Source organism: Anabrus simplex, chromosome 1 (assembly GCF_040414725.1).
Source record: "Anabrus simplex isolate iqAnaSimp1 chromosome 1, ASM4041472v1, whole genome shotgun sequence".
Classification (NCBI taxonomy): Eukaryota; Metazoa; Arthropoda; class Insecta; order Orthoptera; family Tettigoniidae; genus Anabrus; species Anabrus simplex.
In genome coordinates this window covers 1,034,896,524-1,035,184,881 of record NC_090265.1, presented here as the reverse complement: position 1 = coordinate 1,035,184,881, position 288,358 = coordinate 1,034,896,524, and the positions used below count along the sequence as shown (strand labels likewise).

The following is a 288,358-nucleotide window of genomic DNA, read 5'->3' as shown; positions in this document are numbered from 1 at the left end:
AGAAACTTTGCGACGCATTAAGCTAGGATGACAGGCGTATGGAAGAAACTCAACTGTCTTCAGATGAAATATGCCAGTAAATCTGAAGAAAATAGTTTATGATCAATGTGTTCTACCTGTGCTGACTTACGGCTGTGAGATCTGGACACTGAACGAATTTACAAAAGGGAATCTTAGGACAGCGCAGAGAGGTATGGAAAGGTCAATGCTGGGTTTTACAAGGAAAGATAGAAAGAGAGCAGATGACATCAGAACAGTCACTAAAGTTAATGATATTCTTGAGAGAAAAGCCACCCTAAAATGGCAATGGGCTGGACATATTGCTCGAAGGGAAGATGACAGATGGACAAAGCTAGTGTTAGAAGGGAATCCAAGAGATCATCAGAGGCCTAGAGGAAGACCACCAGATAGACGGAACAAAGATATCAAGAGAATAGCTGGTACTACCTGAAAGAGAACTGCTCAAGACCGTTCCACCTGGAGAGTTCTGCTAAAGAATTACCTGAGAAAGCCACATCATGTAATGATAGAATTGGCTGTTGTTGATGATGTTATCGGGTCGCTATGGTACTTTGCCATGAATTGTCATATAATTAAACTTTGGTACTCCTCTTAAGTACCGTCCCCATTCAGAATGGAGACCTACCGGGCGAGTTGGCCGTGCGCGTAGAGGCGCGCGGCTGTGAGCTTGCATCCGGGAGATAGTAGGTTCGAATCCCACTATCGGCAGCCCTGAAGATGGTTTTCCGTGGTTTCCCATTTTCACACCAGGCAAATGCTGGGGCTGTACCTTAATTAAGGCCACGGCCGCTTCCTTCCAACTCCTAGGCCTTTCCTATCCCATCGTCGCCATAAGACCTATCTGTGTCGGTGCGACGTAAAGCCCCTAGCAAAAAAGAATGGAGACCAATTTAAAGAAATAAATGCCTTCACTGTGATAAAACATTTTCTCACAAAGGCTTACGTGTCCATATGGGGAAGAAGCATAAAGATAGTTTAAGCCGATATAGATGTTGATTCCCATAGGGAACCTGAAATACGTATTTGGCCCGAATGAGTAAATTTATAATACCAATATAAATGGTCCGTTATTGGACATTATACATTTTGCAGCTAACTCATTCCTGGTTGCCAGCGTTTCGCCCCCGTGTACGTGGTATTATAGTTTCTTTTTTTTTTCTTTTCTTTTTTTGCTATTGTCTTTACGTCGCATCGACACAGATAGGTCTTATAGCGACGATGGGACAGGCAATGGCTAGGACTGGGAAGGAAGCGGCCGTGGCCTTAATTAAGGTACAGCCCCAGCATTTGCCCGGGGTGAAATGGAAACCACGGAAAACTATCTTCAGGGCTGCCGACAGTAGGGTTCGAACCCACTATCTCCCGAATACTGGATACTGGCCGCACTTAAGTGACTGCAGCTATCGATCTCGGTATTATAGTTTAAGCCAGAAAGAGAATAAGTACCATGCCCCAGACGGAACGACCTGCCACGTCCACGGGTTCCCCGGAAATATTATCTTCGTTAGGGAGAAATTTTAGACCACATTATACATATTCGGACTCTGAGACAGAAGGTAAAGATGTACTGGATGAACAAAACGAGTAGATTGCGAACAGGCCGGAAGATAATTCCGATACACGAAGAGCCCAATGCCCTCACTGTGGTGGATAGTTTCAAGGAGCAAGAGGTGTAAACATTCAAGCTAGTTGCTCTCATCCACAAAAAATACATCGAACTACCTTGTTAACCAACTTCAGTCAACACGTATCTCAGTTAGAAGATTACATTATTCCCATTGAGCATCAATATCCTGTTCAAGAGGAGATTACTTTCCAGTCAGAATTAAAGGAATGGAAGAACATATTCACTCAGTTCTCCAGTTAAAACGATTCTGAGTTCGATACACTCGTGTGGGAGTTGTCAAAATTTCTGTGTAACTTTATCCATCTCTTACCTGGTCCGAAATATCCTGCTAAGAAAATATTACCTAGTCAGGAGAAAACAGCGTCTCGAACATCAAGGTAAAACACATAGCAAGTCCTAGAATCCACAACGTACAACTAAGAGAGAACGTCAAGAAAGAAAATGTAAATATGACTATCAGCTCACTCAGTTTCACTTCTACAATCAGCGAAGGAAAGCCGTGCGTAGGGTACTGAATCCAAAATCTGAATCTTACAACGTCGATATTTCCAAAATATTCGCTACTTACTTCGATTTATTTTCCATTGAAAATCCCAATCTAAGGCATGATTGCTGTTCCAAAGTCAGTGACGTAGATCGTGTAGAGCTAGATGAAACGTACAGTCCCACGATCACAAAAGAAGAAATTTCCGTAGCAACACGTCGAATTGCAGTAGATACTAGTGATGGGTCGTTCATGAACGAACTGACTCTTTTGAACGACTCACTGGAGAGAGCTAGCTCAATCTCAATGAGAGTCGACTCTTTCGAACGACTCTCAGTTAGGAGCGGGAGCGAATGAGCTAGCTCCCTCAAAAGAGCTAGTTCGACCCATCACTAGTAGATACCTCTCCTGGTCCCGACCGTGTCCTAGTACGAGTCATCAGCGACGACCCGGTATGCGAAATCACAGCAATCATTGCGACTCGAATGCTTTTAACAAGCAAAATACCCGAGTGTCAAAAGCGAGCTAGAACCGTGCTGATACATGAAAACGGCAAAGCGATGTTAAATGTCTGTCAAACTGGAGACTTGAAACAATCTGTTTGGTAATTAGACACATATTTTTCGGCATTTAGGGACACTTATATTATCCGTCCCGCATAGTAGGGAAAATGATAGCAATCCACCAGCGGTAAAATTCATATATCCACATTTCAATTTAGAATTGTAGTGAAGATACGGCATATTTAGATAGTACAGTATCTTACCTGCTACATTCGTGTGTATCTTTGTGTGTGTATCTATTAGAGCATATTACTAATAATAATCTGTATACGCATTTAGCTTTGTTGGTAATCTTTGAGTACAGTAGTTCGTGCAAATTTCAAACTTGCAATTTCAATTTCTGTTTGTGCTTAGTAGTGAAATACGGTAGCGATATTGTAATTAGGATACGTGTGAAAGTAGTTTAACATTATTGTAGTGTATTGTACAGTAGTATACAAGTAAAATCTTATTAGACATTGGCGTGCTTATTTTATTATTGTAAAATTTTGTAAAATTATTGTAAAATTTTTGTGTAGTATGGTAGAGGTATCTGTAGAAACTCTCTTACTAAAATTCTGGCAGTTTTAATTAGGAGAGGCTTAACTGCAGTATAGAATTGTGTAATTTTTGTGTATTACTTTCGGTATTCAGTAATTAACAGTAGTTTTTATCTGTTAGGGTGTTGTAGGATAAAAATAGAATACGTCTAAGTAGTATTATAGTGTAGTAATATATTAATTACCTAATTGTCGTGTGATATTTGAGTACTATCCTGGACAATATTTTTTTCGTTCATTTTTTTGCACAAAGCAAGTTATTTTACTTTTACTTTTTTCATTTTGTCCGTAAATAATGGCTAAAGAGTGCAAGTGTAGGAATTGTGGGTGTGGCGAGGCAATAAAGGGTATGAAGGAGGAGTTGAAGAGTTTGAGGGAGATAATTAGGATTCTCACAGAAGACAGGAATGAAGGTAGGCCTCCCTCAAACAATGTACAGGTTACAGCAGGTGTAAAAGAGGGATGAGAAGGAAAGGGGGAACTGTAGAAGACAGGTGGTCTAATGTTATAAGGGGAAGGAGATTGCAGGCTAAGAACTCTATCCAGGATCAGAATTCAGGAAAAGTGCCTGCGAGAAATAGGTACGAGCCACTCCAGGTAGAACAACCGAGGGAAGATGAGGCACAGGGAACTGTTGCTGAGATGTGTGGAAGTAGGAGGAAGGGAAAAGGTAGGAAAGAGAAATATAGAGTAGAGGATAGGAAAAGACAGGTGGAACAGGATCATGGGAGGGAGAAAAGGGAGGAGGAAGTAGCTTCTGCAGCTATCAGGAAAGATAGGGCTGACCAGGAGGGGAGGGGATCAAAGGAGGTGGGTAGGGTTGAGGCTCTGGTCATGGGGGACTCCATCGTTAGACATGTGGGGAAAGTGTGTGGAGGAAAGGGAACCAGGGTAGAGTGTTATCCAGGAATTAGGTTGAGGCAGATGCTGAGAAATGTAGAAGAGAAGGAGGAGGGGAAGGAGAAGGTGGTAGTGTTTCACGTTGGTACCAACAACGTAAGGCAAGGTGATATAAGTACCAACGTAGTTGGGGATGTGTGGGATCTGGTAAATGCAGCACGGGTGAAGTTTAATAAACCGGAGATCGTTATCAGTGGAATACTGTGTAGGAGGAATACTAAATGGAGGGTGATTGTGGATTTAAATGAGACTATGGAGTGGGTATGTGGTAAACTGGGAGTGAAAATTCTAGACCCTAATGAGTGGGTAGGATATAGGGATCTGCGTTCAGATGGCCTTCACTTAAAACGCAGTGGTACGTATAAGTTAGGAAATTTGTTTAAAAGGTTAATAGGGAGGTACATTCAGGGAAATGGGGTTGTCTAGGGAGTGGTGATGAGGGTACAGAGATCTGGACGTCAAGTAGGGATGACATAAAAATGTTAATGTTGAACTGTAGAAGTACTGTAAAGAAAGGAATAAAATTAAGTAATTTAACAGATATACACTGACTGAGCAAATGCCATGGAATAGCGGAGCACTGATGCGCAGGTGTGTTGTCTGCGCACAACACGCCCCCTGTGCCAGCGGCAGTTGTATAGGAGACCTTGTGAGCAGTGGCTGTGCATGTGACAGATGTAACATGGAACGTCCTCGTCAGCTGACACCGTTCGAACGGGGGTCGGTGCCCGACGGATGGGAAGTGCGATTTCGGAAGTGGTGCGGGAATTCGGCTTCACATGATCAACCGTGTCCAGGGTGTATCGTGAATGATTGAATGCGGGTGTCACCATCCACAACAGACGAACGAACGGCCGTCCAGCCACCCTCGATGACCGGGACCGGCGACATCTGAGACGGATTTTCAATAGTAACAGACGGGCAAACGTGCAACAAATCACGGCTCAATTCAACACAGGTCGTGCTAGACACGTCTTCCAGTGGACAATCCGTAGGAACATGGGTTCTATGGGGTATGGGAGCCGGCGCCGCACACGGGTGCCACTGTTAACCCAACGTCATCGGTCACAACGACGTACATTTGTCGCCAGTCACCAGGGATGGACACTGGAACAATGGCGTAACGTGATATGGTCGGACGAATCACGATTTCAACTGCACCATGCCGATGGGAGGCACCGTGTATGGCGCAGACCACATGAAGCGATGGATCCTGCCTACCTCGAAGGTGTGGTCCAGGGCGCTGGTGTCTCTGTTATGGTCTGGGGTGCATTTTCCTGGTATGGAATGGGCCCCCTAGGTGTTCTGGAAGAGACTTTGAATGGTACGTGGTATGTTGAGCTGCTCGGAGACCATCTCCACCCATTTTTAGTCTTACAGCGCCCAGACGGTTCTGCGGTGTTTCAAGATGATAACGCGCCGCCACATCGCTCCCACGTCGCCCGAGAATGGTTCCAGGAACATGCAGCATAGGTCCAACGACTGCCATGGCCACCCAGGAGCCCCTATCGAGCATATCTGGGATGCCCTGAAACGCAGGCTCCGTGCAATGGATCTTGCACCTACGAACAGACCAGCATTGGCGACCGCTCTGCAAACAATTTGGTGTCAGCTGTGTCCAGAGGACTACCAGGGACTTGTCGACTCACTTCCACGGCGTCTCCCTGCAGTTCGCAGGGCCAGACGAGGCCCCAAACGCTATTAGGTGACTATCCCATGACATTTGCTAAGTCAGTGTATATTTACCACGTATTTTAACAGGAGTTGAATCGTGGCTGAGAAATGATATAATGGATGCAGACATTTTCTCACGGAAGTGGAGTATGTATCGTAGAGATAGGATAGGAATGGTGGGAGGGGGAGTAATCATTCTGGTGAAAGAAAAATTTGTAAGGTACGAAATAGTTAAAGATGACAAACATAAAATTCTAGGTGTAAGGCTCATTTCTAAAGATAATAGGCAACTTGATGTGTTTGGAGTGTACAGAATGGGAAAGTGGAGCGCTGACACGGATTTAGAATTATTTCATAAGATAATCAGCTATGTGGGAAACGACACGGAAAGGAATGTGATTGAAGCGGAAGATCTTAATTTACCAAATGTCAATTGGGAAGGAAATGCAAAGGAGATAAATCATGACCAACAAATGGCAAATAAGCAGATATGGGAAGGACAGCATATTCAGAAAGTGACGGAACCAACTAGAGGGAAAAATATACTGGACGTGGTGCTGATAAAACCAGGTGAGCTCTATAGAAAAACCGAAGTAATAGATGGTATTAGTGATCACGAAGCTGTTTTTGTCGTAGTTAAAAATAAATGTGATAGAAAGGAAGGTTTAAAAGTAGGACTATTAGGCAGTACCATATGGCTGATAAAGCAGGCATGAGGCAGTTTGTAAAAGGTAATTATGATCGGTGGAAAACGGTAAATAAGAATGTAAACAGACTCTGGGATAGGGTTAAAGAAATTGTTGTGGAATGTGAAAACAGGTTTGAACTTTTAAAGGTGGTAAGGAATGATAAAGACCTACAATAGAGAATTAAAGAGACTAATAAGGAGGTGCAGACTGGAAAGAAATAGAGTTGGAAATAGCTGTGGAAGTAAAGAGAAATTGAAGGAACTTACTAGGAAATTGAATCTAGCAAAGAAGGCAGCTAAGGATAATATGATGGCAAGCATAATTAGCAGTAATACGAATTTTTGTGAAAAATGGAAGGGTATGTATAGGTATTTAAGGCAGAAACAGGTTCCAAGAAGGACAACCAGGAATAATTAATGAACAAGTAGAGTGTGTATGTGAGGATCTTCAAAAGACAGAAGTATTCAGTAAGAAGTATGTAAAGATTGTTAGTTACAAGTATAATGTCCAGATAGAGGAGGTGACTAATGCTAAATATTAAAGTTAACATATGATAACAATGACATTTACAATAAGATACAAAAGTTGAAAAATTGAAAAGCGGCTGGAATTGATGAGATTTCTGCTGATATACTAAAGACAATGGGTTGGGGTATAGTACCATATCTGAAGTACTTATTTGATTATTGTTTGGTCAGAGGAGCTATACCAGATGAATGGAGAGTTGCTATAGTAAGCCCTATGTATAAAGAAAAGGGTGACAGACATAAAGCTGAAAATTACAGGCCAGTAAGTTTGATATGCGTTGCATGTAAGCTTTGGGAAGGCATTCTTTTTGATTACATTAGACATGTTTGCGAAATTAATAACTGGTTCGATAGAAGGCCATTCGGTTTTAGGAAAATTTACTCCACTGAAGCTCAATTTGGAGGATTCCAGCAAGATATAGCAGATATTCTGGATTCTGGAGGTCAAATGGACTGCATCGTGATTGACCTGTATAAAGCATTTGATAGGGTGGATCATGGGAGACTACTGGCAAAAATGAGTGCAATTGGACTAGACGAAAGTGTAACTGAATGGACTGCTATATTTCTGGAAAATATATTTCAGGGAATTAGAGTAGGCGAAGCTTTATCTGACCCTGTAATAGTCAAGAGGGGAATTCCTCAAGGCAGTATTATTGGACCTTTATGTTTTCTTATATATATACATGATATGAGTAAAGAAGTGGAATCAATGGTAAGGCTTTTTGCGGATGATGTTATTCTGTATAGAGTAATAAATAAGTTACAAGATTGTGAGCAACTGCAAAATGACCTCGATAATGTTGTGAGATGGACAGTAGGCAATGGTATAATGATAAAAGGGGTTTAGAGTCAGGTTGTGAGTTTCACAAATAGGAAGAATCCTCTGAGTTTTAATTACTGCGTTGATGGGGTGAAAGTTCCTTTAGGGGATCATTGTAAGTACCTAGGTGTTAACATAAGGAAAGATATTCATTGAAGTAATCACATAAATGGGATTGTAAATAAAGGGTACAGATCTCTGCACATGGTTATGAGGGTGTTTAGGGGTTGTAGCAAGGATGTAAGAGAGAGGGCTTATAAGTCTCTGGTAAGACTCCAACTAGAGTATGGTTCCAGTGTATGGGACCCTCACCAGCATTACTTGAGTAAAAATGCAAAGAAAAGCAGCTCGATTTGCTCTGGGTGATTTCCGACAAAAGAGTAGCGTTACAAATATGTTGCAAAGTTTGGGCTGGGAAGAACTGAGAGAAAGGAGACAAGCTGCTCGACTGAGTAGTATGTTTGAGCTGTCAGCGGAGGAATGGCTTGGGATGACGTTAGTACCGGTATACGAATAAGTTTGAGTGGCGTCTTTAAAAGTAGGAAAGATCACGATATGAAGATAAAGTTGGAATACAAGAGGACAAATTGGGGCAAATATTCATTTATATAAAGGGGAGTTAGGGATTGGAATAACTTACCAAAGGCGATGTTCAATAAATTTCCAATATCATTGAAATCATTTAAGAAAAGTCTAGAAAAACAACAGATAGGGAATCTGCCACCTGGGCGATTGCCCTAAATGCAGATCAGTATTGATTGATTGTATTATTGAAAGGGTATTATATCAGTATTTTCGTTCCTTTGTAACTTTCAGCGAGCACCAAACAGGCTTTAATGACCAGCCAGGATGCCTTATAAATACTTTCATCCTCAGAGGACTCCTCAAAAAAGCAAAGAGAGATAAGCACGAATGTACCGTGATCTTTTTAGATATATCATAAGCCTTCGATAACATCAGACATCAGCACCTAAACCTAACACTAGCTGCCGAGCCACTTCAATCTAAACTGAAAAAAACTAATCATCAATCTACAGACTGACAATACAACACAGATCGAAACTACTAAGGGTAAAAAGGAAGCCAGTTTACTTGTTAAGAGGACTTATGCAGGGATTTCTATTATCTCCAGCATTGTATAACTTGGCCTCAGATTTCATTTTTGATTAGATAACACAAGAGAGAGAAGATTTAATACAATATGTAAGAGGTGACGAGAATCTAATTGTGATGTGAGACTGGAATGCAGTGGTAGGCCAAGGAAGAGAAGGTAACACAGTAGTAGAATTTCGATTGGGACAAAGGAACGAAAGAGGAAGTCGGCTGGTTGAATTCTGCACTGATCATAATTTAGTCCTTGCCAATACTTGGTTCAAACATCACAAACGACGGCTTTATACGTGGACGAGACCTGGAGACACTGGAAGGTATCAAATAGACTTCATTATGATTAGGCAGAGATTCAGAAACCAGGTGTTGGATTGCAATACTTTCCCAGGAGCAGATGTGGACTCCGACCACAACTTGTTGGTCATGAAATGGCATCTGAAGCTGAAGAAATTGAAGAAAGGAAAGAATGCAAAAAGATGGGATCTAGACAAGTTGAAAGAAAAGATCGTGAAGGACTGTTTCAAGGAACATTTTGCAAAACGACTAAATGAAAAGGCTGATGGAAACCCAATAGAGGAAGAGTGGATAGTCATGAAAAATGAATTTAGCAGGGCCGCTGAAGATATGTTAGGAAGGAAGAAAAAATCAACTAAGAATCAGTGGATAACTCAGGAGATACTAGACCTAATTGATGAACGACGAAAATACAAGAATGCTAGAAATGAAGAGGGCAGAAAAGAATACAGGCGATTGAAGAATGAAGTGGATAAAAAGTGCAAGGTAGCTAAGGAAGAATGGCTGAAGGAGAGGTGCAAGGATGTCGAAGGTTGTATGGTTCTAGGAAAGGTAGATGCTGCATGCAGGAAAATCAAGGAAACGTTTGGAGAAAGGAAATCTAGGTGTATGAATATTAAGAGCTCAGATGGAAAGCCACTTCTAGGGAAAGAAGACAAAGGATAAAGATGGCAGGAACATATCCAACAGTTGTATCAAGGTGAAGATGTAGATAATTTGGTTCTGGAACATGAAGAGGCTGTTGATGCTGATGAAATGGGAGACCCAATTTTGAGGCCAGAGTTTGACAGAGCTGTGAGCGACCTAAATAGGAACAAGGCACCTGGAATTGATGACATTCTCTTTGAATTACTGACTGCCTTAGGAGAAACCAGCATGGCAAGGCTATTCCATTTAGTGTGTAAGATGTATGAGACAGGAGAAGTCCCATCTGATTTTCGGCAGAATGCTGTTATACCTATTCCCACGAAAGCTGGTGCTGACAGGTGTGAAAACTATCGCACCGTTAGTTTAGTATCTCATGCCTGCAAAATTTTAACACGTATTGTTTACAGAAGAATGGAAAAACAAGTGGAAACTGAGTTGGGAGAAGATCAATTTGGATTCAGAAGAAATGTAGGAACACGTGAAGCAATCCTGACTTTACGTCCGATCTTAGAGGATCGAATCAAGAAGGACAAGCCCACGTACATGGCATTCGTAGATCTAGAAAAGGCATTCGATAATGTTGATTGGACCAAGCTATTTATGATTCTGAAGGTGATTGTGATCAGATACCGAGAACGAAGAATTATCTACAGTCTGTATAAAAATCAGTCTGCAGTGATAAGAATCGAGGACTTTGAAAAAGAAGCAGCAATCCAGAAAGGAGTGAGGCAAGGCTGCAGTTTGTCCCCTCTCCTTTTCAGTGTTTACATAGAACAGGCAGTAAAGGAAATCAAAGAGGAATTTGGAAAGGGAATCACAATCCAAGGAGAGGAAATCAAAACCTTGAGATTTGCCGATGATATTGTTATTTTATCTGATATTGCAGAAGATCTGGAGAAGCTGCTGAATGGTATGGACGGAGTCTTGGGTAAGGAGTACAAGATGAAAGTAAATAAGTCCAAAACCAAAGTAATGGAGTGCAGTCGAACGAAAGCATGTGAGCAGGAAATATTAAATTAGGAAATGAAGTCTTAAAGGATGTAGATGAATATTGTTACTTGGGTAGTAAAATAACTAACGATGGCAGAAGTAAGGAGGACATAAAATGCATATTAACACAAGTAAGGAAGAGCTTTCTTAAGAAATTTGCTCACTTCACACATTTATATAGGAATTAGAAAGATGTTTCATCTGGAGCGTGGCATTGAATGGAAGAGAAACATGGACGATAACTAGCTCAGAAATAAAGGGAATAGAAGCTTTTGAAATGTGGTGTTACAGAAGAATGCTGAAGGTGAGATGGATAGATCGAATTATAAGTGAAGAGATACTGAATCGAATTGGCGAGAGGAGATCGATTTGGCTAAATTTGACGAGAAGAAGTGATAGAATGATAGGACACATCCTTAGACACCCAGGACTTGTTCAGTTGGTTTTTGAAGGAAGTCTATGCGGTAAGAACAGTAGGGATAGACCAAGGTATGAATATGACACGCAGATTAGAGCAGATGTGGGATGCAGTAGTTACGTAGAAATGAAAAGCTTGGCACAGGGTAGGGTGGAATGAAGTGCTGCATCAAACCAGTGTATGTACTGATGGCTTAAACAACAACAACAGAAGAAAATCTTCTACAAGAATATGTTAAATCAGTTTCTGCAGAATTGCTCCCTCTTAGTATAGGTTTCGTCGATGGCACAATTATTTTTGGCCAAAATAAGGAAGCAGCTCTTGAATTTACACGCATTGCTATCACGTTGTTCCAGGAAATCGGTTTAGAGATAAATGCCAACAAATGTGTGGGCATATGTATTGAGAAAGGGAAGGTCGTAGATGGAGTGCTCGATATTCACGAAAATTTTAAGACTAGTTCTCTTAAAGAAAGAGAAGAAATTCGATATCTTGGTGTCACTTATAACGAAACACTCACCTTTGATGCAACCTCTCCTTTAAAAATCTTGCATAAGAAGTTAGATGTGTTTACAGCCTCACCTTTGTTAAAGGCTGGTCAATTGTTCGTTGTTTTGAACAAAGCAGTCAGCCCTACTCTTGTGTATGCTTTTCAGACTGCTGAAGTAAGACGAGTACCGGTTAGCTTCCTGAAAACTGCTGACAAAATGTTAAAGAGCTCCCTGCAGGAAATTTTGCAGTTACCCATGGACACACCCGGTAGTGTGCTGTATCCTGATTTAAGATTAAAAGGCCTCGAACTTTTTAAAGCATCGTGGGAAATGCATCTGCGTCAAATAAGCGCATGGAACGCTTTTTGCCCAGCCAGCAATACCTACGTTTCAAAGATGCGTGATCTGTCATCCGAAACGACGCATTGTTTACAGGCCCTCGACATGGCAGATATTAACAAATTCTTCAATAAAGGCAGCGACCTTCCAAATCCAATAACAAAGAACTCGTGGTGAAATGGCAATTTTGTGCTCTTTGCCCCGGAAATGGATCGGTGTAGAGCAGTGGCGGCGCGTGACTTTCATCGCTGGGGGTTCAAAAGAAGAAAAAATTGCCTCCCCCCAACCTCTCCTCTTCCCATCTCCGCCAGCTTCTCTTCCATCGTGGGCCGTAACCTCCTAAACTAAGATGACATAAGTTCTAGAAAGTGATCAAATACAAGAGGAGCAGAAAATACGGTAGGCCTACGTGCCGAGTTTTACCACATGCAAAATAAGAAATAACTGCTTCATTGAAGTCCGCAGAGTCTCGAACAAAGTTCCTTTCAATTGACAACATAGCAAGAGCAATAAGTCTATCCTCGGTCATTGTGCTGCGCTAGAAAGTTTTTATTCTCTTCAGGGTAGAGAAACACCTTTCTGCTTCCGATGTCATGGGAATAGTAACAACTATATTTAAAAGTTTTCATTGGTATTACCTTGCCGCTATTCTTTGCCTCAATGATTTTTGAGATAAGTTTCTCTCCAAAAGGTAATTATTCCAAAGAAGGCAAATTAATAGGTGTTTAGAAAGTAATGATATATTTGGGACAAGATATTAATTGGAATTTGACAGTTTAATGTGACTTTTGGTAGTAACGATGCTTTTCAACACTAGCGCTAGTTACGTGCACTATTCTCTGTTGCCTAGTCAAATTCCCGTAAGGCCAACAGATGGCAGGCACATACCCCAACCCCAACAACACGACTAGCTAGTCTTGAGACAGTGGCCTATTGCGCATGCGTAAAGAACAGAGATCCGTTTCTGCGATATCCTGGTCTTGCCTTAGTGCTGGCTTTCGTCCCCCCGCACCTCGCCACTCCCTTCGCCTATGTACGGACGGAGAGATCGTCTTTGCAAGGGGGTTCATTCCAGACAAGTATCCAGCCACAGACCTTGCGCAGCTCACATGAATTGAAAGCCAGTACGAGTATATTACGGATAGAGGGACTTAGCAAGAGCTTCGAGATTGACAAGGGAGTTATGAAAATTACGTAGTTGAGTACAATTTGATATAAACTGGAGGTTCATTGCTCCATTGCGCTATACCAGAAACCGCCACTGGTGTAGAGCTGTATAAAGAGTACACTCCGGCCAACAATTGGATTAAGCATCACCAAGAACTTTCTTGTAGCGAATAGTGAGGGACAATCAAGATTACATCACATGTTTCTGCAGTACGAATTATTCTGGGCAGAGGACGGAAACCTCTGTCGCAAAATGCGTCAGAGAGAAAGGAACACTGGCTCACGTTCTGGGTTCTTTCCCCTATGGAGAAATACTTAGAAACTCACGTCACCACAAGATAAGATCACTGATTGCAGAAGAACTCCGCAGTAAAAGCTTCCGTGTACACGAAGAAGCCCGCTGTTTATCTATGTCAGGCAGTACAAGACGAATTGACGTAATAGCCTTTAAAGATAACGAACGACAAGAAAGGCTTCATTATCAATCCAACCATCCGATTCGAGCACCATGTCAGCCAGCCTACCGAGGTCCATCTTGAAAAGCTGAACATTTACGCGCCCACCATACCGTTGAACAAAAATAAATACCAGCTGAATGAAGTAGAGATTCTCGGCCTAATGGTTGGAGATCGTGGCACAATTCTCGCCTTGTTCATAGAATTCTAGGAGAAGTTCGAGCTGCCTATGGGCATTGAAAGAATAGTTACCACCACCATACGTGGATATGTACTCATTCTGAGAGCTCATTTGTTCGGATCTCCATAATTAAAAAAATCTTTATTACCACTATATTTCCATAAGACAAAACATTCAGTATCCTGATACACTTTACTTTGTCCACTGTGGCAACGCGTAATTGAGAGAAGTTGATTCGTTCAATAAATATATAAATAAAATAGCAAAACAAATCTATAATTAAAATACTGTAAACACAAATGATGTTATGTGCCAGCCCTGTGGTAGGCCCTTTCGGTAATTCCTGGAAGGGGCTGGTGAATCAGACGACTGGGGATCTCCCAGCCGGCCTGGAGGACGAAGCCGGTCTTTCCGTGTATTATTCTAGTCGGCTGGGTTACCTGAGAGTTTCTGGGAATTGCAACGAGAATATTCCCCCTCTAGCCACCTCACGAATAGTCTAGTTCACATCACCCGAGCTAGAAAAAGGGAGGCTAGCCGCGGACAGTCAGTTAATGTTAGTGCTGAACTCGGAGTCAGTGTTAGAGTCATTGTGAAACTCAGCGTGTTTGAGTTCGGTGACTGGGCTGAGGGCGACAGAGGTGTTGGATATCGCTTGGTGCCTCACTGAGGTCTGATCGAGAACCTGTTGTGGTGGTGTCGGAGTGCCCAGTGAGCAGTTGGACAGAAGACGGCGAACGGACGGAAGATTGTGTACTACCTAAAAGTACTGGGTGTTTGTGTCCTTTTTTTTACACTTTGCTTTACGTTGCACCGAAGCAGATAGGTCTTAAGGCAAGGATGGCATAGGAAAGGAATAGAAGTGGGAAGGGAGCAGACGTGGCCTTAATTAAGGTACAGCCTGGTGTGAAAATGGGGAACCACCGAAAACCCTCTTCAGTGCTGCCGACAGTGGGTTTCGAACCTATTATATCCCGAATACAAGCTCACAGCTGCGCGACCCTAACCGCATGGCCAACTTGTTCAGTTTGTATTCTTCTGTGGACTCACGATTGTCGTAGAGGCGACGACAGGAGCAGCTATCGCGAGTGTAATTCATTGGATTTCTGTTAATAATCGTGATGTAAGGAGTAATGTCCTGCTATTTAACACTTTTAAACTATTGCTGTTTATTTGTTCACTGTGTTTAATTGTGTGAGTTACTGGACTGTCTCGGAAATCGAACTAAGGAACAGGTATCGTATGTTGTATACCCGCTAGCACTGTGTTCAAACCCAGCGGTCGGCACGCAGCTGCTGTATGGGGTGACTGGACTTGTGAGCGCAAGTGAAAGAAATTATTATAGCCGTTCGTAGGTAATCTCAACAGGCCAGACCGCCTGCTGTATAAAGAAGAGGGGCTTGTAAAAAGACGGCAATTAGTAAATGTGGCCGTTCATTGTTGAATAGAACTGTGTGTGTATATGTGTGTGTGTGTAAATTTGTTGAGTCATCCTGAAATAAATTATTCGTAACAATACCAATTCGGGAGCATATAGGCTCGCTCGTAATGACTGAGAAATGATTTACATAAGAAAGACTGGACGGTCACTAACCCATTGATACCTAGAAACATTTTATGGCTGTAAAATACAACAGATATTCAGCTTTTGCAGAACATGTTGATAATAACCATAATTTTCAAGACATTGAGAAAGACATGAAGTTAATTTTTAAATGTAACTACGGTGTAGATTTAAATGCCATTAAAAATTAAATATTTATGGGGCAGAAAAGTATCTGATAAGGTGATAAGTTTTTAAATGATACCGCTACTAATAACATAATGTTTACAGCCTTGAGATGACGCAATGTCACGTGCCACTAGGACACTCCGTGATCGAAACTGAATGTCTCTTCAATACCTGCCCGAACAACTTTAACAGAATATCCAGCCAGCCCTTCTAATGGTATGTTATATCATAAAAACAACATTTAGGTTTATACACGGTTTATTTCATGGGGGTTCCATTTTATCTTGACGACACGCCCGTGTGGATTCACTGATTATCTTAGTGTCGGAAAACCAATTTTGAACTTGTGTGCTGATTGATTTTAATAATAATATAATAATTCTGTACTAACAAGTAAGTCACACATGAAAGCACGGCCACACTGCTGCTCGTGGACACGCCTGTCGAGTACAGCTGGAGCATGGAATATCAGTGCCATCCTTGTCAGCCTCCCCACACTGGTGGAGCTATAGTGTGGTCTCACGGTTTCAACGCCCCGTTACTCTTTCAAGAAAAAAGAAATCGTGTCCGCATTCAAGAGAGAGCCAGGGTTATTCCTGCACTAATTTATAACAACAATGTTTTGGCTTCACGTGTATATAATGGACTCCAACTCGTTCCGTTTTGCATCTCTAGTGGTGAATTGTGTGTATGTGAAGAGGTTTATACAGACTGAAGTACTCTATCCTCGGACGAAAAAAAATAATCAGACGCAGATTAAATCCTCTACTTGGCCGTGAATTCAACCCAGAATTTTCTGAACCCACCTCCTCCCCCACCCTGCCGGCCAACATTCCGATGGTGACATTTTTCCACCAACGGGACTCGAACCGGCTAACCACGGTGTCAGACCGTTCAGATTTGAATGCCTTAACGATCCTGGTCATCAGGCTGGCTAATAATAATAATAATAATAATAATAATAATAATAATAATAATAAAAATAATAATAATAATAATAATAATAATAATAATAACAATAAAACGAAGGTTGGGGCATAAGTCATGGCAATTTTTCTTCTTGTAGCAGTCTTTTGTTTTAGTTATTGGTTCTCCATTCTACTGATTACTGCATGATATCTTCTGTAATAAATCTCGGTAGAATGATTAAAACATAGTAAACTTAATGGTAATTTAATTTTTAAGTCTACCGAAAATAATACGTACGAAAAGTAATATTTTGCTACTTGTTACAGAGCGAGATATTTGTCACTTCTTAATATTAAGAAGGTCCTGCAAGACATCAAGAAATAGCTGGGGTCGATTATTCTGTAGTACAGATTATGAAAAGTGAAAGAGCAAATAAAGGTCATTTAACCAAGGAATCGGACTTCATCGTAACTTTTACCTTAGGATGAAAAATCCTACTGAATGGAAAAGTACTACGTTTGTATACATATGTTGCTTTGCATCTGAGGCTCAATTTCAAAGCCCTCGAAAGTTCTGAAAGTGTTCGATATTTCTAGGCATCTTGTATCTAGTTTTTTTGGCGCCACATTTCAGTGTTCTAGATTGTGTATCATTAATTCATGCATGATATCTTCTGTAATAAATCTCGGTAGAGTGATTAAAACATCATAAACTTAATGGTAATTTAATTAGTAAGTCTACCGTAAAATAATACGTACATTTTAACACCTAGCAATGTACGCTATACACTTCGATTTCGACGTCTTATTACAGATAATGAAAAGTGAAAGAGCAAATAAGATCATTCTACTCATTACCTCCCCTACGCTTACTGCCGTACAGTTTGATGACTATCGGCACTCATTTATAACTACTTAAGGAAAATGGTAGGTGACTTTTTATGACGTTTTATTAAATTGTTTCAACTTAACTGCATCACTATCTTCAACACCATTACCAATATTTCTTAATATTTTTTTTCTGAATCCAAAATAATCCTTAGAATACCAGATTTTATTTTTGAATTCTTCATCAAAATTATCTTTAGATATCAAATCTTTAATTTTTTGGTCTAAATCTGTCTTTTTATTGACATTATCATTAGTGTTATTTGTTCTAATATTTTTTGCTTCTTTATCAAAATTATCTTTAGATAACAAATGTTTGGTTGTATTGTCTACACATGAATTTTTATAAACCTTATTGTTAAAATTTTGATATCTTTTTTGATACATCATCAAATTTTCCTTTAGATAAGAAATGTTTAATTGTGTTATTTATATCTGTCTTTTTATAGACATTATAATTTATGTTTTTATTAAACTTGTCATTTTTTGGTTAAATGGAGATATTCCTTTATTATCATAGTTAATTTTATTTCCGAATATATCCATTTATTATATCCAAAATTTCATTAAAATAATACTTTTCTGAAAACAGTTTTAGAACAAAATACACAAATGCCCACATATATATTCATCAAAATTTTAAATTCTTTGTGTATTATAAAACAAATTATTTGAACCTAGATAATTAACTAATTGTATATGTATATTACCTCCAAATGAATCAAAAACAAAATTTTCCTCATTTATTTTAAAATAACAAATTCAGCGCGTACCAATATGATTAAAAGTATCTAAATTAGCAATTCCTGATTCATTTTTATGACGATTTTGAGGTATTTCGTCAATCACAAAACATTTTTTAAAATATTTATTTTTAATTCTTTAACTAATTTTTGTATATTAAAATTACTCAGTGGTTTATTATATCTTTTAATTCTTTTTCAATTTTTACAAGTTTGCCTTTTAACTCCACTACCTTTTTTCCCTTACTGAATTACGCCTGTTTTGTTCAGATAGTTCAGCACCTTCTTTTTGCTTTTTATGAACTGCACTTATAATTGCTTCAGGTCTTCCAGCTAATGTTCCAAGAGCACCTAATGCGGCTATTAAAATAGGTAAAAACTCTCCTTCGTGTTCTGTTGATCCAGAATATTCCTTTTATTATTTAGATAATCATGTTATTTTTTGTACAATTGGAATAGCTAATGTTAATAATCAACTTCCCCTTTTTATGTTTATTGATTTGTGATTCTTTTGTGTTTCAGTTTTATATTTTTCAATTCTTCATTTGATAAGCTTATCGTAATTTCTTTAGGTTTTTGTTTCCCTTTTGTGAAAATATTATAATCAATACTAAATCCTTTCATTTATTAAAGAAAAATAAATATAAAATTAATTTAAACGCCAACCATTTTCATCCGTTTCGGTATCCATTCCATTTTCTTTTTCCAACCACAATTCCAGTTACAGCTGTTGCTGCTAATTTTTCTTTAAAATCTGCATCTCTAGTAAATATTCTTTCTTTTGCAGCTTGTTGTCATTATGTATCAGATTCATGTCTATGTTCTAAATCTTTGTAATCTCTATAAGCTTTATCATGTTGTTTACAAGTTTCATCTCTTTGATTAATTCCTTTATCTCCTCAAACTATTCATTCATCACGTTTTGTATATGGGCCATATATTTCTGATTTCGAGAATGTATGAGGAATGTAATTAAAAATCTAATTGGGTATGGATTCCTTTTAGGATTGTATGTATGTTGGGTATTCAGACCGAAGACTGGTTTGATCCTCCACAGCTCCACCAACACCTGTCATAGATAGCCTAGGTGTCACTGAAGAGGCATACTAGGGAAATGAGGAGTGAGGTAGTTTTCTTATAGGATTATTTATAATAATATCATTAAATTTACTCGTAAGCATCTTTCTTATTCCAACTTTTTCGTTGCGATAAGCCTTATTTCCACTATTTTCTTCACCATGAATAACTATTAATCTATCTAGTAAATCTCTAACATCATTCATCCAAACCTAGTCGATTGGTGCTTCTGAATATTTTTAACAAAAACCAAATCCAGGTATAGGAGGTGTACTTAGAGATACAGATTTTTATTTTCTTGTTTCTTTTTCTGAATGCGATATATCACTTATCAACTAATTATATTTTTTCCAACATTACTTTTTGGATTTGTATTATTTGGATCACTATCTCTATGAATTGCATTTGTCATTTAAAAGTGTCTAAGTAGCCCTAAAAATATTACCTTTAATTATATCATCATTATGAAATTCAACTTTGAATCACCTATAAAATAATTATGGAAATTATAATCATATCTTAACCCAAATTTAGGATCTTGCATTCTAGATAAGTAAGTTGAAATTGCTGGTCCTAAGTTTATAGTAGAATAATTAGTTATTTCTTTTTTAAGTTATGATTCTAAACTTTTTCTGGCTTTTCTTGCTGATTTTAAAGCTTGTTTTTCGTAATTACTAATATCATATTCATCTATAACAACGGATTCTTCAGAACTGGAAGGAAAATCATCTTTGTACTCATTTTTATAAGGAATTAATTGTTTCTCAACCTGTCTATTTTCTTCTATAGCTTTAGTAACACTTTCACTAATATTATCCAATTTATTTCCTAACATATTTCCTAAAACACCAACAGCATCAATGACAGGTTGATCTTCTTTTTTATATTTCTCATATTCTGTTATAGGCTGATTCTTCCATTTATGAAACTCTTCTTTCAATTCTACAAATTTCTTTCTATACAGTATTGTTTCGCTTTCTTAATAGCCTTGGCATTATAATGACCAAACATTATTTATTAATAAAAATCTATGTTAACGTTTATCTTTATGCTTGTAGAAATGTTTCTACATTGTTACGATATTTTCCATAATTAGCTTCACGAGTCATATCAATAGTAATAAAACCAAAATCTTCGATCCAACAATTGTTAGAAATATTTTTTGAAATCTGCAAACTTCATGTCCCCACTTACTTTCTTGCTATAAATATGCTTCAGATTTGTACCATCTATTCTGAATATATGTATTAAATTAAAATTATCCCAAAACAACTGTTTAGGAAAGTTTGAATAAATTTGTGCTAAATAAAAACTGTCAGTATCTTTATGTCTTCCGTTTAGTGTCTCGCAATATCTTGGTTTCCCAAAATAAAATCATCGAAAACTACAACAGTACGTTCTTGATATTCGTCGAGAGAAATAACATCTTTCTAAAATTCTATGAATGTTACAAACTTACTACCTAGTTTCTCTTCAGTCTTATTAGCTTTCTTTCTAAATTTCTGCCATATAAGTTTACCCAAGGACTTTTAATATATATACGAGTGATTTATTTTTCCCAGTTTAGCCATCCTTCATCCAAAAGATAGTTCAGCAGCAGTATTGTTTTTCCATAGCCACTAGGTTCAATTATACCACATCGAATTGAATCTGGCAGCTCTCGATGTTTATTTTCTCTCTTTATATTTTATTTTAGAAATATTTTTGGCTCCCAGTCTTATTCTTGGTCTTCAGCATTTATTAACTTATAAATGACTATTTTTTAATTAAGTGGTACATCATCCGTTTTAGAAAAAAAGTTAACTGTTCCATTGGAAGATGAATTCAGAAAAGTTGGATTAATTGGATTTTATTCAACTTTCTTAACTCCAAATATTACAACAAAAATAATAAACTACACTATGAAAAAATGATCAGGTACAATAACTTAATTGATTAATTCACCAGGACAATATAATGCAGAAAAGTTACAAAAAGCTATCCAAAGTCAAGAACCTAAGTACTGCTGAAATTAAAATTCTAAATATATTGGAGTCCGCCTCTGTGGTGTAGTGGTTAGCGTGATTAGCTGCCACCCCCGGAGGTCCGGGTTCGATTCCCGGCTCTGCCACGAAATTTGAAAAGTGGTACGAGGGCTGGAACGGGGTCCACTCAGCCTCGGGAGGTCAACTGAGTAGAGGTGGGTTCGATTCCCACCTCAGCCATCCTGGAAGTGGTTTTCCGTGGTTTCCCACTTCTCCTCTAGGCAAATGCCGGTATGGTACCTAACTTAAGGCCACGGCCGCTTCCTTCCCTCTTCCTCCTCTATCCCTTCCAATCTTCCCCATCCTCCGCAAGGCCCCTGTTCAGCATAGCAGGTGAGGCCGCCTGGGCGAGGTACTGGTCATTCTCCCCAGTTGTATCCCCCGACCAAGAGTCTGAAGCTCCAGGACACTGCCCTTGAGGCGGTAGAGGTGGTATCCCTCGCTGAGTCCGAGGGAAAAACCGAACCTGGAGGGTAAACAGATGATGATGATGAAATATATTGGAAATAATTAGTGATTATAAAATATATTTTGATAAAGAAAAAAATGTTGTTTCATTTTCAGGTTTTAATAATCAAATTGTAGAACCAAAACACTTGCTCACAACCTACCAAAAATAATTCTTTCGAAATGATTGAATTCCATTTAACTATGCTGATGGAATATTTATAAAATGTACTGAGCATTTTCACCGTGAAACAAATATTATTGCTTCATTTAAACCTGATTTAATATTTGACACCAATAATTTATGAACCAAAATATCCAATGTTTTGTTCAGTTTTTGATATAATTAAAAATTATAACCAATGAACATGATCAATTAATAGATTTCAATGGGGCAAATATAACAGTGATTTTAGAAATGAAATAGGAATATTGTAAAACTTATGCGAATTTAGATAGCAACGTTTCAGTGCCATCCAATTATGTGCAAAAAAAAATTGAAAATGTATTTTTTAATAAATGAACAAAGTAGAACGTTATCAGTGGCAGTCCTTTCCTGTCAATGAAAAACTAAAAATAAGTTAAATTTGCCTAACAAGGACGTAGAAATAGATATTATATTTGGAGATGGTTGGATTGATGACAATGTCTATTTGTACATTATTTTCCATGCTAATCATCATCATCATCATCATCATCTGTTTACCCTCCAGGTTCGGCTTTTCCCTCGGACTTAGCGAGGGATCCCACCTCTACCGCCTCAAGGGCAGTGTCCTGGAGCTTCAGACTCTTGGTCGGGGGATACAACTGGGGAGTATGACCAGTACCTCGCCCAGACGGCCTCACCTGCTATGCTGAACAGGGGCCTTGTGGAGGGATGGGAAGCTTGGACGGGATAGGCAAGGAAGAGGGAAGGAAGCGGCCGTGGCCTTAAGTTAGGTACCATCCCGGCATTCGCCTGGAGGAGAAGTGGGAAACCACGGAAAACCACTTCCAGGATGGCTGAGGTGGGAATCGAACCCACCTCTACTCAGTTGACCTCCCGAGGCTGAGTGGACCCCGTTCCAGCCCTCGTACCACTTTTCAAATTTCGTGGCAGAGCCGGGAATCGAACCCGGGCCTCCGGGGGTGGCAGCTAATCACGCTAACCACTACACCACAGAGGCGGACCATGCTAATCATCCTGATGGAAAATATTATACTAATTATGAAGGAAAAACAAATATGAACCTAATTGACAATTTTCCCACTCAGTTATGGGAAACAGTAACTGTAAAAAGCGAGTATATACTATCTGTCGATTGATCATCGAAATATTTCTTCAACAGTTCTTCGTCGCCTAACATCCTCTCAAAGTGAGAATGTAATGTAAGAAGGCAATTTTATTAATAATAATTTTAATTATTAAGGAATACACACAAGTTGTGTATACAGGGTGAAGCGTAATTCGCGCACTCGGGCGTCGCAGCGCGACTCCTCACATGCCAGCAATAAAAAAATGTCTCTTACAAAATTTCGTCTTGCGAGTATATCCGGCAGAAAAACGACGTTGAAGAGTAGCAATCTGGCAACACTGTAACCACATGTAGAGTAACTACCTCTGTCAGCAGAATGTAGACGTACTGTACAGTTGGTGCAGTGGATAGAGTTTTGGGTTAGCATGCAGGAGGTCGAGTGGTCGATCCTGGGTTGAGGCGTGTTTTTTTATTTCGTAAATGTAGTCCAGTCCGCCTCTGTGGTGTAGTGGTTAGCGTGATTAGCTGCCACCCCCGGAGGCCCGGGTTCGATTCCCGGCTCTGCCACGAAATTTGAAAAGTGGTACGAGGGCTGGAACGGGGTCCACTCAGCCTCGGGAGGTCAACTGAGTAGAGGTGGGTTCGATTCCCACCTCAGCCATCCTGGAAGTGGTTTTCCGTGGTTTCCCACTTCTCCTCCAGGCGAATGCCGGGATGGTACCTAACTTAAGGCCACGGCCGCTTCCTTCCCTCTTCCTTGCCTATCCCTTCCAATCTTCCCATCCCTCCACAAGGCCCCTGTTCAGCATAGAAGGTGAGGCCGCCTGGGCGAGGTACTGGTCATTCTCCCCAGTTGTATCCACCGACCAAGAGTCTGAAGCTCCAGGACACTGTCCTCGAGGCGGTAGAGGTGGGATCCCTCGCTGAGTCCGAGGGAAAAGCCGAACCTGGAGGGTAAACAGATGATAATGATGATGATGATGAAATGTAGTCCAGGTGGTACGGTATCTGGCATCTTAATCGCCAACAGCGATTGCAGTGGGTCCTCTAGAAACCATTTGCACTTACATACTACGATCCTAGAAATGGACGAACAATCGTTTTCATTGGTCAGCTTTGAAAGGCGCCTTTTCCACGTCGTGGGCGTGAATTTATTCGCACCACTCCATCTACTAGATGTGAAACCTGTTTGTTTCAGCTGTCTATTTCTTATTAGTCTAACCAGGTATTTGTTGTTTCAGTGTAATGTTGTAAATGTAGGATACATGTGACCTCAGAAACGGTGTCTTACTGTATTACAGTAGGTAAAGTCAGATGGAAATTAGCAAATAAAAGACGCACCTCAAGCCAGGATCGAACCATCGACCTCCTGCACGTCAACCAAAGACTCTACCCACTGCACCAACTGTACAACACGACGAGAACGTGTTGACAGCGGTAGTTACCCTACATATGTTTACAGTGTTGCCAGATTGCTACTCTTCAACATCCGTTTTCTACCGGATATACTCGCAAGACGAAAATTTGTAAAAGCCATTTTTTTTATTGCTGGCATGTGAGGAGTCGCGCTGCGACGCCCGAGTGCGCGAATTACGCTTCACCCTGTATATGTTACATCATCATCATCATCATCTGTTTACCCTCCAGGGTCGGTTTTTCCCTCGGACACAGCGAGGGATCCCACCTCTACCGCCTCAAGGGCAGTGTCCTGGGGATACAACTGGGGAGAATGACCAGTACCTCGCCCAGGCGGCCTCACCTGCTATGCTGAACAGGGGCCTTGTGGAGGGATGGGAATATTGGAAGGGATAGGCAAGGAAGAGGGAAGGAAGCGGCCGTGGCCTTATGTTAGGTACCATCCCGGCATTCGCCTGGAGGAGAAGTGGGAAACCACGGAAAACCACTTCCAGGATGGCTGAGGTGGGAATCGAACCCACCTCTACTCAGTTGACCTCCCGAGGCTGAGTGGACCCCGTTCCAGCCCTCATACCACTTTTCAAATTTCGTGGCAGAGCCGGGAATCGAACCCGAGCCTCCGGGGGTGGCAGCTAATCACGCTAACCACTACACCACAGAGGCGGACTATATGTTACATACGTTACATAAATTACATAAGTTTTGGCGATACATTTTACCCCGCATTTTGATTGTACACATTTTAATTAAGCACAAAAGTCTACCAGGGGTATTACTCGTTTTTTACAAGTGGTCATGTGAAATAGGTATTACAAATTACTACCATTCAACGGAATTTGATATGCCGTATTTTATTTTTGTTGTGTTTCAAACTAATAGAAAAGGTAATCAGGATCTAAATTCTTCTAAGTTTGACCACATTCAACTTCAAAATATTTTCCTGAAAAATGGAAGAAACGAGATATTTCCAGAAGAAATGTGGAATATAAACCCTCCTAACAATTATCTCAAAGCCTATGATGCGTTTTAGAGAATTTAAGGATATAACTGACTTTAAAAACGAATTTTTCTGTAAATCCCCGGGAGTTCACTAATTAGTATCCTATTTATGTTATCAATATGAGTAGGCGAAGAAATGTGGTAACAACTCAGAAAACTACTATCAAACACTGTGCGACATTTAATGCTAATATTCCTGATAACACACTTGCTTATATAATTATGTGGGGCAAACAGAATTTAACTAATGATGTTAAGCATAGAATTGTAATGAAAGTTTTTATAATAAATTAATAAAAAAGTTTAAATAATTTCTTTATTTCAATAATTTTGTTTTGAGTTTTTAAATAAATTGTTGGGATTTCAGAAAAAACAATAATCAATGTATATAAAAGTGGATGTTGGTATATTTGAGATTAATAGACTCACCGGACCGATTTCGCGGAAAATTTTACAATTTGTTCTTATTACTTCTGAGAGGGTTTATGAAGTTATTTTGAACGAAAACCAATGGATAGTCTTTTATGATGAGTAATTTTATGTAATTTTATTAAATTGCAAAGCCGCACCAAGATTGGATCGACTGAATGGATAGATTGTCGCTAGGTGACAGCAACTTACGCTATATCATGATAGTCCGGTAATAAATGCTGGATGTAGAAGGATGGGAATCACCCCCATCTTATAATTATAAAAGGAAGTGTTTGTCTGTCTGTGTGTTTGTGCGCGATGCCCAGCAAAATCTACAGCACGCAGAGATTTGAAATTTTGGATATAGGTAGATGGAAGGTGGTCCGCATGCACATCGAAGCCAGAATTGTCATTTTCGCTTTCGTTGGTGAGTTATGAACGAAAAACCATCGGAAAACGTTCATTGGGATATGACAATCCAACGTGCTGTCACCAAGATTAAATGCATAAAGTCACTGTCGCTAGGCATCGTACATAAGATAGGTAGAGAACACAATATTCAAGGAGCCATTTTTTGTCGCCGGGTTTCATCCTCTTCATTCCTACTATCATATATATGTCATTCATTTCTTTCAACAAGCAACCTTTACAAGAATTACCCGATGTTCTACAAAGTTACAAGTCTATCGACTACACGGCAGAGCTTTTGAAAGACTTGGAGTCACCTGGAGTATCCTCGAACATCTTAGAGCAGACGATTGTGGCACCAATTATTCTTCTTAAGAATAAGAATTCTGCCCTCTGCAATGAACACGACTCTGAAACTGATGACTAATATTATTGAAGCCATTCTCATGGTTGGGCATGCCGCGAGCGAAGTAATATTCCACCCCTCGGATTCGAATAATTTCTTCGGATATACAGTTTAAGTTTAGATGTCTGCAGTGTTCAAAATAAGATTTCTCTATGTAATAATAAAGCAAGCATAATATTCTTCTTCTTCTTATGCTATATATAAAATGTGTGTGTGTGTGTGTAAATGACACATCTCCTACTAAACCACTGGAGCAATTTCGACCAAACTTGGTACTCTTATGAGTTACTATCTGGAGACAAACAATGTGGGGGTAAGCCATCCGTAGCTCCGTTAGGGGTGGGGGGTCAGGGAGCAAGGTATAAAAACAATCGAAAAAAGTGTCGAATCCACAGTTTTCGGGGTCGCTGAGATGAATAGTGACACTCCCGATTTTTAAAAGTCAAAGTTCAGCTCCCTTTCGGGTGAGGGGCGAGGGGGGGGGTAATATATACAATTAAACGAAAATAGTCTCGAATACATAGTTTTCGGGGTCGCCGAGATGAAGAGTACACTCCGGATTTTTAGTATCAGGTAACAAACCACGTAGGGGTAAGACAGCCCAGGAACCCTTAGGGGCGGGGGAAGTGGGGCGAGGGGGGTCAGGTATACAAATTAACGAAAATAGTGTCGAATCTATACTTTTCGGGGTCGCGGAGATGAAGAGTACACTCCGGATTTTTAGTATCAGGTAACAAACCACGTAGGGGTAAGATAGCCCAGGAACCCTTAGTGGCGGGGGGGAGGTGGGGCGAGGGGGTCAGATATACAAATTAACGAAAATAGTGTCGAATCAATACTTTTCGGGGTCTCTGAGATGAATAGTGACACTCCGGATTTTTCTAAAGTCCAAGTTCAGTCCCTTTTGAGTGGGGGCGAGGGGGGAGTGATATATAAAATTAAACGAAAATAGTGTCGAATACATAGCTTTCGGGGTCGCCGAGGTGAATTGTACACTCCGGATTTTTAGTATCAGGTAACAAACCACGTAGGGGTAAGACAGCCTAGGAACCCTTAGGGGCGGGGGGCGAGGGGGTCAGATACACAAATTAACGAAAATAGTGTCGAATCCATACTTTTCGGGGGCGCTGAGATAAATAGTGACACTCCGGATGTTTTTAAAGTTCGAGTTCAGCCCCCTTTGGAAGTGGGGAGTGAGGGGGGAGTGATATATAAAATTAAATGAAAATGTAGTCGAATACATAGTTTTCGGGTCGCTGAGGTGAAGAGTACACTCCGGATTTTTAGTATCAGGAGACAAACCGCTGGGGGTAAGACAGCCCAAGAACCGTTAGGGGCGGGGGGTGGGCGAGGTGGTGAGATATTTAAATCATCGAAAGTAGTGTCAAATCCATACTTTTCTGCTCGCTGAAATGAATAGTGACACTCCGGAAGTTTTTAATGTCCAAGTTCATCCCCCTTCGGGGTGGGGGCGATGGGGGAGTAATATATAAAACAGTAGTAAATTGTGTCGAATCCATAGTTTTCGGGGTCGCTGAGATGAATAGTGACACTCCGGATTTTTAGTATCAAGAGGCAAACCACGTGGGGGTAAAACACACCAGGAACCCTTAGGGGTCGGGGGGGGGGGCGAGGAGGCTGAGATATAAAAATAATCGAAAATAGTGTCGAATCCATACTTTTCGGGGTCGCTGAGATGAATAGTGACACTCCGGAATATTTTTTTAAGTCCAAATAAAAACCCCTTCGTGGTGGGGGGCGATGGGAGAGTGATTTACAAAAATAATCGAAAATAGTGTCGAATCCATAGTTGTCGGGGTCGCTGTGATGAATAATGAGAATCTGGATATTTTGTCGGGGTCGCTGAGATGAATAGAGAGAATCCGGATATTTTATAAGTCCAAGTTCATCCCCCTTTGGAGTGAGGGGCGAGGGGGGAGTGATATATAAAATTAATCGAAAATAATGTCGACTACATAGTTTTCGGGGTTGCCGAGGTGAATTGTAAACTTCGGATTTTTAGTATCAGGAGACACACTACGTGGAGTAGGGCACCCCCAGGAACGCTTAGGGGTCGGGGTGGGGCGAAGGGGTGAGATATATATATTGCACCCTTCTAGAGCTGCTTCGGTGTTGACTTGAAGTCCACTATTGCCACGGCTGCCCCTGAAAAGAATATACCTACCGAAGCTTTGAGATCCATCTCAGTCGCGATCAATCCCTGTCGTCGATTTAGGGATGCATAAGGTCTAACTCAGCTAGGGATAGTCATCTAACTAAATAAAAATCATGACACATACTGATTTTAAAAATTGTTTATAAAATTTATTTGATCATCATTCAAAAAATGAAGAAATGTAATTAATCCATAACTAGTGGATGTGATGTAAATTCAGCCTCAAATTTTTACTAGTACATTGCCACAATGTCCAAGAGCATTACTAATAAAATAAAACTTGTTATCACATCACTGATTAACTCTTACGATAAATAATTTGTTAATTAAATCGTAAACATTTTTACAATTAATTACCGAATCTGTTACTTAAATTAATTAAATACTTGTAAAAATGTACACACTTGCTTGGTAAAATTGTGATAGTGACCATGTATAAATGTGATAATAAGTGGACATTAATAATAATAATAATAATAATAATAATAATAATAATAATAATAATAATAATAATAAGAAGAAGAAGAAGAAGAAGAAGAAGAAGAAGAAGAAGAAGTTTACCTAAATGAATTTACAGTGGCTATCCAAAATCAAGCATCAGAAGTGCTAATAATCATCCACCAAACTAAATTAAGAACAATAATAAAATTACTCAGAAGTTTCATAAAAATAAATAAATATGTCAATATTCTAATTAATTAAATATAATTAATTCCAAGAATGCATAATTAACCACTTCAGAAAGATTGATAACATGCCTCCACCATTGTATTAGGCCTTCCAAAATAATAGGTCAATTATAGTGATAACACACTGAAAATAATAATAATAATAATTATTATTATTATTATTAGCCACTGGTGTCCATTATAATTCATTACCACTGTGTATATGAAATTTATAATTCAGAACAGTCACATTCCAATAGATCACACCTCTGGTGATTACAATTTACTCTCATTTACATAATTTAATAAACATTTGTTTTAAATGATAGTTACCACGATATGTTTCAATTGAAAACAAAGAGACTGTTCACTGTGTAAAATAAAGAAAAGTCAACTGCCTAAAGCATATTTTTCAAAATAATAATAATTACTTCTTTGCCAAATAGTTACTGAACCGTCCAACTATAATTCATGTTCCATAACATACAATTTTAAAATACATAAATGTTAGTTCAGACCATCCAGTTCAGTAACCTATTAAATTCTGGGTTTGTTGTTGTTGCATTCGAATCTAAAACATTTCCTTATGTTGTACGCGAGTCCTACACTAAATTAATCTAAATTAAATCAAAAACAAATAACTCTCCCACTTAAGAAAGAATATATCCTAAAAGTACTGTATTATTTACAACAAGAGAGACAGCCAAATGAATAGCCTACCACGTCAACAAAAAATTGAGAACAACTAACTATCACTGACTATTTACAAATATACACTAAAAGTCATATCCACAAATATTCTCCAAGCAAATCATCATATCAGGTTATCGCATTTAATTCATATAATTATTGGTTAATTTCAGTGTCCAGCTGATAGTAAATCACTGAAACAACCATTGACCACGACCATAAACCAATTAATTTCGTGGCTTACTCAACCTGATACACAGTGAAAATCCATTATATAAACTCGTGAAATGAGGTTCATCTCAGCGTTAAGGACAGTAGCACAAAAATGCCAAAAAAATAATTTTTTTAAATAATAATCAAATAATACGCAGTGTCACGCAAAAAGTAGTTACTGAATGGAAGCAATATCTAACAACCTTAATAAATCAATTGGGTGTTCCACGTACCAACACGATATTTCAGTGGTAATCTAAATATTCAGTAAAGTTTTACATATCAATAATCGATGTTGTGCCACAATTAGCCTACAAATGCGTCATTAAGTCCTTTCAACTACTTAATATTTTCAACTGGATCATCAGCATATCTGCCTCTCAATACTATGTTACTTTGGCTTCAGAATGCCGGTATTCAATTCATATCAACTGCATCGCTGATTTCAAACAGCTGGTGCATTAATCTCTCGATTATTCTCTGAGAAGATCATCACGTATCACAATATTCGGTTAAATATGGACCTCAACAAATATCTGACTGCTATCGTCACTCAACATCGCATTTCATTTCAATGACAAATAGTTCTTATCAGAGGCTATAAATTTTATAGTAATAATAATCACCCCATTATTTACTGAGATTCCACTTCAAGAAAAGGTAACGATTACTATCATCTTACTGATATTATGATAGTAAATCAAATACATTCCTGGTCATAATATTGAATTAATTTACCACAATCCTAACTCGATATGCTGGTTCACACAAATCAAATTACATGATTAATTAATTAATTAATTAAAAAATTATTTTCCAACGACGGTCCTATAAATATCTCAAAATAAACTTGTTTACGACACCACACTAAACTGAAATTGTGCTTCATACAATCGTAAAAATGATTACAAATAACCTGGAGTAGCAACATATTGATATTAATAATAATAATATCTAAGCACATTAACACGACAAAAATACCCTAAATAATTTGACTGTGCCCTCGTGTCTATCTCTGTGACTCGCGTATCTATATCTAAATTAAAATAAAGATATGTTTTAGATTCTACGTAATAATATGAGAATAATACTCACATCTAGCAACTAACTCCAACCCGCCAGAGGACTCCGCCATAAGAAGTTTATGCCATGTTACACCAGTTATTGTTATTCTTCATTTTTCTTGAGGTATCCATACTGCTTACATCTAACACATAAATATTATACTTGATTATTTACACTTTCACACGATATTTTCACTGTACTGCTGATATAAGATATCGGAACACTAATCATATGTAGACATCCTATCTCGTGCTCAACCGCGAAAGATTGTTAAGGGGACACGGAACACCCTATGCTTACAATATTAAATCATGCTTCACAAAGGTACATTTTTCTAAAAACCTATTACAGCTATCAATTTGAAAATTACACAGCATGTACCTACATATCTTGGCTTGGTACTGAAATAACTGGTTTTGAGTAATATGAAATACTTTCTGATTTTTTAATTATTATTTGGAAGTTACAAATTTTGGCAATTTTTTGCCACTTTTTTACTCTAATAAAATACTTAATATCTGACCTACAACAATAATAATTCTTTCAGCATGTGCACAACAACATTAGAAAGTAACCCTGAAGTTTGAATTCTCTGTATCTCACACAACCTGAGAAAATGTTCCTTATGTATTAAAAACAATGACTTTCAGGAAATGGACTTTAAAATCACAGCTTTAGTGCATGCCTGCTCCATAGCTTGGATTATCTTTATCCTCTTCCATTTCACCTTCTAGGCTTTTCTTACTAGCACTTCTGACTTGTCTGGCCTTCTGGTGCAAGTTTTTAACAGCCATTTCAGCATATCTCAGTCTTTCCAAGTCGAGTTGCAGCATGGCGTCACGAGTATGAGAGCCAATGCCCAGCCCCAGTCTTTGCAGCACTTCACATTTTGTGATTATTTCCATGGTTAAATGATGCCACATCATCATATACACCAAAATGAAGTATCCTTATTGACACAAACACAGCTTTTTACAAACGGCTCCATAGTATATTAGTATATTGTGTGACCATGGAAGCATTTTTTCAAAAGGTTGATGTATGGCAGACACCTGAAAATAGATTGCATTTCCTCCATAATATCATACGGTAGACTGTGAGGATGACTGTAAGTTTCTCCTGTCTCTGTTCCTCTGTTGAACTTACATCAGTTGTCTTCTCCCCGCGCACACAGTCCATGCTGGAGCTTGTCATCAGTTGATGACATATCACAGAACATTACTAGTAGAAGGACTGGTTATTAAACGGTCAGCAACAAAGTTCTCTCCAACTCTGGCCTTCTTCTTCGAATGAACACGCTTTTTGAACACTCTAGTATTAACACGAGGCATACTGGATCATCAAAACACAGTAAGAACACCGAAGTAAACAGAAACACATGTCATGTAATCATATCAACCATAAACAAAGCAAAGAAATGACAGTCAACAACCAAATCCATGACAATGCTGCCAACAGTGAAATTCCACAGCAATATATTTCCCTCATCTACTTAAATCTACCACTCTATTGGCATATATATCAAAAATACTGCTTCCATCAGTCTAAATGTTAAATTACCTGCTTTGCGGGAGCCTGAAGCCTATGCATCATATTATAAAAGAATTAATTAAAAATACTTCCAGCAGGAGGATTATCAAAAGTGATACACCATTGGAAAGGGGAATGGTCACAGATACAAAATTCAAAATAATAAAAAAAAGTTTTTTTTCCGTTCCGTGTCCCCTTAATAACATTTTTCGTCTTGGACGCCTTTTTGTTTCATACACACGCAGTCAATAGCAGCTGTTGTCGGCCTTCCCTCCGGTCTTGACAAAAGAAAAGTTTCCCTTAAAATGCGAGGGTTGTGTTTAGCCTTGAGAGAGTCCGCTAGAGAAAGTGAAGATTGCCCCAAATAGCTACTCATCAGCTGACTAACTACAGCAGAACAAGGAAAGTGTTCTCAAGATTGAAGTGATCTCCTTGCATGTTAGAATGTCAAGTTCCGTCACTAGTAAGCATAACAAAGCTCGTATTACAATTGTGTTGTAATTATTACGCAACTCAAAATTTCTTGTCGGCAATATGTAAATTGACTCATAGAATATGTTTTTTCAGTATTTAGTTCCCTGATATTCTGAAAACACTGTCATTGGCACTTGGCGTTTCTATCACTTTGTATGTATGTATGTATGTATGTATGTATGTATGTATGTATGTATGTATGTATGTATGTATGTATGTATGTATGTATGTATGTTCACTGTAGATATTCACGAATACGGAACGATACTCAACACGCGTCTTATCGTCACGACCCCTTCTGAAGAACTGAATGTTGCGAATCGGGGGCTCTGCAGTGGTGGAGTTACTTCTTAGCGGAAGGATACATACTTTTATCACACGAAAATCCCCTTTGGAGAGCGTCTCCTAATAAAAATATTCAAGAGATGAAATTCGTCACTCAATTATATAAAATGCGTGCCAATATACTGGTATAGCGTGATCCAAAAATTGTTCGTAATATTTTTTATAATCATGTTAACGTTGGTCGGATTAAATCTTCCCACGCGCTGTCGAACCAACTCCATAGTAGCGGGAACTGCACATCTTTGTTGCTAACTGAGAATTCAGTGCGCAATTAATATTTTCCATTACAATTAATGCATTTGCTTGGTCCAAAATTACTTGATCAATGCCAATATCCTGCTGTTATAAAGTCCATCTTAATTATTTGCCTTGATTGCAGATAAATTAAATGTTCCGTCCTGCTAATTTTGAAATTATTTGAATGGTGAAACCTGACTGGACCAGATATATTCGCCAGTCACTTGTATGGACGAGTCCATTTCAGATCAAGGGATTTCAGGTAGTAATGTTCGTTGTTTTCTGTCTCACTCATCCAGTGAATGTTCCGCTTCTGCTGCGTAATTTATATTCTGACGCAACAGACCGGGTGTTGACTGTTTACCTTACAAAGATAGCGTTTCCTTCTAGAAAACAAAGGAAGCTTGGGCTTCATATAATTCTTTGTTCACATACAGTGGCCTCCTGAGTGTCCTATAATTTTATAATTGTTATGTCATATATGAATATCTCCCATCCAATATCAAATATAATTAGTTAAATTTCCCAACAGGCTCAAATGATGGGTGCAACATATAATCGAAAGTAGTCTCGAATCCATACTTCTCGGGCTCGCTGAATTGAATAGCAACACTCCGGAATGTTAATGCCCATGTTCAGCCCTCTTCGTGGTGGGGGCGATAGGAGAGTGATATAAAAAAATAATCGAAAATAGTATCGAATCCATAGTTATCGGCGTCGCTGAGATGGATAGTGTGACTGCGGATATTTTATAAGTCCAAGTTCATCACCCTTTGTGATGGGGGGGGGGGCGAGGGTGGATTGAGATATAAAAATAATCGAAAATAGTGTCGAATCCATAGTTTTCGTGATCACTGAGATGAATAGTGACACTCCCGATTTTTTAAAATTCAAAGTTCAGCCCCCTTTAGTGTGAGGGAGGGGTAGTGAGATATAATAATAATAATCGAATATACTGCCGAATCCATAGTTTTCCGAGTCGCTGAGATGAATGGTAACATTCTGGATTTTTAAAGTCCAACTTCAGCCCGCTTTGGCATAGGGGTGAGAAAAGGTGAAAAAAATTGTCAAAAATGACCGAGATAATGAATGTGTATGCTCCAGTATGACTTTCAAGTACCCTATGATTACTACCTGGAAAACCTACTGTGGGAGTAAGACGCCCCTAGAACCACTAGGGAAGCGGGTGAAATATAATCTATATTAATAAATGGAAGTCAATTTGGCGCGATCTACATATATTGTACTATATATATATATATATAAATTAAGGCGAAAAATGAAAACAGACGTGAATTAATGAGAATCGCTAGAAAAATTTAAAATTCTCAAAATTCTCTGAGGGGGACACGCTGGGAGTTTCAAATCTGCATAAGAACACAGTCGGTAATATTTATCCTGAAAGATAACCTACAGCTTTCATGGGCTTTAAAGTTTCCTGAAAGTCCTAATTTTTAAACCCCTCCTCATATCAAGATGGGAGCACAATCTCCCAGACGAATTAGAACATTGACATTTGGTAAAATTATAGCTCTTAGCCTAGAACCGACGGAAAATTTACGAGTTGTTTAAACATTTTATTTTTACCCCCGAAAATATCGAAATATTGAGGCAATTTTAATGACGGTGCAGACTCACCCTATTGAGGTGTTTCGTATCACAAAACGGATGGCAAAATCTCCGTTCAATTTGGAGTGATCTACAACTTTTGTCCTATGACTTTTTGTCGTTTCTCTATCCCTTACACGTTAATTTTGGCTCTATTTCTGGATTTACCTAAATTTTGCACTTTGTACACGTATAATTGATGGTTTGATTCACTTATAGGAAAGATGGGATCATCAAATTCTGCACGAATATTGGCCCACCCAGTAGCCATATGTGAGCCAAATTCTATGTTTGAACCTGTCGCATAAGTATCTGAAAAGTAATTACGTACAGGCCATAAAGGCCCTTGGAGGAGTGGAAGGTAAAGGCTACCACCATTGTTAACCGCGGCACGTGATGGGGTAGAGTGATTAGCTGTACGCCCGGCCGCCTTTGCCCCCAGGAATTAACCTGGTACTCATTTTTGGTGTAGGCTGAGTGAACCTCACGGCCATATGCACCTCCGGAAGTGGAAATCTCGTTTCTTAAATTTTCGTCTTCCTGACGGGGATTCGAACCCACGTCCTTCCGGGCGAACCGAGCACGCCTTTACCGCCTCGGCCAGGCAGCCCCTGAAAAGTAATTCACTGTGTGAAAACCTTTCACAAATTTCATCCTATTGAACGTTTCTAAAACAGTCTTACCTTTAAATAGATGAGATACGAGGAAATATCATAGGGCCAGCCATTTACATCGCTGAATGACGCCAGAGGCGTCTTTTCGTACAAACCATTTTTCGATATGATGCACTGTTTAGCATCAGTTATTCTGTAAATAAAGGTTAACATGCATATACTTCCGTATGTCCATCTACATTTATTACTTTAAGTCGATTTGTAGCGATCTAGAAGGGATGTGTCTGACATTGTAATTAATACTTTACAAATCAATAGTGACTGTCAGCAGGAGGACGTCTGCTGTTGTAATCAGTACTCCCCACATCGACTTTAACTGGCAGTAGGAATGGGATCCTCCTCCAACGCCTGTATGCCATTGTAATGAATAATTCCCTTCTCGATTTGACTAGCAGAAGGCAAGGGAGCGTGCATTTTTTTTCAAAGCTCTTTTACCTGATTCACTTTATCATTATGTATACGTGCCTCCTTTCAAGGGTGCCCCCGATTATAAACAAGTTTACCCATCAAAATGTGACTGTCGTTACGCATAGTGAATTGCGGTAGACAAGTGGACCTGTCGTTACCATAACAACTCCGCAACTCGCACTTTACATTGAAAATAACGTCTCCGGACCTCCCTATGTTTTTTGTCGGATAACGCTAAGAGACATGCAATTTAAAAATTCTTATTCACTTCATGTACAGTAATTTACTTCGATATCCGTATACAATGTAGAATACCGTAGCGAAGCACGGGCACATTTGCTAGTGTTTTACAAAGTACCTTTCTTGACAGGAGTTTCATTCTTATGCCAGTAATTTTGAAATAGCAATCCCACATGCCGTGATGGAGATGTACTTTCATGCCATAGGACCAACTTTGATACAGTATGTCTGCCCAGTCTGAAGAATATAGCTGTATATTAGATGTGTAAAACATGAAACTGTGAAAAATCTTGATAACAGCAGTGGAATGACACGAGTTATCACCTAATCCTATCGAAGAGCGACTGGGGGTTCCCAACGAGCTAAGGCGAGTCTGTAATCTATCAATATGTCTATATATATAAATGTCATTGTATTTGTGTGTGTGTGTGTGTGTGTGTGTGTGTGTGTGTGTGTGTGTGTGTGTGTGTGTGTGTTACATCTCCTCCTAAACCACTGGAACGATTTCAACCAAACTTGGTACACTTATGACTTAGTATCAGGAAACGAACCTCGTGGGGGAAAGACACCACAAGCACCCTTAAAGGAATGGGACGAGGCGGCTGAGTTATAAAAATAATCGAAAATAGTATCGAATCCATACTTTTCGGGGTCACCGTGATGAATACTGACATTCCAGATTTGTTATGTGCACGTTCAGCCCCCTTTGGGGTGGGGGGCGAGGGGGGGAGTAAGATATAAAAATAATCGAAAATAGTGTTGATTCCATAGTTTTCGGGGACGCTGAGATGAATAGTGACACTCCGAACGTCCTTAAAGTCCATGTTCAGCCCCCATCGACTTGGAGATAAGAAGGGGTGAAAAATAAATTGTCGAAAATGACCGGAATTACGGGTGTATGTGTGGTTCTTCCAACATAGCTCTCATACAAAATTGGTACACATATTACTTACTCTCTGAAAAAATGAATACTGTTGGATAAAACACCCCATTCCTAGCGGAGATGGTGAAATGTAAAATAAACGAAAATCTCGAATACTATCGTTTACCAGGTCGCTGAGTTGAACTGTGACACCCTAGATGTTAAGTCATACTTCACTGCAATCAGTATGGAGATTGAGACGGGGTGAAAATGAATGTAAAATTAACCGAGATATATGGGGTGTATGTGGGTATGTTCCAGAATGGCTCTCAACGGAACTTGGTACACATACGACTTACCATCTGAAAAAAATGGGGATGAAAAACATCAACTCACCGCTGAGGGCGGGGAATTGGAGGGGATGATATTTAAAAATAATGGAAAATAACCGATATAACGGAAAATAACGATATTAACGTCGAATCGATTGTTTATGTGTCACTGAGACGCTCTGAATACCGTTTAAGTCCACGTTCAGCCTCCATCAAAACGGTCTAAAATGACCGAGATTAGTATTGAATCCACTGATTTTGAGGTCACAAGGCTGATTGGTGACAGTCACAATGACAGTTGAAATCGTGTAGATCATATATATAGTGCGATGGATAAATTCATGTAGTTCTCACTTATTCTTTTTGAAGGTCAAATACTTCCCAGTCAATTCGAGCTTCCACAAGGACAAAGCATTACTCGAAAATTAAATAATCTAAAACTTAAAATCAAACACATCTAAATAACTCCAAAACTACATAATAGACAGTAGAATCAATATTCCAGATAGGAATTCTATAAAATTTGCTTCACACATGACTAACTGGTAATACTAATCTTAAACAAAAACATTCAAAAAAAAAAAAAAAACAAGCAACACCGGGTACTACAGCTAGTTTAATATAATTATAACCATTTTTACAATTATAATACAGAATGACAAACTTTTCCAATAAATTAATGAAAATATATTATGAATAAATTAATAAAACTATTTTATGAATAAATGATAATAATAAAGATAATCCCGACCGCGATATACAAGAAAACTTTTTAGAAGATGAAAATAAAATACAAAATCTTACTAGTCTGAAAATGATATATAAGGGAAAAACGCAAAGATCATTTTATTCATAATATTGAGTATGTTTAAGTCGCAGTCCCATGAGGTTTTGCACACTTTTATAATATTTAAAATTTTTCCATTTGTGGTTTGGGATATTTTTTAATTTTCCACTTTCTTATTTTTTAAATGTGTCTAGAGCCTTCAAAGTGTCTCTTCTACTTTTTTGAGCCAGAATCCAGAGACACTTTTGGAATGTGGTCCAAAATCCTCTTAAAATCGTCAATATTAGTAACTTTTTCTCTTTTTATGGAGGATTTCAAATTTTTAAATATTTTCGTTTAATTTTAATTTTTTATCATTTTTTGGCCCCGAAGATGAGCCAGGACGCGCAAAATATACCTACTTGATTAATATGCATTTTTGTTGCCAAGCCCATAACAACGCCGAGCCATGAGAAAATAGGTAAACTGAATTTAATGAAAATCGGTATGTAGAGTCGAGGAATAGAGAACTACAGTCTAGGCTAGGCTGTAAATAATTCTATTCACCCTGGATGAAATGGTAGTTTAGGGGATGGTGCCCAAATTTTTAATTTTTAAAATCCTATATTATCAATCCTATCGAAAAGTACTATATAACGAAAGTTATAGAGAATAATATTTCTTATCATTTATGTCTTACTCAGTTCTATCGTACCGACTGTGATAAGAGTGGCACCACAGAGTCGGAAAAAACTAAATGTGAAGGCCTACAATATAGAAAGCTCATAAAATTGCTCAACAATAACATTACATTGACCATTGTCCGTTGTGATGTTCATTGACTCTTCTGCTGCCACTTAGCTCCGATAGATGGGATTACTGCTACATACCGAGTATAACAGCCTGCCTGAATATTAGCAGGAAGTAGCTGGGGAGTTAGATAACTTTCTTCTTTTGCATGCCATTCCTCTGGTTCATAACTTTTCTGGTACTACTAGTACGTAACACACTGGTTCAAGATAGTATTCCAGCAAGTCGATCCCTACTCTGAGGTGCTGTATGGAATGAGCAGTGTGCAAACTTAACGGAATAATGGCAGAGGAGTGTTCACGGCTGTCTGCGGCCTGGTCATTCCAGCTCTGGAACTTTGGAATGTTAGATCGGCAGCATGGTACTGTTCGTTAAAAGTGAGAAAATGTGTGGTTTTTCATTTGCTCGAGTATTTTATATGATAACATTGCTTTCAATCGCAACAATCCTACTGACGTCATTGTAATGAGTGTGGAGTGTGAGTGTCTACAATTATAATGAAAACTCCCGGACCGGATACGGAAATGAAATAAATAATGAAAGCTCTCCAACATCATTATGACTGATTAGTATGCAAACGGGTCTGCCATTACAATGAAAAGACCCTAACCCAGTCTTCACAAGAGAAAGACGTACAGTACTGTTATTTCCCCGTCGCGTTTCTGGGCTAACGTTAAAAGCTATGCAATTTAATACAATCTTACTTACAACCTGTACACTACCTGTCCTAGAATTCTGTATACAATATCGAATTCCGTAGCAAAGCACGGGTACATTAGCTAGTAAGAAAATAAATAAATAAATAAATAAATAAATAAATAAATAAATAAATAAATAAATAAATAAATGCTTGCTTGATGATGCTTGTTGTTTAAAGGGGCCTAACATCTAAGGTCATCGGCCCAAATAAATAAATAAATAAATAAATAAATAAATAAATAAATAAATAAATAAATAAATAAATAAATAAATAAATAAATAAATAAATAAATAAATAAATAAATAAATAAATAAATAAATAAATAATCGTCCATTTTCCCCACGCTGTTGGGATCACGGATGGAAACTATGTCACACATAGGCCTACGCGGATTTGGCTCTGTTTTTCCGTAATAAACCCTTCCCGACGCCAATCCTCTATGGATATTAACTATTGTGGTTTTTATGGTAGTTGGTAGTGTGATATGTTGCTGTACATGAATAGTTTTGTATTGAAACAAACGCAAATACCCAGTCCTCGAGTCAGAGGAATTAACCAGACGCAGCTAGAATCTCTGACCACGTCTGTAATCGAACCCGGGGCCCTGTAAACTGAAAGTAACAATTCTGATGGTTCAATCAATGAGCCGGACAATGACAAAGTGTGTTGCATGTTGATAAGACCACAAGGTTTTTGTGTTGTACTTGCATAGCAAACATTCGTAATGTAAACAGGAACACGTAACATTCATAAGACGTACAGCATGGCCACATAATTTATTATTGACAAAGTACATACTAACAGTGTCAACTCCTGTTACAAAATGATAACATCACCTCTTTTCCTTCTTTGGAATAATATTTCCATTTCAGTTCATTCTTAGGTACAGTTGCACCGTCAGCTACTTTGTGCTTTTTGTGCGTGCGAAGTTTATAAGCCAAAGGTAAGTGAGTCGGAAGTAAGAATTGTCTTACTTCGGGTAGGGACTTATTACTACCTACAAAGAAGAGGAATTATCTTCGGGTGGGAAAAGTAGTCCGTCTCTGTGGTGTAGTGGTCAGAGTAATTAATAGACCTGGGATTTTAAGGCAAACGCCTATGTTTTGCTAATGGCTTTACCTCATTGTAACAAGTTTTTTACTGCGGATGCTGATAATATGTGCTGCTTAGTGTATTTCCATAAAAAATCTCTGAAAACCGGATTATGCACAGCATTCCAGGGGTTATTTGCTGCAACTAAGGCTCTCCACATGTCAGCATAGAAACCATTACGAGTTGTGGGAGATGTAGTTTGTATGAGCAGAGTCTGTCTAATGCTATTTTTCATGGCTGCTTTCGCTTTGTGACTGGCACTATCTGCATGCTGCTCAAGATGGCATTTTTTCTCTTGTAAAATCTAAAACACAATAAAGTGATGAAAATTAGAGACTAAGATAAGGAATAGAAAAGATGAACAGCTACTGAATAAAATTTGTAATATTGAACTATTTCATTTAAGCTACTATTACTTCAAATTAAGAACAATAGCACTACAGGCCTTGAAGGGCCTTGGCTTTCAATAACGACTGCTGCCCAGCTCATGGTCTGCAGATATTGGGTGGTCGTGTGGTCAGCACGACACATCCCTCAGCCGTATTGCCTTGCCTCCATGACCCCTGCTCACTATACCTTCCCAATTGACCTCACGACGCTGGGTCAGCGCCGTTCCAGACTTCATAGCTTTCTAAATTACTGCCGGTTCTGGAAGTCGAACCTAGGCCACCTGGAAGAGGTCTCTAAAATTAATTAAAGAAGCCAATATTAAAACCTCATTTTTAGATTAATATGAAATTTAAGATATTTGAACATACTTGTTTATTGCAGTTCTGGTAGAAAATAATCTTGCCATCAAAAGTCATCTCAGGAAATTGTATAAGTGCACTCTTAGATGACTTCGTTTTAGCCATGATGAAGTACATTCACTAACAGATGCTCTTTCACTGGCTACTTAACCCAGTGTGTTCGTTCTTATTAGCTGATCCTTGTTCTTCTGAGAAAATCATCCCACTCCCTGAGTCACTCAGCGTTCCTTTGGCGACAGATGTCTGGGAGGATCAAGTTTCTGTGAATAACCCACCCTCTGCCGTTCTGCACTTTTCAGGGATGTCATTATATGATTGTAAAATTACAGATGTTGAATTTTATTTTGCATGTGTGAAAGGCATTTTTTTTTTGCTAGTGGCTTTACGTCGCATCGACACAGATAGATCTTATGGCGACGATGGAATAGAAAAGACCTAGGAGTTGGAAGGAAGTGGCCGTGGCCTGAATTAAGGTACAGCACCAGCATTTGTCTGATGTGAAAATGGGAAACCACAGAAAACCATCTTCAGGGCTGTCGACAGTGGGATTCGAACCCACCATCTCCCGAATGCAAATGTTTTTAAGATGTTGATGTTTCATGATAAATTCCTTACATTATAGAGTTTTATAGAGCCCTAAACTGCCTTTTTGGACCTTTAGAGTCTATTTTACTATTTCAGTGCCTAAAATGCCTTTCACCGGGCGAGTTGGCCGTGCGCGTAGAGGCGCGCGGCTGTGAAGCTTGCATCCGGGAGATAGTAGGTTCGAATCCCACTATCGGCAGCCCTGAAAATGGTTTTCCGTGGTTTCCCATTTACACACCAGGCAAATGCTGGGGCTGTACCTTAATTAAGGCCACGGCCGCTTCCTTCCAACTCCTAGGCCTTTCCTATCCCATCGTCGCCATAAGACCTATCTGTGTCGGTGCAACGTAAAGCCACTAGCAAAAAAAAAAAGCCTTTCACACATGCAAAATAAAATTCAACATCTGTAATTTTACAATCATATAATGACATCCCTGAAAAGTGCAGAACGGCAGAGGGTGGGTTATTCACAGAAACTTGATCCTCCCAGACATCTGTCGCCAAAGGAACGCTGAGTGACTCAGGGAGTGGGATGATTTTCTCAGAAGAACAAGGATCAGCTAATAAGAACGAACACACTGGGTTAAGTAGCCAGTGAAAGAGCATCTGTTAGTGAATGTACTTCATCATGGCTAAAACGAAGTCATCTAAGAGTGCACTTATACAATTTCCTGAGATGACTTTTGATGGCAAGATTATTTTCTACCAGAACTGCAATAAACAGGTATGTTCAAATATCTTAAATTTCATATTAATCTAAAAATGAGGTTTTAATATTGGCTTCTTTAATTAATTTTAGAGACCTCTTCCAGGTGGCCTAGGTTCGACTTCCAGAACCGGCAGTAATTTAGAAAGCTATGAAGTCTGGAACGGCGCTGACCCAGCGTCGTGAGGTCAATTGGGAAGCTATAGTGAGCAGGGGTCATGGAGGCAAGGCAATACGGCTGAGGGATGTGTCGTGCTGACCACACGACCACCCAATATCTGCAGACCATGAGCTGGGCAGCAGTCGTTATTGAAAGCCAAGGCCCTTCAAGGCCTGTAGTGCTATTGTTCTTAATTTGAAGTAATAGTAGCTTAAATGAAATAGTTCAATATTACAAATTTTATTCAGTAGCTGTTCATCTTTTCTATTCCTTATCTTAGTCTCTAATTTTCATCACTTTATTGTGTTTTAGATTTTACAAGAGAAAAAATGCCATCTTGAGCAGCATGCAGATAGTGCCAGTCACAAAGCGAAAGCAGCCATGAAAAATAGCATTAGACAGACTCTGCTCATACAAACTACATCTCCCACAACTCGTAATGGTTTCTATGCTGACATGTGGAGAGCCTTAGTTGCAGCAAATAACCCCTGGAATGCTGTGCATAATCCGGTTTTCAGAGATTTTTTATGGAAATACACTAAGCAGCACATATTATCAGCATCCGCAGTAAAAAACTTGTTACAATGAGGTAATTTTGTCATTGAGGGAGGGTATCGGAGAGTCTTCATATGGTTGTGTGTAGACGAAACCTCTGACTTTGTGGGCAGGTACATTGCTAATCTTATTGCTGGAAAACTGGAACCCAATCAGGCATATACTGCTCACCTTCTTTGCTCTAAGCAGCTTGAGAAAGTCAATAGTTAAAGCGTTGCATAATTCATCAGTAAGGGGTTGCAATTGTTGTATCCTGGAAGTGTTGTTAATTCTGAAGTCCTTCTCCTTGTTTCTGATACTGCTTCCTACATGATTGCCACTGCACCTCTCCTCAAAACTTTCTATCCTTCTTTAATTCATGTTACTTGCATGGCCCATGCCTTGCATAGACTCGCAGAAACAGTTAGGGCCGAGTTTCCTGCAGTAAATACTGTCATTGCAACAATGAAGAAAGTGTTCTGTAAGGCTCCATCAAGAATAGCCATCTTTCGAGAGAAACTCCCCTCTATTCCCCTTCCACCACAGCCAATCATCACCCGTTGGGGTTCCTGGATGGAAGCTGCCCTGTATTATGCAGAACATCTTGAGGAAATCAAGACTGTGATAGACAATTTGCCTTTAATGGACAACTCGGCATGTGTGTCGTCTGTCAAACAGCTGCCGAAGGATTATTCCAGTGTTCGGAGAGACATTGCTTATATTCAGACAAATTTTTCATTTCTTCCAGTCACCATTACAAAAATGGAGGAGAAAAGGAAACAGTCTCAAACAGCAATTTTCCGTAATTGAGAAAGCTGAGAATTATATACAAAGTGCTAGGGGAAAGATAGGGGATAAAATAAGAGACAAGTGGGCCAGTGTACTGCAGAAAAATCCAGGTTATTCAGTGTTGAAAAGGGTAGATCAGGTAATGGATGGGGATAAGGTTGACTTCTCTAATGAAATTGAATTGAAAAATGTAGGTAAATTTTCCTATACCCTACTAACATGTGTAGAGCGCACTTTTTTCTTCCTTCAAGATGATTTTAACAGACAAAAGACGCAGCCTAACTGTGGAAAATCTGGAGAAGATTATTGTTATGTACTGTAAAGCAAACTACGAATTATCGTCGCCAGAAGACCTATCTGTGTCGGCGCGACGTAAAGCAACTTGCAAAAAAAAAAAAAAAAAAAAAAAAAAAATACTACGAATTAAAGTACTGTACGAATGTTCCTCACAAATAAATAAACACACAATCTGTTCCCGTTTACACCGTCATGGAATGCCTGCAGCACTGTAACTGTGTTCAGTGATTTTGGTATTAAGGTTTTAGTTCAGTACTGATTATGATTTTTCATATAATCAATAACTGTTTTTTATAAATATCTTCCTTATTGTCTTAATTTTTCAGTCATTTGTGTTAAGGATAGGGACACCACGTTTGTTAAAGTAAAACAATTATCATGTTACAATTTAAGTGTATATTATAATATATTAAAGTCTATTTTCTGCCTATCTACACATTTTTAAGCGTATTTTAAGTGCCTATTTTATGTTTCAAAGCCTATTTTAGATGCCTAAAAACTAATTGTTTTATAGCCTAAAATCCTAGGTTTAGTGATTAGCTACCAACCCCGGAGGCCACGGTATGTGGTACGAGGGCTGGAACGGGGTCCACTCAGCCTCGCGCGGTCATTTGAGTATAGGTGGGTTGATTCCCACTTCAGCCATTCTGGAAGTGGTTTTCCGCAGTTTCCCACCTAACTTAAGGACACGGCCGCTTCCTTCCATGTTCTTGTATATCCTGTCCAATGCTCCCTTCTTCCTATCCCCGCCCCCACAAGGCCCCTGTTCAGCACAGAAGGTGAGGCTACCTGGGCGAGGTACTGGTCCTACTTCACAGTTTTATACCCCTGACCTGAAATCTCATGATCCAGGACACTGCCCTTGAGGTGATAGAGGTAGGATCCCTCACTGAGTCCGAGGGAAAAACAAACTTCGGAGGGTAAACGGATTAAGAAGGAAAAGAAAAGATGGGAAAAGTAGAAGACAAAATTAATTGGGCTGAATTACAGTAACGTGAAAAGTATTTTACCCTATTACAATCATACATTATTTTTTCAACAAGTCTTATTCTTCTATCGCTTTTCCTTCGCCTTTCGGGTCGCGGGTGCGAACTGTTCGCACATGTGGATTTGTCCCTGTTTTACTGCCAGATGCCCTTCCTGACGCCTATCCTACGTGGAGGGATGTAATCACTGGTAGTGTGGTGTGTTGTCTGAATATCAAGAGGAGAGAGTTGGGACAAACAAAAACGCCCTGTCCCCGAGGCAGAAGAATTAATCACACGAGATTAAAATGCCCGAGCCGGCCGTGAATTGAACACGATACCCTCTGAACCGAAGGTCTCAATGTTGACCATTCAACCAAGGAGTCGAACAAGTATGGGGGAAAAAAAAAGAAGTCGCTTGGGAGATTACAGATGCAAACACCTAGACAAAAAGAAATAGACAAAGTTATTAGGGAGCGTAGTTAGTGCTCATGGGACAACATTCGCAAAATTGACGTAAGTTCCGACTATCGGTGTCCACAAGTCTACATTATCGAAGATGGTTTTCCGTGGTTTTCCATTTTCACACCAGGCAAATGCTGGGGCTGTGCCTTAATTAAGGCCACGGTCGCTTCCTTCCAACTCCTAGGCCTTTCCTATCCCATCGTCGCCATAAGACCTATCTGTGTCGGTGCGACGTAAAGCAACTAGCAAAAAAAAAAATTACCATCTTTTGTAAATTACAAAGTAGATTGGGAACAGAGTCCTGTGTATTCCTACAAAACAAAGTATTTTATTTTCGTCCCAAGTTTGTCAAGAAACTTTAATCCTATTAAAAACTTGTGGGCAATCCTTCGCAGGACTGTGAATGAAGGAGGGAAGCAGTACAATAATGTCAAAGAACTGAAGACATATATAACTTCTGCACGGTGGAAGCTTAACATTTCTACAGAACCTTGTGGAGGGTATGACTGACCAGATAGCTATGAAAATGGTTCATTTATAAGGCATTAAGATGTAGTGATTGTTATCATGTTGCAACAGTAATTCGCAGTGCAAGTACGGTTCGTTTATTCTCTTACGGGTACTGAAGTTTGCCAGTAACAAATAATGTGATAATATTGTGTCTTATTTAAAGCTGTGTGTTCCTGTTTAGATTACATAACCGGTTTCATGCTAGGAATGTTTACTACTCCAGTCCAGTACAAACACTTGGTGGTCTTATCAATAAGCAACGACAAAAATAGTTGTACCGGTGGTACACCCGCTCCGTGCCTTTAAATTCAGTGCCTTTTAGAAGGCCACCTGTAACTTGTACTTTAAACTATGTGGTAGAAGAAGTTTGAGCGTTTTTCGACAGAGGTCTCTACTGTCAACCTAGGTGCTCCCTCATGAGAGGATGGATAATTAAATTTCAAGAGAAATTTAGTAGTCATTAGTTGGTAAAACTGAATTGTTTGTAAATTGTTTCTGGTGTTCTAAAGTTATCAACACTTCTATATCTTCCCACCAACTTAATATTGTAGCCAATAGGGAATTTTGCACGTTTATTTAATTCACCGATGTGAAAATGTTGATATTTATTTGATTATCCAATGGAAATTGGGAGTGTGTCAGGGTTTCGGCCCAGAGAAATCTGGAACCTTACTCTCAGCTCTAAAAGCTGGGACATTTCGGGCCATGTTGTCTTTTGATCGCTCCAATCAAGAGGTTTAGACTGTGTTCGTAGCGGAGGCAGGGAAAGGGCTTCCTCGTCCATCACCGGGAGGTCCACCAGCTCAAGGTAATGGCAGACTCCGTGTAATCATGTGATAGTTTCGGAGAGATAGTTCGAGGGGAAGGTTTCAAGTTCTTTCGTAATGTAACTTCTATTTCTGGATGTAACCTTTCAAACCAGTCTAAAGAACTTAACCGAACTTAAGGAATACAGAGTGGTAACCTCTTGTATTCCCTTTCAATTGGATATTGAGGTGACTATGCTTTTGTAAGCTTTATATTTACCTCTTAATTTTGTAAATTGAAACTTTCAATCCCTCTAGTCACCTCTGTAACTTGGGGCCATAACCCCACATAAGGTTTTAATGATGTTCTGGTGAATTCGAAAGGAGTGTAAGAGTTCGCCTCCTAACATTTTGTTTTTCTGCCAGTAACTTTTACCTTTTCTTGTTTTTACTAAGGCCAGGTAGAATGGGCACTTATTGCCCCTGTTAAAGTTCACTATTTTCATTCTCTTTTCTTAGGTAATTTCGAATGTTGAGCAGATAAGACAGTATCTACTGTTGGTTTTTGTCAAATGTAGATTGTGCCTTAAAGAAGGTCTGGAACTTGTTCGAGAAGAGTCTCCTAGTGAGTAACTGTGTGGAGCAAGTTGCTCCTTCTGCTGTTGTAAATTTTAGAGCTCAGTCTCCTTGAGTATTTATTGAAGAGAGCAATGGTGTTCTTGTTATAATTGTAACTGGGGAGCTTCAAGCTCAGGTTGTTAAATCATGGTTAGGCTTTTCTTATACTGTTACTCAAGCTCTCGAGCTAAACTTTTGTACCTTATTTTTGGTTATTTAAATTTATTTAAATTCCTATTTAATCTCTTCTCTATCCACCCATTCATGCCCGCGTCTTTTTTCACCTCTGTCCACCACGGTATCCCCGTAGCAATAATAATCTTTTAATTCTCGACTGCCATGATACCATTGTCGGCTGATGATATATTTCATCAAATGGTTTCCATGACGTGACAGTAAATCTATTGATACACTTAAAGGTCAATAAGCTATAATGAAATTCGATCACTCAGCCTATTGAGTGCAGGAGTTGCTATTCAAGAAGAGAATGCATGTTACTTGTTTGTAAAATTCCACAGTATTCAAACTCTCTATCAGACCTCTGATGTTGTACGTTCACGCACGTTGAGATTAACATCCCATTCCTATAAAGTCTATGCTCAAGAACTGAAGGTACTCTTTAACTTAACATATGTGTTCTTTAGCACACACTGTTGAGGATGACCTTTCTCTAAATTACTGCCCTTACCGATGATAAAAGATTTGGTTATTGAATTACAAAAGAGCTTTGCAGTAAAAGCATGGAATACTGACCAGAAGAATCTAATGAGCAATGCCATGAAAAGCTTTATTTGAGAAGAGGACGTTATGAAGCCTTTTGTGTTAAGTGAACTGAAGACAACAAATGGAGTATGAGCAATGGAAGAAACTTCGTATGGTAGTGTGCAGGTTAATTGGTAATAAAGAACCTTGAATTGTACTGACCACTGTCGATGAGATAACTCACCCTGAAGTGTTGAGCAAAGTATTCAATCCGCCTGACTACTGTGGGTGGGGGTGGTAGAATAACACCCATGGTATCCCCTGCCTGTTATAAGAGGCGACTAAAAGAGGCCACATTGGCTCTGAACTTTGGAGTGTGGGTTGGTGACCACGGGACCCTTAGCTGAGTCGTGGCAATGCTTCGACTCCTCACTTTCATCTATCCTATCCGACCTTCCTTCGTCAACTCTTGTTTTTTTCCGACCCCGACACTATTAGGTTTCTGAGGGCTAGGCAGTCTTATATTTTCACACCCTTCGTGGCCCTTGCCTTTCTTTGGCCGATACCTTCATTTTTCTTAGTGTCGGGTCACTTCCAATCCTTAATTAGTGTTATATAGGGGATAGTCGCCTAGTTGTACTTCCTCTTAAAACAGTAATCACCACCACCACCACCACCACCACCTCAAGCCGACTGATGACTAAAAACAAACGACTACAAATTTAATCATGGTTGATTGTTAAAGATCAATCGGTTTCAGTCCTAACTAATGACTGATTTAATTTTAATTATAATTATTCACTCATGGTTGACAAAACTGAAATGGGGTAGGACTCATTAAAAAATCTTGGGTAGCTTAAAACCACAATTGTAGTGTTCTTGGCTTCGAGATTAACATATATAATTAAATCTTGTTTCAGGGCTCCCGATATGTTTGTTTATGACTAGTTTACAAAATTCACTGCAGTGCGGAATATGTATCTTAACACAATATGGAAGAAAAATAAAGGCAATCAGTTACATCATTTCATCTATTGTGACGGTAAATAATAACATTCATAACGCCTAGTAAAAGAGGCAGAACATATGAAATATAAGGTAATGAACATGTAAATATGTAATAAATATTCTTTAATCAAATTTATTTATTTATTTATTTATTTATTTATTTATTTATTTATTTATTTATTTATTTATTTATTTATTTATTTATTTATTTATTTATTTATTTATTTACACTGACTGACAGAGCAAATGCAACACCAAGAAGGAGTGGTTCGAAAGGGATGAAAGTTGGGGAAAAAACAGAGACGGCACGGACGAATAATTGATGTTTATTTCAAACCGATATGCAGGTTACACAATGCGCACGGCATCGACTCAGTAGGATGTAGGACCACCGCGAGCGGCGATGTACGCAGAAACACGTCGAGGTACAGAGTCAATAAGAGTGCGGATGGTGTCCTGAGGGATGGTTCTCCATTCTCTGTCAACCATTTGCCACAGTTGGTCGTCCGTACGAGGCTCGGGCAGAGTTTGCAAACGGCGTCCAATGAGATCCCACACGTGTTCGATTGGTGAGAGATCCGGAGAGTACGCTGGCCACGGAAGCATCTGTACACCTCGTAGAGCCTGTTGGGAGATGCGAGCAGTGTGTGGGCGGGCATTATCCTGCTGAAACAGAGCATTGGGCAGCCCCTGAAGGTACGGGAGTTAAATGCCCACCGCTACATGCTGCACGTAGCGGTGGGCATTTAACGTGCCTTGAATACGCACTAGAGGTGACGTGGAATCATACGCAATAGCGCCCCAAACCATGATGCCGCGTTGTCTAGCGGTAGGGCGCTCCACAGTTACTGCCGGATTTGACATTTCTCCACGCCGACGCCACACTCGTCTGCGGTGACTATCACTGACAGAACAGAAGCGTGACTCATCGGAGAACACGACGTTCCGCCATTCCCTCATCCAAGTCGCTCTAGCCCGGCACCATGCCAGGCGTGCACGTCTATGCTGTGGAGTCAATGGTAGTCTTCTGAGCGGACGCCGGGAGTGCAGGCCTCCTTCAACCAATCGACGGGAAATTGTTCTGGTCGATATTGGAACAGCCAGGGTGTCTTGCACATGCTGAAGAATGGCGGTTGACGTGGCGTGCGGGGCTGCCACCGCTTGGCGGCGGATGTGCCGATCCTCGCGTGCTGACGTCACTTGGGCTGCGCCTGGACCCCTCGCACGTGCCACATGTCCCTGCGCCAACCATCTTCGCCACAGGCGCTGCACCGTGGACACATCCCTATGGGTATCGGCTGCGATTTGACGAAGCGACCAACCTGCCCTTCTCAGCCCGATCACCATACCCTTCGTAAAGTCGTCTGTCTGCTGGAAATGCCTCCGTTGACGGCGGCCTGGCATTCTTAGCTATACACGTGTCCTGTGGCACACGACAACACGTTCTACAATGACTGTCGGCTGAGAAATCACGGTACGAAGTGGGCCATTCGCCAACGCCGTGTCCCATTTATCGTTCGCTACGTGCGCAGCACAGCGGCGCATTTCACATCATGAGCATACCTCAGTGACGTCAGTCTACCCTGCAATTGGCATAATTTTCTGACCACTCCTTCTTGGTGTTGCATTTGCTCTGTCAGTCAGTGTATTTATCGTATGGTTCGTAGTGTCGGGACTTTCCGAGGGCATGTTCGGTTCGCCTGGTGCAGGTCTTTCTATTTGACACCCATGGGTGACCTGAGCTATGGATGTATGACCATGACGATACTTCATAAAGTAAGTTAATAATGTTGTTTTGCTTTACGTCCCACTAACTACTTTACGGTTTTTCGGAGACGCCGAGGTGCCAAAATTTAGCCCCGCAGGAGTTCCTTTAAGTGCTAGGAAATCTACCGCCACTAGGCTGACGTATTTGAGCACCTTCAAATACCATCGGACTGAGCCAGGATCGAACCTGCCAAGTTGGGATCATAAGGCCAGCGCCTCCACCGTTTGAGCCACTCAGCCCGGTATATATAACGTAGCTTAATATGCTAACTGAAAATCGAATTATCATACAATAAAGAAAAAACATGGCAAGAAAATATTACAAAAATATATAAAGAAAATAAATGAACTTCTATTATCAAAATATAGAAAGTTATTAAAGCTATTAAATCCCTTTTCGGTACATATTCGAAATACAAATCAAATTCTTGTGACAAAATAAAAAACATACATTATGAGACATGGTTTATGATAGAAAGTGCAAACGAAGTATATTCGGGCATGAAACTTACTTATTGTTCAGAAGGTATAACTTTGGTGCGCCTCCGTGGTGTAGTGGTTAGCCTGATTAGCTGCCACCCACGGAGGCCCGTGTTCGATTCCCGGCTCTGCCACGACGGTACGACGGATGGAACGGGATCCACTCAGCTTCGCGAGGCCAACAGAGTAGAGGTGGGTTCGATTCCCACCTCAGACATCCTGGAAGTGGTTTTTCCGTGGTTTCCCACTTCTCCTCTAGGCAAATGCCGGGATGGCACATAACTTAAGGCCACGGCCGCTTCCTTCCCTCTTCCCTGTCTATCCCTTCCAAACTTCCCATCCCCCGCATTGCCCATGTTCAGCATAGCAGGTGAGGACGCCTGGGCGTGGTATTGGGCCTCCTTCACAGTTGTATCCCCCGACCCAAAGTCTCACACTCCAGGACACTGCCCTTGAGGCGGTAGAGGGGGGTTCCCTTGCTGAGTCCGAGGGAAAAACCAACCCTGGAGGGTAAGCAGATTAAGAAAGAAAGGTATAACTTCGTGCGCTTCTCGCGATTAGGTTTACGAATGGCTTTACATCGCACCGACACAGATATGTCTTACGGCGACGAAGGGACAGGAAAGGTCTAGGACTGGGAAGGAAGCGGCCGTGGCCTTAATTAAGGTACAGCCCCAGCATTTCCCTGGTGTGAAAATGGGAAACCACGGAAAACCATTTTCAGGCCTGCCGACAGTGGGGTTCGAACCCAGTATCTCCCGGATGCGAGCTCATAGCTGCGCTCTCCTAACCGCAACACCGCGCCATAAGTCATGGCAACTTTTTTCTCGCGAACAGGAGACAACACGGAAAATCTAAGATATGCATTTGGAAATGTAGGGCATGTACTTATGCATAGTGCCTGAAGACAAATTCTGATTTCAGGAGATTCTTGTAGGAAAGTGATAGAACACAGGCCATTGGTAAACATTGCTTTATTATGGTATAGACAGCAAATACACAAGACTACGTACAAAGGACAGGTCTCCACCGGTTACTGACCTTCGAAATAATCACCCAATGTTTCCAGTGTGCATTGCCAGCGGTACATCTTTGTCCATGGATACTGGACGGCTTGGGCGAGGCAAATCGGCAGTTGATACTCTAGCCCGTTTGAACGTCTCCACCCACCTCGCCACTGTTCTATAGGGCATGGCATGCACACCTAATGCCTCCCGCAGCTCTGCATGGCATTGGCGTGCATTTCTGCCGCGGAGAACTCCTATTTTAATATACGGTCGTTGCTCCTGCTTGTTGACTTCCATTTTGTGACGCTCTCACTCACACACTGAACTTGGAGGCATGCTTAGACCCACACTGTTGTATACATACACCATCTAGTGGCATCATACGCAAGTACATACCGTCCGTTTTTTCTAATGTTTTCATTTCCCAACCTGAAGGGGTGGGGCGGGCCACCTAAAGGGTAGCGCCCTCTCTCTGGCCAGGAGATTAGACGGTGTTGGGAAGAAGTAAAAAAAATGAGGGAGATGGGTAAAAGGCGATTTAATTAAGAGAGGAGATGTGCAAGCGGGGTTCCAAATGCATATCTTAGATTTTCCGTGTTGTCTCCAGTTCGCGAGAAAAAAAAATAGTTGCCATGACTTATGACTCGACCTACGTATTTAGAACTAGCTACAGTACCCGTTGTTGACGGGGCAATCATACAGCACGTGCAAAGGGTTGTCTAACTTCCCGGCTACTTTGCGCTAATATTCAGGCAGGCTGTTTTACTTGGGACGCAGCAATAATCCCGTCTATTGGAGATAAGTGGTAGCAGAAGAGATACATTACATAAAAACAAAGGTCAATGAGCTTTCGATAATGTAGGCCTTCGTATTTAGTTTCCTTCCGACTCTCTTATATTAGGACATCTAATGTAAAGAGAATCATTCTTTCCTTCATGACTCCCTCTTCTCTTATTCTTCGAGCGATCGTTCCCGTACGATTTTCTCTCATATTGTATAACCATCTTCACAATTTTCCTTTGACGATATATATTACAATTTGTTTTACGTCACACCGACACGGATAGGTCTTATGGCGACGATGGAATAGGAAGGGCCTGGGAGTTAGAAGGAAGCTGCCGTGGCCTTCATTAGGTTCAGCCCCAGCATTTGCCTGGTGTGAAAATGGGAAACCATGGAAAACCATCTTCAGGGTGCGACGTAAAGCCACTAGCAAAAAAAACTCTACAAGAGATAAATGATCGGAAATTGTATTCCCTATAACTTTTGTTATGAAGTACTTTTCGATAGGACCAAACACATAGATTATTAAAAAATTAATTTCAGGTGCCTTCCCCTAACTACCATTTCCTTCAGCGTGAATTAACGTATTTATCACCTAGACTGTAATCTCTCATTCTCTAACTTTACATATCGATTTTCACTAAATTCCATTCGCCCATTTTCCCATGGTTCGGCGTTCATATAGACTTAGCAGCAAAAATACAAATTCATGAATATCTCTGTTACCATAGCTGGTATGGTAAAAGTGTATAAGACGTAAATGATCGGAAATTTAATTATATATAACTTATGTAGTATTTATCGATAGAAGCACTAATAACATAGATATTTAAGAAGTTTTAGGCCTTCCCCTAAACTACCATTTCATTACAGTGAATACAACTATTTACAGCCTAGATTGCAGCGCCTAATTCCTCGACTTTATGTAGATACCGACTTTCATGAGAACCATGTGACTTTAACGCGGTGGGGTGGCTTGCGTGTCACAATGAAGCAGTTAGCCGAGCCGCAGGTGCAGCCATATCGGATGGGTATCTGTTGAGAGACCAGACTAACGAATTGTTCATCGAAAGGGGGGTAGCAGCCGTTCGGAAGTTGCAAGGGCGGCAGTCTAGATGATTGACTGATACGGCCTTGTAATAATACTCATCATGACTTAGCTGTGTTGATACTGCTACATGGCTGAAGGCAACGGGAAACTACAGCCGTAACTAACTCCCGAGGACATGCAGCTCTCTCTGTATGAATGATGTACTGATGATGGCTTCCTCCCGGGTAAAATATTCCGGAGGTAAACTAGTCCCCCATTCGGATCTCCGGGTGGGAACTACACGAGAGGGGGCAATCATCAGGAAGATGGATACTGACATTCTGCAAGTCGGAGCGTGGAATGTTAGAAGTTTGAATCGTTGTGGTAGATTAGAGAATCTGAAAAGGGAGATTGATAAACTAAAGTTAGATGTAGTTGGTATAAGTGGGGTACGTTGGCAGGAAGAACAGGATTTCTGGTCAGGCGACTACTGAATTATCAACACAAAATCAAACAGAGGAAATGCAGGTGTTGGTTTAATAATGAATAAGAAAATAGGGCAGCGGGTAAGCTACTATGACCAGCATAGTGAAAGAATTGTCGTCAAGATAGACACAAAACCACTGCCCACCACAATAGTGCAGGTCTATATGCCTACTAGCTCAGTGGATGATGAAGAAATCGAAAGAGCATATGAAGAGATAGAAGATTTAATACAATATGTAAAAGGTGACGAGAATCTAATTGTGATGGGAGACTGGAATGCAGTGGTAGGCCAAGAAAGAGAAGGTAATACAGTAAGAGAATTCGGATTGGGACAAAGGAACGAAAGAGGAAGTCGGCTGGTTGAATTCTGCACTGATCATAATTTAGTCCTTGCCAATATTTGGTTCAAACACCACAAACGACGGCTTTGTACGTGGAAGAGACCTGGAAACACTGGAAGGTATCAAATAGACTTCATTATGATTAGGCGAGATTCATAAACCAGGTGTTGGATTGCAAAACTTTCCCAGGAGTAGACGTGGACTCTGACCACAAATTGTTGGTCATGAAATGCCATCTGAACTTGAAGAAATTGAAGAAAGGAAAGAATGCAAAAAGATGGGATCTAGACAAGTTGAAAGAAAAGAGTGTGAGAGATTGTTTCAAGGAACATGTTGCACAGAGACTAAATGAAAAGGCTGAAGGAAACACTATAGAGGAAGAGTGGAGAGTCATGAAAAATGAAGTCAGTAGGGCTGCTGAAGAAATGTTAGGAAGGAAGAAAAGATCAACTAAGAATCAGGAGATACTAGACCTGATTGATGAACGACGAAAATACAAGAATGCTAGAAATGAAGAGGGCAGAAAAGAATACAGGCGATTAAAGAACCAAGTTTATAGAAAGTGCAAGGTAGCTAAGGAAGAATGGCTGAAGGAGAAGTGCAAGGATGTCGAAGGTTGTATTGCACCCATCAGATGAGTCTGATTGGCTAAATTTTAATAATTGTATTTGATAATTAATAGTAATAGCCGGCGGGTTTAAACAAAGGGGCAGCATTAGAAATTTCTGGTAGCCAGTGCGTGTGAACGAAGCCTTGATAGGAACCCACGCTTCTTTCTCTGCTAAAAATAAATTAATGTCTCTGGGACACCTGTTATTGCATCATCTTTTGAAACTGCGTAATAGGAGTGGAAAAGTACTGGCAGGAGTGACTGAGATGGAGAATCGTGGTCCTAGCTACCCGAATCCCCTTATTTTGAAATGGACCCGTCCATATAGATGAACATCGGAGTATGCGCTCCAATCAGATTACTGCATTTAAATAATTTCAAAATTAGCGCGACCAAATGGTATGTGGCTTACAATTAATCCCTGTCAGTATTTAAGGAAGATTATATCAAGAGGAGATGTCAGTAATTATTGTAATAATTCTTGACTAACTTACTGGTTTGTGGGAAATGGATTGGAATATTGTGTACCCAGGTGTTTGATATCAACAGCAGTGGGAACCCCTTGCCAGCGCGGAGAGTGGTTCACCAGCGCGGCATAAGATATAGTCCAACTAACGCCTACTATATTGTAAGAGTAATTACGAACAATTCAAGAGTCACGGTGCATCATGGCAGTAACAAGAATTTATGCAATCTGTGTGTACAAGGCATTTCATGTTTTTAGTAACTTTGTTTTGGAGCTACCCAGAACTACTTTAATTGGGATTTTTGGTGGCAAGAATTAGTGTTCCTACGCCGATTAGTGCGCCAACATCCCCGAGCAGTAGCTTCTCACGAGTCAGTCATCATCAAGAGTCTAGTGGCGGTCAGACGTGTCTTAAATTTGCTCCGTACTCAAGTACAACTATGTTAAATTATATGTATTTATTAGTACTTTGGAGATGGAAATAAGTTTTTATAAACAGAAGTGGAGTTAGTAAAGTGTTTGAAACCACACAAGTGAGTGGAGTAACAGATTAACAGATTTTACAAGTGTCCAATCTACGCAGGGTAAAAATGAAACTTTGAATTATGCAGTAGTTGCATCTTATATGACACAGTTTTCAATATGTAGCCCGCAGAGCAACGCAGACAGTTTAATATGTATTGGTAAGCCGTAGGAGTGGAAAATATTTGCTTTCTACAGCTGAGCTGTTAGTTGTGTTTGAAACGTTGAGCGGAGAAAATACTTTTACTCTCTATAAGATATTTAGGTCAAGTGAGGGTAGACGCTTTCACCAGCAGCTTGGTCTACACAAAGGGAGCGGCTGAGCCCACGAAAGACTTCGCTACATTAGAAGCAGCTGTGTGTTAGAGCATAGTACGTGAAATCAGGCCTAAGTTACAAGATATCTGAGTACTGCGTGTGTTGTATATATATATTATAGTAGAATGTCAAGTGTTAAAACAAGTTGTCGTGTTTAATATTATGAGCAGGAAATAAACGTGTGTAAAGTGTCAAGCAAGAGTGGAAATTAGTAATATAAGCCAATGTCGGATACAGCAAGAATGATCAATGATATTAACATGTTTGTCATGAATCTGTAAGACAACATGGCTGCCTTAAGTCCTGGTGATCCCGAAATGCCATCAATGTGAGTACTAAACCTCATGTTTAAATTAGAATCTAAAGCTTTCCTTTGATAATGGTATCTTGATGTAAATAGGTATGCGAGTGACGATGGTATAACTATAAAACCCGAGTACACAGCCAGAAAATTAGGATAATTCTGTTTATGAGTAGTATAATATTATTATTATTATTATTATTATTATTATTATTATTATTATTATTATTATTATTATTAGTCGTGTGTGTACTAATTTGATCTGTCAGTATCGAACAAATTATATTTTTTTGAGGCAATTATAATGAGCAGTTTGCGTATATCTGCACTATTATTATTATTATTATTATTATTATTAGTAGCATTGTCAGTATTTCATTTAGGCAGAATTTTATTTGTTTGACGCAAGCATAGACACCGTGGTGGATGAGTGATGAAGTCAATTAACGATAATAAACATATATATATTCAATAGTTACTGTCGAGAATTCTGGTTGGACGACAGTAACACTGATACATCCATATATTTTTGTTGCTATGGCAAGTAACGTGGTTAGACAGTTGGGTGAACAGTGCTAAATAAAAGGATTTTTGGCTCAGATAAATCGAAGTGTTGTCGAACAATAAGAACGATATTGAGTGACGGTAATTTGTTTGAGATGTTTGAAGGTCCGTAGATAAGAGTATATGGTAATACATGATGTTATTTACCTGAAGAAAAGTATGTAGAACAAAGAGTATGGTGAACATATTCTCAATAAAGACTGGAAATGTAAGTATTCAGCGTGATAGCTGAGAGGTGATAGAATTATGCAGAATAAAAATGATAATGACGTCGTAAAATTAATAATGTAAGAAAGAATATAGGCCAGTCAAAGATGGTGTACGAGTTAGAAGGACCAAATGATACGTATAATGGTTTAGCCGTGACACAATATCGTTTTATTAAGAGAAAAGTTATAGTACGCATTTGAGTGACATTTTAAAGTTAGGTTGGTAACATGGATCACCCAACTGAGCTGGTGTGGATGCTTGCCAGTAGGAACTACTTATGTTGGTTTTAACAGATGATTATTATTATTATTATTATTATTAAATATATTTATTTATTTTTTTGCCTCGTATTAGCCATCATTTAGGTACATTCTTTTATTGTCTGTGCATTGTCTGTGTATTTTATTGTGAGGAAACCACAGTAACATTTGCACTGGGTCATGGTTATGTTTCAGCGAATTATAATATATTGAGACGCTGAAATAAGCCAGTAATGTGGTATGAGCATATGACAAGGTTCATTTATGTGTATATTAGCGCAAATTTTGGCATTAGGTTAGGATTTCTGGCTGCGTTATCTCGCTTGGTGTACATATTAGAATAAGTTATAGTATGTTTTATTTTAAGTAGGAGAGTTTGTCTTCTCCAGACTAATTTACGGTATCTAAGTAAGGGTCACTTGCATATATATGAAAGCAAAGCTTTAGATTCGTATACAGCAACAACCAAGGTCCATTATGTGAGTTAAAAAGTTACTGAATTCTCAGGTTAAAAATTATTGTTTATTGCACCTGGAAGGAGGATATTGAAATTACGGGAACTCAGTAACAGTTTTGATCAGAGAAATGTTATTATTGTTATTAATAACGGTGAAATCTATTATGAGAGTTTTGTGGTTACGCCTTTACACAGTGAATCAGGTATTTCATCAAATTATAATTTATTCCGGCAAATATGGTTTTATAGATAAAGAAAACTCAATAAGCACTGTTAAGAAAGATTCTATTCCAATGGTGTTATTTATGGTAAATGAATGTTCTAAGATAACAGCCACAAACAACGTTATAGTTTAGCAGGATGGTGGATCAATAGTACCGTACTTACAGGTCAGGTTAAAATATTATTATTATTTATTATTATTATTATTATTATTATTAATATTGGATCTTATTATTTAACATTTTACCAATGCAATTCACAGGATATTAGGGAGTCCTGACGAATACAATATTAATCACTTGTGTCAGTCAATTGTGGATTTATTAATTAATTAAATATTAACATTTTATATTTTTTTAAATCCAATTTATCTACGATTTGGTTATCAACAGTATTGGATTTTGGTAGGCGAATATTAATTCTTAAGGATTTAGTAATGATATCCAATATAGTAATAATATTCATTAAAGTGATATTATTATTGTTATTTCAATTATTATTATTATTATTATTATTATTATTATTATTATTATTATTATTATTATTGCGATATTATTATTATCATCTCAATGCATTGCAAATTCATTGATATCACTATATTGGAAGATTTGAGTCACAAGATAATGGTTTCCAGTAGTCAGTTAGGCAATTAATTATGTAATTAATAAATTTGATTGCAATTAAATTAGTAAAATTAATTAATTATTTTAATATGGTAACTTCTTGTATGTTTGTTTGTAAACTTATTTTACATATTTGAGGGATTTATTAATGATATTTTGGATTTTTGATTTACGCAAAATTGTCGTATTATTTCAATTATTATTATTATTATTGTTATTATTATTGTATTATATTTTCAGCTTGTTTTTCCAATCTTTATATACGCATTTAGGATGCAATGTGGAAACATTTCCGATTCCTTTTAAATAGTTCACAATGCAATTCAGTGATATCAAAATAATTTTATTAATTAATTAATATCAACATTTTATTTATTTTTAATATCTTAAAAATATCTATTATAATTATTTTGACTGATGGCAAGTAGTATTTCGATGAATAACTTGAGTTGGCCACATAAAAATTTATTCACATCAATATTATTATTATTATTACTATTATTATTATTATTATTACTAAATATTCTCACGATTATTATTGTTATTCAATTGATCCACCTGGTATATAAACAATATTATCCTAGTAAATGTGTACAGTTAAACAGGCATCATGTAATTGGATGAACAAATATGGGAAATATCATTTGATATAAAAATTTTATGATAAATTATAAATATTTTTCTTTATGGATTAACAAGGTGGTCATGTGTGTTATTATGAGAATTCTAGTTGTACAGTCTCATAAGGTAATAATGTAACACTAACAAAATCTTATTTTACATTTTATAAAATTTAGCTACACTTTTCTTTCTTTTGATTTTATCAATAAAAATTTTATATACATATTTAAACTTAAATCAGTCTGAGTCATAAATCATTGTAGTGAATAGTTTACCGAATGCACTATCCCTATGCATCCTGATTCGACGACGGGGACTGATCGCGCCTGAGAAGAGGATCTCACCCACCTTCGGTAAGTATTTTTTTTTAGGGCAGCCGAGGCAACAGTGAAATCCAGTCAACACCGAAGGAGCTCTGCAAGGGTGCAGTATGGTTGTCGGAAAGGTAGATGCTGCATACAGGAAAATCAAGGAAACCTTTGGAGAAAGTAAATCTAGGTGTATGAATATTAAGAGCTCAGATGGAAAGCCACTTCTAGGTAAAGAAGACAAAGCAGAAAGATGGCAGGAACATATGCAACAGTTGTATCAAGGTGAAGATGTAGATAATTTGGTTCTGGAACAAGAAGAGGCTGTCGATGCTGATGAAATGGGAGACCCAATTTTGAGGTCAGAGTTTGACAGAGCTGTGAGCGACCTAAATAGGAACAAGGCACCTGGAATTGATGACATTCTCTCTAAATTTCTGACTGCCTTAGGAGAAACCAGCATAGCAAGGTTATTCCATTTAGTGTGTAAGATATATGAGACAGGAGAAGTGCCATCTGATTTTCGGCAGAATCTTTTTAAACCTATTCCCAAGAAAGCCGGTGCTGACAGGTGTGAAAAATATCGCACCATTGGTTTAGTATCTCATGCCTGCAAAATTTTAACGCGTATTGTTTACAGAAGAATGGAAAAACAATTTGAAGCTGAGTTGGGAGAAGATCAATTTGGCTTCAGAAGAAATGTAGGAACAGGTGAAGCAATCCGTACTTTACGTCTGATCTTAGAGGATCGAATCAAGAAGGACAAGCCCACGTACATGGCATTCGTAGATCTAGGAAAGGCATTCGATAATGTTGATTGGACCAAGCTATTTAAGATTCTGAAGGTGATTGGGATCAGATGCCGAGAACGAACGAAGAATGATCTACAATCAGTATAAAAATCAGTCTGCAGTGATAAGAATCGAGGCCTTTGAAAAAGAAGCAGCAATCCAGAAAGGCGTGAGGCAAGGCTGCAGTTTGTCCCCCTCCTTTTCAGTGTTTACATAGAACAGGCAGTAAAGGAAATCAAAGAGAAATTTGGAAAGGGAATCACAAGCCAAGGAGAGGACAAAACTTTGAGATTTGCCGATGATATTGTTATTTTATCTGAGACTGCAGAAGATATCGAAAAGCTTTTGAATGGTATGGACAAAGTCTTGGGTAAGGAGTACGAGATGAAAATAAATAATTCCAAAACAAAAGTAATGGAGTGCAGTCGAACGAAGGCAGGTGATGCAGGGAATACTAAATTAGGAAATGAAGTCTTAAAAGAAGTAGATGAATATTGTTACTTGGGTAGTAAAATAACTAACGATGGCAGAAGTAAGGAGGACATAAAATGCAGATTAGCACAAGCAAGGAAGAGCTTTCTTAAGAAAAGGAATTTGCTCACTTCAAACATTGATATAGAAATTAGAAAGATGTTTTTGAAGACTTTCGTGTGGAGCGTCGCATTGTATGGAAGTGAAACATGGACGATAACTAGCTCAGAAAGAAAGAGAATAGAAGCTTTTGAAATGTGGTGTTACAGAAGAATGCTGAAGGTGAGATGGATAGATCGAATCATAAATGAAGAGATACTGAATCGAGTTGGCGAGAGGAGATCGACTTGGCTAAATTTGAAGAGAAAGAGAGATAGAATGATAGGACACATCTTAAGACATCCAGGACTTGTTCAGTTGGTTTTGACGGAAGCGTAGGTGGTAAGAACGGTAGGGGTAGACCAAGGTATGAATATGACAAGCAGATTAGAGCAGATGTAGGATGCAGTAGTTACGTAGAAATGAAAAGTTTAGCACAGGATAAGGTTACATGGAGAGCTGCATCAAACCAGTGTATGGACTGTTGACTCAAACACACATCTTCAGCCATTTTCTTGTGATGACATATAGACAGCAGACAGACAGATAGACAGATGACGGAAAGTTAAAAAGTACATTTCCTTGTTACTGTGGACATCACCGATACAGAAATACCATTCTTTTAAAATTCTGCGCAATGTACAGACAAAACTCTTGTGTTATATACATAGAGATGATAAGAAGCATTGTCCATGATAATGATAGAATTTTCAAGAATATTTGGTAACAGCTGTTCTCGAAACCACAGTTCGAACTTATCTCAATCGTTTTGAGGATTTGAAACGGAAATTAAGCAGAGCGAACCCCTGCTCACTTCTCGCATGCACTCCAATAATTCACTGCTACTGACTGGATTTTAACCGTGGAGTATATTAGGGAACTAAATTACTGAAGGTATATGATGAATGAATTTTAGGCATTGTTTGTAGCAGCAGGATTGTTTGAATGGATGATACAAGTAGGAGGAAAGGGAAGGGAAATATAAATTAGAAGATAGGAAACTGGAGGTGGAACAAGGTCATGAGGGAGAGAATAGGGAAGAGGAAGCAATTTATGCGTCCGTCAGGGGAGGCGATTAAATGAGGTGAATGAGGTTCAGGCTCTGGTCGCTAGGGGACTCCTTTCTTAGGCATGTGGGAAAAATGTGTGGAGAAAAAGGAACCAGGGTAGAGTGTTGTCCATGAATTAGGTTAGGACAGATGTTGAGGAAAGAAGAAGAGAAGGAGGAGGAGTGTAAGAAGAAGGTGGTACCCACAATGTAAGGCAAGCAGGTACAGATATCAAGATAGTCTGGGATGTGTGGAATATAGTTAATGAAGCACGGGGAAAGTTTAAGGGAGCGGAGGTTTTTATCAGTGGAATACCGTGTAGTGTAGAAGGTATACACACTGGAAGATGATCGGGGATTTAAATGAGACTATGGAGTGGGTATGTGGGGAAACTGGGAGTGAGGCTTGTAGATCCTAATGGGTGGGTAGGGGATAGGGATCTGCCGTCAGATGGCCTTCACTTGAACCGCAGTGACACGTATCAGGTAGGAGGTTTGTTTGGAAGGATTATAGGGAGGTACTTCAGGGAAGCAGGGTGGACTAGGAGTCGATGATAAGAGTGTAAGGAGCTGGAAGTCAAGTTAAGGATGACGTAACAATGATGCTGTTAAACTGTAGAAGTATTGTAAAGAAAGGAATATAATTATGTAATTTGTTAGGTGCATATTTACCAGATATTGTAATAGAAGATGAATCATTGCTGAGAAGGATATTATGGATGCGGAAATTTTCTCAGCAAACTGGAGTGTTTATCGTAGAGACAGGATAGTAACGGTAGAAGGAGGAGTATTCATACGGTGAAACAAGAATTTGTAAGCTACGAAAAACTTAAGAATGATAAACGTGAAATTCATCACTAAATATAATAGCCAACTTGATGTTTTTGAGGTGTGCGGAAATGAAGGTGAAGCAGACGCTGATGCGGAATTATTTGATAAGATAATCACCTATGTGGGGAAACGATACGGAAAGGTACGTGATTATAGCGGGCGATCCCAATTGACCAAATGACAGGAAACGTGACCAACGTGGTAATTAAGTTTATCTAGGAAGTACAAATGAATCAGAAAGTGATGGAACCAACTAGAGAGAAGCATATTCTAGACGTGGGGTTGGTAAAACCCGATGAGTTCTATAGGGAGACTGAAGTAATAGATGGTATTAGTGATCACGAAGCTGTTTTCGTCGTAGTTAAAAATAAATGCGACAGAAATGAGGGTTATAAAAGTAGGACTATTAGGCAGTACCGTATAGTTGATAAGACAGCCCTGAGGGAGTTATTAAAACGGAATAATGATAAGTGGAAAATAGTAGATAAAAATGTAAACCGTCTGTGGGATGGGATCAAAGCAATTGTTGAGGAATGTGGAAACCGGTATGTACCTTTAAAGGTAGTAAGGAATGGTAGAGACCTGCTATATTATAACAGATGCTATGAAGGAGGTGCAGGCTTGAAACAAATAGAGTTAGAAATATGAAGAAATTGAAGGAACTTACTAGGAAATTGAATGTAGCGAAGAAGTCTTCAAAGGATAACACGATGACTGGCATAACTGTCAGTCATGCAAATTTTAGTGAAAAATGGCAGGGTATGTATAGGTATTATAAGGCAAAAATAGGTTCCAAGGCGCACATTCCGGCAATCATTTTTGAACAAGGGAATGCATATGCGAGGATTTGCAAAGGATTCAATCAGCAGCATGTAAAAGATTGTTTTTCACAAGGATAATGCCAAGGTGTCTAATACTAACAAAGTATTAAAATTTACCTACGATAACAAAGTCATTTGCAATAAAATACAAAAGTGTAAAACGAGAAAAGCAGTTATAATTGACAGGATCTCTGGGGATATACTACAGGCAATGGGTTGGGATATAGTGTAATATCTGAAGTACTTATTCGATTAGCATTTTATTTGGCCCGGCTGCTCATACCAGGGCGTAACGTGTATACCCTGGATGATAAATTAGAAATACATTAACTTACACTAATGACTAGGCAGGAAAGAGGTACGGTAAGAATAAAATTAAATAAATTGTAAATGAGAGCATTATGTAGGCAAAATGAAATTTATTAAGATCTTTCGGCGGGTATGGAAAATGCAAAGTATTAAATGAGGTCAATGGAAAAAAGACACTTAAAATTTACAAGAAATTAATAAAGGTTAAAAATAACACCAAATGGGTTATAAAATAAACCCATGGCTTAAAAATCCATTGTCATGTTCGGTGAGATACAGATGAATACTTCCCATGATTTTTAGCAATCACTCCACGGCTGAATAAGGGTTAAAAATAATCATAAAAACAGATAACAACTAGTTGTCACCCTAAGTTGCATTACTTCAGGTATGAAGCGAAGGAATTGTAGCGAAGAGTCCTACAAGAACCTTAAGAAGGTTTCACACCTGATTTACTTTTAGTGACCCTACTCAGTGTTGGAGCAGTTCCACTGATTTCTATACATGGATCGCTGATGGCAGCTCTCCGCTGCAGGAGAAAGTACGCCAAGTTGAGCGCGCGGTTCGCCATGTTGGTGTACGAGCTCTCTTTGTGGGGAAGCAATGATAATATAATCAATTTTAAATCGCAATTAATGGCGCATTGTAATAACTAAAAATGTAGGAACATATTCACTCAAAGCAGAAGGACATTGGGAACAACGACAAGTCATTCCGAGGTCAGTAAATATCCGGGATAGAAATAAAAATGAGTGTATAATAACGGCCAGCAAATAATTAACTTAGGTGCTGAATACATGCAATTAGCGATCGGTAATACAATAGAGTAAAAAACAGTTTCTGGAAACATTGCTGTAAATTTTATACATATATGCCATGAAATTATGCATTCCTAAGGGGAGGTATGACTGAATGTTTTGTATTTTGAGCCAAAAATTCGGGTTTTCTTTTTATTCGTACAAAAATAGCCCTATTCTTCCTCTTTCAGAAAATGTTTTTATTTTAGTAATTCCGGCTTGTTTAAAGCTTTAGAAGCCATTTAATATGAGCCCGCAGGACATTTAAAAGCCCAGAACCACACCCACTTCCCCTGTAACGGCATAATGATAGTTTACTGTGTGTTTTTCGCTGGATATTCAAGTATATCGCGGCGTATTTGCCGTAGAAGTACACTTCGTCGTGCTGACAGTCACTTGTTTACTACGTAATCAATACAATTACGTTATGTTAGGAAATATTGTAATTTGAACTGACGGAGAGAATGTTGTACCTCTTCCAAATAGTACTCAATTTATATCTGCCCACACATGTATACTTTGATAGTTTAAATATATTATGTATTTGTATTATTTACATTTAGGAATTCGTACTTGTGTTAATCGTAGTAGTGCAAGCATGGCTCCTTTGTTTGTTTATATTTTACTAACATGCAGAAGTAACATGTGCTTTCAATTCAGCGAGTGATATGTCTAAACTAGTATTTTTTCATTGATGTATTTCATCTTAATTCCTTTCTAAATGTGTGGGGTGTTAATATAAGAAAAGTTCTTCATTGGGGCAATCATGCAAAACTGAATTGTAAATACGGCTACAGTTCTCTGCATATGGTTATGAGTTTATTTAGAGAGGGTATATACATCTCTGTTAAGTCCACAATTAGAATGTGGTTTCTGTGCATGGGGCCCACACCAGGATTACTTGATTCGAGAATTGAGAAAAATCCAAAGAACAACAGCTCGATTTCTTCTGGTTAATTTCCGACAAAAGAATAGCATTATGAAAATGTTGCAAAGTTTGGGCTGGGAAGACCTGGGAATAAGGAGATCAGTTGCTCGGCTAAGCGGTGTGTTCCGAGCTGGCAGTGGGAGAGATGATGTGGAATGACATTAATAGAGGAATGAGTTTAAGTGGTGATTTTAAAAGTAGGAAATATTACAATATGAAGATTAAGTTCGAATTCAAGTGGAAAAACTGGAGCAAATATTCGTTTATAGGAATAGGAGTCCGCCCGCTACAAGTCTGTTGTGATTGAAATGGGCACAGTGGTGGATGTATAGCAATACACACACAGTGCCTTCAGCACTACCCGTCATTCCCTCCCCTCATTATCGGTACTGGAGTGGCCTTCGACACTACCCCTTCACTCCCTCTCCTGCTATTCTGTACTGGAGTGGGGCAGTGTTGACTGTTTACGTCGGGACACCATTTCTGTGCTTGCATGTACCTAATTTAAGGCCACGGTAGCTTTTTTCCCTCTTCCTTGTCTCTTCCTTCCAATATTCCCACCACGAACCTGTTACGCAGGCGTAGCAGGGGGAGAGGTGATACTCCCACGTGGCGCGTCCCAGGTGGCGGATAGGGGGGTCCTAACCGGCTTGCCGGTGGACTTGAGGGAAAAAAATACCTCTCGCGGACCAAACACACTACCCCCTGCGGGTGGGGGACGCACATGTAGAATACACCCGCGGTATCCCCTGCCTGTCGTAAGAGGCGACTAAAAGGGGCAACCAAGGGCTGACTGAATTAGAACCATGAAACTAATTTTGAATCGTACCATCACGCGGGGAACACCATAGGTTGCCTGTACTTGCGAGTAGTACCACTAAATTCGGTACGAAATAGGTTTGTGATTAGTAGCAGTAAAAGCCTGGCCTGGTGGATTCCAGTACCCGTGCGTTGTACCCATGTGTGCAACACCGCGGGTCTGGGCGTAGCCTGTGAGTTGTACCACTATATGAGCAGCACCGTGGGTCTGCGTTGCCTGTGATTAGTACCCACTATGTGAGGAACACCACGGGAATACCGGCGCCCGTGTTTAGTACACCTAGGTGGGGAACCTTCTCGGTTTGCGTTGACTCTGAGTTGGGCCATTGTGTGAGACACATCATAGGTCTGCGTTACTTGTACGTATTGCAATACTTGTGAGTAGTACCATCTTTTGTGGAACACCGTGAGTCTTCGCTACTTCTGATTAATACCCCAACATGACACATACCATGGTTCTATTTTACTCGCGAGATGTACCATTCTGTGGGGCCTTAGACGTGGATTTTGCACCCCCTTTAGACACCAAGCATCATTGTGCTTTATAAGTGGTTCCTTGGTCGGTAATAATGTTATTTTCGATCTGTATTGAGTCCGATCCACTGGTTTTTGTTTGTTTGTTTTGTGTTTTGTTGAGTTCCTATCCATCCATTCATTCTTCATGCCATATTTTATTTTGGTCAGTGGATGCCTTTGCAATTTTTGTTCTTTCATTTCGTACCATTAGGGGCCGATGACCTTTGATGTTAGGCCCCTTAAAACAACAAGCATCATCATCACCAATATTCCCATCCCCCCTCCCCCGCAAGGCCCCTGTCCAGCATAGCAGGTGCGGCCGCCTGGACGAGGCACTAGTTATCATCCCCAGACCCAATGCCTCACGCTCCAGGACACTGCCCTTGAGGCAGTAGAGGTGGGATCCCTCGCTGAGTCCGAGGGAAAAACCAACCCTGGACGGTAAACAGATTAAGAAGTAGAAGAAAAAGAAGGAATAGGAGTTAGGGATCGGAATAATTTACCAACGGTGATGTTCAATAAATTTCCAAACCCTTGAAATGATTTAAGAAAATAGTAGGTAAACGATTTATAGGGAATCTGCCACTTGCGCGACTGTCCTAAATGCAGATCAGCGATGACTGATTGTTAACGTATTTCAGAGTTCCATATTACAACTGTTCAGGTGACACTCGATATCGAATCTTGTCCTTCCAAACATGGCATAGTCAAACATTAAATGGTCCACTGAATGATCCACAAATTCACAAAGAGTCGTCCGCAGTATTAATTTTAAAGCGTTCAAAGTAGCTCTTAAACTTTCCATGGCCGGAGAGAAACGAGATGAGAATTAATTCTGGTACTAATTGCCCTAGAGTTGGCTATATACAGAGTGTATCAGAACTACACTGACAAAAAAGAATCAGGAATGCTTTTCGTTACGAACTATGGTAAAATCGGATTACCGAGCTCGATAGCTGCAGTCACTTTAGTGCGGCCAGTATCCAGTAATCGGGAGATAGTGGGTTCGAACCCCACTCTTGGCAGCCCTGAAGATGGTTTTTCCGTGGTTTCCCATTTTCATGCCAAGCAAATGGTGGGGCTGTACATTAATTAAGGCCACTTCCACTTCCTTCCCATTCCTAGACCTGTCCTGTCCCATCGTCGCCATAAGACCTATCTATGTCGGTGGGACGTAAAACAAATAGCAAAAAAAAAAAATGTACTGGCGGAGAAAATTCTTTTCTAGAAAATGAGGTTACATTGTTATTTCTGGGCGCGCGATTCTAACTGACGAACTTGCCGTATTTGTTCTGCCAGAGGGCCAGCCGCTGTTTGTTGCTGTGCGTCAGAGGAGGGAAGGGAAGGGAGGGGAAGTGGGATACAGAGTTAGTACGTTTGCAGCATTATCTCTGTCTTCATCATAGACCCCAATTCCCCAACCCCTTCTCTTGCCTGAAGCACGGCAGCGGTTTGTGTTCTAGCATAACAAATACGGCGAGTTCGTAAATTTGAATCGCGCCTCCGGAGTAACAAAGTAACCTAATTTTCTCGAAAAAGAATTTTCTTCGTCAGTCCGATTGCATCATCATTTTTAACATAACACGAAGAACACGCGACTGAACGGCTGGCTACATTTCTCGAAAACTCAGAAAACTGGCCCTGTAATGATTAAGAGGGAGTACCACAAGGCAGTGTCACTAGATCTCTGTATTTTCTTACATATACATACCCAGTGGCTCACCAGCCTCTTATTTTTTCGGAGCTACGCAACCCAAATAACGCGTACAACCTAAGGGTAAGGTAAGGGTGTATTTTGCCCGAAGGCAGGTCAGAACCTCCATAGAGGTGTGCCTAAGCCGGAGTTTACGTACGGTAGGGTGGCCAGTTCCTTTCCGCTCCTCCATTCCCTTACCCCCACCAACAGCGCGTGGCAACCCATCCAAATCTTCACCACGCCCAATGTTGCTTAACTTCGGAGATCTCACGGGATCCGGTGTTTCAACACGGCTATGGCCATTGGTCGTATAACCTAAGGATACTTATAATTTAGATTTATGAACACCAAATAACTTGACATTTCTCCTTATGGTCGATAAGGCTCTCCGCTACCTGTGTATCATCACTGTTAATTGATGCAAGGATCTAGCAAAGGAAAAAACTACTACGTACAATTCCACGCCAAATACTGGGGACCATTGTGCAGACATGTGATTTACTGCGCTTTCAAATAAAACAGGTACACGTAATAGATCGAATTAATAGGTTATGCCACGTGTTCTGTAATGTAAAGAAGATAAGGAACACTATAAAACATCATTGAAGACTTTGATATGGACATTAACTTTCGATGTGGAACGGCCAGACTTAGAAGCATGTATGCTGATTTCGTGGCCGAATCGGTTAAGGTCTGGAGCACAAGGTGTGCGAGTATCGGCAGCGTAGTGGTTCAAATCCAACATATTGCAGATTTTCTGAACGACAGAGGTTCTCCATTTCAATAATAATAATAATAATAATAATGTCCGCCTCTGTGGTGTAGTGGTTAGTGTGATTAGCTGTCACCCGCAGAGGTCCTGGTTCGATTCCCGGCTCTGCAACGAAATTTGAAAAGTGGTACGAGGGCATGAACGGGGTTCATTCAGCCTCGGGAGGTCAGCTGAGTCACCTTCGAAGTGGTTTTCCGTGGTTTCTCAAGGTTTCTCAATTCTCCAGGCATTTGCCTAGACGGTACCTAGCTTAAGGCCACGGCCGCTTCCTTCCCTCTTTCTTGTCTATCCCTTCGAATCTTCCCATCCCACCAAAAGGCCCTTGTTGAGCATAGCAGGTAAGGCAGCCTGGGTGAGGTACTGGTCCTCATCCTCAGTTTTATCCCTGACTGAATACCTCACGCTTTAGGACACTGCCCTTGAGGCGGTAGAGGTGGGATCCCTCACAGAGTTTGAGGGAAAATCCAAACCAGCAGGGTAAACAGATTAAGAAAGAAAGAAAGAAAGAAAGAAAGAAAGAAAGAAAGAAAGAAAGGAATAATAATGTTATTTTGTCCCACTAATTAATTTTACGATTTTCGGAGAAGCCGAGGTGCCGGAATTTAGTCCCGCAGGGGCTCTTTTACGTGCCAGTAAATCTACTGACAAGAGGCTGACGTATTCTAGCACCTACAAAATACTACCGGACTGAGCCAAATTCGAACCTGCCAAGTTGGGATCAGAAGGCCAGCGCCTCAACCGTCTGAACCATTCAGCCCGGCGTGCTCCATTTTAGCGGGGGGACAATAATAATCAATTATTTTTCCTATTGGTTTTAAGGGATTCGCTAAGATTTGGTGTCTTTCCCTTAAGGATAGGTGGGGGGGGGCGGGGAGGATTGGAAATAAATCGGCCTTGGTCTTTTACTAAGGTACTGGTCCAGGCATTTGCCTTGTGGTGGAAATGGGAAACCTCGGAAAACCATTTAAGGACGGCCAGCACGAGCTTCGAATCTATAACCTTCCGAGTCCAACGCAAACAAATAATAATCCACATCTACGAGGTCACATCACAGCACTTATTCATTTTCTCACGATGTATTCCTATGGTCAGCCTCTGTGGTGTAGTGGTTAATGTGATTAGCTGTCACCCCCAGAGGTCCTGGTTCGATTCCCGGCTCTGTAACGAAATTTGAAAAGTGGTACGTGGGCTGGAACGGGGTCCACTCAGCCTCGGGAGGTCAACTGAGTAGATGTGGGTTCGATTCCCACCTCAGCCATCCTGAAAGTGGTTTTCCGTGGTTTCCCACTTCTCCTTCAGGCAAATGCCGGGATGGTACCTAACTTAAGGGCACAACCGCTTCCTTCTTTCTTCCTTGTCTATCCGTTCCAATCCTCCCATCCCCCCGCAAGGCCCCTGTTCAGCATAGCAGGTGAGGCCCCCCCGGGCGAGGTACTGGTCATCCTCCCCAGTTGTATTCCCCGACGCAGAGGCTTAAGCTCCAGGACACTGCCCTTGAGGTGGTGGAGGTGGGATCCCTCACTCATTCCGACGGAAAAACCGACCCTGGAGGGTAAACAGATTAAAAAACGTATTCCTATGAAGAGTACGTTGAGTTGTTGCTGATTTATGGAGAAAGTACGGTCGAATTAATATGCATGCACGTGCTCCGTGATGGTAAACAGTTAAATTAACCCTGTAAAGCATTACTGAAGATTTTGACACGGAAATTAACTTTCGTTGTCGAAAGATCATGTTGAAGTAATAATCTTTAGCGAGCGCCTTGCAAGTTGTGTTTGTGGCTGGGTCTGTTAAGTGCCGGTGATGGTGTCTGAGTGCCACCGGTTTGATTCTAAGCTTATGCATTTTTGTTTGACCGACGATTCCTGCCCCATTTTAACGTACACACAGCACGTATTCATTCAATCACGATATCTTCCAGTGACGAATACGTCGGTATTTTGCTCATTTATGCGGAAACAAGGCAGAACGCAGTCCAGTCGCAACGCCTCTATCACGAGCGTTTTTCTGAGAGAAGTCTACCGACTACCAATACGTTCCGAAACCTTGAACGAAGATTGTGGTCAACTTGGACACTTGGAAGGGTACCTTCAGTTAGAGCACGTCTGGTCCAAATGAAGAGGCTGTCTTGGACTCTGTCCATAATAACCCTCGGACACTTTCACAACAGACTGGCATCAGACGGTCATCAATCATGGGTATACTGCATAACAATAAATCTCACCCATACCATCTGCAGTTACACGAACAGCTCCACGGACGTGATTTCGATGCTAGAGTAACATTCTGTCAATGGGAATTACACAGAGTGACCAATAATGCAGCCTTTTTGTCAAGAGCCTGTTTTCAAACGAATCACGATTTCACAACAATGGCGTCATGAATTGGCACAATATACACTATTGGAGAGCGGAGAATCCCCACTGGGTAACACAGGGCCCATTTTAAGTGCAGTGCGGAGTAAATGTCTGGTGTAGGATGTTGGTTGACTAGGTATCTCATCGGACCATATTTACTCGACGGACATCTAACGGGAGCACGCTACCTTCATTTTCTTCAAAACGAATTCCCACAGTTGCTGGAGAACGTGCCACTGCGCGATCGATTACGAATGTGGGTTCAACAGGACGGATCAGTAGTCGTTCGAAACCATCCTCATGATTCATATCCAAATAAATGGATAGGAATGGCGGACCCGTTCACTGGCCCGCAGGATCACCCGATCTAACGCCACTTGTCTTCATCCTGTGGGGCTACTTAAAGCAGGTAGTATATGCACAGGAACCTGAAGATCCTCGTCACCTTCGGCAACTGATCGCCGAGGCATGCCAAGCTGTCACACCTGACATGTTACAACGTGCAAGAATGTCTTTAAAACGTCGTGCTGAAATCTGCATAAACCAAGGTGGTCAACATTTTCAACACTTTTTACACTGAATACGCAGGGTCCCCTACTTCCTACCTACAGACCATCATGTCGTAGTCCAACCTGGCTACGTAACATTGGATAAAAACGGTCCTTTTCAGGACCAAATAAACATTCACTCTTTGGAATAGGATGGCATGTGGCCATATTACAGTCACTGTAAACGGTGTTAATCGAAAAAAAAGTAAAGGTGTATCAGCCTGTGAATCGCACCTACTAACATACGGCTAGGCTGTACAATAGCACTGATACGTGGCTTAGCCTCGTTGACTACTGCGGGGCCTTGTGCATCCCTAGCACATTCTAGTCCTTATAGACACTTATGTCCAAACGTAAGATAGTGTTGTTCGCAGCAGTGATCGTTCTACACATTCATTGTAGTTTAAATAATAGTAATAACTCTGGCGCTAATGATTTTTACAATATCCGCGAACATTATCTATGCAGTATAGTTTTACTAAGGCCATAAAGGAGCGGGTACTAATGCAGGGTCAGCCAACTGGCTGGCGTGTAGTGTAAGAGGGTCCGTGTGACGTCCGAGAGCCCATGTGACGTATGAGCGCAGAAGGTGGGGATACGCTGTCGTAGAGTGAGACGAAGAGAGAGCCTCGCCTTGTAGTAAACACTTGCAGTGCCATACGTAGTGGTGGTGGTGGTGGTGGTGATGGTGGTGGTGGTGGTAGTAATGGTACAGTACAGTCCATAAGCATGGATGAACCGGGCACATCACGGTGCGACAAGCTACCGACCCCTCCGATCTTTTTATCTTTATGGGAAAATCTATATTTATTTGTTGAAAATGATAGGAATGCTACAGTTAAATGTTTAGTTTATAGAAAAAAGGTACAGTATGTGAAGAGATATAATTGACAACGCCACTACAGTTTATGTAACGCTGCAGATTATGATCGGTATCAAGGCGAGGAAAGGGTAGTGTAATTAAACTAAAAGGTAAATTAAATAACCCTGTCGAGCATTCGATCAGTGAGTCAGCAGTTCGACTAAGTTATAAAATTACATATTTAATTGCAAAGAAACTTAAACCGTTCAGTGATGGTGAATTCGTAAAGGAATGTTTAATTCTAGCAGGTGAGGAGTTTTGTCTAAATATCATTGAAGAGTTCGAAGCTACCAGCTTCTCCGCGCACACAGTGTCGAGAAGAATTCAAGACCTATCTGATGATGTCCACCAACAATTATTAGAACTGACAAAAAGCTTCCGGGCATACTCCTTAGCAATAGGGAACATGCATGATCCAGGGTTTTAATTTAAAATATGCTAATCTGATTCAAAATTGCATGCAGAATTCAAAAATGTGAACAGAATGTACAAATAATAACTCCAAACATGATAAAAATCTACGAAAATGTCACGTCACGCAAGTACGCGATCTCATTGGCCTGACGTCATCGTACAGGTTGACTGAATTAGCAGACAAAATAACACATAGTGTGCTGTGAGAAGCAGGATACACTTCGCGTATTTCTACTTTACGTTAGTGTCTAGTATGGTTAAATTCGAGGTCTATACATTGGATAATAACCTGAGTGGTATATTTTAGACTTAAAATTAATCCTGCGCAGACAGTGAGGCAGAAAACTTATAAATGCTGTAGAGTTCCGATGTGCAATAGCACATCGCATACCATACCAAACAAATTGTTTATAAACGTTCCAAAGACGCTAAAACTAGGGAGAAATGGATTTTGGAGAGCTGGAGAAATGCTGGTAATATATCGGAAAAGTCTACAGTTTATTGTTTTGAAGATTTTAACGTAAGATGAATTTGCTTGAATTTTCAAATCACTTTTCCATGTCAGCTGTTCTAGTGGTAAAACTTTAAATTTTAATGTATGATGCTTTATTTAAATGCTTCAATTACATCTTGGAATATGAAAGTAATAAACAGTGCATTAAATAATTCTGATTATTAAAGTATTCTCCAAACCTAACCTATGTTTTGGGTGATCCATGTCAAGATAATAAATCAAAGGGGTTATGAACCATTTTGACAGCTCTAATTCTACCAATATATCTTGGCATGGGACAGTTATGTATGTCTTTATTGAAGAGCTTAATTGGTAAAGAAATTTAGGCTATATCTAAATACTCTATAATGTAACAAAGAATAGGCGTGTACATCATGAAAGGAAACAACGTGAATTTAACAAATGTATAACTCTACACAAAACCAATGCTTGTCTGTTGGGGTCTTATAAGTTAACAATGCTCAATTATAATAATTATCATAATATTAATGAAATAAATAACATAATTGCACACAGGTGAAAATAGTGATGTAGGTGTTTAAAATAGTATCCAACTTAGCCTAAGTTTGAGGTTATACAAGCCAAGTCAATAAACCGAAGGGTAAAAATACCGCGCGAGTTGGCCGTGCGGTTAGGAGCGCGTAGCTGTGAGCTCGCATCCGGGAGATAGTGGGTTTTGAACCGCACTGCCGGCAGCCCTGAAGATGGTTTTCCGTGTTTTCCCATTTTCACACCAGGCAAATGCTGAGGCTGTACCTAAGGCCACGGCCGCTTTGTTCCCATTCCTAGGCCTTTCCTGTCCCATCGTCGCCATAAGACCTATATGTGACGGTGTGACGTAAAGCAAACAGCAAAAAAAAAAAAAAAAAAAAAAAAAAGGAAAAGTCACAGCACCCAAAGACATTCCTGTATTGAGCGACTAAAATGTCACCAGGACACTTTTCTTTCCTGATATGCTCAGCTTGTTAAAAGCCAAATGTAATTAATGTTATTGGCTTCACGCCCCGCTAACTACTTCTACGATTTTCGGAGACGCCGATGTGCAGGAATATAGTCGTGCAAGACTTATTATATGTGCCAGTAAATCTACCTACACGAGGCTGACGTATTTGAGCACCTTCAACTACCACCGGACTGAACCAGGATCGAACCTGCCAAGTTGGGGTCAGAAGGCCAGCACCTCAACAGTCTGAACCACTCAGCCCGACTTGTGAAAACTAGATGAAGTCATATTTATCTTTATCATGTTTAACTTTTTCCCTCCACAAAGATATTTAATTCTCTTTCGTGGGCCCCGGAAGTGGGTAGGCCAGTTGTCCCAACCATAAATATATATTTTTTTGGGAATGATAGATTATAGCCCTATAGTACTATGATCTTTCTTTCTTTCCTTCTTTCCTTCTTTCTTTCTTAATCAGTTTATCCTTCAGGGTTGGTTTTCTCTCGGACTCAGCGAGGGATTTCACCTCTACCACTTCAAGGGCAGTGTCCTGGAACGTGAGACTTTGAGTATGGTGATGAAACTGGTGAGGAGGGCCGTTACCTCGCCCAGGCGGCCTCACCTGTTATGCTCAACAGGGGCCTTGTTGGAGGATGGGAGGATCGGAAGGGATAGACAAGGAAGAGGGAAGGAAACGGCCGTGGCCTTAGGTGCCTGGAGGAGAAGTAGGAAAATACGAAAAACCACTTCGAGGATGGCTCAGGTGGGATTCGAAACCCTTCTACTCAGTTGACCTCCCGAGGCTGAGTAGACCCCGTTCCAGCCCTCGTACTATTTGCTTTCCACTTTCATGGCAGAGCCGGGAATCGAAATCGGGCCTCCGGGAGTGGCACACATTAACCACTACACCACAGAAGCGGACTAGTACTATAATGCTACCTATATGTTTATGTTAGTGCTGAAATCCGATTTCTTACTTTACTAATGCTGAAAGCCCGAAAATGTAATGTTATTCTTTAATAGGGGAATCAGTCTAGAAGGAAATGTTGAAAGTGATGCGATTTCTGTCCAGGTTCGTTGTTATCCTAATACTATGGGTTACAGTACATTGCACGTATATAAAAGACGCCACTTACAAACTTGCTTGTTATCCGCGAATTTCTACGGCCACAAAAGTCACTATTTTTCAAGAATGATGACATCTACACATGGTAGATTGTCTGACTGTGCTGTTTTGAACCTTTCTTCTGTCATTTTGAAGTTATTCGCGATCATGAATAATAAACAATCGGCTTTTAGCAACGGCTGATGCACAACGGCTGGTAGAGCTCCATGCGGTACTGGATAGTGACGTCACAGCGCGCCGCTTACGTCAGAGGCAGTTTCACTCGCCTTGCGGAAAGGCACTATTAAATATTTTTTAATGGTAGAAAACAAGGCAACATACCACAATGTAATACGTTTACGTACTATTTCATTGGTGTACTTTTCAAAAAAATATTTTTGAAAATGATGCATGTTCCCAATTGACGAGAGCACAGATATTTCTGACACGGCCCAACTAGCCGTTTTCATACGAGGGGTTGACGAAAATCTTACAATTTGGGAGGAACTACTGGATTTAGTGCCTATGAAGAATACCACGAAAGGCATCGACATTTTCAACTGCATTGTAAGTGTTGTTGAAAATGCTTACTTGCCATGGAACAAACTAGTTTCAATAGCAACAGATGGTGCAGCTTCTATGGTAGGATGCAATTCTGGAGTAGTTGGGCTCATAATACAAAAAATGCTCTCAATGTAGCTCACACACTTGTTCCAATTCACTGTATCATACATTTAGAAAATCAATGTGCGAAAAGCATTGAACTGAACAATGTAATGACCGCAGTGGTTAAAATTACTAACCTCATAAGATCAAGGGCCTTACGTCATCGGTAATTCAAGAAATTCCTAGCAGAAAGCGACAGTGAACTTGGTGATTTGCCTTATCATTGTGCTGTTCTCTCGCTTAATCGAGGCAAAGTACTCGATGCGTTTTTTCAACCACGACAAGATATAGTTACATTTATGGAGCAACAAAATGTGCCAGACTTCGAACTACAAGATCGCAGGTGGATTTGTGACCTCGCATTTCTTGCAGATTTAACAGGTCATTTGAACATTCTGAATGTTCCTCTCCAGCGAAAGGGTTTAATAATTACATAAATGTTTCATAGAGTGGAATCGTTCAAATTAAAATTGTGTCTGTGGGAGCGTCAGTTCATGAACAGAACTATTCCACATTTTCAAAAACTGCTTGCAGTGATTGAATGTGCTACGGCTGGGGAATCTGATAGGTACGTCAAAATCATAAAAAAAACTTTATTTGGAATTTGATTCTAGATTTAACAATTTGGAGTGTCTGGAAACTGATTTTCAACTTTTAACCACGCCATATTCAGTTGTTGCAGATAACGTTGATCCAGACCTACAATTAGAGTTAACAGATTTACAGTATGATAGAGAACTAAGAGATAAATTTGTCCATAAGAAGGATTTGTGTGACTTTTATAGACATTTATCACGAAAAAGATTTCCCCGATTGCATAGGTTTGCAGCAAGAATGTTGAGTATTTTCGGTTCTACGTATGCCTGTGAACGACTCTTTTCTATTTAAAAACAAACAAACCAAAGCAGAGAACCGGTTGTCAGATCACACTTTGAAGTGTGCTCTTAAACTTAGTGTTTCTCAAACATTAACTCTAAATATTGAAAAACTAGTCAACGAAAAAAGACTACAAAAATCAAAGAAACCCACGAGTGGCAACTGAGTATCGATATCATGAGGTAAAAAAAATCTGCTGATCCTGGTCACGGCACCATATGGAGAAAAGAATGCAAAGGCCGGAGGGGGTTTCCAAGGTTTCTCGGGAAATAAGAAAAAGGATCAGCAGTTACAAGATTTATTATATAAATAATGTAGAAATAACAAAGATTAGAGAAATATTAACAATAATTAATAATTGAATATGATATTCCAGCGGAGGGCCTTGAGCCAAAAATAGCCACAGGCTTTGCGTATAAAAATGCTAGTAAGTAAGACTGCTGTCTTACGACAGCTGAGAAAATCAGAATACAGTATCTGAATGATTACATTAATTTGAAGGCTGGTTAAAACCAGACCAATAATTAAGTTGAATAATCATGAATAATTAGAAAAATATTAAAGTTATCAAAGTAACAAAGTTGAATGTACGAAATTTTGATGAGAAAAGTTTAAACAGTAACGCTACAGTTCTTGAGTTGAATTTTACAGCATTCAATTCTCCACCGGGGAGTAAAAAACTAAAAAGAAGACCTTTTGTCCAGCAACTTCATTATCCTGTAGTAAGTTGCAATTAATAACTTTTATAGACGAGCCAGCCAACATATAAATAAAAAAGTGTCCATAGACACGACTGGCTAAAATCGTCATTAAAAATTCAGCAGATCTCGCTGCAAAGAAGACTAAAACTTAGGCTGGCGTTATTTTCATGTCTAAAATGGAAAATACAAAGGCCAGCAAGGGCCACATCAAGTACAGTTACGCTGGTTGACAAGTCATGCTTGTAGCGCTCAACAGAGGAGCGTAAGGAGAGGTGATTGACCTCGAACAAACTGCAGCAAAGTACATGCTGACGAGAAGTCGCTATTCCATAATGCGTGCGGCAAATATGTTGCCAAATGAAGGTGCAGCATAGGAGCTGACGTAGAGAACCAGCGGCGATTCCGGCCAGACCCGGAGTGTGAAGGCAAAGCATTCCCGTAGGCTTGATCCTTAAATAGCGCTGAGGAAGATTCCAGATGGGACGCAACATAGTGCTGTAAAACTAACGGAAGTAATTACAAACCTGTACATGAAAATCTTAATAAAAAATAACAAAATAGTGAGGAAAAGGGAGCCCAGAAAGAATATTTTAAAAATTTCCAATTAATTAATATAACAAAGACTAAATGCAAATAACAAAAATGACCAATGAAAAGACAGAAAAGCGCGGAAGGATACACTTTCGGTACCAATCAAAAGGAAAGTTGTCAGTGACGTAAACACTCATGCCAAGGTGCTGCAACCAATCAACAACCAAGAAGGAATGACGTAAGGCAGCGAAGAAAGGAAAGAAAATATACAAGCAGAGTTCGTTTAACGTGTGACATGATTGCACGTCGAAGGAAACTTATAATCAATTAATGAAAAGTAACCAAACCGAAACAACTAATTAAGGTAAGAACAACATATAACATAAATTTAGAAAAATAGGAGAGGTACCGAAAATAGCGAAAATTGCAAACAAATGGTACGTTCATGAACGCATGAACCATACTGGGGGTAGGGCAAAAGAGAAGAAGAAAAAATATTCTTTCGGGGCTTGCAGTAACAAAGATTACAAGAACTATCAAGAGGGAGAAGGCACACTGACGTAAAGGGTCTAACGAAGAATCCATTACTAGTGCGGATCTTTACCACCCGAATCCTTTTATCCTGCCCAGAAAAAATTTGAACAACTCTACCCAATGGCCATACTAAGGGAGGACTCGGATCCCGCAGAAGACCCAAGTCGCCTTGTTTAATGTTGGGTTGTTCAAATTTCCATTTACTCCTTACCTGAAGCTGCCCCAGGTGTTCCAAGCGCCAACGCTGCCAGAATCTATCACGAGCAGCTTCTACTTTCCTCCACAAAATTGGTAGAGATAAATCGATTCTCCGGAACAGCGCCGGAGGAGAGGAGACCATAGATTGCCCTATCAAAGAATGTGAAGGGATAAGTGGAAGAAGATCTTGAGGACCTTGAGATAAAGGGGTACGTGGCCTAGAATTTATCACACCTTCAATCAAAACAAGCAGTGAATTAAATTCTTCATCACAAAGAAAAGATGAATTCAAAGTTCTCTTTAAATGACGCTTAAGAAGTTTGACACAGGATTCCCATCGGCCTCCATGGTGGGGCCCATATGGGGGGATAAAATTCCACTTAAATCCTTTTAAATGAGCAAAATTTTGAATTTCCTGTTGAGCTGAGGAAGAAACAATAGCTCGCTTTAATTCTTCGGAAGCTCCACAAAATGTTTTAGCATTGTCAGAAAAACTTCTGAGGGCAACCCTCTACGAGAAGAGAATCGAGAGAAAGCAGCTAAAAAATAGGAAGTAGAAGCACTGGTAACAAGCTCAAGATGAATAGCTCCAATAACCATGCAAACGAACAAAACAACATAAGCCTTACCTAAAGTCTTAGAGGAAGGCGTTAGAGGATTTGTTTTATAGGAAAATGGACCAGCATAATCCACACCGGTGAATTCAAAAGGGCGACAAGATTGAGATCTAAATGAGGGTAGATCGCTCATAAGCTGAGATGAAGGGATGGGATTAGCACGAAAGCATTTTACACATTTACGTATCACAGAATTAACCTCATGAATCCCGTTAATGATCCAGTAATGTTCACGAATAAGATATTACAAGGTGCGAGCACCGGCATGCAAATGTTGATAATGAAACTATCTTATAATCAACTTGGTAACATGATGTTTAGAAGGTAAGATGATGGGATGCTTCCTATCCTCTGATGAAATGGAAGAAGACAACCGACCACCCACTCGTAAAAGATTATCGTGATCAAGGTAAGGAGACAACGACAAAAGTTTACTACTCTTCTTCAAGGGAATACCTTTACTAAGCAATCGAAACTCCTCCAGAAATGCTTCTTGTTGCACTAAAAACAAGATTTTATTAGTAGCTGTCCTTAATTCCAAGGCAGTTATAAATTCTCGAGGTTGATCTAGTACAAAAGATTTCCATCTGAGAACATAAGCCATGACTCTTATGAGCTTGTGAAAAGTGGAAAATCTTTGAAGCAATGGATAGGTTGTAATGACAACATGCGCAGAAATTAAAGTTCTGCGAACTTCAATTTGCTCAACAGACTCTAAATTAGGATAGCTAGGCCATAGAGAGGTAGATTGAATAAGCCAAGTAGGACCGTGCCAATATAACGCAACGTTAGCTAAACGCTTAGGACTACAACATCTCGAAATCACATCAGCAGGATTCTCGCGAGTGGGAACGTAACGCCAGGAGTCCACTGAAGTTCGTTCCTGAATTTTAGCAACTCTGTGAGACACGAAAGGTTGCCAATGATATGAAGGCTTAGCAAGCCAAGACAAGATGATAGTCGAGTCAGTCCAGACAAAAGTTTGAGAAATGTGGACCTTTAAATTTTGAAGCAGTTTATCAGACAATTCTACAGCGAGTAGGGCGGCACAAAGTTCTAACCGAGGTAATGAAACAACCTTCAAAGGAGCTACCTTGGATTTCGAAGACACAAGATTGGAAAAAAATGGTTCGTTTCTTGAGACAAGATAAGAGCAGCACCCGTATGCTTTTTCAGAACTATCAGAAAACAAATGAAGTTCCAAAATATCAGCGGGAGGATGCTTAATGAGAACTCTAGGTACGAAAGTGTTATAAAGTTTAAGAAGGCTGTCTCTATATTTAATCCATTTTTGAAGAAAACTAGAGGGCACAATATCATCCCAAGTAGTTTTCAATGTCCACAACTCCTGCATAAAAAGTTTAGCCAGGACAATAATGGGAGTTAAATATTGCAAAGGGTCAAAGATTTTTGAAATTTCTGAAAGGATTTGACGTTTAGTGGTAGGTGACTCTGCGTAGAGTGTCAATTTATAAGTAAATATGTCCCGCTTAGGACTCCAATATACACCGAGAGCCTAGATGGTAGTTTCTTCCTTAAACAATTCCACGCAACCATTAATCAGATCTCTATCCTTAAAGGCGTTTAGAAATTGGTCGTAATTGCAACACCACTTGTGTAATATGAATCCACCACCTTCAAGTAATTGAACCAAACCCTTAATAACCTGGGTAGCCTCTGAGACTGAAGAGAAAGAGGACAAGAAATCGTCCACATAAAAGTACGTATTTAGCGCCTGACTTACTTCAGGAGGAAAGAGATGACCATCCAATTTAGCAAGATGGTGAAGAGTTCTGATCGCCAGAAAAGTGGAAGGTTTCAATCCATATGTTAGAGCTTTTAACCTGAAGACCTTTGGCGGTTTCTTGGGATCATCACGCCAAATAATCATTTGCAGGTCACGTTGAGCAGAATCAATCAGAATTTGTCTATACATCTGCTGAATGTCGGCCATCACCGCGATAGGAAATAATCTAAAATTCAACAAGATAATAGATAAATCAACTTGAATAGAAGGACCAGTCAAAAGAGTATCATTTAAAAAATTCCTTGATCATCCAGGGCTGAACCATTAAATACTACTCGAATTTTCTTAGATTTTTCGTTTTCACTCTTCCAAACGGGATGATGATTAAGACAGAATCTGCAAAGCTAGTGTCTTCAATTTTCTTTACTACTTCCATGTGGTCTAAAGCTTCATACTCTTCCATGAATTGAGTATATTGAAGTTTAAGACAGGGATCATTCTTAAATTTCGATTCAATAGCCATCAAGGCCTTAATAGCACGAGGCTTAGTATTAATTAAGACAGGGGGATTGGAGACACGAGGAAGTTGGACCACGAATCTGCCATCATAATTACGAAAAGTAGTTTGTTTATAAAGTTGTTCACAAACTTGCTCCTGCTCAGAGAGTTGAAGGCAATCTGAAGAACATTCTTCCAATTCCCAAAACCTTTCCAGATTATGTTGATCCTGAGAGGAAATGAAATGACATTGGGGTTTAATAGTCATAGAATTCTTAGGAAGACGCCCAGTGAGAATCCAACCCAGGTTAGTTTTACGGGCAAACACATTAGGCATAATTTTTACCTTCTCAGGTAATAATACTTGCCAAAAAATATCAGCACTCAATAAAAGATCTATAGGTGCACTCTCTAAAAAGCCAGGGTCTGCTAATTTAACTCGAGGGGGAATGGCCCAGTCTTCATTGTCAAAGGAAAAAAGGAGGCGTATTACTGCCGATAACTTTCATAGCTAAACAATTCAAATTAAAAAAGTACATCGCTTTGAACGGAATCCCTAATACAGATCCTCACAAAACTAGTGGAAGATGTTTTGTTGTTGTTTATGCCTGTGACTTCCACATCGGTAGGAATTTTTTGTAATCCTAGCCTCTCTATCAGATTCTCACTAATGAAGTCGTGAGTGGCGGCATTATCCAACAGACATCGAACCGAGTTCCATTGACCTCCAGAATCCTTTATTTGAACAACGGCTGTGGAAAGCAATACTTGAGAACCTCGCAAAGAGGATGAACCTTGAGTAAAAGTTTGTGCACTAGCAGATGGAATACTGTCTTGAACAGAGTCTGCCAATGAAGTATTAACTCCTGTTTTGTTGTGGCGATGTATTAAAGAGTGATGTTTAGAGCCACAATGTTTACAAGAATTAATAGAGTTGCATTTGTTTAGCAAATGATTGCTGGATAGGCAATTAAAGCAACGCTTATTTGCTTGAAGAAATAGCCTCCTGTCATCTATGGACAGCGATTTACATTTAGGACACAAAAACAACAAATGTCTTTCTGAACCACATTCTCATTTCGAAAGTTCGGTCTGAACATTCAACACCTGAGGTTTTGAAAATGATTTGAACTTAGAGACCTTTGATGGCAGCAAAATTTTATTCGTCAATTGTACAGGCTGGCCATTCATTTGAAAATCGACGGCTGAAAGAATCTGTCATCTCTGCTTTAGAAATTGAATTATAGTTTTATAAGTAACGGTTTGAGAATTGGAAATCTCAGACTCCCAGATTTTTAAAGTATCCTGATCAAATTTGGAAGAAATCAAATGTACCAAAAAGGTATCCCAATATTCAACCGGTTGACTTAAAATCGCCAAAGCCTTAACATGCAATTCGACAATGTCTAATAATGCTCTGAATGTTTGAACCTTATCTACTCTAGTAGCAGGTAAATTAAATAGAGCTTGCATAAGTCGATGTATCCTCAGACGGGGGTTCGCATAACGTTCCTTCAATAACCCTAGAGCAACTTTATAATTATCACCAGTAAGCGAAAGAGACTCAATGAGTGTCAACGCTGAACCTTGTACCGAAGAACGAAGGTAATGAAATTTTTGAATGTCAGGAAGTGACTCATTCTGGTTAACTAAAGAGTCAAATAATTCAAAAAAGGAATCCCATTCGTCTTCATTACCTCAAAACTGCGGAAGCTGAATTTTAGGCAAAGAGGCTTGAGCGGAACTATCAGGAATTTTCAACAATCCTGAACGGGGAGTGAAATTTGAAAGTTCTTCCTGCTTCAAGGAAAGAGTAAGATGTCTAATGATTTGAACTGCTTGAGCGTGTCCTTCATAATAAAGGTTCTCAACCTCCTCCCGATCGACTGACTGCTCCGGGCATTGAATTTCTAAATTCGTTTGGGCTTCATCATAACGACAGTAAGCCACCTCATAATTTTTCAACCTTTGTACAAGATTGTCAACATTGCAAGTCTCGTCTTCCCAGCTGGAAAGGAACTTACGAAACAGGCTTAGCTGTCCCTTGTAGGCAGCGCGAGCTCGTATCAGCTTGTCCTCGGGCAGCATGCTGGCATCCGGGTTAACTGGGGCAACTGCAGGCTGCATCAGGAACCAGTGCAAAGTAACTTCAAAATGATCTTCTGAAACAATAAGGAATCAAGTTAGTACAAAATAGGAAAAAGAAATCTGCTGATCCTGGTCACGGCACCATATGGAGAAAAGAATGCAAAGGCCGGAGGGGGTTTCCAAGGTTTCTCGGGAAATAAGAAAAAGGATCAGCAGTTACAAGATTTATTATATAAATAATGTAGAAATAACAAAGATTAGAGAAATATTAACAATAATTAATAATTGAATATGATATTCCAGCGGAGGGCCTTGAGCCAAAAATAGCCACAGGCTTTGCGTATAAAAATGCTAGTAAGTAAGACTGCTGTCTTACGACAGCTGAGAAAATCAGAATACAGTATCTGAATGATTACATTAATTTGAAGGCTGGTTAAAACCAGACCAATAATTAAGTTGAATAATCATGAATAATTAGAAAAATATTAAAGTTATCAAAGTAACAAAGTTGAATGTACGAAATTTTGATGAGAAAAGTTTAAACAGTAACGCTACAGTTCTTGAGTTGAATTTTACAGCATTCAATTCTCCACCGGGGAGTAAAAAACTAAAAAGACCTTTTGTCCAGCAACTTCATTATCCAGTAGTAAGTTGCAATTAATAACTTTTATAGACGAGCCAGCCAACATATAAATAAAAAAGTGTCCATAGACACGACTGGCTAAAATCGTCATTAAAAATTCAGCAGATCTCGCTGCAAAGAAGACTAAAACTTAGGCTGGCGTTATTTTCATGTCTAAAATGGAAAATACAAAGGCCAGCAAGGGCCACATCAAGTACAGTTACGCTGGTTGACAAGTCATGCTTGTAGCGCTCAACAGAGGAGCGTAAGGAGAGGTGATTGACCTCGAACAAACTGCAGCAAAGTACATGCTGACGAGAAGTCGCTATTCCATAATGCGTGCGGCAAATATGTTGCCAAATGAAAGTGCAGCATAGGAGCTGACGTAGAGTACCAGCGACGATTCCGGCCAGACCCGGAGTGTGAAGACAAAGCATTCCCGTAGGCTTGATCCTTAAATAGCGCTGAGGAAGATTCCAGATGGGACGCAACATAGTGCTGTAAAACTAACGGAAGTAATTACAAACCTGTACATGAAAATCTTAATAAAAAATAACAAAATAGTGAGGAAAAGGGAGCCCAGAAAGAATATTTTAAAAATGTCCAATTAATTAATATAACAAAGACTAAATGCAAATAACAAAAATGACCAATGAAAAGACAGAAAAGCGCGGAAGGATACACTTTCGGTACCAATCAAAAGGAAAGTTGTCAGTGACGTAAACACTCATGCCAAGGTGCTGCAACCAATCAAAAACCAGTGGCGAAGCTAGGGGGGAATCTAAGAGTCTCAGATTCCCCAGACGAAATACGAATAATAAATTATTGATATAAGGCACGAAAATTATGTCTAATAAACTTAATAGACTTCACGGCTCTCCGATCTGCTGCGCTACTCGCAGAGCACTGAGCCTAGCCGTTGAGTCTGGCTTCAGCCAGACTTACCTTTGTGCTAGCGGGCGGGGCTTGTACTGGTTGCTATGACAACGTATGACGTCATGCAGCGGTAAGTGCTCGCTTTGAAACCAAGCTGGGAGTCTAGTCTCCAAGTCTCGAGTTACGAGTTAATGTTTACGTTCTGATCTGTTGATCTGTGAAGTTTACAACTTATTATTAGTGGTCTGTGTTTTGTGAAGAGTTGCCAGTATTTTTTAAATCCGTGTATAATGAATGAAAGTAATGATCTTATTACATACTTGCTTCGAACTCCATTTTCTTCTTTGTCTTTCGAAGAAAAATGTGCCCTGAAAGACAAGCGGCCACAGCCATTGAAAATTGTGCAAAAGGATGGAAACCAAATAAGAACTTTCCAGTCCCAATGGTATAAGGATTATACATGGCTTACAGCAAGTGTGACAGATTGTAAGTTTTATTGTTACATTTGCATATTATTTGGAGGTGATAGTGAATGGAATGAGGGTGGCATCAGTACCCTAAAAAATTTTCATAGAAGAGCACGTAAACACCAGATTTCAAAAATACATATTCAGAACAGTGAGCGTTTTCTTCTTCTCGGCAGGAGTAGAATAGATCATGCGATATCAGAAGCGGCTCGTCTTGCAGCTCTAAAGCATAATGAGTTAGTAAATCATAATAGACGGGTTCTTGGCAGGTTAATTCAAGTGGTGTGTTTTCTCGGAGAACAAAAACTTCCATTCCGTGGGCATGACGAGAGTAGTGACTCCGTAAATAAAGGTAACTACCTCGAGACCTTGGAATTGCTAGCACAAGAAGAACAATTCATGAGAGAGCATCTGGGAGCAACTTCAGGATTTAAAGGAACTTCGAGTGACATTCAGAATGAACTTATTGACTGTGTAACTCAAGTGATGAATGAAGAGATTCAGAAAGAACTTTCTATTTGTGAATTTGTATCAGTTCAGGCGGATGAAACATTAGATATATCTTGTCAGAATCAGATGAACATTATATTTCGGTATTGTGTTGGTTATAACGTTCACGAGAGGTTTGTGGGGTTCTACGACGTCTCAAAAGATAAAAGTGCCACTGGACTGTCAGCCGTAATATTGGATGTCTTAAGAAACTGGGGTGTAGAAAAGAAGTTAATATGTCAGACTTACGACCGGGCTTCCGTAATGGCAGGTTCTACAGGGGGTGTTCAAACTATCGTAAAGTAAGTTTGCTCACATGCAATGTTTATACATTACTATGCACATAAGCTTAATTTGGTACTTTTGTATGGAGCAAAAGCTATAAAGAAAGTGCGTCTCTTTACTTATGATTTGACTGCCTTCCATACATATTTCAGCAAGTCATCAAAGATAACTCAAGTCCTAAGAGATAAAGGCTTTAAACTTTCCCCCGGCATGTACGACACGTTGGAACTTCCACTCCAGAGCAACACTAACGATAGCATCCCATTTCAAGGACTTGAAAGAAGCTCTTACACACATTGTTGATAAAGATGAAGAATGGGATGGCGAATCTGTTAATGGTGCTATGGGACTGGTTAAGAGATTAGATGACCCTAATTTCCTCTTCCTGTTGTGCGTCTTCAACAAGATATTTTGCTACACGGATCATTTATTCAAGGTGCTGCAAGCAAAATGCACATCTAATGTAAATATCTGCAACCATGAGATAAAGCAAACCATAAATAACTTAAAAAATCTGAGAAATGAAGAAACAGTGAATGAATGCATAGACACCAGCAAAGCTCTCAATACCGCAAAGGCAACAGAATCATTTGTAGTGCATTAGCATATGAAATAATTGATACCACCGTGGTACAGATGGAAATACGGTTCTGTGACTTTGAAAACTTCCATTTTGCAGAATTATTGGATGAGAATCAATTTAAGGCTTACAACACAAGTTTTCCCTCAATGAAAATGAAACAACTCCTGAAGATGTACCCTTTTTTCGAAAGTGAACAACTGACAAATGAACTTGTGAATGTGTACTCTGATGAAGCTAAACATCTACCAAATACTGCTAAAATATATGTTGGATAATGGTCTGGACAAGGTTTACGAACAAACAACACGTTTGGTTCGTTTAGTTCTCACATTTCCAGTGACAACATGTTCGAGTAAAAGAAGTATGAGTGCGCTAAAATGCATAAAAACCTTCCTGAGGAATTCAATGACAAACAGTAGACTATGTAATTTAAGTACACTTGCGATAGAGAAATCTCTATTCCACGAACTGTCAAATAATCAGAGCTTCAGGGACCGTGTCATTGATGCATTTGCAGAGAGAAAGGAGCGCCGCATACACTTGCTGTATAAAAGAATTTAAGGTAAGCTTGAACAATATTCTTAGACTCCCCAAGTAATATAGCTAGCTTCGCCACTGTCAACAACCAAGAAGGAATGACGTAAGGCAGCGAAGAAAAGAAAGAAAATATACAAGCAGAGTTCGTTTAACCTGTGACATGATTGCACGTCGAAGGAAACTTATAATCAATTAATGAAAAGTAACCAAACCGAAACAACTAATTAAGGTAAGAACAACATCTATATATATTGAACCCATGACCTTTGTGCCCTAAGAACATTATGCATAGTGTAACAATTAAACTAAAAGTTGGATTCTTGATAGCATGGATTTGACACGTGACGAGGGGGTGATTACCTTCGGTCCCACGCTATGGGGTACGTGACGTCAACCACACGTGTCGACGGCGGAAGAATCTCTAGTCATTTTTATGAACTATTTCAAAGCGCGTGTACACGGCGTGACCACGCCAAGTCAAAAAAATATAGTGCCTATCAAAGGAGGTCAATCATCTCACAAATCAAACCCGTAAAATTTTTAAATGTCCATGAACACTACCGCCAGAAATGTAGCAAGCATGTAGTCACTTTCAAAACTCTTGAAATTGCAGTTTAGGTAAGTCAGAAAATTTATAGGATTTTTCTTGGCGGCAAAGGGAGAGATCCGAAGAGAGGGGGTAACTGCTATAAATATGAAGGGACGCCATGACGAAGCTTCCTTCTCCGGCATTTGTGATACAAAGCGGACGAAATTGTTGAGTTGCTCCGCGAAATCAAATCAACGAAAGTAGACTGAGTTCGACTGCAGATTTTAGCCAGTGTGGCTAAGTCTTGACTCCATGGGGAGATAGTTTTCTTGAGAGAAATAAGTGTATCAGATAGGACGGTCAAAGTACTGAAATATTCTAATGTGATTAAGTAATTCGTGTGCGGGAATAATTATAATCCATCGTGTGCGCTCCGCAAACAAGTGAAGGGTATTTTCTTTTTTTTTATGCTTTATTCCAGGAAACCTGAAGAAACACAATGATATGTACAGCCATGAATGTAAAAATGGCTAAATAAAATGCCAGGGTCGCAGGTGAGCCCTATGACGAACAATGGTGTGACTACATAAGGTAATGTGACTTTCCATCTTACTGCCTCTTATATCTCATCTCGTGATTTCTAAAAGTGTATTTGAATGGGGATATACGACGCAGTGGTCACCCCTACTAAGTTTTGTAAATGTGAGAGTACGACTAAAAGAGTCATTTGTTTTATTTCCCACTTGGATAAATTTTTGAAGTCTTGCGAGTGCCATATAATGTTGTAAAAAGTTATTGAATAGGGTTCCGAAGTGATATCACGTCCAATGTAGATCGTCATCCGTGTGAGTGTACTGCCTGTATTTTGTGACGTCGAAGTAAGATGTTCATTCGATGTAAAATTCTTCTGTCTGCAATTTGACGTTAATAATAATAATCCATGGTTACTCATTTTCAATCGAGAGGAAGCGCGCTGTCGGGTGAGAGCCAAGGGAGATGAATTTGGTCACGGAGAGAAACGTTCTTTTTTTTTCAATGCCCATTTTAAACTATGTCTGACTGACAATAAAAAGATCTAGTAGAATGTTTCAGTCATTTCTCGTAAAAATCAAGTTATTAAATACGATATCATTTATGCGAAGTTATTCATGAGTAATGCATTGTGCGATATTAGATGTTGGGATTTCTAGTGGGGATTTTATTCCAGTTCTTGGTCGATGATAATTGTGGAGCTGGGAAACAGAGGTTAGTTTTGTGAATCAGGTTAGAGTCCTGTCATTGAAGCCGGGATATGATAGCCCGAGGAATATTTATAATGTTGGGAATGGAAAGAAATTCATAGAAATCTATAGCGGTATCAATTGGCGACGCGTATACTTAGTGTGGGCATCTTGAAGCATAATCTGTGCATTTTGTTGGTTAGAATATCGTATTTGTTTAATTATGTCGGCGGAGTTTAAAGGGAACATTTTGAGAAGTCAGTCAGGTAGAACGAACCGGGTGGTTTATGTAACTGCCAAGCGAGCATGGGGTGAGAGACCTAAGCGGACAGCGGGGATAATAACGGGAATAGGAGTGGAGTCGAGATTGTACTGTATTCTCGGCCAGGAAAACGTTAAAATGCTGGATTTAGTTAAAAATTCATAGCCGGTAATGATCTAAGTATTGTGAAACACTGTAATTGGGGACGGAATGAACATTTGAAACCATGAACTTTGAGTATAAGGAACAGAGTAACCCAATTTCAGGGTTGTCCAAAATATAGAGCGATGGTCGTGATTGATCGGTTTGTCTGTGAGGGGTGTGTAAAATTCATAATGGTAATGACGAGATATGACATCGTAATTATATGGCGAGTTGTTTGGTTTGTACGTAGATTATTAGGATATCCAAGTGTTAAACGGTTAGGATTAGATTAGATTTTTAAGCATGATATCACGAGATGAGATATATAGCTGGACATGAATGATGTAACAAATTCTTTTCCAGCCAGATAAACATCGCAATATTGAATTTTACATCACAGCTGCGTAGAAAGTTGTGAAGAAACCAGAGTCCGCGGAGATAAAATTTACTGTTCTTTAACATTTCGATAAATCATTTAAATTTATTAAATTATTAAATTCAGTGAACCGCATTTTGAAATAACTTTAATCAAGCGAATAACTTGGAGATGCATTCTGGAAATTTTAATTTGTTGTCTGGGGAATATTAAAAATAAAGTAAAGATTAAAGGGACATATCCGAAGGAAATGGATTTTACTGCCACAAAGTTTGTGAGCATTGCTATTGTTGTAATTATTGAACTTTGATTGATTGAGCAGTGAATGTGCTGGGGATAGTAAAGTGGAACTTTGGTCATCAACCGATGTAACTTAATTGTGTTTAGCCTTCAGCTTAGAAACTTGGATGGTCAGGGGGTCATCAACCTCAGTGACTTAGATTAGGGCCATATGCCATTGTAGCATCATTTCCTTGCGGTCATCATCCACAATGACTTTAAAGTAACTTAGAAGATTAGATGTCGGTCCATGACATAGACGCAGGTCACATCGATTCAATTAAGGGTCCATGCCGTAGAACCACTGTGTGGCACACACCGATTGGACGGCCTTAATTATAACCAGAGTCCAGAGTTCGTGTTACGAGGGCTGGACCATAACGAATCACTATGATGGTACATGTGGTCTCACATGGAAGCCGAATTTAAGGATTTCCAGACTTTCCTTTCTTAAATGATTAATAATTGAGACAATGGTTTCTAGTAAGAATGCCCATCAGGCGGTTACGTTAAAGTCTCACACCAGTGTTCTGACATGTATGTAAAAATGATTGTGGTGTCCAGTGGACACAATTGACTTCTATGATACCAGTGACAGATCGCTTCAGAATTTCCTGAATAAATAGGAATCTTTTAAACAGACCTTTCATTCCAGTAGATAGATTAGAATTAATGAACCCTACCTTTACCTCAGCAAGTGACGAAGAACCCGAAACGACCCAAGAGACAGATCTCATGAATTTTGCTGATAGGTAAGGAAGGTAGGTATCCCTCAATATGGACCTAAAGGGTTCATTAAAATGGCGCCCAACGTGGTGGCATCAGTCACTTAACGATGGGGCATTAGTCACGATAACGATGAGGGAACCTAAGTCACGATAACGATAAGGATATTTTGGAAAGATCGTGTACTAGAGGAAATGAGAAATAATGTTGAGGCTATGCCACATTATGGATGATAGAATCGTGCGCCAGAGTTGATAGTGAACTCGAAGAAATAGATAAACGCCCGATGAGTAAGGCTAGGAGATACCACTATGAGAATAATTTATCTACTGAATGAAAGGTATAATTTAAGTGTGTTAGTGTAATTTCCCAAATTTTTGAATACTGGTTTGAGTGTTTTGGCTGATCACTTTGATCGAGTGAACATTGAATTTCACATTTTATTAAATAAAATTTTAGAGAATGTTGCATTAACAGTGTGATGTGTTAGATAGGAGGATGTTGTGATGTTTATCGTTGTAGTCTCATTATGCGCCGTTGAAGTCTCGGGCTCACCGATGACCTATCGTTTTCTGTTAAATACAGTATGTTTATGCAGGAGGGAGAATTGGCCCAAGGGCAGGTGGTCCAAATGATGAAGGACTTTATGGAGAAAATGGAGGCCGAGAGGAAGGAGTGGAAGGACTTAAGTGAGAATATTAAATCTATGAGTGTAAGGTGGAATAATAAGCTAGAGACAGTGAACAGTAAGTTAGATAGTGTAGAGGCGTGTAGGAAGGGTATGAAGGAAGTCGTTCAAAATGTTGACATTAAAGTGCAGGACACTCAGGATAGTTGTAAGGAAGCTAGCGTTGATATTAGGAAGGACATTGGTGAATTTAAACATAACATTGATCAGCAGTTCATAGAAACTCGCGAGCTACATCGTGTTCTCAGGGAAAATCGGGACATAAGTAGAGGAGACCTCGATAGGCACGTCAACGGAAGTAGAGATCTACATAAGCAGTTGATGTCAGATCAAGCTGAGCCTAGGGCCAATCTGAAGACAGAGGTAGAAGAGGATATAAGAAATTTAGGTACGACTCAGGAAGAAACGCCTAGGAGTATTGAGGAGGTACAGGCAGACTTGAAGGAACCAAGTGAAAATATAAAGGCGGATGCGAAAGACTCGAACAAGAAGTTAGAAACAGTGGAGGTTATATTCGCCCGTCTACTTGAATATTTTACTAACATGGAGTCTCCTAAATCAGCGCCACAAGTAACTAAGCATGTGGAAAACCAAGTGAATGGCGCAAACCATATCGAAGAGAGTAGACCGGATAGGGATGTCTCGCAGGCAGTCATACAAGAGAATAATGAGCAACGGTTTGAAACCATACTAAACCAGGATAGTAAGAACGTGGAACAGCCTAGCTACCTGTACGGAAAGTGGAATAGACGCCGTGATCCGTGTAGGAGGAACCAGGGTCGATGTCGGGAAAATTCTTACCAAAGACGTAGACGCCATCGTGGAAATGAAGCCGATAGAAGATGGAATAATTACAAATCCAGACATTCTGATCTATGGCATGGGTCTGAAGAGGAAAAAGCAAAACCTAAACGATTTGGTGCCAGTAAAAAGAAGAGGCCTAAGATAAGTAGAATTGATGAACGTTCAGACGGGGATGCCAGTAATGACGATTATAGTCCGTCAAGAAAGGCTCAAGCAAATGCGAAGAAGGGTAAGCCGGCTGCTAAAATGAAGATGAGGATGATGATGAAGAAGAAGTGTAAGCCAGCTGCTAAAATGAAGAAGATGAGGAGGGTGATGAAGACGAAGTGTAAGCCAGCTGCTAAGATGAAGAAGATGAGGATGATGATGATGAAGAAGAACGGTAAACCACCTGCAAAAATGAAGAAAGTCAGGGACAACGACAGTAATGAGGACAGGGATTTGAACCCAGAAACTTCGCATTTTGATGTGAATGCAAGTTCGTCGAGAAGTTGGAAGGACGAACCACCTAACTTCCAATAAGTCAACTACAATTCACTGGAGATCTACCCCGCAACCCCGAACTCTCCAAGCAACCAAGAACTACCAGGAAGCTGAAGGCATCAACCAGTATCCGCACACCAGAAGATGACCAACTGCATAAGAGAGAGGAAAGGAATTTACATTCAAAGGTCATGTTTCATCAGACGTCAAAATTAGAAATTTCGCCATCTGGAGTATTTAAAGGAAATTCCTTGTCACTGTGCGAAAGGAATTCGTGTTTTGGGGGAAATATGAACCCATGACCTTTGTGCCCTAAGAACATTATGCATAGTGTAACAATTAAACTAAAAGTTGGATTCTTGATAGCATGGATTTGACACGTGACGAGGGGGTGATTACCTTCGGTCCCACGCTATGGGGTACGTGACGTCAACCACACGTGTCGACGGCGGAAGAATCTCTAGTCATTTTTATGAACTATTTCAAAGCGCGTGTACACGGCGTGACCACGCCAAGTCAAAAAAATATAGTGCCTATCAAAGGAGGTCAATCATCTCACAAATCAAACCCGTAAAATTTTTAAATGTCCATGAACACTACCGCCAGAAATGTAGCAAGCATGTAGTCACTTTCAAAACTCTTGAAATTGCAGTTTAGGTAAGTCAGAAAATTTATAGGATTTTTCTTGGCGGCAAAGGGAGAGATCCGAAGAGAGGGGGTAACTGCTATAAATATGAAGGGACGCCATGACGAAGCTTCCTTCTCCGGCATTTGTGATACAAAGCGGACGAAATTGTTGAGTTGCTCCGCGAAATCAAATCAACGAAAGTAGACTGAGTTCGACTGCAGATTTTAGCCAGTGTGGCTAAGTCTTGACTCCATGGGGAGATAGTTTTCTTGAGAGAAATAAGTGTATCAGATAGGACGGTCAAAGTACTGAAATATTCTAATGTGATTAAGTAATTCGTGTGCGGGAATAATTATAATCCATCGTGTGCGCTCCGCAAACAAGTGAAGGGTATTTTCTTTTTTTTTATGCTTTATTCCAGGAAACCTGAAGAAACACAATGATATGTACAGCCATGAATGTAAAAATGGCTAAATAAAATGCCAGGGTCGCAGGTGAGCCCTATGACGAACAATGGTGTGACTACATAAGGTAATGTGACTTTCCATCTTACTGCCTCTTATATCTCATCTCGTGATTTCTAAATGTGTATTTGAATGGGGATATACGACGCAGTGGTCACCCCTACTAAGTTTTGTAAATGTGAGAGTACGACTAAAAGAGTCATTTGTTTTATTTCCCACTTGGATAAATTTTTGAAGTCTTGCGAGTGCCATATAATGTTGTAAAAAGTTATTGAATAGGGTTCCGAAGTGATATCACGTCCAATGTAGATCGTCATCCGTGTGAGTGTACTGCCTGTATTTTGTGACGTCGAAGTAAGATGTTCATTCGATGTAAAATTCTTCTGTCTGCAATTTGACGTTAATAATAATAATCCATGGTTACTCATTTTCAATCGAGAGGAAGCGCGCTGTCGGGTGAGAGCCAAGGGAGATGAATTTGGTCACGGAGAGAAACGTTCTTTATTTTTCAATGCCCATTTTAAACTATGTCTGACTGACAATAAAAAGATCTAGTAGAATGTTTCAGTCATTTCTCGTAAAAATCAAGTTATTAAATACGATATCATTTATGCGAAGTTATTCATGAGTAATGCATTGTGCGATATTAGATGTTGGGATTTCTAGTGGGGATTTTATTCCAGTTCTTGGTCGATGATAATTGTGGAGCTGGGAAACAGAGGTTAGTTTTGTGAATCAGGTTAGAGTCCTGTCATTGAAGCCGGGATATGATAGCCCGAGGAATATTTATAATGTTGGGAATGGAAAGAAATTCATAGAAATCTATAGCGGTATCAATTGGCGACGCGTATAATTAGTGTGGGCATCTTGAAGCATAATCTGTGCATTTTGTTGGTTAGAATATCGTATTTGTTTAATTATGTCGGCGGAGTTTAAAGGGAACATTTTGAGAAGTCTGTCAGGTAGAACGAACCGGGTGGTTTATGTAACTGCCAAGCGAGCATGGGGTGAGAGACCTAAGCGGACAGCGGGGATAATAACGGGAATAGGAGTGGAGTCGAGATTGTACTGTATTCTCGGCCAGGAAAACGTTAAAATGCTGGATTTAGTTGAAAATTCATAGCCGGTAATGATCTAAGTATTGTGAAACACTGTAATTGGGGACGGAATGAACATTTGAAACCATGAACTTTGAGTATAAGGAACAGAGTAACCCAATTTCAGGGTTGTCCAAAATATAGAGCGATGGTCGTGATTGATCGGTTTGTCTGTGAGGGGTGTGTAAAATTCATAATGGTAATGACGAGATATGACATCGTAATTATATGGCGAGTTGTTTGGTTTGTACGTAGATTATTAGGATATCCAAGTGTTAAACGGTTAGGATTAGATTAGATTTTTAAGCATGATATCACGAGATGAGATATATAGCTGGACATGAATGATGTAACAAATTCTTTTCCAGCCAGATAAACATCGCAATATTGAATTTTACATCACAGCTGCGTAGAAAGTTGTGAAGAAACCAGAGTCCGCGGAGATAAAATTTACTGTTCTTTAACATTTCGATAAATCATTTAAATTTATTTAATTATTAAATTCAGTGAACCGCATTTTGAAATAACTTTAATCAAGCGAATAACTTGGAGATGCATTCTGGAAATTTTAATTTGTTGTCTGGGGAATATTAAAAATAAAGTAAAGATTAAAGGGACATATCCGAAGGAAATGGATTTTACTGCCACAAAGTTTGTGAGCATTGCTATTGTTGTAATTATTGAACTTTGATTGATTGAGCAGTGAATGTGCTGGGGATAGTAAAGTGGAACTTTGGTCATCAACCGATGTAACTTAATTGTGTTTAGCCTTCAGCTTAGAAACTTGGATGGTCAGGGGGTCATCAACCTCAGTGACTTAGATTAGGGCCATATGCCATTGTAGCATCATTTCCTTGCGGTCATCATCCACAATGACTTTAAAGTAACTTAGAAGATTAGATGTCGGTCCATGACATAGACGCAGGTCACATCGATTCAATTAAGGGTCCATGCCGTAGAACCACTGTGTGGCACACACCGATTGGACGGCCTTAATTATAACCAGAGTCCAGAGTTCGTGTTACGAGGGCTGGACCATAACGAATCACTATGATGGTACATGTGGTCTCACATGGAAGCCGAATTTAAGGATTTCCAGACTTTCCTTTCTTAAATGATTAATAATTGAGACAATGGTTTCTAGTAAGAATGCCCATCAGGCGGTTACGTTAAAGTCTCACACCAGTGTTCTGACATGTATGTAAAAATGATTGTGGTGTCCAGTGGACACAATTGACTTCTATGATACCAGTGACAGATCGCTTCAGAATTTCCTGAATAAATAGGAATCTTTTAAACAGACCTTTCATTCCAGTAGATAGATTAGAATTAATGAACCCTACCTTTACCTCAGCAAGTGACGAAGAACCCGAAACGACCCAAGAGACAGATCTCATGAATTTTGCTGATAGGTAAGGAAGGTAGGTATCCCTCAATATGGACCTAAAGGGTTCAATATAAAACAAGAGTTTTGTCTGTACATTGCTCAGAATTAAAAAGAATGGTATTTCTGTATCGGTCATGTCCATAGTAACAAGAAAATACACTTTTTACTTTTCCGTAATTTCTGTCTGTCTGTCTGTCTGTCTGTCTGTCTGTCTGTCTGTCTGTCTGTCTGTCTGTATGTACACGCATCACTAGAAAACGGCTAAAGAGAACTTAATGAAAACTGGTATGCAAAGTAGGGTAATACGTCGCTACAATCTAGGCTATAAATAATTTTATTCACGCTGAGTGAAATGGTAGTTTAGGGGAAGGCCTTAAACTTAATTTTTAAATATTTGCATTGTTAGTGGTCCTATCTCATTGGAAATTGGTATGCAAAGTTGGAGAATGAGCCACTGCAATCTAGACTGTAAAGCATTTAATTCACCCTGAGTGAAATGGTAGTTTAGTGGAAGGACTAAAATTTAATTCTCAAATATTTATATTATTAGTGGTTGTATCGATAAAACTACATAACCAAAGTTATATAGAATTAAATTTCCGACCATTTATATCTTATACATTTTCACCATACCGGCTATGGTAACACAGATATTCATGAATATGTATTTTTTGTTGCGAAGTCCATATCAACGCCGAGTCAAGAGAAAATGGGTTAACATAATTTAATGAAAATCGGTATATAGAGTCGGGGAATAAGAAACTACAGTCTAAGCTATAAAGAATTTTATTCACCCTGGATGAAACTGTAGTTTAGGGGGAGGCGCCTAAAATGTAATTGTTAAATACCTATGTTATTGTTTCTATCGAAAAGTACTACATAACAAAAGTTATAGAGAATACAGTTTCCGATCATTTATGTTGTATTCAGTTTTAACGTACCGACTATGGTAAGAGTGGTATTTCAGAGTCGAAAGAAAACTAAATGTGAAGGGTTACAATATCGAAAGGGCGTAACATTGATCAACAATAACATTACATTGACCATTGTTTGTTGTGATTTTCTTTGTCTCTTATGCTGCCTCTCAACTCCGATAGATGGGATTACTGCTGCGTAGCGAGTATAATAGCCTGACTGAATATTGGCGGGAAATAGCCGGGGAGTTAGAAAATTTTCTTATTTAGCATGCCATTCCTTTGTTTGATACATTTTCTGATACAGCTGGTACGAAGCACACTGGTTCATCATAGTATTCCAGCTGTTCGATCCCTACTCTGACGCGCTGTTTTGAATGAGAAGTGGGCACACTTATGGCAGAGGCTCACTTAGTAGAGTAGTAGTAGTAGTAGTAGTAGTAGTAGTAGTAGTATGCACTGGTCTTGATTAACAATTAGGGCTATTCCAAATTATAGCACCACAATTCACTAAATAACTCATAACTCAACCCTGAAAAGAGCCGCTTCTTCCTTTTCATTTTTATTAAATTCTACATTTATTTTATTCCAAATTAGCAGTGAAGAGGGGATTTTTCCTGGCTTGGAGGAAACATTTGCCTCCAAGTCAGATAGATTTTTTCGCGGCCAGTGTAGTGAATTGATACTTTCCGACTCATCGGGTACTCCTAGGAAACGGATTAGTAAAAGGGCATAGTTTTTGCCCTGGGAGTCGCCACTATTCGATCCCCTCCCCGCCGAAGAGAGACGAAGAATGTTCACGAATCACGGCTCTCTGCGGCTTGGTCATTCCAGTTCTGGACCTTTAGACTTTTAGATCGGCAGCTTAGTCCTCTTCGTTAGAAGTGAGAAAATGTCATTTGATCGAGTATTTCATATGAAAGCATTGCTTTCCATCGCGCCATTCCTACTGACGTTATTGTAATATATGTTCATTTCAGTTGGGAAAACCACTAAGACAGTCTTTCTGAGGATTTTAAAAAGGCAGGTGGAGAGTGAGTTCCTACCATTATAATGAAAACTTCCCAACCTGATTGTGACTGATGGTATGCAAGCGGGTCTACCATTACAGTGAGAATTCCCTAACTCAGTCTTCATATGATAAAAGATGTTTGGTGACTTCCCCGTCGCGTTTCTAGGGTGTGCCCGTTCGCATCTCGTAGACCATTTACAAAATGGCGGCGTAGGAAGGTATGGCCCATGCGATCTATTAAGGCAATGAACTTCTTATTAATACGGCATATAGGAGACCATGCACGTCACGGAACGGACTGATTTGGAAGACACTGCAGGACAGTAGAGGCTCATTTTGAATTGTTTTGAAAAAAATATAGCAGCGGAATGATTGTTTAAAGATAGACTCTAAAAATTTCAACTGCAGAAGTAAGACGCAAATACAAGCCAAGCTTTACATTTGAAGATTATCCTAAACTCCTGAGGAAGATATTGACTGTTTTTACAATCGGCGATAACATCTGATAAAATAATTTACCGGCGTATGTTATAAAAGAGACGAAATATTATAGAAATAAGCAATTCGTGGTGAGATACGTCTGACTTGGATCCGGTGAGCAGCCACTCTGCGATTGAAGAAAAAGGACTCACCATATTGCAGAACCGATAATTTCGTATGAGAAGAAAGTTACCCCTGTGGTTATGAACTTAATATCTATATACGGAGAACTTCTTCCAACCGAAGAAAACTTCGTCGTTTAGAATAGCAGTAGAACTATGGAATATATCATGACTGATTGCTCCGCAAAAGGAATATTCTACGATGACTGCAGATTTGGAATGATGACTGCTTGCTAGATCTACATGATGGACTGAACTGGGGACGAGCACCGGCCAGCCAGAGGACCGGATGATGAGGATTAGACCGGCCAGCCAGAGGACCGGATGATGAGGATTAGACCGGCCAGCCAGAGGACCGGACGATGAGGATGAGCACCGGCCAGCCAGAGGACCGGATGATGAAGATTGGACCGGCGAGCCATGTGACCAGCTGATGACCAGGAAGACGTTATCCAACCGGAGATCCAGATCCCAACAGAGGGTCTAACTACAACCAAGGAATGGAGCGACAACCAGACCAAACGTAGCATCTGACGAGCTAAGTCCATACATTTTTTAGTAGAGTAGTTTCTTTTTTTTTTTGCTAGTTGTTTTACGTCGCACCGACACAGATAGGCCTTACGGCGACGATGGGACAGGAAAGGGCTAGGAGTGGGAAGGAAGCGGCCGTGGCCTTAATTAAGGTACAGCCCCAGCATTTGCCTGGTGTGAAAATGGGAAACCACAGAAAACCATTTTCAGGGCTGCCGATAGTGGGGTTCGAACCTACTATCTCCCGAATACTGGATACTGGCCGCACTTAAGCGACTGCAGCTATCGAGCTCGGTAGAGAGAGTAGTTTCTTGCAATCTACACCCTCACTCTAACTTCGGCATGTGCTGATTAATTGGTGATATTTATGAATTAATTAAGAACGTGTGTGAAACATAAAGTGAAGTGTGAGATATTTAAGGCTATAAGATAAGATGGCAGTGTAGAATTAGAATTCTATGATATCATATACAGGCTACCGCACTTGCATACATACAGTAGAAACTAGCATGAGTAAATGAAAGAAGTATTTCTTGTGAAGACCTAATAGCTATGAGTCTATATAATTCGTGAAACTTCGATTAATCTCGTTTACCTGTACAAAGATTACGTCACGAATTTACCTGCGCGACAAAGATGAATATAGTTAAGTTACGTATTCTTTTCTTCATAGAAAGAGGGCATTGAACTCAAACTGCTGTTTTTAAGATAAGAGGTTGTTAAAATGCGTTTATTATAAGGCAATTCTAAAAAGTTTGGCATATAGTTTTGGGTGTAATCGGCTATTTGCGTACGGCAATAAGTGTGCCGGTGGTATGATAATGTATATTGGAATGGTGTTGAAATGTGGTTATTTCTTGGAGCATATTAAGGAATACTTGAAATACAGATGTTTGTTTATATTCTGCGGTAAGAGAAAGAATTGCTATTCGCCGAGGAAACGTTGTGTTAGATTTACATGAGGTGAGTTTCTGTGTCATATGGAAAGAATATGTCAAAGTGTGAACATCGCGTAGATGACCATTTTAACGTAAGATTGACATGTATTATGGTAGAATTGTGAATCGTGACAGTTTTTATCTGACATTGGTAAATGGCATGTACCGAGTATAAGAGAGTTCTTTAATATACGATTTACTAGGCTCATGACTAAGTATACATGTGATATTCTTTGGTGCGGTGACGTTTCAATATAATACGTATTAATTTCATTCTGTACTGTCCATACGAGTTGAGTAGCACGTACACATGAGAGATATCGAGTTATAGAAGATAGCTAAAGCACATTGAGCCGATGGTGGAGGAGTGTGTGGATCGGAAACTACTTGAACAGTTAGATAGATGTTCATTTCTTTTCACGCAGATATGATTTCAGTTGAAGTGTTTTAAATATAAAGAATAGGATAATGGTTAGTTAGGAGCCATATGTTGTAGGCTCTAGGGAGGTATTGTCTTAGCCCGTAAGTTGTTATTTATGCGTATTCAAGATAAGTGACCAAATAATCAGAGTTCAGATTTATGAATGGAAAATTTGGAGAACAGTTTTACGATTTCATACTCACGCAAGAGTTTGTTTGGGAAATACATACGTAAAGATATGATCAGATTTACATTCGCAATCTGACTTTATCCCATTTAATTTTTATTACGTTTCAATTTAGCAAACCATCCATTTTTATCACAGTGAGATGACTTAAATGTGGTGAGAATAATTAATATAATTATCGTGACGGTATTCACAACGAGTATTTATATGGAGACCGTGATTTCTGAGTGATCTCTTGAATATAATTTGAGTAAATCAAATACACTTCGGAACATGGCTACGAATATAGAAATAACTAATATGAACTTGAACATTAAATGAGAAAGAATGTAAATAATTTAAATCTTAATTATTTTACTTTTATTTGAGCCAGCGCTGACTCTAATCCTTTATGCTTGAATATTATTAAGATAATACTACCCAGAATTGACATTAACTTACATTGAACATGATTTATTCAATAAATTTTCTTATATTTTTCTTTTAGAAAGTGCCTGTGTTTTGAATTCCTTTTGGGTAACGGCTAGTTTGTAAGTTAGCTAATAAGTTTTGTAGATATAAGTAATTGATGAGTTTGACAAAAAGAAAGAGATTCTTTTTGAGGTTTTCGGCCACAGGTCCTTACTTGAGCGTATAGGTATTCCCATGATGTGCATCTCAACAGACCGAGTCTCTTCCGAAACCACGTAAAAAACAAACCCATATAAAATCACAGATTTTATGAGCGATAGATAGAATACCCTGAGAAGAAATTGAGTTACCGGGAGAACTTGGCACTGACCGCTCGATAGGCGGGTGCAAGGGTAACGTTAAGAACTATGCAATTTAATACAATCTTGCTCACAACGTGTACACTACCTAACCTAGAATTCTGTATACAATGTAGAATTCCGTAGCGAAGCACGGGTACATCAGCTAGTATAACATAAATTTAGAAAAATATGAGATGTACTGAAAATAGCGAAAATTGCAAACAAATGGTACGTTCATGAACGCATGAACCAAGACCCCAATGGATCATCACCTGGAATACTTGATACGAGAACTGGAAAAGATTCAGAGGAAAGTAGCACGATTTGTACTGGGTTATTTCCAGAAAAAGAGTAGTGCTACAGTAATGTTGCAACATTGGGCTGGGAAGACTTTGAAGTAAGGAGACGAGCATCTCGATTAAGCGGAAAGTTTCAAGCTGTCATTCGAGAAATGGCTTTGAATAAGCTTGAGCGGAATTTTAAAAAGTAGGAAACATCATGAAATGAAGATAAAGTTGGATTTGAAGAGGAAAAATTGGGCCAAATATTTTTGTAGGCACAGGAATTAGTGATTGGAAACAAGGAGAGTGTTTGGTAAATTTACAACTTCTTTGAAATAATGTAAGGACAGGCTAGGTAAAGAAGTTTTAGGGAATATGGCACCTGGGCGACAGCCCTAAATACAGATAAATGGTGATTGGTGATTTATGTTTTTATTTTGGCCTTTGCGTAGCTTGGGGGTGATAAAAAAATGTGTTATGAGTAACGTTTATACTGGCTGAGGAGGCCGTTTTTGCGAGGATGTCTGCACTTTCATATCCAAGAGAACCAGTGTGTCCTCAGATCCAGGAAAGATATACCTGGAGGCTCAGCTGTAGATCTTATAGTAGGAGCTCCTCGCTAATTGTCTTCAATGCAGTTTGCGAGTTGCTGTGTTCACACTACTCTACAGCAGACTTGATGGCTCATAGCTCCGCTTGAAATACTGAGCAGATGGATGACAATTTATACTGGGATGAAAACACTGTCCGCCTCTGTGGTGTAGTGGTTAGTGTTCAATTCGAACGCGGGTTCGATTCGCGGATCTGCCACGAAATTTGAAAAGTGGTACGAGGGCTGGAACGGGGTCCACTGAGCCTCGGGAGGTCAACTGAGTAGAGGGGATTTGATTCCCTCCTCAGCCATCCTCGAAGTGGTTTTCCATGGTTTTCCACTTCTCCTCCAGGCAAATGCCGGGATGGTACCTAACTTAAGGCCACGGCCACTTCCTTCCCTCTTCCTTGTCTATCCCTTCCAATCTTCCCATCTTCCGACAAGGCCCCTGTTCAGCATAGCAAGTGAGGCCGCCTGGGATAGTTACTCGTCATCCTTCCCAATTGTATACCCCGACCCAAAGTCTCACGCTTCAGGAGACTGCCCTTGAAGCGGTAGAGTTGGGATCCCTCACAGAGTTGAGGGAAAAACCAACCCTGGATGGTAAACAGATTCAGAAGAAGAAGAAGAAGAAGATAAAACACTTCGCTGTTGTTCTTGTTAACCATGAATGCGCATCCCACTTTGTCAGATTTAGCTCTATTAGATGCATGAGAACCGTATGTGCAAATGTAGTAGTCATGGATGAGTGAGCCGCTGTTAAAATCGAAGTCTTGAAGACACTAAAATGTCCGGATTCTCCATAGTGGTTTCGAGAATTTGTGCAGGAGATATTCCGCTTTTGTTCATTAATGCAAGTCCGGCTGTTCCGATGACAGAAAAGCAGACGGACTCTATTCCAGCAATGACAAGTGCTACTTGTGTAGATATTGTGCGATAGCACGAGAAATTCGAAGGACGGTTTCTCTGTGGATCTGCAGATGTTTATCTTTAGTCCACTGCTTTGCGAGTGTAGAACGAAATGTTGAAGCACAATACAGTATCAATTGATGTGTAATACATAACGCGAATTACTTTGGAGTTTAATTCCCACGACGGCCTGCATGCAAGAGCGATTACTTGAACGAATTTATCTAATTTACGCTTTAATTGATTGAAATGCATACTTAAAGTTTTTGTCAGGCAGCATTCCAAGATATAAAAGCTGATCTTGTAGTGAGATTTCTTTTTCGTTCATAGTGAGTTGTGGCTTCATCAAAATTCTTCTAGCTTTGGTTTTCAGTGGATTAAGTTGCAGCTTGTGTTTGGGTCCCCAGTCGAATATAATATTTATTGCTGTGTTCGCTCTAGTACTTAAATCAGCATCAGAGTCAGCTTCAATTCACAAATGTGCGTCGTCAGCATAAGCAACAATCTTGCAGACTGTTGAAAGAGGTACTTCAATGAAGTCATCATATATTTCAAAATTCTGGGCTGCACGTATATCGCCAGGACCATCCTCTATTGACGTATTTAGTTTAAAATTTCCAATTTGAAGTTTCACTTTTCTGCTGCTAAAATACGCTTCAATGATTCGGTACAGGTAGCGAGAGCATTGTGTGTCCTTTAGCTGATACACCAGTTACGTCCAAAGTGATCATTATAAGCCTAAATTTTACCTTGAGATCCCCCTGTTCCATTTGGTCACATGAAGAAATGGTCTTTGGTAGAATTTTGTGGGCTAAATTCATCCTGAAAATGGGATAACAGGCCGTGACCATGCATGTGGTACAAAATTCGGACGATTGTTAGCTTCTTCAGAATCTTTCATAAAACTGCCACCGGGCCAGTTGGCCGTGCGGTTAGGGGCGCGCGGCTGTGAGCTTGCATCCGGGAGAAAGTGAGTTCGAATCCCACTGTCGGCAGCCCTGAAGAGGGTTTTCTGTGGTTTCCCATTTTCACATCAGGCAAATGCTAGGGCTGTACCTGAATTAAGGCCACGGCCGCTTCCTTCCAACTCCTAGGCCTTTCCTATCCCAACGTCGCCATAAGACCTATATGTCTGGGTGCGACGTAAAGCCACTAGCAAAAAAAATAGCATAAAACTGGTAGGAGACAGGTAGGTCTAAAATCTTACCCGTAAACTATGTTAAGGTGCTTTCTTTAGGAATTACTTTCACTGTTGTAATTTTCAACGAGGCAAGAAAATGGTTCAAAGATAGGCACATTATGTATAACAGTCTCCCAAGTCGTGATCAAGATCGTCGAGGAGTGCTTGAAGAACGTCCGCGAGCATCAGTCGTCCAAGCTCGTGATGGCACCTGGCAATTCGCAATACGACACCCAGGTGCATCTCAGGCTGTGTTCATGAACTGCGACACTGGTCCGCTAAAGTAATTCATGTTTTGTAACACTGCTGATTTGATCTTCAGAGACGGTTGGTACGCTTGGAGGAGCAACGCTTGATTTCTTCACATTGCAACATTTCTTGTTTATAAGCGAGCAAGATTGTACATTCTGAGTGCAAGTCAGGCCTGAGTGGAGAGAAAACAGGGTCACTGAAGAAGTAGCCCAGGAAATTAAATGTTTGGGCTTATTTACTTGATATTGGTAAACAGTAATAAAGGCTACCATCATAAACATTTGAAGCATTTAGCTCCATAAGGGTCTAAGTGCCAACGCACTGATTCATTGCGTTCGTTCATTGGGTCTTTGTGTCAACGCTCACTAAGCTGCCATTTCAACTTTCCGCATTACCGCTTTGTACAACAGAGCGATTAATGCCATTTGTTGTGTGTTACGCGATTCATTCCTCATGGGAAAAATAAAAATATCCTGTAGTGGAGGGAAATGCATTAAAGAGGAAGAAAAAAGGCGAAGGAAGTTCGCGTGTCACAAGAAACAAAAAAAAGTAATTCGGGAGAAAATTATTGCCATTAAATTACCATGAATTTCAATTTGCTAATGCATGATTTTGAAGTAATGAAACACTGAATGGTGAGATAAAATTACGATATTTGGCTTCTTTTTTTTCCTGGTGCAGATAACTTATTCGCTTATGCTCTTTTCCATATCGGTTTTAAAGATAGCTTTTCACGTAAGTGATTTTGCGTTCTTATGTTAAAATGCGGTCCGCCTCTGTGGTGTAGTGGTTAGCGTGATTAGCTGCCACCCCCGGAGGTCCGGGTTCGATTCCCGGCTCTGCCACTAAATTTGAAAAGTGGTACGAGGGCTGGAACGGGGTCCACTCAGCCTCGGGAGGTCACCTGAGTAGAGGTGGGTTCGATTCCCACCTCAGCCATCCTCGAAGTGGTTTTCCGTGGTTTCCCACTTCACCTCCAGGCGAATGCCGGGATGGTACCTAACTTAAGGCCACGGCCGCTTCCTTCCCTCTTCCTTGCCTATCCCTTCCAATCTTCCCATCCCCCTACAAGGCCCCTGTTCCCCACAGCAGGTGAGGCCGCCTGGGCGAGGTACTGGTCATACTCCCCAGTTGTATCCCCCGACCAAGAGTCTGAAGCTCCAGGACATTGCCCTTGAGGCGGTAGAGGTGGGATCCCTCGCTGAGTCCGAGGGAAAAACCGACCCTGGAGGGTAAACAGATTAAGGAGAAGAAGATGTTAAAATACATTTGAACGATTAACTGTACCCATTTTTCAACGTTTTCAAATGTCACGGTATTGATAATTTTAATATACACTTATGCTGTGTGATTTAAAGACCTTGGTATTAGGCAAATATTTTATTTTTAATGAATAGACCTATCATATATGAACAGTCATCAAACCCCTCTGTTGCATAGCATAAGGAATATTCTTCTTCTTTTGCTATCGCTTTTTCCCCACACCCGTGGGGCGCTGGTGCGAACTAGATTGCATATGTGGATTTCGCCCTGTTTTACGGCCGAATGCCCTTCCTGACTCCAACCCTATACGGAGGGATGTAATCACTATTGCGTGTTTTTGTGGTGGTTGGTAGTGTGGTACGTTGTCTGAGTACGATGACGAGAGTGTTGTGGCGGACACATACACCAACTCTCCGAGCCAGAAAAATTAATCAGAATTTATTAAAATCCCCGACCCGGCGGGAATCAAACCCGGGACCATCTGAACAGAATGCCAGTACGCTGAACATTCAGCCAACGAGTTGGACTACATAACATAAGGAATATGAAGCACAAAATGGGGCCTATCCTAATATACATATTTGTTTGTTTCCCTTGATCTCTTCTTTTCCAGTCTTAGCCCTGTCCTGCCCCATCGTCTCCATAAGACCTCTCCGAGATGATGCGACTTAAAACCAATAACGGAAAAATCACTAGCAAAATAAAGGTGTCCACCTCTGTGATATAGTGGTTAGTGTGATTAGCTGCCACTCCCGGAGGCCCGGGTTCGATTCGCGGCTCTGCCAAGAAATTTAAAAAGTGGTACGAGGGCTGGAACGGGGTCCACTCAGCCTCGGAAGGTCAACTGAGTAGAGGTGGGTTCGATTCCCACCTCAGCCATCCTGGAAGTGGTTTTCCGTGGTTTCCCATTTTTCCTCCAGGCAAATGCCGGAATGGTACCTAACTTAAGGCCTCGGCTGGTTTCTTCCCTCTTCCTTGTCTATCCCTTCCAATCTTCCCATCCCACCGCAAGGCCCCTGTTCAGTATAGGAGGTGAGGCCCCCTGGGCGATGTACTGGCCACCCTCCCCAGTTGTATCCACCTGTCCCAGAGTCTGAAGCTCCAGGACTCTGCCCTTAAGGCGGTAGAGGTGGGATCCCTCGCTCTGTCCGACAGAAAAGTCGACCCTGGTGGTTAAGCAGATTAAGGAAAAGAACATAAATGTGCGGCTTACACTCTTTCTTTCTTAATCTGTTTACCCTCCAGGGTTGGTTTTTCCCTCGGACTCAGCGAAGGATCCCACCTCTACCGCCTCAAGGGCAGGGTCCTGGAGCTTCAGACTCTGGGTCGTGTATACAACTGGGGAAGATGACCAGTACCTTGCCCAGGCGGCCTCACCTGCTATGTTGAACAGGGACCTTGTGGGGATGGATAGATTGGAAGGGATAGACAAGGAAGAGGGAAGGAAGTGGCCGTGGCCTTATTTTAGGTACCATCCCAGTATTTGCCTGGAGGAGACGTGGGAAACCACGGAAAACCACTTCCAGTTTGGCTGAGGTGGGAATCGAACCCACTTCTACTCAGTTGACCTCCCGAGGATGAGTGGACCCCGTTCCAGTCCTTGTACCACTTTTCAAATTTCGTGGCAGAGCCGGGAATCGAACCGGGGCCTCCGGGGGTGGCAGCTATTCACACTAACCATACACCACAGAGGCGGACGGCTTAGACTCTTAAGAAACTAATAGCTTCATTTATTTTTAAAAAAATATAGAATGCATTGACCAGGATTTGAAACCGATTCCACTTGCTGAGCAACTAGCGCCGGAGCCACGTTCTGCGTTGCGCTTATTACAACTGCTGGAACGAGAAGCCAATAGCGGACTACTTCACACAAGATGCTGAGCCTTATCACGCGCACATGCTAACGAATGTCGTAACTCGCCTTTGATAACCGAGTTATTTTTGTGCGTAGCTATAAAATGATATCTTCATTCGATTCATTCGATAGTAATGAGCACCGTTAACTTTGACTTTTCGTGCGAGGTACAGTACGTAGCTGAGTAAGCCTACTACATGTTGATTTTAGGTAATAAAAAGTTCGAAAAAAAAAAACAACAACAATTCAACCCATGCAGTTTTCTTCGTTTCTCTTAATAAGTGGAATTCATTTACTGGTATAAAAATTTACTATCAGAGGGGCTGTGATGGCCTAGTATCATCGTAGCGTGCTTCCCACCAAGGGAGCCACGTTTCGAATCCCTATCAATGCATGCGCGATCTTTGAAGCGAATAATCGTGTACATGTACAATTGAAGGTTGCTTGGCTATGATCACGATATCAACAGCAAGTTTGCTTGATTTACCTTCGTTGCTATAAGACTTGTTTGAGTCGGTGCGAAGTAAAGCCAGCAATGAAAAAGAAAATAACAAAATAAGGATTCATCATCAGTGGGATGAGTTGTTTTTCTCTCCATGAGACACTCATAAGTGTCCGTTTTTAAATAGGAAAGTTTACTGTACTGTTGAGACGTCGGAGTGAATCTAATACCAGTGAAACTTACAAAGTTAATGATTTGTGTAACAGTTTCCTCGTTAAGCAGACCCATTGTTACCGGCAAAAATGGAATTTTAAATATTGGACCCCAGGAAGGCAATCTTCCAATCAAGACTGTAATAAAATAATTCACAATTAAAATTAATTAACTCAGGAAGTGTTCGATCATATGAGAATCCAATCTCGTTGGTAGGCCTTACTTCATGGAAATCCAGTTTTGTTGGTAGGCCTTCCCTCACCTACACCTGTAAACATGTTTTCGAAGATACAATAGACTGATTACTCATCAAAGAAAAATAACGGAAGAATATAATCTACAATTTATACAAAACACATTGAAGAATACATTATTCAATTGGTGAAATTCACTAATATGCCACTAGACTAGAATTAGGATTAGCCTAGAACAGGGATCTCCGAATTTTTGGATTCTGAGTGTACGCATTTGGATTTGGAGTCTCAGTGGGAGCCGGCCCCGTGGTGTAGGGGTAGCGTGCCTGCCTCTTACCCGGAGGCCTCGGGTTCGATTCCCGGCCAGGTCAGGGATTTTTACCTGTACCTGAGGGCTGGCTCGAGGTCCACTCAGCCTACGTGATTAGAATTGAGGAGCTATCTGACGGTGAGATGGCGGCCTCGGTCTAGAAAGCCAAGAATAACGGCCGAGAGTATTCGTCGTGCTGACCACACAACCCCTCGTAATCTGCAGGCCTTCGGGCTGAGCAGCGGTCGCTTGGTAGGCCAAGGCCCTTCAAGGGCTGTAGTGTCATGGGGTTTGGTTTGGTTTGGTTTGGTTTGGTCTCAGTGGGAACCGGATCAAGATGTTGTATGAGAAATAAAATACTACCCCAGTCAATCTCTCATTAAATCATGTAATGGATGAAATGAATAAAAATTTAATTACGGCTCACAATGGATTCCCCACTGTCGGCAGCCCTGAAAATGGTTTTCCGTGGTTTCCCATTTTCACACCAGGCAAATGCTGGGGCTGTACCTTAATTAAGGCCACGGCCGCTTCCTTCCCACTCCCAGCTCTTCCCTGTCCCATCGTCGCCATAAGACCTATCTGTGTCGGCGCGACGTAAAGCAACTAGCACAATGGATTCCAGCTGAGTTCGGAACATACGCCGTTAACAGTCATGGGGTTTTCAGTTGATATAGTTATGGTCGGTAACACGAGGAGTTCGGCACTGTCACTTGTAAACCAACTGTTCAGTGAGGTAGGTCTTGAAATGAACACAACATCATGCAAGGGGATATGCAGTGAAAAGTGTCGACTGCATGACGAGAACCTGGCATCCCATCTATGAAATAAATAAAATGCCTATAGAGAAATGACTTGATTCGATACCTTGGCGTTGACTATTTACAGGACATAGTGTCCAATTTAGCAAAAATACTGAATCATTTACAGTCAACTGTGAAGTTCCTCGTATCTTCGCCACTTTTACAAGTGAAACAGAAGTTTACCATCTTGAATTCCTCAATATGCCTCCGCCTAATGTATTCTTTCCAAACAATCCCTGTTAACAAATTATCGCGATTATTCATTAAATATTTTCACGTCGTGATGAGAGGGAGACTAAAAGAACTGCTATAAACTGCCTGCCGAAGTCCATAATGGTATTTTATAAGCGGAAGCAAAATTCACAGCCTTGGGCCTATTTTGTTCAGCCTGGGAAGTCCTATTGAAACATATCAGTGCATGCTAGATTGTTGAACTAGCAGATAATCACATTCTAAATACAATTAAGAATTTCTCTCAGGGAACTTCTGACAGTTTTACATCATTAGATAGTACAAATTGTCAAAGAATTCGGGCGAAGCGGCAAGGTTGGATTGATGCAAGGAAAGTAAGACAGGAGTTACGAACAAGAGTAATAAGCCTTATGAAGGAAAACGAATTTTCTCGTCTAAGCAACGTACTCCAGCTAACAAATGTATTAGGGACCACAAGATCTTGGCATGCAGTGAATGGAGAGAGGCGATCAAGATGACTGCAAATGTGTGAGCCGTACGCTCTGTACCAGACAGATCTGTCAACACTGTCACAGGGAGATAGAAATACTTGCACATGTCCTGGGATCCTATCGACATGGTGAACTGCTGCACAATGCTCGGCATCGTGCCATCAGAACCCTGATTGCTGATGGTCTAAGACTACGAGGAGTTCATGGTCTCTCCACTAACACACATCAATGTCATCGAGCTTCACACATTAGTAGGCTACATAATCGATCCGACTATTCGGTTCGAAACAAATGAGGACCAACCTGAAGATGCTGACTTTGAAAAAGGGCGAATCCATAAGTATTTTACTACAAATACAAGCTAGAATCTATAAGCATCATTAGCCTCATGATCGGTACTCGAGGACCATTCCCCGACAACTGTGGACTTCTTAAAAATATTTGAACCATGTACTGACCTTCTCCATTCACTTGTGACAGCCGCATTAAATGGATGGATAGCTATCTTCAGAAACCACATGTAGGGACCTTAATAGCCACCTTGGAGCTATTCGGTTTTCGTGAAATAATAGCTATTGGTTGTGGTAGGGTAGCCTGCAAATGTTGTAGTGAGATATCCAATAGTAAGAAATTAGTAAAACGCATTATACAGTGTTTTCAGTGTACAGTTTAAGACTCAAGTACAGTTGCTCAGAAAAAGAATGCGCGCATGGTATTTTCTAAGTTCTTCGCAGGTACACTTTTCACATAAACAATTGAACCTACAGCATAGATATAATGGGTATCTGCAGGGTTTGTATCTACATGGGAGGTGAATTATATTATGACAATAATTAAAATTAAGTCTGATAAAATATGAAGCAAAGACCTGAATAGCCGAAGGACTTACATTAAATCTTTGTAATTTCGTTAATGAATGTGTCAGCGTTTAAAACATTACTGAAGTCAAGTAAAATAAGTATAGCCACTTTCCGTTCGTCTATAACTCGTTTGTAATTATCAGTAGTGCTGCCCCTGTACTACGCCCTTTCTTCAAAGTAGATTGGAAGGAGCCACGCAGAGAATATCTTTCCAAGAACCTCATTGGTAAGGAATGATAAAAGAGTACGACCAACCTCTATGACAGCCGTGGCTTCCAGTCTGAAAGGAAATGGACCAATATTCTCCCGAAGTTCAAAGCAGCGACGGATGGACATATTCATAGTGACGGAGGGCAGCAGGACTGACTTGCGCCAACCTGAATGACAGACGGAAGTGCAGAAAGCACATCCTGCGTTGAGTGAAAACACTACCAGTACTACTACTAGGACTAGTACTACTACTAAGAATAAGAAGAATAAGAAGAAAAGTCCTTATGATTCAAATTCAATGTAATACTCTACCAACAACCACGTTAAACTACAAGTCTGCTTATTTCTTTTTCAGGTTCTCATTAAAGTATTCCACTTAAAGTTCCATGTGCTTTGAGAAGTAGCTCTTTTATTCAAGATATCTCCACAGGACATAAATCCTCTCACTACTTCAGAGACCGCATCCTCTCGCGACAAGAACGAGCCTGGTTACTGTCTTGTCTTACATTCTTTTTTTTTTCTTTTTTTGCTAGGGACTTTACGTCGCATCGACAGACAGGTCTTATGGCGACGATGGGATAGGACAGGCCTAGGAGTTGGAAGGAAGCGGCCGTGGCCTTAATTAAGGTACAGCCCCAGCATTTGCCTGTTGTGAAAATGGGAAACCAGGGAAAACCATTTTCAGGGCTGCCGACAGTGGGATTCGAACCTACTATCTCCCGGATGCAAGCTCACAGCCGCGCGCCTCTACGAGCACGGCCAACTCGCCCAGTGTCTTACATTCTAAAATAGCAAGACCCACAAGTTCGCACAAATTTGATTTGCAATTTCCCTGGGTGGATGAATATTATTCCAAACGAGGCTCATTTTCTGGAAATAAGGTCGAGTCTGACAATGAGCATCTCGGCGGCTTTCTCCTTTAAAAACTTTCCTGCGGACGTTAACGACCCACTAAATTACTTTTACGTGACACTGAGAGTAAATAAGTTCTAGGTGTAAATGAGCGAAGTTCCGGCCCTGACTTCCGCTACAAGAAATAAACACTCCACTTACTAGTTATCAGCAACTATACGCTAGCATGTTCTCGCAGAGATATTCCACTTTTCTTCATTTAGAAACCTGATTTTTCTTTGTTTTAGAATTTGCTTTACGTCGTACCGACACAGATAGGTCTTATGGCGACGATGAGATAGGGATGGCCTAGGAGCTGGAAGGAAGCGGCCGTAGCCTTATTAAGGTACAGCCTCAGCATCTGCCCGGTGTGAAAATGGGAAACCACAGAAAACCCTCTTCAAGGCTGCCGACAGAGGGGTTCGAACCCACTATCTCCCAGATGCAAGCTCACTGAAACATTTTAGCCAAACGTCTCATATTTGGGCTCAACATTGGGATAAACTTCCAGAGATTATCGAATTACAGTATTAAAATATTGAAATGTAGCCTTTTGCTATGTCTTGGTAGATACAGTACTTTTTGCGCTTGTCTCTTGACACAGGAAAGAGCAAAATGTAGTTCTAAGTTTCAGTTATGGCTGTGATATTATGAGAGCTGATGAAAAAGGCTTGGAGTTCTATGACTCAAAATTGCTTGAAATATGTAGGTATTTATGCCCTCAAAACGATCAAAATATGACTTAAAACCCTGAAAATATGACCAAAGAAAATTGACAATGAACGAAAAAAATTGTATTTACTTTGAACAGTTAGTTACAGATGAAATAATCCATACCTCTTTTAATCATTTTCAGTAGAGTTGCTCTGAATAACGACAACTGAGCTTGATAGCTGCAGTCGCTTAAGTGCGGCCAGTATCCAGTAATCGGGAGATCGTGGGTTCGAGCACCACTGCCGGCAGCCCTTACGATGGTTTTCCGTGGTTTCCTATTTTCACACCAGGCAAATGCCGGGGCTGTACCTTAATTAAGGCCACGGCCGCTTCCTTCCAATTCCTAGGCCTTCCCTATCCCATCGTCGCCATAAGACATATCTGTGTTGGTGCGACGTAAAGCAAATAGAAAAAAGAAAACAAGGAAAAAGATAACGACATGCTGTTTGTTTCAATACATATCTTGTCCGTTTCCGTAGCGTAAGGGGTAGTGTTGTTAGCTGTTGCCCTCGGGGGCCTGGGTTCGATTCGCGGTACAGCCAGAGATTTAAGGATGGCAGGAGGGCTGATATGTGATTGAAACGGTACATGCAGCTCATCTCCACTGGAGGTGTGCCTGAAAAGAGCTGCACCACCTCAGGATGAGAATATCCGTTTACTTCACTTTTATACATGTTAACTTCATTTGAATGCAAAACACCACACTACCACCCATCACAAAAGCACGCAATAATAAAAAGACTCCACCATATCGGATTGGCGGTAGGAAGGGCACCCACTCGTAAAACAGGGCCAAATCACACCAGCTGCCGATCTCAGTAAATTGGAAGGAACGTCAGGAAGAAGACGAGGACTCGTGTTGATATGTCTATGGACACTTTTAATTGTAAGTAAATAACTGAATAAATGTGAAATGTGTTGCTTTGAAATGCATGGGAGGTAGAGTTTATAGTATATCTGTAATTTCTATGAATAACATTCACGGTTTGTCTGCACTATGTGGAAATGATCAGTTTGTTTGAGTAAAGAGACATTTCCATATCACAAAAATTCTCTGTGTATAGGCCTATGTATGTTCGAGTATTCGGCGAAAACAGAAGGGATTCTTTTATGAAACTCGGCTTAGAATTGTTTTGCCGAGCGATTTGAATGTGCGCTCGGGAGATAGTGGGCTCGAACCCCACTGTCAGCAGCCCTGAAATTGGATTTCTCTCGTTTTACTCCTGGCAAATGCTGGGCTGTGCTTTTGAAGGCCACGGTCGCTTCCTCCCCAGTCCTAGCCTACTCTATGTCACTATCCCATTGTCACCATAAGACCTGCCTGAATTCGTGCAACTTGAACAAAATGTTGTAACTTAGATGCTGGACTAATTGATATTAATATTCAAAAGAGGAATGGAATTATGACGAAAGGTTGACATGGATTCTTTCTCTTATTTTGAAAACAGACAGAATTTTCTAGACGTGTTTTTAAATATTTTAATTTTTCTATTTTATGTCATAGCTGTTTTTGACTGATCCGGTCCTGATTGTTATAACTGCGAACAATCTAGAAGTTTGCTCATCTGTGGGCAAGGTGGCAGAGCACCGGCCTCTAACCGCTGGGTTCCGTGGTTGAAATCCCGGTGACTTCATGTGAGATTTGTGCTGGACAAAGCGGAGGTGGGGCAGGTTTTTCTCCAGGTATTCCGGTTTTATCTTTCATTCCCACAACACTCTCCAATATCATTTAATCTGTCAGTCATTAATCATTGCCCCAGAGGAGTGCGATAGGCTTCAGCAGCCGGCACAGTTCCTATCCTCGCCGCTAGATGGGGCTTCATTCATTCCATTCCTGACCGGTCGAATGACTGGAAACAGGCTTGTGGATTTTCATGTTTTTTCAGTCAATAGTAACACCGCATTGCCTGATAGACGTGCGGTCTCTCTCTCACCTGCTGCCACTCATTTCCGGTGTTGCAATAGAACAAAATCAAACCCGTCAACGACGGATACAGCAGCTAGTGAATTATATGACATATCTAGGTACAGTACTTGGCGAGTCCTCTTCTTAGGTAAGCCAGTGGTGCAGAGATCAGCGTAACGAAACAGTGGGAGATGTACGGGACTACTTTATTTACCATTATGAGCCATATTTACATAATTATCTTATTCTGGTGATGAGTTTTCTCAATAAATTGTTAAGGAAATTATTTTTTACTTCCACAAATTATACAATTATGATATCGTTCCCTGTAGTGTTCCACGAGCAATTATTTTCTTACGATTTCGATGTTTAGTTGGATAGTAAAAAAGCAAAGACAACTCCGTACAGGTGATGAAGGCCCTTGGAGGAGTGGAAGATAAGGGCTTCCACAATCCGTAACCTCGGCACTAAGTGCGATAGATTAGCTCTATGTCTGGCTGCCTTTGCCCCCTCGAAATTAACCTGGCACGCATCTTTGTTGTAGGCTGTGTGAACGTTAGGGCTATGAGCTGCTCCACGAGTGAAAATTCTGTTTCTTAAATCCTTCGGCTTCTTGACGGAGAATCGAATCCACGTCCTTCCCGGTGAACCGAGCACGCCTTTACTACCTCGGCTTGGCAGTGTGAAAATTATCTTTTACTTTTAATGTGATGACGGTGATGACGGTGACGATGATGATGATGATGATGCTTTTTGTTTACAGGGGCCTAATGTATGTGGTGGTGGTGATTATTGTTTTCATAGGAAGTACAACCACCTCTACATAACACTAATCATAGAGAAAGAATGGAAGGGATCTGACACTTCAAAAATGAAGGTATCGGCTAAAGTAAGACAAAAGCCACGATGGAAGTGAAAATGAAACACTCCCTAGGTCTCGAGTGCTCTAATACCGTCGGAATAGGAAAGGAACAAGAGTTGACCAAGGGAGGTCGTATAGGATGGATGAATGTTGGGAGCCTGTCACAAGTAAGTGTAAGTAATGCTAGGACTCAGCTGAGGGCCCCGTGGTTACCAATCCTCACTCCCAAGTTAAGAGCCCGTGGGGCCCCTTTTAGTCGCCTCTTATGACAGGTAGGGGAACCGTGGGTGTTAAACTACCGCCCCCACCCACGGCGGAAAAGGGCCACGAAGGCCGAGAAAAGGAGACACCCTAGGCCTCACAACCGAATACCGTCGGGGTAGGAAAAGAAAAGTAGTTGACCAAGGGAGGTAGGATGAAAGTTAAGAGCCTGGCACAAGTAATTGGAAGTAATGCCGGGACTCAGCTAAGGCCTTAGTGGTCGCCAACCCGGATTCCGTGGGTGGTATTCTACCGCCTCCACCCATATGGGGATGTCATCGGCCGCAATTGTTAAATGTAGGGGATGAAGTTCTGAAAGACAACAATATGAGGTACTCTAAGAGAAACTGTTGTAGCCATGAACCTGGCTGGTGATGCTGTGTACGAGATCCAGTTCTGTCCTGCATTCACATGTTTACGTTTCACTTACCGGCTAGCACCTTGCACCAGCGGTAAGGCGCGATAAGATAAGGAGGATGTTGTTGTCACTAGCAACAGCGTTTTATTTATTTCTGCCATGCATGGAGAACGAGGAATTACAGAGGAAAATCAAAACTGCGATAAGGAAGGTTGCCAACTCTCTCCTCCAGGGTGATTTTATTATTGTGTTTAATAATTTTTGTTTTGTTTTGTTTTGTTTTGTTTTGTTTTGTTTTGTTTTGTTTTGTTTTGTTTTGTTTTGTTTTGTTTTGTTTTGTTTTGTTTTGTTTTGTTTTGTTTTGTTTTGTTTTGTTTTGTTTTGTTAGGGACTGCCTGGCCGAGCCTAGTACACCCGGAAGCGTCGTCAGGAAGTCCATACATTTAAGAATAGAGATTTCCACTTTCTGAGCTGCACATGGCCCTGAGGTTTACTCAGCCTACATAAAAGAATGAGCACCAGATTAATTCCTGGCGACAAAGGCGGCCCGGGACAGAGCTTACCCTTCTACCCCAGCACGTGCTGATGTTACAGAGAGTGGAAACCTTTAACTTCCACCCCTCCAAGGGGCTTCATGGCCTGCATGATGACTTTGTTTTACTTTTTGTTAGTGATACAACGTAGTTTTCGTCGACGATGGAACTGAAAATGGTTTGGATTGGAAAGGAAGTGGTTGTAGCCGAAAATAAGGTACAGCCTAGACATTTTTCTGGTGTGAAAATGGGAAACTATGTCCCATACCGCACAACCTACTCGCTCCGCGCGGTATTTAATGACAGCCATTTAACCAAGTCGTCGGATGTGTACTCTCCCACAGCCAGGATAATAGGGTATTAAATGAAAGCGAATAAAGAATTAACAAATTCACCTCCAGCGGTAGACTGGCCCATTAACTGTGGGCTCGGAGATAACCACAAGACTTGTTACAACCAATTAGGTTCGTAACTACATGGAGAGTGTCGGGACGAAAAATAAGGCAATGAAGCAGGGTCAAATGTTCGGAAATGCTCGTTTCAAGACTTGTACCGTACTAAAAACCATTGTTCTTAAGAAGTTTCAGGACAGTGACAACTGTAAGACAAAACGCTAAGGTAGTAGGATACTGAATAGGTAATAAAGACAAGTCATAACCTCAAAAATGGTGGTGGTGGGGATTATTGTTTTAAGAGTAAGTACAACTAGTTAACCAACCTCTATAAACTCTGATCAGAGCCGGGAAAACAAAAGGTCCGATCCTTCAAAGAATGAAGGGTTCAGCAAAGGGAATGTCACGAAGGGCATGAACAAGAAAGACTCCCTAAGCATCGCAGACATAATGCCATCGAGGTCGGAAGAGAAAAGGATTGACCAAGTAAGACCAGACTGGAGAGATGAAAGTGAGAGGCCTGACACAAGTACACTGACTGACAGAGCAAATGCAACACCAAGGAGGAGTGGTTCGAAAGGGATGAAAGTTGGGGGAAAAACAGAGTCGGCACGGAAGAATAATTGATGTTTATTTCAAACCGATATGCAGGTTACACAATGCGCACGGCATCGACTCAGTAGGATGTAGGACCACCGCGAGCGGCGATGCACGCAGAAACACGTCGAGGTACAGAGTCAATAAGAGTGCGGATGTTGTCCTGAGGGATGGTTCTCCAATCTCTATCAACCATTTGCCACAGTTGGTCGTCCGTACGAGGCTGGGGCAGAGTTTGCAAACGGCGTCCAATGAGATCCCACACGTGTTCGATTGGTGAGAGATCCGGAGAGTACGCTGGCCACGGAAGCATCTGTACACCTCGTAGAGCCTGTTGGGAGATGCGAGCAGTGTGTGGGCGGGCATTATCCTGCTGAAACAGAGTATTGGGCAGCCCCTGAAGGTACGGGACTGCCACCGGCCGCAGCACATGCTGCACGTAGCGGTGGGCATTTAACGTGCCTTGAATACGCACTAGAGGTGACGTGGAATCATACGCAATAGCGCCCCAAACCATGATGCCGCGTTGTCTAGCGGTAGGGCGCTCCACAGTTACTGCCGGATTTGACCTTTCTCCACGCCGACGCCACACTCGTCTGCGGTGACTATCACTGACAGAACAGAAGCGTGACTCATCGGAGAACACGACGTTCCGCCATTCCCTCATCCAAGTCACTCTAGCCCGGCACCATGCCAGGCGTGCACGTCTATGCTGTGGAGTCAATGGTAGTCTTCTGAGCGGTCGCCGGGAGTGCAGGCCTCCTTCAACCAATCGACTGGAAATTGTTCTGGTCGATATTGGAACAGCCAGGGTGTCTTGCACATGCTGAAGAATGGCGGTTGACTTGGCGTGCGGGGCTGCCACCGCTTGGCGGCGGATGCGCCGATCCTCGCGTGCTGACGTCACTCGGGCTGCGCCTGGACCCCTCGCACGTGCCACATGTCCCTGCGCCAACCATCTTCGCCACAGGCGCTGCACCGTGGACACATCCCTATGGGTATCGGCTGCGATTTGACGAAGCGACCAACCTGCCCTTCTCAGCCCGAACACCATACCCATCGTAAAGTCGTCTGTCTGCTGGAAATGCCTCCGTTGACGGCGGCCTGGCATTCTTAGCTATACACGTGTCCTGTGGCACACGACAACACGTTCTACAATGACTGTCGGCTGAGAAATCACGGTACGAAGTGGGCCATTCGCCAACGCCGTGTCCCATTTATCGTTCGCTACGTGCGCAGCACAGCGGCGCATTTCACATCATGAGCATACCTCAGTGACGTCAGTCTACCCTGCAATTGGCATAAAGTTCTGACCACTCCTTCTTGGTGTTGCATTTGCTCTGTCAGTCAGTGTAAGTGGAAGCAATGCCAGACTCAGCTAGGAGTACGGTGTAAAGTTACTTTCGACCGAGAACTCGCTTCTTTCTTACAGAATACCATTGATAACAAATGCGAGCTCACAGTATTAGCTTTGCTGAAACTTAATTCAATTTCACTTAGTATATTTCCATCTTGAGAAAATACACATACTGAGTAGGGTTTCAATGACTGCTGGCTTGTGCAAACTCTGAGATAACATCTTAACTATGCCCTGCAAGTATGGTGCTTAACTCAAATGTAGTCGATAGCTTCTACTGCATCTACTTCAGCCGCTTGTGAAACAATACATAAAAAGTATTAATTAGCAAGATCAAGCAACGTTAAGTTCAATAGTACGCTGCAGCATAAGCTCAAGGGAAGCTTTATGGCAACCTCCTGTATAGCCTAGTAGTTTAATAAGTTTACAGTTGCAATGGTTTCAGAGAAACGATCATTCTCATAATTCATGAGTAGAGGCACCTCTTTGTGGTGAATTTTTTTGCCTGATTTAGTCTTTGTTATAAGTATTTCCGTATATACTTCGCTATTTTTATTTGATTTCTTAAATAATTTCCCTAAATTTTATTACCACTTTCAGATAATCGTTTGATGTTAAAAGGAGACTTCTGACAATTCTAAATTTTACAGAAGGAAGAAAAAGTGTCTAGGTGATGGAAAATGTGGATGTACGTTTTACGCTTCTGCCAGTGCATGATGCCTGTGCTAATGCACATTCAGAGCACGAAAATACAAAACGTAATTCATAGATTGTCTGTCTGTTAGGTCATCAGCCCAGAGGCTGGTTGGATTCTCAAATAGCACCACCAAAGGTTATGCAGTTATAAGGAAACCCCAAAAACCAATGGCAGCACCAAAATGAGGCATACTAGGCAAGATGAGGAGTGAGGTAGTTTGCCATTGCTTTCCTCACTGGCTCAGAAAGTACTATTGCAGCACGACTGACCCTATGAGCAGCACCTTTCATAACACTCAGATGCAACAGCCGTGCTCTGAATGTCATACTCAGCACTACCCATACCCCAGCAGCTTCCATATTGTCACAGTCATGGATGAGACTGGGACTTCGGTGGAAGCTACACTTAACTCTGGTTTGTGCCAAGAGATGGATGCAAAAGTACTATATCCATCAAGAAATGGCAGCAGGCAGGACAAGGTGGTTATCTCTCCATATATTTATTTTCGAAAAGCACTCAATATTTTCCTTTTGTAATTTTCTTTCTTCGCAAGTTTAATTTAGAATCGCTATTCATGTTGATTACATTTAACTTCCTTATTTTAATATCAGTAACTTGAAACTCAGGATCTTTAAAATAATTCAGAAAGAAATATAATGTTTTGGTTTTCACAAATTTGAATTCATTCTTATGGAAACATTATTCCTGTTGTTATTGCAGAAGCCAATTTCATACATCAATTGAAGTGAACTTTGGAAATTTGAATGCCAACTTCCACATAAAACCCATATATAATTACAAGTTATATTGTTAGTGCTTTTGAAAGGTGTAAATAAAATTCTCAGTATGAACACTTCAGCTATAATGCCTAACTTTAGTAATATAAAAATAAATACAACATCAATGCAGGAATCACTGAAGCACAGAAAGTAACTCCAATCACAGCAGTTCAATGTAATGAAATAATGCCGAAACAATATTAATATTCTGCACATCTACAGCAGATTTCTTCATTTAACAGCACACGGAAATTTCATAAACACGGCACAGCCTTTTGTGGACTGCAGGAGTCTCCTTTCAACATCAAACGGTAGCCCTGATGTGTAGTATCGCATCAAAGCCGAGCATTTCATAATACGTGGAGAAGTCCCCTTCTAACATCAAGCGGTTCATATATCAAAGCACAGATATTTGGAAAATGTTCATCCTGCCACTTCAACAAGTAGGTACACACCAGTCAGAAAAATATAGAAATACTATGAGTTCCGTATTACTGGGAGTAGGAGCTGTTCTCCTGTCTGATGTTATATTGAAATTCGGGAAAATGACCTCTCACTATCAACCTTACTGACTGGGATCCCTACAGCCTTCACTGAAGATTCCAAAAAATGCCTATATTCTGATTTCTGCTTGTCCGACAAGGGAGAAAGCAACGTTGAGCTGACCATGTGTAAAACAAGAATTCTTCAAATTAACTGCGCAATTGTGGAATGTATGATGCTGAGTCATATTGATTGTCATATACAGAAGTGAGCTAAACTCACCGGAAATTGTAATCGTTTGTAACAAAATGACAAATCATTTGGATCAATGGAATTCTTGGTATGAAAACAGATCTTCCTCTTTCTTTGCCGGTTAGGATTACTGTCTCAATGATATTGTTAAGGGGCTGTTGCAGTAAGTATCTGCTTTATTTACAAGAATTACAGAAAATACTCACAGATGTACTCCGGCAGAAAAGTGTTATGGTTTTGAGATCGACATACTCTTGCGAGATAAATCAAAGATGATATTTACGAGTAAAACCAAGGAGTGCACATCACAGCCTTCTCGAGTAAATTCTCACCCAGATCCTTCCAGTACATTCTCATTCATTTTAATACATTAAGTAACGAAGTCAGCCACTTTCAAGCCCCACATCTTCCACACCAGCACAGCTACAGACACGCAACCCCTATAGTGGGCGATGCGAGACTCCAGACTACTACTACACACAACCACCAGTTGTCTGAGTCTGGTAGTTGTGGCTGCAAGGTGAAATATGCGGACACACGCGTCTATGTTTATGTAGAGTCGGCCAGTTTTAACTCCCACATCTCCTACACACGCACAGCTACCGACACAGAACTACTACAGTGCACGATGGGAGATTCCAGGCTACTACCACACACAATCACCAGTGGTCTGTGGTGGATAGTTGTGGCTGCAAGGTGAAATATACGAACACACCCATCTATTTTTATATATAGTCGGTCACTTTAACCCCCACTTCTACCACACGACCACAGCTAACCGACACGCAACAACCGTAGTGCACGATGAGAAAACTGAGGCTACTACCACACGCGAACACCAGTGGTCTGCGATGGAAATGTGTGGCTCCAAGGTGAAATATACGGACACACGCGTCTATTTTTATGTATAGTCGGTCATTTTCAACCCCCACATCTCCCACACCACCACAAGCACCGACACACAATCTCCATAGTACGCGATGGGAAACTCCAGACTACTACCACACACAATCACCAGGCTACTGAGTCTGGTAGTTGTGGCTCCAAGGTGAAATATACGAACACACCCGTCTACTTTTATGTATATGGTTGGACAATTTCAACCCCCATCTCTACCGCGCCAGCACAGCTACCGACACGCAACCACCATAGTGCACGTTGGGAAACTTGAGTCTACTGCCATACAAAAACACCAGTAGTCTGCGGCGGTTAGTTCTGGCTGCAAGGTGAAATATACGGACACACAGGTCTATTTTTATATATAGATACTACTGAAGACAACCCGCTTCACTGGGGTTTTTTGTACATCCGTGCTGCTTTCTTTATATAATACAGAAGATGTGTATTAAAAGACCACTCTTCTTCTCTTTCTTATTTTATTTTAATTTTTTGGGTACATAAATATCTTACATACTAAGTCATTTCGTAATAAGTACATTCTTATATACTACATTTGATGTCTTGTTGTCTGGCGTATACACAAACATATGTTCTGCTTGTGCGGCACGGGAGAAAGCAACATAGAACCGACCATGTGGGAAACGGGTGTTTCTCAAATTAACTCCACAGTTTTGTGGAACATTCGACCCTGAGCCTTATTGATAGTCATACTTCATTGCTCTAAGCCAATCTCATTGTAAATTGTAATAGTTTGAAACAAAATGGCAAATAATTCGAGATCAATGGAATTCTTGGCATGAAAACCGATTTTCCTTTCTCTTTGCCTGTTAAGTTTACTGCCTCAATGATATTGTTACGGAGCTGTTTCAGTAAGTATCTGCTTTATATTCATGATTGACAGAAAATACTCACAGCTGAACTCAAGTAGCAAACTGTTATGGTTCTGAGATCACAATACTCCTGCGAGATGAATCAGGATGGTATATAAAACCAAGGAGTACACACCACAGCCTTCTAGAGTACATTCTCACTCCGATCCTTCCAGTATATTATCACTCATTTTAATAAATTCAATGAAGAAGTCAGCCACTTGCAAGCCCCACATCTCCCACACCACCACAGCTACAGACAAGCAACCTCTATAATGCACGCACGACAGGAGTCTCAAGGCTACAACCACACACAAACACCACTGGTCTGCGATGGGCAGTTGTGGCTGCAAGGTGAAATATGCGGACGCAGATGTCTATTTTTATGTAGTCGGACTCTTTCAACCCCCTACACCTCCTACACCACCACAGCTACCGACACACAACAACTACAGTGCACGATGGGAGACCCAAGGCTAATACCACACAGAAACACCAGTGATCTGCGGTGGGTATTTGTGGCTCCAGTGTGAAATAGAGCGACACATGCGTGTTTTATATATATAGTCGGTCACTTTCAACCCCCACATCGACCACACCACTACAGCTACTGACACGCAACAACTGTAGTGTACAATAGGAACCCCAAGGCTGCTATCACACACAAAGACCAGTGGCCTGCGGTGGGTGTATGTGGCTCCAAGGTGAAATATAAGGACACACACGTCTATTCTATATAGTCGGCCACTTTCAACCCCCACATCTACCACACCACTACAGCTACTGACACGAAACAACTATAGTGCACAATAGGAGACCCAAGGCTACTATCACACACAAATACTAGTGGTCTGCGGTGGATAGTAGTGGCTGCAAGATGAAATATACGAACACACACACACACACAGTTTTCATATGCAGTTGGTCACTTTCAACCCGCATATCTACCACACCACTACAGCTACCGACACGCAACCACCATAGTGCGCAATGGGAGACCAGAGGTCACTACCACACACAAACACCAGTGGTCTGCGGTGGGTAGTTTTGGGTGCAAGGTGAAATATACGGACACACATTTCTATTTTTACAGCTATAATAATGAAAGGATGTGTTTGTGTTTTGTGTGTGCGTGTGTATGTGAGTGTGTGTGGGCGTGTGGGTGGGTGGGTGTGTGTGTGTGGTGTGCGATGCCCAGCAAAATCTACAGCACGTAGAGATCTGAAATTTTGAACATAGGTAGATGGAAGGGAGTTCGAATGCACCTCGAAGCCGGCTTTTTCATTTTTACTTTCATTGGTGAGTTATGAACGAAAAACCATCGGAAAACGTTTTTTGGGATGTGATAATCCAACGTGCTGTCCCCAAGTATGAATGCATAGATTGTCTGTCGCTAGGCAACATACATAAGATAGGTATTACAAGTCAAGGATGTGGTAGCGGTGATTATTGTTTTAAGAGGAAGTACAACTAGAAAACCATCCTCTATTACAAATCAAGGAACCAGTTTAAGTCCATGGCGTAGGAAGCCATTTTTTGTGCCAGACACAGGGAGCCATATTCAGTCAGTCCGTGATATCCAGAAGTGTTTGCATGCATGCGATGCGCGGCCAAATCCACGGAACGGAGAGATCTAAAGATGTGTTTTCACAACGACATGCAAAATATAGGTAAACGCTTGTTTACCGTGAATCTACCGTAAACAGGATCTGGATAAGTTGCTTTGTTCTGGAATATGATCATTGAGAAAGCGTAAAAAGTGAAAATGTACAAATAACGCTATGTTAAATAAATAAATAAATAAATAAATAAATAAATAAATAAATAAATAAATAAATAAATAAATCAGGCGATTCGTGATGCGTCGCATTAAAAGGACTGTTAAGGGATTACACAATAGAAGAGGAAGAACAAGATATGAGCAGTGCAAAGCAGATCAAATAATAATAATAATAATAATAATAATAATAATAATAATAATAATAATAATAATAATAATAACATGTAATTCAATAATACCGTTAAGATGAGAAGTTTATGACTGAGTGACCAGCGTAACGGCCTTCAGTTGTGTGTCGAACTGATTAGCCCAAACAGTAAAAGCGATATTTCAATGTGCTCAGGTACGAAGCCTGAAAGCTGTAGAATTATTGGCACCTAAAACAACTCCTGCGAGACAAAATTATGCCACCTCGGCGTCTCCGAAAACTTTAAAAGTAGTTATTCGGACATAAAATCAATCATAGTATTATTTAGTTCATGGGGTCCGACTCGTTGGCTGAATAGTCAGCGTACTGCCCTTCGGTTCAGAGGGTCCCGGGTTCGATTCGCGGCCGCGTCGGGGATTTTAACCTTAATTGGTTAATTCCAATGGCTCGGGGGCTGTGTCTTTGTGCTGTCCCCAACATCCCTGCTACTCACACACCACTCATAACACTATCCTCCACTACAATAACACGCAGTTACCTACGCATTGAAGATGCCGCACACCTTCATCGGAGGGTCTGCCTTACAAGGGCTGCACCCGGATAGAAATAGCCACACGAAATTATTGTAGTTCATGGGGTTTTGTTTCAGATTTTCAAATTACACACACAGCATAGCACACTGCCAACCACTGCAGAAGCACGTAATTATTCAGTACGTCCTGCTACACAGTGTTGATGTCATGAAGGGCATTCGGTCGTAAAACCGGGCCAAGTCCACTTTCTGAGTCACACAAACCGAACAACGCTGGGGTCAGATCAGAGTAAGTAATGGCCATATATGCTGTGTTTGAGGAGCTATGAAAATTAAGTTTGGCTAGGTCTCCCAAGCTAAATACTGTCTGGCTCGGAAGACTACAAGGGTTGACTAAGTGAGGTCCAATAGAATGATGAAGCTGGTAGAAGTACTGTACATGGAAGCAATGTCAGGGGCCCTGCGGTCTCCCGTTTAGAGCCTAGGGTTACGCCCTTTAAGTAGCCTCTTACAACAGGCAGGGAATACCGTAGACATCTCCTACGCCGCAACCAACGGGCACCGGTTGTTGCACAGGTACTCTCAGAAGGTAACAAAAATTACAGCCATAAGTAACGAAAAGCGTAACATCTAAGAAACTACAGCAAGAAGAAAATTCACAAATTATAATACAATTGAAAAGGCTGTGGTATCTTTCTCTACACGTTTGTGAATTTCTCATTGAACTGCTCTAAGTGCTATTACCAAACCGCACAATGAGCCACTTGGAGACAGGCAAAATGGCGGGTAATCCCTCTCTCAGAAGCTGGAAAGGGAAATGAAATAAAACATATATCTTCCTGTAGTGAATGCAACGAGCTAGAATAATATAGAGAGGCGGAAGCGCTGCCTGGCTGAACCTAACTGTATGAACGTCCGCCATGTTTCCAGTGGTCAAGTAAGCAAGGGGACGTTGTTCTCGAATGAAGAAAAGTGTTGAAAATACGCATTATAAAATCACAGATGCAAAATTAAACACTGTTAGCCGAAATTTTAGAGCATTAATAATAATAGACTGAGAATACCGCCACATCGTTCATGTTACGGCGTGAGGCCAACATCACGATCAGCTGACTGTAGGGTAGTTCGAAAGGTACGTAAGGAAAATCGTCATACAGTGACATATGAACTGACCGCGAAATCGAATCAAGAGCGTTAGCCTGCTCGGCTATTGTGGTTATGTGTAAATTACATTATAAAAAACCGTCGGCATAAATGAGTATTTAGGACGGAAATCTTTAAAACGAAAGAGACCTACGATAGGTTACAACCTCACTCCTCCACCAAGCGAGTTGGCTGTGCGGTTAGGGTCGCGCTATCTGTGAGCTTGCATTCGAGAGATAGTGGGTTCGAATCCCATCAACGGCAGCTCTGAAGATGGTTTCCCGTAGTTTTCCGTTTTCACACCCGGCAAATACTGGGGCTGTAAATTAATGAAGACCACGACCGCTAACTTCCCAATCCCTAGCCCTTTCCCATTCCTCCCTTGCCGAAACCTTTGAAATGTTAGTGCGACATTAAGATAAACCCATCTCATTCTGATCGTACTTTTAAACGTATTGCATTCCCATGAGCACCACTATAATTGTTTAAGGTTATGATTTATTATAATGTAGGGGACATGTCATTTTGTACAATTACCTTAACATATTGGGATTAGTGGCTGAAATAGAAACTTGAAAGCTATCCATTATGACGTGCAGCCTGATTTTAAATATTAATGTGACTGACATCTACAATAAACACTTCATAAATTTCACAAACAGCAGTAAAATACTGTACTTAGCATACTTGGTGGAAGTTTGAGTGAAATAGGCCTACATCAAACCAATGCCCATGCACAAAGCACTCCGATTAGTGCAGTCATGCGCTGAGCCTACGCCTGGCATTCTTGAAGGAGAGAATCTAACTTTTCACTTCTTACAAGTTTATGACGTTCAGTCGCCACGTACAAACTCCCTGTCACCTGATCATATGTTCTCATGCCAACTCGCTTTCTTTTGACAACTCGAAACATGGCTGACCTTTATGAACTTCCTGATGTCAGATATACAGTCCCCCGTGTGTGTTTTCCTTAATTTCGGAAAATGTGTGTTGAGTTATGGTAACCAAACGTGCCACCAGCACTACATTCACCATTACTAGGCAACGTACATAAGATAGATAATACAAGTCAAGGAGCCATTTTAAGCCCATGGCGTAGGAAGCCATCTTTTTCCCCGAGACGAGGAGCCAAATTCAGTCCGTAATATCCCGAAGTGTTTGTATTTGTGTGATGCCCAGCCAAACCTACGCCATGCAGAGCTCTTGAAAGTTTTGTCGTTAAGTCTGTAAAGAAATCCACCGATAATGAATGGCTGTGTCAAAGAGAAATTCTTGCTGCAAGAAACGAAGTTGTCAACGTCATCAACAAGCGAATTTTACAAAAAATACTCGGTGTTCTACAAATTCCCAAGTTTATCAACACAACATGTAATACAGATGAGGCTGTCAACTACTCTACAGAGGTACTGAACAACTTGGAGTCACCTGGAGTACCTACCACGAACCTCTTGGAGTTCGATTATCTTTCTCAGAAATATGAATCCTCCTTCCCTCTGAAACGTAATATGACTCTCAGTCAAGAAACTGACGCCGAATATTATTCAAGCCATCATCATGACTTCTTATTCCGCGGGTATTTTATTCCTCGGATTCAAACGATCTCTTCGGATATACCGTTTCAGTTTAGACATCTACAGTTCCCACAATTGTTTGAGTTTCGATATGTGCATCAACAAGGCCCAAGGGCAATCGCTTAAAGTTATGAGACTCGATCATAGAAAAACGGTGCTTTTATTACGGTCAGTTGTACGTGGATTATTAAAGTGTTGGAAGGGCAAACGTACTATACATCTTAGCTCCAAATGGAAGAAAAATTAATATAGTTTATCCGGAAGCTCTGTTATATTGTTTTAATATTATTTGTACCATCCACCAGCCCGGTACGTCTCAAGCATTGGAGTAACAATATTTAAAAAATAAAATTAATTAATTAATGCAATTTATGTAAAAAGGATATGTTAATAAATATTTAATCTACTTTTAAATAAATGGTTTTAAAAACATCTAGTTGTTGAATTAATAAACGATGGCGAAGCCTCGGGCACATGCTAGTGTGTATATATATAATGTATTGACTTAGATAGAGGTTACTTGCAGATCTAATACAATTTTCATTTCTATAATATGCTTTAGATGAAAATACTTCAATACTCGCAATTCGAATCAAGGCCACAGATCGAAAAAATCAAACATCTGAACTTAAGATGTAATGAATGCTCCGTTCTTCACTTGAAGTACTCTTTTGGCCGCTTGCCTTTCTAGTGCAGAGCCAAGCTTGACTGGTTATTCAGGAGGTATCACGTTCAAGAACATTTCCCAGTAATTTCTATGCCTCTTTCATATTTCCTTGCTAAATAATAAGAAGAAAAGGGAGAAGAAAAGAAGAATTTTGTTACCATATTCGATAGTGGACCTAACACATAAGTGGTTCACGGAGGTCAGGAAAAATAGGAAAAATATTGGACTAAATCGTGAAAACATTGTTAACAGAACCAAGTACCGACACTAGATCAATAACTTCAAGGGCTTCATGAAGAACAACAGCAGAACAGCGGGTGGAGAGAGGAAAAGAGACAGGCTGCCAGAGAGAGAACGCAGAGATGCTGAGCTGCGAAGAAGGCTTCTAAAATGTGTAGGCTAACAGTTCGTTATTGTGGTCTCGAATGGCCGTAAACGTCTTAAAAATAATAGCAAGTTGGCTTCATCGTACACGCCATGTCGCTGTAAGGTTGCATTCGGGAGATGGTGGGTTGGAACCGACCATTGTCATCCTTAAATATGTTTTTCCGTATTTTCCCATATTAACACCTGATGTACGCTGAAGCTGTACGTTAATTAAGCCTATGGTTGCTTCGTTTTCAGTCTTAGGCATTTCATAGCTCATCATCGCCGAATACCTGTCTGAGTTAATGCGATATAAAAGAAAAACTTAAGAGGCCCTTAGGCCTCAAAAGGCGACCGCAGCTCAGCAAATGGCCTGCAGATGTTGGAGTGCCATGTGTTAGTTTAGAGTTACAATATACACTTCAGCCGTTTTGCCTGGCTTAAATATCCGGCTTTTTCTTCTTGCATTGACCTTACAGCCTAGGGTGGGTCAAAGCCTTCTTCAAAGAGCCCACCATTCTTAGCGGTAAGTGGTAACTTCTCTTCATTTACGAAATACTGCTCTTCCTACACCACGTTCACCACTCTCTTTCCGAAGAAATTTAGACCTGCCCCTAGCCTAGAGTGCTGTCCACCCGGCCCTGTTAGTGCCTTCCTTGCAGAATAGCTCCCATTCAGCCGGTTGATATGACTAGCTTATCTTTGTCTATTTTAATATCTATTTTTATCAGATCAGAATCAGTGTTACAATTTTTCATTAATTCTGCTGTCCCCCTTCCTTCATCCAATACCCGCCATAGATCTTCCCAATTATCTTCTTTTAAATACATTCTAACCCGTATTTTATCTTATTTATGTCCGCCTCTGTGGTGTAGTGGTTAGTGTAATTAGCTGCCACCCCCGAAGGCCCGGGTTCCATTCCCGGCTCTGCCACGAAATTTGAAAAGTTGTACGAGGGCTAGAACGGGGTCCACTCAGCCTAGGGAGGTCAAATAAGTAGACAGGGGTTCGATTCCCTCCTCAGCTATTCTCGAAGTGGCTTTCCGTGCTTTCCCACTTCTCTTCCAGGCAAATGCCGTTATGGTACTATAACCTTCCAATGTATGTCAGGATGAGATTGGTGAACACATTGGAAGTTTATGTCGAGAAATAATATCAATGAAATCTTATGTCCGATTAACACACCTCCAGATGAATTAGAAGGCAGTTGATTTGTCTAATTACGTGAACGGCATCGCTGAATTGAAGATATCAGCGGATTGATAACAAGCTCTAAACCCCGTGGTATCTCGGAAATGTTGAGACAGTTAAACGTCGTGAGACGTAGGGCAGGATTAAATGAATAATACGTATTCCTCAAGTAAACTTTCCGAAATGCATGAACGGCAGAATATCTATGACAGAATGTTACTGAGGGCCATGAAATATGTAAATAATAAATTTATATGAGAGGGCCATACCTTGTACATCTAGTCTCGCACGATCCAACGATCGAGATGAAGAAAAGAAACTGTCGATTACTAACCTAAATACGAGACGGCAATTATTAAATAAGTTCCTTTGCTAGTACAGCTGATTTGTACGAGATCGTCTTACATTATGTGTCAAATGTTTCCAATTGTCAAGAACATATGGGAGCTAGAAGCTGAGAAGGAATCCCGAAAAGCAAACCGTCTGCAATTATTATGTTGTAGTAGAATCTGTTTTGTCTCTGAAGAAGTTGACTCACTCTCAATCTACATCTCAGAAAGATCGGAAGCAAGAATTCATAGGGAAAAGATTGTATTGAAAGGAAATATTAGAGAGATATTGGCATATTATAAACATATAATATTGTAAAACAAGATATCTTGTTATTGAATGAAAAAGGCAAGTGTATCATTTAAACTGTAAAAATTGTATTAAGGTGTATAGCTTTGTTCTAATTGATATCTCTGAGTTTCAGGTAATATGGAACCGTCAGCATTTAATTATTCAGATGAAATGAGAGCACGAATCAACATGAACAACTAAAATGGAGGGACCTCAAAGGATCTGACCAGAAATGTGATGGACAATACTTGATAATGTTATTGAGTGAGAGCTGAACTCGGAAGGTGACACCGTCGTGGAGCAACAACCCAGGATGAGTACTTGAATATCTTATATATTCCGCCACGTAATTGCTTATTGTAGTTGTAGAGTAGTATTTATTTTAATGTCGATTTGACATGTATAATTTTAACTTGAAAGCGACCGTTATTTGTTGGACATTGCGTTGTAATACTTGTGATCGTTACGTCTAGTGCGGTGAGCCAGACTACGTTGTGATAATATGCGATGGTTGTGTAAGATTTCTTTAATGTTTGCTAGCAAGGTTTTACGGGAGATATTTCGGCATGGATGATATTGGTATCGTAATGATGTTATGGTATTGAACGCTAATTTAACTTGTAGCTCAGAATACCTCGGAGGAGCTCGGTATTTTGTGACGTGCGATTCTGTGATCTTCAAAATGTTATGCGCTTGTGTGGAAATACAGTGTTTTGATAATAGAAGTGTGATACTATTGTGGTGATATGGTGTTAATGCGGCAACGTATTTAGTAATTTTACGTAATTGCCTGAATAGATTGTTCTTTAGTATTGTGAATTCGCTGTGCATGACGAGTTGTGCGATGTAATAAGGTGTTAATTACGGTAGGATCTTTGAAAGTATTTACGTGGATAGAGAGATGTGATGATTATAGACGTGTCATTAGGATTGCGAATTTTATAATGATGTTATGTGAAGGTCCTGATGATGGTATTGATGGTAGGAAATATGTTGGTCATGCGTGAATTTTGATGTTGTCGTGATGAATAATTTATTTAGGTACGCGGCCGTATTTTAGAATAATGTTATAGGATGTTGCACTCACGAACACTAGTAGTTGGTCGTCACATTTATCCTATTTAAATACAAGATTGACCAGAGCGCACGATATTAAAGGGATGTCTAGGATCTTCGCAAGATAATCGGTAACGTAAAGATATTGAGGTCATGTCGTAAAGGAAATATGATCTTCTATGGTAAGTAAATCATTTCTTTGCTAGTTGGACTCTGTAGATCATTTGAGTTGACGCCTAGTGCTAATGTAGTATTACAGGTCAAACGTCGCAGTGGTATCCGGAGGCGCAGAATCAACGTAGTTAGACAAGGTTATTGTAGACGTTGCAATGTCTCTTGATGTCTTTTATTTAGGTGCGGTCACCGATGGACGTACGAGAAGATCGAGTCTGTCTTTTAAATGCATGATTTTGATGGATGTTACATTATGTTACGATCCTATGTCTTTCAAACATTTCTATGGTATTTATGGTGATTTTATGAAGTTAGAATAACGGTAATTTTCAAGTTGCTAGATAGACAGATACTGACATATAATGCGATGATTTTAAAAGAGAAATGACGGAATATTATGAGATATTTGGGTAGGAAATAACATTCTGAAGCGGATGATTCTATAATTCCCAGTGATTTATTTTTAAAATGCGAGATTAATAACTGATCTTTCTATGTAAGCCTTCAGCAGAGGGACACTTTGTCTCTTTTGTTTCGATTGACGATGTTGTATTTATTTGTAACAAGAGCATGAAGTTAAGTGTTTATATGAATTTAACATAATATTTTCCTTCTATATCCGTTTGTGTTGCCAATAATTTGCTCTTAATGTAGTGGATGCATTTGAAGTTATTTTAAAATCATTAAACGGGAAATCCTTCCATAAATAAAACATTTTACGAAGTTCTCATTTAAAGTAGTGTAGGAACATTAGGATAGTTATTTAATTTAGGATAAGATTAAATGTTGAACAATGTATCTCGTCGAATATGCCAATATTCTCGATCTCTTAATACTCTATTGCGGAATATTCACGTAATTTAGGCAGAAATGATGATTACATTATACGTTAAAACCACGATGATAACAGTCCACTTAATTAACCTGTGACCCAACTCGTCGGACTTGCACGTCCCTTGAGTGGAGCCTTCATGGATCTCCGACTGCATTGCTTCGCCGCGGCTTAACCCAACACTGAGATACAGAATTAAAATTTACAAAATGGTCACAGGGATTGCTGTCAGGGCACATATAGGTATTTAATTTTACTTGACACCCAACTGTGGGGCCAGAGTTGAATTATTTTATTACCGAACGACTAGAGTCGAATTACTTATCGCGTGGCAGTGGACTTGAGCTGTATACATCATCGTTTAATGCTTATCAGTGGAATTCGTGATGAAGAGAACAGAGTAGAGATTATTAAAGAAAGGAAAACTCGAAAAGACATTGGTAATCAGAGAACATTGAATCTACAACGTTGTTGGTGAAGAATGTTTGAAATATTTATTTAATCATATATTTTATGAGTAATATTGGAAGGATTTGGCCGTTAATTAGTACTACGATTTTACTTAGTTTTATTTTATGACATTATGGAAGGATTTTCCGTAGAGTTTCAGCTCTTGTTAATCGGGATAATGAGTCATTTAACTTTGATAGAGCGATAGGTTGTTCCGTGTCACTTATTATTGGATGTCCGTCATATTTCGGGTCAGATCCGGAGAGACCCATACGTTCATTTATTGAATTTAATTCGTGAGGTGCTAGGCAGGTATAGGTGTTGTGGAAACACTGGATAAGGACTATAGAGAGATTGAGGGTGACGAATTCTTGATAAGGAACGATATAGGAAATTACGATGGCGTCTCTTGCTCAAGTAAAACTGTTATTGGAGGAGCTCGCTGGAAAAATGAATAAAATGCAGGAATCGCAAGAGAGTACAGAAAAGAGAATTCAAGAGGTACGAGAATCACAAGAAAGTACTGAGAAAAGGATTCAAGAAGTACGAGAATCACAAGAAAATACTGAGAAAAAGATTCAGGAGGCACAAGAAAGTACGGAGAAAAGGATTCAGGAGGTACGTGAGTCGCAAGACAATACTGAGAAAAAGATTCAGGAGGCACAAGAAAATACCGAGAGGAAAATCCAGGAATCGCAGAATACTACTAGAGCAGAAATCCACGAATCACGGGAGAAAATGCAAGGAACTTTTGACAGAATCACCGATATGGTGCAAGAAAACATGAAGGTGATGCAAGAAGAGATTGTATCGTTAGGATCGAAAGTCGCTGAGGTACAAGGAGAAGTATTAAATTTAAAAGAAGAAGTGAATGCAGCGATGAACGAGAATAAGAGGAATTTTCAAGAAAAATTCGAAGAATTGAAGGATGATTTTAAGTCAAGCATCCAAGAGTTGCGAGTTCAAGTCGACCATGACCTTAAAGAGCTCAAAGAAGAAGTAGATGTGATGCAGGAGAAGATAAAAGAGTCTGATAATAGTTGGGATGGAAAACTCAAGAAGGTATCGGATGAAGTCATTATCACCAATGAGAATATACGGAAAGAGATAACCCAAGCAAGAGAACAGATCAATGACAGATTCAATTTGATAACGGAAGAATCTGAAGAGAATAAAGCTTTGATGAATCAGCAAATAAAAGGATTAAAAGACGACTTAAATGCTATTCAAAAGGACGTACAGAACCTGAGGATTGAAAACGAAACAAATAGGAATTTGGTATCATCGTTAAACGACCGACAGACGATAATTGAGGATGGAAGGAAGACTGAAGTAAACAGTCAATTTGAGATACCACAGCTTTGCGTTGATATTAATGACAACGGGACAATTCATACAGGAAGTGGAACCCAGATTGTTAACATTATACGCACTTATGAAGATAGGCCTAAGAAATTTAACGGAAATATAGGATCCAGTATGACTCCTCGTGGTTTTCTAAGAGAGATTGAGGAATATTTTAGGGAAACAAAGGTATCTACAGAGCGTCAGTTAAAGACAGTGGAGAAACATCTAGAGGGTGCACCACTCATTTGGTTTAAGGCTTTTCGCTACGTTTTTGAGGATTATGCAGGCTTTAAACAAGCTTTCTTGGATAGATTCTGGGGGATCGACGTTCAGCAAGGAATCAGACTCGATCTATACTCAAAGAAATATTCTTTAACGGGACCGAGTAGGTTTGCCGAATACTTCACGATGCAATTTCATCGACTGAAGGAGCTTGATTCTCCACCTACAGAAACAGAAATGGTACGAGCAATAATCAAACAGTTCCCTGCGGATATACAGAGATTATTGACGGCGGCAAACATTCAATCAGCCGTGCAAGCGGAGTCGATACTTCGGCAAATTGACAGCACGACAACACATACTAATAGCCGCATAGTAAGACACGTCGATCCGACGGTAAATGTTGTAACACCAGCAGGAGATGAAGGTGTAGAAAGAAACCAGGGATACAACAATCATGGTCAAGGAGATAGACCTAGGACGAATGAAGGCTACAGAAGAGTGGAACATAGGGATGAGAAGAGTGACAAGACGCGCCAGAAGTGGACACCGTTTCGAAACGAAGAGCGGAGATATCCTAGGTATTACAGAAATACAAGGTGGAGTCGGAACAGAGATAAATGGCCGTACCGCAGAAATAAGTATCGAGAAAATTCAAGACAATCAGATATTCGACAGGACGAGGAGATAAACAAGGAAAGAGAAAGGTACCTTGGCGAATTAAGAAAGCAGCAGGAATGCAAACAATGGGAACGAGCGATATTGAATCAAGATATGAACGCTGATTGCATGGGCGCGACTAGTCTGTTGTATCAGCAAGAACAAAGAAAAGAAAGTACTGATAAAACGTTAAATCCCGCGGCCACACCATTTGACAAGAATAATCAAGGCAATGACGGGGTGAAAAAAAAAACTTCGTTTTGGAATCAGTAACAAATAATAGAATTAGTAAGTTAAATCCAAATTATAGGCAGTACGAATGGGTCATAGCAGGAATCGAATCGTGGGAATTTGAACCCGAGGAATTGTTGCACGAAGACGGTCGACCAGAAGGAACGAAATTAAAGAGAGGACTGCCCGTTATTTACGTCACAATATTGGGTATTCGAGTATTGTCATTATTGGATACTGGAGCGAGTATAAGTATTATCTCCAAACTACTATTCTCAGAGTTACAAGACAAAGCACACTTGCCTGTAATTCCGATAGCCAACATGAAAATCAAGGGCATAATTCCAGACAAGGTCACGAAATGCAAGATACAAACTTATTTGCCAATAGAGATTGGAGGAAATTTAATGGAACATCCATTTGTAGTCATGGACAAAGTCCAATATAACTTAATTATTGGATCCGATTTTATCAGGGAAAACAACATAGTAATTGATTTAAAGGAAGAAGAAATAAGGATCAGATGTGACGGTGAAAGAGGACAGGACATTACAGCTAGAATAGAAAACAAGGAAACGAATGAGCTACAGAAAACCATGAACATTTCAATAAATGAAGCTGCACATGTTGCCGAGAAGATAATGGAAAGATACGACACAGAAGATGCTGTATGTGGACAGACAATCGACAGTGGAATAGGAGGAAATCCTGAACAGCAAGGGATAATTGAGAATCTGCTGAAAAAGTATAGCAATGCTTTTAAGAGCCAGCCTGGAGCAATAAAGAACTTTGAGTACAAGTTATTAGTGAAAGATTGGAGGCCGTTTAAGGTTAAACCGTACCCTATACCAGATAAATTCATGCCCGAGGCTAGGAAGGTAATACAAGAAATGATTGATAATGGTATAATATCTAAAGCACATACACCATTCGTTAGCCCTCTGGTAGTGGTAAGAAAAAGCAATGGATCGATTCGCGTGTGCATTGATGCGAGACAGGTCAACTCCAAATTAATTCCTGAATATGATAAAGCCCCAGTAATAAAAGAGATAATAAGAGGATTTCGGAACAAGAGATTTTTCACGATATTAGATTTGACTTCCTCATACTTCCACATAGTCTTAGAGAGTAAATCCAAGCTATTTACTGGTTTCATGTTTGATAATCAAACGTATATCTTTGAAAGACTCCCATTCGGCATTTCTAATTCTGCGGCTGCACTCGTACGAGCTTTAGACAGGAACTTGAAACCGGAAGTAAAAGAATTTATAACCATTTATGTTGATGACATCGTACTGGCGACAGCAACTTTCGAGGAGCATGTAGTCAAGTTGGAACAGCTGCTAAGAAATTTAGATGAGGCTGGATTCAAAATCAATCGATCCAAGTCAAAGTTCTGCCAATCTGAAATCTTGTTTGTTGGACATGTAATTGATGGAACTGGAATAAGACCAAACCCAGTTAAGATACAGGCCATATGTAACTTTCCGAAGCCCAGAAGGATTAAGCATATCCGACAATTCTTGGGAATGACGAGATTTTTCGCTAGCCACTGTCCAAGGTATACAGAGATATTAGCTCCCCTGCAAGATTTATTGAGGACCAATAATCGTTGGCGGTGGAATGAGAGTCATGATCGAGCTTTTGTTAACGCAAAAGACTTACTAGCTAACAGTATAAAACTTGGATATCCGGACTTCGATCGTGAGTTCATCATACAATCTGATGCCTCAGCAGTTGGAGTTGGAGCTGTACTGTATCAGGAGAGTAATGGGGAGAATAATATAAACTATTTGGCCTTCGTTAGTAGAAAATTAAGAAACCATGAGCTTACGTATACGACCACTGAGCTTGAGATGTTGGCCATTGTTTACGCATTACAGCAGTGGAGGAAAATCGTGTATGGGTATCCGGTAGTTGTTAGGACGGACCATAAAGCACTAACGTTTGTGTTAAAAACCACATTATCCAGCGAGAGAGTATCACGATGGGCACTTTATGCGCAGCAATTTAATTTAAGAATTGAGTTCTGCCCAGGTAAAAGTAATGTGTTGGCAGACAGTCTAAGCCGAAATCCAACAGAAGAGCCTCTGGAGGTCAATGTTATTGAAATAACTCAAGAGGATGAAGAATGCTTAGAAAGCCTAAAACGATTGCCGGAGTTGCAACTTGAGGATTCATCTCTGAAAGAGATTATTGAGTATTGTCTAAGAAGGTCAGCTAATGATGGACCCGAAGATCAAATAGATGATTATGTGCTGACGAATAACATCTTGTATAAGTACATAGACAAAGATCGGAAGAAATTGAGAGTGGTGGTGCCACGCAAATTAAGATGTAAACTCATATGGTACATCCATAGAATGATTGGTCATGGTGGCCTAGATAAATTAGTGGCTACAATAGGAGAGACTTTCACATGGACTGGATTCCGGAGAACCATAGGGAGAATAGTAAAAACCTGTGATATATGCCAGAGGGTGAAATACAACTCCGTATTATTGTATCAACCACCGATAGCTGTAATACCAGACCGACCAAGGGAAGTATATGCCATGGATTTGTATGGGAGTTTACCCGTAGGTAAACGTGGAAACCGTTTTGTATTGGTAGTCCTCGATGTGATGTCAAAATTTGTATCACTTCAGCCCATTAGGAAGGCCAACTCTAAGTCCATAATTAGAAGCTTAGAAAGAGTAACGATACCAAAGATGGGTAAACCAAAATGCATAATAACGGACCATGGAACACAGTTTACGTCAAACGAATTTGCGGAAGCTTTAAGAAAAATGAACATTCAACACCGGTTTAGTTCCATAAGGCACCCTGAATCCAATGCAGCTGAGAGGGTCATGAAGGAAATTGCGAAGTATTGTAGGATTTTCTGCCATGAACGTCATTGGACATGGACTTCTTGTTTACCGACAATAGCCGATTGTATAAATTTTACATGGCACGAGTCTATCGGCAATATTCCGAGCATTCTTCACATGAACGAGCAACCAAGACGTCCCTGGAACGAGATCATTGCTAGACCAGTCGAAGAAAGTCCTAGCGTCGAAGAGAACATAAAGCAAGCTCAGGCGTGTATGAAAAGGCAGGCCGAAAAACGTCTCAAGAAGTTAAGGCATAAGAGATTTCGAGAACCTTTGGAGGTTGGAACCTATGTTCTTGTAAGAAAACCAGCCGTATCTTGTCCTACGGAAAAATTCTATTCCAAGTTTGCACATTTGTACATTGGGCCGTTCAAGGTTATTGAAGCACTGGGCAATAACGCATATAAAATACAGAGTTTGGAGTCCAACAACACTGCTATTTTCAATGCTTCAAGTCTTAAGCAGTACAGTTTCCCAATCGTTGAAGAAGAGGAGGTTAATATCATCGTGGAAGACGAAAGAAACGGAGATGCTTGGGATGTTTATTCGCTGACCGACGGATCAGATGACGAATGATGAAGTCCAGACAGGATTGGAAGACAGGATATGGTATAACAGTATCTCAAGACCAGAGTTATTTTCGTTCATTTCAGACGTGATAAAAGAAGATTTCATTGAAGAAGAGAATTATGATTAGATCTGGCATGAACATGAAATTTCTCCTTTCATACGAAATTTCATTTTTGAGTAGAGGAGGAATATAACCTTCCAATGTATGTCAGGATGAGATTGGTGAACACATTGGAAGTTTATGTCGAGAAATAATATCAATGAAATCTTATGTCCGATTAACACACCTCCAGATGAATTAGAAGGCAGTTGATTTGTCTAATTACGTGAACGGCATCGCTGAATTGAAGATATCAGCGGATTGATAACAAGCTCTAAACCCCGTGGTATCTCGGAAATGTTGAGACAGTTAAACGTCGTGAGACGTAGGGCAGGATTAAATGAATAATACGTATTCCTCAAGTAAACTTTCCGAAATGCATGAACGGCAGAATATCTATGACAGAATGTTACTGAGGGCCATGAAATATGTAAATAATAAATTTATATGAGAGGGCCATACCTTGTACATCTAGTCTCGCACGATCCAACGATCGAGATGAAGAAAAGAAACTGTCGATTACTAACCTAAATACGAGACGGCAATTATTAAATAAGTTCCTTTGCTAGTACAGCTGATTTGTACGAGATCGTCTTACATTATGTGTCAAATGTTTCCAATTGTCAAGAACATATGGGAGCTAGAAGCTGAGAAGGAATCCCGAAAAGCAAACCGTCTGCAATTATTATGTTGTAGTAGAATCTGTTTTGTCTCTGAAGAAGTTGACTCACTCTCAATCTACATCTCAGAAAGATCGGAAGCAAGAATTCATAGGGAAAAGATTGTATTGAAAGGAAATATTAGAGAGATATTGGCATATTATAAACATATAATATTGTAAAACAAGATATCTTGTTATTGAATGAAAAAGGCAAGTGTATCATTTAAACTGTAAAAATTGTATTAAGGTGTATAGCTTTGTTCTAATTGATATCTCTGAGTTTCAGGTAATATGGAACCGTCAGCATTTAATTATTCAGATGAAATGAGAGCACGAATCAACATGAACAACTAAAATGGAGGGACCTCAAAGGATCTGACCAGAAATGTGATGGACAATACTTGATAATGTTATTGAGTGAGAGCTGAACTCGGAAGGTGACACCGTCGTGGAGCAACAACCCAGGATGAGTACTTGAATATCTTATATATTCCGCCACGTAATTGCTTATTGTAGTTGTAGAGTAGTATTTATTTTAATGTCGATTTGACATGTATAATTTTAACTTGAAAGCGACCGTTATTTGTTGGACATTGCGTTGTAATACTTGTGATCGTTACGTCTAGTGCGGTGAGCCAGACTACGTTGTGATAATATGCGATGGTTGTGTAAGATTTCTTTAATGTTTGCTAGCAAGGTTTTACGGGAGATTTTTCGGCATGGATGATATTGGTATCGTAATGATGTTATGGTACTGAACGCTAATTTAACTTGTAGCTCAGAATACCTCGGAGGAGCTCGGTATTTTGTGACGTGCGATTCTGTGATCTTCAAAATGTTATGCGCTTGTGTGGAAATACAGTGTTTTGATAATAGAAGTGTGATACTATTGTGGTGATATGGTGTTAATGCGGCAACGTATTTAGTAATTTTACGTAATTGCCTGAATAGATTGTTCTTTAGTATTGTGAATTCGCTGTGCATGACGAGTTGTGCGATGTAATAAGGTGTTAATTACGGTAGGATCTTTGAAAGTATTTACGTGGATAGAGAGATGTGATGATTATAGACGTGTCATTAGGATTGCGAATTTTATAATGATGTTATGTGAAGGTCCTGATGATGGTATTGATGGTAGGAAATATGTTGGTCATGCGTGAATTTTGATGTTGTCGTGATGAATAATTTATTTAGGTACGCGGCCGTATTTTAGAATAATGTTATAGGATGTTGCACTCACGAACACTAGTAGTTGGTCGTCACATTTATCCTATTTAAATACAAGATTGACCAGAGCGCACGATATTAAAGGGATGTCTAGGATCTTCGCAAGATAATCGGTAACGTAAAGATATTGAGGTCATGTCGTAAAGGAAATATGATCTTCTATGGTAAGTAAATCATTTCTTTGCTAGTTGGACTCTGTAGATCATTTGAGTTGACGCCTAGTGCTAATGTAGTATTACAGGTCAAACGTCGCAGTGGTATCCGGAGGCGCAGAATCAACGTAGTTAGACAAGGTTATTGTAGACGTTGCAATGTCTCTTGATGTCTTTTATTTAGGTGCGGTCACCGATGGACGTACGAGAAGATCGAGTCTGTCTTTTAAATGCATGATTTTGATGGATGTTACATTATGTTACGATCCTATGTCTTTCAAACATTTCTATGGTATTTATGGTGATTTTATGAAGTTAGAATAACGGCAATTTTCAAGTTGCTAGATAGACAGATACTGACATATAATGCGATGATTTTAAAAGAGAAATGACGGAATATTATGAGATATTTGGGTAGGAAATAACATTCTGAAGCGGATGATTCTATAATTCCCAGTGATTTATTTTTAAAATGCGAGATTAATAACTGATCTTTCTATGTAAGCCTTCAGCAGAGGGACACTTTGTCTCTTTTGTTTCGATTGACGATGTTGTATTTATTTGTAACAAGAGCATGAAGTTAAGTGTTTATATGAATTTAACATAATATTTTCCTTCTATATCCGTTTGTGTTGCCAATAATTTGCTCTTAATGTAGTGGATGCATTTGAAGTTATTTTAAAATCATTAAACGGGAAATCCTTCCATAAATAAAACATTTTACGAAGTTCTCATTTAAAGTAGTGTAGGAACATTAGGATAGTTATTTAATTTAGGATAAGATTAAATGTTGAACAATGTATCTCGTCGAATATGCCAATATTCTCGATCTCTTAATACTCTATTGCGGAATATTCACGTAATTTAGGCAGAAATGATGATTACATTATACGTTAAAACCACGATGATAACAGTCCACTTAATTAACCTGTGACCCAACTCGTCGGACTTGCACGTCCCTTGAGTGGAGCCTTCATGGATCTCCGACTGCATTGCTTCGCCGCGGCTTAACCCAACACTGAGATACAGAATTAAAATTTACAAAATGGTCACAGGGATTGCTGTCAGGGCACAGTACCTATCTTAAGGCCACGGCCGCTTCCTTCCCTCCTCCTTGTCTATCCCTTCCTACCTTCCCATCCCTTCACAAGGCCCCTGTTCAGCATAGCAGGTGAGGCCGCCTGGTCGAGGTACTGGTCCTCCTCCCAGTTGTATCCCCGACCCAAAGTCTGACGCTCCAGTACACTGCCCTTGAGGCGATAGAGGTGGGATCCCTCACTGAGTCCGAGGGAAAAACCAATCCTGGAGGGTACACGGATTAAGAAAGAAAGTAAGACAGAAAGAAATACAAATTTTATCTGATTTGTGCATTATCCAGAGCTCTGCGCCGTGCATGAGTCTAATAAAAGTCTTTAATAAATGTCTTCGTTTGCTTTCTTGAAAGTCTTGATCGCATGCATTTTATAGTGAGACCACAAACAAAAGATATTTACCATGAGAGCCTTCTATAAAGTTTGGACGACCGGACGATCAGTGACTCCTCTCTCAAGGTTACCGTACTTGGTCCTTCTGTTGAAGCATAATTATGTTATTCCATACTATGACGAATTTGACTTCTTTCCACACTCAAAAGTGTACAGAAAACAACACTTTACACTTCAAAAGCTACTTTCTGCACACTTTTATTTAAAAAGCCTCTCTGATTGGTTGAATTCTGTTTCTCTTACCAACAGCTTCTCTCATTTTTTCAATTTTTCTTTCGAGTATTGATTTTATGAACTTCCTTCCTTGTTTATAATTTGGTCGTTCCATGTTTATCGTTTGTTCATATACTGTTGTATCGATTGTCCGCCTTGATAACGTATGAATTTGGTGTCGACCTGTCAAAATTACTTATAATAAAATATTTGAAATAAATTCGCTGTAGAATGGAATAAAGTAATGTACGCAAAAACCATTAAAGTGGTATATTTACCTCACTCGTTTCAAAATTCCATCATCGCCTGCGGCTCGAACGTAATCAATTCATTCGTAAAGCTGTTCCGTGGTTGTTGAGTAAGTAACTACTGGGTGTTACTGGTTGCACCTACTCTACATTAGCGCATCCTCTAATACTATCAAATCACCATTCCCCTCCTCATTCTTCCAGGTTTCAGCCCGGCATTAGAGTATCCTCTAGAGCAGAGCTGATTACAGGAACACACCTCTCGGCAGTTCGGAGCTAGGGGAGTCACGCTGGCTATTAACAGTAGTAATTAGCGATAGAATTTTGTTGACCAGTAAATTACCCACAAATGTCCTAAAAACAATGCATTTACGGCCTGAAAGTCATCAAACATGACCTTAAAATTAATGATCTGCAAGTTTCTCTTTGTTTTGAATGATGCTAGAAAATAATTTTGAACCAGCAAACTCATAAGTTGTGTAACGATTTATTTGGCATATAAATGACCCAATCTCGCCCAAAAGGGAAATGCGTACGACATAATAATTCTATGGGCTATGTTTGGTCTGTGATGTAAAAGTAACTTTCCCAAACAGACACCTCAACTGCAGATTAATGTGTGCAAAATGCAAAAGTCAATTTGCAAACCATACTGAGGTTGATCTCAAATGCTCCTATTATCAAAACTCCAAATACAGGCAAGTTGTAACTAGGCATACCGTCTGAATTAATTGTTTGATTTTGAGTTGCAGTATGTAGCACATATTTTCTGTAAGTTTAAAAAAATAAATGATTGACGTTTGATATCTAGTAGGCCTCCATCGAAGAGCTGTGTTCAACATTAACTGACACTAGGCTCATATTTAAAACATACAACGTCATTAGGTTCTAATTCATTTTCACTGTCTCTAAATTAATTACTTTTTCCACACAACTAATAATTGTTGTATATCCTACATATTTTTCCAGCATTTGTCCCATCTTTTCTTCCACCTGCATCCAAACTTAGCCTGGAACTGCCTCTAGGATGGACTGAACATTTTAAATACAGCAATGTGATCAACTAATGTAGCTCCAGGTGCCTCCAATGAAGTTAAAGTAGAAGGTAGGAATCCGAAATTTGACATTATGTAGCACAACCTTCCGTCCATTCCGGGTTCAGATAAGAGTTCCTCAGCTGCTCGTGTACACACTGCCCCTCTTCTGTCGAAAGGATTTACTACATCTTTCACAACTTCATAGCAGTTTGCACAAGCTTCTCTCCACGTCCCCCGTCCGGTAAGAATACGTGTGGGTGGTAAGTAACCTATACGTCAAGGATGGGACGAAAAAGACAACCCTCCTTCTTACTTCTGCTACAATACGTTGGCATGCATGTGCAAGACATGTTACATGCACCATTTTGGAATATAGTGTATTGAGGAAATTCCCTGCTTTCACCAGGCACGATGTCGTATCTGTTACAATAATAATAATAATAATAATAATAATAGTAATAATAATAATAATAATAATTTCGTGTGGATATTTCTAGCCGGGTACAGCCCTAGTAAGGCAGACCCTCCGGTGAGCGTGGGTGGCATCTGCCACGTGTAGGTAACTGCGTGTTATTGTGGTGGAGGATAGTGTTATGTGCGGTGTGTGAGTTGCAAGGATGTTGGGGACAGCACAAACAGGCAGTCCCCGAACCAAGGGAATTAACTATTTAAGATTAAAATCTCCGACCCGGCCGGGAATCAAACCCGGGACCCCTGTGACCTAAGGCCAGCACGTTAACCATTTAGCCATGGAGCCGGACGTTGTATTGGGTGCCATCAGGGCACAATATTTGTATCGAATTGTTAAACATTTTGCGGATTGTTGAATAATTCACTTTCTCTACTCGTTCACACATGAGGCCCAGTTCCTACCATCATACCAGTCACCATATTTGCTATGTACTATCCCGTTGAATCAGTAGAGTCGTCCATCGGTACCCATATATTTCCGCCATGAATTCTGTCGCGAATTTGTGTTATTGTTTTCTGGTAGAATTTGCTGACGTACTTGTTCTTTAAGGTAGAAGAATCAGGTACCGACCTCCCGGTGTATTTCTCCGAAAATACTCGAAATTTTTCGTTTTTAGTTTACTTAGCGAAACATCAGTAGAAGCGATAGCGTCACCCATTTCCTCAGAAATAGTTGAATATTGCGAGATACTCTCATCTATCAAGAAGTTGCACCATCTCCTGATTTTAAAGTCGCTTTAAAGCTTTCTTGTGTCTTTTCACGGTTAACGTGTTGCTCCAATGTAAATTTCTTCCATGAAGCCACTTCACTCCGCAAACATGACAAATTATTATTATTATTATTATTATTATTATTATTATTATTATTATTATTATTATTATTATTATTATTATTATTATTATTATTATTATTATTATTATTATTATTATTTAGCGGATGACGATACAGGTGACAATCGACTGTGTACAGCAAGTTTTTAAAAGGCACAAAAAATGCAATCTATATACATAAAAGTATATACACTGACTGACAGTGACAATGCAACACCAAGGAGGAGTGGTTCGAAAGGGATGAAAGTTGGGGAAAAAACAGAGACGGCACGGATGAATAATTGATGTTTATTTCAAACCGATATGCAGGTTACACAATGCGCACGGCATCGACTCAGTAGGATGTAGGACCACCGCGAGCGGCGATGCACGCAGAAACACGTCGAGGTACAGAGTCAATAAGAGTGCGGATGGTGTCCTGAGGGATGGTTCTCCATTCTCTGTCAACCATTTGCCACAGTTGGTCGTCCGTACGAGGCTGGGGCAGAGTTTGCAAACGGCGTCCAATGAGATCCCACACGTGTTCGATTGGTGAGAGATCCAGAGAGTACGCTGGCCACGGAAGCATCTGTACACCTCGTAGAGCCTGTTGGGAGATGCGAGCAGTGTGTGGGCGGGCATTATCCTGCTGAAACAGAGCATTGGGCAGCCCCTGAAGGTACGGGAGTGCCACCGGCCGCAGCACATGCTGCACGTAGCGGTGGGCATTTAACGTGCCTTGAATACGCACTAGAGGTGACGTAGAATCATACGCAATAGCGCCCCAAACCATGATGCCGCGTTGTCTAGCGGTACGGCGCTCCACAGTTACTGCCGGATTTGACCTTTCTCCACGCCGACGCCACACTCGTCTGCGGTGACTATCACTGACAGAACAGAAGCGTGACTCATCGGAGAACACGACGTTCCGCCATTCCCTCATCCAAGTCGCTCTAGCCCGGCACCATGCCAGGCGTGCACGTCTATGCTGCGGAGGCAATGGTAGTCTTCTGAGCGGACGCCGGGAGTGCAGGCCTCCTTCAACCAATCGACGGGAAATTGTTCTGGTCGATATTGGAACAGCCAGGGTGTCTTGCACATGCTGAAGAATGGCGGTTGACGTGGCGTGCGGGGCTGCCACCGCTTGGCGGCGGATGCGCCGATCCTCGCGTGCTGACGTCACTCGGGATGCGCCTGGACCCCTCGCACGTGCCACATGTCCCTGCGCCAACCATCTTCGCCACAGACGCTGCACCGTGGACACATCCCTATGGGTATCGGCTGCGATTTGACGAAGCGACCAACCTGCCCTTCTCAGCCCGATCACCATACCCCTCGTAAAGTCGTCTGTCTGCTGGAAATGCCTCCGTTGACGGCGGCCTGGCATTCTTAGCTATACACGTGTCCTGTGGCACACGACAACATGTTCTACAATGACTGTCGGCTGAGAAATCAAGGTACGAAGTGGGCCATTCGCCAACGCCGTGTCCCATGTATCGTTTGCTACGTGCGCAGCACAGCGGCGCATTTCACATCATGAGCATACCTCAGTGACGTCAGTCTACCCTGCAATTGGCATAAAGTTCTGACCACTCCTTCTTGGTGTTGCATTTGCTCTGTCAGTCAGTGTATATATATATATATATACAAACTCCACATTAAAAAGGTTGCTCAACGTCCGTAGGTTTAACCTTAAAGTACCCTACACGTGTCCTCTGGATGGTGCTAATGGAGTAATAATAACAATAAGATGCCGCCGTACTGCCCACAGAGCCTCACGGTTATGACAATAAAGAAATCAAAAAATAATATTGATTCATCCGTACTGAACAGATTTGCGCTAACACTCATGTATTTTCTAATTTCTGAGTCATTTAATTAAAGAAATGAAATTTATAGAAGCTAAATATTATTATCTAATTATATAAAATGTTTTGGATGTAGTATACTTGCACTTCAAAGGCCGTAGGTAGTCATTAACAGCTGGTCTCCTTTGGGAGAGGAGAGTGAAAGTGCCACTGTGTTCGGGAACTTTATTATTGGCGTTTACTTAAAAACATGTTTCTGGCACATTCATCCTTTTCCATCTTTGGTCCTCAATTATGAACGTTTGTTAGTCAGCTACTACAGGTTTGCTTCTGCAAACTAAAATGAACTGAACTGCAGTCTTCTATATTCTATAGACTATATTCAGAAATTTCCAGGGATTCTCTGTCTCCTAAGTAAAGGAATATTGCTGACCGTTGTAGCCAGTAAGATATTTTCACCATGCAGATCTAGGGAGGTTAGTCCAGTGGGCTTAATACAGTACTTTTAAAATACGTATTTGCAAATATTTAAAAATATTTAATTTTCTGAAGTAAGAAAACAATTAAAAACCTAAACTGACAAGAAATGACTTATTGAGCGAAAATGCAAAAAATACCGTATAAAGCCCTCACAAATTAATCACCTTAAACCCCTTAATTTGTCACCAAATATGTAAATACTAATGAAGCAATGCTTCTGGATTACCAGAATAAAGAACTAATTTCATTAAAATACTAGGCATAGTTGCAGCAACAGCTGCAACAGAGTGACAAGAAGAGGGGTTGTTGTTTAATGCAGCTAGTAGGTCTCATAGACGTCTGTTGCCATTTTATTGATGAATGCAATATTCTTTCATTTGTTTCGTGGCACAGACAAGAGTAAAGTGTAGCTTCCACCGTAGTCTCGATGTCATTTATGTCTGTGACAGTACGGAAGCTGATGAGGTATGGATGGTGCTGAGTGATGACAATTTAAGAAGGACTTGTGCGTCTCAATGTTATGAAAGATTCTTCTCATAGGGTCGCTCGTGCTGCAATGACACATTCTGGTTTAGTGAAGAATGCAGTGGCAAACTACCTCGCTCCTCATATTACTCAGTATGTTTCATTTTAGTGCCGTCTATAGTTTTTGTGGTTTACTTGCAACCGCATAATATTTGGTGGTGTTATTTGGGGATTCAAGCAACCTTCAGGCTGAAGACCAAACAGAGAAGATCCATAAAAATATCTACCGTATATAAATAACATCTGTACTCTTCAAAATTTTTACTCGTATTTCCTATTTTTTTTTTTTTTTTTTTTTGCTAGGGCTTTACGTCGCACTGACACAGATAGGTGTTATGGCGACCATGGGATAGGAAAGGCCTAGGAGTTGAAAGGAAGCGGCCGTGGCCTTAATTAAGGTACAGCCCCAGCATTTGCCTGGTGTGAAAATGGGAAACCATGGAAAACCATCTTCAGGGCTGCCGATAGTGGGATTCGAACCTACTATCTCCCGGATGCAAGCTCACAGCCGCGCGCCTCTACGCGCACGGCCAACTCGCCCGGTGATTTCCTATTTATCTGGGCTTAGCTATATAGAAGTCGAAAATAGATACACTACAGTTCAATTTTCGTTTTGTTTGTTTGTTTGTATCGGCATCACAGAAAATGCAGAACAACATTTCTCGAAACTCAGTATTTAGGTTTAAGACTAGGCGAGGTGTGCAGTAGGCCATATATTTATATCAGTATACAGTGGCGTAGCAATGTTGGGATCGGGGGGTGGCAAAGTACGTAATGTCAAATTTCTCCGTTAATATTAACGGCATAGATACGTTTGATGCATTTTTATCGAGAGAGGAATAATAGCAGAGAAAACCTTTAATTATCTACGTAAATATTAGGTCTAGTACGCTTCATAAGAAAGCTACACCCATATAAAAACCTATTACAAAAAGTAGTCGTCCGCCTCTATGGTGTAGTGGTTAGTGTGATTAGCTGCCATCTCCGAAGGCTCTGCCACGAAATTTGAAAAGTGGTACGAGGGCTGGAACGGTGTGCACTCAGCCTCAGGAGGTCAACTGAGTAGAGATGGGTTCGATTCCCACCTCAGCCATCCTGGAAGTGGCTTTCCGTGGTTTCCCACTTCTCCTCCAGGCAAATTCCGGGATGGCACCTAACTTAAGCCCACGGGCGCTTCCTTCCCTCTTCCTTGCCTATCCCTTCCAATCTTCCCATCCCTCCACAAGGCCCCTGTTCAGCATAGCAGGTGAGGCCACTTGGGCGAGGTACAGGTCCACCTTCTCAGTTGTATCCTTGACCAAATGTCCTACGCTCCACGGCACTGCCCTCGTGGTGATAGAGGTAGGATCCCTCGCTGAGTCCGAGAGGAAAGCCAACCCTGGACGCAAACGGATTAAGTAATTAAAAATTATATTTATATAATAATACTTAACGAACATCTAATTTTCTAGCATCTATATATGATATATTTTTACCGTGGATTGACTGCCCGGAACACTCTGGCTTCATTTCTCGTATTTGGCTGATCTGGCATAGAGTACTGATGCATATGCACAAGCACATCATTTGAGAAGAATGGCGACAGAAATTTCTTTCATTTTTTACAAGTTGCTTTACGTCGCACCGACACAGATAGGTCTTATGGTGACGATGGGACGGGAAACGGCTAGGAGTGGTAAGGAAGTGGCCGTGGCCTTAATTAAGGTAGAGCCCTAGCATTTGCCTGGTGTGAAAATGAAAAACCACGGAAAACCATCTTCAGGGCTGCCGACAGTGGGGTTTGAACACACTATCTCCCGAATACTGAATACCGGCCACACTTAAGCGACTGCAGCTATCGAGATCGGTGGGTCAGAAAGTGATAGCGGTCTTTAGCAAGATATTACCACTGTATTGTGCTCGGTTCGAGAATGGAAACTAGGAGAAAATATTTCTACGATTGCCGGCGATGGTATTCGAATCCCCCTCTCTATCAACTCCGTGAACACGACTAGCGCGTTAAGTACGCTAATCTGCCTGGTCGATTGTGGGAAAGTTATCCCTATGTGAGTATGTAAAACCCATACTCTAACCATTACCACGTTTGCCATTCTCAGCGCTTATTCGAAACGTGTAGCTCCCTCCTGAGAGATCTTCGTCGGTAAACACACTTCTCTTACTGTTGCCAGGTTGTCCTACTTGTCCGCTCACCGTTTGCGAATGAGCCAAAATGATAAGAAAAAGAGGCTAATTTACTATCCCAGCCTTGAGTGACGACTGTTAACGATCCATCCATTGTTCTAGCCAACAATGAGCCAAGTGATCGTTGGGATGATACCAGCTAGTGAACTAAAGTGATAATCGGAGCTCTTGGCACACACATTTGCTTGGAGAATGCTCTTCTAGTTCACAGCTAACGTTTGCAGACCGTTGGTGAAAATTTCTAGAATTTGATGTTAAAAAACGTAAAATTCCTTACACGCAGGAAGGACAGGCGAACCAGGATCACAAGAGAGGAGGTGGAATTTTAAAAGAATGTTAATATTAACAGAATTAGCTACTGTACTAAGTTATACATCTTTACCAATAGCAAATATCTTCCAAACAAGCTGCCTCTGTGGATCAGTGGCAGAGTGTCGGCCTCCAGATGCCAAGATAGCAGATTCATATCCGGCAGAGGTAGTCGAATTTCTGGAGGGCGTAGAAAAGCCTAGTCGACATTCCATGTCCTACGATGTCGGCGTGTAAAAGATCTCTGGTGACACATTTGGTGTTCACCAGACAAAAATAATTAAAACTCAACTATAGCCGCCCAAGAGAGACTTCATGTACTCTGCCATCTAGTAGGTTTAGAGTAAAACGGAACATCGAAATTGACGAGCAAGTGACATTTTTTTTTTGTCTTTCTTAATCTGTTTACCCTCCAGGGTTGGTTTTTCCCTCGGACTCAGCGAGCTCACCTGCTATGCTGAACAGGGGCCTTATGGGGAGATGGGAAGATTAGAAGGGATATACAAGGAAGAGGAAAGAAGCGCCAATGATGTTATTTTAGATACAAAAGGCCAAAGGCAGACATTTATACAAGTGGAGGTACATGCTTCCCCTAGTGCACCGTCACTGCATTGTCCTACAAAGGAGGCTTGCAGTGGTGCAGGGTACCGATCTCTGCACATGGTTATGAGGGTGTTTAGGGGTTGTAGTAAGGATGTAAAGGAGAGGGCATATAAGTCTCTGGTAAGACCCCAACGAGAGTATGGTTCCAGTGTATGGGACCCTCATCAGGATTACCTGATTCAAGAATTGGAAAAAATCCAAAGAAAAGCAGCTCGATTTGTTCTGGGTGATTTCCGACAAAAGAGTAGCGTTACAAAAATGTTGCAATGTTTGGGTTGGGAAGAAATGAGAGAAAGAAGAAGAGCTGCTCGACTAAGTGGTATGTTCCGAGCTGTCAGCGGAGAGATGGCGGGGAATGACATTAGTAGACGAATAGGTTTGAATGGCGTTTATAAAAGTAGGAGAGATCACGATATGAAGATAAAGTTGGAATTCAAAAGGACAAACTGGGGCAAATATTCATTTATAGGAAGGGGAGTTAGGGATTGGAATAACTTACCAAGGGAGACGTTCAATAAATTTCCAATTTCTTTGAAATCATTTCGGAAAAGGCTAGGAAAGCAACAGATAGGGAATCTGCCACCTGGGCGACTGCCCTAAATGCAGATCAGTATTGATTGATTGATTGTATCAACAGCGCACTAGCGCCAGCGTCTAGGAAAGGTGTAGCAATCCAAATGATGAGCCCACTGCTACACTGGGGCGAAACGCTGTTAATTTCACGATTGGAAAAGCCTAAAGAGCTTAAATGATATTATTATTATTATTATTATTATTATTATTATTATTATTATTATTATTATTATTATTGTCCGCCGCTACGATGTAGTGGTTAGTTCATTAAGGAAAATGCTGGAAACAGTCATTTCGATGCGCCGATTTGTTACTGTCACAAGTCTATGCGTGTCCCGAATACGTCGCTGTGTCATTACGTGTGAATGAGAGGAGCAGACGTGTTTAGCGACCAGTTGAATGCAACACGAAATTGTGCTCACGATAATGAAATGAAATGGCGTATGGCTTTTACTGCCGGGAGTGTCCGAGGACATGTCCGGGTCGCCAGGTGCAGGTCTTTTGATTTGACGCTCGTAGGCGACCTGCGCGTCGTGATGAGGATGGAAATAATAACGAAGACGTCACATACACACAGCCCTGGGCCAGCGGAATGATGGTTAAAATTCCCGACCCTACCGGGAATCGAACGCGGGACCCCTGTGACCAAAGGCCAGCACACTAACAATTTAGCCACGGAGTCGGGCTGTGCCCACGATAAAACAGCGCGTGTTCATTGTCGAGTGTTTTGCGAAGCACGATTCGTGGAAAACCTGTAACGAAACTGTTTACACAAGAGTTTACTCCGTACTGTTTGTTGTAAGAAGCGATTATGTAGCGTCTCTCAACCAATATGATCGTGTCTTTCCTTGTAGTCTGTAAGATAATACATTACATCGTGCAGTTGCTGGACACAACATCAGTGGAACCATACTACTCGCACAACCCCGCCAATGTATTGGAAAAGCAACTGTTACAAACTGTATTGGGACAGGAGCATCTTCACTGACAGCAATGTGGCACATAATAGAACAGATGCCACTCTATGGGACCGCTCTTGCAAGCATGCTTAGATGGTCGATTCTGTAGTGCCCTGTAATTCAAATATTCAGTTAATTTATAAAAACGAAGCTGCAGAATTATCAAGATTCAACTCCTCATTCATCTGATCGGAGACATCCAAAAATATGTAGTTCTTAGTACCCTCAGAATTACGCGCAGTTTCTCAATGAAAGTTCAGTGAAAATGTAGAAAGTAATCTAAAGTATGATTGAGCGTGATAATTACAGTATTTATCCGTGAAATTGTACTGAAGTACCGGATGAGACATCTTTAAGCAAAATGAACAATAATAATGATAATAATAATAATAATAATAATAATAATAATAATAATAATAATGGTCCGCCTCTGTGGTGTAGTGGTTAGCGTGATTAGCTGCCACCCCCGGAGGCCCGGGTTCGATTCCCGGCTCTGCCACGAAATTTGAAAACTGGTACGAGGGCTGGAACGGGGTCCACTCAGCCTCGGGAGGTCAACTGAGTAGAGGTGGGTTCGATTCCCACCTCAGCCATCCTGGAAGTGGTTTTCTGTGGTTTCCCACTTCTCCTCCATGCGAATGCCGGGATGGTAGCTAACTTAAGGCCACGGCCGCTTCCTTCCCTCTTCCTTGCCTATCCCTTCCAATCTTCCCATCCCTCCACACGGCCCCTGTTCAGCATAGCAGGTGAGGCCGCCTGGGCGCGGTACTGGTCATACTCCCCAGTTGTATCCCCCGACCAAGAGTCTGAAGCTCCAGGACTCTGCCCTTGAGGCGGTAGAGGTGAGATCCCTCGCTACGTCCGAGGGAAAAACGGAACCTGGAGGGTAAACAGATGATGATGATGATGATGATAATAATAATGATAATCGGATTAAATAACAACTTGAGCAAGAGTTAGGTGAATACTATGGAGGCTTCAGACCTTGGAGAAACTGCTCTGTACAAATAATAACTTTGAAGCTAATCATGGCATATTACAGAAAACGAAACAAGCCCCTTTCAATAACGTTTTCAAGAAAACTTACGACTACATCCACAGACCATCATTATTAAAAATTTTAAGACATTTCGGACTTAACTCAAAGCTAACCAGATTTATTGAACTTATTCTAAATAATAAAATTTCTAAAAATTAAGTTCAGAGAACTTTCTGAACCATTCTTGATAACAACTGGTTTAAGACAGGGTGACGGATTGTCACCTCTTCTTAACTGTGCAGTAGAGTACGTTATGAGGGAATGTTACAAGAACAACTCGAAAAATATATAAATTGGTACTCAGAAGTATGACATACATTTGAACTGTCTAGGATCTGCTGATGATCTAGCTCTTCTGGCCAGTTATATTCAGGAAACAAAACTACAAATATAAGGTGGGAGACCAAGAAAGAAACAATTTAGAAAAAATTAAATATTTAGGTGAACTAATCACATACAACCTGAACGAGAAACCAGCATGGCAAACCAGAATAGATAAACTGGTTACAGCACAGCATGTTACCAATAATACATATAATAGAATGTGTCCCTTAATAGCAACCAAATTGAAACACTACAAAACAGTCACCCAGCCATAAATTACATATGCATGTGAAACATTATTCAAAACAACAAACACAGTTGTAATAGATAGAGTACTCAAGTTAGAAAGGAGAAGAGTGATAACCTGTTTAAATAAAAATTATCAAGTAAACGGAGTCTGGAAACTAGCTTCCACTGAGACAATTTATAAAGAAATAGAACCTGTGACTAGCACAATGAAAAATAAACGAATATCATTCTTAGGGCATCTAATAGTCACCAGACGACCTTACACACCTGGTATCCAGTGTGGAAGAAGCTATCCATCAACTATCCTCTCCCGACCACATAGCAGCTAAAGTAGGGTTGAAAATCGCCATCAACAAAACACAGCTTATCACCAATATCAGAGATGCACCCAAATCACTCCCACTGGGGGACAAAACAGTACAAAGGACTAACTATTTCAAATATCTAGAAGAATGGATAACCCCAAACATGAATGAAGATCAGGCCATGAACTGCAGATGCGTCAAATTGGAAAGCGCCTACCACCTATGTAAGAGTATGTACAAATCCAAAACCCTCTCCCTTAATCTCAAAATCCGGCATCACACTGCTGTAGTGAGACCGTCAGTACTATACGCCCCAGAATCCCTAAACATGGTAAGAAAAGGGCAACTTAGAACACTAGAGCTGAAGGAAAGGAAGGTCCTGAGAAAAATCATGGGCCCTATTAAAGAAGAAGGCAAGTACAGAATCAGACATAACAGTACAAATAATTGTAGAGCATTACAACATCTATAAGGAAGAGGAGCTTGAAATTCTATGGTCATGTGATGAGAATGGACAATCAGAGGCTCACCTCCAGAATCTTCCACACAATCTCTTGAGGGAAAGCAACTAATCCCAAGTGGGATGACAGGAATAGGTACAGAACATTGATCAGAATGTCAACATTTCTCCAGTCACCAATAGAAAAAACACCACGTCCGGGAGGAGGTCTGAAAGGACAGGAAAAGGAAAAGACATTCACAGTGCAAGAATGAAGGAGTACTGGTCAAAGAAGAAAGCTGTTAGAGATAAGAAACACGTGATCCATAGCAGGCCCATACGGAACTAATAATAATAATAATAATAATAATAATATAATAATAATAATAATAATAATAATAATAATAATAATAATAATAAAAAGACCAAAGTCGCTTCCGCGGTGTAGTGGATAGTATGATTAGCTGCCCTCCCCCGGGGAGAAACGGGTTCGATTCCCAACTCTGCGAAGAAATTTTAAAACTAGTACAAGGGCTGGAACGGCGTCCACTCAGCCTCGGGAGGTCAACTGAGTATTGAGGGGTTCGATTCCCTCCTCAGCTATCCTTGAAGTGGTTTCCCCACGTCTCTTCCAGGCAAATGCTGGGATGGTACCTAACTTAAGGTCATGGCCGCTTGCTTCCCTCTTCCATGTCTTTCCTTTTTCAATCTTCCAATCCTCCCCCCCCCCCAATAAGGCCCCTGTTCAACATAGCAAATAAGGCCGCCTGGGCGAGGTACTGGTTCTCCTCCATAGTTGTATCCTCTGACTCAATGTCTAACGCTCCAGGACACTGTCCTTGAGGCGTTACAGGTGAAATCCCTCACTGAGTCCGAGGGTAAACCAACCCTGGAGGGTAATCGAAGAGTGGATGAACAAAACTAATGACTGAAGTCATTTTGTGCGTGCAATGTTCCTCTTATGAGTGTGAATACGACGTCGAACTGTTACGGAACTACTTTTATGAATGTTTCACGAAGTCGTAAGTTAGGTGGAATGTTATTTTTTAACATCCACTCCAAATGTAAGTACGGTGTCATTATATTGTGCAACTATAAATTAAAATTAAACACCCAATAAATTTAAATGGTTTTATTTAAACACGTGCGATATTGCAGTAGAGTTTAAAGAGTAGAAGAGTGCTGTTATGTTGAATAAAGCGCAGCAGGTCATTAATCTTAGCACGTCTACGTTTCGAATATACGAGTACTTGCCTATGCTAACTCATTAATAGTGCGCAATTCATGGCATCGGGAAGCATCTCGATCTTTTTTTTTTTAAGAAGCTATAATTTCCTGTGAGACCTAATAACTTGGGCTTATCGATGATGAATTTTAAGTACGTACGCAAAAACACATAAAAGCGCAAAATTAATAATGAATTGTGTTTTATATAACTAGTCCGCCTCTGTGGTGTAGTGGTTAGTGTGATTAGCTGCCACCCCCGGAGGCCCGGGTTCGATCTCCGGCACTGCCACGAAATTTGAAAAGTGGTGCGAGGACTGGAACTGGGTCCACTCAGCCTCGGGAGGTCAACTGATTAGAGATGGGTTCGATTCCCACCTCAGCCATCCTGGAAGTGGTTTTCCGTGGTTTCCCACTTCTCCTCCAGGCAAATGGATGGTATCTAACTTAAGGCCACGACCGCTTCCTTCCCTCTCGCTTGTCTATCCCTTCCAATCTTCCCATCCCCCCGCAAGGCCCTTGTTCAGCATAGCAGGCGAGGCCGCCTTGGCGAGGTACTGGTCATCCTCTCCAGTTGTATCCCCGACCTAGAGTCTGAAGCTCCAGAACATTGCCCTTGAGGTGGTGGAGGTGGGATCTCTCGCTGAGTCCGAGGGAAAAACCGACCCTGGACGGTAAACAGATAAAGAAGAAGAAGAAGAAGAAGAAGAAGAAGTGAAAGGTGATGGAAGTATCACAAAACGATGAGTACTTAGAGAAGGACATACAGTACATAATATAAAGGATGGTTCACCAGCCCCTTATTTTATCGGTGATAGGCAACCCAAATAACGCGTGTAACGTAAGGATCCTTATAAATGGGTTTGTGAACACCAAATAACTCGAAATTTCTCCTTATGGTCGATAAGTCTCCCCCTACTGTCTGTTATCACTGTAAATTGATCCATGGACCTAGAGAAGGAAAAGGTACTATGCACAACTCCGCGCCAAATACTGTACGAAGGATCATTCTGCAAACATGTGATTTATTGCGCCTTGGAAAAACACAGATACCCGTAATACGATCGAATTAATATGTTATTCCACGTTTTCTCTAATATAAATAAGTTAAATGAACACTGTAAACCATCACTGAATACTTTGACACGGATATTAACTTTCGAGGTGGAACGGACGTACTTAAATAAATACTAAACCATTAAAACACATCGCGTATGTTTATTTCGTGGCTGAAGCGGTTTAGGGTTGTACTACAATATGTGTGTGAATGTCGCCAGCGTATTAGTTCGAGTTAAGCGTGAGGCAATTTTTTTTAACACGGTGCTTCGTTTTAGCGGAGATACAATAATAAACATTATTGTTTGCTATTGGTTTCAATGGGTGTACTCTTATTTGGCGTGGAGGATGGGTGTGGGAAGGATTGGGAGGTACAACGACCTTGTTCTTTTATTAAGGTACCGTCCCGTAATTTGCCCGGTGCTGAAAATGGGAAACCGAGGAAAACCATTTTCAGGACGACCAGCATGGTATTCGAATCCTCAACCTCCCGAGTCCAACGCACACAAATAATAATCCACAATGATCAGGTCACATCACAGCACTTGCTCATTTGCTCACGATGTATTCCTATCAAGAGTACATTGATTTTTTGCTAATTTATGGAGAAAGTATGGTCGAGTCCGCCTCTGTGGTGTAGTGGTTAGTGTGATTAGCTGCCATCCCCAGAGGCCCGGGTTCAATTCCCTGCTCTGCCACGGAATTTGAAAAGTGGTACGAGGGCTGGAACCGGGTCCACTCAGCCTCGGGAGGTCAACTGAGTAGAGGCGGGTTCGATTCCCACCTCAGCCATCCTCGAAGTGGTTTTCCGTGGTTTCCCAATTCTCCTCCAGGCAAATGCCGGGATGGTACCTAAAGGCCACGGTCGCTTCATTCCCTCTTTCTTGCCTACCCTTTCCAATCTTCCCATCCCCCACCAAGGCCCCTGTTCAGCATAGCAGGTGAGGCCGCCTGGGCGTGGTACTGGTCATTCTCCCCAGTTTCATCCTCCGACCCAATGTCTCACGCTTCAGGACACTGCCCTTCAGGCGATAGAGGTGGGATCCCTCGCTGAGTCCGAGGGAAAAAAACAACCCTGGAGGGTAAGCAGATTAAGAAAGACAAAAAAAGAAGAAGAAAAAAGAAAGAATGTCACTCGCTCGTCAATTTCGATGTTCCGTTTTACTCTAGGCTTACTAGATGGCAGAGTACACGAAGTCTCTCTTGGGCGTCTATGGTTCAGTTTTAATTAAATTTTAAGAAAAAAAGAAAGAAAGTACGGTCGAATTAATATGTATACCACGTACTCCGTAACTGTAAAAAGTTAAATGAACCCCGTAAAGCATTATTGAAGGCTTTGACACGGATATTGACTTTCGATGCGGAACTCTCATACTTAAGTAGTAATCCTTTAGCATCCTTACAATCATCCGTAGTCTTTGTGGCTAAGTCGGTTGAGAGCCGTTGACATAAGGCGTCTGAATAGCGGTAATATAGTGGTTCGATCCCAACCTACTGATTTAAAAAAAGTTTTGACCGACAGACTTTTCCCCATTTCAACGGACCCACAATGTTTATGCACACTTACCAGGTCACACCATAGCACGTATTCACTCACTCACCATGTAATCCAGTGACGAGTACGTTGATATTGCTCATTTATAGGGAAACAAGGCAGAACTCAGTTCAGTAGCAACGTCTCTAACACGAGCGTTTTCCTTACAGAAGACTACCGACTACCAATACGTTCCGAAAACTTGAACGAATATTGCGGTCAACTGGGACACTTGGAGGGGTACCTCCCGCTAGAGATGCTCCTATAAAGTCTGGTCCAAATGAAGAGGCTGTTTTGTACGCTGTCCAGAAGAACCACCATGTCTTGCACAAGAGACAAACATCAGCCGGTTATCATTTATGAGTATACTGCATAACAATAAATTTCATCCGTACCATCTGCATTACACCAGCAGCTCCACGGGCGTGATTTCGATGCTAGAGTAACATTTTGTTAATGGGAATTATGCAGTGTGACCAATAATGCAGCCTTTTTGAGAGTCCCGTTTTCAGATGAATCACGACTTCACGAGACTTGCGCTGCAATATATAAGGTGCTCAAGAAACAGTATCTCAAAGTAAGTAAAATTTATTTATAAGTTTCTTGTACAAGGTAAAAGGAAATGTATTTCATGTTAATTTAATATAAAACAAGGTATAATGTATGCTTAGAGTGCAATAAGAAAGAATAATATAACGTAGTGTGAAAATTAACAGTCTTCGCCCAACCAGCCTAAAGAAAAAATGTAATTAATTACATTGGGTTAAATTATATTTTAGTTGCATGATTTAATTATAATAACAATAATAATTATTTTTATTTTATTTTGTTTCAGTTTCCAACAAAATAAGATGAATGGATATGTATTGGACAGCAGTTTGAAAGAAAATGGAATTTTCCAAATTGTCTGGGTGCGGTTGATGGAAAACGTAAAAATAACACTATACCGTGTACTCTTTACTTTTGATTTTCCACAAGCACGGATTACAACGGTATAGCTGTATGAATTCCATTAGAAACGCTCGAGGCATGATTCTTAAATCCGACATTGTGTCCTACGAGCGAACTGCACTGTAGGAGCAATTGGTTAAAACTGACGCTTAGTCTGAAGACCCCACACACGCTCCAACTTGCTCGCCGACTTACCTGTACACGCACAGGAAAATCAGGCGCTGCCAGATTCACTTCGAGCCAAGCCTAAGACGGTACACGGATGAAAATTCTACCACACACGGTCCGTCTTACCTGTCGTTTTAGAACTGCTCAGGTAAGACGGACGCTAAGACGGACCGTCTATGGAGCCCTTTATACGGAGATAAACGGCATAGTTGTACTAAATCCATAAAGAAGCAGGTACTAATGTTTTTCGAATGACTATGATATACACGTTAGTTGGGTTGCCTACCTCCGAAAAGAAGTTGGCTGGTGAACCACCCGGTATACCTTTCTGCATCTCTTGGTCGTGAAATACTTGGACCACTCGGTATTATCTTCTTCTGGACTTTCAAAAATAGAGTATATGGATATATATTACTCACGATGCTTGTTTGAGATTTATATCAAATGTGGTAATTATTAAAATGCCCTCAGTAGATGGAGAATTCCCTGTTAACATTTAACGTAACTTGTACAGCATATAATTAACGAATACATTTTATTAAATTGATTCATTTGTTACGGCTAAGTTTTCTGTTCTTTTTAGAACATGCAATAATTATGTGAATATATTAATCCTTAATCCTTTCGACTCCACTGGAGGACCCACACTTTGATGAAGTGTTTAACTGACCATTATGCGTCGAGAGAGAGACTCTCTTAAGGTCTATATTTTTATTTATTAATTTGGTACCACTCAGTGGTGTAGTGGTTAGTGTGATTAGCTGCCACTCCCGGGGGCTCGGGTTCCATTCCCGGCTCTGCCACGAAATTTGAAAAGGGGTACGCGGCCTGGAACGAGGTTTACTCAGCCTCGGGAGTTCGACTGAGTAGAGGGTGCTCGATTCCCTCCTCATCCACCCTAGAAATGGTTTTCCGTGATTTCCCATTCCCACTTCTCCTCCAGGAAAATGCCGGGATGGTACCTAACTTAAGGCCACGGCCGCTTCCTTCCAACTTTCTTGTGTATCCCTTCCAATCTTCCCAGGCCCCAGTTCAGCATAGCAGGTGAGGCCGTCTGGGCGAGGTTACTGATCATCTTCCCCAGTCGTATCCTCCGACACAATATCTAAAGCTCCAGGACACTGCCCTGAGTCCAAGAGAAAAACCAACCCTGGTGGGTAAACAGAAGAACTTGCTACCGTATCAGTTCGCCATGGAGGTGTTCCAGATAAAGCAATCTGTTCCACAGCTGGAGAGAAAGTGTGGTCATGTTGCGGTAAAAGACAGTGCTAAGGTACGTAATGTTAGTTTAAATGAAACGCGACGTAAATTATGACTACCGGGCGAGTTAGCCGTGCGGTTAGAGGTGCTCGGCTGTGAGCTTGCATCCGGGAGATAGTGGGTTCGAGTCCAACCAGACCATAAACACGAATTCTGACCAAATTACAGACGAAACTCTTACTTCACTTATAAAAGTATATAGACAAATTCAATTATTCTCCTACCCTGACTACCAACAGAGTGATAGCATTTCATTTAATTTCCACAAACAGGACTCGAATAGGCTACCCACGGTGTAGCCACATGGATTTGACGCCTTAGTGGCCGTGGTCACCAGGCAGGATTTATTTTACGTGGTAATTACTAAAGTTTATTTCCGTGTGATATGTTGGTTCTTCTCTTACCATAACTCATTTCCTCAAACGAACGCCTTATCAGCATGCGTACTGTAGGTTAAGACTGAAGTAATCTAAGAGGTAAGTGTTTGTGCCGTCAACCAACCACAGATAAATGATACGAAATGTCCTTCTAGGAACCTGTCTCTACCTTAAAGTACTTATTCTTACCGTTTCATTTTTCATCAAAATTCGTATGAGTAGTGTAACGGTTCAAATCCCGTTACAAGATGATATCTGTATTTTTATTATTGTATGATTTTATCTGTATTTTATTATTATTATTATTATTATTATTATTATTATTATTATTATTATTATTATTATGTCAGTATTATTATTATGTTATCTGTGATATTGTACTATTATTGTAATTATCCGTTTTATTCAATTTTGCAATTGCCTGTTGCTTGCAAGATTGCACTTAGATGTATACATATATACGTATGTGTAGTATAACACTCAATACCTGTACAGTGAGAATTGTTGTATATATCAGAGATTGGAAGTGACGTTGTTATATTGCAATATTGTTGGCAATTCTGCCAAGTCATCGCCACTCCATGGCTACGTCATTGTATTTATTTAGAATATGCGCGCATCGACTCATCGCCGCGGGGCTATTTCACCACTGGATGTAATATCTGTCGCGTAGGTGGGAGTATGTCATTGTTATTTTTGGAGATTACGTAGTTGTGTCAGCCAACGTCTATATAAGGTGGGTGGATATTGTAGCGTCAGTCATTACTTATACGGATGCAGTACAGTGAAGTAGTCTACTAGATCAAGAGGCCTTAAGTGGTCAGCCAACCAGTGTGAACGAGAGATGGTGAAGACTCAGTGAGCCATTATTGGTCATTGAGAGAGTGAGACCAAATGGTTGGTCCGTCACTTAGTGGAAGACGCGGACGCAAGGCTTACCAAGGAGTCAGAGAGGGCAACCCTGGACCTGCCAAGAGGTCATACCATATTGACTTACAAAGAAGTCAGATGATATGGAGAAGAAGCAGTCGCAAGGATGTATCACCACGTTAGGCGTGACACATCTACAGTAAACACCAGAGCAATGGATTACGTCGTAATTACACTAAAAGTGTTGAAGGTACAGTCAAGTGAATCAGTGAGGGAAATATTTCGTATAAATTGTTAAATGTCCGGTCAAGAAGAATTCAAATTCATGCCTAGTTTCTTTCTGTTGCAATGTCATAATTTCATATTCTCATCTGTTTTATCGCAACAAGACTCACTATTTTTGGATATATTATTTAAAGAATATATATTGTTCTATCAAACGAATTCAGAGTTTCATTTCATTGACAGTAAAATATCTTAACCTCAAAATTAATGGGGAAACCGAACGCCAATCTCCTTTTCCCAGAACTTATATGGTATGTTGTCAAAAGTAAGCTTATTACCCCACACCCTAGAGATAGTCAAGAGTCTCATTCTATTATTGCTGTACTGAGTGACAGCTGGCGCCCTTCAAATAACGTATGTGTAAGTAAGCAGGTAACAAGTAAGTGTGAGTACAGGGTTCGACGAGTGTGTATTTTATTTAATGAATGTTAATTTTCATAATTTCCATTTTAAATGCAGATATTCAGATTTTCAAGTTAAATGCAGTTTTATATATGTTGGTAAAATTCAGTCAGCGAGTTAGGAAAAACTCTCAATGTGGCGCCCAACGTGGGGCTCGAATAAATTCAGAATTTTTTCTGAAAGACAGCATATCATAGGTTCATTTGGGAGAGTATACGCATTTAAGCCAACGGAAAGTATTACCGGTAAATGTCAGGAGTGTAATTTTGTGATATATATTTGTATTTTGGGGATATGTCAAGGGATTTGAAGAGGGAAATTAATTTGAGATCGCGTACTATCACTAGTGAACCAAAGATGGACAAGGAAGACAATAACAAGTCATGTGACGACGAGGTCATTGCTTCTGCGGACATCCAAGGTGAGATTGAATTTAGGGAGCAGGTGAGCACGATGGAAGGTTCTGAGATAATTCCGGAAAGTGCAGAAATTGAGAAGCACACTGAAACTCAAAAGGAAATCGCGGGGGGAATGAACCAAGATATTCTAAGTTTGCTGCTGGCCAGATTTACAGTGATGGAAGAAAAGATTGATACTAAAAGTAAAAATGATAATAAGGAAATGAAAGAATTTTTTATTAGTTGTAATGAAAATTTTAATAAACATATTAACTCTGTGAGTAGCAAAATGGATCAATTAATTAGCAGCAATAACCAAAGTTGTAATGTGATCATTAGTAATATAGATACTAAGATATTAGAGATAAATAATCAAACATCTAAGTTAGAAAGTAAGTCAAATGAAAAGTGTGTTGACCTTAGGGAAGAAATGGAGTCGAGTCGGAGCGAGCTTCATAGTCAAATTGAGCATGTCAAAGGAACTTTTACAGAGAATATCAAGGAGTTAAGTAATAAGATTTATAGTAATCGGGAAGAAATTCATGAGGTAGTCGAGAAAAGATTGGACAAGAGTTACAATGTAGTTGGGGAAGAGATGGGGGAACAGATTAGTAGAAATGAGCAAATTGAAAGCAAACTTGTGGAGGTCACTGAACTACGGAGCGAACAGAAAACGCTATCACAGCAGGTAAGAGAAAGAGAGGAAGAATTGAAGGAAGACGTGAGAATAGAGGAAGAGAAGGATGAGAGAGGAGCGGAAGAAGAAATTTTGAGTTGCCAGGAAGTGATACGGCATGATGTTACAGGTAAAATGGCGGTAGAGGTGCTAGTAGCGAGTGGTTTGTTCAGTAGGGATCGTGATTTAACCAAGTTTTCTGGAAAACAGTTTAATTCGATAGAATTTGTCAAAGGAGTTGAGAAAAGATTTGCAAGTAAGTTGAGGAATAATGTTAATGAATGGGAATATGTGTTGGAGATTTTGTCGAATGTTTTTATCGGTGAAAGTAGAATATGGTTTCGAGTATACTGGAATAATATGTCTAATTTAGGAGAGTTTAAAGTGTTCATTGATAGGCTTTGGGAGGAATGTGTGCTAGGGCGCGCGCGCGAGAGAGAGCGCATGATAGCTGGGGAAAGTAGTATAGTAGAGAGAAGGGGGAAAATGTTAGCCGTGTATCAGAGGAGAGGGGGTGATCATGATCCGCAGAGGATTAATAGTTGTGTTGATGGTGATAGTGGTCGGAAGAGTAATCAGAGAGAATCGGGAGATGGGAGGCGTATGTATTTGAGTTATGAGAGAGAAGGTCAGAAGAGTAATCAGAGAGAATCGGAAGATGGGAGGCGTATGGAATTAAGTTGTGAAAGAGAGGGTCAGAGGAGTAATCAGAGAGAATGGGAAGATGGGAGGCGTACGGTTTTGAGTTATCAGAGAGATTATGATAGTCTTAATATGAATGTTATCCAAGTTTCTTTATGGAGCCAGAGTATTTCAGATTCACAGGGAATCGGGTAAGTTAAGTAGACAGGCTGAAGGTAGTAGATGAACAGGTATGTAGTATAAGTAGTTATGTAGTGAAAGTAGATTTAAGAGTACAGCGTGATTGTGACCTAAGTAATGTTAAGTGAGATATTTAAGTAATGACGTAGTCGTAGATAATGAAGTAATTAATAGTAATAGTAAGGTAGACGTAAGAAGTGTTCTGTTAAGTGATGTAAGTACTTGTAATGCCGAGAATGTGATGTAAGTAGTGAGGGAATAACTCCGATGATGGAAATTGTGATATGAAGAAGGTAAGTGAAGGTACTATCAGATCTTATAACAGCCGTTGGGTGAGTCAAAGTGAGTAAATAAAATGACAGCAGTACCGATCATAAGTAAAGATAATTGTAAGTTTCAGACATGCCTTGTTGTACCAGAACTTGTGTATTCAGTTGTTTTAGGAGCTGACTTGGTTGCAAATCATGGAAGTAGAGTAGACTTTAATTTAGGTAGTGTGTGTTTGTTCTATGAGGAAACTAGCAAAGAAGTACGTGTTAATTATGATGGTCTGAGGTAAGTGTGTTGGTGACGTGTGTTCTTTGAAATATATGAGAGGTAAGTGAAGTTGTTCCTAGTGAGAGGAAATGTTTTGTTGGGTGTGTTACGTGCCTGTACGACCAGTATCCGAGGGATAGTCGGTATGAGGCAGTGACGTGAGGTAATTTGAGTGAATTACAGGAGGAGTAATTGAGTTCGATGTTAGGTAAGCATCGAGATGTATTTAGTGGTAAGTGAGGAAGAACACGTATTTGAACATAAATTTGTAGTACATGACCATTCATCGTTTGTGGGAGGTAAGTACCCCATTCAACTTAAAATGCTAGTGGAGTTTAAGAACAAATAAACATTAGGCTGGATTACGGAATAATTGAACCATCTTGTAGCCATAGTATTGATTCTTTAATTATTGTTGCCAAGAAGGATGTGATTTATTGAGAGATGTAAGTTAATGAGGGCAAAATTGATTCAGTTTGAGTGACAGAGTGCTACTCAGAGTTCCATTTTCATCATCTGCAGAGGCGGGAAATTTGTTGAAGTTATTATTTTGTATCAGGGGTATTTCACTATTGTGAACCGTATCGGGGAGTGTGCATATTCTTATAAAGATCAGGAAGGGAAGATTGTCGGTACTTACAACATTAAGAACTTAAAGAAGTATTTCACGTGAGATTTGTTGAAATAAGAGTAAGATGATTAAATTTTTGTAAGAAACTGGCAAAATAAAATTAACATACATGAATTAGCGTGTGAACCAAGTGTCGTATTGGTGCATTGGAAGAATAAGTGCTACATTGTCATGTTCTGTGTGACAAAACTGAGAACAGGACATTGGACAGTTATCTGCGATAACCATATGCGAGAAAAGTTCTCATATAAGTGATATTTCACAAAATATTTTGATATGTTAAAAAAAAAAGGAGAAGAATGTTGTATATTGATTGAAAATTATTTGTGTGTGTTAAATCAAGTGCTATACTCTTGTGATTTGTATGAGAGAAAGAGAGAGAATGGGACACTGGACAGTTATCTACGATGGCAATGTGCGAGAAGAATTCTCATATTTGTGATATTTTATAAAATGTATGGATGTTGAAAAAGAAAATTATTGTTGTATACTCATTTAAAGTGTTTATCTGTGTCAGTGTTATATATATAATTTTGTTCATAAATCAATCGATTCTTTGTTCTTCGATTTATTTATGAGGGAGGCGAATTGTAACGGTTCAAATCCCGTTACAAGATGATATCTGTATTTTTATTATTGTATGATTTTATCTGTATTTTATTATTATTATTATTATTATTATTATTATTATTATTATTATTATTATTATTATTATTATTATTATTATTATTATTATTATGTCAGTATTATTATTATGTTATCTGTGATATTGTACTATTATTGTAATTATCCGTTTTATTCAATTTTGCAATTGCCTGTTGCTTGCAAGATTGCACTTAGATGTATACATATATACGTATGTGTAGTATAACACTCAATACCTGTACAGTGAGAATTGTTGTATATATCAGAGATTGGAAGTGACGTTGTTATATTGCAATATTGTTGGCAATTCTGCCAAGTCATCGCCACTCCATGGCTACGTCATTGTATTTATTTAGAATATGCGCGCATCGACTCATCGCCGCGGGGCTATTTCACCACTGGATGTAATATCTGTCGCGTAGGTGGGAGTATGTCATTGTTATTTTTGGAGATTACGTAGTTGTGTCAGCCAACGTCTATATAAGGTGGGTGGATATTGTAGCGTCAGTCATTACTTATACGGATGCAGTACAGTGAAGTAGTCTACTAGATCAAGAGGCCTTAAGTGGTCAGCCAACCAGTGTGAACGAGAGATGGTGAAGACTCAGTGAGCCATTATTGGTCATTGAGAGAGTGAGACCAAATGGTTGGTCCGTCACTTAGTGGAAGACGCGGACGCAAGGCTTACCAAGGAGTCAGAGAGGGCAACCCTGGACCTGCCAAGAGGTCATACCATATTGACTTACAAAGAAGTCAGATGATATGGAGAAGAAGCAGTCGCAAGGATGTATCACCACGTTAGGCGTGACACATCTACAGTAAACACCAGAGCAATGGATTACGTCGTAATTACACTAAAAGTGTTGAAGGTACAGTCAAGTGAATCAGTGAGGGAAATATTTCGTATAAATTGTTAAATGTCCGGTCAAGAAGAATTCAAATTCATGCCTAGTTTCTTTCTGTTGCAATGTCATAATTTCATATTCTCATCTGTTTTATCGCAACAAGACTCACTATTTTTGGATATATTATTTAAAGAATATATATTGTTCTATCAAACGAATTCAGAGTTTCATTTCATTGACAGTAAAATATCTTAACCTCAAAATTAATGGGGAAACCGAACGCCAATCTCCTTTTCCCAGAACTTATATGGTATGTTGTCAAAAGTAAGCTTATTACCCCATACCCTAGAGATAGTCAAGAGTCTCATTCTATTATTGCTGTACTGAGTGACAGCTGGCGCCCTTCAAATAACGTATGTGTAAGTAAGCAGGTAACAAGTAAGTGTGAGTACAGGGTTCGACGAGTGTGTATTTTATTTAATGAATGTTAATTTTCATAATTTCCATTTTAAATGCAGATATTCAGATTTTCAAGTTAAATGCAGTTTTATATATGTTGGTAAAATTCAGTCAGCGAGTTAGGAAAAACTCTCAGTAGGCAATCTCAACCTTTTTCGTAAATTGTCATATTGATACAGTGTTAAACGTAGCAATGGATTCTACTTATGTAACCTACCCTTTTCCTTCAAAACGGAAAAATCAATGTTATTTTCCTTAATAAAAACCCGTGCCAATTCCAAACCTAGAGTCTCCATCAGACGGTAGTTTCAAACTGAACAATTTCCGAACAGACCAATCTGAGCTGCAATATGCTGGCCACTCAGCATACTTCACTCCCGTTTGTTTACATCACTGAGATGAGCATGTTGTGACTATTGCTTGATTTGGAGATTTTGGTCATTTAATTGATTAATTCTTGTATTCAGTAACTAAAAATGGACACCAGTGAAACTTCCAGATCGGTTATTTCCCTGGTATCACGAAGGAATGCTAGGAAACGGATACAGGAACGTGATAAATGGCTCAAAAAGCTAAGGTTATAAGTCATTCTAGTAACCTTCAGAATTGGGTATCGTTTCCACTCTTTTGAAAGCCTTCTCTTAATTTCCTAATATCCTATCAGGGGTAATGAAAGAATGTCCACCGAGCTCGATAGCTGCAGTCGCTTAAGTGCGGCCAGTATCCAGTAATCGGGAGATAGTGGGTTCGAGCCCCACTGTCGGCAGCCCTCAAGATGGTTTACCGTGGTTTCCCATTTTCATACCAGGCAAATGCCGGGGCTGTACCTTAATTAAGGCCACGGCCACTTCCTTCCGGTTCGTAGGCCTTCCCTATCCCATCGTCGCCCTAAGACATATCTGTGTCGGTGCGACATAAAGCAAATAGAAAAAAAAAAGAAAGAATGTCCTCTGGCAGGGAAGTAAATTTCATGTTCGGTAGTATTTTCCGGTGCTGTCAGTAGCCAATTCATGCACCTGGATTGGAAGACTTAATTTTTATTTTGTCTACCGCACCTATCGGACAACGTTTCTCAGTGAAAAGTTATCATCGTAGATTTTGTTTCTACTGACGTAAAACACCGTATGGAACTTCATAGTAGCAGACGTCCTGTAGTTGCTTCATATTTTGACTGCAGGAGTGCTCTATTGGACCATCTGGTGAATACCGGTGAAAGAATTCAACAATTTAAAATAGATTTGCTCACTGCGATTATATAATGAAGATTAATATAATACAAATAAAATAATTAAAGTTAAAAATATAGATGGGAATCCAAAAGTAATACTTCCTGAGAAAAATAAAACATATTCATGGAAAACGTTTGACAAATTCTATTCTTGGAGGAATCATTGGCCCTAGTGGCTGCGGAAAAACGACGTTAATGATTGATAATTATATTTTAAAACCTCGGTGGTTAAACTGTAGTAAAATAAATAAACTTTATATTTATTCTAAATGTCTAGATCAACCAAAGCATCAACAGTTTATGACAGAATGTAAAACAATTCAGGAAAAAATAGGAAGATCTATTATTCATGTTATTAGTGATGAAGAAAGTATAGCTCCTTTAGATGAATGTCAAGAAAATTCAGTTCTAATTTTTGATGATCTTATGGTAGAAAACCAAGATATTCTTAGTGAATATTTTATTCGGGAAAGGAATAAAGGTATTGATTGTTTTATTTAGATCAAACATATTCGAAAATACCAAAACAGTTGGTTAGAGTTAAATTGAACTTTCTGAACATATTAAGAGAAGATGATACCAATTTAAATCATATTTATAAAGAATTTGTGGGTGGAGATATGAAGATTGAAGATTTTAAGGCTATTTGTAGCAAATGTTGGAATGAAGAATTTGGTTTTATTACTATTGATGTAAATCGTAAAACTAAGGGTGGCAGATACAGATTCCAAATCAAAGATTTTTATATATCTGAGGTCGTCTAGAAATTATGAAGAGCAACACTACCTTGTTTAAAGCAGCTTTCGACTTTGTAATGTTGGAGTGGAATAAAGAGACTAATATTAAACTTAAGCAATCAGGATACTGGCATTTCCAGGTCTCAACCTCAAAACGCAAAACTCCGAAACGTCATAAGAAATTTAAAAAATAAGTATTAGTTCGAGGTGAACAGTTTTACAAGAGCGATATTTGTTGTCCGATGCCCTATTAAAATGAACTGTTATGTAGATGATATAATTCCTGAGGTCATCCATCCATGAAACCTTAGGAAAGTGGGTTCATCAGAACTAAAAGTCTTTGAAAACCTGCTAACAACACACCACGGAGAACAGTGACAACAGCCTAAAGAGTTACAACACTCCGAAAAAGGCACGGTCAATAATAGAAGAATAAGTTTCTGAAGAATATGATAACCCTTTATATGAACCTGCGGAGGAAGAAGTACTTCTCCGTATTTAAAGAATAAGTATACAAAACGTAGTTAAAAGTAAAATAAATACGATAAGTGTTCGCTTAAGTTTCACTTTTAATTTGCATTTGTTTGTTTGTTTGTTTTTTGTTTGTTTGTTTGTTTGTTTGTTTGTTTGTTTGTTTGTTTGTTTGTTTGTTTGTTTGTTTGTTTGTATGAAATATCTAAAGTAAAAATGTTAAGTTCTAGCTAAGCAGAGTGATCATGTAAGTGATTATTCGTAATTAGTAATGTGAGTGATTAAAATACAGTAATATCCACAAACCTACGCGTGCCGAGCTCGATAGCTGCAGTTGCTTAAGTGCGGCCAGTATACAGTATTCGGGAGATAGTAGGTTCGAACCCGACTGTCGGCAGCCCTGAAAATGGTTTTCCGTGGTTTCCCATTTTCACACCAGGCAAATGCTGGGGCTGTACCTTAATTAAGGCCACGGCCGCTTCCTTCCCACTCCTAGCCCTACCCTGTCCCATCGTCGCCATAAGACCTACCTGTGTCGGTGCGACGTAAAGCAACTAGAAAAAAAACCCTACACGTTTCGATTTTCTGTCACGTCGAAGTTTGCAATCCCCACATCCCACTACATCATACAAAGCAATCTCCATATTTTAAGTGCATCACATAAACAGGGGTTTACTTCAAAAGTGCATCAGAAAATGTACACTTATTGGTCCAAATAATTGTTAGAAACAGAAGTACATTTTCAAAATGTAGGGGATATTAATGTAACAAGTTTCAGCCTCAGTGGCAAAATCATCGAATATAGAGATTGCTGGGTTTGAAAGTAGGCCCCTCATACGACATAGTCTACAATCATATCGGCTGTTGGCATCATCAGAACAGCATAGTTATATAAATATATTACTGAATACAAATGAAGTATGATAAAGATGCTTGAGTATGCTTTCCTAATGAAATGTTAAATGTAAAAACAAGTGCACGTCTGTGCGATAATACGAAAGTGATAATACGAGAGTCCGCCTCTGTGGTGTAGTGGTTAGTGTGATTTGCTGCCGCCCCCCAGAGGCCCTGCTTCGATTCCCGTCTCTGCCACGAAGTTTGAAAAATGGTACGAGAGATGGAACAGGGTCCACTCAGCCTCTGGAGGTCAAATGAGTGGAGGTGGGTTCGATTCCCACATCAGCCATCCTCGAAGTGGTTTTCCGTGTTTTCCCACTTCTCCTCCAGGCAAATGTCGGGATGGTACCTAGCTTAAGGCCACGGCCGCTTCCTTCCCTCCTCGTTGCCTATTCCTTCCAATCTTCCCATTCCCCACCAAGGCCCCTGTCCAGCATAGCAGGTGCGGCCGCCTGGACGAGGCACTAGTTATCATCCCCAGACCCAATGTCTTACGTTCCAGGACACCGCCCTTGAGGCGGTAGAGGTGGGAACCCTCGCTGAGTCCGAGGGAAAAACCAACCCTGGAGGGTAAACAGATTAAGAAGAAGTAGAAGAAGATGTACGAGAACGATGATTCTGTGGCGATTGATTGGTGTTCCTGATATTCTTATACCTGATTGGTCATTGAAGCCATGAGCTAAGTAGTCATTAGTAATATGGTTTAATGTAGTGCAAGCTTTGATAGATCTTAGTTTATAAGTCGATATTTTCTTTCTGTCTTTGGTTGTAATAATCTATATTTCACTACAATATTGTAGCGGGATGAGTGACTAGGAAGGTGACGGGTTTGATTTCGGTGGATTCCGGTGGTATTTGAGGTTCTCATATTCACCGGCCTACTGTCAGAAGATGTACCTTATACCTACACATGTAAGAACTCCAGTGCGACAAAACTTCCGACAAATCGGTGTGTTTGTAAACCGTGAAAATCGTTAGTAGGACGTAAAACTATTAACATACGACAGTAGGTATTGACTTGGCTCTTGTATCGAAAATTTAATTTGTCCTCCTTGTTTTAATCTTCGATGATCTGTTTATAACGTTACATATATGAGCAATGTTTTTGAGTTAAAAATCTACGTATGGAATATTCTCTCATGTACTCAAATGAGATACTTGCCCTATTATTCATTCTTATTCATGTGACAATGAATCACCAAACTCCCGCGGGTTGATCTAACCAGGGCCTCTCAAACGCCCAAAATCTCACGCGCGCAGATCGAGGAGCAAGAGCTCCGTGCACTGTGCATCGGTGCCGCTCGGCATGGCTCGGATCAACGCTTCGTCTCTGGGCTACACTCTGCTATACTTGGCTCAACTCAGCTCGGATTTGGAGCGCTACGGCGCAAAGTGGGGCAGAGGGAGACAGGCGGAGCGAGCGAGACAGGCGTGAGGAAAGAGAGAGTTAGCGCTATTGCTCCAAATAGAGAAGTGGGGGGTCTGCACTCTGGTCAACCAAGCCAAGTCGTCTTTTGCACCGTGCACAGTGCATGCACCACGCGCATGCACCCTGAGAGGCCCTGATCTACACTCTTCAGAAACGTTCAGTGTCACCATAAAATGGAGAGAGAGAGAGAGAGAGAGCTGGAATGAACACATTCAACGTAATGTTCAAATGGTTCTTGACACTTCAAGAAGAGTTGAAGGATTCCATATTCCTGCTCCAAACTCAACTAAATAAGAACGCTCCGTAGGAAGTTAATCTATCATATGAAGAAACGGGTATTTCAAGATAGTGCTTCCTCTGACTGCAGTGAGGAAGAGCAAACAATATCACACTGTACATATTGTGGAAAAACTGTCCATTCAGACACTTAGAGACCTATCAGTGCTTGATAATTGACCGGCAAGTGATTCCGGAGAGACTAAAACAAAAACGAATCTAATCGGTTCAGTAGCACAGACGGATGGAGTGATTGGCCAAAGCTATTTTTAGCAAACTATTTTAATATGTAGACTAGTGGACGAGTACTGCTCCGCAGCTTCGTTATAAATAGGTCAGATAACTCGTCTTGATGTGCCTGTCGTACTTATATTGTTTTGCCTGCCCTTTTCAATAGTTTTGTGAACATTTAATTCCGGTACATAATAACTGATCATTCGTAACGTAGTTTAATACATGTCTTTCCATACAATATTCACTGTGCTTCCAGCATTCGGGTGTACCTGGACCTTATCATTTTCAAACGATCTTGCCCGTGATAGTGTAGCATATAATTGACTATCACTGAATACTGTTTCGGAGAAATAGACACCCATTTTTTCAAGAGTTTGTCCCTGTGCTCTATTAACGGCCATACAGAAGGCTAGCCGACTTGATACCTTCTCGTCTGTGCGTGCGTGGGTTGTTTTCTTTTAGCAGCATGTAAGTTATTAGGAAAGTTACGCCCTCTGTTGAGTATATTTAGAAGCTGACGAACGTCAGAGAATCAAAGAGTAAGTAGCACAGAATATTATTCTTCCATGATTAGAGGAAGTATATACCCTCTGGGTTGACAGGTACAGGGGGGTCCAAAAAAATTTACTCGCTGTTTGACATGCAGGTACAATTTTTGGCACTGAGAGGGAGAGAAATGACCCCAGCAGCTTATAAACAACGCCTATGGCACCGACCTGCAGACCGAATTACAGATGTCCGTGTATCTGACGTAATGGCAGCCCATCACGCTACGATTTCTCCACATGGACGTGAGGATTTACAGGAGACCAGTAGACACAATTGTGGTATAGAGTACCGTTAAGTTTGAATTGTACCTTGTCAGACCATACAAACTTCCCTTTAAATTCCTCAGCCTCGCGAACCTGTGCTCAAACCATTCACATCGTAGCGTCATGTGCTGTCATTACACCATATACACGGACAGCTGTAATTCAGTCTGCAGTTCGGTGCCATCGGCATTGTTAAAAAGCTGCTGGGCTCATTTTCCAGTGCCAATAATTATACTTGCAAGTCAAATTTGTCAGAAGATGAAAGAGTGAGTACATTTTTGGACCCATCTGTAGTAATCAAACATGGCTGCATACAGTGGCGGTACTAAGGATGAAAATCACGTAGGATATCAGAATAGGGCCGAGGAAAAGGGAACATGCCCAGAGGGGAAGCGAGGTGGACCGAGGTTAGGGAGTTTTCCATCCGTAAATTCATCTGTCATTTATTCTAAGGTAGCACCATATTTTCAATAACACAACTGAAGCACATTTCAACAATAAACCAGTAAACCTCTATTGGTTTCTTACATTCATCACAAGAGAAGAGAAAGTATATTACCAAAAGGTAACATACAAGTATTAAAAAAGTTTAATGTAAAAGTAATGCAAATTACGAAAATGAAACGACCTTCAACTGGTCCCTAGGCCCTGGGATGCGAGCCCAGCACATGCACAATACACAGCACACACAGAAGCACAACTCTTACCCACTTACACGCCCATTCGCTGCCATAAACATTAACCATTCACTCAACATACACAAACAACATACACTTACGACTTATACTCCGATGCTCAAAACCCAGCAGCCTCGGGTTCGAAAAGAACCCCAAAGTAGATGTTCAGGTCCAGCGACAAATAACAATGATCCACAACCGCTGGAAACTATCAGCCACCAAGACTACACTTGAGAAGGGAATGAGAAAGAACAGGGGGGGGGGGGGAGGAACAACCGATGTTGAAACAGAAAACCAACACGATACACTCAAGTCATAATACAGGCGCACTTAAAGTGTCTGTACGCATTCTTTGAGTCTGAGAGAATAATTGGTTTTTTCTTGATATACCATTTTTTTAAATAAATGGAAAACATCTGTGACAGTTCAGAATGTTAGGGTATACTTCCGCCAGCAATTATTGGAGTGATCATTTAATGATTTTATTTTTTTATTATTCAAATTTGGCTGAACTTAGAGACCTATCAATGTCTCAAGATTCACCGGTAGGGTAATTCCGGAGAGAATGAAATAGAAATGAAACAAATCGGTCCAGTAGAACGGATTGTGCCTTTCTAACTACACAGGATGCTAATCGATGCCATGGATAACTGAGATCATGTGATATGTTTCATAATGAAAATCTAAGATGATCGAAATACTCCCAAACCCAGTAGAGTAGACGTGATATGGACATTTTCCAATCTACACCTGATATGTGAGAATGAATGAGTCTAATGGATTGACTGATTAAATTTAGGTCAATTAATACGATATTTCAATAATTAATTCAACGGTAGAAGGAATTAAAATGATAAATTTAAATTAATAACGAAGTGGAAGTTTTCAATATTACAGTTGAAAGATACAGATATGTGTAATTACTGCAGTAAATATGGTTGAGTCATGCAGTGTCGACTTCTATGGCAATTCAGATTGTTATGCATTCTCACAAGAAAAAAAAATGGTCGATGTTCATTCCTTCGTATTGTATAACGTTAGAAATATTGGACTGAAATAGAAAACGCAAGCAGACAAACTGACTTAGCTAGGAAAACAAGCCTTAAAACAGCATAATTGGCAGTCACACAAATTTTAGTGAAAAATGGAAGGGTATGCATAGGTATTTTAAGGCAGAAACAGGTTCCAAGAAGTACATTCCAGGAATAATTAATGAACAAGGAGAGTGTGTATGTGAGGATAATCAAAAGGCAGAAGTATTCAGTCAGCAGTATGTAAAGATTGCTGGTTACAAGGAAAATGTCGAGATAGAGGAGGAGACTAAGGCCAAAGAAGTATTAAAATTTACATATGATAATTATGACATTTACAATAAGATACAAAAGTTGAAAACTAGAAAAGCGGCTGGAATTGATCAGATTTCTGGGGATATACTAAAGATAATGGGTTGGGATATAGTACCATATCTGAAGTACTTATTTGATTATTGTTTGGTCGGAGGAGCTATACCAGATGAATGGAGAGTTGCTATTGTAGCCCCTGTGTATAAAGGAAAGGGTGATAGACATAAAGCTGAAAATTACAGGCCAGTAAGTTTGACATGCGTTGTTTGTAAGCTTTGGGAAGGCATTCTTTCTGATTATATTAGACATGTTTGTGAAATTAATAACTGGTTCGATAGAAGGCAGTTCGGTTTTAGGAAAGGTTATTCCACTGAAGCTCAACTTGTAGGATTCCAGCAAGACATAGCAGATACCTTGGATTCTGGAGGTCAAATGGACTGTATCGCGATTGACATGTCTAAAGCATTTGATACGGTGGATCATGGGAGACTACTGGCAAAAATGAGTGCAATTGGACTAGAAAAAAGAGTGTAACCGTCCAGGCTTCTCCAGCCAGACTAATTTAATATACTATCATTTTACGCGATATCACTCGATATCAAGTTTATCCGCCATCGGCAATTATTCGTAATGACATATTTATTCTACGTCAATCATTTGTAAACAAGGAATCATATTATATAGTTATAACATCATTTATTATTTAAATTATTATTAGGTAGGATAGCAATCTATTATGTACTGTAAATATGGTCAATATGTTGAGACATAGTTGTTGTCATTTCATCTCATACTTGTGTATACGGAAAAGGTTATTCTTATAGCGGGGGAAAATTACATGAGTCATTGGGTTAAACTCATGAGCCAAGGCAGTAAACAGCGACCCGCGCGCGAGGCTTGCATACCAGCAGACTACATCGTCGCCATGCCTACTGGTCTTGTCAAGAAGAAAGAAGAGGGAGATGATAATGCGATCTACGAATCAGATGCTTCGTTATATAGAGATCTGAGATTAAGCTGTTACCAAGAGTGGTGAGAGCCCGGTGATATTATCTAACACGGAGTCTCGGATACTCACTCACATCGCTACTTCTGCTGAGAACCTAACTGTTAGAACTTCTTCTGTGAACATCTACTTTGAACGACTTTATTGATTTTGAGACAGTGTGTGGTCTCTCCGAGACATAGTTATTTTTGTACAGTGTGTTGTCGCTTCGACACAGTACTCAGCTGCGGTAATGTTATCGGATCTGCGTGAGACGAAACAAGCTTACGGCTTGTGTTATATTCAGTAAATCTTCTGGACGAAGAACTATGTTTAGTTCAAGTCTACGGAATTTGGTACAAGTCTGTACCGTATAAATAGTACAGCTCAGTTGGATTGAGATTTCTACTAACATGGAAAAATTCATATCTCTGAATTTTCTCCTCATACGATCAACGCTGATCAGTTTTTACAAGTATAGCGCCAATGTCTAATTTAAAGACTAGGCAATTAGGGAGTGTTAGTCCAGATAGCCCGTACCACATCAGAGAAGGAAGGATGTCCATGGAGCCAATTCTACATCGAGAAGAAGAGAACGAGTAACCACGGCAACCAGATGACTTCAACGGAAACTGCAACTGGTGAGCTTCAATTAGATAAAGCAAGAAATAGTAATTTGAGTAACGTAAATTCTAAATCCCTCCACGCTTTAAGGAACTTTTCCGATTCATCTCATTATTTTTGTATAATAAATTCATTTGTATTTTATATTGCGTTAATTTTCTTTCTTAAGCGATACTTAATGGTTAATTATTTAAAATCCTACCCTTGTGATATAAGTATAAGTCTCTATGCTAGTAAATATAAATTTTGGTTTACAGTTTTGTTTAAAACTGTAACCTTGGCACCCAAACATCACATAGAGAAATGGGAAACCATGGAATGTTAATTGTTTCTATTTGCGTGGCAATTTGCTGGCAAGCCACATATAGTTTATTTGATATTCATGTGTCCCAAGGTAATAGCTTTCGTCTCCTCAAGTGAGAAGCTTAGGGTCGAACAGTTACATTTGGCCCCACTGGGATATAGTACCATATCTGAGGTACTTATTTGATTATTGTTTGGTCGGAGGAGCTATACCAGATGAATGGAGAGTTGCTGTTGTAGCCCCTGTGTATAAAGGAAAGGGTGATAGACATAAAGCTGAAAATTACAGGCCAGTAAGTTTGACATGCGTTGTATGTAAGCTTTGGGAAGGCATTCTTTCTGATTATATTAGACATGTTTGTGAAATTAATAACTGGTTCGATAGAAGGCAGTTCGGTTTTAGGAAAGGTTATTCCACTGAGGCTCAACTTGTAGGATTCCAGCAAGATATAGCAGATACCTTGGATTCTGGAGGTCAAATGGACTGTATCGTGATTGACCTGTCTAAAGCATTTGATAGGGTGGATCATGGGAGACTATTGGCAAAAATGAGTGCAATTGGACTTGACAAAAGAGTGACCGAATGGGTTGCTATATTTCTAGAAAATAGATCTCAGAGAATTAGAGTAGGTGAAGCTTCATCTGACCCTGTAATAATTAAGAGGGGAATTCCTCAAGGCAGTATTATCGGACCTTTATGCTTTCTTATATATATAAATGATATGAGTAAAGGAGTGGAATCGGAGGTAAGGCTTTTTGCGGATGATGTTATTCTGTATGGAGTGATAAATAATTTACAAGATTCTGAGAAACTGCAACGTGACCTCGATAATGTTGTGAGATGGACAACAGGCAATGGTATGTTGATAAACGGGGTTAAAAGTCAGGTTGTGAGTTTCACAAATAGAAAAAGTCCTCTCAGTTATAATTACTGCGTTGATGGGGTGAAAGTTCCTGTTGGGGATCATTGTAATGCAACCAAATGTGGCTGTTCCCTTAATTGAGATTCACTCCGTTCAAGAAAGAAAACAAAAACAATATTATTATTATTATTATTATTATTAATTATTATTATTATTATAAGAAGAAGAAGAAGAACAAGAAGAAGAATCTAGGACATTATTCGTTCAGTAACTGAAAACTTGCTCTGGAATGTCAGAACTTTAGTTTTTTGTAATTTTAAAAATGACCTGCTCTACCAATAATATTTTATGTGAGCACCTAGTTATCATCTCCTGATTTGATTCACAGCCTGAAGGAGTTCTGAAACGTGACAGATTTACGGATGTGTCATGCCATCTTATCGTAGATTCGTGTTGCCAGCTCATAGTTATAGCCTAACAAGGCAGGGTGGTGGTGGAAGGCACCGCTCCTTATCGAGCTAATCGTGTTTATATCCCGTGTTCAAGAGCTAATAAATCGCATTATTGGCTATAATAAGTGTAACTAAACCACAAGTACTCTGTATCTTTCTCTGATATGGATGACGGTACGTATTAAGGACACGTAACCTTGCCTTTTGCACATACCATAGTTATGAAAGCTTTCGTAAGATTTAAGGAAGTTTACCATGTAATTATCAGTAAATCGCATCAGAATAAACTGGATTAAGTGATTTTACATTCCAATAGACATGTCAACACGTTCGCGACGGAGTTCAATAATAATTTTCCTCCTCCTTGCCGAAAATTATTATTATTATTTTTTCGTCTTTTGCATTGTAATGGGAAGCATAGGAAGATACATCCTTTCAACATAGATAACAATGTATTTTCGGTGATTTTTCGCCTATTTTTCGTGTTTCACTGGTGGAATACGATGGCCCACGCGAAAGCCAGGTACACACGTGATCTGCATCTTTTCCTCATCAAGGCTAATTCGAATGATAGTTCAATTCCCTTCTGGTAATCATTAACAGAGTTGGTAAGACTGTAGAGATCCGTACACTCGTCAAATTCCCCACCATTATTGATAGTTGTGAAGTTACTTCTCGTCGTTGAACGTCTCATAGCATTTCTGCATTTGACTCCTCCTCGAGCAGTAAGACAAGAATTACATTTCCCGAAGGCAGACAAATACGAATCATTGTGAAAGCTTGTACATGATGGCTTCTGGAAAGGACGTCTGTGTACCATTGAATGTATACGATGGCCACTGGAAACGACGTGTGCGTGCCGCTGATTTAACATTGTGGCCTCTGGAACGGACCTGTTGTACCACCGATGGTACAAGTCGGCGCGAACGTGTTAATAATTATCCGTTTCAAAAACTGTTCCCTGGGTTTATTCTCCACTTCTTAGAACTCTTAAAGCGCTGAAGGGCAAAAAGCAGCTACAGTATCTGGGGCTGTGATCTGTGGGTAGTTAGATTTACGAGATGGCGAATGGACACGTCGCTTACATTATTTTTTTGCGCATGTTGAGATATAAAGTTAATTAATGGCGGATGGCTTTTAGTGCCGGAAGTGTCCGAGGACATGTTCGGCTCGCCAGGTGCAAGTATTTTGATTTGACGTCCGTAGGCGACCTGCGCGTCATGATGAGGATAAAATGATGACATGTAATCCCCACGCCGAAGGAATTAAACTATGATGGTTAAAATCCACGACACTGCCGGGAATCGAATCCGGGACCCCTGCGACCAAAGGCCAGCACACAAACCATTTAGCCATAGAGCCGGACGAGATATAAGGTGTAGGGAAGCTTTCGATAGCCTTTCAAGCAGTAGCAAAAAAAAAACAAAAAAAAAACAGTCTAATACCGAATAACATTGCCCTTCACTAAGTACTAATACTAACAGCCATCACAAGATGCGTTATCGTCAGTTTTAGTCTTCGATGTTTACCGAGCCCGATAGCCGCAGTCGCATAAGTGCGGCCAGTAGCCAGTATTCGGGAGATAGTGGGTTCGAATCCCACTGTCAGCAGCCCTGAAGATCGTTTTCCGTGGTTTCCCATTTTCACACCAGGCAAATGCTGGGGCTGTACCTTAAATAAGGCCACGGCCGCTTCCTTCCCACTTCTAGCCCTTTCCTATCCCATCGTCGCCATAAGACCTAAATGCGTCAGTGCGACGTAAAGAAACTTGCAAAAATCAAAATAAAAAACAATTGCAGTCTTCGATGTTCGATTCCTAGTCAGTCTACGTGACTTTAAACTGGGATGTATAATTCCCATAGTTCATGGAATGGGTGTTCGTGTATTTTCACATGTCTCTGCAACTCACACACGTTCCTCCACTACATTTGTGCGCAGTACATAACATGGAAGACTGCACCTACCCTCCAGGAAGGGGATAAGGCTAAGATAGCCACAGGATTATAAAACATGTGTCTCGAAGGAACAGCGTGTCCACATTTTATGAAAATACTAACGGTTGTACCCGTTCTTCTCACGGGAATTTGTAATGGATTACATGTCTCCTTTATGAATGTATGCGAAAATATATGCCTGTATTCAAACATTTAATACAGCATGTTAAACTGATATTTTTCCACGAAGGCACATGGCAGTAACGTGAAGTATGATGAAACTGAACAAAGTCGAGCAGAATCAGGACGATTACAGAGTTTATTGTTCAGTACAGATCCTGATCCGAAGTTGTGCGAAATTCTCCCGGTTCCTTGGTTGAATTTTGTTGTTTCTCTGACCATTGGAGTGTCGTTGTGGCTGAAGACTCATGGAACCCATCGTTGATGATAACCATCCTTATTATCTGTTCTATCGAAACCAGTGTAAAATTGCTCTTCAGTTCTTCCCGTTTACTCAAAATGATATGCACCAAGCTTTCCACGAGCCTTGGACAAAAAATTACATTTTTCTTAAGCATCTCCGTTATTATCCCCCATACGTCGTCGGATAAATGCGTACAGGGCAAAAAATAACGGAAATAACATATTCTTAAACGCTTTTCATAAACAGTCTTTTGACAGACCTAATTTAATGAACATGTATTGGGTATAGACCATAATATTTCTATAAATGCAGACTCCAAGTGATACCTTGACGTCTGTGCACGCACCTGATAACACAATCCTGAATTAGTAGGTTATAAATTGCGCCCGCTTTTGATCTAAGTCCACTGGGAATTAGAATGCAAAGTCTTCCGTTAATGATATCTCCCTTATTAATCCTCCTATCAAAAAGATGCACATGAGAAAAGTTTTAGAAATTGATTATCAGTAAGGCTGGTTGTTTTCCATTAAGGTTGGTCATGCATATTTCATGGGAGAGTAATACCACTGTTTGGATATTCTTATAAATACGCAGTCCGTAGCGGGATTTAGAAATAATATTAACCCTAAAATCTACCCAAGGGCAGGTGGAGTCTATATACGAAGTTTGGTAGAAATATATCCAGCAGTTCTCCAGTTATAAGAACTCAAACAGACAAACAAACACTAAAGCTAAAAAATCTGCAGAAGGTCATTATTACACCTGAAACGGATAACTGTACGAAAATTTCACCAAAATAATCAATGTACAGACACGCGGTCGTTAGGATTATATTTATATGCATGACTTGAGTCTGGTCTCAAACATTATTTCTTGTTCACGTAATACATGTACAAGTGCATAGTGAATTATTGGGTTCTAATAGAATGTGGCTGTACACGTTATTTTCAATATAAACTTATAAGACTATATAGTGATTGGAAGTTTCCGGAGAAAAAAATATAAACGTTCCTTTAATGAAAACGTTCCATCCAATAGCACTTCTCTTTGAACAAATATTCATGTTTTTTAAAATAGATGACAAAATAATATGAAATTCTCATTAATACTCTAAGATGCACCTTATACAATCTCGACGTTTATCATAAAAACTATTAGTTTATCAAGAAGTTAATGTGATATTTTTTTTTTGCTAGTTGTTTTACGTCGCACCGACACAGATAGGTCTTATGGCGACGATGGGACGGGAAAGGGCTAGGAGTTGGAAGGAAGCGGCCGTGGCCTTACTTAAGGTACAGCCCCAGCATTTGCCTGGTGTGAAAATGGGAAACCACGGAAAACCATTTTCAGGGCTGCCGACAGTGGGGTTCGAACCTACTATCTCCCGAATACTGGATACTAATGTGAATTTTATAAGCTCAACTTTAAATTCTCGACATTGACATAAAATAAATATGATTTAGCCGACCATTTTCACGACAGTGAGAATGAGATAGCTTTCCGATCGATTGAACACGATGTGTAATTTTATAAAAAAGTTAAAGACACAGGAGTTTAAATAAAAACGTTACTAAACAGAATGACACATTTAGTTCGAAGAAATTGATATCTTGATTCTTTAACTCATGACAAATTAAAACCACCTTAAAAGTAAATCACCTTTGAAATATGTACAAGTCTATACAGACGTGTTGAAGAATGTTACACTTGTTGCTGCGCTGGAAAGGATTTTTTGCTACTTATCTAACGTCGCTCTAACACATCGGCTCCGAGCGAGTTAGCCATGCGGTTAGAGGCGCGCGGCTGTGAGCTTGCATCCGGGAGATAGTGGGTTCGAATCCCACTGTCGGCAGGATGGTTTTCCGTGATTTCCGATTTTCACACCAGTCAAATGCTGGGGCTGTACCTTAATTAAGACCACGGCCGCTTCCTTCCAACTCCTAGGCCTTTCCCATCGTCGCCATAAAACCTATCTGTGTCGGTGCGACGTAAAACCACTAGCAAAAAAAAGCACATCAGAGATTTTTCGGTGTCGAAAGGATGGGAAAGGGCTAGAATTGGGAAGGTAGCGGTCGTGGCCTCAATTAAGGTACTGCCCCAGCGTTTGCCTGTGTGAAAATGGGAAACCACGCAAAAGCATCTTCAGGACTGCGAACGGTGGGATTCGAATTCACTATCTCCCGAATGCAAGCTAACAGCCGCGCGGCCCTAACCGTATGGCCAATTCGCTCGGTGGAATGGAAAATAAAGATCAATAGTTTTAAGCTAAATGGTATCTCACGGCTTTTCAATATCGTATTGGAGCAACACTTGGTCACTGTGACCCTGGGCTGGGTGAGTTACCGAACTGAAGTTCAAGAGCATCGCCGTAATGTGTGTCAATGTCACTATGCAACAATTTGAACTGTCTTCAGTTTAAGCACTGGTACCCAATAATGTTTGCTGATTTTACTATAATTGTTATAGTGGTAGTGGTGGTGGTGATTATTGTTTTACGAAGAAGTACAACTGGGCAACCCTCGTCTATTAACACTAAAAATGGAAAGGATCTGACAATTCGAATAATGAAGGTATCGTCCAAAGAAAGACAAGGGGCGCGAAAGGCGTGAAAATGAAAGACTTCCTAGACCTCGAATGCTCTAATATCGTCGGGGTTGCAATCACGATAGTAATTTCGTCACAAGGGTTTCCCTGGTGTAAAGATAAAATACGATACTTCCGCATTTAGTTTATCTGTAAAGTGCTCTAATAAGAAGAGGAATTTATGATATTTTCTTTACACTTGAATGGATTATGGGTATTATATTCTTAAAACAAATTATGATCACTGTTAGATGACTTAGACAGTGATGGTGATTTAGTGACTTAAAGAGGAAAATTAACATTTGGGGTGACGGCTAAAAAACGATCATAGTCCAGTTTTGATCACAAATGAGTGTGCAGTGCCATCTTGTAACTTAATTCAGACAGAATACATATAAGATTCTCTTCGGCAAAGAAATTTCATAGTCAACCAGTTACTGAAGGGAAGAGATATTAGATAGCGGGTAATAGTGATCAAGATCCGCGCAACACCGATAAGGGTCCACATGCCTCGCCTCGCCTCTCCACTCCACCACAACACCTGTTCAGTTCACACAGAACATAACCTACCTATATCAAGCAAGAAGAACCGTTTCGATACTGTAAACTTTGTTTACCCAATACGCGGATATTCGTATATGGAGGGCGATAAAGATATGAGCCTTGTTAACACAAACTCTTACAATGAGACACCAGATGACTGGAGGGATGTGCTTAGAAGCAGTAGAAGGAAGCCTTTGTCTTTCAAAGTCGTAAACTGTGGTACTGAAGTCATATTTCATAGCTGGACAGAGCTTTTGTCACAGTTGTACAAACCAAAGTATCCCAAGCAAATAAGACCAATCAGAATAGTCAAAATTGACAAATATCAGTCGATATTTATTTTACATAAAAGTACTTATTTTGGGAGTTACAATAAAGCTGTTGTGGCTCCGAAGAAGAAGACAAACAGAATAAAATCTGTGGGCCCCACAATAGTAAAACGTTTATACAATAGACCATTGTCTATAAAATCTGCAAAGTTGAATGACTTATTACACCGCAAACAGTTGGTCAATCTCAATGCTCGGGCGTTCTACCAAGCGTTAATTCCAGACAATATTCCGAACGAAGGTGAAAGTGATATTGAGTTACCAGACGATCCCCTCGTAGATGACGGCACCTAACTGACAAGAAAGACCTTTAGAAATGCTAGTGGCTTTACGTCTCAACGACTTATGGCGACAATGGGATAGGAAAGGCCTAGGAGTTGGAAGGAAGCGGACGTCGCCTTAAGTAAGGTACAGACCCAGCATTTGCCTGGTGTGAAATGGGAAGCCACGGAAAACCATCTTCAGGGCTGCCGACAGTGGGATTCGAACCCACCATCTCCCGGATGCAAGTTTACAGCCGCGCGCCAGTGACCACACGTCCAACTCGCCCGGTGCAAGAAAGATCAACGTCTTGTATTTGCCCTTATGAAAAGTGTGTCTTTCATTTCACTGCACATGTACTCTATTTTTCTATACATCATGCGAAAAAAAATAAGTCGACCTATGCCTTCTTTCAATTTGCTTTACGTCGCACTGACACAGATAGGTCTTATGGCGACGATGGAGTAGGAAGGGGCTAGGAGTGGGAAGGAAGCGCCGTGGCTGTACTTTAATTAAGGCCACGGCCACTCCCTTCCAACTCCTAGCCTTTCCCTGTCCCATCGTCGCCATAAGACCTATCTGTGTCGGTGCGACGTAACGCAACTAGAAAAAAAAGTTAAGGTACAGCCCCGGCATTTGCCTGGTGTGAAGTGAGCAAATTTTTTTTCTTAAGCAAGCTCTTCCTTGCTTGTGCTAGTCTGCATTTTACGTCCTTCTTAATTCTGCCGTCGTCAGTTATTTTACTACCCAAGTAACAATATTCATCTACTTCATTTCCTAATCTTATATTTCCTGGATCACCTGCTTTCGTTCGACTGAACTCCATTACTTTTGTTTTGGACTTATTTACTTTCATCTTGTACTCCTTACCCAAAAGACTTCGTCCATACCCTTTCAGCAGCTTCTCGAGATCCTCTGCAGGCTCAGATAAAATAACAATATCATCGGCAAATCTCAAGGTTTGATTTCCTCTCCTTGGATTGTGATTCCCTTTCCAAATTCCTCTTTGATTTCCTCTACTGCCTGTTCTATGTAAACACTGAAAAGGAGGGGGGACAAACTGCAGTCTTGCCTCACTCCTTTCTGGATTGCTGCTTCTTTTTCAAAGACCTCGATTCTTATCACTGTAGACTGATTTTTATACAGATTGTAGATAATTCTTCGTTCTCGGTATCTGATCCCAATCACCTTCAGAATTTTAAACAGCTTGGTCCAATCAACACTATCGAATGCCTTTTCTAGATCTTCGAATGCCATGTACGTGGGCTTGTCCTTCTTGATTCGATCCTCTAAGATGAGACGTAAAGTCAGGGTTGCTTCACGTGTTCCTACAGTTCTTCTGAAGCCAAATTGATCTTCTCCCAACTTAGCTTCAACTTGTTTTTCCATTCTTCTGTAAATAATACGTGTTAAAATTTTGCAGGCATGAGATACTAAACTTTTTTTATATTTTATTTTGCTAGGGGCTTTACGTCGCACCGACACAGATAGGTCTTATGGCGACGAGGGGATAGGAAAGGCCTAGGAGTTGGAAGGAAGCGGCCGTGGCCTTAATTAAGGTACAGCCCCAGCATTTGCGAGATACTAAACTAATGCTGCCGTAGTTTTCACACCTGTCAGCACCAGCTTTCTTCGGAATAGGTATAACAACATACTGCCGAAAATCGGATGGGACTTCTCCTGTCTCATACACCTTACACACTACATGGAATAACCTTGCCATGCTGGTTTCTCCTAAGGCAGTCAGTAATTCAGAGGGAATGTCATCAATTCCAGGTGCCTGGTTCCCATTTAGGTCGCTCACAGCTCTGTCAAATTCTGACCTCAGAATTGGGTTTCCCATTTCATCAGCATCAACAGCCTCTTCTTGTTCCAGAACCAAATTATCTATATCTTTACCTTGATACAACTGTTGGATATGTTCCTTCCACCTTACTGCTTTGTCTTCTTTCCCTAGAAGTGGCTTTCAATCTGAGCTCTTAATATTCATACACCTAGATTTCCTTTCTCCAAATGTTTCCTAAATTTTCCTATATGCAGCATCTACCTTTCCCAGGACCATGCAACCTTCGACATCCTTACACTTCTCTTTCAGCCATTCTTCCATAGCTACCTTGCACGTTATATCCACTTGATTCTTTAATCGTCTGTATTATTTTCTTCCCTCTTCATTTCACCATTCTTGTATTTTCGTCGTTCATCAATCAGGTCTAGTATCTCCTGAATTATCCACTGATTATAAGTTGATCTTTCCTTCCTTCCTAACATTTCTTCAGCAGCCCTACTGACTTCATTTTTCATGACTATCCACTCTTCCTCTACTGTGTTCCCTTCAGCCTTTTCATTTAGCCCTTGTGCAACATGTTCCTTAAAACAATTGCCCCCACACTCTTTTCTTTCAACTTGTCAAGATCTCATCATTTTACATTCTTTCCTTTCTTCAATTTCTTCAACTTCAGATGGCATTTCATGACCAACAAGTTGTGGTCAGAGTCCATGTCTGCTCCTGGGAAATTTTTGCAATCCAACACCTGGTTTCTGAATCTCTGCCTAATCACAATGAAGTCTGTTTGATGCCTTCCAGTGTCTCCAGGTCTCGTCCACGTATACAGCCGTCGTTTGTGGTGTTTGAACCAAGTATTGGCAAGGACTAAATTATGATCAGTGCAGAATTCAACCAGCCGACTTCCTCTTTCGATCCTTTGTCCCAATCCGAATTCTACTAGTGTATTACCTTCTCTTCCTTGGCCTACCACTGCATTCCAGTCTCCCATCACAATTAGATTCTCGTCACCTTTTACATATTGTATTAAATCTTCTACCTCTTCATATATTCTTTCGATTTCCTCATCATCCGCTGAACTAGTAGGCATGTAGATCTGCACTATTGTGGTGGGCATTGGTTTGGAATATCTGTGTCGAATTGCAGCTCTCTTGTTTCGTGTTAAGTGAGTGCTTTATTGATTTAGTAGTTTACAGTGGTTCAGTGGTAGAGCTTTTAGGGTAGTTGCCCCAGTTTCACCCTCTCTACCATAAAACTTAAGAATAAAACCTCTTTACTTTCCCTAATTCACTTATGAGAAGCTTCTATGCTGAATAATAATGCACTAGCGTTGTGGTAAATGTGAGATTTAGTGACATTGTGTTCAGGGTAGTTTCCCCAATTTCACCCTGTTTATCGCAAAATATCGGAATGAAACATCTTTACTTTTACTAATTATTTCATAAGGTATACCTGTGCTTTATATACCTCTAATGTTCTGGAAAGTGTGCGATTTAGTGATAATGTGTTTAGGGTAGTTTCCCCAATTTCTACCCCTTCATCACGAAACACTTGTGTTAATTCCAGCCCTCTACCTTCGTGGGAACTGTGAGAATTAACGATATTTTACTTAGGATATTTACCCCAATTTCACCCCCTTTATCACAACACATCGAAATAAATTGCATTTACTTTTCCTAATTACCGCACGCCTGTGCCAAATTTCAGCCCTCTAGCTTCGTAGGAAGTGTGACAGTTAGTAATGAGTGAATCAGTACTTTCACTTATATATAGAGATACTGTAGATCAGAATACAGTCTAATTATGCTATTATCAAAATGTCGAATAGCCCTATTTACGGTTACATTTAACAAGCTTTAACAACTTCACTTTAGATAAAAAACCGTATCGACTATAAAATCAAGTAGCGAATATTTAACAATAACTTCAATATTATATTTAAGCGGTTCGCCTATTCAATTCATATATAATTTATTAAATCTAGTACATGTTTCTTCCCCTAAAGGACAGCATCAACTAGAATAAATCACACAGTATATTAGATACAAAAATTACATTACTAGATTGGTAAGGCAAGTTAAAAACACTTTTATACTTCATCATCAAGAATTTTAAGAATTTTATTGACTATATGACTTGAAACTTAAACAAAGTTTGCTAATAATTTATTTTTAATGTCCTTGTGTATAAAAGTGATTTTTAATTTGTCCTTCCAATCTAGTAATGCAATTTTTATATCTGATATACTGTATTATTTATTCTAGTCGATGATGTCCATTAGGGGAAGAAACATGTACCAGATTTAATAAATTATGTACGTATTGAATGGATGGACCGCTTTAAAATATAATATTTAAGTTATTCTTAAATATTCGCTACTTGATTCTATTTACGGTTGTGTAAGAAGAAGTGCGTAAGTTGTAGGGGCTGGGATGGGCCGCATCCGCAATGTTTACGTCAATTTCATTGCAGAATTGGCAGACAGACAACACTTACTACGCGACAAAAGAGCATTCTAACCAATTACAAGCATGTAGGTTCTTCTTCTTAGCCTTTGACCTCCGGATCCGGGCGATGCTTTCGGACTCAGTTCAGGGAGGGGTAGCAGGAAGAGATACACTAGGATTTGGAGAGGAAAACTGTCTTGCCCTTGGGTTATGACCATCCCGGCATCTCCTGAAGTTGAACTGAGAAGTCACGAAAACCAGTTCTGGGAGTCAAAGGGATAGCACGTGGCCCTGTGGGTGCTCTTCTGACTGATAGAAGTGCACTAATAAAACAAAGGAAATGCCGTTCATCCCTACCATCTCCGATGGATGCATGTCCGCCCCATGGACCCTGACCAACATTTGAACTGCTAAGTCATGCAAGGCCGGAAATTTGGATTTCCATTGCTTTAAAATGGAATCCATCAGGTAAGGGAGACAACCCTAAGAGAAAACATCAGTCCTCCAGGATTGCTGGGTGTTGGCGTACGGCTGACAACGCAATACGTTAAACAAACTTATTTTGACGCGGCAAGCGTTTACTGGACTTGAGAATTGGATCATGGAACCTTTTTTTTTCAATTTGCTTTACGTCGTATCGATACAGATAGGTCTTATGACGACGATGGGATAGGAAAGGGCTATGACTGAGAAGGAAGTGACCGTGACCTCAGTCCCAGCATTTGGCTGGTGTGAAAATTGGAAAACACGAAAAACCATCTTCAGGGCTGCCGACAGTGGGGTTCGAATCCATTATCTTCCCGATGCAACCTCACAGCTACGTGCCCCTAACGGCACGGCCAACTCGCCCGGTCAAAGGGAACTGTCACTTAACAAGACACAACTCGAAATCGTTTCAGCTCGAAACACGTGGGTTGCGTCTTGGTGATTCGCTGGACATTATGTAGAGAAATCATTCTCCGCATTGAAGCTAGTTTTAACAGACAAACGCCACAGAAAGTTACCAGAAAACTTGGAGAAGACTGCTGTAGTGTACTGCAAAGCAAATTATGGGCAGGAAAAAGGATGTGCAGTATAAAATGAAAGTGGGATGTCTATGTAAGTTTGTTCCTTCATGTTTCATGGTTTTCATACAACATTACTAATTGATTTATCATGTGTATTAATTAAAACACTGCGTGTTATCTAGAAGACGTGTGCATATTGTTTTAACAGTGAACACTGATAGCTTGATATGTCTCACAAACTATGTACGAATTGTTTGTACCTGTGGAACAGCCACAGCTGTAACTAGTATGATTTGTTGTTTATTCATGATCATGATTTTATGTATTTGTGTGGGTGAATCGCGTGAGTCTAGTAAAGGAATGTTATGTTAACAGTGATGCTTCCACCGCCCGTAATTCATTCATTCATTCATATCCTAAAGGCAAGGCCTTGTCGCAGCAACCACATTTCTCTTCCCTCTGCAGAGCGTTTCAGGTCAACATATTCTTTTTTCAAATTCAGCCTGTCCATCACGGAATCCAGATACTTCTTCCTCGGCCTTCCTCTTCCCTTCTTATCCAGAACTTGTCCTTCCAGCATAGTCGTGAGGAATGTGTTATGTCGAAGTGTGTGGCTAAGGAATTTGGTTTCCCTCTTTTCTATAGTGTTGATCAATTCCCTTGTTTCGTCTATTTCCTTAAGGACCCTATTGTTTGACCTTTTCTCTGTCCAACTAATTTTCATCCTCCTCCTCCATATCCACATTTCCATTTCTTCCAGGCGTTTTATATCCTTTTTTTTCTAAGACCCATGTTTCGCAACTATACAACAAAGCACTCCACACGAACATTTAGCCCGTACTTGTAGTTATGATATGGGCTTTTGGGCTTACGCCGTGTCAGGGAAACAAGGTGAAGCTCTTAACGTTTCACAAAGAACTTTGCTCTGCGTCTTGAGAAGAAAATCTCGACTGTGGCCGAGGAAGACTTCAACAATAATGAGGGTTTGAATTTAAGAATGCTTTACCGTTGGAGCTGTAGTGGTACGCTCATTCGTCACCAGGTGGCTCGCTGTATTACAGCAAATACAGTAGAGACAATACGCGATACTTACGGATTTAGCCTTGTTAAAATGGGAGACAATTCGATGGTGGCGCTCCTAGTGACTTGACCTGAAAAGTCGCCCTAAATTCAAATATCAATGGAAATGCATATACGGAAATGGATAAATAAATTACTTCTAGAAAGAAAGTGTTATTGAGATATTAACTTCGAAGTTGCTAAAGCAATTCTGGATAAATGAATGAAGAATTACTTAAAAGGCTGAAGGCTGAAATTAGACACATAAACAAGATGTGAAATAGACTGCTGTGAAATGGCTTGATCTTTCATTTATGCATTACTTTTTTTGCTTTAGTATTCCTGACTGAACTTTTACGGTTAGATTTGTCTTTTTCTCATTTAAAAAAACATTGTATCATCACATTAAGACACTTGTCAATAAAAATATCGACACATTCCTTACACACATGATGCAATGAATTAACAATTAAAAGCTAGACAATTTTCCTCTTAACATGAAGCCTACTAACAGAAAGAAAATCTATAAAATCCCAGCTTTAATCTGAGAAGAGGGATAAAAGAAACAAAAGTATGAAAATGTTGTCGACAGTGATGCTTTGAGGAATATTTACGTACAGTTAGAGTAAAAATGTAACATACCCTTGGCTGTATAGTCGAGGATTTTTAAAGTCGCTGGCCTGGAAATTATCTGAACAGATCTTATAATTCTTATATAAGCGTAACGTCCCTTCTTTCTTGTACACCTTATCCAAATCACTTCTGTGACATTTCAAAACCCACAGATCACACCTACAATAACACATCGGTATTGAAGGTTAACTGCTGCACTATACAATAAAATATGCGTATTATATTTTAAGCCAGTTAAAATAGGGGTCGTGCAGGTCAGAAGATTATGAAGTACTATAAAAATCTCTTTGTCACTGGAAGAATGTATATGCAAATACAATATTACTTACATTTCCTTGTCAAGGGTAGCGAAAGAAAAACCGCGCATTCTTCTCTATTTCATAGTTACTGCAGCCAAACACAGCACATACCTTTCCCCTCATGTTAGGAGGAGATATCAAGGAATGACACACGCTACTATTTAATTATGTCAACTCACTGAAAACGCATAAATAACACCAAAAACTTCACACACAAATACACGTGCTCTTATGACAGAATCAGTAGTTCTCAGGTCTATCCGCTAGAGGGAGCTCTAATAGCTGTCCCCCGATATCTCGCTGAGTGTCGCGTATTGTCTCTACTGTATTTGATTACAGTGACTCTCTATGTACAGTGTGGCCAACGAGTGCTCCGCCATGCTTTAGCCAAATGTCCGGTCACCTGAATTTTTTTTTTGCGTCACACCGACACAGATATGTCTTACCTCTACGATGGGATAGGAAAGGCCTAGGAAGTGGAGGTAAGTGGCCGTGGCCTTAGTTAAGGTACAGCCCCGGCATTTCCCTGGTGTGAAAATGGGAATCCACGGAAAACCATCTTCAGGGCTGCCGACAGTGGGGCTCGAACCCACTATCTCCCGATTACTGGACACTGGCCGCAATTAAGCGACTGCAGCTATCGAGCTCGGTCCACCTGATTTAAACGTATGTATTCCGCACAGGGTAAGATCACTCTTTATGCAATTTCAGCGAAGTACAGGCTACCTGTTTTAACTTTAATACTACCGAAAATATGTTTTTTTATTAAACACGGGGAATTATTTATTATTAGTTTCGAAATTTGAGTGGATTTACGTACTTCTGAGGTCTGAGGTTTGAAGAATATTACGCCAGGCTGTTGTGCTTATGGATGCAGAAACAGATCCGGCAAGGGTTTTAGAATGAAATTGGACAAGCTTGTTTTCATTTCTGAAAGTAGCACGTTATAAGATGCTCCAGCAACGAATAGAGTTGTCTCGTGCATTATAATGGTAACAATAATAACAAAATGTGTTAGTAATTTTATGGAGGACAAGGCAGTAAATGTTCACCTTATCGAAAACCTGTAGATAATGAAAGTTGTTTAGAATATAATTTTCGATCTTTTATGTTTCGAGCGATTTTACCGTGTAAGGAAAAATCAGAGATTTTCACGACTATATTATTTTTCACAAATTCCCAAATATCCCGGAAAATGTCTGTTTTATCTAAAACCTGTACCTAACAAATTTACAGGAAAGGCCACTACCGATCATTTATGTCTCATTAATTTTTACCGTATGAGATATCATTATGATTGATATATTCTCGAATTCAAGCTGTTATGCCTATTCATCTCTTAAAGGACGTGGTTATAAGTGCCGCCGAGCATCAAGATGAGTTTTCCCATACATTATAATGATAACAATAGTAGACCGACTTCGTGGCTGATTGGTTAGCGTACTGCCCTTCGGTTCAGAGGGTCCCAGGTTCGAATTCCGGTCGGGCTTGGCGACTGGGTGCTTGTGTTTGTCCCAACACACTCCTCTTCATATTCAGACAACACACAAAACTATAAACCACCACAGAAACGCGCAATAGTGAATACATCCCTCCATATAGGATTGGTGTCAGGAAGGGTATCCGGCCGTTAAACAGAGGCAAGCCCACATGAGTGACGCAGTTCGCACGCACAACCCTACATATGTGGAAAGATCAGTATAAAAAGAAGAAGGTAATGATAACATTAATAACAGTAGCAAAACCAATAGTAGCAAATAGAATGTTTAAAACACAGCGGATATCTACCAGTACTAACTCAACCGGGTCAAAATTAGTCGCAGATCACGGGGATCAAACCACGGGTGGTCGGTAACCGAGTCCTGAATTCTAATACTCCGGGACCAGGATAACTGCTTGTTTTCACCGAGCAACAAGTAGTATTTTCTCAAACCATATTGTATAGTGATACAAATACTTAATTGCTCATTGCGGGGATCAACCGTAGCCGTCATTAACAGAACACAATATACAACTACCCCGGGACCATGGCAGTTGCTTGCTTTCACTACTAAAGAGTAGCAGTTTTTCGTTATTTACACTGACTGACAGAGCAAATACAACACCAAGAAGGAGTGGTTCAATAGGGATGAAAGTTGGAAAAAAAAAAACAGAGACGGCACGGACGAATAATTGATGTGTATTTCAAACCGATATGCAGGTTACACAATGCGCACGGCATCGACTCAGTAGGATGTAGGACCACCGCGAGCGGCGATGCACGCAGAAACACGTCGAGGTACAGAGTCAATAAGAGTGCGGATGGTGTCCTGAGGGATGGTTTTCCATCCTCTGTCAACCATTTGCCACAGTTGGTCGTCTGTACGAGGCTGGGGCAGAGTTTGCAAACGGCGTCCAATGAGATCCCACACGTGTTCCATTGGTGAGAGATCCGGAGAGTACGCTGGCCACGGAAGCATCTGTACACCTCGTAGAGCCTGTTGGGAGATGCGAGCAGTGTGTGGGCGGGCATTATCCTGCTGAAACAGAGCATTGGGCAGCCCCTGAAGGTACGGGAGTGCCACCGGCCGCAGCACATGCTGCACGTAGCGGTGGGCATTTAACGTGCCTTGAATACGCACTAGAGGTGACGTGGAATCATACGCAATAGCGCCCCAAACCATGATGCCGCGTTGTCTAGCGGTAGGGCGCTCCACAGTTACTGCCGGATTTGACCTTTCTCCACGCCGACGCCACACTCGTCTGCGGTGACTATCACTGACAGAACAGAAGCGTGACTCATCGGAGAACACGACGTTCCGCCTTTCCCTCATCCAAGTCGCTCTAGCCCGGCACCATGCCAGGCGTGCACGTCTATGCTGTGGAGTCAATGGTAGTCTTCTGAGCGGTCGCCGGGAGTGCAGGCCTCCTTCAACCAATCGACGGGAAATTGTTCTGGTCGATATTGGAACAGCCAGGGTGTCTTGCACATGCTGAAGAATGGCGGTTGACGTGGCGTGCGGGGCTGCCACCGCTTGGCGGCGGATGCGCCGATCCTCGCGTGCTGACGTCACTCGGGCTGCGCCTGGACCCCTCGCACGTGCCACATGTCCCTGCGCCAACCATCTTCGCCACAGGCGCTGCACCGTGGACACATCCCTATGGGTATCGGCTGCGATTTGACGAAGCGACCAACCTGCCCTTCTCAGCCCGATCACCATACCCCTCGTAAAGTCGTCTGTCTGCTGGAAATGCCTCCGTTGACGGCGGCCTGGCATTCTTATCTATACACGTGTCCTGTGGCACACGACAACACCTTCTACAATGACTGTCGGCTGAGAAATCACGGTACGAAGTGGGCCATTCGCCAACGCCGTGTCCCATTTATCGTTCGCTACGTGCGCAGCACAGCGGCGCATTTCACATCATGAGCATACCTCAGTGACGTCAGTCTACCCTGCAATTGGCATAAAGTTCTGACCACTCCTTCTTGGTGTTGCATTTGCTCTGTCAGTCAGTGTATATTAGTACCACGAGTAGAATAGTACAGTATATTATGTTAACTTATATTATGTTAACATAAATTTGGAGTTAGGTGATATAATTTTCTCTACCCATCGGTTAACTAATCATATTATTTTGCACCTTCTGCGTGTGTTAAGATTATATACATACTGATAAGTCATACATAAAAAGTGCATTTGTATATACCGGGTGGTTCACCAGCCCCTTACTTTTTCGGAGACAGGCAACCCAAATTACGCGTATAACGTGAAGAATTTAGTTTTACGAACACCAAATAACTTAAAATTGCTCCTTATGGTCAAAAAGGCTCTCCCCTACCTGTGTGTCATCACTGTAAATTGATCAATGGAAGTAGCAGAGGAAAAACTATTCTGCACAATTCCGCGCCAAATACTAAGGACCTTTCTATTGCGCCTTGAAATAACACAGGTAGCCGTAATATGATCGAATTGGTAGTTTATACCACGTGCTCTGTAATGTAGAAGAGTTAAATGAACACTGTAAACCATCATTGAAGACTTTGATACGTATGTTAACTTTCGAGCTGGAACGACCGTACTTAAGCACTAAACCTCTAGAAAGCATCACGTTTATTGACGTCGTTGCTTAATCAGTCAAGGTCAGGAGCAGACCATGTGTGAATATCGGCAGCGTAGTGATCCGAATCCAGCATAACGCAAGTTTTTTTAACAACAGAGGTGCTTCATTTTAGCAGGGATACAATCATCATCATCATCATCATCATCATCATCATCTGTTTACCCTCCAGGTTCGGTTGTTCCCTCGGACTTAGCGAGGGATCCCACCTCTACCGCCTCAAGGGCAGTGTCCTGGAGCTTCAGACTCTTGGTCGGGGGATACAACTGGGGAGTATGACCAGTACGTCGCCCAGGCGGCCTCACCTGCTATGCTGAACAGGGGCCTTGTGGAGGAATGGGAAGATTGGAAGGGATAGACAAGGAAGAGGGAAGGAAGCGGCCGTGGCCTTAAGTTAGGTACCAACCCGGCATTTTCCTGGAGGAGAAGTGGGAAACCACGGAAAACCACTTCCAGGATGGCTGAGGTGGGAATCGAACCCACCTCTACTCAGTTGACCTCCCGAGGCTGAGTGGACCCCGTTCCAGCCCTCGTACCACTTTTCAAATTTCGTGGCAGAGCCGGGAATCGAACCCGGGCCTCCGGGGGTGGCAGCTAATCACACTAACCACTACACCACAGAGGCGGACAGCAGGGATACAATAACGATCAATATTATTTTGCTATTGGTTTTATTGGGTGCGCTCTGATTTTTGCTTCTTTCCTATAAGAATGGGTGGGGAAGGTACCCTCCCGGCATTCGCCTGGTGCTGAAAATGGGAAACGGACATAAACCGTTTTACGGACGGCCAGCACGGGATTCGAATCCACAATCTATGCAATCCAACGCACACAAATAATAATCCACACCTACCAGGTCACATCACAGCACTTATTTATTTCCTTACAATGTATTCCTATAGAGTACGTTGAATTGTTGCTAATTTATGAAGAAAGTACGGTCCGATTAAAATGTTTGCCACGTGCTCCGTAATGGTAAAAAATTAATGAACACTATAAAGTGGTCAAAATTTCGCTCACTTGCTACTCTGAATATGCTGGGTACTCTATACTTCCTACCTACAGACCATCACGTCGTAGTCCAACCTGGTTACGTAACATTGGATAAAAAGTCCTTTTCAGGACCAAATAATTCACTCTTTGGAACAGGATGACATGCGGACATATTACAGTCACTGTAAACGGCGTTAATCGAAAAAAAGGAAAGAAGTGTCCAGCCTGTACTTTGAACCTACTCCCACACAGCTTGCATGATGCAACAGCAGTGACGCGTGCACAAGGCGAGCCCTGCTGCGCAGCTAACACGTTCTAGTAGTTATAGACACTTCCTGTCCAAACGTAAGATAGTGTTCTTCGCAGCTGTGATCGTTTTATACATTCATTATAGTTTAGGTAATACAAATAACACTGCCGTCAATGAATTCTACCATGTTCGCGAGCATTATATAAACGGTATTGTTGTACTAGCCGCCTCTGTGGTGTAGTGGTTAGCGTGATTAGCTGCCACCCCCGGAGGTCCGGGTTCGATTACCGGCTCTGCCACGAAATTTGAAAAGTGGTACGAAGGCTGGAACGGGGTCCACTCAGCCTCGGGAGGTCAACTGAGTAGAGGTGGGTTCGATTCCCACCTCAGCCATCCTGGAAGTGGTTTTCCGTGGTTTCCCACTTCACCTCCAGGCGAATGCCACGGCCGCTTCCTTCCCTCATCCTTGCCTCTCCCTTCCAATCATCCCATCCCCCTACAAGGCTCCTGTTCACCATAGCAGGTGAGGCCGCCTGGACGAGGTACTGGTCATACTCCCCAGTTGTATCCCCCGACCAAGAGTCTAAAGCTCCAGGACACTGCCCTTGAGGCGGTAGAGGTGGGATCCCTCGCTGAGTCCGAGGGAAAAGCCGAACCTGGAGGGTAAACAGATGATGATGATGATGATGATGATTGTTGTACTAAGGCCTTAAAGAAGCAGGAGCTAATGTTTTTCGGATGATTATAATATACGTGTTACTTGGGTTACTACCTTCCAAAAATATAAGGGACTCGTGAACCACCCGGTACAGTTTGATGATACTGCGTTGTATATTTTGATATGCAAAAAAATGTAACCTGGAATATGGTAATGTAAATTTTTAAATGGAATGGGAGAGAATCGGCCATGGCCTTAATTAAGTTACAGCCCCAGCATATGCCTGGTGTGAAAATGGGTAACCACGGAAAACCATGACTCTGAATATAACAAATACTGATAGGCCTATATACTCACAGTATAAGTAAAACAAATAACACTCCGAAACCCATAAAAGTAGTTAGTGGGACGTAAAGCAAATAATACTAAACAAATAACATCATAAAACATTGAACTAGTATTTATTCTTTATTGAAACAATAATATCACTCTCCTTCATCTATCAGCTGACTGAGTACTTGGCTAAAACATGGCGGCTAGACTGCACTTGGTCATACTTTACATATATTATTATATTAATTATATTAATATAATTAATACATAATATATTGATATTAATTAATAGTAATATATCTTCTTATCTTAATCTGTTTTCCCTCCAGGGTTGGCTTTTCCCTCGGACTCAGCGAGGGATCCCACCTCTACCGCCTCAAGGGCAGTGTCCTGGAGCTTCAGACTTTGGGTCGCGGGATACAACTGGGGAGAATGACCAGTACCTCGCCCAGGCGGCCTCACCTGCTATGCTGAGCAGGGGCCTTGCGGGGGAATGGGAAGTTTGGACGGGATAGACAAGGAAGAGGGAAGGAAGCGGCCGTGGCCTTTAGTGAGGTACCATCCCGGCATTCGCCTGGAGGAGAAGTGGGAAACCACGGAAAACCACTTCCAGGATGGCTGAGGTGGGAATCGAACCCACCTCTACTCAGTTGACCTCCCGAGGCTGAGTGGACCCCGTTCCAGCCCTCGTACCACTTTTCAAATTTCGTGGCAGAGCCGGGAATCGAACCCGGACCTCCGGGGGTGGCAGCTAATCACGCTAACCACTACACCACAGAGGCGGATAATAGTAATATATAATATATTAATATAATTACTATAATAATATTCAGTCATTCTCTGTAAAGGTGTTGACCTTGATCACATTGTTCTTGTTCTGTATTTTAATGTACGATTTTATAGTGTATATTAATATATTAATATAGGTAATACAATAATAATATTTATTATAATTTCACCGAAGGCTGTATGTTCGCACAGCGCTCCAAGCGGAAGCTGACGACAATGTTAGCTCTAATATGACATAGCACATAACTAGCGCTGTTAACGGAGCGGAGTCTCTGGGTGCTTTCAATTGGTAAAAAATGAAATGGCGTATGGCTTTTTAGTGCTGGGAGTGTCCGAGGACAAGTTCGGCTCGCCAGGTGCACGTCTTCTGATTTGACTCCCGTAGGCGAACTGCGCTTTGTGGTGAGGATGTAATGAGGATGAAGACGACACAGACATCCAGCCCCCGTGCCAGCGAAATTAACAAATTAAGGTTAAAATTCCCGACCCTGCCGGGAAACGAACCTGGGATCCCTGTGGCCAAACACCAACGCGCTAACCATTTAGCCATGGATCCGGACTTTCAATCGCTGTCTCCGGAGAACCTCCGACTGAATGACTAGCGCGTAGTTTGTACAGGAAAAATGGATGCGCATTTTTACAGGAAATTTATAACTTATCGCTATTATTGTGCGAAAATACGCCCCTCCGTTAAGTTAAAACTTGAATTATTTGGCGGTATTACAGACAGCAGTCGGCCCCGTGGTGTAGGGGTAGCGTGCCTGCCTCTCGCACGGAGGCCGGGTTCGATTCCCGGCCAGGTCAGGGATTTTTCTCTCGACTTGAGGGCTGTTTCGAGGTCTACCCAGCCTACGTGATTAGAATTGATGAGCTATCTGACGGTGAGATGGCGACCCCGGTCTATAAAGCCAATAATAACGACCGAGAGGATGCGTCGTGCTGACCACACGCCCGCTCGTAATCCGCAGGCCTTCGGGCTGAGCAGCGGTCGCTGAGCAGACCAAAGCCCTTTCAAGGGGCGTAAGTGCCGTCGGGGGGGGGGGGGATTACAGAGAGCAAGCTGATAGCTACGTAACCCAAACCACGCGACCTATTGCTGGGCGAGTGTATGTCTAGTGGAAATGGATCTTAGATTGTAAACTGAACATGACCCGCCTCTGTGGTGTAGTGGTCAGTGTGATTAGATGCCACTCCCGGAGGCCCGGGTTCGATTCCCGGCTCTGCCATGAAATTTGAAAAATGGTACGCTCAGCCTCGGGAGGTCAACTGAGTAGAGGTGGGTTCGATTCCCACCTCAGCCATCCTGGAAGTGGTTTCCCGTGGTTTCCCACTTCTCCTCCAGGCAAATGCCGGGATGGTACCTAACTTACGGCCACGGCCGCTTCCTTCCCTCTTCCTTGCCTATCCTTTCCAATCTTCCCATCCCCCACCAAAGGCCCTGTTCAGCATAGCAGGTAAGGCTGTCTGGGCGAGGTACTGGTCATTTTCCCCAGTTGTATCCGCGACCCAATGTCTCACGCTCCAGGACACTGTCCTTTAGGCGGTAGAGGTGGGATCCCTCGCTGACTTCGAGGGATAACCAACCCTGGAGGGTAAGCAGATTAAGAAAGAAAGAAAGAATTGAACATGACTAACCATTCTCTGTAAAACTGTTGACCTTGATCACATTGTTCTTATTCTGTATGTTAATGTACGATTGTATAGTGTATCGGTCTGCAGTCCGCCTCTGTGTGCCTCTGAGATTCGCTGTCACCCCCCAGAGGCCCGGGTTCGATTCTCGGCTCTGCCACGAAATTCGAAAAGTGATACGAGGGCTAGAAGGGAGTCCACTCGGCCTCTGGAGGTTAACTGAGTAGAGGCGGGTTCGATTCCCACCTCATCCATCCTCGAAGAGGTTTTCCGTGTTTTCCCACTTCTCCTCCAGGCAAATGTCGTGACGGTACCTAACTTAAGGCCACTTCCTTTCCTTTTCCTTGTATATCCCTTCCAATCTTACCATTCCCCTAACAAGGCCCCCGTTCAGCATAGCAGGTGAGACCACCTGAGCGAGGCACTGGTCCTCCTTCCCCAGTTGTATCCCCTGACCGAAAGTCTTACGCACCAGGACTGCTCTTGAGACGGTAGATGTGGAATCCCTCGCAGAGCCCAACTCTGGAGGGTAAACAGATAAAGAAAGAAAGAAAGAAAGAAAGAAAGAAAGAAAGAATCAGTACTGCAATCTTAATATCAACATACGGTAATTCACTCTATCAGTGTCCTTACAATGACAAGTCTTGCATGCGATCACCACACACGCACAAGCACCCTCATTGTGTTCTATAATAATTTTGTAACTATAACCCCCTCCCCACCCCCTCCATCGATCGATCCTGGCTACGCTAATGCAGTAGTTATATCCTCTTTCGTTGAATCTCACGTTCAACCTATGCTCTTGCGAACAGCTGAAATTTTCTAGTGCTCTTAACAGTGCAACACTGGCCGGTTGAGTGGCTCAGACGGTTAAGGCGCTGACCTTATGACCCCAACTTGCTAAGTTCGATCCTGGCTCAGTCCGGTGGTATTTGAAGGTGCTCATATACGTCAGCTCGTGTCGGTAGAGTTACTGGCTCGTAAACGAACTCCTGCGTGACTAAATTCCGGCACCTCGGCGTCTCCGAAAACCGTAATAGTAGTTAGTAGGACGTAAAGCCAGTAACATTATTATTATTATTATTATTATTATTATTATTATTATTATTATTATTATTATTATTATTATTATTATTATTATTATTATTATTATTATTATTATTATTATTATTATTATTGACGGTGCAGCATTTACAGACTTGAACTCCTCCGTCAGCTCGTAACTAATCATCCGATATTTCTGGTCAAGTATTTTGTATTTTATATATATATCCAGAAATTAAAAGCGAATTCGAATGTAAATTGAACCTAATGTATTCTGGCACAAATTCAATGGGAATATTTCCATAATAATAATAATAATAATAATAATAATAATAATAATAATAATAATAACAATAAAAACTGAATGTACAGTAATACATAGTATTGTTAACTTTTTACCAATTACATTGAAACATTTAAAATCCGTAACTACAGAAGATAGTTAGGACTATCTATATATATAAAATTGGATATTGTTATATTTGAGATTAATAGACTCTAAAACTACTTGACCGATTTCGCTGAAAATTTCACAAATTTTCCTCATTACTCCTGAGAGGGTTTATGAAGTTGTTTGAACGAAATCGGATAGGTAGTTTTATGAGTAATTTTATGTAATTTTATTAAAATGGAAAGCCGCACCAAGATTTCATCGACTTGATGGACAGATTGTCGTTAGGCGACAGCAGCTTACGCTATATCACGATAGTCCCGTAATAAATGCTGTATATAGGAGGATGGGAACACGCCGCCATTATTTATAAAGTACCGTTCTTGATAGGACGTTCATTCTTATGCCTGTTATTTGGAATAGCAATCCAACACGCCGTGATCGAGATGCACTTTCATGTAATAGGACCAGCTTTGATAGATCTGCCCAGTTTGAAGAATATAGATGTGTAAAATATTCAAGAAACAGTGAAAAATATTGAATATCAACAGTGGAATGACACGAGTTATCACCCACTCCTAACGAAGAGCAACTGGGGGTTCCCAACTAGCAAAGTCGCGTCTATGTAATGTATCTATAGGTCTGTAAAAAATGTCATTGAATGTGGGTATGTATGTGTTACACCTCCTAAATCACTGATGCGATTTCAACCAAACTTGGTACACTTGTGACTTAGTATAAGGAGACGAACCTCTTGGGGGTAAGACACCATAAGAACCCTTAAAGGTGGGGAGCGAGGGGACTGATTATACAAATAATCGAAAATAGAGTCGAATCCTTACTTTTCGGGGTCGATGATATGAATAGTGACACTCAGGAATTTTTAAAGTCCAAGTTCAGCCCCTATTGGGGGTTGGGGCGAGGGGGAGTGAGATATAAAAATAACCGAAAATGGTGTCGAATCCATAGTTCTCGGGGGCGCTGAGATGAATAGTGAACACTCCGGACTTTTTACCTTACGGGAGGGGGTTCGAGGAGAGAAGAAATATTAAAAAATCGAAAAAGAGTGTTAAATCCAAAATCCATAGTTTTCGCGGTCACTGAGATGAATAGTGACACTCCAGATTTTTCAAGTCCAAGTTCATTCACCCTTTGGGGTAGGGGTCGACGGGGGGTAGAGAGATATAAAAATAATCGGAATAGTGTCGAATCCATAGTTTTCGGGGTCGCCGAGATGTATAGTGACCCTCCGGAATATTTAAAACCCATATTCAGGACCCTTTGCGGTTGGGGTTGAGAGGGGGGGGGGGAGTGAGACATAAATCTGGGGGGTGGAAAAGCTGGATGGACTAAGGATATCTTATTCATAAGTTACAAGTAACAGACTTGAAAGCGAGAATGATTGCTGGCACAAAGAGGTGGGAACAATGGCGGGAGGGTGCTAAGAATGAGGAGATGAAGGCTAAGTTAGGAATTAACTCGATGGATGAAGCTGTACGCATAAATCGGCTTCGGTGGTGGGGCCATGTGAGGCGAATGGAGGAGATGTTACCTAGGAGAATAATGGACTCTGTTATGAAGGGTAAGTGAAGTAGAGGGAGACCAGGACGATGACTGCCTGTAGGTTTACAAAATTAGGCCTCATGACTGCATTAATCATTTTTATATCTCGTTCTGATTGAGTATCTGAAAAAGAACGCACGGAAGGCGTCTCTACACCTTGCAGTCTCACACGACTCACGTTCAGTTTTTAATATCGTTTCGCGCCCACACTCGGCATAGAGTTTTTTGTAAAATGTAGCGTCCAACTGCCTCAATCGTCTGGTACAAACTGCGTTTACCACCTCGTCCTTGAAGAATATTAACGAGTACCGCGTCTCCGTGGTCATTCGCTGGCTTCACTAACCTCAGTGGACATAGTTCCCAAAGTTATTTCGTTACTTATGGTAACTGGATAGACTCTTTCTGGTGACTGGAATACTATTCCTTACATGAAATGTTATAATATCTGACCCTACTCAGAACTAAGTTCCTACTTTGTTGGACTAGCCCGTTTATAGGCTAAATCCTAACACGTCCGCACTCTTCCGTCTCTATCAAATGTGTGTGTTGACGCTTGCTGTCATGCTGATGAGTTTAGAATTTTTGTCTAGCCAAACCTCTGACGCGTAAAACTACACACACAAATAAAACGTAAAATATCCTAAAACTTCCCATACTTGTCGCGAACAGCATGCCAAAATGTTCATAAAGAGGAGGCGATTTCAAATATTTCCTTCATGCCTTCGCTCTTGTTCAATTACCATCTGCAGCTTCACATTTCTCTTGCACTATTTATTTCGTTACCTCAATGTAGCCATCCGCCTTTCCTTTCCCCACAAGTGTGCATCTATATTTTCAAAATTCGGCTTTATCTTTACGAACGAAATTAGCTATATGTTCCAAAAATGTAATTCCTTAGAATACTAAAATGTGAAGTCTAAACATGCCACCAGGGCTTCATTTTATTGTAACTTAGTGCACTTTTGGGTCGTTTGGCGCTCAGCTATAGCTTGGGATCGCGCATGCTAAGGTCACACCTACCGATAGGAAATTAACTGGATTACTACACCATGTGACAGTTAATTTCAGTATGAGGCATCATTCAAACCAACATGATAGTGGTCTCAGTATGTATGTATGTATGTATGTATGTATGTATGTATGTATGTATGTATGTATGTATGTATGTATGTATGTATGTATGTATGTATGTATCCTATGGAAATGAGGAGTGAAGTAGTTTCCCGCTGCTTTCCTCACCGAGCCAAAAATTACTATTTCATATTAGTCTGCCAAGCCCACTGAGCCAACCGTCCTTATGAGCAACATTTTCACACCATTCATAACAGGAACCGGCTGCATAAGGAACGGTATTACTAACATCGCTCATACCTCAGTCACTTTCATATTGTCAAAGCCAAGGTTAAGACTGAGACTGTTCAATGAAAGTAACAAATTTGTTCTAGCCTATACCAGCTTTAAGTGTGCACTGTAAACACTACGTTTTTCCAGCAAATGCGTTGTTTTTAGGTAAGAGTTTTATAATATTCATAACAGATTTTGAGTTACTTTGTAATCATCCATTCAAAGAATAGCCGTTTGATGCCAACTCTTCTACTTACCATTAAATGGCTAACCTTCCAAAACCAGAGAGTTATATGCATGGTTCGAATCGTGAAGCCGTTGGGACATGTTGGCCTCGAACCCTACCATCGGCAGCCCTGGAGATGATCTTTCCTGGTTACCTATTTTAACATCAGACACATGCTAGGGACGTTCTTTAATTAAGGCCACGAGTACTGCGTTACCAGTCCAAGCCTTTCCTAGCCCAACGTAGCCAAAACCTACCTGAGTTGGTTTATTCATTTTCGAAAGGCCTTGTTAATGTAACGATTCGTATCTATCTTGCACCGCTTTTTCCATCGTCATGTAACTTCTGAATCCCATGCTTTCCTTGATCTCTTCCAAGTATCTTTTCCTAGGCCGGCCTCTTCTTTTCTTCCCTAGTACGTTAGAAACAAAAGCATAAGCGTCCATCCGGAGTAACAGAGTTTCTTGGAAGGGATATGATGCAGAGTGTTCTGACAGGCCCAGGCTGACAGCTGGTTATGATGAGTGTCAAAGTCCTGTCATTTAGGTTAGGTCAGTGATGGGTAATTAAATTGTCGTGTTACGTACGATTAACGGTGAAACTTAGTTTATGGAGTTCGTAATATATTATATTGGTTAACGAACACGAAACTTTTGAAGTACTCATCAATCTGCAAACGACCATAAATGACCCTACTACCTGTACTGATATTGTAATAATGTCATTAGCTGCTAACAAAGACAAATCAGTCTCTACATCGTTACAAATATACACATGAGTATTGCTGTTTGAGATACCAGTTCATCTACTCTAATCTGTTTATCACATCACATCTTGCCCTATCCTTGTGGTTTTAGTACTCCGCACACATCCCTCAATAACCAAGTGAATAAGTTCCAAGTGGAATAATATGTATCCCATTAATCTATCATTTCATCTGATCAAATTTTGCTAAACCGTTCTCCTTTCGGCAACTTTATTAAATATCTTTCTGACTACGTTCTGAGAGGTTGCACATTTACGTAACCGTTTATATTGATTGCATAGCCACCGGACCTTCAATTTCACCTATAATCCTGAACGAGATTCTTTATTTCCTTAAATCTCACATACATTGACTGAGAATCGAACTGCGGTCGCTCTGATGAGAAGTTGTCGACCATGGCACTCAGCTGTCATGCCCATCCTGTGATTTGATCAGCGATATTCCTCGGTAACACCGACATTTCAACGGCTTGTTTTCTGCACCGGATACTGTTCATATTTCACTTCCATCCAAGCTTCACAGTAATGTTTAGAGAAACATATTTGCAATATGCATATTTATGTTTACGATCTGTGCCTATTGCCATTTCTTGATGGATGTAGTATTTTTGTATCCGTCTCTTGGCACAGGCCAGAGCAAAGTGTAGCTTCCACTGAAGTCCTAGTCTCATCCATGGCTGTGACAATATGGAAGCTGCTGGGGTATGGGTGGTGCTGAGTAATGACATTCAGAGCACGACTAGTGCATCTGAGTATTATGAAAGTATTGCTCATAGGGTCAGTCGTGCTGCAGTGGCACCTTCTGGCCCAGTGAGGAAAGCAATGGCAAACTACCTCACTCCTTATCTTGCCTAGTACGCCTCATTTGGGCTCTGCCATTGGTTTTTGTGGTTTTCCTATAACTGCATAGCCTTTGGTGGTGCTATCTGAGGATCCAACTAGCCTCTGGGCTGATGAGCTAAAGAGAAGATGTTTACGATCAGCAAATTTTCTTTCTTATGGAAGTCCCCCTTTGCTAGGGTTAGTCTAGATTTTGTGCTCACCTTACTTCTGCTACCGTTGATTCTTCTAACAAATAAGTAACAATGTTTATCTACTCCCTCACTTCTTTTCCCTACCTGATATTTCTTGCATCACATTATTTCATTACACTTTTGTTCTATATCTCATTTTTAATTCATCTACTTATTTATACCTATTTTATTTGATTTTCTCCAATACTGTGTCCCCAAGATTCAGAAATTTCTCTAAATTCTTTGCAGATTCAGATAAAACAAAAATATAATCTGTAGATCTTATAGCTTTACTTGAACTGAGAATCGTTTTCGAAATCTCTCTTTAATTATTTTAGTGCCTATCCTACCACTCGAAAGGAGAGGAGATGCAACAACCCTGGCCCATCCTTTTCTTAACAACTGCTTATGTTTCATAACCATAATTTTATAACTGCAGGGTGATATTTGCGCATATAATATACACTCCATTTTTCTCTTCATTTGAGCATGATGACTTTTAGATTCACGAACACTTTGAGCCACTCAAGGCAGTCAGACGTCCTTGTCATATCTACAATAATAATGTTACTGGTTTTACGTTGCAATGGCTACCTTTACAGTTTTCGGAGAGGCTGAGGTAGCGAAATTTTGTCCCAAAGGATTTCTTTAACGCGCCAGTATATCTATAGACACGAGGCTGGCGTATTTGAACGAATTAATAGAATATTCTTTACCAGTCATGGATGACAACCGACTGGGCAGAGAGCATTCGGTTATTGTAATTATTTAATTACGTGCATTTTTGCTATTATTAAAAATACCAGAGATACTAATATTAACAAAGTTTTACAAGAACTAATTACTAATACGGTACATAGCCTTTGAATATTACTTGGTTATGCCTTTACAATTTGGACAATCTTAGACTGCTGAGGTATTTTCTGTACTTTAACTATGTTATGTAGTCGAGGATACCTCCTCATGTATATCTTTAAATATATATATTTTATATGTTTCGCCATATTCCTCTGACAATATTGCATAACTTTTCTATTCTTCCCGCTTCCATTCTCTATTTAGTAGCTTATCAAGTATGTTAAGTTCGTTTTAATTTTCAATTTTACCGACTTCTTTCCCATCTATATATTTGTCTCTGAATTTCCTCGTTTCTTTTAAGTATTTTAGACTATGGGCTGATTCCCTATGTTTATTGCATAAAATGTATTGATTTTCGTTATTATTTTCTCTTCAGACTTTATTCTTGCATACTCCCATCAACCACCATATCCCTCTCATTTCTCGTTTCGTTTTTCTATAAACATGTGAGTCTATACTGTTACATTTACACTTATTTTCAAAATTTCTACGCGTGCTCTCTTGCTATTATGTACTTATTGTTTGTCTTTACATGGATTTAACTCTTTGGATAACCTTCTTACACAATCGTCTGTCATCCCTTGCAAAAATGTATTTCCTATTTATATCTAGCAGCTTCTTCACCCCATACACCCAATATCCCTAAGTTTGATGTTTCATATGGTGCTGATGGGCTATGCCTAGAATTTCTCCTAATGCCGCCATCTTTAACTCAACCAATGCTTAACAAATCGTTTAACAATATGTACCCATATATTCATCTCTTCAGCATATCATACTCACTCCACTATTTGCAATACAGTTGGGTAATCCATTAATTATTTCGGCAAATTTACTTAGACTTTATTTAAAGCTACAATTCCATTATCTACTCCCCAAATTTCTGGTCAATACGATAACTTTGCTTCAACTGCTGAATTAAATACTTTTTCTGAACTTTATATTCGATGTTTGGCATATTTCTATCCAGTATTTTTATATTAGCCAATTCACTTACACATCTTTGCTCTCTTTACCTGTTCGTCCCATCTTTCATTGCTGTTTATAATCGCCCCTAGGTATTATTTTTTTAACATCTAGCTTTGTCTTACTTATCCACAACTGTTAACTCTTTGAAGGCTTGTCATCCTTTTTACAAACCATGACTGTGATTTACTATGGCTAAATTTTAGATTCTACCCATTACAATAGTTTTATAGTTTTCTATCTCATTAATACTATTCTGTACGTTGACCGGTGTTAATGTGAGTAGAAAGATGTTGTCGGGAAAGATCAGGCCAAGAACATCTTGGTTTCCGAGACGCGGAGAAGCTCCTTTCCCAAAGACATTTGATTTGAAGATATCATTCATGGTGACAGTTTACAACTCTATTTTAGAACCAAATTTGAAAATGTCTCCTCTACATTCACTTGGATAGAACATGTATATTCTGAATAAGTATTTTCAATTGTTCTTATCATTTTCCTTTATATTTCAATCTGCATCAATTTATAGATGACAGCCCATCTAGTCACCGATTCAAAGGCTTTATTAAATCGATTTCCGCAATGTATAACTTGCCTCTTTCCTTCTACATGTATTTATCCGTTGAAGTTTTTACTACCATTATATTATCACTTGTCCTCATTTCCTTTCTGAATCCTGACTGCAGTCTCGACAAGATCGAGCACCCCAATTCATTAGTCGTTTTCCCGAGATCCCAGTATATGTCTTGCTTAGTGAACTTCACAACGTTATTCCTCTATAGTTTTACAATTTGCTTTACGCCGCTCCAAAACAGATAGGTCTTATGGCGACGATGGGATGGTAAGAGTAAGGAATGGGAAGGAAGCGGCCGTAGCCTTAATTAAAGTACTGTGAAAATCGGAAACTACGGAGAACCATCTTCAGGGCTGTCGTGATGAGGATGAAATGGTGATTAATACGACACATACACCCAGCCCCCATGCCAGCGAAATCAACCAATGATAGTTAAAATTCCCGGCCCTGCCGGGAATCGAACCCCGGACCCCTCTGACCAAAGGCCAGCACGCTAACCATTTAGCCATGGAGCCGGACTACGTTACACATACCGCGTAGTCACTCACTCGGTCCCTCTACAGTTAATTAGATTTGATCTTCCATCACGTTTTTTGGGTAGGGATGATGATTCTTTCTTGCCATGTTCTTGAGAATTTTGCTCCATCGAAAATCTTATTGAATATTTTAACTATGCTTTCAAGGATCAAGTTGTTCTAACTTACTTATTTCCAAAATTCATTGTTAATACCTGAAATTCCTCCTGATTTTCTCTTCCCTTCTCTAATTGTTCTATAACTTCATCAAGTGAGATTTCCTTGTCTAAACTTTGTAGGGTACACTAAAGTCCACTCGAAACCCACACTATTTCTATACCCTGTTTCCAAATATCCTCAGCACTTAACAGTTTTTTAAGTGTTCGATCCATTCTTCATGACTTGTACTTGTCTACGGTATAATTTTTCTTTCTCTACAGAAGAAATTTATTATATACCACACCTTCTTAATGTCTTTATCCTTAGAATCCTTATTTAGGTTATCAGCTTGTTTCTTATGCCACAAGTCTTTTATGTTCAACAATAATTCCCTATATTTTCTTTTATTACAGAATGCAAATCTTGTTTCAAGTCCTTCTATCTTCGTATATGTTTTAAAATTAATGATCTCGTTACTTCCGTCTTTCACTTTCTTTACTTTTCATTGCACTAACCATTATTTTTTGGCATTTTTATCCCATGCACCCGCATATTTTGTCCTGCTATCAATACGGCATTTTCTATGATCTTCATCGCTTCATCTACTTGATTATTTTCAATTGCTAGGCCTATTCCTATCTTCATAATTTTGAAAGGTCTTACTTTGAAATATTCCTTGAGGTTTAAGATAAATTCTTGTCTCCATCTATATTTGGGAATTAATCTCTCTTTTACATTCCTGTGATAACAAGGAACACTGTTATCCTCCACAGATTTGCGATTAGGGGTACGTGATGAGATTCTCCCCATTCTTCAGCTTTGATCCACTTGATGAGTGATAATATCGTCCTTTAGCATAATACTAGACGTCCTATAACATTTTCTTCCGTTTCTGTGATGTACGTAAAATTACCCCCTTTCATCTCCAGGTCGCCACCCGTTCTTTTGTACCACATAACTCTAGCAACTTTTCACCATAATTATCATTACCCTATATTCTGACTTGTTACTTTTTAGATACTATTTCCTCTACCTCTTTACAGTACACTGGTTTTCGGTCTGCAACCCTCGCATTGAAGTCCCCCATCAGAAAAATACGTAAGTACTTATACATATTCCGAATTCTATGTATTTCTATTACTGACTCAGTGAAAAAAATCTTTATTGTTTTTACAAATGACGAGTCTTCGGGAGGGTTGTATACAAAACCAAAGCATAAGGTTATAGCTTCCTTCTGGTTCGTCTTTGTTTTTATTTCTTTTTTAGTTGTTGAATGTTCTCCTTCTTTTTCTCCCTTATTAACGTTAGTACACAACCGGGATATCTCCCTTCACGAGTTTCTTGTTTTTTATCCTGCTATACATTTTAAAACCTTCAATATGTACTTCATGTTCGGACCAAACCAACTCTCAACAATGGTAATTACGTGCATTTCGGCCATAAATACTTTCACCTCTTCGTTCTGTACCTAATTCAAAAATCGTCCTATATTGATACATCCTAGCCTACATTCTAGTATTTTAAATACTTTTTCCCTCTGTTAAGTTATGATCTGACTTTTTGTGACTCTCGCTTTCTCCAATTCTAAAATTCTGCCTTCTGGTGTACTAATATTTTTTGTCTATATTGTCCTTCTGTGCCTTACCTTTTTTTCTTGACCTTCGGGATAAGCAGCGGGTTGCCTGGTAGGCCAACCCTCATCAGGGCAATAACGCTATGGTTTTTTGTTTGTTTGATATTCTGATAAAGTACCTGAGTATTAACTGCATGTAATGTCTGTTTAATAATAGTCTATGTGTAGTTATGTTGTGTATACTGTATGTTCTAATCAGAATTACGACTCAGAAGGAGGCACCGTTGGATACGAGCCCGTTCTTTTATATGGTGTTGAAGCGGGGAGGTGGTGGTGGTGGTGGTGGTGGTGACTTTTTTGTTTACAAATTGCTTTACGTCGCACTGACACAGATAGGTCTTATAGCGACGATGGGATAGGAAAGTGTTAGGAGTGGGAAGGAAGTGGCCGTGGCCTTAATTAAGGTACGGGCCGATGACCTAGATGTTAAGCCCCTTTAAACAACAAGCATCATCATAATTAAGGTACAGCCCCAGCATTTGCCCGGCGAGAACATGAGAAAACACGGAAAACCATCTTCAGGGCTGCCGACAGTGGGGTTCGAACCCACTACCTCCCGGATGCAAGCTCACAGCTGCGCGCCCCTAACTGGACGGTCAACTCGCCAGCGGTGGTGATTACTTTTTCTTTGCTTTACGTCGCACCGACACAGATGTGTCTTACGGCGACGATGGGATAGGAAAGGCCTAGGAATTGGAAAGAAGCGGCTGTGGCCTTAATTAATGTACAGCCCCGGCATTTGCCTGGTGTGAAAATGAGAAACCACGGAAAACCATTTCAGGGCTGCCGACGGTGGGGCTCGAACCCACTATCTCCCAATTACTGGATACTGACCGCACTTAAGCGACTGCAGCTATCGAGCTCGGTAGATTATTGTTTTAAGAAGAAGTACAGCTAGGCAACCATCTTCTACTAAAACTAATCAGAGGGGAAAGAATGGAAGGGATTCAGCACTTCGAAAACGGAAGGTATTAGCCAAAGATAGACAAGAGCCGCAAAAGGTGTGAAAATGAAAGACTCCCTGGTTCTCGGGAACTTGATACCGTCGGGATCCGAAAAGAACAAGAGTTGACCAAAGGAGGTCGGATAGTAGAGATGAAAGTGAGGAGACTGACATAAGTAAGTGGAATCAATGCCAGGACTCAGCTAAGGGGCTGTGGTCACCAACCCCCGCTTCACAGTTAAAAGCCCCTGGGGCCCTTTTTAGTTACCTCTTACGACAGGCAGGAGTTACCTTGGGTGTTATTTTACTGCCCCACCCACAAGGGGATTGAAGCGGGGATCTATGAAATATCACTTGTATGCTGATTACGTGTGTGAACTTAGTGTGCCTTGATTGTTCTTTTAGAGGGTGTGAGCCCTTCGCTCCAAGTGGTGATATTGCCCTTAAATTCGTTGGTTGAGGCGAGAATCGAGCCTTTATATCATTGTGATGGCATGCATTTTATTTAATTCGGTCATCGTTGGATTATAATGAAATTATATTCTCTGCTACCGCCAGAAGTCCATGGAGATAATTTCGCAGTAATGCCCTTCACATTTATAGTTTACTCTGTAAGAGGTCAGAGAAGAATTGTTTTGGACTAAGTAATATCTTCTTACACATATAAGCAACCAAACGGAATGTAATATAACCATTTCTGCACCCAGTTTAACTCTTTGCAAAGAAGTGGCCAGCTTCCTGCCAAGCAGGCAGCCCACATAACACATCTGCTAGATGGGCTGCTTCCCAATTACATTGGATAATTGCATTCTTTTCAGATCGCCTTTGTTAACAGCAGACAAGATGTGTCATGCCGCGCTATCTGTTGAACAGTTTGTAAACTTTGAGTACCTACACAGCTGGTGGGTGAACACTGCTTCATTTTAAACTGCCTGCTTATTCTCTTCGAAACTGCCTACTGCTGGTAATAATAATGCTATTTGCTTTACGTCCCACTAACTACTTTTACGGTTTTCGGAGACGCCGAGGTGCCGGGGTTTTGTCCTCAGGAGTTCTTTTACGTGCCAGTAAATCTACCGACACGAGACTGACGTAGGCCTATTTGAGCACCTTCAAGTACCACCGGCTTGAGCCGGATCGAACCTGCCAAGTTGGGGCCAGAAGGCCAGCGCCTCAACCATCTGAGCCACTCAGCCCGGCCGTACTGCTGGTTACGTTAACGCCAGTTTGTAGAGCGTGTGCAAATAACACACCCACTAAGGCTTACTAATTAAACAGGTCCATATAGCAAAGCAGATCTGTTATAACAGAAGTGCTCATGGTAATTCTTCATTCATACTAATTCCATTCTTTACCGTTTACCTGCACTCTTCGTTAGGAGTTTTATTCAAGTTGCTATCAACAAAACTGGAGTTGGGTTAGTCACACATTATACCAGTCCTAAGGAACACATTACCTTTCTCAGATTTAATTCTCATATAAACGAAGTTAGATGATACTTCTACGGGTCGATAACCTATAACCTGCATAGGAAAGCAGTATCGGAAAAAATCAACCCTTGCTTTTATGAAATATCATTAATTATGTGTTACTTAGTTTAGTGAAAGTTTCAATATATAACTGATTGAATTTTGTTAAATATAGTAGAAGTATGACTACCCGTATTCACTTAACATTAACCTCAATACCTAATCCACCCTTTATGATATTGATGATTCAGAGAAGGTCCGGAAAAATGCAGATCTATGGAAATAGAGTCCGAAATGAAGGGCTGTTTTAATTTTGTTTTTGAGAAATGGAACTATTTTCTAGTAGAACAATAACACTTGAATATTCATAGCCCTCGAGTTAGGTCGTCGTGATACAGTCAGTTAGCACAGTAAATAGATATAATGTACTGTACTTGTGTCACAATACCGCACAGGACAGTTACAGTAGCAACGGTTCCTAATAGGATGAGGCGCACAGAGGATGATCCATGATTAAATCTCATCCGTACAACTGATATGAGTCGGTTGACAAACCCTGTCACTATCTCTCTATTATGGTTCTGTCCTTTCTTTATCTGTTACCTTCCGTTCTTCGGAGTGAAGACATATTTGTCTTTCTCATCAGTTGTTAAATTCCTTATTAAAGTCCTCTCATTTATGAACATCAAATTATAATAATGATTAGATAGCCGTCCGTATTAGGGAATCGAACCGATCGGCCTCCCAATCAGTTCACATAGAACAATAATTATGACAATGAACTTGTTTTATGTTTTCTTGCTATTTTTCAAGCAAGTATTCATATATATTTTAGAGCATGAGGTTTATCTGTTGGATTTCCTGTCCTGTACTTTATTGATATTTTACGCATTTTACTCAAACAGTCATGTTTTGGAATATAGCCGATGTCTGATAATTGATAATAAGTGTTTTAGCACGGAGTCTGTTATAGCCTGGACGATGGGTTCAGATGTTTTAATATTCCCCCAGAAGTCCAGATATTTTTAGGTAGAGTCCCTCTGGAGCCTATTATCAGACCAACCCTTTCCCCTTTTTGTATTCTGTACCCGTTTTAAAATCCTCATAGCATGGTTTGTAGATGGCCTTTTCCTCATCACTGAAGTTTTTGTGTCCTTTGTCCTCAGAATCAGCTCGATCACCATACTCACTCCGTTAGTTCGGTCGATTGATATGATGTCAGCTCAACGTGTTGATCCGTCTCCGGAGAGGCATTATACTTCCTCACAGACTTCGAGGCGAAATGTACGAAGGCTTCCAGCGAGCATAGGGCGCACTGCATGTGGCTGTTAATTCTCCTTAGTTCGCCCTTGGGATAGAACCTTAATACGTGAAGAAGCGTTTCGAACTCATCACATCTGCAACAGTGCGGCTACTTAACTGAATGATAAGCTCCGGTTCAGAAGGCCCCGTGAATGATTCTCTGGTGGAGAGAGGCGATGATTTAGCCCTGTTTGGTCTGGCTCGGGGCCTGAGTGTATGTTATTATTCATTCCATTTTATCCGGATGAAACCAGGAATTATATGAATTGTTAAAACAAGCAATTTGTACAAGAATTGTTGTCTTATCAGCTAATTATTTTCCTGATTTTCCTTAACTATTAACAAAATTATTAGCGGAAATACGCACAAAATGTCATTCGTGGCCGATAACCGGGGTATATTTGTTTACCAAGGTCATGGACACTTGAGGTTTGATTCACCCGCTTGTCGCGCGCATTCGTCAGTCTGACAGTCTCTTTAGTGTCGGTTAGCTAAATGACTTTTAATTGTATAACCATGCCGTACTTCTACTTAATTGTAATACATGAGTAAATATTTCTCCTTTGGTGAAAGTTTAATTGTATAGTATTGAATCAAAGCCTCAAAACATATTATTACCGCACCTACGTCCCTAAACTGTCAACCTTTACCTCTCTGTTGAAATTGGCTCAGAGAGCATAAAAAACATTTTGTAGCCTTTTTTAGTTTTGATATATATCATTCCCCTCACCTCTCCTCCCCCCCCACCGCCCGCGATATCCCAGAAACTCGGGTACTCTTTATTGTCTGTACATCTTTTGCCCTCCCCGCCGCACTTCTAATTCCCATCGACGCCACTGTTCGTATTAATATCTCAATTTGCGTATCACACACCGCGCGACCAACCAGCAATAGTGAACACATCCCTGTACACTTGTAGACAGCTTTGGCGTCAGAAAAGGCATACAGCCGTAAAACTAATCTACATGTACTGCCGCCCGAGGTTAAATGGAAAAAGTTAAGAAGAAGAAGATGAAGGAGAATGACATCAAGTATATTTAAACATTCGAGTCTTCTGTTGTGTTCCCATCTTACAAACATTTTTCTGATAGTCGCATATTTGTCTGCTTCGTAGGTAGTTAAGCTAGGCTTAACAGGTAGTCTCATGAAATGTAGTATCTGAAATACGAACAAATAAAAATCTAACCCGTGGCACAAAAGCCGTTAGAAACCTGAGCTGTTAAGCTGTTTCCCAGTCAGATGCCCTACAGATACTGAGATGCCAGTTGGTTATCGCGACAACATCCTCAGCCATATTGCTTGCCTTTCTAGACCACGTCCGCTACCTCTCATATCAACAGCTCCTTATTTGATATCATGACGTTGAATGAACCCCGTTCCACTCTCAATGCAGAATTGAAACCCGTGGCCTGGTCGGAAATCAAAGCTGAGGTCTCTGGGTAAGGGGAAGGCAGCCTACCCTAAACCATGGGGCTGGTATAGTCTGAAATTAATTATAAATCCAGGGAGCAAATAGGGCAAAACAATAATAATGAGTAAATAACTTTTCTTCTTCTTGAGGCGCCTTCTCCTAGCGGAGGTTGGCGGTCCACATAGCCAGCTCTGGACGTGATGTTGCAGCATGGAAAGCATCTTCTGAAGTGCAGTTGTGCCATCTTCGGATGTCCTTCAGCCATGAATTCTTCCTCCTGCCAACAGACCTTTTCCCCTGTATTTTACCTTCAATGATGAGTTGTAATAGCTGGTACTTCTCGCCTCTCATAATGTGGCCTAGATATTGGTATTTTTCTTTTTTAACAGTAAGTAATAGTTCTTTTTGTTTCTTCATGCGATGAAGGACTTCGTCATTTGAAATTTTCAGCACCCACGGTATTCGGAGTAGGCGGCGATATAGATACATTTCAAAAGCATCAATTCTTTTTTCTAGATTTTGGTCAAGGGTTCAGCTTTCACATCCAAAGAGAAAAATGGAGAATACATAGCACCGAATCATTCGCATTCTTAATTGCACACTTAGGTCCGATTTTGTAAATAGCTGTTTCATGCTAAAAAATTGCCTTCTGGCCTGTTCTATTCTAGATTTTATCTCCCTCTTGGAATCACATTCCTCATCTAGCACAGTACCCAAGTATTTGAAGGAGGATACTTGTTCAATCTTACTGCCGTTTATTTACAGGGTTGCTGGAATTTTTCTTTTAGAGAAGACTACAACTTTGGTCTTGGAAGCGTTGACAAACGGGCCAAACTCTTCACTGCGCTGGACTAATTTGTCTATCATGCGTTGGAGCACAGGTAATTCATTTGCTATGACAACAGTATCATCTGCGTACCTGATATTGTTAATTGCCTGTCCATTTATAACTATCCCACTGTTTTCCTCCAACAATACCTCCATAAATATTGCCTCAGAATAAATGTTGAATAAGAGAGGTGACAGCACACAACCCTGACGAACACCTTTTCTGATTGTAGACGCTTCTGATGTTCTTTGGTCGATTTTGACATCTGCGGTTTGATTCCAGTACAGTGCGCTGATAATGCGTAAATCGCATTGGTCAATACCAGTCGATCTTAATATCTCTATCATCTTTTCATGTTTCACAGAGTCGAAGGCTTTTTTGTAGTCAATAAAACAAGTATATACTCGACATTCATGTCCCTGCACCTCTGTACTAGTACATTTAAGGAGAAGAGTGCTTCACGTGTGCCGACCCCATTTCGGAAGCCAAACTGGGTCTGATCCATATAAGATTCACATTTCTTGTAAATCCGGGTGTGTATGATTCGCAGAAATATTTTGAGGACATGGGACATCAAACTAATCATACGGTAATCATCACACTGGGAGGAGTTCTGCTTCTTCGGTATTGGTATGAAAGTTGATCTCAGCCAGTCAGAAGGTATCTTTCCTGATGTATAGATGATGTTGAACAACGATGTAAGTAGACTGAGGCCGGTTGAGTCCTGTTCAGCTATAACTTTAACAACTTCGGCGTAAATTCTGTCTGAACCAGTGGCTTTACCATTCTTCTGAAGTTTAATGGCATTCAATACTTCACTCTTTGTTATTTCAGGACTGGCTTCATTGATTCTTTCGTCAGGTGGTGGAGAATCATCTCTGTCATCATTGAAGAGATATTCGACGTATTCCTTCCATCTTTTAAGTTTTTCTTCAACTCCTAAAATAATCTTATTGTTTGTGTTCCTTAATATTTGTCCGCATCGCTTCTTTTGTAGACCACTCAGCTCTTTCACCTTTTTATATAGGTTAAAGTGATCGTGCTTCTCCTGAAGTTCCTCGATTTCCTTGCATATGTCAGACATCCAGGATTCCTTTGCTTCTCTGCATTTTCTACGTATCTCTTTGTGTAGATTTTTGTATTTAACGGGGTCTTTACCTTTATATTTCCCTCTTTCATTCACAAGCTCCAGGATTTCATCAGTCATCCAGTTTTGCTTTTTGCTGCTGTTGACGTATCCTATGTTATTTTCCTGGACTTGAGTTATGCTATCTCTTATATAGTTCCATGTGGATTCTACTTCTATATGTTGAGACTCTTTTATTGCTTCCATCTTTTCTTCCAGAACAGCACCAACACTAGTTCTGACATCAGAACTGGCCATTTTTCTGATGTCTATGCGTCTTGATGTTTTAGCACACCTTGTAGCGTTTCTAAAGCGTTGCATTTTAAAGTCCATTACTACTGGGTTGTGGTCACTGTTAATGTCGGCACCAGGATAGGTTTTTACCGATTTCACGAATTTCTTCAGCTCTTCTTTCACTAAAATAAAATCGATCTGATTTCTGACAGTCTTTTCTTCATTATCTGCAGGTGAAGTTTGAAAAAGGTATTAGAAACGAAAACTTCATGTTCTTTTACTGTCGATATTTTCATTCTTGAATATGCTCTCTACCTACTGTATATTATCAGTATCAATTCGCCCAGCGAGTAGCTGCGTGGTTTGAGTTACATAGTTGTCAGTTGCATTCGGGAAGTTCAAAACCCATTGTCGGCAGCCCTAAAATGTTCTCCATGGTTTCCCATTTTCACACCAGGCAAATTCTGGGGCTGTACTTTAATTAAGCTACGGTCGCTTCCTTCCAGCTCCTAGCCCTTTCCTATCCCACCATTGCCATAAGTCCTATCTGTGTCTGTGCGATGTAAAGCGAATTGCAAAAGAAATCTAAAAATAATCAGTAAAAATTCTCACAATGTACATATTTATTTAATGGTTTTAAAAACATACTGCCTGTTTTCCAGTCATTGATCTGGTCAGGGATGGAATGAATGAAGCCTTCATCTTGCGGCGAGGATAGGAGTTTTGCCGGCTGCCGAAGCCTGTCTAACTCCTCTGCGGCAATGATTAATGTCTGGAAGATGAAATGAAATGGCATTGGAGAGTGTTGCAGGAATGAAAAATGACAGGGAAAACCGGAGTACCTGGAGAAAAACCTGTCCCGCCTCCGCTTTGTCCAGCACAAATCTCACAAGTAGTGTTTACTACGAATCATCAGTTACGATATATCCCATATTCCGTGACATGAACGGTTATTTTGTCGTATGTCTATTAGTGCCGGGATAGATCGAGGACATGTTCGACTCTCCTGGTGCAGGTCTTTCTATTTGACCCACATGGGCGACCTGCGCATCTGGATGTGGGGCAATGATGATGATAATAATGAGGTAGGGAGAGGGCTAATCCTATTGTGAACACATAGCCTGCTCTATCAAGGGGTCTGCTTAAGGCTTAACGTCTCCCTCCTATGGACACACCACCATCAACAGTGCCATATGCCTTCACTCCATATGAGTTGTATGGAGATGTTTGGAATTCAATCCAAACTTTTGGCAAGCAATCTAATGATTGCCGTGCCGGCCAGCATTCCGACGGGGATTTCTTTTACTAACGGGACTCGAACCGACTAACCACGGTGAAAGACCAACTAAACTTGATGTCTTAACGATTATGAGCACCACGTGGCCATGGTTTTGAAGTCATAGAGAGAAGTCAACTGTATACCGGCACGTAAAGGACCTCCTGCGAGACAAAATTCCGACAATTTGGTGCTTCCTCAAAACCGGTTTACCAGATTAGTGTTTTAATTAAACTACTGTCCGCCTCCGTAGCGCAAGGGTTGGTGTTATTAGCTGCCGTCCTCGCGGGCCCGGGTTCGATTCTCAGTACTGCGGAAATTTAAGAATGGCGGGAGGTACATGTAGCTCACCTCCATTGGGGGCGTCCTTGAAAAGAGCTGCACCACCTGGGGATGAGGGCACGAGTTTACCTTATTAAACTAATAAAATGGTAATAAATATAAATTGAATAAAAGTATACCTGAGTCAGTGGCGGCTCGTGGTGAATTATGTTGGTGGTTCTGCTCTGTGACGCCCAGTCCATTGGAGTAACAGCCACATCTAAATTTTATTGGGGACGGGAAGAGCCAACAGAGCTCGGTGCATTCGTCCTCCAGCCCCCCAGAGACGCTTTACTCCATGTCCTATCAGTCTGAAGTTCCCGAAAATGTACAGAAAAAAACATCTCAATTTGTAAGACCCCGATTTCGAGGGATTTCGACGATGTACATAACTGACTTCAACAAGAAACAACAGTTGAAAGTTTCAAAAAAAGCTTCTCTTCCGCTTATCGAAAAAATATTGATCTAATATCGACACACTCATGTTTACAGAGGTTCCGAGACCTGCACACTTCTTTGGGAGCCGGCTTTCTTAATGGAGGGGGAACATCATCTGATGTTACTAACGTTCCTATTTTAATTTTCGTGACTATCTAGGTCGGAAGATTTCCTTACCATTACGGAGAAACAGATCCGTGATTACTTGTAAGCCTAAGAACTCGCTCATTTGCTTCGTATGAGAGAGAATGATTTTGGTCGTTGGATAGAATATGCTTAAGTCATGAATATCTACACAAAAGACAGATAAATAAACGTACTCCAACCTTAAACGTTGTTTGAAGACTTAGCAAGAACTGTGTTACTTCAACACAACTATCCTCTTTTATCATGCATTTCTCCTGTATTTAAGCTATTTGGTTTTTTTTCCTACTGAACAGAAGCATCACAACTACAGTATACAGTACTGTAGTATCTGAGAATGTTGACATGTAAACATTTTAAATCATATCAATATCCACACAGTTTTAAAAGTTCTCTATATACATTGATGAGTACAATTGAGTAATTTTGCCAAACAGCTGACAGTGAGATTTCAACATGCTCTGCTCGCTGCAGTGATTCTCTTGAAGACTTTGGCACTGGTGCTACCACTAGTGTATTATTTACTAACTCTGTCGTCTCGACGACACAGCCTCTAATGCACGCGAATAGGCCAACCGTGCTGCAAGGCGTGCAGTTCATACAGAAACTTACGGGCGAATCTTAGCCACTTATCGGAGAAAGCTGTAATTAAAGTGCGCTCTCTCATGCTTTCAACCTGATGTTCTATCGTTCACAGATCCCAACAAGGTTGCCAGATCACAAGTATCAATCTTTGGCTCGATATCAACACTCAATATTGTACCCGATGCATTTACTGGATGTATTCAAAATGGCGCCTACGGAAGGTAGAGGCCAGCCAAGGCAAAGAAATGTATAATAAGATATCGATATTGATGTATGCTAGGAGGCCATGACTAACTTAAACCTACCACTATGAAGGCGGTGTACAATGGTGTAGAATCGATAGAATTGTTTTCAAAAAAATAAGAAGGATAAAACAGATTATTATAAAAACTGACTTGAAAAATTGACGTGGTGAGAACAAGACGTTCCGAACTTCGCACTCGAAAATAAGCGAGATTGGCAATATTTAGCGAGAAGTATTACGCTGAAAAGAAGGAAATATTGAGTGAATCGAATAGATAAGCGTTAAAATACTGGAAAGAGGGAGTAAAATCCTGAAGCTTTGAATAATACGTCCAGACACTTAGACGCAAAGCCGTTTGAAAATAGGAACTTGATTGAGACGTGAAAGCTCGAGATTAAGCCACTCTTAGTGAAAAGAATCGCAAGGAAAACCAAATAGAGAAGCAATCACCATAAAAATATATATTCTACGCGGAACTATGATGAGCTTATATTTTTCAGAATCATCGCATATTGTCTACTGTGTTGCTGAACAGATGATGGCTTGCTAAATCGACATAGACCGACCTGGAGGGAGATGTCATCCTGGCCGTTGAAACCACCCGATCCGTGTGGAGGAGGTCACACTACCTGAGACACCACTGGTGGAAATCCTGCCCAGTTCCTGATCCAAGGACTACAACCACACCCAGGAGCAACTAAGGCCCGATATATTGAATGGCGAGCTAAGTAATAGTATTAAGTAATATAATTTCTTATGTGGAGTATTACCAGTATATACAGTAGATCTGAATAGCCTAAGCGTGAGATAATTAAGTGTGCTTGTGAATATAAGAAAGTGCAGTGTGAAATATTTAAGCCGATATCTCATTACGGAGTGGTAACGTGTTACTACATTATTTTATCCAAGGATGAAGGATTACGATTTAAAAGTACGACATAGTGTAACAGCTGTTTTCAAAGAATCCCGGTTAGTTAGAAAGGTCCATGAGTGATGTAATACTAGTCAAACCCAGTTACGTCACAGAGGGACGCATGTTGAATTGGTTAAGATAAGTTACCATACTCTTGGCTGAATGATTTTATTGAAAGGAAAGATACTTAATTTGGGGTTATATACGGAATTGCAAGATTAAAATGCGTTTTGAGGAACGGATTCTGCGCTAATGATGAGATACGTATCGTTATGTTTAAGTAATATTGGAGGTTAAACGCGGTAGTTATGGATGATAAATGAAGTAAATATGAATTGAATTGAAGGTTAATAATGAGATAATGGAAGTGTGTATAGTATTTAAAATGATATATTGTGCAGAGTAATAGGAAGTAAAGCGTATTTGATATATTTAATATGTGATGTTGGAGCACATGTAGTGCGATTACAGAATATAAGTATGCCCCAGGGAGGAACTTTAGCAAGGTATGGAAAATAATATTACGTATATTTTAATGATGTGTGAAAGTGGTTTGACAATAATAACAACCGATGATGGATAAATGAATACATGATTATGTCATATTCTGAATGAATGGTTATTGCATGGAAGAATAAGCTTGTATGCAAGTAGTAACATAATGTAGTGTTGAAATATCTTTGTGTTGGCATTAGCACACCTATACATGATAAATGCTTACTGGCTGTATGTATATCGAGCTGGTATACGATACATAAGAAATTATTTAGCTAAGAACAGGGAAATTATTTTGACATTTACGTAGGATATCATCGATGTTTTGTTAATATGGAATATTATTAGAGCGAATACTTAGTTAGGAGCCGTAATTTAAATGGCAATCGGACCGAAGAACTTAGTGCGTCATTCAATATTTCATTTTCTTCACGCTAACCTGCACCAACGAACTCAGATAATTTTCAACATAACTTAGGTCACTGATATTTGTATTCAGGACATATTATTCAAATTCAATTCATTTTCGCAGAAACTTGAACAACGTGATGGTTGTATTTTCAATGAGGTATATAATTATACCGTGGCTGATGGAATAATTTATTGATATAACGAGTTTCGACCGTGGCCAAAAGACTGTGATGTAATATATTTAAGTGACCAAATGCAATTTTTAAAGGGAAGATAATTCATTTCAGGAATACGTTATTCAGTGTGTTAAGATATAAGCTTAGTTTAGGAAGTAGGCAGCGCTGACCTAACATATTTGATTCACTGATTAAAATATTTATTTATTAAGTTGATAATTGAAGCTTATGAGTCATACCTGATATTAACCATTTCTTTTGCGAAACTTGACAATTTAATAAATGTGTTTCTTGATTAGTTTCTTATATAATGAAGTGAGTTTTCATTCATATTGATAGTTAATAGTTTTACTTAGTGTGTAAGGCACTCGTTGTGCGAATATATATTTTTTAATGGATGACTGAAGTTTGCATTCACAAAACAACTACTGAGCGTATGGTATCGTTACTTTCTCTGAACAGCGTATGATATCGTTACTTTCTCTGAACTGCGTATGGTACCGTTATTTCTCTTCGGACACACGTAAAACTAAATATAGAAAAATTAACCATTTTTCTGGAGGCATGGATACCCTGAGATATATTTAACTGACTAGTTGGGAATTACTGGGGTTACCTTGACCTGTAGGGTGCAATATGAAGGATGGGATCGCTAATCGCTGTATATTATATCTTTCATTCTAGTGGTTCTGCAGCTCTGCAGATCGTATTATAGATCAATATTTTTTCGATAACCTGTAGAGAGGCTTTTATGAAACTTTTAACTGTTGTTTCTTGTATAAGTCAGTTATATATTGTCCCCTTCAAAAGTGGTAATAATTTAGTAAAGGAGAATGATTTATTTCATCAGCGTGTTGGAACATTATTTAATCGCCAGGAGGGTGAGATTTTGTATTTCCGTGTTAGTGCGAGCCAGCCACTTGCGAACCGGTTTTCCTGACCTACCAAGAGAACGAGGAAGCAGGGTGAAGTTCCTGTTATGTGGCCTTCAAACACATCTGTGTGTACCACGTGACCCGGCGAGCAGCGTGATCTCAATCGATCAATAAATGCAAAGTCAAGTGACGTGAAACTGGAGCAGCCAATAAAAATGTCAACCTTCACAGGAATACAACAGATCCACCAATTAGATGTAATTAAGAGGCACACCTACGTCTTAAGACAGGGAATTAATGGTAATTCCAGAGGAAATTTTATAGAGGGTTCTTACTTCGGAACACTTGATTTGAGCGTCACTCTAATTGCAGCTACGGTAGAGACTGGACGTCGCTTGCTTCATTGGGAGACTTTACATTAGAGAAGGCATCGAGGACTGTATAAACCGCAATTCAGACACTTGGAAAAATTAGCTACGATTTGTTTAGGATTGTCAAAAGATAAGTGTTCACATCCAAATTATAAAACATCGCGTGTGTATCCTGGACTATTGCTAAGACTTTTGTTAGTTTCAGCTTTCTACAAGAACTCGGAAGAAGGAAGGTCGTTGGTTCGAGCTCACTTCAAGATGGCTATCCAGTTCCGTGAAGAATACTACAGTTTCCTGTGCGCCTTCAGCTCCTCCATGAGTCACTAATCATGTAAGGCGTCGGACATGGGCAAGACTTTGTTCGATGGAAGGTGATGTGACCACGTACTAGGTCATCAGCCAGAATCCAGTTCACACCAGCCACATGAGTATTCTTTAAGAATTCATTTCTTTCATTTCTGTAAAATATTTGTAAAACGTAGCCTTACCTTATTCATTTAGATTTCTATTAGTTTTGCAGTAGTTTGACTTTTCTTTGGTGGGAGGTAGTTTGTGCTCTGGAATGAATGTGTATTTGTTCTATTAGTTAGAGATGAGTGTATGTCATCGAGAGAGACCTCAACTGTCCTAAGAATTTAGAAGGCAGGAGAGATAAAAATAAATGAACCCCGCGTTAATTTTGATTGGTTTTGAAATAATTTGAAAATTAATTAAGACAAATTAGGACAGTGTTCTAGTGTTTTCTAAGTGTAAAATTTCATTCTACGATTGTACGACATGTTTGTGGGTTTGAGTTCGTTTAGAGTCATCCGAATAACTTCGTATGATAGCTTTGCGAGTGAGATTATACACGGTCAAATAATAATAATAATAATAATAATAATAATAATAATAATAATAATAATAATAATAATAATAATAATAATAATAATAATAATAGTAATAATAATAATAATGAGTAAAAATAATTAAACCTAATTACGGGCTAAAATTATTTAATAAGGTCATGGGTTTAATGTTAGTTTATTCTTGGAAAGAATTATCGTGTGCTCACTTTAGGTAAAGTAAGCCTGGAACATGGCAATCCTCCAGACGGAGTAATGACGAATTATATGTATATTTTCTGCGCTATTAATTTGAGTATGACTTGCAGATGGGCATTATATTTTGAGTAATAATTTATGCATCCATTAGAGTCATTTTGGAAGAGAAGTGTCACTGGACATGATTTCTTCGAGCTTCAGTGCAGATTAATCGAGAGCCACGACATTATAGTTGAATAAAAATAAATGCCGCAACTCATGTACCGTAAGCGCGTATTCTAATATTTGACCTGTGTTGTAGTTATTCTACTCACTTAATTGGGATGATTTCTGTTTAAAATATTCCTTGAACATCGTTGTATAATTAATTTCTACACATAAGTGATAACCTCAATTCTATCACATTCTAAATCGATACCTGGGACATACGTGATATTGTCATCTAGAGAATGATTTCCCTAATTTGCAATAAATCCTAAATTTAATAATAATGGGTTAGTGTTCGTGTAAATAATATTATAAAATTGTCGTGTACCTATGTGTGAATGTGTGATGTGTGATTTGATCATATTCTGTGTTTTATGAATATTTCTTGATTGATTTTGTGATGATATTCTCCACTGTGCGCGTCAAATTTTTGACCGATTTATATTATTTCGCGTGTCCGTAATTGGAGGAATTTTGAATCTTTAGAAGATTTTATTGTAATTTAAGGTAGATTAGGGCCTAATTCACTAAGTTAAAGTGAATAAGAGAAGGCAACGTCCGTGGACTGATGTCACGAGATTAAATTATTAGTTATTGTACAATCACTTTCTGCCTAAAACGAGTAAAATTTAGGTTGATATGAGTTCAAGTAAAAATTTATTATAAGAAGTTTAGTCAATTAATAATTATAAAAATGAAGTAATTGTTGAAGGAAAAGTCTAAGGAAGACTTCTTAACCATAATTTTTGAATTAAATAATTTTCAATAATTTAAATAAGGAAGAGAAAATGATCATTTTCTTGTGAAATAAAAGCGAAATCCGGATGGAATATTTTAATTTAAACAATTTGATTACCATTATAGGAGAGTGATATCAGATATTATTTTGATTTTCGATTCATTTTACAGTAAATTAATGATCCCTATATTTGTTATTAAAGACACGAACAGTCGTTGAAGTTTAATTTGATCAAGATCCCGCATAACTGATAGCACGAGGAGAAGATATTTCCAAGAATCAAACCCAGATTTTGTGAATTTAATTGTTTTATTTGAAGGAGTGTCAGTTTTTAATAAATGTATAAACCTATTTTAGTCTCCTTTCATTTGTCGCTAGTCCTTCATCTATCCCTGCCTTTAAAAATTTCTGCACAGCCGATAGCGAACGGTCCACCTCTGAGACCCTCGCTCTCCGGCGAGCTGAGCCCGGCATGATGGGGGCAATATATCGTCGACGTCCCTTGAAATCGGGGTCTTACAAATTGAGATGTATTTTTTCTGTACATTTTCGGGAACTTCAAACTTATAGGACATGGAGTAAAGCTTCTCTGAGGGGCTGGAGGACGAATGCACCGAGCTCTGTTGGCTCTTCCCTTATGCAATACGAATTTAGATGTGGTTGTTACTCCAATGGACCGGGCGTCACAGAGCAGAACCACCAACATAATTCACCACGATCCGCCACTGACTCAGGTATATGCTACTGTTAGTTTTGCTTGACGTTAGGTGACCTATGGTGAACTATAAAGAGCCTTGAGAATATAAAGCCGTAAATTTGACCTAAGCCTAACTGCCTCCTGTCCGCAATTAATGGAAGGAAGGAACAAAGGTCAATATGTCGGTAGTTGTCGCAAAAGAAAATCCCTCATAAACCTGCGACTGTACGGGTTCTGGTGCCAGGTGTCAGGCCTATTGTATTATGTTAACATATCTATCCGTTTCAATACCTTGGGTATTGTATACTGTAGTTAAATATTTACAATATCCACGTATAACCATTCGCCGATACGGGTGCGGATGAAGGAAGTGCGGATGTGGAGCGGATGCGGATAATACTTTGTGTATCCGCGCAAGGCTCCAGCTATTGGATTACGCATCACGTGGTCAGTTACGATGTATCTCGTGGATTATAACCAAAATATCAAACGGCGAATGGAAGCGATATGTCATGACTAGGGCCCGGACTTGTTAAAATTGCAAATGCACATTTTGAACGTAAGTGCATATTTTGAACGTTAGTGCATATACAGACATATTTTTCTCTTATGTGTGATCGATTATCTAAGATCTCTGAACGAAATGGAAAATTTAATGAGCTCTGTATGTTGCACGTCACTTGGCAACATGAGAAACCTTCCCTGATCAAGGAAAGTGCTTTCAGTGTCACAGTACAAGTAGGTAGATATGACGTTTTTCACAACACCAATTTCCTTCTTTCTGACATTCCTTTCTCCTTCTCCTTACAGTAGCCTCCCAAGGTTTGCTTAAACAAGTGAATTCATCTGTTAACTTGCTCTTCGTCTATTGCAGTGTTTCACCACATTAAACTGTAAAAATGCCTAAAGTCTTTGCCAGAAGAATGTTCCCAACAGTCAGTGCCGGTGTACAAGTATTGCCCAGTTACGTCCGTCGACGTAGAACGAGCAATTTCAGCGTATAAATTACTTCTGTCCGACAACAGAAAGCCATTGACTCCTGAAAATATTGAAAACTTCTGCCATGCACCATTTTCTAAGGAATGAAACTTGTTTATCAATTTAACACTGAGTTTAAATTAAATAATGCGTTTGATAATTGCATTTCGTTTTATTTTTGCTGCATATTTCCGTGCGTATTTCAACATTTTTAGTGCATATGTGCATGCATATTTTCGGAGTTTTTAGTGCATATGAATCCGGGCCCTAACTCATGACAGAGATAAAAAATATGTCATTATCAGCGAGAGAGAAGGGGCCGCAAGGGAGGAGTTATCCACTTGATCTCTAGTGGCGAATAGCAGAAGCCGCCACTACTCCAGTGGCCTTCATTTTCTATGCGGAGATGGTTCTTAATTTACCGTCTGGGATGGGACAAGTAGGTTGCGTTCCCTGGGTGCCAACGGCAGGGAGAAGGAGAGTTGAGGAGAGGTCGAGTGATTGTTTACTAAAATTCATTTGCTGAAATGTTGACAAGCTAAGGAAGTCACAGGCAAAGTTATGATTTTAAAAAGCCACACTGATCCGCATAGTCGAACAGTGGGTACAATACTGTACCGAACTATACTTCATTCTCCACTTGATAAGTCTCAAAGATCTATTTTTCACAGAAAGGGAAGCTTCAGTGAATAAGACACGATTCACTCTTCTAAAAAAAAAATGGAATGTTGAGATTGAAGAGCAAATATAAAAAATGTGATTCATGGCAAGAATATAACTTATCTTTTTATTCACATTAAGGAAAATAATGTTTAGGGTGGCCGCCTCTGTGGTGTAGTGGTTAGCGTGATTAGCTGCCACCCCCGGAGGTCCGGGTTCGATTCCCGGCTCTGCCACGAAATTTGAAAAGTGGTACGAGGGCTGGAACGGGGTCCACTCAGCCTCGGGAGGTCAACTGAGTAGAGGTGGGTTCGATTCCCACCTCAGCCATCCTGGAAGTGGTTTTCCGTGGTTTCCCACTTCTCCTCCAGGCGAATGCCGGGATGGTACCTAACTTAAGGCCACGGCCGCTTCCTTCCCTCTTCCTTGCCTATACCTTCCAATCTTCCCATCCCTCCACAAGGCCCCTGTTCAGCATAGCAGGTGAGGCCGCCTGGGCGAGGTACTGGTCATACTCCCCAGTTGTATCCCCCGACCAAGAGTCTGAAGCTCCAGGACACTGCCCTTGAGGCGGTAGAGGTGGGATCCCTCGCGAAGTCCGAGGGAAAAACCGAACCTGGAGGGTAAACAGATGATGATGATGATGATGTTTAGGGTAAGTCAATTGAAAATTAGGTTCCTCTGCATTGTAAACGTAATTATTAGCCTCATTCAAAACTTACTTCATCTTCTTCTTTCTTGGTATAAATATCATCAGTCTGTGTGGTCTTCCCTCTTGCATCTCGCTCTTTACTTCAAGCAATCTCAGGTGTCAGAAAGGTACATTAATTTCAAGGTACAGAGGAATCCTGTGGTTGTAGACGCTGACGCTACTTTAAACATCCAGGACTAGCTCTTGCTGTGGCGTCCAATAGCGTCTCACAGTCTGTAGTCATTTGAAAATTTCAAGGTTTGTAAAACCAGATCCACAAGACCAACTGTTTCCATATCTACATGCATGTGTATTTCTATGTCAAACCCTTCGCTATCACAATGTACAGGGTGGCGTACCAAGTGTTACTCCATTTGTTTTATGGAATTACGTATCTATTTCGGAGAAGATTGGTGCAGAACCAATAGAAAAGTAATCACAGGAATATGTGAAAGTGTCTCTAGTGGATAACATGTTCCATATGTTCTCCCTTTTTATCTCAATTTCTTGAAGAGGAATCCATGACACTCTGTGTTACGCCAACTGAGGAAGAAGACTCGTAGGTTAATGCTCGGGATATGGTAAGGACATCGAGCCATTTCCACCCGCACAGCTTCAACGTTTGGGGGCTGCTTCTTCTTTAACTTAAACCCATCATGTTCAAATTGGCGAGACAATCTTCGTATTGTTTCTGGGCAGGGGACTCATCGTGTATGAAGGTGATCACGATAACGTATCTAGGTCACTCTAACACTCTTTGTTTCCGTAAAGAATAGCATAACTTCTGTGCAACTGTCAACATTTCTCTGTCCACTATTATCACGAACCAATGCATGACCTACAACCCATTATTATCACGAACTAATGCGTGACCTACAATCCCACCGTCAACACTCCTCTGTCCATTGTTATCACGAACTAATGCGTGACCTACAACCCCACCGTCAACATTCCTCTGTCCACTATTATCACGAACTAATGCGTGACCTACAACCCCACCGTCAACATTCCTCTGTCCACTATTATCACGAACTAATGCGTGACCTACAACCCCACCGTCAACATTCCTCTGTCCACTATTATCACGAACTAATGCGTGACCTACAACCCCACCGTCAACATTCCTCTGTCCACTATTATCACGAACCAATGCGTGACCTTCAACCCCACCGTCAATATTTCTCTGTCCACTATTATCACGAACTAATGCGTGACCTACAACCCCACCGTCAAGATTCCTCTGTCCACTATTATCACGAACTAATGCGTGACCTACAACCCCACCGTCAACATTCCTCTGTCCACCATTATCAGGAACTAATGTGTCCGACTCGCTTGGCTGAATAGTCAGCGCACTGGCCTTCGGTTCAGAGGGTCTCGGGTTCGATTCCCGGTCGGGTAGGAGATTTTAACCTTCATTGGTTAATTCCAATGGCTCGAGGGCTAGGTGTTTGTTTTGTCCCCAACATCCCTGCAACTCACACACCACACATAACACTATCCTTCACCACAATAACACGCAGTTACCTACACATGGCAGATGCCACCCACCCTCATCGGAGGGTCTGCCTTACAAGGGCTGCACTCGGCTAGAAATAGCCACACGAAATTATTATTATTACGAACTAATGCGTGACCTACAACCCCTCTTAATGAAAAATTTGCGCGTAGAATTTGAAAACTGATATCCCAGTAGTATGCATTTAATAATAAAATGAAATGGGATGACATTTCATGCACCTCTCTGTACATAAGAGGTTGAATGTTTACTAGTACTAACTTCGACTTAGCAGACTGCATGTCTGACTTAAAATCCACATTGAGTTCTTTCAGAGAAAAGGTCCAAAATAATGAACATTTTGTTGCTAGTCTTCCTGTTCATTCTTCTTCATTGTTAATACATAATACTCTCAACACTTGGAGTTACTTCCACCTATAAGACTGACCGCGGGTATCAGATCGTACTCCTCTTAGAGCTGTCTGCGATGGTAGATGGTGGTCGTCACTGTGGTTCGCAAGGTCTTCATCCAACAGTAGCTCGAAATTCCCTAAAGCGTTTGGAGATGGCACCTTATTCCAGCGAACACTGTCAACAAACAAATTAAATCAGATAATAATAATCATAATCATAATGCAAAGAAAAGAAGTACAAATCCACCGTAGGACTCAACCGTACCCATAAAAGAACCAATAAAAATGGAGAAAGATCAATGAACTTCTGTGAGAACTTTGATCTGAAAATAATACCAACTCATTTTCTAGCACGTCCGTAGAAGAAAACAATCTGGTGGTCCCCGAACATCCACCTAGGAGAATTTCAGATAGACCATGTAGTTATTACAAAGACCGGGCGAGTTAGCCATGCGCGTAGAGGCGCGCGGCTGTGAGCTTGCATCCGGGAGATAGTAGGTTCGAATCCCACTATCGGCAGCCCTGAAAATGGTTTTCCGTGGTTTCCCATTTTCACACCAGGCAAATGCTGGGGCTGTACCTTAATTAAGGCCACGGCCTCTTCCTTCCAACTCCTAAGCCTTTCCTATCCCATCGTCGCCATAAGACCTATCTGTGTCGGTGCGACGTAAAGCCCCTAGCAAAAAAAAAAAGTTATTACAAAGAGGAACCCAAAGGAGATCGTGATTGTAAAAGTCAAAAAGGGCAACATCGACTCTGACCACCACCTATCTCTAATCAAAGTGAAGTTTCAACCTAACAAACTCATGTATAGATCACGACGAAACTCACGAATCGATTCAGAGGTTCTGAAGCAAAACTTAAGCACTATCCTGGTCAATATCTCCGAGAAAATTGCTCCTAGCTGGTGAGAAATTAAAGACGAACTTGTAAAAGAAGCCAAGTGCCACCAAGGAAACGTAAACATAAGTGGTGGAACGATACCTGTGATAAGGCGGTAGAACTCCGTAAGAAAGCATGGCAGGACTGAAATTCGCAGAAAACCACGGAGAAGTGACATGCCTTCATTAAAATCCAGAAGGAAACATCACAGATTATAAGATTCCAAAAACGTCACTATGGTCAGAACAAACTGGCAGAAATGGAGCAATAGTTCAAGAAAAACAATACTAGGGACTTTTACAGAACCTTCGAAGAAGAACTGACGAGTTATATGGTACGCACTCTCTATTTTAAATGACCGGATGGGAATTTAAAGACTAATAATGAAGAAAACAGTAAACTTTTGGCAGATCATTTCAAAGACCTTCTAAATTCCAAACCTGGCCAACTCACTTTTGAAACATCACAACCAAATCCAGATTCAGAGCCTCCAAAAATAGGAGTTGAACAAATAATACACGAGTTAAAAGTCAACAAAGCTCCAGGAGAAGATGGTATAATTGCCGAAGTGTGGAAAGTAGTTGGCAGAAATTTCGCTCATAAAATCCATAAAATTCTTACAGATGTTTGGACCAATGAAACAATTCCTGACGACTGAAAGTGTGCAAAAATTCACCCATTACTTATGAAAGGGGATAAAACTGACATAAATAAGTACGAAGGTATTTCTCTACTAGCAGTCACCTACAACATTTTTTCAAAAATCCTACTCAAGTGAAATGAAATGCAAACATATCATTTGATTGAGGAATATCAGGCAGGGTTCAGGAAAGGCAGGTCGTGCCTAGGACAGATTCATAACCTCAAGACCATCCTAAAAATTCGTAAAAGCAGGTAAGTGGTGATTACTTTTGCGGAATTCAAAAAGGCATATGACTCGATAGATAGACCGACACTTTTCAGTGTACTGAAAGAATTCAAAGTAGACAAAAAACAACAGAATTAATCATGCAAACACTAGCATGCACTACTTCAAAAGTCAAAAAATAAAGCTCCACATCCGGAAATGCAAAATTAAGGCATTATAACACCGTAATCAAGCCTGAAGCACTATTTGCATCTGAAACACTGATCATTGGGGGCAGATCACTGATTAAAGGTGTATAAAAGCAAGAAACGAAATATGAAGGACAATTTTTGGACCAATCTGTACAGGGGGAATCTGGAAGATACGGAAATCTCATGACGTGTATCAACACTCAGAGACAATTTCAGACACATTTAGAAAAGGAGTTTGAAATTTTACGGGCATATTCTTAGAATGAGTAATCAGAGATTGACTAAAAGAACTCTGAATCTTGCCCTCTCAATGAAAGTAAAAAACAATTGCCTGCTCGAAGTTGGGGAAGATATTCAGGAAATAGGCATTACGGACGATATTGTATTAGGCAGATTTAAGTTCAGAAAATTAGTCGACAATCACCGCCTTACACATCATACAAGCGCTACCACTGACAAAACCTGGTCAGAAGATCGCAAGAAAAGCCACAGCGAGAAGATGAAATGAAATGGCGTATGGCTTTAATGCCGGGAGTGTCCGAGGACATGTTAGGCTCGCCAGGTGCAGGGTCTCCCGTAGGCGACCTGCGCGTCATGATGAGGATGAAATGATGATGAAGACGACACATAGGCTACATCCAGCCCCGTACCAGCGAAATTAACCAATGATGCCAGGAATCGAACTTGGGACCCTTGTGACCAAAGGCCAGCATGGAGCCGGACTGAGAAGATGAAGAGATTTTGGGGAAAAAAGACAACGACATCAGCTACAGTAAATAATTTCAATCGCGCGCCATAGTTGGGCATAACGAAGAAAGAAAGAAAGAAAGAAAGAAATAATAATAATAATAATAATAATAATAATAATAATAATAATAATAATAATAATAATAATGTCTGTTGTTCATGGTAAAATTCTCTGTCAAATTTATTGTACAATTTATTTTTATAAAATTTCTGTTGTTCACAGGCAAATTCAAGTTTTATGAAAGCCTTGATAAAACTTTGCACAAAATAGGGCATGTTCTATTCCGTAAAATTAATTTTACGAAACGAAACTGACATCACGATGATGTTGGCGCTACGCCGTGAGAAGATTGTGAAGCTCGATTGTAAACAAACACTTCTTTCTAAAATGGCAGGATCCGGGTGGACTAAGGAAGCTGTTAATGTTTTACTGGACGAATACCAGAAATATCCTTGTTTATACGAAGTTAAAACGCCACTTTACCACAACAGTTATTTATTTTATTATTAGAAGGTTATTTCATTCCTACGGGTAGGCGGGCCATCAGCTATACAAAGTAGCTCTTAGGCCGTGTACAATATATATATGTAAAAGAAAATCGAATGTTTAGTGGTATGTATAGACATACGTAAGGGAAAAGTAGGAGGATAACGAATTAGGATACACAGTTATACAGACAGGTACAGAATAGGATAACAAAATGATGAATATACAACAAAGAGAAAATGTTTGCATCGTAGCGTATTGGAGACCACAACAGCGAAGCGAAAGCGAAAACGAGTTATTTCATTCCTCTCCTCAAACGAGGAGGGGCGGGCCATCAGCTCAACTAAGGAGCTCTTAGGCCTTATAGAGGAAAGAAGAGGTGGAGAAGTTATAATCTAGGGGGTGTGTGTCGTACACACCAGAGAGGGAAAAGAGTGAATGAATCTGGCGTAAGGGCACCATCACAACAAGCCGAGACCCAGGGCGAAGCCCCCAAAGCAGACCGCGCAGGCCAACCCCTACGAACAGCAGGGGAAGTGGGGATAATTGATTTTATTTACGACAGATGTAGCTCGGGCGCGCATTACAGAAAGTGACGTATATTTACAGAGATATACATAAGCGTATTACATAAATGGTGCTGGTAGAAATTGGGTGTAAGGTGGAGGGTAGTATTGTGAGAGAAGGTAGGAAAGGGTGGCGGTAATGTTGGTAATGGAAGTGGCAAGAAGGCGGAGAAGGTCTAGGGTTGGGAGGGGCGGTATGAAGAAGTTAGGTTGTGGAGCGGGTAGGGGGACCGCTTGCGGTGGTGGCGTTGGTGGCGGGGCGGACGGCGGACGACGAGAAGAGGTAAGAGGAGGGGAACGGTCGGGGCGGGGAGGGGGGGGGGGAGCGAGAAGGCTCCACGCGATATGTTCGCCCACGAAAACGGACGCCGGTGGTGATTAGATGGTCGACGTCGGCTGCAGAGGAGAGTTGGAGACGAACCATGAAGGTCGGGCCGCTGGAGTTGAAGATGCGTAGCGCTCGACGGGCAGGGACGCCTGCGAAGTTCAGTCCAGCCAGGATGTCTTGCTCGGTGAAGGCGGGGTCCAGGCCACGGGACGACACAGCTCGGTGACGAAAGACGGTGGTGAGCTGGTACGGAGGAGTCTTCAGTGTTGGGGGAGAGTGGCGGAGCTGCGACGGTGGCATCGGTGAAGTGAGCAGGGGGCGGTTGTGAACGAGCAGGTAGGGAGACAACGGGTGCAGACATGATAGAAGAGGGGTGACTGGACGTAACAGTGCAGGTGGAAGTAGACGGAGCTGAATGTACAGAAGTAGTGATGGTAGTAGTAGTAAACGTGGGGGTGGAGTGAGGAACGATGGGAGGGATGGTAGGAGAGATGGGGAAGTCAGGAAGGGAAATCATTTGCCGTAGTAGATGCTCCGGAGTAGGGACTGCAGCATAGTCAGCATCATAGAGACGTATACCATTTTCAATGATGCCTAGCGGTGGGCCTGGAAAGCGGAAGAAGGCGACGACGTCTGGAGAAGGTTGTCCTGATAGGCTATCCTGGAGGCGAAGAACCGCTTCAACAAAGGTTCATCACGGATGGAGGTGGGAAAATAAGAGGTGTCCACGCCCTTGATTAGGCACGAGTACATAGTGGAGAGGGGAGGCGACAGCCAACTAGGCGTCTGCTCGTTTGATTTTCCTTGGGCCGACTGGGTCACAGTAGAGATGAGCGCCACCCAGCCGAAAAAAGCGTGAACATGCGATGGTCGAAGAGTGACCACAACAGAAATGCAAGAATAGAGGCAGAAAACACAATCGCCGAATTCCTATGTGAATGCTGGTCTTCTAACACCAACTAATCTTCGATCAAGGGCACCAATCCTCTACCTTCTTCTCTTCTTTTGATCCAATCTCAAGTCCAGCATTTCCTGGTATTTCTTTTCTTCCTTTTTACCACTGTACAACATATAATTGCAGCTAAAGCAGCAAGTTTTGCTTTGTTTGTTGGACCCATACTCTCCAACACACTGTATCTTGAACAGCTGATTCTTGGTTTGGAAGTTTATCGATAGATGGCAGCACGTACACATCTTAGTTCAAAAGTGAGTTCATAGATGGCCATCCTGATGCTTCCACGGATTTTAAAAATAATTTCACCGTGAGCAACACAACTTGTTTTCACCAAATTATCACCAAATTAATTGTACAACAAATTTTACGAAACATTTTACCGAGAGCAGTAGGAATAATAATAATAATAATAATAATAATAATAATAATAATAATAATAATAATATCGAAATTAGTAGCTCAGGTTTTCGAAGCCCAATTCGATCCCGGTTCAGTTCGACGGTATTTGAACCGGTCGAGTTGGCCGTGCGGTTTGGGCATGCAGCTGTGAGCTTGCTTCCGGGAGATAGTGGGTTCGATCCCCACTGTCGGCAGCCCTGAAGACGGTTTTTCGTGGTTTCCCATTTTCACACCAGGCAAATGCTGATACTGTACCTTAATTAAGGCCACGGCCGCTTCCATCCCTCTCACAGCCCTTTCGTATCTCATCGTCGCCATAAGACCTATCTGTGTCGGTGCGACGTAAAACAAATTGCAAAAAATAAACAGTATTTTAAGGCACTCAAATCCAAATTTCCTCGCTGAGATGCCGAAAATTTACGTACTTGTAAATCTACCGACACGAGGGCTGGTGTATTTCCTTTATTTCTTTCTTTCTTAATTCGTTTACCCTTCAGAATTTATTTTTTTCCTCGGAATCAGCAAGGGACCCCACCTTCACCACCTCAAGGGTAGTGTCCTTGAGTATGAGACTTTGGATCGGGGGACAAAACTGTGAAGGAGGACCAGTACCTCGCCCAGGTGGCCTCAACTGCTATGCTGAACAAGGGCTTATGGGATAGGAGGGGTGATGGGAAGATTGGAAGGGATAGACAAGGAAGAAGGAAGAAAGCAGCCGTGGGCTTATGATAGGTACCATCATGGCATTAGCCTGGAGAAGAATTGGTAAACCACGGAAAACCACTTCGATGATGGCTGTAGTAGAAATCAAAGCCCCCCCCCCCTATATTCAGATGACCTTCCAAGGCTGGGTGGACTCCGTTACAGGCCTCGCACCAGTTTTCAAATCTCGTAGCAGAGCGAGGAATCGAACCCGGTCCTCCGGGGGTGGCAGCTGCCTACCATTGCCTACTAGATAGTGTAGGTAATGTCTGAACCATTCAATCCGTCAGTATGAATTAATTGATAAAAATGCGTTTCCTTTGACATATTCTAGCTCAGTGCCGCAAGCTGGTGATAGAGAGTTCGATCCCGACTTAGGGTATTCTAATGAGATAACCGGGCGAGTTGACCGTGCGGTATGGGGTGCGCAGCTGTGAACTCACATCCGGGAGATAGTGGGTTCGAATCCCACCGTGGGCAGCCCTGAAGATGGTTTTCCGTGTTTTCCCATTTTCACACCAGGCAAATTCTGGGGCTGTACTTCGCATCACTGCCATAAGACCTATCTGTGTCGGTGCGACGTAAAGCAAATAGCAAAAAAAAAAAAAAAAAATCTTAAGTGATAACTCTGCGTCGTTGGTTTCCAGCGCATTAAAGAACTCATGTTGAACACAATTTCGGTTTCCTAGTATCTTTTAAAGACTATAGGCATCGAAGGAATGTTAATAGGTAATATTATAATTATGCAATTGTATAACACTCACACGAATAACATTTATGTTAGGTTGCAACAGGATCTCTTTCTCTCTCTCTCTCTCTCTCTCTCTCTCTCTCTCTCTCTCTCTCTCTCTCTCTCTGTGTGTGTGTGTGTGTGTGTGTGTCAGACCTGGCTACTTTTTAACATAAAAATAGCGTCCAGGAGAATGTTTCTTTTATTTAGAGATGAAGGAAAAAACGAATTTTGAGTCCTTCTATTACGTTCCAGTAAATCTACCGACACAAGGCAGACGTATTTGAGCACCTTCAAATACCACTGGACTCAACCAGGAGTGAATCTTTTAAAGTTGGGGTCTGACCGTCAGCGCCTCAACCGTCTGTGCCAGTCAGCCCGGCACGAATGTTGAAATGACATCTCTAATATTGCCATATTTTTTGCATTTGACTGGATTGCGTCTGCTTAGTGACTACCCGATCTACTAGTGTTTAAAATTACGCATGTTATGAAATGATAGAAAGATAGGCTACATTGTGGCAGTGCTTCTTCCTACTTTACCTGCTTGTTTTGAGCTTATGCACGTGTTCGTTTGGAAATTTTGTTTGGGAGTGAATATTTAAGTTAGTGATCTGAAACAAGGTGCGAAATCGCTGGCGGGAAGGGAGGGATTTCCACACACACACACACACCCCCCCCCCAATCGACGATTTTATCTCAAAAGTTCCCTCCAGTAAAATTGTCAGAGGGGATTATTTCATTATAAAATGATGAGGAAAATGTAGAACACATATAATTTATGACTGAAATTAATGATCTTTACTGTACATATTTTTATGAAAACATCAGCAATAATTCAAGTGACAGCCAGACCTTCAGCAATAAAACAACGCAGCAGTGGCAATCCGGACCTGCAACCTATTATTCATGTTTCACTCAAACAAGTCCATCTGAAACCCGGGAAAAAATATAAATTACTAGCAAGATACCCGTGCTTCGCTACGGTATTATACTGAAATTTATAATTGAATGCTTATTGTTTTAGATATATAATCCGCCGAAATTCGCGATCTGACTCGTTTTCTGCGAGAATCCACCAAAATTCCCGATCTGACTCGTTTTCTATTAGATTCCGGCACGTTTCCTCCCATTTTTCAATCTTCCTTTCCAGCAATCGATTTCGTACTTCCCGGGCTAGGCTCAGGTATTCCTCCCGGTTAGTTGGGCCCGTAAATCTTTGCCATCTTTTCCTATAATCATTTTAATATGTATAAAATCCTTCAGGAGATCCGGCGTGGTGTCATATTGAGTGCTTTGGCGGCACTGAACCAGCGGCCGGACTGCATTCTTAGTCATTACCCGTCCAGGAGCCGTTTCCAGCGCGGTCCGCACATTTGACGACGGTCCGGAACATTATTATTATTATTATTATGTGTTGCTGGAATGGCTGATGACAGGGAAAACCGGAGTATCAGGAGAAAAACCTGTCCCGCCTCCGTTTTTTTTTCCAGCACGAATATCACATGGAGTGACCGGGATTTGAACCACGGAACCCAGCTGTGAGAGGCCGGCGCGCTGCCACCTGAGCAACGGAGGATTCTTATACGTACATTAATAACAGTAAAATCAATTGGTCTCACCTCGTTCTACACCCCACCGCCGTTAAGTTTATTTACCGCTACCCCTGCCTCCCCCCCCCCAAAAAAAAATTAAAAGAAGGCTTGTTTCTTTATGTTTAAAGGAGATTCCAAACACCAATGTTCACGTCTATTGTCTTCAGTTTTGAGATATAAGTATCCCCATAAAAATAATTTACTTTTTTCACTTCATTTCACACTACTCTCCCCCCCCCCCCTAAGTGAATTTTCCCGCAAAAAATACTTGTTTCTTTAATAGTAAAATATCTTCTAAATACCAATTATCACGACTCTAACTTCTTCAGTTTTTGATTTATGTGTCCCCATGAAAGGAATTCAACTCCTTTACACTCCCACCTTCCAAGATGGTTTCCCCACCAAAACGCGTTTTTCTTTATTTTTCAAGGAGATCTAAATACGAATTTTCACGTCTGTAACAACTTTAGTTTTTATTAGATGTATGCGTTCTCATACAATTAAGTCAATTAAATTTTTAATTCTTTCACCCCCCCCCCCCCCTTCATTGGATTTTCCGAGAATACGTCTTTCTTTACTTTTAAAGCAGATTGCAAATATCAAATTTCACGTCTGTAACATCTTCATTTTTGAGATATCAGTAGCCTAATTAAAAGAATTCATCACCATTTTCAGTTACTTTTACCCACCCCCCACCACCCAAGTGGTATTTCCGAAAACTAAAAATACACGATTCGTTATGTTTAATAGAGATAAAAATACCATTTTTCACTTCTGTAACATGTTAAGTTTTTTTAGATATACTGTAAAAATTCTCATTTTAAAATTTCACCCCTTTTGAGTTCCCCTTAAGTGGAGTTTCAAAAAACAAATCACCTATGTTTCTTTACATTTACAGGAGATTCCAAACACCCACTTTTTACGTCTGTAACATTTTACGTTTCCAAGATATTCTGTAGATATAGCCTTTCAAAAAATTCACCCCAATTTGTCACTCCTGTTTAACCGCCATTAATTGGATTTTCCAAAAACTAAAAAATACGTGTTTCTTTATTTTTAAAGGAGGTCCCATATACAAATTTTCAGTTCTGTAATATCTTCAGGTTCTGAAATATAAGTATCCTCATTAAAGGCATTCAACCCATTTTTCACCCTTTTACACCCCTCCTATTGGGATTTACAGGAAACAAAAAATACGTGTTCCTTTATTTTTAGAGGATATTCTAACTACCAATTTTTACATCTGTAAATTTTAAAGTTTTAAGATGTAGACACACTCATTTTAAAAAATTCACACATCCCCATTTCACCCCCCAATATTTGAATTTTTCAAAAACGAAAAAATACGTGTGTTTCTTTACTTTTAAAGTAGATCCAAAATACCAATTTTCAGGTCTGTAATATCTTCAGGTTCTGAAATATAAGTAGCCTCATTAAAGGCATTCAACCCATTATTCACCCTTTTACACCCTTCCTATTGGGATTTTCCGAAAACAAAAGAATACGTGTTTCTTTATTTTTAAAGGAGATTCTAAATATCAATTTTTATATCCATACACTTTAAAAGTTTTGAGATATAGATACACTCATTTTAAAAAGTCACCCACTCTTAACCCCCCCAATAATTGGATTTTCCAAAAACAAAAAAATACGTGTTTCTTTATTTTTAAAAGAGATCCCAAACACCAATTTTCAGGTCTGTAATATCTTCAGGTTCTGAGATATAAGTAGCCTCATTAAAGACATTCAACCCCTTTTTCACCCCTTTTTACGATTCCTATTGCGATTTTCCGAAAACAAAAAAATGCGTGTTTATTTTTAATGAAGATTCTAAATACCAATTTTTACATCTGCAAACTTTAAAAGTTTGGAGATATAGATTCACTCATTTTTAAAATTCACCCCCTTTTCACCCTCCCATTAATTGGATTTTCCAAAAACAAAAAAATACGTGTTTCTTTATTTTTAAAAGAGATCAAAAGTACCAATTTTCAGGTCTGTAATATCTTCAGTTTCTGAGATATAAGCTCCGGTATCCTGATTAGGCATTCAACCCCTTTTTCACCCTTTTTCACCCCTCCTATTGGGATTGTCTGAAAATAAAAAAATACGTGTTTCCTTATTTTTAAAGAAGATTCTAAATACCAATTTTCACATCTGTAAACTTTTAAAGTTTTGAGATATAAACACACTCATTTTAAAATTTCACCCCCCTTTTCACCCCCTTAGCGACGGAATATCCAAAAATCCTCTCTTAGCGAGCACCTACATCGTAATATGAATATATCCCCAAAATTTCATTTCTTTATGTCCAGTAGTTTTGGCTCGGCGATGATGAATCACTCAGTCAGTCAGGACAAGCTACTTTATATATATAGATTTGAAGCTCTCCTCCTTTGTCACTTCTCCAAGTAGCTCGAGCCTACACCACTCCTGTTCTTCTTGGAGAGGGTGTGTTTCCGATAAACAGCCAATAGGACAATATTCACTTAAGCAGTGTACAAACCGACAATTTTTTTCAGTCAACACTTAGTCCTGATAGAGAAAGGTTCCACTAATAAAGCAATAAATCAGGACAAATCGCGCTTCGTCTGGCCTTTCGTAGGAAAGCGACAGTCTCTCAAAACTTGTCAGCTGATTGGAATAATGTTCTATTGTTTATCATTCTCGTTATAACAACAAAATTCAAACAAAATGATCTACAATTTACATTTGTCTGGTGGGAGGGAGTAATTAAATTACAGAAGAAATTTAACCCCCCCCCCCACGAAATACTGCCCGATATAAACACTAGTAGGTAAGTCCTATGTCTCTTCCCCCACCCCCTCAATTTATTTCTGATTTCGCACCCTGATCTGAAACTATTTAGTTGCTACATGCTTTGAAATAAAATCTACTGTAACGTCAAAGAAAAAGAGTGGTCTAAAAACTGGGACATGCTCACTATTGAAACTGGTTAAGATGTGTGCATGTAGTACAATTTCAAACGTCTCAGCTGTGTTCATTTGTGTGAGCAACTGTTAGAAAACAACAACAATTATTTTGAAACAAATTACGACTTAAGGAAAGTGTTCATTTCGGTCCCACGGTTTAGGGATAGCTATCCTACTTCTTACATGGAGGCCTCGGATTCGAATCTCGGCCAGATCAAGAAGTTTTTCTGAAAGCTAGTTCGAGATCTATGTTGCCTACGTAAGAACAAGTGTGGAACTATCTGATGGTGAGATAGCGACACTGGTCTAGAAAGTCAACAAAACAGCCGAGAGGATTCTTCGAGTTGACCGCGCGTCACAGGCCTTCGGACTGAGCAGCGGCCACTTGTTAGGCCAAAACCCATCGGGGCTCTAGCACCATGGGTTTGGTGTTACTCGAAAGGTATTCGTGGTGCAAAAAGAAGGAAAATTACAGTAACATTCTCTGCTATCGTAAAATTGACCTATAATAATTCATTAAACCATTCATTCCCAAGGTAAGTATATCTGGCAACGGATTTTTATAACATTTTGATTCGTATTTCATTAACATTTCAGTTTACTAGGAGTAATGCAAACGACCTTTGCTCTGGCTTGGGCATAACGGTTGCAATATGGCGCAGAACGTTGTGAAAATAGTAAAACCGTTCATTTTCATCATAATAATTTCGTGTGGCTATTTCTAGCCGAGTGCAGCCCTTGTAAGGCAGACCCTCCGATGAGGGTGGGCGGCATCTGCCATGTATAGGTAACTGCGTGTTATTGTAGTGGAGGATAGTGTTATGTGTGGTGTGTGAGTTGCAGGAATGTTGGGGACAGCACAAACACCCAGCCCCCGGGCTATTGCAATTAACCAATGGAGGTTAAAATCCCCGACCCGGCCGGGAATCGAACCCGGGACCCTCTGAACCGAAGGCCAGTGCGCTGACCATTCAGACAACGACTCGGACATTTTCATCATGATATTGCCATACACAAGTTGCATCTTCTATGTAGGCCTACTTACATTTTGCATATATTTGGCCGAGTAACTTAACCTAAAGAAATAAACATGAACGGACGTTACAGAAATCAGAACGATAGAAAGTTTAATGTAACCTGTTTACTTGACTTCATGAGTACCGTAATAATATGCTATCAATGAAAATTCCTAAATGTAAGCAGGTATAATAAGATTGTGGACAGTAATTTTAATATTCCGAAGAAGTATCGCATGTTTTAAAGAATTTTAAAATAAAAAATTGACTGTGACGTGTTACGTCATATTTTGCCTAGCAAATATCAGAATGTGTTTTAGTGATTAGCTGCCATCCCTGGAGGGCCAGGTTCGATCGATTCTCGGCTCTGCCACGAAATTTAAAACGTGGTACCAGGACTGGAACCGGGTCCACTCAGCCTCACGAGGTCAACTGAATAGAGAGGGTTCGATATTCCCATCTCAGCCATCCTCGAAGTGGTTTTCTGTGTTTTCCCACTTCTCCTCCAGGCAAATGCCGGGATGGTACCTAGCTTAAGGCCACGGCCGTTTCCTTCCCTCTTCCTTGTCTATTCCTTCCAATCTTCCCATCCTCCACCAAGGCCCCTGTTCAGCATAGCAGGTGAGGCAGCCTGGGTGAGGTACTGGTCCTCCTCCCCAGTTGTATATCCGACCAAATGTCTCACGCTCCAGGATACTGCCCTTGAGGCAGTAGAGGTGAGATACCTCGCTGAATCTGGGGGGAAAACAAACCCTGGATGGTAAACGGACTAAGAAAGAAAGAAAAGAAAGAAAGAAAGAAAGAAAGAAAGAAAGAAAGAAAGAAAGAAAGAAAGAAAGAACAGCATAATTAAGGCATGCAAATGCATGTTTTTAATGCGGCGGCCTATTTTAATAAAATATAGTAGTACATGTTTTATGTTAAAAAAATAATTGAAGTATGTTTGTTCGTGTGTTTATGTGCATATTTTAGACATTCGTGCATATTTCGACAAAAGGATAATTTTTACTGCATATTGATAATTTCTTGTGGCGGATACCGTTTTCAAATTTTCTGGACTTCGATAAAACACATAACAAAGAACAGGCCATCTTTAATATTGTAAGGCAGAAATTCCGTCGTAATGTTGAAAATTGTGTCCAGACTGGTGCTTTCTGAAAGTTTCAAGATGAGTGATGCTGCCATCCAAAGAGTAGACATAGCAAATGGAAAATGTAGCAATGATGTGAAATGGAAAATGTAAAACGGCTTTGCAAAGAATAATAGACTTAAGAAATTCATGGAAATTGGTGGCGCCGTTCGAGGTTATTCACTTATTGTCAAATTTCAAGTGCATCTCCTCACTTGCTGTGATGTTGAAAGGATATGTTCTGTACATTAGTATATTTTTGGGGACAGGTTTCACGACAGGAGATATGGAATAGCTTGCGGGATAAAGGAGTGCCAGAGAAGTAGAACAGGGAAGTCCACGCCAGACAAATGCTGGGGCTATACCTTAATTAAGACTTTCGCTTCCTTCCCACTCCTAGCCCTTTCCTATCCCATAGTCGCCGTAAGACCTATCTGTGTCGGTGCGACGTAAAGCAAATTTAAAAAAAAAACCTGGCCGTGACTGAAGGACTGGTTCTCGTTTTCATTAGTAGTATACAAACTTTTGAACACTAATTGTAATCAGTAGAAAGTTCTCAATTTTCAAGAAAGTATCCTCTTTTCATAGTGGTCATAGGATAACTCTATGTTACTTACTAGATACTTACTCTGGAGTACCGTCTGGCGGCAGAACGACTGATATGATGTTGTCGATGAGTTTGTACTTGAGGATTCGATCGTTCACCGTTGTTGAAGTAAGAGATGGAGAGGCATTTACCTGAAAAGAAAGACATATTATTAGAGATGAACCACCACCTGCTACATTCTCACCGATATTATCAAGTGATACACCCAATGAGTTGGGTGAGTATTATGCGTCTTATAGCTGTAAACTGGAATTGGGAGTTGCTAGGTTTGAACGCTATCATCGGCAGACCTGAAGGTAGTTTTTCGTGGTTACCTATTTGCACATAAGGCAAAGGTCGGTTGCTTCCTTCCCAGTCCTAGCTCTTTCTCGTCCCATCATGCGCCGAAGACCTCTCTGAGTTAGTGTGGCTTTAACCCTTAAATGCACAGCATTGCATATGTGCAAAGGAGAATATACTTGATTGTTATATCTGCTTTATGATTTTACAAGTGTCCATTTACTTCTGCCTTGCAGACGAACTCGCTAGTGGTCGCTAGTGTATCAAAAATGAACAACCTTTTATTTTATGAGATTTCTTGCTAATCAGCTGGAGTGGTGTGAACTTTAAACAGTTAAGGTAAAACAAGTAAAATGTTGTTTACCTCAGAGAATTCGTGAGCCACGACATCCTTAAGACTCAATGTGCCATTAGCTACTGTAATCGTACAGTTTTGCATATACCGATGCTTAAAACATGCAGAACTCTTATAATTTTGACTGATACAAATAAAAATATATTAATTTTGACAAATAATATTTTTCTGGTAACAGACTATTATTTTTATAATGAAAAACCATCATATTTTAAAGAAATATTAAATTGCGCATGTAAGGGTTAAACCATTAGAAAAACAAATATATTGGTGACTAGACAACATAACGTATAAGTCGCATACTAGGATCACACGTTCACAGCTCTGCTTGTAGATGAGCTCCCACAGATGGCTAAACCCTGCAGACTGGTTGGTTACCCGGGCGATGCCACTCATTTGCTCCAAGGCAAAATGTTCACTGAAAAACGGAAGTGGCTATTTAAATGAGAATAAGTTCCCTCCAGATGAAAAAGAATGAGCTCTGGTGAAAAAAGTAATAATCTATGTATTAACCCCCAAAACCCCATGGCACTACAGCCCTTGAAGGGCCTTGGCCTACCAAGCGACCGCAGCTCAGCCCAAAGGCCTGTAGATTACGAGGTGTCGTGTGATCAAGACGACGAATCCTCTCGGCCGTTATTCTTGGCTTTCTAGACCTGGGCCACTAACTCACCGTCAGATAGCCCCTCAATTCTAATCACGTAGGCTGAGTGGACCTCGAACCAGCCCTCAGGTCTAGGTGAAAATCCCTGACCTGGCCGGGAATCGAACCCGGGGCCTCCGAGTAAGAGGCAGGCACGCTACCCCTACACCACGGGACCGGAAATAATCTATGTATATTTGCCCCTAATGCCATTTTTGATACAGAGTCGGGGATGAGGTGAGATAAAAACTATAGGTCCTACAGGGTGAATCGCCTACAACATTTACCCCAAATATTTCTGAAATGGAAGGTGTTATTGATGTGCTGTTTTCACAGAAATTAAGGGTTCACAGTTGTAGCTCACACGCAGATTTTAATATTATTTAAACGTGAAAGTTACATTTTTAAAAGAAACAAAATAAAACTAGGGTAAAGGAATATCAGTGGTGTTTTTATGGTTCTAGTGCAAGTAATTTACAAGCTATAGTAGCTTGAATATTGTAAATACCGACAATTGTCTCCTCCATTTAGCTGCTTGGTTACAAGGCTATGGTATTCTTATGTTCATTTCCTTTAGAGTACACTGACTGAATTATGACTTTCTTGTCAGTTACTTTGTGATAGTTCAAAAAGTGGGACCTGGTGGAAGTTGGTATTACTTACTGAAAGCTATTCGCTTTACGTCGCACCGACACAGATAGGTCTTATGGCGACGATGGAATAGGAAAGACCTAGGAGTGGGGAGGAAGCGGTCGTGGACTTAATTAAGGCACAGTCCCAGCATTTGCCTGTTGCGAAAATGGGAAGCCACGGAAAACCATCTTCAGGGCTGCCGACAGTGGGGTTCGAACCCACTATCTCCCGATTACTGGATACTGGCCGCACTTAAGCGACTGCAGCTATCGAGCTCAGTGGAATTTGGTATTTACCAATACTGAAAAAGTGAACATGTTAATGGTGCATGGAGATTGCTGTCCGTTCTTGTGCTGTGCACGCGGAAATATCCCGACAGTCGTCACCCATCACGACAATTAATTGTGAACCTCTCCAACCAGTTTGCGTGTCGTGAAGAGGCCATCGGACATTTATAACTTCCGCATCACGTCCCTGGTGATATAGTCGTCCAGGGTTCTCTAATTACGCTTTCGAAATTTTCATCAGCGGCGTTAGTTTTATGCGAGCTTCTGACTGTGGAAGCAATGTTGTAACGCTCGTACCCACGTCCGGTCAGCCAGAGCGCACGGATATTATATAATGTTGCAAACGACGTGATGTAGCTAGCGGTAAATTGATGTTCTCCTTCAAAAATGCACTAATAACAGATTGTAGAACACGACGCTTTCTTGCGGTCGCAATAAAGGAGAGAACCATTCACTGTTGAAGTTGTGGCACTTGCACGGAGATGGAATGTGTTGACATTTGAACGGAACACTTGTAGTGTAACACCTAGAAAACGTAACAGAAACAAACGAGTGTCTGGAGAAAAGGAAATTACTAAACATGGGTATGTTTAAAGCCGCGTATACACTTGAGCATTCGCCCCGAATGAGCATGCGTTGCCGATGCGAGAGCGCACAAGCACGACTGGCATGCTAATCTGTTGAGCAAGTGTTCGGACCTCGTGCGGACCGACAACACCGTCTGTGTTTAGGTGTAGTGTAGTGTTTTGCCTGACCTGAGGCTACAATAGTGAATCGAAAATTGATCGTCGCCAGTTATTGTTATATATATTTACTGCATTCCTTGAAAACGAAAAGGAAAAAGCGGTGGTGGCCAAGAAAACTGTGTGAAGAGCGATGATTTTAAGGTATTGTAATAGAACTCGTCCTTGGGGTTCCACAGAACGGGATACTTGTGGTGGTACCCCAGGAGGATAAGAGAATTATCCTGGGACAATTACATTTCAACTTGAAATTACTTTCACACACACTACCTTCACTTCACTTGCACGAGCGAGATCGCATATGCATAGCGATAGCGGAAGCAGTCTGCTCATACTGTTCGGGCTACCCAACTCGTCATCAACCGTCCACACTGAGCACGAACACAGCACGTGCTCACTTTGAGGTACCGACAACATTCGGATCGGGCTGAGGCATGCGGATCCATTCCGTTCGTCCTGTACTCATCTGAGCAAAACTGGGCAAACGCATGCTCATTCGTGGCGAATGCTCAAGTGTATACGCGGCTTAATAGTGACACTTGCACGGAGGCCCAAGGAGGGTTGGAATGCAGAAGCAGGGGAGGGGAAGGTCCACCCAGTAAAAGGCTAGATAGATAGATAGATAGATAGATAGATAGATAGAAATCTATGGAGTCCATTATTACAGTTGATACGTGGTGACAACTAGTATTCCCTGATGAACTGCGGATAATTGTTCTACAACAATGAAGTTCACCAAGACCATCAAGGCTGATTTACGACGGATATCAGTGCATTGTGGACTATACCAATAAATATCAACTGACTTATTGCCGCGTAGATTTCAAGAAAAGTAAATGTAAAGGAATAATAGTAATGTTATTGGTTTACGTCCCACTAAGTACTTTTACGATTTTCGGAGACGCCAGGTGCCGAAATTTTGTCCCGCAGTTGTTTTACGTGGAGGCAAACCTACCGACACGCGGCTGACGTATTTGAGCACCTTCAAATACTACCGGAATGAGCCAAGATCGAACCTGCCAACTTGGGCTCTGAAAGCCAGCGCCTTAACAATCTGAACCACTCAGCCCGACTGTAAAGGAAGAACAAGTAATATAAGTTTTTTTACTAGTGGCTTTACGTCGCACCGACACAGATAGGTTATGGCGACGATGGAATAGGAAAGGCCTAGGAGTTGGAAGGAAGCGGTCTTGACCTTAATTAAGGTACAGCCCCAGCATTTGTCTCGTGTGAAAATGGAAAACCACGGAAAACTATTTTCAGGGCTGCCCACAGTAGGATTCAAACCCACTATCTCCCGGATGCAAGCTCACAGCCGCGCACCTCTAACCGCACGGCCAACTTGCCCGGTAGTAATATAGTTTTAGGAGAGGCAAACCATGTTTACAAATCCAGACGAAACGGCGAATGAAGTGAGAAAAAGTGTAGCCGAACACAAAGTGCGAGAAAACAGGGAGTATGATTTCAACATTTTACACCGAGGAGGCAGGAGAGCTCTTCAAATGAGGCTATGAGAAGTACTGTATCAAATCAAATCAAATCAAATCAAATCAAATCAAATCAAATCAATACTGATCTGCATTTAGGGCAGACGCCCAGGTGTCAGATTCCCTATCTGTTGTTTTCCTAACCTTTTCTTAAATTATTTTTAAAAAATTGGAAATTTATTGAACATTTCCCGTGGTAAGCCTCAAATCCCTAAATCATCTTCCTATAAATGAATGTTTGCCCGAATTTGTCCTCTTGAATTCCAACGTTACCTTCATATTGTGATCTTTCCTACTTTTAAAGATGCGACTCAAACTTATTCGTCTACTAATGTCATTCCATGCCATCTCTCCGCTGATGGCTCGGAACATACCACTTAGTCGGGAAACTCGTCTCCTTTCTCCCAAGTCTTCCCAGCCTAAAATTTGCAACATTTTTGTAACGCTACTCTTTTGTCGGAAATCACCCAAAACAAATCGAGCTGCTTTTCTTTGGATTTGTTCAGTTCTTAAATCAAGTATTCCTGGTGAGGGTCCCATACACTGGAAACATACTCTAGTTGGGATCTTCCCAGAGACTTATATGCCTTCTCCTTTACATCCTTACTACAACCCCTAAACACCCTCATAACAATGTTCAGAGATCTGTACCCTTTATTTACAATCCCATTTATGTGATTACTCTAATGAATATCCTTCCTTAACATCCTTACAGTGATCCCCATAAGGAACTTTCACCCCATTAACGCAGTAATTAAAACTGAGAGGATTTTTCCTATTTGTGTAATTCACAACCTGACTTTCAACCCCGTTTATCATCATACCATTGCCCACCTTCCATCTCACAACACTATCGAGGTCACCCTGCAGCCACTCACAATCTTGTAACTTATTTATTACTCTGTACAGAATAACATCATCTGCAAACAGCCTTATCTCTGATTCCACTTCTTTACACACATCATTGATATATATATATAAGAAAACATAAAGGTCCAATAATACTGCCTTGAGAAATTCCCCTCTTAATTATTACAGGGTCAGATGAAGCTTCACCTACTCTAATTCTCTGAGTTCTATTTTCTAGCAATATAGCCACCCATTCAGTCACTCTTTTGTCTAGTCCAATTGCACTCATTTTAGGCAGTAGTCTCCCATGATCCACCCTATGAAATGCTTTAGACAGGTCAATCGCGATACAGTCCATTTGAACTCCAGAATCCAAGATATCTGCTATATCTTGCTGGAATCCTACAAGTTGACCTTCAGTGGAATAACCTTTCCTAAAACCGAACTGCCTTCTATCGAACCAGTTATTAATTTCGCAAACATGTCTAATATAATCAGAAATAATGCCTCCCTAAAGCTTACATACAACGCATGCCAGACTGACTGGCCTGTAATTTTCAACTTTATGTCTATCACTCTTTCCTTTATACACAGGGGCTACTATAATAACTCTCCATTCATTTGGTATAGCTCCTTCAAGCAAACAATAATCAAATAATTACTTCAGTCTTTAGTATATCCCCCATAAATCTTATTCCAGCCGCTTTTCTAGTTTTCAAATTTTGTATCTTATTGTAAATATCATTGTTATCTTATGTAAGTTTTAATACTTCTTTTGCATTAGTCACCTCCTCTATCTGGACATTATACTTGTAACCAACAATCTTTACATACTGCTGACTGAATACTTCTGCCTTTTGAAGATCCTCACATACACACTCCCCTTGTTCATAAATTATTCCAGGAATGTCCTTCTTGGAACCTGTTTCTGCCTTAAAATACCTATACATACCTTTCCATTTTTTACTAAAATTTGTATGACTGCCAATTATGCTTGCCATCATGTTACCCTAAGCTGCCTTCTTTGCTAGATTCAATTTCCTAGTAATTTCCTTCAATATCTCCTTACTTCCGCAGCCATTTATAACTCTATTTATTTCCAATCTGCACCTCCTTCTTAGTCTCTTTATTTCTCTATTATAATAAGGTGGAACTTTACCATTCCTTACCACCTTTAAGGTACAAATTTATTTTCATATTCCTCAACAATTGCTTTAAACCCATCCCAGAGTCTGTTTACACTTTTATTTACCGTTTTCCACCGATCCTAATTACTTTTTAAAAACTGCCTTATGCCTGCTTTATCAGCCATATGGTACTGCCTAATATTCCCACTTTTAAGACCTTCCTTTCTTTCGCATTTATTTTTAACTACATCAAAAACAGCTTCATGATCACTAATACCATCTATTACTTCGGTTTCTCTATAGAGCTCAGCTGGTTTTACCAGCACCACGTCCACGTTATTTTTCCCTCTGGTTGGTTCCATCACTTTCTGAATCAGCTGTCCTGTCGTCCGCAATTCCTTCCCAATTGACATTTGGTAAATTCAGATCTTCCGTTACAATCACATTCCTTTCCATGTCGTTTCCCACATAGCTGTTTATTTTATCAAACAATTCTGAATCAGCGTCAGCGCTACCCTTTCCCTGTATGAACACTCCAAAGACATCAAGTTGCCTATTATCTTTAGAAATGAGCCTTACATCTAGAATTTCATGTTTGTCATTTTTAACTTTTTCGTAGCTTACAAATTCTTCTTTCACCGCAATGAATACTCCCCGTCCCACCATTCCTATCCTATCCCTACGATACACACTCCAGTCCCGTGAGAACATTTCTGAATCCACTATATCATATCTCAGCCATGATTCAACTCCTGTTACAATATCTGGTAAGTATATATTGTGCCCTACAACGCTCTGGTCGCAATCAAGCAAATGCTAAGAACCGACCAGATGCGTTATAGTGGAAATTCTTACTCACCAAACGATGGGTAACCCAGGCACATAGCTTAATTGAAAGCATGTAACTCCTCTTCTGAAGCACACGTTAGCTCAGCCGTTGTAAAAACACGTGGGTGAAATAGGTCAGCGAAGAAATAAATAGAAGAGAAAAGGATCGATCCGGTTAAAACTACCTCAAACAACATTTTAAAAGAAGTAATATAAGTAAGTTGCAACCACTCCAAAATCAAATAACAAAATTTATTACAAACTGAGAGATCTGATTACACATATATAAATTGATGAGAATTTTATATAATTTTAATTTTCTCTTAAATCAGTTACAAGGCTAAAAGTTGGAACCTCGATCGCTGCCAGAGCTAAGGACGGTAAACCCTGCATCTTCGTTCGTCGATGCGTTTGTAGACTACGTCACCGCCTTATTCGCTTGGTACAGACAAATTCTAACCTCAAACAGAAATAAAACAAAAAGAAAGAATCAGAGAGAAATTACTTCACACACAAATGGTATTTAATCTTTACCCCTAATCATATTATGTTGCAGGACTTTAAAGTAATAAACACACGAACTTAACACTAAACATGCAACACCTGGTGCATGACACCTGAGACATGAACACATGACACTTCTGGAAAGCATGCGATACCTTAAATTACAATACGACATAAGAACAATCTATTTATAATGCGTTGAATAATATGGGGTCTCCAGATGCCTGTAATAAAGATCCAACCCAAAACTGTATGTATATTTCACTTTTTAAAGCCGGTGGAAATAAGATTAAAACTTCGTACTGGGAACAATAGCCCCTTGTCTTCAACCCAGTAAAAGGGATGTGTCTCCCCCAGCCAAAATGACGTCAAGAAACTTTTCTATTTTTCTGCAAGACTGAGCAGCAGACAAAAGTCGGCCAGCACCGTCATGCTTTCCTTAGGTGATTTACAACCGGCTCGTGAGTTGTAACAGGCAAAACGACGAGACTCATTCATAAAAATACCAGCCCTGGTGAAGGGACTGAATTACTATGACCTCACCTTAACATAACTGACGTGAAATTATCACACATTTTACCTTTATGATCCGTGCATTTTCCTGCACGCACATATGCTCACTAACATGGCTGATTACCAGCAATTATATCACATTACCGCTTATTATGGTATCAACTTATCTCTGTTCCATCATATAATCATTGGGCATATTCAACAAATACTTATTGCCTGCGATTCACTTTCTATCTGAATGCCTGGCAGTTCAACTCTAGTATCCGGGCCGGAGATGCATTAAGGAAATATTGCGAGGATCTGATAGCTTTATATCTGACAGCAAAGACACTTATATTTTAACATGCTTCATGCATTTCTAAATAAGCCCTAAGACCCAAGGTTTACCTATAAAAATCCTTAGACTGCGCAAGTCTCTTTAATAGACGAGGTAATAACAACCCTTTCTTCCAATGAATGAGAACCTAATGTACATCAAAAATAAGACACAAACGAAGCCGTAATCACAGAATACAACACACAAAAACTAAACTACATAATCATGCACGACTTGTCCTGAGCATAAAATATATACAGGTGCCCGAGGACACAAAATACTATTTACAATTTAACCTGAAGGCGTTACTTTACATTAGTAGATAGGCGAAGCTACCCTATCGCTGATTCATGCTTATAAGTTAGAATTTGTCTGACCTTCATCTGTGGCTGCATTTAGTGGTTCTCCGTGACGGACATGAGTTTAATGACCCATGTTATTGCTGGTGGTAGAGGGCAGCAGTCTTGAGTTCATGCTCGGCGACATCACGATGGTCTTCGTTCTTCGACTGGACCTCGTATCGATGACTGGATGGATCGTGCTAACCAAGCATGCTCGAACTTGATTGCCGTCTCCTCGCTGCGTATGGCGTCTTGAGTGGACGTGATGACCACCGCCAGTGGGTCCTGGATCGTTGTCTCCCTGCGGCGAAAATGTCCCGTTGAGCTGCACGTGCTGCTGGCACCTGGCGTGATGAATCAGCACTGGCGGGCGAATTCTTGTTGTTAGACAACTGTAAGGAAATGCCATGTTATTATATATCATTAGTAAGATGCATATGTTCCTCTCTTGCATTATAATGCACTCCCTGTAGCTACCTTGCCTATCATTTGAACTCATGTTCGTGAAACAGTACACACGACCTTCATGTACAAATAAACTTATAGTTTGACATAGATTATTTTAAAGCAATTGAAGTAGTACTGTGACTCCGAGCCTACACTGACTTTGAGCCAGTTGGCGCCAGACTACATTATATTAAACTCTTTGTAGCGTAATAGTGGCAAAGGCATGTTAACAAGAAAATCATTTCAATCAATTCACTGTTCAAAACTCCAAATCTGCGTTTACAAAATTGATACTTACTTGTCACTCGGACAGTGAAGTCTCTCTAACTGCAAAGCATTAAGATGAAGGCTGTCTTCTATCCCGGAGCTTCTGACACACGAATTACACCTCACAGGCGGCGCTGCGTATAGAGAATGCTCTCCGCGCCCCAATCGCGCAATATTTGTTGAAGTGACTTACCCACGCCACGCGTGATTCTTCCTGGGCGATCCACTTGAAGTTCTCTCCCGGCATAGAAATTATCTCACGGTACCTGAGACAAATACTCATTAATTCACCGAGATTATTACTATCTTAATGCGGCATATCAAATTGCTCAGAAAATTGCCCTCATCCCTGCTATTATTTTATAGTCTCAATATTCTTTCTGTGGGCAGAGATATCCGTCAAGTTTTATTTCCCTCCAGCCTGAATTCTCCCGCTATTTCTTACAAAGATGCTGGCATCAGACGCTGTCAGTGAAGTGGTTGTCGGAGCTTCATCTCACCGCCCTAATACTGACGCTATAATGCATTCGAAAGCGCGCGATGTTGCGTGATATTGCACAATAATATTAATCCTTTTATGATACTCGTGTGGTCTTACTTGCATACTGTAATTACATGCAGATCATATCTAATGGGCGTGAACAGAATGGTTCAATATCTATTAAATTACTTAATTCTATTCCTTTCTTTACAATACTTCTACAGTTCAACACTAACATTTTTATGTCATTCCTACTTGACTTCCAGATCTCTGTACCCTTATACCGCTCCCTATACCACCCCGTTTCATTGAATGTACCTCCCTATTGCCCTTCCAAACAAATTTCCTAACTTATACGTACCATTGGCGGTTTAAATGAAGGCCATCTGAGCGCAGATCCATATCTCCTATCCACCCATTAGGATCTAGAAATCTCACTCCCAGTTTCCCACATACCCACTCCATAGTCTCATTTAAATCCCCAATCACCCTCCAGTCAGTATCGCTCCTACATAGTATTCCTCTGATAACAATCTCCGCTTCCTTAAACTTCACCCTGCTGCATTTACCAGATCCCACACATCCCCCACTGTGTTGGTACCAACGTGAAGCACTACCACCTTCTCCTTTCGCACCTCCTTGTCTTCTACTTTCCCCAAAATCTGCCTAAACCTAATTCTTGGATAACACTCTACCCTGGTTCCCTTTCCTCCACACTCTTTCCCCACATGTCTAACGATGGAATCCCCCATGACCAGAGCCTCAACCCTACACACCTAATTTGATCCCCTCCCTTCCTGGTCAGCCCTGTCTTTCCTGATAGCTGTAGAAGTATTTCCTCCTCCCTTTCCTTCCTCCCATGACCCTGTTCCACCTATCTTTTACTATCCTCTACTCTAAATTTCCCTTTCCTACTTTTCTCTTCCTCCTACTTCCACACATCTCAGCAACTGTTCCCTGTTCCTCATCTTCCCTCTGTTGTTCTACCTGGAGTGACTCGTACCGATTTCTCACAGACACCTGTTCTGAATTCTGATCCTGAATAGAGCCCTTAGTCTGAAATCTCCTTCCCCTTAGAACATTGGACCATCCGTCTTTTACAATTCTCCCTTTTCCTTCCCATCCCTCTTTTACACTTGTTTGAGGGAGGCCTACCTTCCTTCCTGTCTTCTGTGAGAATCCTAATTATCTCCCTCAAACTCCTCCCTCATACCCCTCATTGCCTCGCCACACCCACAGTTCCTACATTTGCACTCCTTAGCCATTCTTTACGGAAAAAATGAAAAGAAAAGGAAAAATAAAATAACTTGTCATGTGTTAAAAATGAACAGAAAGAAATATTGTCTAGGATAGTACAGTACTCAAAAATCACACAACAATAAGGCAATTCATATACTACTACACTACAAAACTACTTAAGTCGTACTCTATTTTTATCCTTCAACACCCTAACAGGGTACGTTCGTACGTGACTATGAATACCGGAGGATTTGAAAATCGGGCTCTGTGCAAGTGTCACTCCGTGCAAATGTCATCATCCTACTTCTGACTCACCAAGTACTGTTAGATAGAGAGAAGGGCTCCGTACAAATGTCACTCCAGGCAAGTGTTCCAACCAATTTACACCGTGTGATCTCCCAGACCAGTCCTTAGTACTTGTGGGTATCACACTTAATTTAATATATTAGTTCATAAAGCATTAAGCAGTATGTGAGCAATTTAGGATGATTACCTCGACTAGCCAGGGCTTCAGCTTGTTATCAATGATAATGTCGTAACCGTAACACTCGAAGCAGTGACGGTCGTTCGCCATGACAGGTGCTACCGCCTTGAGTGAGTGTACGATGAGCCATGAGATGGAGGTGAAGAGGCGCTCTGTGACTTCCTTGCCCCGTGTACTCTCCAGGTAGAGCCGCAGGTTCTGCACACTCAGCTTCCCTCCGTGCATGCTGTTATATTCACCCTGAAATCATATCATCACATTAGTTCAGTTCAGTGGCATGCTAACTCCAGTTTAGTTACTGGTTTAACGTCGCACCGACACAAGCGTCAACTTGACTTATGAATTCATTAGAATTAATATATCAGAACTGCAATTAATGATTGTTCGTTATTATCGTCTAAGGAGTCTAAATGTCTGGAACATTAGGAATTACCCTTCACTGAATTCACCCTCAGCCATTCACTTTTTGTTGATAATAATCGTTTGACAACCAGACACCCGATCGTTTCTTCGTGGTGGCACTGCTGTCAAATGATCCAATCTAAGCTTGTTCTATTCATGTACCTTACTGTAGCTTGAACATGGAAAGTGAAGTAGAACGAAATGATGGTGGTGGTGATGGTGGTGGTGATTGCTGTTTTAAGGGTAAGTACAACTAAACCATTCTGTCGAAGGAACGAGTGTACAAATTACTCGACAAATTGGGAAATGATACGTCATCTAATAAAGGTGAGAAACGAAAACATTTGGAACTATTCACGTAGGCCTACACATGTTGTAAAAGAAGAGATACGGTCGAGTCACCACCAGCTATATTTAGCTTAACCGTTGTGTGTATCAGGGGCAGCAACTAGATGGGTTGTGAGTGACTCAATATGGTATTGGTAGGTTGCCTTAAGTATCTGGAACCATGCTATCTGCAGTGCACCCCTCAGCTGCTGAAGGGGGTGTGGTGGAGGATTCATAAAGCGAACACGCCTGTCGAGGTGGTGCCAAAGATAGTTAAATGAGTTCTATTACGGGACTAGGGTTCTCCCTCTCTGGATGAATGGTAGAGTGCCGCCCTTCAGATCCCAAGAACATGGGTCAAACCAGGTAGAGGTAAACGGATTTTGAATGATGGTAGAAAGTTCATTCGACACTCCATGTCGTACGATGTCAGCATATAAAAGATCCCTTGTGACACATTTCGTGTTTACCCGACAAAGTTAATTAAACTCAGCCATAGATCGCCCAACAAAGATTCGTTTTTCTGGCATATAGTAAAGTACACGTAATTGACTCAGAGGCAGTCTAAATGGCGACCAATGAAAATGACTGTCATAGTAGCTGAAGCCATACGATTTATTGTTTCGCCGAACAAGTACTTCGAAGTCTTGGACGTGCTCTTCGCATCACTGTCGGACATGTGACATGTCTCATTGTCATGCTAGACGATCCTAGGGAAGACAGTCAGCATGTACGGGTGTACGTGATCTACAACGATAGGTTCAAAACCAAATCGGTCGTAAATGCCTTCCATGTGGGTAAGTGGTCATAGAGAATATTACAATGCTGTCACTACTAGCATATCTTCCTCTGGCAACGGTTGTAGTGTGTTCGTTCACCCCTGTTCCTCGCCTGACACGCCAACATCCATCCGCTCGACGAAGCAGAGAAGCAACCTTTCGCGAATCAGTGGAGGTCTTCCAGTATTTCCATACCATTTGAAACCTTCTTTAGCGCGTGCCTAGTGACCTTATGCTTGTTTCGGATCACCATATGCACCAACGTTAGCTGAACTGTTTTTTAAACACCTACTGTATATGGTGGCCCCGTAGATCATCTTGACGGCTAGTTGCTCTACTGCAGCATTGAATCGGCTCTCAAGTATCTCCGTAGCTGACTTTCATCTCTCACATCAATGGCATGTGGTGCCCCGCAGTTTCTACGTCGGTTATACGTAATAGTGCCCCCCTTTTTTTTTTTTACTAACAACACATTTTCACGACAGCAGAACGCGAACAGTTTAGTATGCTGCTTTAGAAATAGTGTCGCTTTGACCTGAGAGCAAATGATCATTAAAAGCTTTCATACCCCACTCCAGAGGGTTGGAGTGGCCACTTAGTGGGTGACGTCCTCTCGCTGACCAGAAGATGTGTGGTGGTTTGAGGTGAAATGATGGATGAAGGAGAATTAATGGGAGCAACAAATTTTAGGTGCACAGATGCTACTACTACTACTACTACTACTACTACTACTACTACTACTACTACTACGTCCGACTCCATGGCTAAATGGTTAGTGTGCTGGCCTTTGGTCACAGGGGTCCCGGGTTCGATTCCCGGCAAGGTCGGGAATTTTAACCATCATTGGTTAATTTCGCTGGCACGGGGGCTGGGTGTACGGGTCGTCTTCATCATTTCATCCTCATCACGACGCGCAGGTCGCCTACGGGTGTCATATCAAAAGACCGCACCTGGCGACCCGAACATGTCCTCGGACACTACCGGCACTAAAAGCCATACGCCATTTCATTTCTACTACTACTATTACTAACATGCTTTCATTCCTCCCCTGAAGGGGGGGGGGGGGAGGCGGGCCCCTTAGACGGTGATGCCGTCTCTCAGGCCGGGAGATTTGTTACGGTGAAGGAGATGGTGAAGGGGTTGGCGGCCGTGGCCTATACTAGGAACTGTCCCGATATTCGTCTTAGTGCAGGAGAATGGAAAACCACGGAAAACTATTATGAGGACTGCCGACGGTCCCGTCTCCCGAATGCAGAGGCGTAGAGCCACGGTAGAGCCGTGGCCACCCCTCCTCTGCTCGGTTGGCCGGTCAAAGTGCAGAGCTGTTAGACCACGGACCAGCCGTGGCCACTTGTGGGCCGACACCCACTCTGCATCTACCGACGTGCACAAATGGCCTATGGCTTTCTTATATACCCACCACTCCAGCTCACGACACGTAATGAATTTCCTGCGTGTGTGCCGTGGCGCTTCAATCCTATCTGTTGGCATGTCAACAACCTCTGGTGGCGCACTCTACTTGCAACCTGACAAAATTTGCTCAGAATTTAGAAACAGACCCGTAGAATTCCGCTTCGTTGCTACAGAATAATCATATATGCTTTACTCCGGCTCGCGCGGTATTTTACCTATGGGCGAGCTACCCACTCGTTCACCGCGCACGAGAGGCGAATGGCCTGGTATGCTGTAATACGTTTTGTTCCCTGGCTTTGACCTTTGTTTTGAGTGCGCACACATCACAGCTAGCTGACCTCGTGTAAGTGTCCATGTCGCAATCATATTTCAGCTGTTCCCAAATGTTTATGCATTTTGTTATTGTCTCAGTTTTGTAATTAGTCATAAGGGGTATTATAGCCCATGCGTTTTCAACGGCTCATCGTATCTTTATGTACGGTTCATATGCGTTAACACAGTAAGCTCGTGAAATTAAAAAATGGTCTCAGGAAAGATTCCTGGGTGCACACGTTCTAAAAGTCCATAATCTTTATATTAAGTTCAAGAAACTGAAAGTACTCGTATCTATAGACAAGATACTGTATAGGCTTTTGGGATTATGCCGTGTCAAGAAAATAAGGTGAAATTCGTTACGCTTCGCAGAGAACTGTGCTCTGCGTCATCAGAAGAAAATCTCGACTATCCACGAGAAAGGCTTCTTAAACAATGGCTTTTGAAATTAGACGTTACAATAGAAGTGGAAATGGTACGTTCATTCGGTCCAGCAGGTCCCGGGTTTGATTTCCGGCCAGGCCGGGGATTTTATCCTTTATTGGTTAATTCTGTTGGCTCAGGGGCTAGGTATGTGTGCCGTCTTCATCATTAGAATGCGTCATAGGGAGAGCCCCATCCACTTAGACGAAGGAGCACTACGATAGAAGGCCAAATTAACGAGGTGGTCAACATTACAATTTTCCTGCAACTTTGAAAGTGGAATGTTGGTAACAAGGCTCTTTTCCCCAAATGAAACGTAAGGATCTGGTTACTCACCCCGTGTTTCTGGACCGACACATTGGTCAGGTGGACGTACATGTTGTCGAGCTCTTGAATGCTAGTGTCGTATTTGACGGTGCAGAAACGGCAGAAACCCAGTTTGAAGAGGTACGCTTTGAGGGGTCGGAAGGAGGTAATGAGAACGTACAATCGCAGATCAAACTTCTTGCCACCGATCAGCAGCGGGTTCTCGATATACCTACAACAACAACAACAAAATATGTGTGCTCAGTAGTGTTTCCTACCAAGGTTTCACAAAGGAAAATTTACCGATATACCAACCTTCAACCTCTCGTGCCATTTTGAATCGCACACACGATCGCAAGACGGCTATCTCCCTTCCACCGACGTCAATTTGTTTCTTATTTTTATGATTTCCTCTCTACTTTAGCCCCATAGGATTGATGGACTCTCAAATAACTTCAAATGCACATTTTTAACAAAAACTTTAATCTTTAAATCACTGAACAGGTTTTTTTTTTTTTTTTTTTTGCTAGGGGCTTTACGTCGCACCGACACAGAAAGGTCTCATGGCGACGATGGGACAGGAAAGGCCTAGGAGTTGGAAGGAAGCGGCCGTGGCCTTAATTAAGGTACAGCCCCAGCATTTGCCTGGTGTGAAAATGGGAAACCACGGAAAACCATTTTCAGGGCTGCCAACAGTGGGATTCGAACCTACTATCTCCCGGATGCAAGCTCACAGCCGCGCGCCTCTACGCGCACGGCCAACTCGCCCGGTACAGAACAGTTTAAAATTAACTATATTCCTAATGGATTTCAAATCACAGTTTAAATCAGAGAACCAAACATAACCAAACATAACAGCCTCGAAGGGCATGGCCCACCAAGCGACCACTGCTCAGCCCATATACCTGCAGATTACGAGGTGTCATGTGGTCGGCGCGACGAATCTTTTCGGTCGTTATTCTTGTCTTTCTAGACCTTTTTTTTTTGTTTGCTAGTTGCTTTACGTCGCACCGACACAGATAGGTCTTATGGCGACGATGAGACAGGAAAGGGCTAGGAGTGGGAAGGAAGCGGCCGTGGCCTTAATTAAGGTACAGCCCCAGCATTTGCCTGGTGTGAAAATGGGAAACCACGGAAAACCATTTTCAGGGCTGCCGACAGTGGGGTTCGAACCTACTATCTCCCGAATACTGGATACTGGCCGCACTTAAGCGACTGCAGCTATCGAGCTCGGTTTTCTAGACCAGGGTTAAATCAGAGAACAGTTTATAAGTAACTTGTACATGACTATAACTTAGTGCATTTTTAATGTAGGCTCTTAGAATCATAAAAATATCTACAAACGAGCTTTAGATCGAAAATGAAAACTGAAAAAAATGCAAAACTAGACGTTGGAATTGTCAGCTATGTATGGAAACTATGTGTAACTAGAGAATGCCATTCCTTCTTGATTCTGTAGCCTCCCTCAGTGAAGATGTGAGGGCCTGTTTTCAAAAAGAGCGACGATATGCTGCCCGAGTGAGGGGATGAAGGCTAAAGATGAGGGCAATTTGGAAGAAACATTTTGCCTCCGCTTCCAAAAGGTGACTCTTACTAATGGGTGATTAAAATCATGCAAAACTGGTGCCTAGAAAATAAAATATAATAGATCTACATGATCCAATATTGCTGTCCACTTCAGTAGTTTCTCACAAAAATGACAAAACGTTACCATCACGAAGAGTTTCTCGGTGCAGCTATAACAATAGTAGAGATTCACTTACTTCAATAGCCTGCCTGGTGGCAATGATCGTTAGGGCGTCACCGTGGTCAGCCGGTTCGAGTCCCGTTGGTGGAAAAACATATCACCATCAGAATGCTGGCCGGAACGGCTGGGCAGGTTGTGGTATACAATTTCTTATCATTATAGACTGCATGCCAAGTGTCTGGATTCAATTCCAAACCTTTCCGCAGTGCTCATATGGTGTGAGGGCATATACCATTATTGATAGTGATACGTCAGTCGGATGGTGACCCTTTGGTGTTATTCGTCTATAGATTATGTACTTACACCAAACTTCACCAAACTTCACCAAACTTCCCTCCCTCATTACCGTCATCATCATCATCATCATCATCCCCACATCCAGACGCATCTATGGACGTCAAATAGTAAGTTCCGAAGCGAGAGAGCCGAGCATGTCCTCGGATACTATTTGGCACTAAACATCATACGATATATAAATAAATAAATAAATAAATAAATAAATAAATAAATAAATAAATAAATAAATAAATAAATAAATAAATAAATAAATAAATATGTAATAAATAAAATGAATAAATAAATAAATAAATATGCAATAAATAAATAAATAGATAAATAAATAAATAAATAAATAAATAAATAAAAGAAACCAACTTCGATGCATTATTCTTACACTAAATAGCTTATGAATCATATTAATCGTTCATACTGCTATTCTGCTTACGTGATATCATTCTAATAGCCTTATAATCTGCCTGCTGTCATTTCTTGATGGATACAGTACTTTTGCATCCATCTCTTGGCACAGGCCAGAGTAAAGTGTAGCTTCCACTGAAGTCGCAGTCTCATCCATGGCTGTGACAATATGGAAGCTGCTGGGGTATGGGTGGTGCTGATTAATGACATTCAGAGCACAACCAGTGTGTCTGAGTGTCATGAAAGGTGTTGCTCATAGGGTTAATTGTGCTACAATAGCACTGTCTGGCCCAGTGAGGAAAGCAATGGCAAACTACCTCACTCCTCATCTTGCCTAGTACGCCTCATTTTGGTACTGCCATTGGTTTTTGTGGTTTCCCTATAACTGCATAGCCTTTGGTGATACTATTTGAGGATCCAACCAGCCTCTGGGCTGATGACCTAACAGACAGACAGCCTTATAATCCTAAATATACTAATCAATATTACACTGTGACAGTATACAAGTAGTCATTTCCACTTTGTGACAATATGAACGTTTAGTTGAAAACGCAGGAACGTTTCAAATCTCGCATGGGGAGGACGAAGGGCCCTTGGAAAATGTTATGCTAAGCTACGTGTTGTACAGTACTAGAAATAGTAATGAGACACATTTATTGTCGAAGGCCCAGATACAGCATTAGACAATGTGCATATGTGGGGACGCAAAGCACTGTTAACACATTGGTGCACATTGATTACATCCATAAACCGGCGTGAAAATACGGTCTGCCATCACAGCGTGTAGCTAACACTGGATGGTTCTGCGACCATCACCACCGCTGTTTCCATCAGCTGACGTCGTGACATAACCCAACCTAACTTAACGTTGTTTCATTGTGTTTGACATTCTGCGGTCTCCCCCATGGCAAGCGTAAAAAAAAAAAAAAAAAAAAAAAAAAGCACTTCCACCACATGTATATTTTCTTACTCGAGAGACGTAGTTTTACGGTGAATCCCCCCGCCAAGTCCTTGCGTGCAAGATGACAGTTTTGAAAGAGCAACACTTGCGCAAGAGAGTTCTTTAGATAGCTGATAGAACGCAGATCGAACGTAAGACTAATAAAAACCGTGGTCATTAGTCCATTGACTAGTTTGTTGCAGGTCTCTGCGCCAACCTATGCTCGCCAGTCATCACACTTTCATCATTCTTCTGTAGCAACACATTTCCAAAGCTCCTCTTCATCATCCTAATTTGAGAAACTCAGATGAGGAAAGGAATAGCATCTCCAGAGGGTGGCGTGCCAGATGCGACCGTGCCGCATGCGACCCGTGCCACTAGCGACCGCATAATCTGTAACCGTGCCGGATGCGACCGGCGTTGACAAGCAAATTGTCATTTGATAATTTGTGTCATTACCCAAGATAAGGTAAGCTAAACGAAGTGCAATGCCATTTCAATACGACCTATACGCAGCTACTGCCCCTACTTTACATAACACTTCTGGGGGAAACTCGTATTACAACACGAAACATGGTGATGCGTTTACGTCTTTTCCCACCGGGCGAGTTGGCCACGCGGTTAGAGGCGCGCGGCTCTGAGCTTGCATCCGAGAGATAGTGGGTTCGAATCCCACTGTCAGCAGCCCTGAAGATGGTTTTTCGTGGCTTCCCATTTTCACACCAGGCAAATGCTGGGGCTGTACTTTAATTAAGACCAGGGCCGCTTCCTTCCCATTCCTAGCCCTTTCCTATACCATCGTCACCTTAAGACCTGTCTGTGTCGGTGCGACGTAATGCCACCAGCAAAAAAAAAAAAAAAAAATCCTAATTCTCTGAAATTATTTACGACTTAGGCATACTTACTTATCGTATCCTATTAGTACCAGGAGTGTCCGAGGACGTGTTCGGCTTGCCTGGTGCAGGTCTTTCTACCTGACGCCTGTGGGCGGCCTATGCGTCTGGATGTGGGATTATGATAATGAAGTAAGGAGAGATGAAACCCGGTTTCGGCACGTAGCCTACTCCTCTCGAATAATACCAAGGGGTCTGCTCAATGCTTTACGTCTCCAACCGACGGCCGAATCACCATCAACAGCATCATATCCCCTCACGCCATTTCAACACTGCGAAAAGGTTTGGATTTGAATCCAGGCTTTTGGCATGCAATCTAGTGATTAGAAACTGTCTACCACCAACTTTCCTACGCTGCCGGCCAACATTCTGATGGTGATTTTTTTTTTTCATCCAGGCTAAGTGGCTCAGACGGCTCAGTCGGTTGAGATGCTGGTCTTCCGACTCCAACTTGGCAGGTTCGATCCTGGCTCAGTCCGGTGGTATTTGAACGTGCTCAAATACGTCAGCTTTGTGTCGGTGGATTTACTGGCACGTAAAATAAGTCCTGCGGGACTAAATTCCGGCACCTCGGCGTCTCCTTAAACCATAAAAGTAGTTACTGGGACGTAAAGCCAGCAACATTATTATATTTTTCTTTCGACCAACGGCACTCGAACCTGTTAACCACGGTATCAGACCTTTATTTTAGAAAAGACCAAGTTAGCTACTTAATAAGCAATCTGCCACTTGGTGACAGATCAATTGTAAGTGATTGATGGGTCGCATGCGGCACGATGCTTATCCACTCGGTCGCTATTGGCACGATAATGGCCTGGTCGCATCCGGCACGGTCGCATCTGGCACGTAACCCTCTAGAGACCTCTAGCCAGGCTATTTTAACGTTTAGAACACCCAGAGATGGAGGCCTTGCGCTCAGAACACACTAGAATCGAATCCGGATGTGACACGCCGCTGTCTTGGAAGTGCGGTAGCCAAAGCTAAACTTACACGCGTGGTTCTAGACTAGGTTATAGAGCTGGGAGTGGAGACAATCGTACATGTTTAGATCTGTTTACTATTAGAGCACGTGCGACTGTGAAAGACCATTCATTTATAGTGAGTCACAATGAAACTCATACATCAGCAAAATATATACATTTCAAGCTGGTTTTAACTCTGTTGTGACCAATACGTAATTTTCTACTATAGTATTCAAAATTAACATAAATTCCCGCCTCTGTGGTGAAGTGGTTAGTATGATTAGCTGCCACCCCCCGGAGGTCCGGGTTCGATTCCCGGCTCTGCCACCAAATTTTAAAAGTGGTACGAGGGCTGGAACGGGGTCCACTCAGCCTCGGAAGGTCAACTGAGTAGAGGTGGGTTCAATTCCCGCCTCAGCCACCCTGGAAGTGGTTTTCCGTGGTTTCCCACTTCTCCTCCAGGCAAATGCCGGGATGGTACCTAACTTAAGGCCACGGTCGCTTGCTTCTCTCTTCCTTGTCCATCCCTTCCAATATTCCCATCCCCCACCAAGGCCCCTGTTCAGCATAGCAGGTGAGGCCGCCTGGGCGAGATACTGGTCATTCTCCCCAGTTGTATCCCCCGACCCAATGTCTCACGCTCCAGGATACTGCCCTTGAGGTGGTAGAGGTGGGATCCCTCGCTGAGACCGAGGGAAAACCAACCCTGGAGGTTAAACAGATTAAGAAAGAAAGAATTGACATTAATATATTTCATCTACAAAGCAAATTAAAAAACTTTTCTCATACATACACAAAATTACATCACAGTAAAATACACCTTGTGGTAGGTTTTTGAAGCTCAGAATATCCAGCAAAATACTGGGTTTGTAGGCATGGATCGTGCCAAGAACATTGATACCGGTAGTTTTAGAGCAAAAGGGAACAAATTGTGTTCAAGGAAATAGCTCCTTTATAACTGTCCAAAGATGCTGAAAACACCCCCTCTACAAGTTACTGTTTTAGTTTCACGACCAGAAGCCCCTCCTAACCCCACCTCTGTGGTAGGGGTAGGTAGTGTGATGTGATGTCGATGAAGAGAAGTGTATGAAGATGAACACAAACCTGCAGTTCCCGAGCCAGAGGATTTAACCGTACTCGGTTAAAATCTCCGGTCCGAACCCAGATCCCTTTGAACAGAAGGCAGTACGGTGACCATTCAGCCAAGGAGCCGAACTAAAGAAACACACACACACACACACACACACACACACACACACACACACACACACACACACACACACACACACACACACACACATATATATATATATATATTGTACATGTGTGTAAAATACCACTCACTTATCACGATATCTCCCGAACCATGAAACCGATGAGACATTGTTTACACTTTCTTTACGAAACACCGACTCACACAGGTCATATGGCGACGGTGGGATAGGACACAGCTAGGATTTGGAAGGAAACAACCATGGCCTTAATTAAGGTACATCTCCAACATTTGCCAGGTGCAAAAATGGAAAATCACGGAAAACCATCTTCAGAACCACTGGCAGTGGGTTCCGACCCCACCATCTCTCGAATGAAAGTTTAAAGCTAAGTAACTCATACCGCGTAGCCAACTCGCTGGGTGAATGAGTGTGAAATTTGCTTGTTGCTTGTTGTTTAAAGGGGTCTAACATCTAGGTCATCGGCCCGTGAAATTTTGCATGGAGGTTCCTTTCAGGTCATTAGTTACAGTTAAGAAGCCTTTTTTAAAATGTCAGCCCCTAAGTGTCAATGTAAGGGAATAAAAGCACGCTATGAATTTTTTTCATGCCACTTGGTAGTGTTCATATCTCTTGCTCGGGCTTGCTCTGAGTTGTAACACGCAGAATGTAGCCTTTTTTATGATGGAGCCGTTGGCGGCTCCGCTTCTTGTTTTGATCAGTGGACTGAAATTGAAGGATTCTAAGTTTACTACTAGTATGAATCCCGTACCCTGTCCGCCCCTGTAACGTAACGGTTAGTGTTATTACCTGCCGTCCTCTGGGTCCCGGGTTCGATTCCCGTTACTGCCAGGAATTTAATAATGGCAGGAGTAATGGTATGTGGTTGAAATGGTACATGCAACTCACCTCCATTGGAGGTGTGCCTGAAAAGAGCTTCACCACCTCAGTATGAGGATACGAGTTAGCATTTGCATTTGCATATGACACCCTAAAGGGGTGTGGCGGGCCTCATAGAAGGTGACGCCTCTCCCAGGCCAATGAGAATTAGATCGGTAAAGGTGATATTTTCAGAAGATCGCTGGTTCGGCGGTCGTGGCATATACTAAGAACTTTCCCGGCATTCGCCTTTGTACAGGAGAATGGAAAACCGCGGAAAACCATTCTCAGGACAGCCAAGGGTGGGGGCCATCCCCTCGCTGTCTCCCGAATACAGAGGTGTAGAGCCACGGTAGAGCCGTGGCCACTGGAAAGCCGAAGCCTACCTTGCACGTCTTTGATGTCGCAAAATATACTGTATTATACTCCCTGCATATGTAAATGGGAATTATTTAAATATGTCTCTGGAAGGTGTGTTTATTGACGGAGCAGTGGTTCCTGACTATGTGGTGGCTATGAAAATGAAATGGGGTATGACTTTCAGTGCCGGGAGTGTCCGAGGACAAGTTCGGCTCGCCTGATGCAAGTCTTTTTATTTGTCACCGGAAGGTGACCTGCGCGTCGTGATGAGGATGAAATGATGATGAAGATGACACATACACCCAGCCCCCGTGCCAGCGAAATTAACCAATTATGGTTAACATTCCCGACCCCGCCGGGAGTCGAACCCGGGACCCCTGTGACCAAAGGCCAGTACGCTAACCATTTAGCCATGGAGGCGCACGGTGGCTATGAGAGGAGACAATAGTTGCATCTCCCCCTCGCTTTCTTATTTAATACACGGCATACGCAAGCATAGCCAAGAACCAAGAGGTTAGAGAATGCACACTGCACATTGCACAGGTATACTAATTACTGGTTCAGAAACCGCAAGTGGTGTTTGACCTTCGCGCAAGCTACAAAAAATGGCATTGCGGGTGGGAAGTATTCATTCGTCCGTTTTTAGTGAAATAATTGAACATGTAAAAGATACGTAATTAAACGTATTTTCATCTTTACAGTAGTCTAAAGTACAAATAAGCCGTAACCATTATTTGTGTAAGAATCGTTAACCGTCAGTCCACTCAACGTCCGTTTGTGGCCCCATCTACCAATTCGTTCCGAACTATGTGGTGTTTGCTGTCTTTGCGGGTTGCTTACCAAGTGGTTCACGGTTTGACCATCCGTGGGTTAGAGCGAATGAAGTAAACCACGTGTGTTCCTAGTGGTATAGGTTCATGACGTATTGCCTAACATCGACTATAGATTTCTACAAGAGCAACGCCGAGTATTCAGCTAACATGTTCGGTACAACTTGTGACGAGCTGTTCCGTCATATTTCTTTCGACACCCCACATTAAGAACCAAGGAAGAATTATTGTTCTTACATGTTCTCGTCAATAAGAAAACATACGAAGAATAGGCAATTCCGCTGGTAAGTAATAAGAAGCTTGTGATTGGTACGTTACCTGGATATAACATAAGACTCCTTGACGAGACTTGGGTTGAAGGGTGTCTTACTCTCTCGAGACCAGCGCTTCAATTTGGACAGCTTGTTGATGAGGAAGATCCCAGCTCCCTGAGATTTGCCGCACGGCTTCATGATCCACGTGCTCTGGGGATTCTTACGGTACTCCTCTACAAACATGTTGTAGTCTGGAACAGCGTTTAACATTTGGACATGATGTACAATGACTTCATCGCGGTATTTTAATTTATTCATTCTTGATGGAAGTTAAAGAAGGATTTTCACGTATTACCTAAACAATATTCACTTAAATATCCCATCCCTTTTAGCCTTTTCCTAATTACAGGGTTTAAGCACTACATAGCTATTTTTCCTTTTTACGACCAGATTCCCTTCTTGTCACCAACCTTGTGTGGAGAGATGTATTCACTTTTTTTGTGTTTGTGTGGTGATTGATAGAGAGGTGTGTGTTGAGACGTACATAAATACCCCATCCTTGAGCCAAAGGAATTAACCAGACGAGGCTAAAATCCACGGTCCGACGAGGAATCGAAACCAGGATCCTCTGAACCGAAGGCTGCTGTCCTCATCCTTTTGCCAAAGATCCGGACAGTCGGTGTCTAAAACCATGCTGGAATAACGAGAGTAATGCAGCAATACAACAGAACACTTAAACCTAGTTCCAAATAATTTGTAGACGGAAGGCAGCACGCTGAGCACAATTTACTATCCTTACAAATCGTCACCTAGCGCACACGGCCAATTGTGTTTATTACAAGAGATATAATATGCATTTGCAGAAGACTTGACGTCAGCATTACTAGAATCGCCTTCTCCATTAGCCCATTATTTAGTGGAGAATTAAATCAACACCCATGGGCGCTTTCCGCCGGTCGTGTGGGCATTCCAGGACGAATACGATTGGAATACCTGCGCAGCTCTCCGTAGTGCGTTGGGAAAACAGTTTAATAATTTATATCCAAATAATTTTGTTTTTATTGACGATTTAAGAAGTAGGATCCGGCCCCGTGGTGTAGGGGTAGCGTGCCTGCCTCTTACCCGGCGGCCCCGGGTTCGATCCCTGGCCAGGTCAGGGATTTTTACCTGGACCTGAGGGCTAGTTTGAGGCCCACTCAGCCTACGTGATTAGAATTGAGGAGCTATATGACGGTGAGATAGCGGCCCCGGTCTACAAAGCCAAGAATAACGGCCGAGAGGATTCGTCGTGCTGTCCACACGATACCTCGTAATCTGCAGGCCTTCGGGCTGCGCAGCGGTCGCTTGGTAGGCCAAGGCCCTTGAAGGGCTGTAGTGCCATGTGGTTTGGTTTGGTTTAAGAAGTAGGCCTACCCGCGCAGTGATATATATACCGTATACGTATCGTGCACTAACAAGGAACAACAAATGTAAGCACCACAAAAGACAGGCGTTCCTCACTGAAATTAGCCATCTCTACCAACTGGGCCAAATTGCGCACTATTTCCTTAAGGGGGCTACTTACTACTACAGAATCGACTAGAAAAAGCGTCTCCGGAGGCCATACGCCATTATATATTACTACTACAGATTAAATTGATACTAATCGAACAACTCAGTGACGTAAACTAATTTATAATTGAAGTTACTTTAAAGCAATGACTAAGCACCTCTTACGTAACGTCAAGCCATATTAGCAGTATATTCAGATATTACTTCGCTACTTTTAAGCCTAGAAAACTGAAAGTATGGAGAAAAACGGCATTTCATTACAGCACTGAATGCAGGTACTTAAATTCCACATAAACGCAGTTTAGACAGTGGCCGCAGGTAATAAATAACATTTCACCTGTGTGCAATAGGACTATGCCCTTTTAACGATATTTTTACATTATTATGACCTTATGCGCAATATGGGTCCATTCGCAGGAGGTTCTTTCTTTCAAAATATTTCTAATTGTCACTTAATTCTTGTCAGTAAATATCGTCTTTTTGGCCTTGGCTCAGTTTTACAGCCGGACACCCTTCATGACGCCAATGGCATATGGAGGGATATATTCATTATTACGTGTTCTCTTTAGTATTGGTGTGATATTTTGTGTGTAGATGAAGAAATGAGTATTAGGACGAACAAAAATACCCAGTCTCCGAGCATGATGACCTAACTGTACTTGTTTAAAATCCTCTGTCCGGCAGGGAATCAAACACCGAAGACCAGTACGCCGATCATTCAGGTAAGGATTCGGATTCTTACCTAAAAATATAAATCACATAGTTTACCAATCGTTTTTAGTACTCGTACGTTCGTAAACAGTCATCATTATATCTAATACTCGTTGGCTGAATGGTCAGCGTACTGGCCTTCGGTTCAGAGGGTCCCGGGTTCGATTCCCGGCCGGGTCGGGGATTTTAACCTTAATTGGTTAATTCCAATGGCTCGGGGGCTGGGTGTGTGTGTGGCGTTTTCAGCATTAGAAATCATCCTAGGTAGGGCCCTCATCTTCACAGACATGCAGGTCGCCTAATAGGCCGTCTACTAGAAAAAGACCTGCACCAGGCCTCTCCGGAGGTCATACGCCATTATTATTATTATAATTATTATCATATTTAATTCAGGCCAAGCTGGTCATTTGCTATAAAATGCTTCTGACTATTCGACTATCAGCAGCCAATCTCAGTCATGTGGTAATATCGTTTATGAACTGCTTAATGAGTCAGTTTCTTGGCCATGCATTTAGTGTAGGCCTACAGTATGTCCTTCGATGTGATCATACTAAAATCAGTTTTTAGGGGTGTGTCGAAAATCCCTTCCTAGACAGAAGTCTGTTCTGCATTATCTATACCAGTGAACATCTGAGATTTGTTCGAACCGATAATTAGAAAACTTGTATGTCCTCCCGTAAGCACCTGAAATTCGACATTAGGTACTCAGAGTATGGGTGCTAGTTTCTATTAACTAGGGAAACTTTCCAAAAGTACCTGACACAATAAATATTGAAGACTATTATCACTACAGTGAAGGCTCGTTGATATGAAACCCCAATAAGCCAAATTTCGCTTAATCTGGGGCGGAAAAAATAAAAATAAACAAACTTGTGGAAATGGAGAATGGAAAAATTGATGGAAGTCAACAATCCAATTCATCACACAGCTCGATGGGGCTGTTTGCACACTGTTAAGGATTATACACCGCAGCTAGTGTTTATTAAGCTGCTGAATCAAACACATCTCGTTCTTTGTTCTGTAGAGTGTTGTATTTTACTGAATGTTAACGTGTTTTCAGTATGTCATTGAGTAAGAACTTTTCTGGACACGAATTTAGACACAACGGCCTTTAAACACGAAAATTATCTTTCATAGAGCAACTTAAAAATGGGGCATCGGTGATTAATATCTGTGCACAGAAAAGAATGACAAAATATTATGAAGACAGGAGAGTGAATTATTAACACTTGTACTAAAATGTAATGTGGGAAAAGAAAACTGTGAAGAGCTGAGTGCAAGGTGAAACCCAAAATGTTGGTGTGTACCGTACAAGTGGTGCACTCATCTGCGACTGAGTGGAATGGAGTAAGAGAAATTCAGAATCAAGATCCTGCGAAAACATTTTTCCGAGAGTTCAGGCTGGATTTACAAATTTTGGAAACGCAACACAGTTTTGGTCTCTTAATCATTAAATATAGTTACCACATTAAACGTGTTTTGTTGCTGTAAACGGAGTTTTAATTCACCTCCTACTATTCTTTTAAGATAGGATAAGATAATACCCGTCTCCCATAATATCGAAAACCATAGATTCGGGAGAGGGTATTGTTTATTGTAATCTTACTTTACGATACAAAATTTACAAAATGTAATATTCTATAGCATAATTGGAAAACATGCAGTAAAAGCACAGGGAAAGAATAAGATGTCCGGAAAACACCATTCATCAAAATTTAACATTTGTAAGTGATTTAGAAATTGAACAGAGAAAGAATGACCTGAACGGCGTGTTAGAAGCATTATTGTAAGAAGTGAAACTTTTCGGACATGCTATAGAGGCCCATCAGTTACCCCGAAAACATGACCCCCCAGAGGGGTCACCACAGTAGTCACCATCAGTCACTCGATACCATGTCCGACCCCTGAAATGAATATTTAATATTGACTGTCGAAAAAAAACCAGAAAGAACATGTACACTAATTAGAATACGACGATACATTAATCATATGCTTTAATTATAATCTACGTACGTAACTTCTCTAGACTTCAACGGGGATATATTGTCTAGGTTGCCATAGGCACAGTTCTTTTACTAGCTAACATGTATCAATTCTTTTCCTTCCACCAATTTACTTGCCAAGATTACCCTAATAATGACAAATAATTTTGCAACTTTTCCCGAGTGAATCCACTCTCTGTTCGACAACTTTACAATCGTGTACAGCTGATTTTCGTTATCAATTTTTCTCATATACTCATGATTAAATTTCACTCTTACTTCCCTTGTCTCTAAACAGTCTTTTATAAGGCGTGCCCATCCCATATCTTCAGAAACACAGTAAACATTTATTTTCACCTCTATTTTGTCTCTATGCTTTATTTTGTGTACCCCCATTAACCACCTTATTACGCCCCTCATTTCCCTTCTTGTTATATTATTTAAATTTCTTTTCATTCTCCCCATTACATTACAAAATTCCCCTAGTGGCCTTTTTTTCTACTCCATTTATATTTCCCTGCACGCTCGCGGGAGTCAATGTAAGCAGAAGGATGCCATCCGCAAGAAGGAGACCTGGTACTATTATTTTCGAATTTAAGTTATCCGGACTTCAGTTAATCTGGTCATCTTATCCCCTCGATTAGTTCGGATTAACGAGATTCTACTGTATTATTATTATTATTATTATTATTATTATTATTATTATTATTATTATTATAACCATCCATTCCATCTTTTTCTTATAAAATAGCACTCAGAGAGAAGCTATCATCTACATTTACCTGCGGGAAGAACGAACGTGACGGGGATGAAGTCCAGGTAGAGGTACCTCCCTGGAGCATCTCCTCGTTCTGCCAGAGGATCCTTGTCTCTCTCCAGCTCCTTGCGGTACCTTTTGATGTTCTTCACCAGTAGGTCCTTGCGCGACAGTTCATAATGGTTGGGAAAGTGGTTTATGGTTCTGAAAAAGATAAGAATTGGGAGTTTTGATAGGCACTCTTTCATGATTGCTTGTCGTTGCTAATGTACCAACCAAGCCGGCAGGGGGCATAATTCTACTTGCGCTAATTATATTTCTATAAAAAACTCCCAATTTAGCTCAAAAGAGAGAGAGAGAGAGAGAGACGATAGAGTGAAGAGAGTTCAGCAGACAATATTAAAAACATTAACCTGAAGAAGACAAAGGCACTACTAGTTAACAAAATTACCACAGCTCTGTCTGCAAACATTACATTTATTGGAAACTCGAGGATGGGACAAGCTAATACCCATACCCCGGTAGTTGCATTACAGAGAATAACAGATCTAGGGAGCCTTTTTATCTTGCCTTTTATGGTCCCTTTTCGTTTTTAGAAGAACGATTCTTCTTCTTATTAGTGATGAGAGAGGTTAATCCGATCATTTACTTCCTTAAAATAACTATCACCACACCACGTCCACGTTATCAAGCCCATCCAGTTTTCAATAGCTTACGACAGAAAACTTCAATCTGAAGACTCGCTCCTTTTTACGAATGGCGCTGACGACGATTGAAACTCATTGCATAACTCTGCTGCACCTTGATTCCCTCTGTGACTATAAACCACCATGAGATTTTTTGAAAACAATGTCCTTTGTCTCGCACCGACACAGACAGGTCTTATAGCGACAATGGGATAGAAAAGGGCGAGGAGTGGGAGGGAAGCGGCCACGGCCTGAAATTAATTTTTAAGTAATCTAAGTTATTGGTCCTATCGAAAAGTACTTGATAACAAAAGTTATATGGAATACAATTTCCGATCATTTATCTCTTATAGAGTATGTTTTGCTAGTGGCTTTACGTTGCACCGACACAGATAGGTCTTATGGCTACAATGGGATAGGAAAGGCCTAGCAGTTGGAAAGAAGCGACCGTGGCTTTAAATAAGGTACAGCCCCAGCATTTGCCTGGTGTGTAAATGCGAAACCATGGAAAACCATCTTCAGGGCTGCCGACATTTCGGTTCGAACTCACTATCTCCCGGATGCGAGTTCACAGCTGCGCGCCCCTAACCGCACGGCCAACCCGCCCGGTCACCATCAGAGAAAATACACTCTTGAGTTCGTGAAATGGTCCCACAAGACAACGTTCAGTGACTATAAACCATCATGAGATTTTTAAAAAACAATGTCCTTTGTCTCGCAGAGATTTTCTATGGAAAGTAAGGAGGATTGTGAATCAGATTATTGAAAGCCTGTAGTGTTGATGCCGGGATATTCAATGTAGTAAACCCGAGGAGTTATTTTGTGTAATTTATTGAAATGGGAATAGGCTCAGTCAATAATTAGGATTCTACGTGAAACCGTAGGACTGTGATGGATAAGGATATATGATTGACGTCTTAAAGTAAATCTCTTCGCATAATCTATGTGGGTTAAGAATTATATTTTATGAGAATTGCCAGCGAGATCGAGTTTTGTTGTTTCATTTTAATGCCAGTTAAAACGCGACTAGCACACATGTATTTCGTTTCAAGATAACAGAGGGAAGAATTGTTCCGTTATCCCGACCAACTGATAGAATAGAGATCGCTATACGAAAGAAACTAACTGGAATTTGTCATGTGTTAAAATGTTTGGAAACAGATTTTGTTCTTTATAATAGACTCGTTTTAATAAAGATTTGAATTCATTTTTGAAGCGACGGAAATGAGACGGTAGGTTGGATTTAGCTATTTTCAGGGATGTCAAAATTTGAGAATCTGACATTATTCGAAGGTTGTACAAAGTCTTATTTATTTAAATTATGACGAAGCGATGTGACGGGGACTTGTTATTTTTGCGTTGTGTGTTAATTTATGCAGATTGTAGGATTAAATGTTAGGATTATCCAAGCTAGTTTTTTAATAATTGTTAGTGTTAATGTAAGCTTGTTGAGTGACGTCATGAAATAAATAGTATTGGTAATTACAATGTATCCCATTTTGAGCAGTGATGGAGAAAGTGAGCAATAAATAAAACAAAACAAATACTGTAATTGAAATAATTAGGGGTTTTTAAAGAAACAATTCGTCCGGGTAGATATAATTTTTTATTAATTAGGAATATGAGATTACTTCAATGTATTAAATGAGTAAACTCAGTAAAATCGTATTTGAGAATTCACATAAAATCAAGTTACTAACTTGAAAATATATTCTGGAAATCTTAGTTTGTTTTGCTGGGAAATTTAATTTGTTAACATAACGATTAAGGGGAAGTGTCCGATGGCAAGGGACTTTACTGCCACAAGTGTTGTGAGCATTTGTTGTTGTGTTATCATTTTTAATTTGATTTGTTAAGCATCATATGTGCTGGGGATTTATTAATGTGGAAACCTTGGTCATCAGTTACTGTAAATTAATTGTGTTCAGCCTTCAGCTTATAAATTTGGATGGTCATGGGGTCATCAACCTCAGTGATTTAGATTAAGGCCATTTGCCATTATATCATCATTTTCCTTGCGGCCATCGTCCACAATGACTTTAGCGTAAATTACAAAGTTAAATGTCGGTCCATGACATAGTCGCAGATCACATCGATTCAACTAAGGGTCCATGCCGTACAACAACTGTGTGGCACATAATGATTGGGCTGCCTTAATTATACCAAGAGTTCAGAGCTCGTGCTACGGGGGCTGGATCATCATGAATCATTATGATGGTACATGCAATTTTACATGAAAGCCGATTTTAGGGATCTCCATACTTTCTTTATTTAACTCTTAAATTAAGACAGTGGTTTCTAGTAAGGATGCCCCTCAGGCAGTTGTGTTAAGGTCTCCTAAGCCGGTATCTCTCATCAGCATTATTATTGTTATTTTTATTATGGAGAAAATTTGAGTTCGTTGGTAAAGTTTCGTGTGTCTCTTCGACTTTATTTTAAAAGATTTAAATAAACATTGATTTCTTTGACTCAATTCCTCTCATTTAGTAGATAGATTAAGATACTGAAACCCGCCTTTTACCTAAACAAGTGACGAAGAACCCTAAACGACCCAATAGAAAGATTTCATGCCACTTTTCTAATAGGTAAGGAAGGCAGCTATCCAGCGAAGTACCTTAAAGGGTTCAATAAGTATACCAAGTTTGGTTGAAAGCTGTTGGAATGTACACACATACATCCAATAATCTCGGCCAATTTGGACATTCTTTATCAACTCCTCTCAACCCCCATGCCCATGGGAACTGAACTTGGACTTAAACGGCATCCGCAGTGTGACAATTCATCTCAGCGACCCTGTCTCCGATCTGTGTTACTGAGCTGGCTGATCTGGATGAGTAGAGTCTGAATATGAAGTTTGGTTTCTCCATGAAGGTGAACAGACAGACACGAAAGCTAAAAAAAAACACTGATATGATATTGAGTTAACCTAAAACAGATAAATATCTCAAAACATGGCAAAATATACGAAATTACAGACAGTGGACCCCTATAAATGTATTTAAATGGATATGTGAATAGTGTGCCAACAGCACTGGTTTAGAAAATGGATTTATCATTTCATGATGGCCATAAGAAGTTTCTTTCTGCCAATATTTCCTTATTTGAAATTCAAGGCTTATATTCAAATACAATAATCGTTACATTTACAGCCAGTATAATAAAATAAGTTATTAAATAAATCTGGTGTGACTATTAAAGAATATTCACTCACATGTATGTACCCAAGGCTGATGACTATAGCATCTATAAAGCAATCGTTCCAGTTACAATCTCGAAAATATATTGAACACGGATGGTATTTACTCACTGGTTGTCATTCATCCGGTAACCGCTATCAACACTGAACAGATTCCTGCAGGTTTGGGTTCCCGCCCTGGAACAGAAATTAGTTTTGATTTAGCATCGTGTACAAAAAATCATTTCACTTTGTTCTGTAGAATGAAATGCATTATTCCCATCCCATAGCTCCGGATCACTTGAAACTGGAGAGAGAATAATCGTTTACTGTAGTCCAAATTGCGTTTTTATACATGTACTTTTCCTTATTACAGTTGGTCTATTTTGTTTACATTCATCATCTTTCTAGTGTTACTCCCGCACAATGGCAGGATCCGCTTGTCGGCACATTTGTTTCTATTTAGACAGATCCAAGGCATCTTCTGGGGTGGGGGTTCACATATACCGTATCATGTCTACATTAAACCTTATAATTGACCCTAATAAATATTTATACCCATTCTCCAAATGGTCACTGTCGTTTTTCTCCTAGATGTTAAGCAGTTTTTTTATAATCTAGGACAACGTGTATCCTACGCTTCATTAGTTGAATTAGTGATTACCTTATTTTCTCTTATTTTCGTTTGTCGTATTTTTTAATGTACAAAAAATTGCTGTCCTACCCAATGCGATCTATTCTTTGTTTATTAACATAGGTGTACACCACTTTTGCTGACTTTAAGGTAACAATTAATTTATATTTATTGCTTCTAGGGTGCTGAATTCATAAATCACATCCAGTTTCCACCAGCACGTCGAGATTTTCACAAATGGCAACTTTATGTATTTTCCTCTGTTGCAGGTTCCTGTATTAAGTGTTTGTTGGATCGATCATTAAGCACCATTTTTCACCATTATATCAGGTTTCTTTTCTCTAAATAGTAATATTATGTATTTTTCTGTATTGTATTGTTTAAAAAATACAAACTTGATATATATTTCCACTATAGACACCTATGAATAATGACTACCATTCGTAGAAAGTGTGAAAATGACCCAGACATATTTTGCTGCATATGTGGCTGTTTTAAAACTGCAAAACAAAGGAAAAATAGATCATACTTTGCATCCAAGGCTTATTATGCATATTTTGTAGTTAAACTCGGCGACTAGGACAAATGCTGTGCACCGCAAAAAAGTGTGTCGAACATGTGTTGGAAACCTCAGAAAGTGGACAAAAGGGACGGAGGAAATGTCTCAGTTTTGGAGTTCCGATGGTGTGGCGGGAACAGCAAGATAATGCAGAAGACTGCTACTTTTATATTGTTGATGTAACAGGCTTTAACAAAAGGTCAAAACATTCCATTCAAAGAACATCCTAACTTCTTGCGGTCAGTTATAAGACCCATACCACACTGTGATGATGTTCCTATCCCCACTTTCCAAACATTTTCAACTTCCATTTCCAGTGATGAATCTAATATCCTGACAAAATCAGATAATGACGACTTTGACGTCGTGCTGTCTGATGCAAACAATTTTGTGCAAACCATTCACTCAAGGTGAATTAAATGACGTTGTGCGTGATCTTGTTTTGCCTAAAACAATCTTCATAAATACCGGGTACCAGACTAAAGGAGAGGAATATATTAGCCCCAGGAACAACCATCATATATCGCTAAAGAGATAAGAACCTGGTCATATATTTTGAGATTGATGAACAGCTTGTGTATGGTATTACATCGATGTCAAAGGACTCATTGAAGCTATGGGATGCGAGCACCTCGCATAGGAATGGAGGCTGTTCATTAACAGTTGGAAGAGAAGTTTGCTGTACCTTAATTAAGGCCACGGTCGCTTCCTTCCCACTCCTAGCCCTTTCCTGTCCCATCGTCGCCATAAGACCTATCTGTGTCAGTGCGACGTAAAGCAACTTGCAAAAAAACCCGCCACAATTTCGGAAATATTTACTCCATTTAAATGAATATGTCCAAGTTTCCTTAACTAAATACATATTAAATCAACTCTCAAAATTTCGTGTAAATCGGAATAATATTACAGAACATGTATAGCCTCCCATTAAACAAGATCACGGCCGCCATCTTCATTCTCCTAGTCCTTCCCTATTCTACTGTCCCCAACAACGTTTTTAGATCAATGCACTCTTAAGCAACTAGTCAAAGGGGTAGTCAATATTACGCTTACCAGTAGAAGTTCCAGTCATCGTCAGGTCCGACCTGACTCCATCCTCTCTTCTCGAAGTTGCTCACTAGGACAGACTTATCCAGGTCCGTGCAAAACGTGACCCGTGTTTTCTCCGCCGGGGGCGGCACTCTGTAGACAAACGATATTGCATGTTATTTACATCAAGTATTTCTACACAGTTCTTACTATAGTTAAATGTACTCTATTGAATATTTACATATGTGTATACATTTTAAAATTACATATTTACAATCCAAACATTGTACCCTTAGAATAATAATTATATTGATTTATGCTGTTCACCTAGTTATTTATACCCTCACTCATACCCCTGTATACACACACATTCACAACCACTCCCACAGCCGCACTCATACATATTCACTCACATTTAACTGTACTTGCACACATCATTCTTGAAATTATAATTTATACAAGTTATATATATATATATATCAGATATGGGTTTCTATTTAAATATACACTTTCTTTACTGCGTGGAGGAAGTGAGTAAGAAGACGCAGTTTTACTTCAGATGGTAGAAGACTCCAGAGACGAGCAGACCGTGCGCAAAATGCATTCAAATATGAGGTTGTTCTGGCGAGAGGGGAACAAGAGTAACTCCTTGGCCTTTCTTAACAGAGCGGCAATTAAGCTGCAGACGGTGGAAAGGGAGAGGTGTGTGTTGTCTATCAGGGATCAGGGATTTCTTAAAGAAGGCTAGGCCTATTTGTTACAGAGACGTGTTTATTAATCATACGTTCTGCTCGTCGTTGGACACCTTCAAGTTTCCTCATATTATCTGTTTTCGTTGGGTGCCCGGAAGGAA

The 288,358-nt window shown here is 40.6% G+C and overlaps 1 protein-coding gene across 1 annotated transcript; it reads right to left on the bottom strand.

Moving 5' to 3' along the window:
- Window positions 1-95,924: 95,924 nt before the first annotated feature.
- On the bottom strand, window positions 95,925-285,444 carry LOC136857907 (polyglutamylase complex subunit TTLL1-like). Its single transcript, XM_068225200.1, has 9 exons — window positions 285,416-285,444; window positions 281,448-281,626; window positions 276,486-276,672; window positions 267,680-267,881; window positions 263,697-263,927; window positions 251,886-251,995; window positions 237,765-237,904; window positions 224,353-224,781; window positions 95,925-96,106 (listed from the first exon to the last, which is right to left on the bottom strand). The coding sequence occupies exons 1-9, from the start codon at window positions 285,427-285,429 to the stop codon at window positions 95,925-95,927; spliced, it is 1,674 nt and encodes a 557-aa protein (XP_068081301.1). The 5' UTR covers window positions 285,430-285,444.
- Window positions 285,445-288,358: the final 2,914 nt, after the last annotated feature.

Coding starts and splice junctions, on each gene's coding strand:
- LOC136857907 (XM_068225200.1), bottom strand. Junction 276,673..281,447: donor CACGTTCGTTCTTCCCGCAG/GTAAATGTAGAT, acceptor ACGCTGTTCCAG/ACTACAACATGTTTGTAGAG. Junction 263,928..267,679: donor TGTCGGTCCAGAAACACGGG/GTGAGTAACCAG, acceptor ATATGATTTCAG/GGTGAATATAACAGCATGCA.